Below are 288,358 nucleotides of genomic sequence, written 5' to 3'. Positions count from 1 at the left end.
GAGCCAGATTAAAAAGCTAGAGGTTGGCCAGGCATGGTAGCTCATGCCTGTAATCCTAGCACTCTGCGGAGGCCGAGGCAGGAGGATCAGTCAAGGTCAGGAGTTCGAAACCAGCCTGAACAAGAGGGAGACCCCGTCTCTACTAAAAGTAGAAAGAAATTAATTGGCCAACTAAAAATATATAGAAAAAAAAATTAGCCAGGCATGGTGGTGCATGCCTGTAATCCCAGCTACTTGAGAGGCTGAGGCAGGATTGCTTGAGCCCAGGAGTTTGAGGTTGCTGTGAGCTGGGCTGATGGCACAGCACTCTAGCCCGGTCAACAGAGTGAGACTCTGTCTCAAAAAATAAATAAATAGATAAATTAAAAAAAAAAAAAAAGCTAGAAGTCAGGAAAGGGTGAGCACATGCCAGGCAGCAGCAAGAGAGGGGGAGAAGCCTGAAAGAGCACATGAATTTCTCTAACATAAATGGATGGATAAGGAGGGCATTCCTAGGAGTATAGTAATGCCAGAGGAAGAAAGGGCTAAAGATGGAGAGTTGGGAAGAAATCAGACTATGAAAACTTCTATGAAATCTTAAAGTATTGAATTTTAATGTCTCAAAGAGTGGTTCATGGTCCTTTTTAAACTGGGGATAGATCACTCTAAATGCTGTGGGGAGGATGAATTTCAAGGGCATATGAATAAATACATAGAGATGAATTAGAAGGCAATATTTCAAAATAAAGATGATGCATGCCTGAAATGAAGGAATGTTTCCAGAAATATTTAGGATAAAAAAATTAGTGCTCAGATTAGAATTCATTTTCACTGAAAAAATAAATGTATAAATCTGGGCCTTGTGTTTTAATTTCTAACGTAGTAAATATCAATAAATACAACCCACTTAACATTTTTCTTTGGAGTGCATAATAATTTGTATATTTTTACATATATTTATATATATCATTTCATCAGCATTTGTATAGGTCAACTAAAGGTAGTATCTTGATCAGATGAAATACTATCGGCCGGGCGTGGTGGCTCACGCCTGTAATCCTAGCTCTCTGGGAGGCCGAGGCGGGCGGATTGCTCGAGGTCAGGAGTTCGAAACCAGCCTGAGCAAGAGCAAGACCCCGTCTCTACTATAAATAGAAAGAAATTAATTGGCCAACTAATATATATATATATATATATATATATATATATATATAAAATTAGCCAGGCATGGTGGCGCATGCCTGTAGTCCCAGCTACTTGGGAGGCTGAGGCAGAAGGATTGCTTGAGCCAGGAGATTGAGGTTGCTGTGAGCTAGGCTGACGCCATGGCACTCACTCTAGCCTAGGCAACAAAGCGAGACTCTGTCTCAAAAAAAAAAAAAAAAAAAAAAAGAAATACTATGAAAAACTCAAAAAAACTGAATCAGGCAATATGCTATGAATCAATACTGTAATTCTACCAATGAGAAGGCCAAGGCGGGAGCACAGCTTCATGCCAGGAGTTTGAGACTAACCTGACAAATATAGTGAGACCTTGCCTTTACAAAAAAAAAGTACAAACTCACCTGAGCATTCAGAAATGTCACTGAGGCACCGGTAACTTGGGAGCCTGATGCAGGAGGATTGCAAGGCCTCAGGAGTTTGATGTTGTGCTGAGCAAGGACGCGGCCACTGCATTCCAGTCTGGGCAACAGAGCGAGACCCTGTTTCAAGGAAATAATTAATGAAACCAGAGCTTCTTGTGTCACTATGGGTAGATCTCAGTAATAAAATGCAGAACAAACAAACTGTAGAATATATATACAATGTACAACATTTACATAAATATTTAGAACATGACAATAAATACTACATAATATTAAGACCATACATATATGTAGTAAAAAGTTTTGAAAGTGCATGGGAAGGATAAACACCTAATTCTTGGTGATGGCTACTTCCATGCAATAAATTTTAATAGTATAAAAGGACCCAAAGGCCAAAAACTTTCAGAATTACTCTTTTAAAAGATTGTGTCTACCAAATTGTCATGAAGCAATTATTAATTACTTTCTGCATTTATAATAAGTACACAGCACATACACACACAGCTCCTAATCAGAACATCTAATTGACTAAAAATTATCATCATAACAACAACATAATGAACAAATAAAGTTAAAACACAATTCCCATTTAAGAGAGTAAAGCCTTCACCTAGGTAAAGATCAGATTCTGACAAGCATTTGATACACTGGAAAAATTGCAGAGTCTCATACTTCACTCTCTGACTCCCTAACAAAAACAGAGATTCCAAACTGGAAATTTTAGAGGCTCATAGTATAAAAGTAGAAAACATGTGAGTAAAAACTTAGCTTTTTCAAATTTGTTTTCCTATGCTTATAAACATCTTATTTCAACTATGGAAACAAACAATAACATTTGCATTATATATGCTATATGCTTTCATAAAATTTCAGAAAGAAAAATTAGGAATGAGAAGATTGAGAGTATTTCAAGTATTTTATCTTCATTTTTGTGGATTAAAAGTTGCACTACAAAATTCACCCCATCTGCACCCAGAACCATGGATTATGCCTACAAAATCAACACTCAGAGAGGCCACACGGGAAACACGCCTCGAGTCAAAGACTCTGTCCCCAACTAGTAGGACAGGGCAAAGGCAGTTGTCTACAGAAAAAAAGTAACAGTAAGTTCAGTTTGGTGGCAGGAGCCACCAAACTGGTGGTATGGACCTTAGCTACTCCGCAGGCTGAGGCAGGGGATCCCTTGAGCACAGGACTTCCATGTTGCAGTGAGCTATGGTTGCACAACTGCACTTCAGCCTGGATAACACAGTGAGATTCTACTTCTCAACATAGGTATTTACCTGGTCTGGATGTTTGTATGTTCTTGGTTCCTAGTGCTCTCTCTGGAACAGATTCTTTAATTTCAATGGTTGGCTGAATAGGGTTGCAAACAAAGTGTTTCATAAATAATCTATATTTCATATAATATGTAGTGAATAATTTAAGATAAATATACATGTTATTACCTTCAAGGAAAGTTGTTTCTCAGAAGCCCCTAAAAAGCAAAAGGGGCATACAATTAACACTAATGATTATATAAATGTAAACATGGCAAAGCCTACCGCACATTCATAAAAAACTTAGTCTCTGTCTGAGTCCTCATACAGGGCTTTGCAAATGGTAAGGTTTTTTCATTTTGTTTTCTTTTGTTGTTGTTGTTTGTTTTTTTAGTGTTGGGATAGCTATATGATGGAAATATGTTGATGACATATGGAGAAGTAGGTTTTCTCCAGCATGAAGTTAAAATCTGAAAAGTTAGATTACTTTTCAAATAATTTTAATTAAAATGGAAATGTACACCTATACCAATTTAAACATGCTAGTCAATGAATAAATCAATGATCTTTATTCCAAGAAGCAAATGATGACCCTAAGAGGATAAAGGTCAAAGCCAATGGCAGAAGGCTGCAGTGTATCTTTAATGCAACTCATCAGAATCATTTATACCTTCTCACTACAGCTATTTCTCATGGTCTTCAGTTTGTTTTCTAATTTTAGAAGTACACAGGTATGGACACCCTTCAGGTGAATGTATAATCAACTTCACATTAGAGAAATTGTTGTCAATTGATTGGCCCGGACATACACTTGCACAATAATAGTTCATACAAATATTCTTTTTTTCCACACACATGTGGGCTAGCAGTATTCCCACATTTCTTGTTTCTCAACATTAGCCATCTTAAAGTTTTTTCAGCCACGCATGAAAACCATACATAAAACACATCTGGCCGGGCGCGGTGGCTCACGCCTGTAATCCTAGCTCTCTGGGAGGCCGAGGCAGGCGGATTGCTAGAGGTCAGGAGTTCAAAACCAGCCTGAGCAAGAGCAAGACCCCGTCTCTACTATAAATAGAAAGAAATTAATTGGCCAACTGATATATATATAAAAAATTAGCCGGGCATGGTGGCGCATGCCTGTAGTCCCAGCTACTCGGGAGGCTGAGGCAGAAGGATCGCTTGAGCCCAGGAATTTGAGGTTGCTGTGAGCTAGGCTGACATCACGGCACTCACTCTAGCCTGGACAACAAAGCGAGACTCTGTCTCAAAAAAAAAAAAAAAAAAATCTAAGAAATAATGTATGCTAAGCACTCAATATTGAATTATTCTTCAAAAAATTAAATAGTCAATGAATTATTAGCTAATCATGACTTTTTATACTCCAAACTCAATGTAAAATTTATTGATATGAATAATGGACTTGAAAGAATGAACTCTAAGTTTTGTTTCTAAAATGAGTTCCTTATGGTATATCTTAAGTATATTAAGAATTTTATGGAATAGCTCTTTAACAGAAAATAAGGATGGGTGTGCTGGCTCACACCTGTAATCCTAGATCCTTTGAAGACAAAGGCAAAAGTGTAATTTGCAGCCAGGAAGTCGAGACAATCCTGGGAAACATAGTGGAACACCACCTCTACAAAAAGTATAGTCATTAGTGGGGTTTGGTGGCGTGTTACTCTAGTCCCAGGTACTTGGGAGTCTGAGACAAGAGGATTGACCAAGTCCAGTAGTTAAAATTTGAAGAAGTCTATCACGAAGACACAGCACTTCAGACTAGGAAACATAGAGAGACCCTGTCTGTAATTAATTAATTCCCTGAATCACAGTTTCTTGTGTCAATATGGATAGACCTCATTAATATAATGCCGCCCAAACAAAAATAATTTATCATGATATATACAGTGTCTAATCATTTATATAAAAATTTAGAACATGAAAACCAAAACTACATAACATTTCTGACCATACACATATGTATTCACAAGGTTTGAATATAGGTAGGAATGCAAACACCTAATTATGAGTGTTGGTTAATTCTATCAAGTTAGTTTCAGTACTATCGCAGGGCCAAAAGGGCAAGATATTTAAGAACTGCTGTTGAAAACACTATCTTTACCAAATTGTAATTAAAAAATGATTAGTTACTTTCGTCCTTTGTAATAATCTCACATAACACACACACCCACACCCACACCCACACCCACACATACCTAGCTTCCTAGTCAGAATATCTGATTGGGTTAAAATCATCAGTATAACAGTAATATGGTGAAATAATTAAAAGTTAGAGCACAAGCGGCAGGTGGGTAGGAATGGTTTCTCTTGGTAATGATCAGATATGTCCAAAAATTATAAGATGTGGAGGAAATGGACAAATTGTTGGAAACACACAATCTTCCTAAGCTCAATCAGGGGGGAAAGACAACTCCTGAATAGACCAATATCAAGCACAGAAATTAAAGCAGCAATAAAACATCTTCCCCCCCAAAATTCCCAGAGCAGATGGGTTCACACCTGAATTTTGCCAAACATAGAAATAAGAACTCATAGCTATGGTGCAGAAATTATTCCAAAACACTGAGAAGGATGGTATCCTCCCCAACTGAACCTACCAAGCCTGTATCACCTTGCTACCGAAGTGAAGAAAGGATGTAGCAAAAAAAGAAAATGACAGACCAAAGCCCTTCAAGAATGTAGATGCAAAATCCTCAACAAAATTTTAGCAAACCAAATCCAATAGTACATCAAAAAAATAATTCACTACGACCAGGTGGGCTTTATCCTAGGGATGTAGGGCTGGTTCAACATGCCCAAATCTATAAATGTAATTCACCACGTAAATAAAACCAAGAGCAAACACCACAGGATTCTCTCAATAGACACAGAAAAAGCAATCGATACAATGCACCGCACTTTTATGATAAAAACCCTTAAAAATAAGCATAGATGGGACATTCCCTAAAATTATTAAGGCTATATATGATAAACCTACAGCCAATATCATACTGAATGGGGAAAAATTGAAAGCATTCCCGCTTAGAAATAGAAATAAACAGCCCTATAATGTCCTGATTTAAAAAGAGAAAAAGGACTAAAAAGAAAAAAGAATATTCTCTATTAAAAAAAAAAAAGAATTTCAACAAGCATTGGAAACACAGGAATAATTGCAGTGTCGTATTTCACTCTGGGACTCCCTAGCAAGTACTGAGATTCTAAATTTGGACCTTTAGCGGATCAGAACATAAATGTATAGAACATATGAGCAAAAACATAGGTTTTTAAAATTTGTTTTTCTATGCTTATAAACATCTTATTTCAAATACAGAAACAGATAATAATATTTGCATTATTTCTCCAAATGCCTCCATCAAATTTGAGAAAAACAACTATGAATGAGTAGACTCCAAGCATTGCTACATTTTACTGTAATTCTTCCAGACCAAAATTTGCATTACAAAATTTACTTGATATGAGCTCAGCATCGAGGATCCCATCGAGAAAACCAGCACTGGGGTAGGCCACAGGGGAAGGATGCCTTGGCTCCAGGCCTTTCTCACCAGCTTGTAAGCCATGCCGAGACCAGGTTTCTACAGGAAAAAAAGAATGTCAATTACTTCAGTTTGCTGGCAGGAGCCCATACCTCAGCTACTCCACAGGCTGAGGCAGGGGATCCCTTGAGCTCAGGACTTCCATGTTGCAGTGAGCTATGACTGCACAACTGCACTTCAGCCTGGATAATACAGTGAGATTCTATTTCTCAAAAAAAGGTATTTACCTAGTCTGAAAGTTTGTATGCTCTTTCTTCCTAGTGCTCTCTCTGGAACAGATTCTTTAATTTCAGTGGTTGGCTGAATGGGATTGCAAACAAAGTGTTTCATAAATAATCTATATTTCATACAACATGCAGTGAATAAATCAAGATAAATATACATGTTATTACCTTCAAGGGAGGTTGTTTCTCAGAAGCCCCTAAAAAGCAAAAGGGACATACAATTAACACTAATGATTATATAAATGTAAACATAGCAAAGCCTACCGCACATTCATAAAAAACTTAGTCTCAATCTGATTATTCACACATGGCTTTGAAAACGGTAAGAGTTTTTTTTGTTATTTCAGCATATTATGAGAGTACAAATGTTAAGGCTATGTATATTACCCTGGCCCCCCTCTCTCCTCTCATCAGAGCTTCATGCCTGTCCATCTCCCAGATGGTGGCCTTAGCTTTTGTTTCTTTTTTTACTGCTAGGACAGCAACATGAGGGCAATATGCTGATGAAACATAGAGGGGAAGGTTTTCTTTTTTTTTTTTTTTTTTTTTTTTTTTTGAGACAGAGTCTTGCTTTCTTGCCTAGGCTAGAGTGAGTGCCATGGCATCAGCCTAGCTCACAGCAACCTCAAACTCCTGGGCTCAAGCAATCCTACTGCCTCAGCCTCCCGAGTTGCTGGGACTACAGGCACGAGCCACCATGCCCGGCTAATTTTTTTATATATATATATTAGTTGGCCAATTGATTTCTTTCTATTTTTATAGTAGAGACGGGGTCTCGCTCAGGCTGGGTTTGAACTCCTGACCTTGAGCAATCCGCCCACCTCGGCCTCCCAGAGTGCTAGGATTACAAGCGTGAGCCACCGCGCCCGGCCAGAGGGGAAGGTTTTCTATAGCATGAAGTCAAGATCTCAAAAGTGAGATTAATTTTCAAGTAACTTTAATTGAAATAGAAATGTGCACTTATACCAATATGAACATGCTACTCGATGAAGAAAACAGTGATCTTCATTCCAAGAAACAAATGATGACCCTGAGAGTATAACGGTCAAATCTAACGGCAGAAGGCTGCAGGGTATCTTTAATGTAACTCATCAGGATCATATATATCATCTCACTACAACTATTGATCATGTTCCTCAGCTTCTTTTATACTTTTAGAAGTACACAGATGTGAACACACTTCAGGTGAATGTATAATCAATTTCACATTAGAGACACTGTTGTCCACTTTTCAGCCCAGACATACACTGCACAATAATAGTTCATACAAATATTTCTTTTTCCCACACACATATGGGCTACCGGAATTCCCACATTTCTTATTTCTTCAACGTTAGAATCTTAAAGTTTCTTCAGCCACAGATGCAAAACCATATACAAAGTACATCTAAGAAATAATGTATGCTAACCACTCAGTATTGAATTATTGTTCAAAAAATTAAATAGCCAATGAATTATTAGCTAATCATGATTTTTATATTCCAAACTCAATGCAAACTTTACTGATAGGAATAATGGAATTGAAAGAATGAACTCTGTAAGTTTTGTTTCTAAACCCAGTTTGTTTTGGTTTATCTTACAAGTATCTTCAGAATTTTTATGAAATAGCTCATTAGGAGAATATGAGGAGGGGTGTGGGGCTCACACCTATAATCCTAGCTCATCTGCAGCCAGGCGGTTGAGACAAGCCGGGGCAACATAGAGGAACATCACCTCTACAAAAAGTATAGTCATTAGTGGGGCATGGTGGCGTGTTAATGTAGTTACAAGTACTTGGGAGTCTGAGGCAAGAGGATTGACCAAGTGCAGTAGATAAAATTTGAAGAAGTCTATCACGAAGACACAGCACTTCAGACTGGGAAACAGAGAGAGATCCTGTCTGTAATTAATTAATTCCCTGAACCGCAGTTTCTTGTGTCAATATGGATAGACCTCATTAATATAATGCCGCCCAAACAAAAATAATTTATCACGATATATACAGTGTCTAACCATTTATATAAAAATTTAGAACATGAAAACCAAAACTACATAACATTTCTGACCATACACATATGTATTCACAAGGTTTGAATATTCGTAGGAATGACAAACACCTAATTGTGGGTGTTCATTAGTTTCTCTAGTTAGTGTCACTACTATCACAGGTCCCAAAGGGCAAGATATTTAAGAACTGCTGTTGAAAACACTATCTTTACCAAATTGTCATTAAGAAATGATTACTTACTTTCCTCCTTTATAATAATCACACATACCATACACACACACACACACACACACACACACACACACACACACACACACCAAGCCTCCTACTCAGAGTATCTGATTGGGTTAAAATCATCAGTATAACAATAATATGATGAAATAATTAAAAGTTAAAATACAGGTGACCTGTGAGAAGGAACTGTTTCATCTTTGTAAAGTTCAGATATGTCCAAAAACTACAAAATCTGAAGGAAATGGAAAAATTCTTGGAAGCACAAAATGTCACTAACCTCAATCAGGAGGAAATAGATTTGCTAAACAGACCAATATCAAGCCCAGAAATTGGAGCAGCAATAAAAAATCTTCCAACAAAAAAGGCCAAACCAGATAGGTTCACACTTGAATTTTACCAAACATACAAAGGAAAACTCCTACCTATACTGCAGAAATTATTCCAAAGCATTGAGAAGGATGGTATCCTCCCCAATCATTCTACAAAGTCATTATCACCCAGATACCAAGGCCAGGAAAGGATGCAGCAAAAAAAGAAAATGAAAGACCTATGCCCTTCATGAATGTAGATGCCAAAATCCTCAACAAAATTTTAGCAAACTAAATCAAACAGCACATCACAAAAATAGTTCACCACAACCAGGTGGGCTTTTATCCCAGGGATGCAGGGCTGGTTCAACATATCCAAATCTATAAATGTAATTTACCACGTAAATAAAACCGAGAACAAACACCATTGGATTCTCTCAATAGACACAGAAAAAGCCTTTTGATACAATGCACCACAATTGTATGATACAAACCCTTAAAAAAATAAGCATAGATGGGACATTCTTTAAAATTATTAAGGCCATATATGAGAAACCCAATGAAAATATCATACTGCATGGGGAAAGATTGAAAGTATTCCCACTTAGAAATGGATAGAGACAAGGTTGCAAGGTTGTAAACTATCTCTACTTCTAGTCAACATACTGCTTGAAAATATTGCCAGACAAATCGAAGAAGAGAAGGGAATTAAGGATGTGTGAATGGGGGCAGAGGAGGTCAAACTCTAACTCTTGACTGATGATATGGTATTATACACAGAAATTGCCAAGGATTCAACCAAGAGAATCTTGGAATTTATAAATGAATTCAGTAAAGTCGTAGGATACAATAATTAATGAAAACAAATCAGTGGCATCCATATACACCAATAACAGACAGCCAGAAATCAAATCAAAGATACAACACCTTTAACAATAGCATCAAAAAACTTAAATATCTAGGTATATTTAAAGAACAAGCTGAGAGATATGTATAGGGAAAATTATGGGCACTGAGAAAAGAAATTGTAGATGATGCAGAGATGGAAATCCCTACCATGCTCATGAATTGATACAATCAATATTGTTTAAATGTCCATTCTACCTTCAGTGATCTGCAGAATTAATGCAATCCCTATCAAATTTCTACCATAATTTTTTACAGATTTAGAAAAACTGACTCTATGCTTTGTCTGCAACCAGAGAAGACTTCGTATAGCTAAAGCAATCTTAAACAAAAAGAACAAATGAGGAGGCATCAGTCTGATGCCTTCAATCTTTACTACAAAGCTATAGTAACCAAAACAGCATTTAATGGCACAAGAACAGATTTATAGATTTTTGGAATAGGATGGAGAGCCCAGATATTCAACCATCCTCATATTGTCATCTAATATTCAACAAGCAGACAAAAGTATACATCGGGGAAAAGAATCTCTATTCAATAAGTGATATTTGGAAAACTGGATATTCATGTGTACAAGATTGAAATGTGATCCCCTCCTCCCACCTCTCACAAAAATCAACTCACGTTGTGTAACAGACCTAAATCTGAGGCGTGAAATGTTAAGAAGTCTGGAAGAAAATGTGCGGAAGACTCTTTTAGACATCAACTTAGGTAAGAAATTTTTGAAGCAGACTCCCAAAGCAATCGCAGCAGCAAGAAAAATAAACAAATGGGATCTTATCAACTTAAAAAGCTTCTGTACAGCCAAGGGAAGTGCCATTAGAGTGAACAGACAACCTACAAACCAGGAGAATATATTTGCTTTCTATACACCCAATAAAAGGCTGATAACAAGAATCTATATAAAACTTATGAAAATCAACAAGAAAAAATCACACAACCCCATCAATAAATGGGGAAAGAACATGAACAGAAACTTTTCAAAAGAAGACACACTGAAGGCCAGCAAACATAAAAAAGTGTTCAACATCTCTAATAATTACGGAAGTGCAAATCAAAACTATGATGAGATAGATACCAACTAACTCCAGTGAGAATGGTCTCTATCAAAAAGTCCCATATAACAAATGCTGGTGTGGATGTGGAGAGATAGGAATACTTTTACACTGCTAGTGGGACTGTAAATTAGTACAACCCCTGTCCAAAGTAGTTTGAAGATACCTCAAAGAGCTAAACATAGAAATACCATTTTATCCAACAATCCCACTACTAGGCATCTATTCAAAGGAAAAAAAGACATTCTATAATAAAGGCATGTGCACTTGAGTGCTTACAGTAGCACAATTTACACTTGCAAAGATGTGGAAACAACCTAAATACCCATCAATACATGCGCGGATTAATAAAATGTGGTAAATGTATATACCATTAAATACTACTCAACTACAAAAATCAATGCTGATCTGCAACTCTTATTTTATCCTGGATAAAGATTTATCCCTTCCTTCGAGGTGTGGTATCCCAAGAATAAAGAAACATGCACCACATGTACTTACCATCAAACTTGTACTAACTCATCAACACTAAGGTGCTCACACAGTATTCATACTCACTGGGTGCCAGTCAGGTAGGGGGGTCCTGGTTGGCGGAAGAGGGGGTAGGTGGGTAAACCCACAGCTTATGGAAATGGGGCATACTGGATGGGGAAAGAATACGCTTGTAGCCCTGCCTTGAGACAAATGAATTTTTTTGTAACCAAACTCTTTGTAAACCCCCTGCCCACTGTCCTGATTTAAAAAAAAAAATATTCTCCCCTAAAAACCCCAGAATTTTAACAAGCATTTGAATCACAGGAAAAATTAAAGAGTGTCATACTTCACTCTCTGACTCCCTAACAACTATAGAGATTCTAAATTTGGACTTTCAGAGGGTCAGAACATAAAAGTAGAAAACAAATTAGTAAAACTTAGGTTTTTTAAAAATTTCCTTTCCTATGCTTGTATACATCTTATTTCATACATAATGACATTTGCATTGTTTGTGGCAAACCCACACATCAATTTGGGAAAAACAACTTTGAATGAGTAGACTGTAAGCATTGCTAAATTTTAATGCAATTCTTCCAGACCAAAATTTGCATTATAAAATTTACCTGATCTGGGCCCAGCACCCTGGATCCCTCCTACAAAACCAGCACTCAGGGAGGCCCCGGGGGAAGGATGCCTTGAGTCCAGGACTTTGTCACCAGCTTGTGAAACAAGGAGAGAGCGGGTCTCTACAGGAAAAAAGTCACAATTAGTTCAGCTTCAGGGCAGGAGCCCATACCTCTGCTCCTCAGCAGGCTGAGGCAGGGGATCCCTTGAGCACAGGACTTCCATGTTGCAGTGAGCTATGATTGCACAACTGCACTTCATCCTGGATAATACAGTGAGATTCTATACGTATTTACCTGGTCTGGATGATTGTATGTTCTTTGTTTCTAGTGCTCTCTCTGGAACAGATTCTTGCATTTCAGAGATTGGCTGAATGGGGTTAGAAACAAGGTGTTTCAGAAATAATCTATATTTCATATAATATACAGTGAATAATTCAAGATAAGATATACATGTTATTACCTTCAATGGAGGTTGTTTGTCAGAAGACTCTAAAAAGCAAAAGGAATATACAATTAATGCTAATTATTATATAAATGTAAACATGGCAAAGCCAACCTTACATTCATAAAAAACTTAGTCTCAATCTGAATCCTCACACATGGCTTTGTAAATGGTAAGCCTTTTTCTTTTTTTTTTTTGCTTTTTTTAGTGTTAGGATAGCAACATGTAGCAAATATGCTGATGAAACATAGAAGGGTAGGTGTTCTCCAGCATGAAATTAAAATCTCAAAAGTGAGATTACTTTTCAAGTAATTTTCATTAAAATGGAAATGTACACCTATGTCAATTTGAACATGCTAGTAGATGAAGAAAAAGTGATCTTCATTCCAAGAAGCAAATGATGATGCTGAGAGGATAAAGGTCAAAGCCAATGGCAGAAGGCTGCAGGGTACCTTTAACACAACACATCAGGATCATATATATCATCTCACTACAACTATTTATCATTTTCTTCAGTTTCTTTTGTAATTTTAGAAGTACACAGGTGTGAACACACTTCAAGTGAATTCATAATCAATTTCACATTACAGAAATTGTTGTCATTTATCGGTCTGGATGTACACTTGCACATTACTAGTTCACACAAATATTCCTTTTTTCTATACACATGTAGGCTACTGGCATACTGTCCTGATTAAAAAAAAAAAGAGAATAAAAAAAGAACAAAAAAGAAAAAATATATTCTCTATAAATAAAAAAAAAGAATTTTAAGAAGCATTTGAAACACAGGAAATATTGCAGTGTCATACTGCTCTCTTGGACTCCCTAACAAGTATAGAAATTCCAAACTTGGAACTTTAGAGTGTTAGAACATAAAAGTAGAAACATAGGAGTAAAAACTTAGGATTTTTACATTTGTTTTCCTATGCTTGTAAATATCTTATTTCAAATACGGAAATGAAGACTATCCTTCCATCAAATTTAGAAAAACAATTATGAATGAGTAGACTGTAAGCATTTCTAAATTTTAAATGTAATTCCTTCCTGGCCAAAACTAGCATTACAAAATTTACCTGATCTGGGCCCAGCACCTTGGATCCCGACTACAAAACCAGTACTCGGCGAGTCCACAGGACTTTGAGGCCTTGAGTCGAGGACTTTGCCACCAGCTTGTGGGACTGGGGAGAGCAGGAAAAAGGTAACAATTAGTTCAGTTTGGTGGCAGGAGACCATACCTCAGCTACTCGGCTGGCTGAGGCAGGGGATCCCTTGAACAGAGGACTTCCATGTTGCAGTGAGCTATGACTGCACAACTGCACTTCAGCCTGGATAACACAGTGAGATTCTATTTCTCAAAAAACATATTTACCTGATCTCGATATTTGCATGTTCTTTGTTTCTAGTGCTCTCTCTGGAACAGATTCTTTAATTTCAGTGGTTGGCTGAATGGGGTTTCAAACAAAGTGTTTCATAAATAATCTATATTTCATATAATATGTAGTGAATAATTCAAGATAAAATATACATGTTATTACCTTTAAGGGAGGTTGTTTCTCAGAAGCCCCTAAAAAGCACAAGGGGCCTACAATTAACGCTAATAATTATATAAATGTAAACATAGCAAAGCCAAAGACACATTCATAAAAACTTAGTTTCACTCTAAATCCTCTCACAAGACTTTGGAAATGGTAAGGTTTTCTCTTTTTTTTTGCTTTTCTGGTATTAGGACATGAGGGAAGTATGAAACATAGAGGGGTCGGTGTTCTCCAGCATGAAGTTAAAATCTCAAAAGTGAGATTACTTTTCCAGTAACTGTAATTAAAATGGCAATGTACACCTACACCAATTTGAACATGCTTGTTGATGAAGAAAACAGTGATCTGCATTCCAAGAAGCAAACGATGACCCTGAGAGCATAAATGTCAAAGCCAACTGGCGAAGGCTGCAGGGTATCTTTAACACAACTTGTCAGGATCACATATATTACCTCACTACAACTATTTTTCATGTACTTCAATTTCTTTTGTAATTTTAGAAGTACACAGGTGTGAACACACTTCAGGTGAATGTATAATGAATTTCACATTAGAGAAATTGTTGTCAATGGATTGGCTGAGACATACTTTACACAATAATAGTTGATACAAATATTCCTTTTTTCCACACATATGTGGGCTACTGGTATACTGTCCTGATTTAAAAAAAGAAAAAAATATATTCTCTATAAATAAAAAAAAAGAATTTTACCAAGCATTTGAAACACAGGAAATATTGCAGTGTCATATTGCTCTCTTGTCTCCCTAACACTTATAGAGATTCCAAACTTGGAAATTTAAAGAGTCAGAACATAAAAATAGAAAACATATGAGTAAAAACTTAGGATTTTTACATTTGTTTTGCTATGCTTGTAAACATCTTATTTCAAATATGGAAACAAAGAATAATATTTGTATTATTTATGGCAAATCCTTCCATCAAATTAAAAAAACAATTATGACTATATACATTTCTAAATTTTAATGTAATTCCTTCCAGGCCAAAATTCGCATTACACAATTTACCTGATCTAGGCCCAGCATCATGGATACTGCCTACAAAACCAGCACTCGGCAAGACCACGGGAGAAGAATGCCTTGATTCCAAGACTTTGTCACCAGCTTGTGGGACAAGGCGAGAGCAGGTATCTACAGATCAAAAGTAACTATTAGTTCAGTTTGCTGGCAGGAGCCTCCGCAGGGTAAGGCAGGGGGATCCCTTGAGCACAGGACTTTGATGTTCCAGTGAGCTATGGTCGCACAACTGCACTTCAGCCTGGATAACACAATGAGATTCTATTTCTTGAAAAACATATTTACCTGGTCTGGATATTTGCACATTCTTTGTTCCTATTGCTCTCTCTGGAACAGATTCTTTAATTTCAGTGGTTGGCTGAATGGGGTTTCAAACAAAGTATTTCATAAATAATCTATATTTCATATAACATGTAGTGAATAATTCAAAATAAAATATACATGTTATTACCTTCAGGGGAAGTTGTTTCTCAGGAAACCCTAAAAAGCAAAAGGGACATATAATTATGTTAATGATTATATAAATGTAAACATGGCAAAACCAACTGCACATTCATAAAAAACTTAATCTCAATCTGACTCCTCACACAGGGCTTTGGAAATGATAAGGTGTTTTGTTTTCTGTTTTAAGTGTTAGGACAGCAAAACGAAGGAAATACACTGATGAGAAATAGAGGGGTAGTGTTCTCCAGCATGAAGGTAAGATCTCAAAAGTGAGATTGCTTTTCAAGTAATTTTAACTAAAATACAAATGTACGCCAATACCAATTTGAACATGTTAGTCAATGAAGAAAACAATAATTTTCTTCCAAGAAGCTTATCATAACCCTGAGAGGATAAAGGTCAAAGCCAATGGCAGAAGGCTGCAGTATATCTTTAATGCAACACATCAGGATCATTTACATCATCTCGCTACAGCTATTTCTCATGGCCTTCAGTTTGTTTTGTAATTTTAGAAGTACACAGGTATGAACACACTTAAGGTGAATGTATAATCTATTTCACATTAGAGAAATTGTGATCAATTGATCAGCCCAGACATACACTTGCACAATAATAGTTCATACAAATATTCCTTTTTTCCACACACATGTGGGCTACCAGTGTTCCCACATTTCTTGTTTCTTCAATGTTAGCCATCTTAAAGTTTCTTCAGCCACACATGCTAAATCATATATAAAGCACATCTGAGAAATAATGTATGCTAAGCACTCAATATTTAATTATTGGGGCAGTCAATAATTTCATTTTCAGCCACTTGAAAATGGCTGATTATGGGTGACCTCCTATCTCTCTGCTCTCAGAGTACGAAGCAAATAACATGGACAACTACATGCGAGTCAATCGCACTCCTACAGGATCAGCTTCATCAATCTGCAGAGAAGCAGCGAGGGAGAAGCTGCGAGCAACAAGCAGCACTGGGGGAAAAAAGGTGAACCGGAGAATCGACCGCATAGTTGGAGAGCGTGAGATATACTATAGGGAGTAGAGCATGAGACGGCGGTGCCCATCGGCCAGCCGACCAGGACAGTGCAATCTGACCCACAGGAGGACGACTCTTCCTCCACCGACCTCCACACCCACGCAGGCAGGTAAGCGCTGAAGTCAGTGCCAAGTGGTAGCACGGGCAGTCAGGCTGTGTGGACTAGAGAGAGGATCGGGAAATATTTTGAAATCTCCTGCGTGCTGCGCTGGGTCTGTTTTGGTTGGCAAAGGGTCTGGACCCAGCATACACTTTCCGGTTCTGCAGGAGAGAGCTTGGTGACAGGCTCCTCACTTCAGGAGGCCGCCAGGACCAGAACAAGGGCAGTGAACACCATAAAGGAGGCTCTGCCCTCAGAACTAGCTGAAGATCTGGCTGGCGCAGGGTGGGGCAGAGTACACATCCCTGCTTCTGATCAGTCCTGAGTCAGTGTGTAAGGGAAGCAGTGGGCTCAGCAGGTGGATCTTAGAAACAGTGCTCCAAAGCCAGCCCAGCTACCCTCTGTGCCATTGCCTCACCTCCTGCTGGCTCTCAGTGTGTGGGCAGCCACCATTTGGGGAATCCATAGCCTAAAAATGCTGTGGCATGTTGCCTAGGCAACAGTCTCAGGCACTGCTGCTACCCCAGCCCAGCAAAGCAGGTCCGTCCGGCCATTGGAGGACGGGAGTAATGAGAAGCTGATTTCTCTCCCAACTCTGCCACTGGTCTTTTTGTGCTGGTGGCTCAAGCTCCCCCTTTGAAGGGGTGGAAAAGGGAGAGAGGTCGCTTTCTTGGCTGAGTCACCAGGTGGACTGGGCGTCCCCTGTCCTCTACAGTAGCCCTGAGGTTTATACCTCACACCAACTAGATAAACCCTGCCCTTGTAGGGGTGGAGTAAAGAGAGTAGCCGCTTCCTGGGCTGAGATGCCTGGTAGCCCTAGGAATTGCTCTTCCCTAGGCTGGTGGGTTATCTTCCCCTCTGGCAGGGTAGACTCCGCCCTTGGAGGAGGGGAAAAATGAGAAAAGACGTTTTCCAGGCTGGGACCTGCAGCAGTCTCAGCCAATGCCTCTCCCCTAGCCCACCAGGACAGACTCAGTCCTGGAAGGAAGGGAGAAAGGAGAAAAGTCGCTTTCCCTAAGACTAGCTTCAATCTGTGGGACCTTGGAACTGAGCAAAGGGGGACAGATTGATGATTTGGTACAGTGGGTTGGTTTTGGTCATTTGATAAGATCAGAACACAAGGGCTTGCCCTTGGCGCCCAGACAGTTGCCAACTTAGGGGCTTGTGGTCTGGGAAGGAAAATCTCGACCAGAGTCCTTAGCAATTGCACAAATTGGCACCCGCCCCATCAACAGCTGCTCTGCAAGAGTGGCGAAAGACCCCAGAATAACATTTTAGCAGCTCCACCCTAGCTACAGATCAAGCAACCTCTGAAATATTCTCTCTTAGGATTGCCAATACCTGTTGCACTTCTCATCCCACCTAAAGTGGTAACAGGGCCCAAGGAACCCTTGGGGGTGGCATGACATTCCCCAAGACTGAGATAGCTGTATATCCCATTTGGGGGTTTAGAGCTCAATACAAAGGTATTGGAATACCTTGATAACTGACTCCTCCATGCAACCTACAAGCAACAAAAGAGAGAGTAACTTCACAGCCCAACACAGTGCTTCTCACCTCAAACTAGTGGTTGATAGTGGAGTCAAAAACACAAGAATGATCCAACTTCTAGGAGTCTAAGCAAGGGATCCAAAATCACTAATCTCTGTAAGCAGAAGGTGAAGACAATGGTTCAAAGATAACCCATCAGGCTAAAACTCTTCTAAGACAATACAGGACCAGAGCACATCTCCCCAGGTCTGCCAAGGAACATCCCTTTGCAATCCCAGAATTTAGTCCATAAACCAGTCCCAGCACCTCCAGTCCTTGACAAAGTAGCCTGATGAGAAAGAATTAGCAAAAGAACACAGGAAACATGAAAGATCAGAGAGAAAAGTCACCACCAAAAGAAAATACTCCATCTCCATCAACTGACATCAACTTACACTATAGGATTAAACTGACAGAGGAAGAATTTTGAATATGGATTGTAAGACAAAAATATACATTGGGGAAAAGAATCTCTTTTCAATAAATGGTGCTGGGAAAACTGGATAGCTATATGCAGAAGAATGAAACTGGATCCCTACCTCTCACCTCTCACAAAAATCCATTCAAGATGGATAACAGGCTTAAACCTAAGGCATGAAACCTTAAGAATTCTAGAAGATGTTGAGAAGACCCTTTCGGACATCGACCTATGAAAAGAATTTTTGAAGAAGACTCCCAAAGCAAGCACTGCAGCAACAAAAATAAATGGGATCTGATCAAATTAAAAAGCTTTTGCAAAGCCAAGAAAACTATTAGAGCAAAAAGACAGCCTACAGAATGGGAGAAAATATTTGCCCTCTACACATCCAATAAAGGACTGATAAGAACCTATCTAGAACTTAAAAGAATCAACAAGAAAAAATCAAACAACCCCATCAATAAATGGGCAATGAAAATGAACAGAAACTTTTCAAAAGAATATAGAGTAATGGCCAGCAAACTTATAAAAAAATTGCTGAATACCTCTAATCATTAGAGAAATGCAAATCAAAACCACAATGAGATATCACCTAACCCCAGTAAGATTGGCCTCTTTTACCAGAAAATCCCAAAACAACTAATGCTGGTGAGGATGTGGAGAGACAGGAACACTCTTACACTGTTGGTGGAACTACAAATTAGTGCAACCTCTCTGGAAAAGAATTTGAAGATACCTCAAAGAGCTAAAAATAGAGATACCATTTGATCCAGCAATAGCACTATTAGGCATTTACCCAAAAGAGCAAAAGACATTCTATAATAAAGACATCTGCACCCAAATGTTTAGGGCAGCACAATTCACTATTGCAAGGATGTGGAAACAATCTAAGTGCCCATCAATTCATGAGTGGATTATTAAAATTTGGTAAATGTACACAATGGAATACTAAATTATAAGAAATGACAGTGATCTAGCACCTCTTACATTTTCCAGGATTGAACTTGAGTCTATTATCTGAAGTGAGGTGACACAAGATGAGAAGTATAGGCTACACTTGTACTCGCCATCAAATTGGCACTGACTAATTAACACTAGGGTGCTCACATGGTAGTAATATTCTCCAGGTATTAGGAGAATAATACCTGGTGGGGGGGTAAACTCATAACTAAAGGACACGGTGAGCATTGTAGAGGGGAAGGGCATGCCTCTAACCCTCAATAGGGAAAGGCAAAGATATAAAATGTAACCAAAATGTTTGTACCCTCATAATATGCAAAAATAAAAAATATATATTGAATTATTGTTTAAAAAATAAAATATACAATGACTTATTAGCTAATCGTGACATTTAATATTCCAAACTCAATATAAAATTTATTGATAGGAATAAAGGCCTTGAAGGAATGAACTCTGTAATTTTTGTTTCTAAACTCAGTATGTTTTAGTATACCTTACAAGTACCTTCAGAATTTTTATGAAGTACCTCTTTAGGAGAAAATCAGGAGGGGTGTGCTGGCTCACACCTATAATCCTAGCTCCTTTGAAGGCAAAGATAAAACTATCATTTGCAGCCAGACCGTTGAGACGAGCCTGAGCAACATAGCGGGACACCACCTCTACAAAAAGTAAAGTTGTTAGTGGGGCATAGTGGCATGTTAATGTAGTCACAAGTACTTGGGAGTCTGAGGTAAAAAGATAGACTGAGTCCTGTAGTCAAAATTTGCAGGATCTACATCAAAGATACGGCTCTCAGGCCTGGGAAACATAGAGAGACCCTGTCTGTAATTAATTAATTACCTGAACCACAGTTTCTTGTGTCAATATGGATAGATTTCATTAATATAATGCCGCCCAAACAAAAATAATTTATCACGGTATATACAGTGTCTAACCATTTATATAAAAATTTAGAACATGAAAACCAAAACTACATGACATTTCTGACCATACACATATGTATTCACAAGGTTTGAATATTTGTAGGAATGACAAACAACTAATTGTGGGTATTCATTAGTGTCACTACTATTGCAGGGCCCAAAGGGCAAGACATTTAAGAACTGCTGTTGAAAATACTGTCTTTACCAAATTGTCATTAAGAAATGATTAATTACTTTCCTCCTTTGTAATAATCACACATACCCCCTACACACACACACACCCCCCAAGCCTCCTAGTCAGAATGTTTAATTGGGTTAAAATCATCAGTATAACAATAATATGATGAAATAAATAAAGGTTAAAATACAGGTGGCATGTGGGTAGGAATGGTTTCATCTTTGTAAAGTTCAGATATGTCCAAAAACTACAAAATCTGAAGGAAATGGAAAAATTCTTGGAAGCACAAAATGTCACTAACCTCAATCAGGAGGAAATAGATTTGCTAAACAGACCAATATCAAGCCCAGAAATTGGAGCAGCAATAAAAAATCTTCCAACAAAAAAGGCCCGACCAGATGGACTTACACTTGAATTTTACCAAACATACAAAGGAAAACTCCTACCTATACTGCAGAAATTATTCCAAAGCATTGAGAAGGATGGTATCCTCCCCAATCATTCTACAAAGCCAATATCACCCAGATACCAAGGCCAGGAAAGGATGCAGCAAAAAAAGAAAATGAAAGACCTATGCCCTTCATGAATGTAGATGCCAAAATCCTCAACAAAATTTTAGCAAACTAAATCCAACAGCACATCACAAAAATAATTCACCACGACCAGGTGGGCTTTATCCAGTGATACAGGGCTGGTTCAATATACCCAAATCTATAAATGTAATTTACCACGTAAATAAAACCGAGAACAAAGACCATAGGATTCTCTCAACAGACACAGAAAAAGCAATTGATACAATGCACCACACTTTTATGATAAAAACCCATAAAAAAAGAAGCATAGCTGAGACATTCCTTAAAATCATTAAGGCTACATATGATAAACCCACAGCCAATATGATACCGAATGGGGAAAAATTGAAAGCATTCCCCCTTAGAACTGGAAACATACAAGGTTACCCACTATCTCTCTACTTCTATTCAACATACTGCTGGAAGACCTGGCCAGCCAGAGCAATCAGACAAGAGAAGGAAATTAAGGGTGCGTGAATGGGAGCATAAGAGGTCAAACTCTCACTCTTGGCTGATGATATGGTATTATACCTGGAAAATCCCGAGGATTCAACAAAGGGACCCCTGGAAAATATAAATGAATTCAGTAAAGTCTTAGAATAAAATAATTAATGCACAAAAATTAGTGGAATACATATAAGCCAATAACAGACAACCAAAAATCAAATCAAACATGCAACACCTTTCACAATAGAATCAAACAAATTTAAATATTTAGGTATATTTAAAGAACGAGCTGAGAGATAATTATATGGAAAACTATGAACACTGAGAAAAGAAATTGTAGACGATGTGCACAGATGGAAATCCCTACCATGCTCATGAATTGGTACAATCAATATTGTTAAAATGTCCATTCTGGGGCATGGGCAATATACGTAACTTTAACACTCATACCCCCATAATATGCTAAAATTAAAAAAAAAATTTAAAAAAAAGAAGTTACAAAAAAAATGTCCATTCTATCTTAAGTGATCCGCAGAATTAAATCCCTATCAAAAATCCACGATCATTGTTTACAGATTTAGAAAAATTAATTCTATACTATGACTACAACCAGAGAAGACCTCATATAGCCAAAGCAATCTTTGGCAAAAAGAACAAATGTAGAGGCATCAGTCTCTCAGACTTAAGTATACATTGGGGAAAAGAATCTCTATTCAATAAGTGGTACTGGGAAAACTGGATATCCACATGGAGAAGATTGAAATATGATGCCCACCTCTCATCTCTCACAAAAATCAACTTACCTGTGCAATAGACTTAAACCTGAGGCATGAAACCTTAAGAAGTGTGAAAGAAAATGTGCAGAAAACTCTTTTAGACATTAGTCTATGTAAAAAATTTTTTGAAGTACACCCCCAAAGCAATCGCAGCAGCAACAAAAATAAACAAATGAGATCTTTAATTAACAAATGAGATCAAATTAAAAAGCTTCTGCACAGTCAAGGAAACTGTCATTAGAGCAAATAGACAAACTACAGAATGGGAGAACATATTTGCTTTCTACACACCAGATAAAGGGCTGATAACAAGAATCTATATAGAACTTATGAAAATCAATAAGAAAAAAATCAGACAACCCCATCAATAGAGAAAGAACATGAACAAAAATTTTTCAAAATAAGACACACTAATAGCCAGCAAACATATAAAAAAGTGTTCAACACCTGTAATCATTATAGAAGTGCAAATCAAAACTACGATGAGATATCAACTGACTTCAGGGAGAATGACCTCTATCAAAAAGAATGGCCTCTAACAAATGCTGGTGTGGATGTGGAGAGATAGGAACACTCTTACACTGCTGGTGGGACTGCAAATTAGTACAACCCCTGTCCAAAGAAGTTTGGAGATACCTCAAAGAGCTAAACACAGAAATACCATTTGACCCAACAATCCCACTACAAGGCAACTATCCAAAGGAAAAAAAGACATTCTATAATAAAGGCATCTACACTTGAGTATTTACAGCAGCACAATTTACACATGCAAGGTGTGGAAACATCCTAAATGCCCATCAAAACATATGTGGATTAATAAAATGTGGTATATGTATAGCATGGAATACTACTCAACTACAAAAATCAATGCTGATCTAGCACCTCTTATTTTATCCGGGATAGAGATTGATCCCTTTCTTCAAAGTGAGGTATCCCAAGAATGGAAAAACATGCACCACATGTACTTGCGATCACACTGGTACTAATTCATCAACACCAAGGTGCTCACATGGTAGTCATACTCACTGGGTGCCATCAAGTAGGGGGGGGTCTGGGTTGGTGGAAGAGGGGGTAGGTGGGTAAACCCACAGCTAATGGAAACGGGGCATGCCGTATGGGAGAAGGACACGCTTGTAGCCCTGGCTTGAGTGAGGCAAATGCATTTCACATAACGAAAACGTTTGTAACCCCCACCCCCTACTGCTGTGATTTAAAAATGAAAAAAAGAGAAAAAATAATCTATCTTAAGAAAAAGGAATTTTAACAAGCATTTGAAACACAGGAAAAAGTACACAGTGTCATCCTTTACTCTGACTCCCTAACAACTATAGATATTCCATACTTGGAACTTTAGAGGTTCAGATCATAAAAGTAGAAAACATATTAGTAACTACTTAGGATATTTTGAATTTGGTTTCCTATACTTGTAAACATCTTATTTCAAATATGGAAATCAATAATAATATTTGCATTATTTATGGCAAATCCTTCCATCAGATTTAGAAAAACAAGTATGAATGAGTAGACTGTAAGCATTGCTAAATTTTAGTGTAATTAATTCCAGGCCAAAATTTACATTACACAATTTACCTGATCTGGGCCCAGCACCTTGGATCCCGCCTACAATATCAGCACTCAGGGAGGCCACAGGGGAAGAATGCCTTGAGTCCAGGACTTTGTCACCAGCTTGTGGGACAAGGCGAAAGCAAGTCTCTACAGGAAAAAGTGACATTATTTCAGCTTCAGGGCAGGAGCCCATATCTCATTTCCTCAGCAGGCTGAGGCAGGGGATCCCTTGAGCACAGGACTTCCATGTTGCAGTGAGCTATGACTGCACAACTGCACTTCAGCCTGGATAACACAGTGAGATTCTACTTCTCAACAGAGGTATTTACCTGGTCTGGATGTTTGTAAGTCCTTCGTTCCTAGTGCTTTCTCTGGAACAGATTCTTTCATTTCAGTGGTTGGCTGAATGGGGTTGCAAACAGAGTATTTCATAAATAATCTATATTTCATACAATATGTAGTGAATAATTCAAGATAAAATATACATGTTATTACCTTCAAAGAAGGTTGTTTCTCAGAAGACCCTAAAAAGGAAAAGGACATACAGTTTATACTAATGAATATATAAATGTAAACACACCAAAGCCAACCACACATTCATAAAAAACTTATTCTCAATCTGAATCTTCACATAGAGCTTTGGAAATGGTAAGCCCTTTTCATTTTGCTTTGTCGTTTTTTTAGTATTAGGACAGTAATATTAGGGAAATATGATGATGAAACATAGAGGGTTCATGTTCTCCAGCATGAAGTTAAACCTCAAAAGTGAGATTACTTTCCAAGTACTTTTAATTAAAATGGAGATGTACACCTATACCAATTTGAACACGCTAGTCGATGAAGAAAACAGTGATCGTCATTCCAAGAAGCAAATGATGACCATGAGAGGATAAAGGTCAAATCCAACTGCAGAAGGCTGCAGGCTACCTTTAATATAACTTATCAGGATCATATATATCATCTCACTACAACTATCATTTTCTTCACTGTCTTTTGTAACTTTAGAAGTACACAGGTGTGACCACACTTCAGTTGAATGTATAATCAATTTCACATTACAGAAACTGTTGTCAATTGATCGGCCTGGACATACACTTGAACATTAATAGTTCATACAAATATTCCTTTTTTTCACAGATATGTGGCCTACGGGAATGCTGTCTTCATTTTTAAAAAAAAAAAAAGAGGGCAAGAAAATAAAAAAATATTCTCTATAAATTAAAAAAAGAATTTTAACAAGCATTTGAAACAGAGGAAATGTTGCAGTGTCATACTGCTCTCTTGGACGCTCTAACAAGTATAGAGATTTCAAACTTGGAATTTTAGAGGGTCAGAACATAAAAGTAGAAAACATATGAGTAAAAACTTAGGTTTTTTTAACTTGTTTCCCTATGCTTATAAACATCTTATTTCAAATATGGAAACACAGAATAATATTTGCATTATATATGGGAAATCCTTCAATCACATTTTGAAAAATAATTATGAATGAGCAGAGTGTAAGCATTTCTACATTTTAATGCAATTCCTTCCAGGCCAAAATTTGCATTAGAAAATTCACCTGATCTGGGCCCAGCACCATGGATCCCACCTACAAAACCAGCACTCGGGGAGGCCACGGGGAAAGGATGCCTTGAGTCCATGACTTTTGCCCCAGTTGATGGCACATAGCAAGACCAGGTTTCTAAAGGACATAAAATGACAGTTCAGTTTAGTGGCTGGAGCCCCTCTCTCAGCTACTCTGCAGGCTGAGGGAGGGGGATCCCTTGAGCACAGGACTTCCATGTTGCAGTGAGCTATGATTGCACAACTGCACTTCAGCCTGGATAACACAGTGAGATTCTATAGGTATTTACCTGGTCTGGATGATTGTATGTTCTTTGTTTCTAGTGCTCTCTCTGGAACAGATTCTTGCATTTCAGAGATTGGCTGAATGGGGTTAGAAACAAGGTGTTTCATAAATAATCTATATTTCATATAATATACAGTGAATAATTCAAGATAAGATATACATGTTATTACCTTCAAGGGAGGTTGTTTCTCAGAAGACCCTAAAAAGCAAAGGGGACATACAATTAACACTAATGATTATAGAAATGTAAACATGGCAAAGCCTACCGCACATTCATAAAAACTTAGTCTCAATCTGAATCCTCACACAGGGCTTTCAAAATGTTAAGGTTCTTTAATTTAGGGGTTTTTTTGTTTTGTTTTTTTTGCTTTTCTAGTGTTAGGACAGCACATGTGGGACGTATGATGAGGAAACATAGAGGGATTGGTGTTCCCCAGCATGAAGTTAAAATCTCAAACATAAGATTACTTTTCCAGTAATTGTAATTAAAATGGAGATGCACACCTATACTAATTTGAATATGCTTTTCAATGAAGAAAACAGTGATCTTCATTCCAAGAAGCAAATGATAACCCTGAGAGAATGAAGGTCAAGGCCAATGGCATAAGGCTGCAGGGTATCTTTAACACAACACATCAGGATCATATATATCATCTAACAACAACTATTTATCATTCTATTCAGTTTCTTTTCTAATTTTATTTATTTTTTTTTTTCTTTTTCGCCTCCTTCACCTACCCCTCTTTTCTAATTTTAGAAGTACACAGGTGGGAACACACTTCAGGTGAATGCATAATCAATTTCACATTGGAGAAACTGTTGTCAATTGATCAGCCGGACTTATCTTTCCACAATAATAGTTCATACAAATATTCCTTTTTCCCCACACATGTGGGCTACTGGTATACTATCCTGATTTTAAAAAGAAAAAAAAAAAAAGGCCGGGCGCGGTGGCTCACGCCTGTAATCCTAGCTCTCTGGGAGGCCGAGACGGGCGGATTGCTCAAGGTCAGGAGTTCGAAACCAGCCTGAGCAAGAGCGAGACCTCGTCTCTACTATAAATAGAAAGAAATTAATTGGCCAACTAATATATACAGAAAAAATTAGCCGGGCATGGTGGCGCATGCCTGTAGTCCCAGCTACTCGGGAGGCTGAGGCAGGAGGATCGCTTGAGCCCAGGAGATTGAGGTTGCTGTGAGCTAGGCTGACGCCATGGCACTCACTCTAGCCTGGGCAACAAGTGAGACTCTGTCTCAAAAAAAAAAAAAAAAAGAGAAAGGAAAGAAAAGAAAATAATCTCTATAAATAAAAAAATATATATATTTAAGAAGCATTTGCTACACAGGAAATACTCCAGTATCATAGTGTTCTCTTTGATTCTCTAAAATGTATAGAGATTCCAACTTTGGAACTTCAGAAGGTCAGAACTAAAAGCAGAAAACATATGAGTAAAAACTTAGGTTTTCCAAATTTGTTTTCCTATACTTGTAAACATCTTATTTCAAATATGGAAACAAATAATAATATTTGCATTATTTATGGCAAATCCTTCCATCAAATTTAGAAAAACAAGTATGAATGAGTAGACTGTAAGCACTGCTAAATTTTAATGTATTTCCTTCCAGGCCAAAATTTGCATCACAAAATTTACCTGATCTGGGCCCAGCACCTTGGATCCCGCCTACAATATCAGCACTCAGGGAGGCCACAGGGGAAGAATGCCTTGAGTGGAGGACTTTGCCACCAGCTCGTGGGAGGAGGGGAGAGAAGATATCTACAGGAAAAAAAGTCACAATTAGTTCAGCTTCGAAGCAGGAGCCCATATCTCATTTCCTCAGCAGGCTGAGGCAGGGGATCCCTTGAGCACAGGACTCCCATGCTGCAGTGAGCTATGATTGCGCAACCGCACTTCTGCCTGGATAACACAGTGAGATTCTACTTCTCAACAGAGGTATTTACCTGGTCTGGATGTTTGTATGTCCTTTGTTCCTAGTGCTCTCTCTGGAACAGATTCTTTCATTTCAGTGGTTGGCTGAATGGGGTTGCAAACAGAGTATTTCATAAATAATCTATATTTCATACAATATGTAGTGAATAATTCAAAATAAAATATACATGTTATTACCTTCAAGGGAGGTTGTTTCTCAGAATACCCTAAAAAGGAAAAGGGACATACAATTTATACTAATGAATACATAATTGTAAACATGGCAAAGCCAACCGCACATTCATAAAAAACTTAGTCTCAGTGTGAATCCTCACACAGGGCTCTGAAAATGATAAGCCTTTTTCATTTTGCTTCATCATTTTTTTAGTGTTAGGACAGCAATATTAGGGAAATATGACGATGAAACATAGAGGGATACATGTTCTCCAGCATGAAGTTAAAATCTGAAATATGTGATTACTTTCCAAGTACTTTTAATTAAAATGGAGATGTACACCTATACCAATTTGAACATGCTTGTCAATGAAGAAAACAGTGATCCTCATTCCAAGAAGCAAATGATGACCATGAGAGGATAAAGGTCAAATCCAATTGCAGAAGGCTGCAGGGTACTTTTAATATGACTTATCAGGATCATATATATCATCTCACTACAACTATCATTTTCTTCACTTTCCTTTGTAATTTTAGAAGTACACAGGTGTGAACACACCTCAGTTGAATATATAATCAATGTGACATTGGAGAAATTCTTGTCAACTGAGCAGCCTGGACATACACTTGGACATTAATAGTTCATACAAATATTCCTTTATTTCACAGATATGTGGGCTACGGGAATGCTGTCTTCCTTTTTAAAAAAAGAGGGCAAGAAAAGAAAAAAAATATTCACTATAAATTAAAAAAAGAATTTTAACAAGCATTTGAAACAGAGGAAATGTTGCAGTGTCATACTGCTCTCTTGGACGCTCTAACAAGTATAGAGATTTCAAACTTGGAATTTTAGAGGGTCAGAACATAAAAGTAGAAAACATATGAGTAAAAACTTAGGTTTTTTTTAACTTGTTTCCCTATGCTTATAAACATCTTATTTCAAATATGGAAACACAGAATAATATTTGCATTATATATGGGAAATCCTTCAATCACATTTTGAAAAATAATTATGAATGAGCAGAATGTAAGCATTTCTACATTTTAATGCAATTCCTTCCAGGCCAAAATTTGCATTAGAAAATTCACCTGATCTGGGCCCAGCACCATGGATCCCACCTACAAAACCAGCACTCGGGGAGGCCACGGGGAAAGGATGCCTTGAGTCCATGACTTTTGCCCCAGTTGATGGCACATAGCAAGACCAGGTTTCTAAAGGACATAAAATGACAGTTCAGTTTAGTGGCTGGAGCCCCTCTCTCAGCTACTCTGCAGGCTGAGGCAGGGAGATCCCTTGAGCACAGGACTTCCATGTTGCAGTGAGCTATGATTGCACAACTGCGCTTCATCCTGGATAATACAGTGAGATTCTATAGGTATTTACCTGGTCTGGATGATTGTATGTTCTTTGTTTCTAGTGCTCTCTCTGGAACAGATTCTTTCATTTCAAAGATTGACTGAATGGGGTTAAAAACAAGGTGTTTCATAAATAATCTATATTTCATATAATATACAGTGAATAATTCAAGATAAGATATACATGTTATTACCTTCAAGGGAGGTTGTTTCTCAGAAGACCCTAAAAAGCAAAGGGGACATACAATTAACACTAATGATTATAGAAATGTAAACATGGCAAAGCCTACTGCACATTCATAAAAAACTTAGTCTCAATCTGAATCCTCACACAGGGCTTGAAAATGGTAAGGTTATTTCATTTTGTTTTCGTTTTGCTATTCTAGTGTTAGCACAGCAACATGAGGGAAGTATGCTGATATAAAATACAGGGGTAGGTGTTCTCCAGCATGAAGTTAAAATCTCAAAAGTGAGATTACTTTTCAAGTAATTTTAATTAAACTGGAAATGTACACCTATACTAATTTGAACATGCTTGTCAATAAGAAAACAGTGATCTGCATTCCAAGAAGCAAATGATGACGCTGAGAGGATAAAGGTCAAAGCCAATGGCAGAAGGCTGCAGGGTATCTTTAACACAACACATCAGGATCATATATATCATCTCACTACAACTATTTTACATGTACTTCAGTTTCTTTTGTAATTTTAGAGGTACACAGGTGTCAACACACTTCAGGTGAATGCATAATCAATTTCACATTGGAGAAACTGTTGTCAATTGATCAGCCGGACTTATCCTTCCATGATAATAGTTCATACAAATATTCCTTATTCCCCACACATGTGGGCTACCGGTATACTGTCCTGATTTTAAAAAGAAAAAAAAAAGAGAAAGGAAAGAAAAGAAAATAATATCTATGAATAAAAATATATATATATTTAAGAAGCATATGCTACATAGGAAATACTCCAGTATCATAGTGCTCTCTTTGATTCCCTAAAAGGTATAGAGATTCCAAATTAGGAACTTCAGAGGGTCAGAACTAAAAGCAGAAAACATATGAGTAAAAACTTAGGTTTTCCCAATTTGTTTTCCTATGCTTGTAAACATCTTATTTCAAATATGGAAATAAATAATAATATTTGCGTTATTTATGGCAAATCCTTCCATCAAATTTAGAAAAACAAGTATGAATGAGTAGACTGTAAGCACTGCTAAATTTTAATGTACTTCCTTCCAGGCCAAAATTTGCATCACAAAATTTACCTGATCTGGGCCCAGCACCTTGGATCCCGCCTACAATATCAGCACTCAGGGAGGCCACAGGGGAAGAATGCCTTGAGTGGAGGACTTTGCCACCAGCTCGTGGGAGGAGGGGAGAGAAGATATCTACAGGAAAAAGTCACAATTAGTTCAGCTTCAGGGCAGGAGCCCATATCTCATTTCCTCAGCAGGCTGAGGCAGGGGATCCCTTGAGCACAGGACTTCCATGTTGCAGTGAGCTATGATTGCGCAACCGCACTTCAGCCTGGATAACACAGTGAGATTCTACTTCTCAACAGAGGTATTTACCTGGTCTAGATGTTTGTATGTCCTTTGTTCCTAGTGCTCTCTCTGGAACAGATTCTTTCATTTCAGTGGTTAGCTGAATGGGGTTGCAAATAAAGTGTTTCATAAATAATCTATATTTCATAAAATATGTAGTGAATAATTCAAAATAAAATATACATGTTATTACCTTAAAGGGAGGTTGTTTCTCAGAAGACCCTAAAAAGCAAAAGGGACATACAATTAACACTAATGATTACAGAAATGTAAACAAGGCAAAGCCTTCTGCACATTCATAAAAAACTTACTCTCAATGTGAATCCTCACACAGGATTTGAAATGGTAAGCTTCTTTCATTTTGTTTTTTGTTTGTTTTTTTTTTTTTTTTTTTGCTTTTCTAGTGTTAGGGCAGCAACATGACGGAAATATGCTGATATAAAATGGAGGGGCAGGTGTTCTCCAACATGAAGTTAAAATCTCAAAAGTAAGATTACTTTTTAAATAATTTTGATTAAAACGGAAATGTACACCTATACCAATTTGAACATGCTTGTCAATGAAGAAAATAGTGATCTTCATTCCAAGAAGCAAATGATGACGCTGTGAGGATAAATGTCAAAGCCAATGGCAGAAGGCTGCAGGGTATCTTTAACACAACATATCAGGATCATATATATCATCTCACTACAACTATTTTACATGTACTTCAGTTTCTTTTGTAATTTTAGGAGTACACAGGTGTGAACTCACTTCAGGTGAATGTATAATCAATTTCACATTAGAGAAACTGTTGTGAACTGATCGGCCCCAACTTATCCTTCCACAATAATAGTTCATATAAATAGTCCTTATTCCCCACACATGTACGCTACCGGTATACTGTCCTGATTTTAAAAAGAAAAAAAAAAGACAGAGAAAGGAAAGAAAAAAAAATCTCTATGAATGAAAAAATACAATTTAAGAAGCATTTGAAACACAGGAAATACTCCAGTATCAAACTGCTCTCTTTGACTCCCTAAAAAGTATAGAGATTCCAACCTTGGAACTTCAGAGGGTCAGACATTAACCGCAGAAAACATATGAGCAAAAACTTAGGTTTTCCCAATTTGTTTTCCTATGCTTGTAAACATCTTATTTCAAATATGGAAATAAATGATAATATTTGCATTATTTATGGCAAACCCTTCCATCAAATTTAGAAAAACAAGTATGAATGAGTAGACTGTAAGCACTGCTAAATTTTAATGTACTTCCTTCCAGGCCAAAATTTGCATCACAAAATTTACCTGATCTGGGCCCAGCACCTTGGATCCCACCTACAATATCAGCACTCAGGGAGGCCACAGGGGAAGGATGCCTTGAGTGGAGGACTTTGCCACCAGCTCGTAGGGGAAGGGGAGAGAAGATATCTACAGGAAAAAAGTCACAATTAGTTCAGCTTCGAAGCAGGAGCCCATATCTCATTTCCTCAGCAGGTTGAGGCAGGGGATCCCTTGAGCACAGGACTTCATGTTGCAGTGAGCTATGATTGCACAACTGCACTTCAGCCTGGATAACACAGTGAGATTCTACTTCTCAACAGAGGTATTTACCTGGTCTGGATGTTTGTATGTCCTTTGTTCCTAGTGCTTTCTCTAGAACAGATTCTTTCATTTCAGTGGTTGGCTGAATGGGGTTGCAAACAGAGTATTTCATAAATAATCTATATTTCATACAATATGTAGTGAATAATTCAAAATAAAATATACATGTTATTACCTTCAAGGGAGGTTGTTTGTCAGAATACCCTAAAAAGGAAAATGGACATACAATTTATAGTAATGAATACATAATTGTAAACATGGCAAAGCCAACCACACATTCATAAAATCTGAATGCTCACACCGGACTTTGAAAATGGTAAGGTTCTTTCATTTTTTTTTCTTTTTTTTTGCTTTCCTAGTGTTAGGACAGCAACATGACGGAAGTATGCTGATATAAAATAGAGGGGCAGGGGTTCTCTAGCATGAAGTTAAAATCTCAAAAGTGAGATTATTTTCATGTTATTTTAATTAAAACGGAAATGTACACCTATACCAATTTGAACATGCTAGTCAATGATGAAAACAGTGATCTGCGTTCCAAGAAGCAAATGATGACCCTGAGAGTATAAATGTCAAAGCCAATGGCAGAAGGCTGCAGGGTATCTTTAACACAACACATCAGGATCATCTATATCATCTCACTACAACTATTTTTCATGTACTTCAATTTATTTTGTAATTTTAGAGGTACACAGGTGTGAACTCACTTCAGGTGAATGTATAATCAATTTCACGTTAGAGAAACTGTTGTCAAATGATCAGCACCAACATATACTTTCACAATAATAGCTCATACAAACATTCCTTTTTCCCCATACATGTGAGCTACCGGTATACTGTCCTCATTTAAGAAAGAAAAATAAAGAGAAAGAAAAAAAAGAAAATATTCTCTATAAATAAAAAAAAGAATTCACAATTGCAAAGCTACGGAAACAACCCAAGTGCCCATCAATTCATGAGTGGATTAATAAAACGTGGTAGCCGGGCGTGGTGGCTCACGCCTGTAATCCTAGCACTCTGGGAGGCTGAGGCGGGCGGATTGCTCGAGGTCAGGAGTTCGAAACCAGCCTGAGCGAGACCCTGTCTCTACTAAAAATAGAAAGAAATTAATTGACCAACTAAAAAAATATATATATTACAAAAAATTAGCCGGGCATGGTGGTGCATGCCTGTAGTCCCAGCTACTTGGGAGGCTGAGGCAGGAGGATCGCTTGAGCCCAGGAGTTTGAAGTTGCTGTGAGCTAGGCTGACGCCACGGCACTCACTCTAGCCAGGGTAACAAAGGAGACTCTGTCTCAAAAAAAATAATAAAATAAAATAAAATAAAATAAAATAAAATAAAATAAAATAAAACGTGGTATATGTATACCATGGAATACTACTCAGCTTTAAGAAAAAATGGTGATATAGCACCTCTTGTATATTCCTGGATACAGCTGGAACCCATTGTACTAAGTGAACTATCTCAAGAATGGAAAAATCAGTACCACATGTACTCACCAGCAAATTGGTATTAAAGGATCAACACCTAAGTGGACATATAGGAGTAACATTTATCAGGTGTCAGGAGGGTCGGAGGGGGGAGGTGGGGATGGGTATATACAACCATAACGAGTAAGATGTGCAATATTTGGGGGATGGACATGCCTGAAGCTCTTACTCGAGGGAGGAGGGGGGGCATAAGCAATATAAGTAACCTTAACACTGTAGCCCCATAATACGATAAAAGAAAAAAAAAAGAAAAGAAAAAGAATTCAAGAAGCATTTGACACACAGGAATAAAGCAGTGTCATGCTACTTTGACTCCCTAAAAAGTATAGAGATTCCAACCTTGGAACTTCAGAGGGTCAGAACATAACCGCAGAAAACATATGAGCAAAAACTTAGGTTTTCCCAATTTGTTTTCCTATGCTTGTAAACATCTTATTTCAGATATGGAAACAAATAATAATATTTGCATTATTTATGGTAAATCCTTCCATCAAATTTGGAAAAACAAGTATGAATGAGTAGACTGTAAGCACTGCTAAATTTTAATGTAATTCCTTCCAGGTTAAAATTTGCATTACAATATTTACCTGATCTGGGCCCAGCACCTTGGATCCCACCTACAATATCAGCACTCAGGGAGGCCACAGGGGAAGGATGCCTTGAGTGGAGGACTTTGCCACCAGCTCGTAGGGGAAGGGGAGAGAAGATCTCTACAGGAAAAAAGTCACAATTAGTTCAGCTTCGAAGCAGGAGCCCATACCTCAGACACTTGGCAGGGTGAGGCCGGGGAATCCCTTGAGCACAGGACTTCCATGTTGCAGTGAGCTATGATTGCACAACTGCACTTCAGCCTGGATAACACAGTGAGATTCTACTTCTCAACAGAGGTATTTACCTGGTCTGGATGTTTGTATGTCCTTTGTTCCTAGTGCTTTCTCTGGAACAGATTCTTTCATTTCAGTGGTTAGCTGAATGGGGTTGCAAATAAAGTGTTTCATAAATAATCTATATTTCATAAAATATGTAGTGAATAATTCAAGATAAAATATACATATTACCTTAAAGGGAGGTTGTTTCTCAGAAGACCCTAAAAAGCAAAAGGGACATACAATTAACACTAATGATTATATAAATGTAAACATGGCAAAGGCTACCGCACGTTCTAAAAAAACTTAGTCTCGGCTGGGCGCTGTGGCTCAGGCCGGTAATCCTAGCTCTCTGGAAGGCCGAGGTGGGCGGATTGCTCGAGGACAGGAATTTCGAAACCAGCCTGAGCAAGAGCGAGACCCCGTCTCTACTATAAATAGAAAGAAATTAATTGGCCAACTAATAACTAATATATATATAGGAAAAATTAGCCGGGCATGGTGGCGCATTCCTGTAGTCCCAGCTACTCAGGAGGCTGAGGCAGCAGGATTGCTTGAGCCCAGGAGTTTGAGGTTGCTGTGAGCTAGGCTGACGCCATGGCACTCACTCTAGCGTGGGCAACAAAGTGAGACTCTGTATCAAAAGAAAAATTAGTCTCAATCTGAATCCTCACACAGGGCTTTGAAAATGGTAAGGTTATTTCATTTTGTTTTGGGGTTTTTTTTTTTTTTTTTGCTTTTCTAGTGTTAGGACAGCAACATGACGGAAGTATGCTGATATAAAATAGAGGGGCAGGGGTTCTCCAACATGAAGTTAAAATCTCAAAAGTGAGATTACTTTTCAAATAATTTTAATTAAAACGGAAATGTACACCTATACCAATTTGAACATCCTTGTCAATGAAGAAAACAGTGATCTGCATTCCAAGAGGCAAATGATGACCAAGAGAGTATAAATGTCAAAGCCAATGGCAGAAGGCTGCAGGGTATCTTTGACACAACACATCAGGATCATATATATCATCTCACTACAACTATTTTTCATGTACTTCAGTTTCTTTTGTAATTTTAGAGGTACACAGGTGTGAACTCACTTCAGGTGAATGTATAATCAATTTCACATTAGAGAAACTGTTGTCAAATGATCAGCACCAACATACACTTTCACAATAATAGTTCATACAAATATTCCTTTTCCCCCACACATGTGGGCTACTGGTATACCGTCCACATTTTAAAAAGAAAGAAAAAGAGAAAGGAAAAAAAAGAAAATATTCTCTATAAATAAAAAAAGAGGTCGGGCGAGGTGGCTCACTCCTGTAATCCTAGCACTCTGGGAGGCCGAGGCAGGGGGATCACTCGAGGTCAGGAGTTTGAACCAGCCTGAGCAAAACTTCATCTCTACCAAAAATAGAAAGACATTAATTGACCAACAAAATATATATATGCAAGAAATATTAGCCAGGCATGGTGGCACATGCCTGTAGTCCCAGCTACTTGGGAGGTTGAGGCAGTAGGATCGCTTGAGCCCAGGAGATTGAGGTTGCTGTGAGCTAGGCTGATGACATGGCACTCACTCTAGCCTGGGCAACAAAGTGAGACTCTGTCTCAAAAAAAAAAAAAAAAAAAAAAAGAATTCAAGAAGCATTTGACACACAGGAATAAAGTGTCATGCTACTTTGACTCCCTAAAAAGTATAGAGATTCCAACCTTGGAACTTCAGAGGGTCAGAACATAACCGCAGAAAACATATGAGCAAAAACTTAGGTTTTCCCAATTTGTTTTCCTATGCTTGTAAACATCTTATTTCAGATATGGAAATAAATAATAATATTTGCGTTATTTATGGCAAATCCTTCCATCAAATTTGGAAAAACAAGTATGAATGAGTAGACTGTAAGCACTGCTAAATTTTAATGTAATTCCTTCCAGGCCAAACATTGCATTACAATATTTACCTGATCTGGGCCCAGCACCTTGGATCCCACCTACAATATCAGCACTCAGGGAGGCCACAGGGGAAGGATGCCTTGAGTGGAGGACTTTGCCACCAGCTCGTAGGGGAAGGGGAGAGAAGATATCTACAGGAAAAAAGTCACAATTAGTTCAGCTTCAAAGCAGGAGCCCATATCTCATTTCCTCAGCAGGCTGAGGCAGGGGATCCCTTGAGCACAGGACTTCATGTTGCAGTGAGCTATGATTGCACAACTGCACTTCAGCCTGGATAACACAGTGAGATTCTACTTCTCAACAGAGGTATTTACCTGGTCTGGATGTTTGTATGTCCTTTGTTCCTAGTGCTCTCTCTGGAACAGATTCTTTCATTTCAGTGGTTAGCTGAATGGGGTTGCAAATAAAGTGTTTCATAAATAATCTATATTTCATAAAATATGTAGTGAATAATTCAAGATAAAATATACATGTTATTACCTTAAAGGGAGGTTGTTTCTCAGAATACCCTAAAAAGCAAAAGGGACATACAATTAACACTAATGATTACATAAATGTAAACAAGGCAAAGCCTACCGCACTTTCATAAAAAATTTAGTCAATCTGAATGCTCACACCAGGCTTTGAAAATGGTAAGATTCTTTCATTTTTTTGTTTGTTTGTTTGTTTTGCTTTTCTAGTGTAGGACACCAACATGACGGAAGTATGCTGATATAAAATAGAGGGGCATGTGTTCTCCAGCATGAAGTTAAAATCTCAAAAGTGAGATTACTTTTCAAGTAATTTTAATTAAAATGGAAATGTACACCTATACCAATTTCAACATCCTTGTCAATGAAGAAAACAGTGATCTGCATTCCAAGAAGCAAATGATGACCCTGAGAAGATAAATGTCAAAGCCAATGGCAGAAGGCTGTAGGGTATCTTTAACACAACACATAGGATCATATATATCATTAACTACAACTATTTATCATGTACTTCAGTTTCTTTTGTAATTTTAGAGGTACACAGGTGTGAACTCACTTCAGGTGAATGTATAATCAATTTCACATTAGAGAAACTGTTGTCAAATGATCAGCACCAACATATACTTTCACAATAATAGTTCATACAAATATTCCTTTTTCCCCACACATGTAGGCTGCCGGTATAGTGTCCTCATTTAAAAAAGAAAAAAAAAAAAAAAAAAGCCGGGCGTGGTGGCTCACGCCTGTAATCCTAGCTCTCTGGGAGGCTTAGGTGGGTGGATCACTCAAGGTCAGGAGTTCGAAACTAGCCTGAGCAAGAGCGAGACCCTGTCTCTACTTTAAATAGAAAGAAATTAATTGGCCAACTAATATATAAAGAAAAAATTAGCCGGGCATGGTGACGCATGCCTGTAGTCCCAGCTACTCGGGAGGCTGAGGCAGGAGGATCACTTGAGCCCAGGAGTTTGAGGTTGCTGTGAGCTAGGCTGACGCCACGGCACTCACTCTAGCCTGGGAAACAAAGTGAGACTCTGTCTCAAAAAAAAAAAAAAAAAAAAAAAGAGAAAGGAAAAAAAAGAAAATATTCTCTAGAAATAAAAAAAAAGAATTCAAGAAGCATCTGAAAAACAGGAATACTGCAGGATCATACAGCTCTCTTTGACTCCCTAAAAAGTATAGAGATTCCAACTTTGCAACTTTAGAGGTCAGAACTAAAAGCAGAAAACACATGAGCAAAAACTTAAGTTTTCCAAATTTGTTTTCCTATACTTGTAAACATATTATTTCAAATATGGAAACAAATAATAATATTTGCATTATTTATGGCAAATCCTCCCATCAAATTTGGGAAAAACAATTATGAGCAGACTATAAGCATTTCCAATTCTTTCCAGACCAAAATTTGCATTACAAAATTTACCTGATCTGGGCCCAGCACCTTGGATCCCACCTACAATATCAGCACTCAGGGAGGCCACAGGGGAAGGACGCCTTGAGTCGAGGACTTTGCCACCAGCTCGTAGGGGAAGGGGAGAGAAGATCTCTACAGGAAAAAAGTCACAATTAGTTCAGCTGCATGGCAGGAGCCCATACCTCAGCTCCTCCACAGGCTGAGGCAGGACAAGTCCTATCCTTGAGCACAGGACTCCCATGTTGCAGTGAGCTATGATTGCACAACCACACTTCAGCCTGGATAACACAGTGAGATTCTACTTCTCAACAGAGGTATTTACCTGGTCTGGATGTTTGTATGTTCTTTGTTCCTAGTGCTTTCTCTGGAACAGATTCTTTCATTTCAGTGGTTGGCTGAATGGGGTTGCAAATAAAGTGTTTCATAAATAACCTATATTTCATATAATATGTAGTTAATAAATCAAAATAAAATATACATGTTATTACCTTCAAGGGAGTTTGTTTCTCACAGGACCCTAAAAAACAAAACAGACATACAATTAATCTAATGATTATGTAAATGTAAACATGCCAAAGCCAACTGAACCCTCATAAAAAAGTTAGCCTCAATGTGAATCCTCACACAGAGTTTTGGAAATGGTAAGGTTATTTCAATTTGTTGGGGGTTTTTTGGTTTTTTTTCTTTTTTTCTTTTTTAGTGTTAGGACAGCAACAGGAGAGAAATATGCTGATTAAAATTAGAGGGGTAGGTATTTTACAGCATGAAGTTAAAATCCCATAAGTGAAATTGCTTTTCAAGTAATCTTAGTTAAAATGAAAATGTACACTTATACCAATTTGAACATGCTACTCCATGAAGAAAACAGTGATTTTATTCCAAGAATTGTATCATGACACTTAGAGGATAAAGGTCAAAGCCAATGGCTGAAGGCTCCAGTGTTATCTTTAATGCAACATATCAGGATCATTTACATCATCTGAGTATAGCTATTTCTCAAGTTCTTCAGTTTCATAATTTTAGAAGTACACAGGTGTGAACTCACTTCAGGTCAATGTATAATCAATTTCACATTAGAGACACTGTTGTCAATTTATCAGCCTGGACATACACTTGCACAATAGCAGTTAATACAATATTCCTTTTTTCCACAAACATGTAGGATACCAGTACTCCTACATGTCTTGCTTCTTAAACATTAATCATCTTAAACTTTCTTCAGCCACTCATGTAAAACCCATATATAAAGCAAATCTAAAAAATAATGTATGCTAACTTCTCAATATTGAATTATTGACCAAAAAATTAAATAGCCAATGAATTATTAGCTAATCATGACTTTTTATATTCCAAATTCAATGTAAAATGTATTGATAGAAATAATGGCCTTGAAGGAATGAACTCTGTAATTTTTCTTTCTATATTCAGTTTGTTTTGGTATATCTTATCAGTATGGTCAGATTTTTTGTGAAATAGCTCTTTAGGAGAAAATTAGCAGGAGTATGCTGGCTCACACTTGTAATACTAGCTCCTTTGAAAGCAAAGGCAAAAGTATCATTGCAGCCAGGTGGTTGAGACAAGCCAGGGCAACACAGTGGGACACCACCTCTACAAAAAGTAAAGTTGTTAGTGGGGCATGGTAGCATGCTAATGTAGTCCCATGTACTTGGAAATCTGAGGCAGGAAGATTGACTGAGTGCTATAGTCAAAATTTGCAGGAATCTATGACAAAGACATGGCATTCCAGCCTGGGGAACTAGAGAGACCCTGTCTGTAATTAATTAATTACCTGAACCACAGTTTCTTGTGTCAATATAGCTAGACCACATTAATATAATGCCACCCAAACAGGACTCAAAGGGCAAGATATTTAAGAACTGCTGTTGAAAACACTGTCTTTACTAAATTGTCATTAAGAAATGATTAGTTACTTTCTTCTTTTGTAATAATCACACACAGCACACATCACACACACACACACACACACACACATACCAAGCATCCTAGTCAGAATATCTGATTGGGTTAAAATCATCAGTATAAAAATAATATGATGAAATAATTAAATGTTAAAATACAGATGACACGAGGGTAGGAATGGTTTCATCTTTGTTAAGTTCAGATATGTCCAAAAACTACAAAATCTGGAGGAAATAGACAAATTCTTGGGAACATTTAGTGTCAACAACCTCAATCAGGAGGAAATAGAACTGCTGAATAGACCGATATCAAGCCCAGAAATTGGAGCAGCAATAAAAAAATCTTCCAACAAAAAAGGCCCGACCAGATGGACTTACACTTGAATTTTACCAAACTTACAAAGAAGAACTCCTACCTACTGCAGAAATTATTGCAAAGCATTGGGAATGATGCTATCCTCCCCAACACATTCCACAAAGCCAATATCATCCAGATATCAAGGCCAGGAAAGGATGTAGCAAAAAAAAGAAAATGACAGACCAATGCCCTTCATAAGTGTAGATGCCAAAATCATCCACAAAATATTATCAAACCAAATCCAACAGCACATCACAAAAATAATTCACCATGACCAGGTGGGCTTTATCCAGTGATGCAGGGCTGGTTCAACATACCCAAATCTATAAATGTAATTCACCACATAAATAAAACTGAGAACAGACACAGAAAAAGCAACTGATATAATGCAGCACATTTTTATGATAAAAACCCTTAGAAAAAGAAGCATAATTGGGACATTCCTTAAAATTATTAAGGCTATATATGATAAACCCACAGCCAATATCATACTGAATTGGGAAAAAGTGAAAGCATTCCCACTTAGAACTGGAAACAGACTAGGCTGCCCACTATCTCCACTTCTATTCAACATACTGCTGGAGGACCTTGCTAGAGCAATCAGACAAGAGAAGGTAATTAAGGGTGTGTGAATGGGGGCAGTGGAGGTCAAACTCTCACTCTTGGCTGATGATATGGTATTATACCTAGACAATCCCAAGCATTAAACCAAGAGACACCTGGATTTATAAATGAATTCAGTAAAGACATTGGATAAAATAATTAATGGACACAAATCAGTGGCATACATATAAGCCAATAACAGACAGCCAAAAATCAAATCAAAGATGCAACACCTGTCACAATAACATCAAAGAAAATTAAATATTTAGGTATATTAAACGAATGGGATGAGAAATATTTATACAGAAAACTATGAACACTGAGAAAGGAAATTGTAGACGCTGTGCACAGATGGAAATCCCTACCATACTCCTGATTTGGTACAATCAATATTGTTAAAATGTCCATTCTACCTTAAGTGATCTGCAGAATTAATGCAATCTCTATCAAAATTCCACCATCATTCTTTACAGATTTAGAAAAACTGACTCTACGCTTCGTCTGCAACCAGAGAAGACCTTGTATAGCCAAAGCAGTCTTAAGCAAAAGAACAAATGGGGAGTCATAACTCTGCCAGACTTCAAACTTTGCTACAAGGCTATAGTAACCTAAACACCATGGTAATGGCAAAAGAACAGAGATATAGACATTTGGAATAGGACAAACAGCCCAGATATACAATCATCCTCATATTGTCATCTAATATTTGACAAAGCAGACAAAAGTATACATCGGGGAAAAGAATCTCTTTTCAATAAGTGGTACTGAGGAAACTGGATATCCACATGTAGAAGATTGAAATGGGATCCCTACCTCTCTCCTCTCACAAAAATCATCTCACATTGTGTAACAAACTTAAACCTGAAACGTTAAGTCTGGAAGAAAATGTGTGGAAGACTCTTTTATACATGGGCTTAGGGAAAGAATTTTTGAAGCAGACCCCCCAAAGCAATTGCAGCAGCAACAAAAATAAACAAATGGGACCTTATCAAATTAAAAAGCTTCTACACAGCCAAGAAAACTGTCATTAGTACGAATAGACAACCTATAGAATGGAAGAACATATTTGCTTTCTACACACCCGATAAAGGGCAGATAAGAAGAATCTATATAGAACTTGTGAAAATCAACAAGAAAAAAATCACACAACCCCATCAATAAATAGGCAAAGAACCTGGACAGAAACTTTTCAAAAGGAGACAGATGAATGGTCAGCAAACATATAAAAAAGTGTTCAACATCTCCAATCATTAGGGAAATGAAAATCAAAACTACGATGAGAAATCAACTAACTCCAGGGAGAATGGTCTCTATCAAAAAGTCCCATATAACAAATGCTGGTGTGAATGTGGAGAGATAAGAACATGTTTACACTGCTGGTGGGACTGCAAATTAGTACAACCCCTGTTGAAAGTAGTTTGTAGATACCTCAAACAGCTAAACATAGAAATACCATTTTATCTAACAATCCCACTCCTAGGCATTTATCCAACGGGAAAAAAGGACATTCTATAATAAAGACATCTGCACTTGAGTGTTTAGAGCAGCACAATTTACACTTGCAAAGATGTGGAAACAACCTAAAGCCCATCAATGCATGTGTGGATCAATAAAAGTTATATATATGTATATATATATATATATATATATATATATATATATATATACCATGAAATACTACTCAACTACAAAAATCAATGCTGATCTAGCACTTCTTATTTTATCCTGGATAGAGATTGATCCCTTCCTGCAAAGTGAGGTATTCCATGGATGGAAATCATACACCACATGTACTCGCCATCAAACTGAAATACTAAGGTGCTCTCATGGTAGTAATACTCACTGGGTGCTGCTCAGTTGGGGGGGGTCAGAGTTGGAGGAAGACTGGGTAGGTGGGTAAATCTACAGCTTATGGAAATGGGGCATACTGTATATATACGGGAAGGACACGCTTGTAGCCCTGGATTGAGTGAGGCAAATGCATTTCATGTAACCAAAATGTTTATAACACCCTCCTTACTGTCCTGATTTAAAAAAGAAAAAATATATTCTCTCATAAAAAAAAAAAAGAATTTTAACAAGCATTTGAAACACAGGAAAAAACTGTGTCATTGTTCACTCTATGACTCCCTAACAACTATAGAGATTCGAAATATGGACCTTTAGAGGGTCAGAACTTAAAAGTAGATAACATATTAGCAAAAAATTAGGTTTTTTAAATTTGTTTTCCTATGCTTGTAAACATCTTATTTCAAATATGGAAACAAATAATAACATTTGCATTATTTATGGAAAATCTTTCCATCAGATTTAGAAAAACAAGTATGAATGAGTAGACTATAAGCACTGCTAAATTTTAATGTACTTCCTTCCAGGCCAAAATTTGCATCACAAAATTTACCTGATCTGGGCCCAGCACCTTGGATCCCGCCTACAATATCAGCACTCAGGGAGGCCACAGGGGAAGGACGCCTTGAGTCCAGGACTTTGCCACCAGCTCGTAGGGGAAGGGGAGAGAAGATATCTACAGGAAAAAAGTCACAATTAGTTCAGCTTCGAAGCAGGAGCCCATATCTCATTTCCTCAGCAGGCTGAGGCAGGGGGATCCCTTGAGCACAGGACTTCCATGTTGCAGTGAGCTATGATTGCACAACCACACTTCAGCCTGGATAACACAGTGAGATTCTACCTCTCAACAGAGGTATTTACCTGGTCTGGATGTTTGTATGTTCTTTGTTCCTAGTGCTCTCTCTGGAATGGATTCTTTTATTTCAGTGGTTGGCTGAATGGGGTTGCAAACAAAGTGTTTCATAAATGATCTATATTTCATATAATATGTACTCAATATTTCAAGATAAAATATACATGTTATTACCTTCAAGGGAGGTTGTTTCTCCGAAGACCCTGAAAAGGAAAACGGAAATACAATTTATGCTAATGAGTATATAAATGTAAACATGGCAAAGCCAACCTTACATTCTAAAAAACTTAGTCTCAATCTGAAACCTCATACAGGGCTTTGAAAATGGTAAAGTTTTTTTGGTTTGTTTTTTTTTATTATTATTGATGGATTTTTTTTATTTCAAAGTATTACGGGGGTATAAATATTTTTGTTAACATGGATCACTTTTGTAATCATTTTTTTTATTTCAGCATAATAAAGGGGTACAAATGTTAAGGTTACATACATTGCTATTGCCTTCCCTCCCCCCTTGAGTCAGAGCTTCAAGCATGTCCATACCCCCGACAATGCACAATGCACTTATAATGTATATATATAAATCCATCCCCTCTCCCCCCACCTGCCCAACACCCAATAAATGTTTCTTTTTTTATAACATTTTGGTTAGACTTTATAATTTTGCCTTTACTTAGCAAAGGTTAAAGGTATGCCCTTTCACTCAACACTGTTTGCCGCATCTCTCAGATGTTAGGACAGCAACATGAGAGAAATATGCTGATGAAATATGGAGGTGGAGGTGTTCTCCGGCATGAAATTAAAATCTCATGAGTGAGATTACTTTTCAAATAATTTTAACCAAAACAGAAATGTACACCTATACCAATTAGAACATGCTTGTCAATGAAGAAAACAGTGATCTTCGTTCCAAGAAGCAAATGATGACCCTGAGAGGATAAAGGTCAAATCCAAAGGCCTAAGGCTGCAGCATGTCTTTAACGCAACACATCAGGATCATTTATATCATCTCACTACAACTATTTATCATGCTCTTCAGTTTCTTTTGTAATTTTAGAAGTACACAGGTATGAACACACTTCAAGTGAATGTATAATCAATTTCACATTAGAGAAACTGTTGTCAATTCATTGGCCTGGACATACATTTGCACAAATATTCCTTTTTTCCACACACATGCGGGCTACTGCTATTCCTGTATGTCTTGCTGCTTTAACCTTAGCCATCATAAAGTTTCTTCAGCCACTCATGCAAAACCCTATATAAAACATATCTAATGGCTGGGCGTGGTGGCTCACGCCTGTAATCCTAGCACTCTGGGAGGCCGAGGCAGGCAGATAGCTCAAAGTCAGGAGCTGGAAACCAGCCTGAGCAAGAGCGAGACCCTGTCTCTACTATAAATAGAAAGAAAGTAATTGGCCAACTAATATATATAGAAAAAATTAGCCCGGCATGGTGGCACATGCCTGTAGTCCCAGCTACTCGGGAGGCTGAGGCAGGAGGATCGCTTGAGCCCAGGAGCTTGAGGTTGCTATGAGCTTGGCTGATGGTAAGGCACTCACTCTAGCCTGGGCAACAAAGTGAGACTCTATCTCAAAAAAAAAAAAGAAAAAGTAGGAAACTTCGTTTTTTTTTTAAATTTGTTCTGTTATGCTTATAAACATCTTATTTTAACTATGGAAACAAATAATAACATTTGCATTATTTATGGCAAATCCTTCCATCAAATTTGGGAAAAACAATTATGAGCAGACTATAAGCATTTCCAATTCTTTCCAGACCAAAATTTGCATTACAAAATTTACCTGATCTGGGCCCAGCACCTTGGATCCCACCTACAATATCAGCACTCAGGGAGGCCACAGGGGAAGGACGCCTTGAGTCGAGGACTTTGCCACCAGCTCGTAGGGGAAGGGGAGAGAAGATCTCTACAGGAAAAAAGTCACAATTAGTTCAGCTGCATGGCAGGAGCCCATACCTCAGCTCCTCCACAGGCTGAGGCAGGACAAGTCCTATCCTTGAGCACAGGACTCCCATGTTGCAGTGAGCTATGATTGCACAACCACACTTCAGCCTGGATAACACAGTGAGATTCTACTTCTCAACAAAGGTATTTACCTGGTCTGGATATTTGTATGTTCTTTGTTCCTAGTGCTCTCTCTGGAACAGATTCTTTCATTTCAGTGGCTGGCTGAATGGGGTTGCAAACAGAGTGTTTCATAAATAATCTATATTTCATACAATATGTAGTGAATAAATCAAAATAAAATATACATGTTATTACCTTCGAGGGAGGTTGTTTCTCAGAAGACCCTAAAAAGCAAAAGGGACATACAATTAATGCTAATGATTATATAAATGTAAACATGGCAAAGCCCACGATGCATTCATGGAGAGTTAGTCTCAAACTGAATCTTCACACATAGCTTTGAAAATCGTTAGGGTTTGGGATATTTTTTATTAGGACAGCAACATGAGGAAAATTTTTCAAAGAAAAATAGGAATATAAGTGTTCTCCAACATGTAGTCAAAATTTCATTAGTGAGATTATGTTTCTAATTACTACAACTAAATAGAAATATGAACCTATACCAATGTGAACATCCTGATTGATGAAGTCAACAGTGATCTTTATTCCAAGCAGCAAATTATGATCCCATGAGGATAAATGTCAAAGCCGATAGCAGAAGGCTATAGCCTATCTTTAATGCAACAATCAGAGTTATTTATATTATAATACAAGTATTTATCATGTTCTTCACTTGTCCTGTGATTTCAGAAGTACATAGTTATGAACACACTGTAGGTCAATGTATCATTAATTCTTCATTAGAGAAAGAGTTTTTAATGGATCATCTTGTACATATACTTGTAGAATAACAGTTAATACACATATTCATTTTTTTCCATACCCATGTGGGCAACCAGTTTCCATATATTTCTCATATCCTTTAGCTTAGTCACTTATTACAGTTTCTTCACTCACTCATGCAAGAATATATATGAAACATATGTAAGAAATAATGTATGCTAAGCTCTCAACCTTGAGTTATTTTTCAAAAAGGAAAAAATTGAATTGGCACAGAATTATTAGCAATTAATAACTTTTTATATTTCAAAACCAGTGCAATATTCATTGATAATAACAATGGAGTTCAAGGAATGAGCTCTATAATTTTTGTTTCTAAAATTACTTTGGTTTGGTATATCTTACTAGTGTCTTAGGGATTTTTATGAAATAGCTCTCTAGCAGTAAATTAGGATGGGCACAGTGGTTTACACCTATAATCCTAGCACACTTGGAGAATGAGACAGAAGTATCATGTACAGCCATGAGGTTTAGACAAGCATGGGCAACATAGAAATACTCCACCTCTACAAATGTAAAGAAATTAGTGGAGCATGGTGATATGTTACTGTAGTCCCAGGTACTTGGGAGGCTGGGGCAGGATGATCACTTGAGCCCAGTAGTTCAAGGTTGCAGGGATCTATGATGAAGACACTGCACTCTAGCCTGGGAAAAATAGCCAGACCCTGTCTCTAATTAATTAACTAACTAGTTAATTAAACAGAGTTTATTGTGTCAACATGGAGAGATCTCAGTTACATAATGCTTAGCAAATAAAACAAATGTTACAATAATATATATAGTGTACAACCATTTATATAAAATTTTAGGATATGAAAACAAAAACTATATAATAATTCTGACCATACACATATGTAGTCCAAAGGTTTGAAAGTGTACAGGATGATAAATACCTCAATGTGGGTACTGGTTACTTCTACACAGTAAGTTTCAGTAGTATAAAAGGACCGAAAGGCTAAAATATTTAAGAACTGCTATTTTAAAAGACTGTGTCTACCAAACTGTCATTAAGAAATGATTAATTACTTTCCTCATTTATAATAATCAAAGATAGCACACACAAACACACACACACAGCCTTGTAATGAGAATATCTGATTTGCATAAAACCATCAGTACAATACTATGATGAAATAATTAATGACAAAGCAGAATTCACATGTTAATAAGCAAAGCTTTCCTCCAGGTAAAGATCAGAATTCTAACAAGCGTTTGAAACACTGAAAAAATTGTAGTCTCATAAAATCACATTATGATGCCCTAAAAGGTACAGAGATTCCTCGATCTTGCAGAGGTAGCTGGCAGGGTCACTGCTCAGCAAACCTTTTTCAGCCCTTACCCTGCTCTGTTTACTGATTGACAGCTGAGCTTCCACCTCAGGGGCCCCTGGCTCTATCACATGCGGGAGAATTCCCATAGAAACCCAGAAGGAGGAGTGGCTCAGGGAAGCCTCGTTGATTCATGCTCCATGAAGACAGGTGTGAGACTGTTCCACCTGGAATTGCATAGAAAACTCTCTTTTTGAGCTCTTGGGGAAAAAAGGGCTTTCCTACATAGTTGTAGCCCTGGCCTACATTTCGTTCACCCTCTAGTTTAACCATCTTAAAGTTTTTTCACCTACTCATACAAGAATATATATGAAACCTATCTAAGAAATAATGCATACTGAGGGCTCAATATTGAATTATTTAACAAAAAAAAACCCTGAATTGCCACAGAGTTATTAGCTATTAGTAACTTTTTATATTTCAAACTCAGTGTAAAATGTATTGATAATAAAAATAGAGTTCAAGGAATGAGCTCTATTATTTCTGTTTTGAACATTAGTTTGCTACGCTATATCTTACTAGTCTCTTAAGGATTTTTATGAAATAACTCTCTGGCAGACAATTAAGATGGGTGTGGTGGCTCATACCTGTAATGCTAGCACATTTGGAGGACTAGACAGAAATACCATTTGCGATCAGAAAGTTGAAACAAGCCTGGGCTACCTAGAGATATCCCACCTCTACGATAAGTAAAGAAATTAGTAGGGCATGGTGGTATGTTACTGTAGTCCCACGTACTCAGCAGGCAGAGGCAGAGGATCACTTGAGCCCACTAGTTCAAAGTTGCAGAGATCTACAATGAAGACATTGCACTCTGGCCTGGAAACGTAGCCAGACCCTGTGTGTAATTAATTAACTAACAAGTTAATTAAACCAGAGCTGCTTATGTCAATATGGATAGATCTCAATAATATAATGCTGAGCACACGAAATAAATTTTTTAGAATAATATATGCAGTGTACAGCCATTTATATAAGCACTTAGGACATGAAAACAAAAACTACATAATATTTCTGAACACACATATAGGTAGTCCAAAAGTTTGAAAGTGAATAGGAACGATATACACCTAATTCTGCACGCTGGTTACTTCTATGCAGTAACTTTCAGTAGTATAAAAGGACCCAAAGGCTAAAATATTTAAAAATTGCTGTTTTAAAAGACTGTGTCTACCAAATTGCCATTCAGAAATGATTAATTACTTTTCTCATTTGTAATAATCCCAATACCACCCCTACACGCACACACGAAAACAGACGCACAGCTTTTTTTTCAAATATGGATAGCAACAATTACATTTGCATTATTTATGTCAATTTTTTCCATCGCATTTGGGAAAAAAGAATTAGGAATGAGAAGACTGTGATCACTTCTAAATTTTAATGTAATTCTTTCCAGCAATTTCTATTGCAAAATTTACCTGATCTGGGCCCAGCACCATGGATCACGCCTGCAATACCAACACTTGTGGAGGCTGGAGGGGAAGGATCCCTTGAGTCCAGGACTTTGTTACCACACTGTGCAACATAGTGAGAACTGGTTTCTACAGAAAAAGAAAAAAATGACAAACGTAGCTCAGCTACTCAGCTGGCTGAGGCAGGAGGATCACTTAAGCACAGGGCTTAGAAGTTGCAGTGAGCTATGACTGCCAAATTGTACTTCATCCTCTATAAAAGAGTAGGTCCTCTTTCTTAAAAAAAAAATTTTACCTAATCTGGATGTTTGTATATTCGTCATTCCTATTCCTTTCTCTGGAACAGATTCTTTCATTTCAATGGATGTCTGAATGGGGTTTGAAACAAAGTATTTTATAAATAAGGTATATTTCACAGGATAGGTAGTAAATAATTTGAGATAAAAATATACGTGTTATTACCTTCAAGGGAGGATGTTCCTCTGTAGACCCTATAAAACAAAGGGACAATCAATGTTAACGATTATGTAAATGTAAACATGGCAAAGCCAATCTTACATTCATGGAGAGTTAGTGGCAAGCTGAATCCTCATGCTTGACTTTGAAAATGATCATAATTCGGGTTTTCTTTTAGTTCATTGGGAAAGCACATGATGGAAATATGCTGCAGAAAAATTGTAATAATATTTAAAAGAAATGCATATTATGTTTGTGTCTAAGCATGTTAATTTTTTATGATATCATTTTAGCATTAAAGTTTTTTCAAAGACATTTCCTAACTTACCACCTCTATTATTTTTGAACAGAAAAATAAAATTGTCATTACTTGTTTGCTTTTGTGAGGCACTTTCATCAATAATAATACCAGTTTCTTGGCTTCCAATTGTTTGCTTTCTTGCTCCCATCTATTAAAAAAAAAGTTCAGAAAATGTGTTTATACACTTACACACCCACTCAGTCAGTAAATTAACAGACATTTACTGTCTTTATCAAATCACGGGCACTATCCTGGGAGAATCTGTATATAGAAATAGAAAACAGACTGTGTTCTGTATTTCAGTGGGGGTATAGATATATGAAAACAAATAAGAAAAGTATAGGCCGGGCGCAGTGACTCACGCCTATAATCCTAGCACTCTGGGAGGCCAAGGCGGGCGGATTGCTCCAGGTCAGGAGTTGGAAACCATCCTGAGCAAGAGCGAGACCCTGTCTCTACTATAAATAGAAAGAAATTAATTGGCCAACTTATATATATAGAAAAATTTAGCTGGGCATGGTGGCGCATGCCTGTAGTCCCAGCTACTCGGGAGGCTGAGGCAGCAGGATTGCTTGAGCCCAGGAGTTTGAGGTTGCTGTGAGCTAGGCTGATGCCACAGCACTCACTCTAGCCTGGGCAACAAAGTGAGACTCTGTCTCAAAAAGAAAAAAAAAAGAAAGAAAGAAAAAAGGAAAAAGAAAGAAAGAAAGAAAAGTATAATTCACTAGTTCTATAATTAAAATAAATAAAGCCCAGTAAAGGCACAAAGGAGAGAACATCAGTTCTCCTGGGGAAGCTCAAGAAATGCTGCAAAGACAGGGTCATATTTTGAAAGACACAAAGTGCAGAGTGAGAGTGTGAAGGGTTTTCTAGACAGGGGAGTGTGAGCAGAAAGATGAAGCATGAAAAACAGGGCAAATGAGGGGTACCAAAGTCATGTGGTAAAACTAGAATATAGTTGTAAGAAATGGGATAGAGAGAGAAATTGGAAGAATCAGGTCAAATTGCAAAAGACATGTGTCATGCCAGAATGTGACCTTTCCCCTTCATGCAGTAGGGTCCACACAATAAGCAGATGAGTTAGATCATCACAGGTATAATTGAGAAATGTCAGCCTGGCAGCAAAGTCAATACAGACGAACATAGAGGGAGGCAAAACTAGGAAAGAGTATTTCTAGATCATAGGTCAATGAGTGAATTACAGTAGGAAGACATGAAAATTGGTAATCAGGTAGAAAATACAGAACGTGGTGAGTGACTGGACTGGTGATTTGAGTGAGGGCTGGAGCGTAGGAGTTTTTCCTGCTTCAATCTTTCAGTTCTCTTTATTAGGTGTCATTCACTAGGATGAGGAAACCAGATGACAGAGTAGGTTACAAAGGGTCAACAAAGAGTCAGGAAAGGGTCAAGAACAGTGTCTTCAGTTTGAGACATATCAAACTTGAAGCACCCAGAGGACTAAAAAACACAAATCTGAATAAATACATTTGGAATAGAAGTAGATGACCAAACACTGGAAAAGCATACAGTGTTAAAGAAAATAAGTATTTGCAAGATACACTAAGCTGGCAGAATTAAATAATGCAAACCTATACAGAACTCTGAATTTGGAAAATGAAAACGAGAGGAAGGAGAAAAAAGCATGGGATTCAGTTTTTCAAGTACATTTTTCAACATTTTTTAAGCATATAATATATATTTTATTAATATAGGCAAATACTTATTTCTAGAATATTATAGCATTATGCATATTTAAATTGAACAAAAAGATTTAATTCTAAAACATTAATTCAAGATGCTGCAAGAATACTGCTTTGTAAACATTCATTTTAAAAATTTTAACCTGGAGAACAGAAATGTTTGTGATTAGATAATTATGAGGCATATTTAAATATTACTATGATGTAAGAAAAACCTACTTTGAAATTCACATAGTTTTCTTATAAACCTGTCGACAACATGCTAATAGCTCTACCTGCCTATTTATACCACATGGTAGTTAACTGGAGAAAGAATCTATAAAAAATACTAAGATTATCCCGGTCAAAGATTTAGAAGTCTTCGAATACATCTATGACTGTCAAGCAGCACCCAACATTCACAGGAGGAGAGAAGAAAACAGACTGAAAAATGAACTTAACAGTATTTATCTTTTTTTAAATTGCAGATGGAGTCTTGCTATAGTGCTCAGGGTGGCATCAACCTCCTGGAATTAAGCAATCCTCTCACCTCAGCCTCCTGAGTAGCCGCAATTACAGGTATGTGCTAAGATGCTCAGCTAAACTTCCACAATTTCCAGTATTACTTAGTCTAATTAGAAAACCATGAATAGAAAAAGATAACAAAAAAAGCTCTCTCCTAAAACCTATATGACACCAAACAATAAGTGTCCAAGAAAAAAAAGGAACCTACATGCCATGTGCTGTACAATTGGGGAACTGAAAGGTACCACGGAGATTCCATGATTACTATAATAAGTATTTAGATCCAATAAAGATTTATTTAGGCAAAATTATTATAAAAGTCATGTTAATATGATACAAAAGTCATAGTAAGAATACTTATGCAAGTAAACCTTGACTAAATTTCGTATTTCCTCAATTGTGGGAAAGATTTCCCTAACATAATTTTCCTCTCATTATGCATTTTTCAGCACATTCTTTTTTAACCCTAACACCCTCAATGTATTTATCAATCCTTTGTTATTTACCAATGTAAAACAAAATTTTAAAACATTTAACTAGTCAGATTTCTATAAAATAGTTCTCTCTGACCGACTTTTCATTAGAATCATAAAATGATCATAGGTAGACCACTGCTAAATTTTAACAATAAATACTACACAAAACTAGATTTAGAGTAAGAAAATTAACTTCACAAGAAACAACTATACCTTGGTATCAAAATCAGTGTCTTCATTCTCTCTTGTACCCCATTTATCATCATCAACATCCAGAGTGCCAGGAAGCCTTTAGAGCAAAACATAACAAAAATTGAGTGAGCTCGTTTCTTTAAAGAACATAATCTGCCAGTTCTTATCTTGGAAAAGGTCAGCTATCTGTATACTGAATAATGTCTCTTGATACAATTAAATTTGACTTTTGTTTTATCAAATGATTTTAGTTATGTATTACTGCCTCCATCTCTCCGTCTCTCCCACCCTATGAAATATGTAATGAGGACACACTTCGTTCCACAACCAATAGTGACAGCCAATATAATAGCAGCCCCTGAGAATAATCTGTATTAACAAATTGTCTGTACTAAAGGCTAAACTGAAAATCCAATTAATGGCTGACATAACTTTTGTTACCTGAACTGGAACAAAACTGACAAGCTAAAACAAGGTAGAAAGATACAATGGCCCTTTCTCCATTATCTCTCTCTGGTTTTAAGACTAATCTGTGTCACTTGAAAATGGCAGTCTTGGTTCTTCAGCATGGAAGCCACTTAAGAAAGCCCCACTGTTCCCTTTACCCTAAAAATGTAGAGGGTCCTGGGAAACATTTGAAATGTTTGGCAGTTAAATGTACAAAAATCAAAGAAGAAATGTATATGTGTTATTCAGAATATTCCTCACAGAAAGATTAAAAATTTAAAAATATGATTATTTTTCTTATACAAGTCCTGCCTTATTCAGGTCCACATAAATTAGCAAACCCCTAAAAACCTTCACAGACACTCAGTTACCAAAGGAGAGAGACTGCTGGAAAAACAGAATCCCAGTAGTTGTAGCTCTATTTCGCTACATACTATCAAATCTTCTTCCTTCCTATGGGCTCCCACTCCCAGGTACTTCTACAGGGCTCCAGAGCAGTCTTCAACCTTTACATCTTCAGCCTAAGAAAGCACAGATTCCTGAAGGTTGTACTCAAGTGACTTACAATATGAGCTCTCTATTTCCCTGCTTCTGGAAAACAAGCTAAATGGAGTCTCAGTCATGCTCCCCTAGGATAGGAATGTTACCAGCTGCCCAGCTGAAGCTCTGGGACTGATTCATCAGCCAGTCCTACCCCTGCCCTACCCACCATGTGCATGACATCAGTCAATTAGGAAAAGAGACAAGGGTGAGGGGACACTCACCCTGGGCCACAGATATATGTAGTTCAGCAACCTCCAGCCCCCTGTACTCAAGAGGCTCTAGGCCACCTCTCTGTAAGTTGAGGTGTAAGTAGATTCCAATCTGCTGTAGAGACCCTTCCCAGTGGCTCAAATTCTTTTAACATCTTTCAATAGGAACCAAGTTTATCAGTCCTTCCAGCTAACAAGCAAATAAGCAGCAACCAGTTCAAGACTCCCTTCAACTTCTCATTTTAATATGCCTTTCTAGACAACTCCCAACATACTGTGTCTTCATTCCTATGATTAATCTTCATCAAACTTGTCATAAAACTCAACATGTTCTCTTTTCTAAAACTCTGACTCCTAAACAATTGAGTGTTGTTTCTTTTCCAGCTTGGCCTTCCCCTGCTAATTCCATGGGTATCTACTTCCACTGGGTTCATCAGCCAATTCCATTCTTACCCTATTCCATTGGGCTCACTAGGCCCACTCCCACTTTCTAGTATTAAAATACTCACAGACAGGATGATACAAGAAGAGTATTGGGTTTTGAATTAAGTAACCTGAGTTCCAGTTTTATTTCTGCCACTTTCTGTATCCAACTAAGTCACTTTAATCTCTTTGAGTTTCAGGTTCTCCATCTGAACAACCACTCGGCCAGGATGTTAAACACAGGTTGAAGTACTAGAGGCTATTTTGATTAGTCTCTAAGATTCCTTAAAATACTGAAATTCTATATGCTTTTGATTATGTCTGTAGACAGATGAGGCATATTTAGCTGGCAGAAACTGAAAAACTAATACAACAAAAGAAACACCAAGAGAAACAGACAAGAGGCCTGGTGCGGTGGCTCACACCTGTAATCCTAGCACTCTGGGAGGCCGAGGCGGGCGGATTGTTCAAGGTCAGGAGTTCGAAACCAGCCTGAGCAAGAGCAAGACCCCGTCTCTACTAAAATTAGAAAGAAATTAATTGGCCAACTAATATATAGAAAAAAAAAATAGCCGGGCATGGTGGCGCATGCCTGTAGTCCCAGCTACTTGGGAGGCTGAGGCAGGAGGATCGCTTGAGCCCAGGAGTTTGAGGTTGCTGTGAGCTAGGCTGATGCCATAGCACTCACTCTAGCCTGGGCAACAAAGTGAGACTGTCTCAAAAAAACCAAAAAAGAAACAGACAAGAAAGTAAAAAAAAAAAAAAGTCATAGAAAAATTATAGAAAAGTCATGGAGGAAGAAAAAATCCTAGAAAAAGGAAAAAGCTTCATGGAACTAGGAGAAGGAAAAAGCTTTAATTAGCAATCCCCTAAAATTCTAGGATGAGAAAACAACCTACAAGTTGGTAAGTAGAGAAACCAATTAGAAATAGCCTCTCGATGGATTCTAAATGTAATTAACATGACATGTTTTACACGTAGATGTCCTGCATTTACAGTAAAAGTAGTTCCTGTCTAGGATTTGCCTACTCTTGCTTATGTAAAACTATGGTCCTGAGACCACAGCCAAGTGAGGTCTGCCCTAAAACCTTTGATGGTAAAAGCAAAGTACTGGTTGCCACTGCAACTGTCAAACATATTAGGACAAACTCTTGGACTAAGCAGGCTTCTGAGGAAAACTCTAAATGAGAGTTAACATATAACCAAATCTGCCTTTCTGAATTGATCTGATTTAGACCTTGTACCTTGTTTCCAAGTGCTGCACAGGTTTCTAGCAACCTATGCTGAGGGGCAAGAGAAGGGATTTGGGAGCCAAGCAGTTTTACGGTCAAATCATGAATCAGCTACTTGTTAATTAGGGGATCATGGGCCAATTCATCAACCTCTAAGAACTACGGTTGCCTAATTAGTAAAAAGTAGGTTATGATAGTGCAGAAACATTGCAAAGCTCTTAGGATGACTATAAGATGATAAATGGTAAGCATATAATATGCTGTCTACCCTAGAGTAGAACACTCAACAAATATTGTTAATAGTTTTTCTCTGTATTCCTGTAGTTAACATATAATTGTTAAAAGCCTGTGATATCCTACCTGATTACAGTGTCTTCGGTAACTTCATCCACTATTAAAGAAAAAAAGTACATTTTAAATCAACAATAGACTAATTTGGATATTAAAAACATAAGAGAATAGTTATGCATACATACATACGTGCCTTTATTCCAGCTACTCAGGAGAGTGAAGAGGGAGGATCATTTGAGGAGCTGGGAGTTTTAGACCAATCAGACAACATAGATTCCACCTTCATTTAAACAAATCATGCACACTTTTGTGCATGCTTTAGACCTTGTCCAAAAAAATAAGATTCTGAGGCTTTGTTGCAAAATATTGCTGTGGGACTACACTTGCAGACTATACTAGAACTAATATTCATTACACTATTGGTAGAAAATTAATGCATTAAGAACTCTTACTTTCCCTCCTTTGTATTTATGAAATGCAAGAAAAATAGGATTTATCAGAATTTAATACCTACAAGCGAACTTGTGTGTACAATAATCATAATCCCAATCAAACCCTAGCAGACTGAGAGAACATACTATCATGAGCAGATTCAGTATCACATGAGGACAGTATCAAATGTAAAGAGCATGGTTCCAGTACTAATGGAGCAGTTAGAACAGCGTATACAGGAGTCCTCTCTTATCTGCTGTGTGTGGAAAAGAACACACTCCCTGTGTTTTTCTCCTACTCTCACACCACAACAATCAACAACACAAAAGACTTATGTGGCCAAATCTGTGGGGATTTTTTTTTCCACCAACAAAAAAGTAATCAATTCTGCAGTAGACATCAGCTGGGTTTCTTCTAATTCAATTCCAGCACTGCCTCCCTGGAGATAATATCGGAGCCCACAGGTAGAGGCTCAGTCCACAAGACTGTCCTTTCCCCATTCCAGGACTTCAGACCAACCAGCCCACCACTTGGGCTCACTTAATGTAGTAGAGCATCTCACAGAGGTCAGGGAAACACTTCTGTTAACTGGTGTATCACTAAATATATTACGAATGATACAGATGGAGAGATGCATAGGGCAAGGTATAGGGGAAGGAGCGCAGAGTTTCCATGCCCTCCCAGGGCTGCCACACTCTAGGAAGCTCCACACATTCAGCTATCTGGAAGCTCTCTGAACCCCGTCCACTTGGGTTTTTATGAAAGCTTCATTACTAGACATGACTGATTACATCATTGCCAATTGGTGGTTGGCTTAACCTTCATTCCCTCTCTTCTCCCTGGAGATTTAAGGAAAAAGATGAAAGTACCAACCCTCTTGTTCTTTCTGGTGACCAGCCCCAATCCCAAAGCTACCCAGGGGTTGCCAGCCATCAGTCAATCATTACCACATAAAAATACGTCACTTTGGAGAATCTAAGGATTTGGCGAGTTATATGCCAGGAAGTGGGGTCAAAGACCAAATATCACATCCTTGCTTTTGCTTTCTGGGGTTTCAGTTACCTAGGGTCAATCAAGGACCAAAAATATGAAATGGAAAACTCCAGAAATAAATAATTCATAAGTTTTAAGTGGCATGCTGTTCTGAGTGGTGTGCTGAAATCTCCAGCCATACTGCTTGGGCAGGCAGTATATATATATATAAGGGAATTCTCTATACTTTCTTCTCAATTTTGCTGTGAACCTAAAATTGTTCTAAAAACTAAAGGTATTAATTTAAAAATATATTCACTGAACCTGTTATTACTCTATTTATTACCCTATATTATAGCAGAATATAATCACCTTGAAAATTGGAGATAATTAAAGATGAAGTATAGATTATGGGTATTTTCTCCCAAATTGGAATATATAAAAATGCATAATGCAAATTTTAATTGCATACTTAGGCAAGGAAGTAAATGATAAAAAAGACTGAGCATTTTATCTTATTTCATAATTATAAACAGGGTTTTAACACAATAGGAATCAAAACTGGGCCATTCTTTTCTTATCCCCAAATATTAAGGGAGTACAAAAGTTTTTGTTACTTGGATAGTTTTCTAAAGCTTAAGTAAGGGTTATTAGTGTGCCCCTCACCCACATCATGGCCATTGTAGCCAATATGTAGGTATTTGCCCCTCCATTCCTCCCCAACCACCCTTCAGGCTTTCTAATAACTTTTGCTTTCCTCCATGCCCATGTGTGCACATCGGACAGTTCCAACTTATTGCAAAGCACATGTGGTGTTTGTTGTTCCATTCTTGAGGTAATTCATTTAGGATAGTGGTCTCCAATTCCATTCAAATTGCTACAAAAGATGTTAATTCATTTCTTTTTATGACTAAGTAGTACTCCATGGACTACATATATCACACTTTGTTAATCCACTCATGCATTGATGGGCACTTAGGTTGATTCCACTTCTTTGCAATTATGAATTGTGTTGCAATGAACATTCAAGTATAGGTGTCTTTTTGAAGGAATGACTTCTCTTTTCCTTTGGGTAGATACCCAGGAGTGGGATTCCTAGATCCAATGGTAGGTCTACCTTAAGTTCTTTCATGAATCTCCATACTGTTTTAACCAGAGGTTGTACTAGTTTGCAGTCTCACCAATACTGTATGAGCATTCCTTTCTCTCTGCATTCATGCCAGCATCTATTGTTTTTGGACATTTTTTTAAAATGGCAATTCTAACAAGAGTAAGGTGATATCTTGTGGTTTTAATTGGCATTTCCCTGATGTAGTGACATTGAGCATTTTTTCGTATGTTTGTTAGCCATTTGTCTATCTTCTTTTGAAAAGTTTCTGTTCATGTCTCTTGCCCACTTTTTGCTAGGGTTGATTCTTTTTTCTTGCTGATTTCTGTGACTTCTTTGTAGATTCTGAATACTAGTCTTTTAATGGATGTGAATATTTTCTCCCTTTCTAGGTTGTTTATTTGCTGTGTTGACAATTTCCTTTGCTGTGCAATTTTTAATTTAGTCAAGCTCCATTTATTCATATTTTTGTTGCTGTAATTGCCACTGGGGTGTTAGTCATAAACTCTTTGCCTAGGCTGATATCTAGAAGTGTTTATTCTACATTTACTACTAGAATTTTTTATGATTTCATGAATACATTTAAATATTATCTATCTTGAATTAATTTTTGTGAGTGGTGAGAGATAGGGTTCATGTTTGAACCTTTTGCACGTGGCTATCCAATTTCCCCAGCACCAGTTATTGAATAAGATTTCTTTTCCTCAGTGTATAGTGCCGTCTGCTTTGTTGAAAATCACTTGGTTGTAGGTAGATAGTTTTATATTTGGGTTTGCTGTTCTGTTACATTGGTCTATGTCTCTATTTTTGTGAAAACACCATGCTATTTTGGTTACTATAGCCTAGTAGTATAGTTTGAGGTCTGGTAATATGATGCCTCCAGACACATTATTTTTGCTTAAGATTGCTTTGGTTATCGAGGCTCTTTTTTTTTTTTTTTTTTTTGGTTTCAAACAAAACAGAATTATTTTTTATAGATCTGTGAAATATGTTGCTATTTTCATGGGGATGGTGTGAAATCTGCAAATCACTTTGGGCAGCATGGGCATTTTAACAATGTTGATTCTACTGATTCATAAGCATACCTTTTTCCATTTGTCTGTGTGATCTGTGATTTCTTTTCTCAGTGTTTCATAGCTCTCCTTGTAGAGATTTTTCACCTTCTTGGTTAAGGATCCTCCTAACTATTTTATTTTCTTTGTAGCTATTGTGAATGATGTTTAGTCATTGATTTGACACTCAGCTTGACTGTTATTGGTATATAAAAATGCTACTGATGTGTATACATTGATTTTGTAACATGAGACTGTGCTAAACTTATTTTTCCATTCCAGGACTCTCCTGGTGGAGTCTTTGGGATTTTCTAGATAAAAGATCATATAATCTGCAAAAAGCAATTGTTTGACCTCCTCTTTCCTGATCTTGATAGCTTTTATTTCTTTCTTTGATCTGATTGCTCTGATTAGGACTTCCAATACTAACTATATTGAACAGAAGCAGTTACACTGGTAACCCTTGCCTTAATCCAGCTCTTAGGGGTAATGTTTTCATCTTTTTCTTGCTCAGTACAATGTTGGCTATGGGCTTGTCATATATGACTTTTATAATTTTGAGAGATATTCCTTTGAAGGGGTGGGGAACCTGTGGCCTCAAGGCCACATGTGGCTCTCCAGATGCCCAGTGTGGCCCCTCAACTGAATCCAAACTTCACAGAACAAATCCCTTTTTTAAAAGGATTTCTTTCTGTAAAATTTGCATTCAGTCAAAGGCCACACTCAAGGATCCAGAAGGCTACATGTGCCCCTGAGGCCACAGGTTTTCTGTTCCTTGAATGTATAATCTTTGGTTTTGCCTCTCTCCATGTGCTAAATCACATTTATTCATTTGCATATGTTGAACCATCCTTGCATCACTGGGATGAAGTCCACTTGGTCATGGTGGATTATTATCATTATTTTTTTTTTTTGGTTGTGCTGCTGAATTCAGTTTGCTAGCATTTTGTTGGGAATTTTTACATCTATATTCAGAAGAGATATTGATGTGTAGTTTTTCTTTATCTTTTTTTCTTTTCTTTTTTTTTTTGCTGTGTCCTTTCCTGGCTTTGTTATCAAGCTGATATTCACTTATTAGAACTGCTTGGAGAAGATTCCCTCCTTTTTGATGTTATGAAATAATTTCTGTAGTATGGTGCCACTTCTCTGTAGGTCTTATAGTATTCTACAATAAATCCATCTGGTCTGGAGCGTTTTTGTTGGGAGATTTTTACTGCTGCTTCAATCTCACTGCTCATTGTTGTTCTGTTCTGACTTCTACATCTTCCTGATTGTGTCTTGGGAGGTTGTGTGTTTTCAGAAATTTGTCCATTTTCTCTACATTTTGTAGTTTATGTGCATAGAGATTTTCATAGTATTCATTTTTTTGTATTTCTGTGGTATCAGTTGAATTATCACCTTTCTCAATTCTGACTGAGTTTATTTTGGTCCTCTCTCTTCTATCCCTGGTCAATTTAGCAAGACATCTGTCTATTTAGTTTATCTTCTCAAAGAACCACTTTTTCTTTTGCTGATTGTTTGTATTTTTTCATTTATTTGTTTTTCATTTCTTTTAGTCCTGCTCTGAGCTTTGTTATTTCTTTTCTTCTGCTGGCTATGGGTTTGGTTTCCTTGATATGTGACATTAGGCTATTTATTTGTCATCTTTCTGTCTTTTTGATGTGGGAATTTAAGGCTATTTATTTCCTGCATAGGACTTCTTTTGCTGAATCCAGTGAATTTTGATAGCTTGCATTCCCTTTGTTATTCAGTTTGAGGAATCTTTTGATTTTTATCTTAATTTCATTCCAGATCCAATAATCATTCAGCAACAGTGCTTTAATTTCCATGGTTTCATGGAGATCTCAGGGTTTCTTTTATAATTTTTTATTTCAGAGTATTATGGGGGTGCAAATGCTTTGGTTACATAAATGGAATTTGTGCCACCTGACAAGCATGGTCATCCCCCACATAGTGCACACCACATCTGTTATGTGTCAATTTACCCATCCCCTCCTCCTCCCTCCTTCCTGCCTGATGCCCTCTGGATGTGACTTCACATATGTCCACATTAGTGTTGATCAATTAGTACCAATTTAATGGTGAGTACATGTAGCGTTTGTTTTTCCATTCTTGTGATACTTCACTTAAAATGAAGAATGGACTGCAGCTCCATCCAGGATAATACAATAGCTAGTTCAATATTATTTTTATGGCTGAATAGAACTTCCTGGTATACATATACCACATTTGGTTAATCCACTCATGTAGTGATGGGCACTTGGGTTGTTTCCACATCTTTGCAATTGTGAATTGTGCTGCTATAAACACTCGAATGCAGACATCTTTTTTTATAGAATGCCTTTTTTCCTTTGGGTAGACAGCCAGTAGTGGGATTGCTGGATCAAATCGTAGTTCAGATTTTAGTTCCCTGAGGTATCTCTATACTACTTTCCATGGAGGTTGTAGTAGTTTGCAGTCCCACCAGCAGAGTATGAGTGTTCCTATCTCTCTGCATCCATGCAGACATTTGTTGTTTTGTTTATAAAAGCCATTCTCACTGGAGTTAAATAATGATATCTCATTGTGATTTTGATTTACATTTCCCTGATTAGAGATGGTGATTAGAGATGTTGAGCATTTTTTCATGTTTCTTGGCCATTAGTCTATCATCTCTTGGAAAGTTTCTGTTCATGTCCTTTGTCCACTTTTTAATAGGGTTGATTTTTTTCTTGCTGATTTTCCTGAGTTCTACATAAACTCTAGTTATCAGCTTTTATCAGATGTATGGAATGCAAACATTTTCTCCCATTCTGTATGTTTTATATTTGCTCTACTGATAGTTTCTTTGGCTGTGCAGGAGCTTTTAATTTGATCAGGTCCCAGTTATTTATTTTTGTTGCTGCTGACAGCTTTTGGGGTGTTCTTCAAAAATTATTTGCCCAAGGCCGGGCGCTGTGGCTCACGCCTGTAATCCTAGCTCTTGGGAGGCCGAGGCGGGCGGATTGCTCAAGGTCAGGAGTTCAAAACCAGCCTGAGCAAGAGCGAGACCCCGTCTCTACTATAAATAGAAAGAAATTAATTGGCCAACTAATATATATATATATAAAAAATTAGCCGGGCATGGTGGCGCATGCCTGTAGTCCCAGCTACCCGGGAGGCTGAGGCAAGAGGATTGCTTGAGCCTAGGAGTTTGAGGATGCTGTGAGCTAGGCTGACACCACGGCACTCACTCTAGCCTGGGCAACAAAGCGAGACTCTGTCTCAAAAAAAAAAAAAAAAAAAAAATTATTTGCCCAGGCTGATTTCTATAAGAGTTTCTCCAAAATTTTCTTCTAGAATTCTTATGGTTTCATGCCTTAGGTTTAAGTCTCTTATCTATCATGACTTGATTTTTGTGAGAGGTGCAGATCCTATCTCAGTCTTCTTTAAAATTTATTCCTAGTTTTATTCCACTGTGGTCTGAGAAGATACATGGTGTGATTTTGATTTTTAAAAAATTTTTAAGACTTTTTAGTGGGTAAGATATGTTTACTCTTGGAGAATGTCCCATGTGCTGATGAGAAGAATGTCTATTCAACAGTTTTGGAGAACAATGTTTTGTAAACGTCTGTAAGTTCTAGTTGTTCAAGCATGTCATTTAAGTCCAGTATTTATGTATTTTTTGTTTTGATGACCTGTCCAACTCTGACAGTGGAGTGTTGATGTTCCTGGCAATTGTAATGCTACTGTTTATCTCTCTGCTTAGATCTACTATAATTTTCTTTATGTATCTGAGACCTCCTGGGCTAGGTCCATATATTATTTAGGATTGTTATGTCTTCTTGTTGAATAGCTCCTTTTATCATTATATAATGACCATTTTTACGTTTCTTTACCACTGTTGATTTAAAGTCAGTTTTATCTGCTGTGTGAGTGGCTACACCTGCTCTCTCTTGGTTTTCAATTGCATGGAATAGTTTTATTGGTATGTTCCCCTTCTATTTTCTGTGAGGCCTGTGTGTTACATGTATTTCCTGGAGACCTCAGATTCTTGGGTTGTATTTTTTTTATCTATACAGCCAGCCTATGTCTTGTGCAGCATTCAGTCCATTAATGTCAAGTGATAGAATTGATAATGTGGGATGCTGTTCTGCTCACCATGTTGTGTATGCCTTATTGCTTTGTTTTCTCTCTTATGCCATTGTTTTATATGAGTTGGGAATTTAAGATTTTGGGTGATTTTACGTTGGTGGGTATCTATTGTGCTGATTTATATATAATGCATTTCTCAGTGTTTCCTGCAGGGCAGATCTGGTCATGACAAATTGTGTCAGTGTTTTCTTGTCTGAAAAAGACATAATGTCTCCATCAGTTGTGAAACCTAGCTTTGCAGGATACAAAATTCTAAATATTGAAGATGGGGCCCCACTCCCTTCTGGCTTGTAAGGTTTCTGCTGAGAAGTCCACAGGTTAGCCTGAAGTGTTATCCTTTGCAGGTTAATTGTTGCTTTTGTCATGCTGCTTGTAGAATTCTGTCCTTCATTTTGACTTTGGCCGGGTTGATTGCTATATGTCTTGGAGATGTCCTATTTGCTTTGAATCTTCCTGGTGCTTGATGACTATCTCTTATCTGGGTGTCTCAATGTCTGGCAATACCAGGGAAGTTTTCCTCAATACTTGAGGAATACTCCTCAATACTTGAATAGATACTACTTGTTTTTGCTCTTTCTTCTCATTCAGGGATACCTATAATTTGTATGTAAGTTCACTTCATGTAATCCCATATTTTTCTAAGTGATTGCTCAGTTTTGTATTCTCTTCTCTGCCTACTTAAATGATTGGGTTAGCTGAAGAGACTTGTCTTCATGCTCTGAGATTCTTTTTTCTCCTTAGTCTAATCTGTTGCTGAAGCTTTCTGCTATGCTTTGAAATTCCATAATTTTTTTCATTTCTTTAATGTCAATTTTATCCTTTCTTATGTTGTCTAGCTCTTATTAAATTTATCATTGATTACTTACATTATTTTTTAGTTTCTTGTTAGTTTTCAACTTTCTCTTCAATCTCATTCATCTTTTTTACCATCCATGTCCTGAATTTTATTTGTATCATTTCAACAATTTCCTTGTGGTTGGATTCCACTATGTAGCTCCACTGCGCTGCGCTGGGGTGGCAAGCTGGGTTTTTTTTATTTTGTTTTTTTTTTTTTTCATGTTGCAGGGATTCTTTTACTGGTTTCCTCTCATCTGATTACTCTTCTCCTGGCTCTGGACCAGTAATTTGCAGGGCAACCATTCTCCATACTGACATTCTCCTGCTTAGTTGGAAGATGTGGAAGACCCTAGATGGAGCTTTTTTGTCCAGCTCTAGTATGTTGAACAGGCAGGGATGCTACAGGTCCACTGAGAGCCTGTACTGCAGCTGTTTTTGCTTGACCCATTCCCCTGCGATTGCCTCAGTTCAAGCTGGTGCAGGATAATCTCTGTGCAGGGTGGCGGGATATTCCTCAGCTCACTGTTGGAAGTTTGACTTGTGGGCAGGTCGAAACACTCTTCATGGAGGCTGGTGTTGTGGGGAATTGCTCTGCCCAGGGTCATTCAGCAGAGGCGACAGTGGCAGCTGGGAGAGGCTATCTAGGCAGTGGTCAAGCATGACCAGGTTGTGGGCATTTGCTCAAACCAGGTCCAGGTGTAAAGGCTGTTCAAGTCTGAGAAATTCCTGATGGAGTGATGGGCCTTGGAGTGGTAGGCCCAGTGGCAGTGGTGGAGACTCATGGGTGGGGTCTTGGAGCCCAGACACAAGTCTGGAACCTTGGGGGCCATGTTATCAGCCAGCAGGAGCTCTGGAGCCATATGGGTGAAGCATAAAGCCCAGATGTAGTGAGAGCCTCAGAGCTGGATCTGGAGATCACAGAGGCATAGCCACACAAATGAGGGGCTGTTCCATTGGCATGGAGTCTGCTGATGCCCAGTTGTACAGCAAGGGTTGTTCAGAGACCCAGGGACCATGGAGGAAGGCCCGGGGTGCTGGCCATCTGAGGTTCTCCCGCCACCTAAGTATCACAGAGGCAGTTGCCCAAGGCTTCCCAGGTGGTGCCTGTGGCATCTAGGGCTCCTCCTCTACTCAGATCCCATGCTGAGGGTAGGGACCCTTGGCTGCCAGTCACAGGGCACAGCCCAGGGGAGAATCCATCCTGCCTGCTCCCTCCCCAAAGGGTGGTGATGCAAAGGCTACAGCTGTAAAGCTGAGTCCTGAGCAGACCTGGCCCCATGCACCTGAGAGTTCACAATAGCATCAACTGCAGAAACCTGGGATTGCCAGCCACCAGATCTCTGCTGGGCCTGCTCTCTGGTGCAATGTCTCTGTACAGACTCTGAGAATCTCCTTAATCAGTCCAGAGGTATGCAGTGGGGGAGGGAGTCCCCTCACAGCTTGAGCTGCCTGCCACTACTAATCCTCACCTTAAAAGTGGCACACACATGTGCTGCTTCCAGTCTGATCTCTTCCCTTCTTCCCAGCAATGTGAATTATATTGGAAAACTCAGATGAATCTGAGACAGTGGTGGTGCTTGTGGGGAAGAATCAGCCAAGCCCTGTCTGATTGAGTCAGTAAATTCTGTAATAGGCTATACAAGTTGTTCTCCCTGTCAGTAAATGTGGTGCTTGCAGAAAACAGCCAGCTGAAGTGTTGTTCGTTGGGGCCTGTGACCAGCTTAAGGCCCTCAGGAGAAGCTCTCCAATGCCACAGGCAGTGGGAGGGGGCCTGGGGCTCCCAAGGGATTTCTTGTTCTCCACTACAGCAGAGCTGGGTTGAGAAGCAAGACTGGGTGGGGCTGGGTCAGGTGAGCCTGCCTCCAGCTTCTGCAGAGTTCGGCACCAGAACTGTCTCAGCAGGGATTAAGTGTCAGCTCACAGGGGAAAGCCACTGGGAAAGGGCTGCAGTATCCTCAGCAAACCAGAAATTCTGCTTGTGGGGGACGGGCCATCTGGGATTCACAGACTGGCTGACAGTGAGAGAGGCTAGCTCTTCTCCCTCCTCCCCTGCCCCATGAGTCTCTTTCCAGTGTCTGGTTGCAAATAGGAGTCTGAATTCACTGAGTTTACCAACAATGATGATATGGGTTGGGAACTTCCCTGCCCAAGATCCCACTCTGGTCTGAAAGCATGGTTTTCTTGTGAGGGGAGATGTGCTCCCCTCACTGTGCTGTGGCTTGGACCCACACTGCACTCTCCTATGGGTTCTGCCTACATGGACCCCATTGCCTCCTGAAATTAGTTCACAAATCTCTCCTCTGTGCCCCTAAGCAACATGATTGAGTCCTGGGGGTATGGGATTCAGTCTGCAGGGCTTTTGCCTGGATCCCCAAGTTCAATCCCTGAAAATTCCAGGGAAAAGCATGCTGGTTCCAAGTTCCCATGGAGTGCTCAAGCAAATTTACTGCCCCTCTACTTTGGGGTAAGTCCTTCACTGGGGAATGCCAGCAGGGAGCAGCAGGGAGTGCAGGCAGTCAGGGAGCTCACAGTGCAAGTACCCCTAAGTCCAATGCACATTCTCACCGAGAAAGGTGTGGGCCCCACTCTCTCTGGAAGCCTCAGTGTCATGAGGATACCAACAGAGGGGAGACATCTGCTTCTGAGATTCTTGGCTCAATTGTCCAAATTGGCAGCAGAGGGTCAGGGAGCAGTGAGGAGAAAAAGATTCTGAATAGAAGAGAGCTACCACTCTAGCCCTCCTTGTCCCTCTCTCTGGAAGGTAGCCCACACAGCATGTCTATGTTCTGGGACACACAGATTCCCCAGGGCCCACCACAGTCTGGGCAGGAGTTGGGAACTATCTGTGTGGGAGCAGGTGAGGTAAAAACTGAAGGGCCAGCGCTCCCTGGGGTGGACAAAGGAACGCTATGGGTGGGGAAGCAGTATGGCACCCACCATCTTGGCTGCACATCATGCTGATGGGGAGTGACCCCAGAGGGGCTGGAAACCTGACACTTTATTTTCAAGAAGCTTCCAGTTCAGTGGTGGCAGGATTTGGGGGCTCATGATGGTAGAAAAGCTCTCCAGCATCTCTGGGGCCCACTGACCACCAAAGGAGTGAGAGAAGGAGAAATGAAACCCCCACCTACCTCTTCTGCTGGGCTCCAAGTTTTTCTGGGGTACATCTCTACTGATATCTTCTTTCTCCGAGTTCAGCTCCTCAACTTCTTCGTCTGAACTCTCTGTGGACAATTCTTATAATTAAAATCAAAGACAATTTTTTTAAATTTTAAATCAGAAATCATTATGTTGATTTCACCTAACAATTTTAATGAAAGATTAATCAGATAAGAAGGACAGATAATAATTACCTACAATTGCCATAGTAACTTATGTAAAAACACAGGATATTCACCAAAAGTCATAAAACTAAATATCATTGCAAATTAATATGAATGGTGCAACTGAAACCAGTACCATGGCATGTTATATTATTATTTTACTATTAAAATAAAATTTTAAGAAGACACCAAAAATTAAACAGGGGCTATGACTACTGTGGAGAAAACATTTCATCTATTAGTAACAGGCATGAAACTGCCATCCTTAGAAAGGCCTGCTTACAAGGCTGGCACTTAACTGCCATTTGGGAACTTGGATTTGGGAGGGTCCTACCATTCCCTAACTGACAAGAGTAGTTCACTGTGCCCAAACTGTTAGAACAAACAATGAGGTTTACTCTAAACAGCTGCTTTCCTTCTGGGAGCCTGGGATTTTGGTACACACAAGGGAGAGGATGGCTATGTGACCAGCTTCTACAAGAAACTTGGGTACTGAGTCTCTAATGAGACCCTGGAACTGGTAGACAACACTGCACATGTGCTGTCAAAATTCAGTGCTGGGGGAATTGAGCACATCCTGGTAGCTCCACAGGAGAGGACTCCGGGATGCTCGTGCGTGGTTTCTTCCAGACTTTACCACATGCACTTTTCCTTTTGCTAATTTTGCTTTGTATCCTTGCACTGTAATAAATCAAGGCCATGAGAATGACTATCTTCTTCATCCTGTGAGTCTTTCTAGTCAATCACCAAACCTGGTGGTAGTCTTGGGATTCCCTGACACAACCGCATTACATGAAATTTAACTTGATGTACTATAGGTGCCTACAATCTGAAGGTTATTTCACAGAACGACTTTCTTTATTTTGGTTTTCTTGACATTTTCCTTGCAGACTCCTATATTTCTATATTCATTTGAATAAAGGCACAAAAAAGATAGGTGAAACAATGATGTCAGAAAATCACATGAAACAAGCAACAGTACTACTTTAACCAGAATAAAAAGTAGAGAATCTAATGATGATGCTCAATAGGGTCTATTGTATGAAAGTTTCTAGAAAGAAAATGAAAAAATCACAGTAAATATTCTCTAACTTAGCCAAGTGCAATTCCTTTTTATAGTAACTCCATCAGGTCAGGTATAGTGGCATGTGAGGAGGAGGCTGAGGTAGGAGGATCACTTGAGGCCAGGAGTTCAAGGCTACAGTGTGCTATAATCACAATTATGAATAGCCACTGTGCTCCAGCCTGAGCAACATAGCAAGTCTCCATCTTTTTAAAAAAAAAGCACAATTAATAAATAAATCAAATAATTGTGCATCATTCAGGTAACCAGAAAAATTGTAGAGACATATATAGCCATTCTACTGACATAGTATAGTACTGTGCTACTGCTCATAAAGTTCCTTTTATTGGTTTCTAATCTTTTCTTTAATTTCTTATAAAACTAAAAATATAGTTCACCTATTAAATGCCGTTCTTAAAATAACAAGTTAAAATGTCAAAAAATTCATCCAAAGTGTAGGATTAGTTGGCTACTATTCCCCCAAAATAATGGATTTGATTAATAAAGATCAATAGAATTTTTAGCTTATTTGTGGGAAAACAGGGAGCAATTTTGTATAGAGATGATTAAAAGTATGGTAACCTGATTGACCACATGTTCTGGTTAAATGACAGATTACCAACTTTCGAAGAAATATAATGCCAGAAAAGTGCTTCACATTAAAACTATGGCAGATAGGCCAGGCACGGTGTCTCACGCTGTAATCCAAGCACTCCGGAAGGCTGAGGTGGGCAGATTGCTCAAGGTCAGGAGTTCGAAACCAGCCTGAGCAAGAGCGAGACACCCATCTCTACTATAAATAGAAAGAAATTAATTGGCTAAATAATATATATAGAAAAAATTAGCCGGGCATGGTGGCACATGCCTGTAGTCCCAGCTACTAGGGAGGCTGAGGCAGTAGGATTGTTTGAGCCCAGGAATTTGAGGTTGCTGTGAGCTAGGCTGATGCCACGGCACTCACTGTAGCCTGGGCAACAAAGCAAGACTCTGTCTCAAAAATAAATTAATTAATTAAATAAATAAATAAATAAAAACTATGGCCGATAAAACAATTTGTATCTGATAATCCCAAAGGCCTGAAATTGTCAGACCATTATCAGTGACACTGTCATTGTGGCCCAGATATAAAGAATTTGAGCATTAGGAACTAAGAGAATACCAGATATACTTTAGCACAGGTAACCAATTATCTTAAAAAATAAAGCACACTTGTCAGACATACACGTGTTAGAATGTGTTCTAATATTATTTTCTTTGGGATGAAATTAAAAAAGAAGCAGTAAAAGCACAGATATCAGGAGAAGGCAGATGGAAAGAGAATGGCACTAATGAAGAGGATCAGATTGACTGTTGTACAGATGGCACCAGAATTCCCTAAATACTGAGAACCAGTATATTCAGAATATCACCTTATATTTTTCTCTGTGATATTATTTGAGTTTTTTGAAATAAAATATCTAAAAGATGTCAGTTTCTCCAAATTGCTGGCATGTAAACTATTTCTGAATCAAAATGCAAAACTGTCAAAACATGAATGTGTTATGACTCCATGTCAAAAAGAGGGTATGGGCATGTGACAGTGGCTTCCAGATGTTATTGCCAGATTTGTGTTTCCAGATGCATCCAGAAGAACTTATTTAGGACTGGAGCACAAATCAAGTATTTCCACAAGGAGCAGATAAGAAAAATAACACTTTCCTCACATGTGGCCCTTAGGTTTTGATAATTCTGAAAAAATGTTGGCATGGGTACTCAACAGTCTAGACAATTTTCCCTGACCCTGTGGAGGCAGCTCCTGCAATTACAAAAGAGTAAGGTAGAATCTTGGAAGATGTATCCTTCTATGTTTTCTATACCAGAAGAACCAATGACCTAAATAATGGACCTTACAACTCTAAAATGATTCTTTTTTCTTTTAAAAGCACCAAAGAGCTTTTAAAAGCTAAACCCAACTCACTTTTCAGTAAGCTTGTTAGAATCCACACTACCTCTTTGAAATTTTCACTTTTTTTTTTTTTAATTTTTGCAACACCACTTCCTCTGAATCTTCACTTTTTTTCTTTCTGCTGGGAAATACTAAGATTCACAGGCTTTTCTCATTGGGCTTCTTCTTGGTCTATATCTTCCCCATCAGGGACAAAATCATTCAGATCTATGACTTTGCTTAATAATTATAGTAAGATTATCCCAAGATTGCATCTCCAGCTTCACAGTTCTGTCTCCAGCTAGAAATGCCTATAATGCAATTATGTACTGAAAATATCCTACACCTAACACTCATTAAACTCAACATGTATATGAAAAAGACAGTCTTCCTGTTGACTTACTGCTCTTCTCTGTTCACCTGACAATTTCTTATTCCTTTCTTATGTCCAGTTTAAATGCTAGTGCACAACCTAGAAACCTATGAATCACCTGAGATTTCTCTTTGCTCCCTAACTTTTTATATTCAACAATCACTAGAGCATATTAACTGTATCTCTTTTGTGCCTCTGCTTTCTATTTCCATGGCCACTGGAAATATAAACATAAAATAGATATATTTTACTCATATTTATTTGTTTAAATTTCCTTGTTAAATATGAGCTCTTTACTGATGGCTTTCACAGGTGACAAAAATCTACCAACTATTATTGTTACTTTGTGAGTGAAAAACATTTCTCAGCAAAACATATGAAAAAAGAATAATGCCAAAAAAAAGACCAACATTTTAAAATGAATGATCCGAGCTTCCTTGCTTTGTTTCATCATGAAAGGGTGAAGACCTCATGATAGATTGTGGTCAGTGCGAGGATTGGTGACAAGGAAACTATAGCTCTGACAAATGAAAAAGCTTCCTTTGTCTCCCAGTGTGTTTACATGATTACCTTCCAGCCATCCCCTCCATGAGAGCTCAGCAAACTAAAGGCCACAGGCAAAATCCAGCCTGCCGTGTGGTTCTATAAGTAAAGTTTTATTGCAGTGCAGTCATGCCTATTTGCTTACATATTATCTGTCGGGGTAATTTAGAAATGTTAGGGTGACCTAGGGATTTTGCTGGCGTAAAAACCTCTGCAGATGTGACAGTCTGCATAGGTGTGGCTGTTTTCCAAATGGTAAGAACATTCCAAGGGCAGGAGAACTGAAAACAGTTTCTCTCTTGGGGCAGGAAATTGTTCCAGGACTGCTATCTGGAACACCCAACCTGCTGGAAAGCTAGCCTGGTGGCAATCCCAAATTGATGTTCTTGTTTACATTTAGGCTAGAAATGGCTTTGATATGTAACCTTTATGGAAATCTACAGAACATTGTTTGCCTGTGGGATTTACGATGATCCTTTGTTCTTGGGATGAATAAATACATACGAGTGAGGAAGTGAGGAATTACTCTCAGGACTCTTGGTCTGGAAAGCCTTGAGTCCCCTGACTCCACTCTTTCTCTTCTACTGTTTCTTTTCTTATTCCTGCTGATGCCCTGTTTTTGACCCTGTGGGCTAGGGAATTCCCAGCAATTATCTAGGACTGTTTTCACATTACAAGGGCAGAATTGAGTAGATATGACAGAGACTACATGGCCTAAAATATTTACTATGTGGCCCTTTATAGAAAGAAGCTTGCCAATCCCTGCTTTAGACCATAACCAGAAAGACCTAGTATCAAATCTAACCTCATGACTCCTCTGCTCAAAATTCTGCCATGAATCCCAGCAGCAAAAATTGCTGACTTAAACTGGTATTAACTGAGCAGCACCTAAGTGAACAGATAGGTACTACGGTAATAGGGTATTGGGCAGGGGGGAGGGGGGCAGGTATATACATACATAATGAGTGAGATGTGCACCATCTGGGGGATGGTCATGCTGGAAACTCAGACTTGTGGGGGGAGGAGGGGAAAGGGCATTTATTGAAACCTTAAAATCTGTACCCCCATAATATGCCGAAATAAAAATAAATAAATAAATAAATAATTGCTGACTCCCTTCCCAATAGCCATTCCTCATTCTTTCTTGCTGGACAAACACAATTCTATTTGGATATTTATCATCCCAGTACCCCTTAGCTCCAAAAGGAGACATGATTAATCTAAGCTAATTGTAGAAATGACAGTTGATTCCCAGCAACTGGTTTAGGAATGAGGATGAGGTATCATCCAGCCAATACAATGGGACAGGTAGTCCACTGAAAGCTTCTGAGTTTTCTCCCTGTTTAAGAGAAACATGTGAAGAAAAGCAGCCCTTCCAGCCTTTAAGTATCGTCTTATGAGACCATGAGATTTGCAGCTGTTGCTAATTAGGCAACCATGAAAGGAGACGTGAACCCAACACCGCCAACAGCACAGCTCAAAGAGGGACAACAGGTGGCACCCTGCTGATATCATGAAACACCAAAACCCTGGTTCCTTTGGTTTTGGCTGCTGCTCGTTAGGTCATTTATTATTTGCAGCCAAAAACTTTCTAAGTCAGAAATTTCCCATGGCCTTCAGTACACATTCTGTTCATCTTTATACTACTAAAAAGTCTTTCATAAGCTCGCCTTACCTAAATATTCACCTCTCTCTCAACCACTCCCATATACCACATTTTTTGCACTAGCAAAATTAAACTACTCATGAACCCTGCAAGTTTACTCATGCATCTCAGATTTTGCACTTGCTCTTCCTTCCACTGAACATGCAATCTTGTCAGATGTTCCTTCTGCCAAGCCTCATCTTTCTGCCTTTTTACCTGGCAAACTCTAACTCACTCTACCCAGTGTTTTAAAGGTTTAATTCCTCACCACAGACTTAAAATCTAAGGTAAAACATAATAAATGATAATTGTATGCTCCCAGAGGGCATCTGGCATACTGTAAGCACTGAATAAAGTACTAATAATAAAAATGATAATTGTAGTAAAAACCCATGACTCTATATTTAAAATATTTATATTCTGTAACATTAGAAAAATGCTTAGTACCTAAAAGACATTAGTTATTTGCTAAATGGGCAAGTGAATAATGAATAAAAACGTTCCCCTTGACAATTCTGTTGAAAAAACACAGAAATTAAATAGGTATAGCTCTATCTATTATGAACACCTGAAGGACCAAAACTAGGTCAATTCTGTCTTTGTCTCCTGACAAAGTCCAAACTCCTGAAACTTGCAAAACGTAACTTAGAGAAGTTCTTTGAGTAAATATACACTAAATTAAAGGTGTCCTCAAACAGCTCATATTGCAAAATGCATTAGGTGTCCCATCTAGGTAGCACAGGAGTGTTTTTCTTATTGGGAAACATTTTTGTGCTTTTATTATAATTTGTTGAGCCCAGAGTTGGGCTATTGGGATATTTATTATGATAGTCTTTTGTCTAATGGTAATAGAGCATCTTCTTCTAACAAAAATTAGTTATCAAGACAATTATCCAGCAGATAAAACACATCTTGTTCTTACAAGGTAGACTGGTATCTCATTCAGTTTCAGCTTATAGGGAATAGAGTTGATGATAGTGAGGCCTTGTTGGTTTAAGAATATGGAATATAAGCTGTGTTTCCTAACAAGTTATTGCCTTTCTGACTTCTGTACTCAATAGGTATCTTTCAGAAATAATCTCCTCTTGGTATTGATGTACACTAGCTAAGTATTACAGTTCTTATTACCATTTGTTTTTGGTATCACAAAGGTATTATTGAATTCCCATGCTTAAAGGTAGTTACTTTGTAAATGGCATACACAAATCACTATGTCATACAATTGACCCTTGAACAACAAGGGTTTGAACTGTAGGGGTCTGCTTATATGCATATTTTCCTCCTCCTCTGCCGACCTCAGACAGCAAGATCAACTATTCCTCTTCCTCTTCAGCCTACTCAATATATGATGAAGATGATAAATATGAAGACATTTATGATGACCCACTCTCTCTTACTGAATAGGAATACATTTTTCTTACTTATAATTTTCTTAATAAGTTTCTTTGCCCTACACCTTACTGTACGGTAAGAATGCAGTACATAATATATATAATATAAAATATGTCTTAATAGTTTATGCTCTCAGTAAGGCTTCTGGTCAACAGTAGGCTATTAGCAATAAAGTTTTGGGGAAGTCAAAAGTTATATGCAGATTTTAGTACATGGGGCATCAGTGGCCCTAAATACTGTGCTCTTCAAGGGTCAACCATAATATTCATTTACTAAATACAAACCATTTATTATACAAATTAAATTGAAGATCCATTTTTATAACAAGTCAAAGTCATTACGATGTTATATAGAGGAAACATACAGCATACTAACTTAAAACCTTTTTGTTATTTATATAAAATATCAGATACGCTTTCAGGGATCATAAATAAATAAGATTTTTTTCAGACACTAATATTTTAGATTACAAATTACCTACAATTAACTTTTTAAATAATTCTCAACTGTAGACTACTAAGAAAGAAATTAAGAAAACACACATATGCACAATTTACACGTTGATTTTTTTAACTGCTCTTTCATGATCAAAACTTCCTGACTTTTACATTTTTATCTATGGTAAGGACCACCAAGAATAATTCACTATCAACAATCTTACCTGCACTGCTATTTTGAGAACTATTTTTAGGTAGCTGTTGTTCATATTCAGAAATTAGTTGGTGAATGCTATGTACAAAAAATATAATAAATAAAATTACTGTTTTCATACTGACATGAGAAACATTTAAGAAATATCTGAAATTTTTAGAGTATTCCAAACAATATCAGAGATAAGATCAGAACTTTAATTCCAACGTATACTTCAAAATTATAAGCTCTATGAATTTACTAAACTTCTCACTTAAAAAGAAAGTAAGAAAGTAAGCTAAATAGAGGTAAGTAGAGCTCAGTAAATTAACTAGCATTAGCTTGTCATAATGGAAAGTTCCCTGAACTCAAAAGAAGTCCTAGCTTTGTAACCAACAGCTATTTGTTTTCCACATGTATATAGATGAATCATGGATGAGGCTTAGCTCTGTTAAATCCAACTAACCTACTTTATATTCAGGGAATTCTGTGGAATGGCTTCCTGGTGAGGTAGAATTTGAAAATATTTTTAAAACTTGAGGTGGAGACACAGTAGTTTGGGAGGTTTTCATTTTTTAAGAACACAGCTCACTTGAGAGGTCAAGAACAAGGCGCTGCCCACGACTCCAGGGAAGAACAATATGGGAGCTTCTGCTACCTAAGAAAAGGTGCTACACAGGTTATAAAAGAGCCTTGGGGTACAAGTCTGGTAGCAAAGAAGAAAGGGAACTCTCATCTCTTCCTGCAATGTCATTTGAACCTCTCTGACAGTTTAGAATGATTCCAACTAATATTTGCTAGAGAAAAGACTAACAAGGCCCTCAAAAGATAACTTATCATGAGGCTCAAGGCAAAGTCAGAGCTCATATGTAGGTTCCACATAAGGTGTTCAAAATTGTAACTTTGAAGTCTAAGTATGGATCACCATGAAGACTGAGGGATCTGGATCAGTCAGGCCATCCTGGTAACAAAGGTCATCGCTACCACATGCAGGACCACTTTCAATAACAACAGTGCAGCAACAGAATCAGTGGAAGCCATGGAATGGGTACAATGTCCTCTTTTGTAAGTCAGAAGAGGGGGAAGGACATTGTACCCATTCCATGGCTTCCACTTCAAAGTTACAAATTTTTTTTTGTTCACATACATTTGCTTATATGCTCAGCCATTTCTCCCAAAGCACTCACACCCTGCTTTGGCAGCTGGGCCTCCTAGGTTTAGTCACATGCACAGTGAGGAAACTGACCCTTCCCCCTACACTGAACACCTTATGTGGAACCTACATATGAGCTCTGACTTTGCCTTGAGCCTCATGATAAGTTATCTTATCAGTACAGTGTTAAGTAACCCTTTAATATAAACACTTACTCATTAAAACCACCATAAATGGCATAATCTTCTGCAGTGCATCGAAACATATCTTGAGAAGCGGTATCAACACGGTGCTGAAGAAGAAGACGAACTATATTTGGGGATTTAGAACATACTGCAACTGAAAGGGCATTTCTAAAATAAGAGAGAAAACCTCACCATTATTAACTTTTAAAAAGTTATTTAAAGAATTAATTTGATATACATTACCAACTTAACATCTTGCCTGTCTGTGTAGAATTAAGCATTTACATGTACTAATAGGCATAAGCATCTCGGGTGCTCAAGTGTTCATTTTTGTATATTACCACCCACCCTAAAGGAGGGTGGAATTTTAAGGAATAAAAAGGAAGCCTCCCATCCCAATGAGGTGCTACAAAGTATCAGTTGCTAATTTAAAGTCCTGTGATTGGCAAGAAACTATGCTGAGGTCACTTATCTAAAGTAAGCAAAGATTTAAGTAAAGAATTCTCCATTTCTTCCCTAGTCTGATATATTAATAATATGTTGTAATTTCAGGGTCAGCTAGGGGTCATATATGCAGGCTTAAAACTATACTACTAGTAATAATGGTAATAATAGTAGTCATAGTAGTTCAGTTAATGGTACTGCTAGGAACATAATTAAATGTGACATAATCTTACTTATATACAATAATCTTTGAAGGACATATTGTTATCCTCCTTTTCATATCAGAAAACATATTTGGTGATAATGTTCCCAAGGTCACACACATAGCAAGCATGAAAGCTCTGAATTCAACACAGACTTGTGGGCTTCTAAAGTCTATCCCTTTTCTCTTTATTACCCACCTATGGTTTGTCTTAAATAAAGGAGATGTTAATCCAAAGAAAGCTACCTTTCTTCCCTCTACCCATACCAAATAAAATTAAACTATCAAAATACAGTAGAAATTAAAAAGAAAAAACACCTGAACCCACAGTATCTGGTAATAGCAATTAAAAGTCACTCAGGGATAACCTAACATCAATATTCTTCAAAGAAAGGAACTTTAAGCAAAGAATCATCCAAAAGACCATATGACTCAAAGCCTATTTATGTTTAATATGGCATTTTTAAAGAAAAACTGTATAAGAAGCAGAGGTTACACAAATACTACAACAGGGTTAAGAAGTTCAATATTGAGTCAAAAAGTAACTAAAAGTTCAAGTCAACAATTGAACTTTACATTACAAAACTAACAAAATGAACATAAAACTCTCTTAGCTATAAATACAAGATCATATGACAAAAAACATCAGAATACAAAAGACAAACATAGGTCACTATTCTAAGTAAAGATGGATCCTACTATATAGTGTTCTTTATGTCGCCCAGTCAAATAATGACTTTTGTATCTAACTGATGGTTTGTGTTGATATTTTAACTATATCTCAATAAGTATAAGTTAATCCTCTTAATAATTTAATAGTTGTGACTTCAGTGACTGTTACCATCTCTAGAACACTACCCAGGTTTAAACAACAATAACAACAAAAATAACTACTGTACCTGGAAAACCCATCAACTGCATTTACATTTGCGTTTTTGCTTAATAAAAATTTCACCATTGGAATTTTGTTTTCATGTACAGCAAGTAAAAGTGGCGTGAGTTTTTCCTGTAAAACAGTGAAAACAATTTATAATTCACAAAATTACATGGTCCTCAACTCAAGTGAAAACCTTATATAAGATCCTATAAAATTTCACATGTAATGTAGGAAGTAAATAAAAAGCAGTCCCTTCCTTCTCACCCGCTGTGCTTCGCCATGCCCTGCTCTTTCCCTTTGACTCACCGCTCCTCGCCCTCCACATTAACTCCCACCATCTCTGAAGCCCACTGCACACATTTACCACTACCAAGGCTCTTTGCTTCAGCCACAGCGTTTTTCACGGTGTAGTGTAATTATTAACATTTCATTGTTTCTCATCTAAGCCAGGAGCTTCTTGAGGGCAGAGGCTGTATCTTTGATCCCTATATTCCCAAACCCTAAGATATATATTAGTAAAGGCTTTAAGTATTTGTATTGAATTAATGATATAATTTATTATATCTAGAGCAGTGTTTCTTAAAATACCTTCCAAAGAATAGTTACTTTACCAGAAGTTAAGGACTATACCCCCTCAGCAAGATTTCGGGATCATCTATGTTGAGAAAGATTATAAAACTGTGCACTATATAGCCAGTATCAAAGAAATCTCATGAACTTTGCCTAATCCCTATTTGACAACATCTTTTTGCAGCAAACAGTCGCATTGGAGGAACTGGAGTTTCAGAGACACAGTTCTGAGAGGTTTCTTCCAAATTATACCAACTAGTTTGATTCTCTTCTATCAGTGGTGTCAGGGTACTAGATCCCAATGCCAAGCAGTCATAAGTCACTAAGGAAATGGAGTCTGAATTAAAAGACATAGGCTTGAAATGAACTTCAATGGCCTATTATTAAATAGTCTATGGGTTTTCTCTTATTACAAATGATAGATTTTTATCTTAGCTGTTAGAAAGCTCAGTATGAAATTTTATTTGAAATTATCATGATAATCCTGGGACCCTAATATGTATTGCCTTTTTAAAGCCATTTTCATTCTGGTTTCCATTTTAATTGCTACATAAAACTGTTTTTTATTTTAGGCAAAACATAAATCAGAAATAAAAATAAAATGTCTTATCAATAAAAATTCTAATACAGAACCATAGGGATTATTTACAGCATAATGAAAACCACTACATATCACTTGCATTTCCAAGAGATGATGCTGAGGATAAAGACATAACATTGTCTACAATATGCATAACCTATGCAACTAAAACCACGAGGAACTTAAAGGGCTTATAGGCATTCTAACAGGAAGATGATTTTTTTTTTTTTGAGACAGAGTCTCACTTTGTTGCCCAGGCTACAGTCAGTGCCGTGACGTCAGCCTAGCTCATAGCAACCTCAAACTCCTGGGCTCAAGCAATCCTCCTGCCTCAGCCTCCCGAGTAGCTGGGACTACAGGCATGTGCCACCATGCCCGGCTAATTTTTTCTATATATATATTAGTTGGCCAATTAATTTCTTTCTATTTCTAGTAGAGACGGGGTCTTGCTCTTGCTCAGGCTGGTTTCAAACTCCTGACCTCGAGCAATCTGCCCACCTCGGCCTCCCAGAGTGCTAGGATTACAGGCGTGAGCCACCGATCCCAGCCGGGAAGATGATTATTTATGGTGTATATTCATATAAACAAAAAGAGACTTGGAGTCCTGGTGCATCCCTATAATAGTAGCACTCTAAGTCAAGGCAGGAGGATGCCTTGTGTATAAGAGTTTGAGACCAGCCTGAGCAAGAGCAACACCCTGTGTGTACTGGAAAAAATTAGCTGGGTGTGGTAGCACATGCTTGTAGTCCCAGCTATTCAGGAGGCTGAGGCAAGAGGATCACTTGAACCCATGAGTTTGAGGTTGCAGTGAGCTATGATGATGCCACTGCACTCTAGCTGGAGTGGCAAAGTGAGGGAGGGAGGGAGGGAGGGAGGGAGGGAGGGAGGGAGGGAGGGAGGGAAGGAGGGAAGGAAGGAAGGAGGGAAGGAAGGAAGGAGGGAAGGAAGGAAGGAAGGAAGGAAGGAAGGAAGGAAGGAAGGAAGGAAGGAAGGAAGGAAGGAAGGAAGGAAGGAAGGAAGGAGAGAAAGAGAGAGAGAGAGAAAGAGTTCTTAAAAAGTCAACTTTTAAATTTCACAACTCAACCCTATTACTAAGGGATTTATATAAAATAGAGACTATCCATTGTAAAGACTTATAAACTGTCTTGAAAACCTTCAAATCATTATCAAAATATACCACAAAACAGGGGACGTAAGCTGAAATACTTACACAGGCAAAGTAGGTGATCTGAGCAAGTAAAGTACCTAGGTGGGCATAGCAGCAAACTGGAGAACTTATGCCTCATATAAAAGGGCAACCTCTGCACAGCATGCCGAACAGTACTATGGGCTCAGGGGAGACCAGATGTGATTCTTTAAGAGAAGCCTGAAATCCAGGTTTCTGCATGAGTCTCCTAAATAGTACATTATCCACTTTATGGAGGCAAACTAAACCTATCTATGGACTACACTTAGACTATAGCCCTTGTGTTTTCATAATTGCTGTGGATGTATTTTCAAATGGTTACTATATACAAAGCAAGTATTTGCATGTAAAATCTTTCCTTTCTTCAGTATCATATGTTTTACAAAAAAGCCATGAAATTTAATAAAACTTGCTATTAAGACTCATAATAACCAAGAATTATTCTAACACTTATTCATTTACAATCTATTTGTATTTAATTTTCCCTGATTGTTAACCAAATAGATGATTAATTCATAGGACCACTGAAACTAAATTGTTTTTAAAATTCCTATCCATATTCTTACTAAATTCATGGCTTTCAGGGCTTAAAACTGCCATCCTGAGTAGGGCAAAGCTCTGTGAACTTAACAGACATACTAAGATAGTCCATAATACAGCTTTAGCTAAAAAACTTATTCAAGATTTGCTACTATTTTAATTGACAAAACCCTGCTTGGAGTAAACATTTTTTAATCGAGTCACCTGAGTAACAAAGAGACAGGAAATCCTAAAAGAGCCAACCTCTACTTACTGAGAGACTACTCATAAGTTAATATCTAAAGACCAAATGAATGGCAGTGAATGATTGATGGTTGGAAGGAAAAGGGTATTCTTCTGTAAGCTGATAGATATTACCAATAATATTCCCTTTAATTTCCCAACAGAGGTAGAGGAAAGACAGATAAAAGACAGGCTGATATTATTGGACAGGAGAGATCTGAAAGAAGTGCCACCTATTAAACTCCAACTCTTCTAGAGTTTTCTTAAGTTTTTGAGATATGGTAATTCATATGGTACATTTATCTATTCAGTGATTATTAACCACGGATGTAGTAGACTCTCAAGGAAAATTTTTGTTATTGTTGTTAGAGGCAAGGTCTTGCTATGTTGCCCAAGCTAGGTTCAAATCCCTAGGCTCAAACAATCCTTCCACCTCAGCCTACTGGGAGCTGGGAATACGGGCACATACCAATACACCTGGTTTCAAGAAAATATTTTTTTAAATGTACTTGGCCAGATCTTATTAAATTTAATAAATCAAAATATTCTGACAAAGACCTAAACTTGTATTTTTTTTTCAATTTCCCCAGGTCACTATGATGCACAATTCTAGCTGACAACTAGTGCAGCAATCACTTCAGTCTCATCTCTTATCCACATGGAAATGCCCTATATTACTTGTTAATTAGGGGAGGGGGGGGAAGAAAGAGTAAGATATGGAGTCATCTACTCAAATTTCCATTTAGTTTTCCTGGGAGGAGAACAGGGACTAGAAAACTCAAAATGCAACTTGATTTTCCTTTTTCTAAGATCCTTATCTCTCATCTTCCCCCCAAGACATTATAGATTTGAGAGCAGTTCAGACTTTTATCTAAGTAGCTCTTTCTGCCAGAATGATAAGAAATTAGTTAATTATTTCTTCTTCCCTCTTGCTTCTCACTTTATCACCACCTACTCCCTCCTCAAATTCATGTCTACACAACTTACTACTCACTCTCTTTCCCAAACTGAGAATGATTACCCCCAAATTGAAGAACACCTGTTCTAAACATAAACTGGAAGAAAAGGAAAAAGAAAACCACACATATACAATAAATGTCATGTTGGTATTTTCCCTCAATCACCTAATTTCCAAATTGGCCTGCATATTTCTGATTGCTTTGCTTTTCCTTTCCATCTTTCTCTCTTAAGCACTGCCACCAAGAGATAAATCCCTTTCTCATAGAGATGTATGTATTAGGAACTTGTCAACAACAGCAAGATTTTCATTTACTATAAAATGCATTTGCTTTAGTAGAGTTTTAAGATCAAACCCTATTTCCAAGAAAATTTTTGCTTTCTTATGTTGTTTTACACTAATTAAAAAAAAATGAGTGGGAAAAATATTCAAAAAGAAAAAAGTTTTACCTTTAACAAATTCAATGTTTTCACAAATATTTACCATCAGTCCATAAAAGAAAGGTGTGCCCTCTAGTGCTACTTTAAAATTATCAATATTTAAAGTTAAATCAAAGACAAGTAAGTTATGTCAAAATAGGGAACACTTAAACTTCCAAATATGGAGTATTGACCCTTCCATATGTGAATATTAAAACAAATACCTTTCACATATTTTGAAAATAAAGTTGCTTGATCTATACCTTGTTTATTCCTTCGATATCTGCACCACGTGAAAGCAGTTTTGCTGCTAATTCTACATGCTCGTTATACACAGCATAGTGGAGGGCAGTGTTGCCGTAGTCATCCATAGCATTTGGATCTGCACCATTTTCTAACAGAACAGATGCACATTCTGTTTGCCGGCATTGTACAGCCTGTCAGTATTAGACCAAGAAATAGATGGTAATTTCTAGGAATTCAAAATAAACATTCCTCAGGTTTCATCAAGTAGTTATATTTAGAGGAGACGAATTCAGTTTTACTCTATTTGTATTTAAATCAAATCCAGCTCAAGCTGAAATAGTCGGCTAATGTATACCTTCATCAGAGCTGTCCTATTTTCGCTATCGCCGATGTTAACCTGGCATTTGTTCTTCACCAGGAGCTTGACTACATCTGCGTGGCCCTGGATACAGGCCAAATGTAGGGCAGTCCTAAAAAAGGAAGAGGATCTTTGAGAAAATTTTGGTGCACTCTCTCAAAACATGCAATTATTTGTCAACATTTAATAGCATGTTATTCCTCTGCTCTTGAACAATTATTTCATTTTCTTATAAAGAAAGTACAATATTTATTAGCTCTTATTACTCACTACATTAATGAAAGAACAGCCCATTTAAGTAGACAAACCATGGCCTTCAGATTCAGTTCAACTTGGGGTTGGATCCTACTTTCAGCTCTGTCACTTTTCAGCTATTGCCTAGCCTTTCTGTGCCTCCGTTTCCTCAACAACAAAAGGGGGATAAAAGTAGTAGCTGTCTCAGAGGTCACAACTGTGATACTGAAATGAGAATCTATGCAAAGTATTCCCAGCACAAACAACAACTCAATAATTGTTAGGTATTTTAATTATTAGTTACTACTACTTAACAAAGACACTATTTTAATTAAGTAAAATGACAAAATTATACCTAATTGTGGTATGTTTTAATGCTAAGAGACATTGTATATCAATGATTCTCAGATGCTGATTTTCTCATATTTTCACATTGCGGATATTGGAATGTCACTTGTAATTCATGACTTACTACAACTATACTTGGCAGCATTTTAGGAATTCTCTTATTGATATATAAGATAATGGAGCATTACACGATCCATTGTGCCTTACATTAAGTGGAATATGATGTGTAAAGCTCTACAAAAGTTGTAGTCCTAAGATTGCCATTTAACTAAAATTTAGGTTTTAAAAGTACTATGGGGACAGCAATCCCACTACTGGGCATCTACCCAAAAGAACAAATGACACTCTACAAAAAAGACACCTGCACTCGAATGTTTATAGCAGCACAATTCACAATTGCAAAGTTGTGGAAACAACCCAAGTGTCCATCAATACATGAGTGGATTAATAAAATGTGATATATGTATATCATAGAGTACTATTCAGCTTTAAGAAACAATGGTAGGCTGGGCGCGGTGTTTCACGCCTGTAATCCTAGCACTGGGGGAGGCCGAGGCGGGTGGATTGCTCAAGGTCAGGAGTTCGAAACCAGCCTGAGGGAGACCCCGTCTCTACTAAAAATAGAAAGAAACTAATTGACCAACTAAAAAATATATATACAAAACATTAGCCGGGCATGGTGGCGCATGTCTGTAGTCCCAGCTACTCGGGAGGCTGAGGCAGTAGGATCGCTCGAGCCCAGGAGATTGAGGCTGCTGTGAGCTAGGCTGACACCATGGCACTCACTCTAGCCTGGGCAACAAAGTGAGACTCTGTCTCAAAAAAAAAAAAAAAAAAAGAAAGAAAGAAACACAATGGTGATGTAGCAACTCTTATATTTTCATGGATAGAGCTGGAACCCATTCTACTAAGTGAAGTATTTCAAGAATGGAAAAACAAGCACCACATGTACTCCCCAGAAAATTGCTATTAACTGATCAACACCTAAGTGGACATATAAGAATAACATTTATCGGGTGTCAGGCAGGTGGGAGGGGGGAGGAGGGGATGGGTATATACATACATAATGAGTGAGATGTGCACCATCTGGGGGATGGTCATGCTTGAAACTCTGACTCAAAGGGGGAGGAGGGCATGGGCAATATATGTAACCTTAACATTTGTACCCCCATAATATGCTGAAATTTAAAAAAGAGACTAGAAAAAAAAGAGTACTATGGGAAAAGAGAGATTAAATAACAACAATAAAAATTTTAAAAACTCAATAATTCTTACTTTGGTTTTCAAAAAACTTTAAGCCAAAAAAACTCAGGATTCAAATGAATAAGTATGGCTCATTTATTTAATATTTAGATTTATCAAATGTATGAAAACCAGATCTTTTCAATGATTAATATTAGTATCTGACTGTTATACATTTTCAAAATGGCAAAGATTATCTTTTATAATCTTATAGCTTCAGAAATGCTTTTGTTTGAAAGGAGGGAGGAAAAGCTTCAATTGAGATTAACTCCTAATACTTTGATTTTTAAAACTCTCAATTTGCTCAGGCTGAACAGGGAGACAAAGTTTTAAGGATGGAAGAGTCCTAAAAGGTAGTAGAGTATGTCTACTACATAGTAGGCATTCAGGTTATGTTTGATGGATAAATATATTTAAAGAATAGATAAATACAGTTAGTGAGTTTAATATTTTGAAAGAAAATTCTAATAAATTAAAGCAATATTTTTACAATAGTAATAATCACTTGTAGTTGTTATTTTTGTTTTAATAAGAACACAGTGAATGAAAATAAATTAATCTATAATTGTTTATATACATAATAAATCTTTGTAAAATAAAAACATATATATAACAAAATGTATATATAATAAAATATACAAGCACAGATAAAAAGATTTCCTTTTCTTCTGAAGAGGCTAAAAGTTGGCAGAAGATACCAATCCACAAAAAATAAAAATATTAATAGAAATCAAAAAATTACTTTCATTTCTACAGGATTCATATACCTGCTCTTCCCAAGGATTATTTCATTAATAATAAACTTTTGCTAGAGCTTTTATGTATACTCACTGGAGAAATCACAGATAAGAAAAAAGAAAAAATTCACTTATAATATAAATGCCCAAGAACAGGTGGATTCACAGCAGAATTTTACCAGACCTATAAAGAAGAGCTGGTATCCATAATATAGAAATTATTCCATAATATCAACATGGAGGGATTCCTCCCCAAATCATTCTATGAAGCCAGTGTCACCTTGATATCGAAGCCTGAAAAGGACACAACAACAACAAAAACATCTACAGACCAATATCCCTTATGAATATAGATGCAAAAATCCTCAATAAATTACTAGCAAACAGAATTCAACAGCACATCAAAAAAAAAAAAAAAAAGTCTACCATGACCAAATGGGCTTCCTCCCAGAGATGCAAGGATAGTTCAATATATGTAAATCAAATAAATGTGATTCACCACATAAACAAAAGCAAAACCAAAGATCATATGATCATCTCAACAGATGCAGAAAAAGTATTTGACAAAATCCAGCACTCTGGAAATGGAAACAAATAGAAAAATGTATTATGCACATGGATCAGTAGAACTAACATTGTTAAAATATCCATACTAACCCAAGCAATTTACAGATTCAAGACAACTGCCATCAAAAAAACCAATGTCAGCCGGGCACAGTGGCTCACACCTGTAATCCTAGCACTCTGAGAGGCCAAGGCGGGCGGATCCTTTAAGCTCAGGAGTTCGAAACCAACCTGAGCAACAGCAAGACTCTGTCTCTACAATAAATAGAAAGAAATTAATTGGCCAACTAATATATATAGAAAAAATTAGCCAGGCATGGTGGCACACGCCTGTAGTCCCAGCTACTCAGGAGGCTGAGGCAGAAGGATGGCTTGAGCCCAGGAGTTTGAGGTTGCTGTTAGCAAGGCTACACCACCGCACTCACTCTAGCCTGGGCAACAAAGTGAGACTCTATCTCAAAAAAAAAAAAAAAAAAAACAATGTCATACTTCACATACCTAGGAAAAATAATTCTACAATTTGTTTGGAACCAAAACAGAGCCCAAATGGCCAAGGCAACCTGAAGCAAAAAGAAAAAATCTGGAGGCATCACATTACCAAACTTCAAACTATACTACAAGGTTATAGTAACCAAAACAGCATTTCAGTGGTACAAGAATAGAGACATAGACCAATGGAACAGAACAGAGAAGCCACATATAAAACTATCTTCCTACAACCAACTGATCTTTGACAAAGCAGCCAAAACATATCCTGGAGAAAAGAAGCCCTATGCAATAAATGGTGCTGGGAAAATCGGATAACCACATGCAGAAGAATGAAATAGCACCCCTATCTCTCACCATTTACAAAAATTAATTCAAGATAGATAAAAGAGTTAAATGTAAGGCATAAAACCATAAAAATTCTATCAGAAAATGTAGGAAAAACTCATATAAAAATTGGCGTAGGCAAAGAATTTATGACTAAGACTCCAAAGATAATTACAGCAACAATAAAAATAAATAAACAAGGCTTGATTAAATTAATAAGCTTTTGTACAGTGAAGGAAACAGAGCAAATAGACAACCTACAGAATGGGAGAAGATATTCACAATCTATATATACATCTGATAAAGGACTAATATCCAGAATCTACAAAGAACTCAAACAAATCAGCAAGAAAAACAATGTTATTAAAAAGTGGGCAAAATCATGAACAGAAGCTTTTCAAAAGAAGGTAGACAAATGGCCAAAAATCATGATAAAATGCTCAACATCATCAGTAATCATCAGAGAAGTGCAAATTAAAACCAGAGTGAGATATCACCTTACCCCTATCAGAATGGCCATTATTAAAAAGTCCAAAAACAATGGACCCAGATGTTTATCACAGCACAATTCATAATGGCAAATATATGAAATTAAGCTAAGTGCCCATCAACTGAGGAGTGGATAAAGAAAATGTGGTGTATATAGACACCACAGAGTACTACTCAGCCATAAAAACGGAGGGAACAATGTCTTTTGCAGCAACGTGGATGGAACTGGAGACCGTTATCTTAAGTGAAGTATCTCAGGAATGGAAAAATGAATACGAACTGTTCTCACTTACAATTGGGAGCTAAACAAGGGGCATATATGGTCATAAAGCGGTGTAACGGACTTTGGAAACTAAGAAGTGGGTGGGAGGGTGGGAGGGCGATGATAGATAAAAATCTACCTGTCAGGTATAGGGTACAATATTGTGGTGACAGGTACACTGAAAGCCCTGACCTCAGCATTATATAATTCATCCATTAACAGAAAACACTTCTACCCCCTAAATCTATTGAAATAAAAATATAATGAAACGCTGTATACACTCAATTTTGCTAGTTAAATCACTTAAAAATGTCAATAATGTGCTCTATGAGAGGAACTGTAAGTGGATGGGAAACCAGCTACCGTTTTCCTTTGCTGCGTATAGGTGACCCGGGGGCTCCTGCCCAACGTTCCCACGCCCCGGAGGCTGAGGAGCCGCGGAGGGAAGGAGGCCGGGTACCCTGGGCGACAGGAGGGCCCGGGCTCCCCTGGCTGAGCCCAGGAAGGGGCGCGAATCCCACACCCCCACAGCCCGCCCCAGCCCGGGGCTCCAAGTCCGCGGCACCTGTTCTTCTTATCCCGCTCGTCCACGTCACTTTTCTTCAGCAAGAGGATGTGGACTTTCTCCGCGTCACCCTGGTGGGCGGCTTTGTGGATCTTGCTGAGATCGCGCTCTCGGACGCGGTAGGAAGACTCCGAGAAGATGCTGTCTCTGTCGACCTCAGAGTCGCTGCCCCCGCGGATCTTCCGCAGGGTGCTGAGGAGGCCCCGGGGGGCGTCGCCCAGCTGACTCCCCAGGCCAAAGATCTTCTTCATGGCGGGGCTGCGCTTGACCTACCACACACCTCCACTCCCCACCCGCCCCCCCGACGGCCCTTCGCCCCGCCCCCGACGGCCCTTCGCCCCGCCCCCGACGGCCCTTCCCCCAGCTCCCTAAGACCCTTCGCCCAGTCCCCGAAGACCCTTCGCCCCGCTCCCGACGGCCTTTCGCCGCTCCCAGAGCCCGATGCAGTGAAATCGATTCGCTGTGTCCGCAAGCTCCACCACAGAAACTCCGCAGTTTCCAGTGTCCCAGACGGAACTGAGCGAGCAAAGCCGTTAGGGACACGTGCGCGCGCCTCGCACGGCAGCGTCCCTGCGCGCGCCTGCAACGGTCGGGAGCGCCCGGCGTCGCCGTCACTCTCAGCACGCGCCGGTGCAGGTGGGGGTTGGGCTCGGGCACCCGCGCACCGTCGGGCGCTCCCACCCGGGCTGCCTGCGGGTCTGGAGCCCGCGCGTGGCCTGAGGGCGCCTGTCTGCGCCCGCCCCTCCTGGGCCGGCTCCTCTTTGGCGCTCAGTGCCACCGGGGATCCGAGCTGAGCAGCCGGTTCCCGCCCCTGTGCCGAAGCTGCCGCCTGTCCCGCTCCCAGCTCGGCCACCGCTGCTTCTGCGTGCGGTCGGTCGCAGGCTCCGCGCTGCTGGGGCGCGGGCGGGGCGCGGCTTGCACGGCAGCCCCTGTCTGTGTGACCCGGTAACCAGCCCGGGGATCGCCGCCGCGGAGCTGTGGCTCGGGGCTGACGGTAAGGAGGGGAGCGGGCGGCCAGGGCAGAGCTGCGTGTCCCCGCGCCCTGTCCTGACGCCCCCCGTCTCGAGGGCTCTCACTTGGACTCCTGGCCTTGGCGCGCCCGCCCGCCCTTGCGGGCGCCGCTGCGGGCCTCCTGCAGGCAACGGGATGAAGCCGGGCTAGGGGCTCAGGGAGCCGCGTCCCCCCACCCCGCCGTGCTTCCTGCGCTCCCCGCGGCCTGTGTGGGCGCACTGATTCGGGGGCTTCTTGGGGAGTGTGGCGTGATTCCTCCTTGGCCCGCTCCTCCTTGGAGCTGGGGGCCGCCAGCGCTGGGCGTCGAAGCCACCGGGGCCCCGGGCTGAGCAGCCGGTTACCGCCCCGGGGTCGAGGCTGCAGACTGTCCCGCTTCCCCGCGTGCGTGGCTGCCGTGGCTGCGTCCCGGCCGCAGGGTCTGCGCTGCTGGGGCCCAGGCGGGGTCGGGGCTGCCTGCCTGTCCCTGCCTGCACGCCTGAGTAGACGTCCCCTGCCGGCAGCCGGTGGTCTTAGCGGAAAGTCACCTGCTAGAACTGTGCCGCCTGGCATTGATGGCAAGAAGGATGCCCTGGACCTGTCCTTTATGTATGCTCTGTGGCCAAGAAATAGAAACCTCTCAAAAGGAGAAGGCAAGGGTGGAGAAAAGTATACAGATACGGGATTGATGAAACATGAAGCTGGGACCAAATGTGTTAATTCCTGTAAAACAGTTCTCTGCGTTCAACTTTGTGGGGATATTTTGGGTCCACTTGGCAATTCTCTGAAGAGTTGACAAGAAGAAACCATAAAAAATGACCATCCTTTTAAAAGGTCCCATGAGAGTGAAAGCAAAGGAAGAAGAGTTGAGGAAAAATAGAGAAGCCAAATACTTCCACCCCAGTGACAATCACCATGTTCTCATTGACATGTCTGCCACGTCTGCAGAAGCTTATGCCGGATGGGACACGCTTTGGAAGAAATCAAAAAGTTCTTCATCCCTGGCTATAATGATATCAGGGAAGCACATCCCGAGGAAATAACATATTTGAATGGGGATTCGGAAAATGCAGATGTTCAGATGGTTTGAGGGAAACACACCTTGCATACAAGAGGTGCGCCAACCCCAGCGTTGCCCAGGGGAAAGCCAGGCGTCACATCCTCACCAGATGGAGCTGGTGTAATAGGAGGGACTTCAACTCTCAAGGGAGTCCTTTCCACCCTAGGGCCAGTGACTGGGGAAAAGGACATCTCACTTCCATGGCAAGAGGAGTCCTCCAATTTGGGAAAGACCTCCACTGTGGCCTCCAACTCCAAACCTATGGAGAGTATGACTATGGTGATGGATATAGAACTGCTTATAATGAACAGAGAAATGATTTCTATGGTAATAGCTATCCTACCCCAGCATAAAGTAGTGCTGATTACTATGATTATGGACAGATACTCAGTGAGGAGACATGATTTCTACGTGCACAAGGAGTGGACTAACTGAAGACACAGGGCACCTTCAAGACAGTGAAGAGGTGTCTACAGAGCTCAGCCATATGGCAGAGAGTGATTGTACACTCTGATGTTATGAAATACCCTATCTCCACCAGTCCTGCATACTGTTCAAAGTCATTTTTTTCTATGAACAACCCATTTTTAAGTAAATCAAAGTGCTTAAAATCGGAATGGAGGACAGTTAAAACTACTTTGTTGAAACAGCAGCCTGAGGGAAGGGGGGAAAAAAGATATATAACATTTTGTTATTTCCAGTCTGTATATTAAAAAGAAAAGTCACCAAAAAGAAAAAAAAAATTTGTGATTTACTAGTCTTAAACAAAAACATAGGTTGGCTAAATATTTTAATCTTTTAACAGGTGCCTCGTCTTTTATTTAAAAGGTTTCTGTAGAGTTTGTTTTATTTTTTAGCTATATGTTAGCTATTTTTCTCTTGCCACCATGCATAAAAAGGCTTCCCCACATCTGTATTTATTTCTACTTCTATGTATCTAGGTTTGTGTGTGGGGATGTGTGTGTGAGTGTGTGCATGTGGGGATGTGTATTTTAAACTATGAGTTCACACTGATACGTCTGGTTTCAACACAACACCATAAGAGTTCATTTGGGTCTTCCCCTTTCTCTTACAGTGAGAAACTTTGCTCTCACTATTTATATCATTAAGGATTTTTACAAAGACTACATGAATGAGAGAATGGCCCTCTTATTACTATATTTATGTTTTTATAATGCATGTATATGGGACTATTCCAAGATTATTTCCATGGGGTTTTATAAGTTGTAGCGTAAATCTTTATAGATTACTTCAGAAATAGGAAAATTCATAACCTTAGCTGAGATGACTCTGATCTCTGAATGGAACCAAGAGTTATCAAACACCATGACCTAAACTCTGTTATAAGCTCTGTGTCCATGACTCTCTCCCTGGAAATTATAACTCAGTTGGAAAAAGTAGGAGAGGAAGCTATTTTGGGGAAGTTACCATTTGTCCTTCAAATGGGAATAATGGTTAGGGAGATCAATTGTTCTGGACTTTTGGGTGTCCACAAAGGCAGGTGTCAGTGTCTTCCAGTTATTTTTTGATATTTTCCCAAACTCTGTATTTATCTGTGATAAGGATACCTGGGCTAATGAAAATGTCAGATTTCAAAATTGATTTTGATTGGCATATCTTTTTTTTTTTTTTTTTTTTAAAGAGACAAGGTGTCTGGCTGGGTGTAGTGGCTCACACCTGTAATCCTAGCACTCTGGGAGGCCGAGGTGGGTGGATCATTTGAGTTCAGGAGTTCAAGACCAGCCTGAGCAAGAGCAAGACCCCATCTCTACTAAAAATAGAAAGAAATTAACTGGACAACTAAAAATATATAGAAAAATGTAGCTGGGCATGGTGGTGCATGCCTGTCCCAGCTACTCGGGAGGCTGAGGCAGAAGGATCACTTGAGCCCAGGAGTTTGAGGTTGCTGTGAGCCAGGCTAACACCACAGCACTCTAGCCCAGGCAACAGAGTGAGACTCTGTCTCAAAAAAAAAAAAAGAGAGAGAGACAAGGTGTCGCTATGTCGCCAAGGCTGGAGCACAGTGGCTGTTCATAGGCACGATCATGGCACACTATAGCCTCCGACTCCTGGGCTCAAGCAATTCTCTCTCCTCAGCCTCCGGAGCACTTGGGACTGCATGCTCAAGACACTGCACCTGGCTGCTTGATTGGCATGTCTTGATGCATTTAATAACTACCAGATCTGTATTTGGTCTCCAACCTCTGGAGCCTGAGCTCCAGACCATACTGCCTACCAGGCGTACAATTCTAATAATAGCTAAAGTTACTGAGCTCTTACTGTGGGCCAGGCATGACGTTACATGCCGTACAAGGATTGTCTTGTTCATCCTCATAGCAATTCTATGAGGTAGGTGCTTTTATTTTTCCCATTTTACGGATGAGGAAACTGGCCCAGCTCACACAGAGTGAGTGACTGAGCCCAGCCTGAACCATGGTGGGCTGGCTCCGGCATCCACGCTTTTAGCCACGGCATTATTGCACCTCCCATCTGTACTTGGATGTCCCTCAGCACCCCAACTCAGTATGTTCAAAACTAAGGCTACAGTTTTCCCTCCCGATACACTGAAATTCCTCAAGTCAGTCCTCCAGTATATTCTGTCTAGTTACCCAGACACTCAAAATGAATTTTTTTTATTTTGGTAAAACAAACATAATATTTACCATCTCAACCAAGTGCGCAATTCAGTAGTGTTAAGGACATTCACATTGTTGTGAAACATATCTCCAGAACATTCTCATCTTCTAAATCTGAAAATTTATACCCACAGTAAAGAACAACTTCCTATTTTCCTCTTGTCTCAGCCCTTGGTAACCAACATTCAACTTTCTGTGTCTATAATTGTGACTACTCTCAGTACCTCATATAAGTGAAAGCATACAGTATTTTGTCTTTTGGTGAGTGGCTTATTTCACTTAGCATAATGTCCTCAACATTCACCCATGTTGCTAAATATGACAGAATGTCCTTCTTTTATAAGATTGAATAATATTCCATCGTATTTATAATATGCATGCCGTTTTTTGTTTATCCATTCATCTGCTGATGGAGACTTGGGTTGCTTCCACCTCTTGGCTACTATGAACAGTGCTGCAGTGAGCATGTGTGTGCAAATACCTTTTCGAGATCTTGCTTTCAATTCCTCTGAATATAACCCAGAAGTGGGAACATGGTAGTTCTAGTTGTGATTTCTTGGGGAACTGCCACCCTGTGTTTCTAGATGGAATCTGATTCTTCTTGTTCCCTTATTCTCCAAGTCCCATCAGCAATGAAATATCCTTCCTTATCTGTGCCTTTATGCCAGGGTGACACACTGTGTCTGTCACACATGCTAACAGATAAAGTTGAGTGAGACCAAAGCCAGGCCTCAGGTAAGATGAGTGAGGCATTGATCCTGGGTGCAAAATGTTTTAGACAGTGCCAAAAACTCAGTCATCAAAATAAGGCACATTTTAATGAAATATTTTTTTAAATATGGAAATTAATAATAAAAAAATCCACCATGAACAAGTGCCAAAATTTTAAAGAAGTACCTTGCTGAGTCATACTGGATCCTGAGGCAAAAGGAAAACTGTAGGCAAAAGGCAAAAGGAAAAAGTAATACTGATCTTGTCTTTACTTAAAATTTTGTATTAAAGGCCGGGCGCGGTGGCTCACACCTGTAATCCTAGCACTTTGGGAGGCCGAGGCAGGCGGATTGCTCAAGGTCAGGAGTTCGAAACCAGCCTAAGCGAGACCCCGTCTCTACCAAAAATAGAAATAAATTAATTGACCAACTAAAAATATATATACAAAAAATTAGCCGGGCATGGTGGCGCATGCCTGTAGTCCCAGCTACTCGGGAGGCTGAGGCAGTAGGATCCCTGAGCCCCGGAGATTGAGGTTGCTGTGAGCCAGGCTGACGCCACGGCACTCACTCTAGCCTGGGCAACAAAGTGAGACTCTGTCTCAAAAAAAAAAAAAAAAAAAAAAATTTTGTATTAAAATATTATTTATCTTGATGTCTGAGCATTTTGGCACTCTCCTTGAATTTTGCACCTGAGGTGAGTATCTCACTTGCCTCGCTCTTGTCCTGGCCCTGCCTGGGGTACTGGAGGGTTGTTTAGGACAATCATCCCAGACTCTCTTTTATGTTTACAGAATGCTGAGGACAGTAGCATGTGAAGGAAGTAAAAGTATTTCCCCAAAATATATGTGTCTGGCATATTTTGAGATGGCTGTTGAGAGGGCCTGTGGGCAGAAGTCGCCCTGCAGAGCTGCCTTTTGTGGGGGAAATTTGCATCTGTAGAGAATCTGCACTGATACAGCTAGGTTGTCTCTAGGCCTTCCCTTGTCCAGATCTAAGAAAGATTAAGTGAAAGTCTGACACCTTTAAAAGTCTGAAAGAATCATTTACCATCTATTCTCTCTGAGGGCTGCTACCTGTGAGGTTTCAGCCACATAACAAGGTAACCTTTGCTAGCCAGGCCTCCTCTTTTCCCCATCCCATAACCTGTTTTGCCAAGATCCAAGCCCCCATTCTCCCTGTAACCCCAGGATGGCATATAAGATTCTGCACCCCATTAGGGGGAGGGTAACACTCTGTGGTTCTCCCTGTGTGCACGTTCAAAAAATGTTCAATTAATCTGCCTTTTGTCAGTTTATCTTTCAGCAAACCTTCAGACGTCAAAGGGAATGTTTTCCTTGCCCCTGCACATGTAAGCTCCCTTTAGTCTATGACACCATTCTTGCTACTTTCCACTCACACTTTAACTGAATGCTTCAGTCATACTAAACCATCAAAAGTCCCTAAGTATTCTCTGCTTTTCTGTATAGCTATCTTATGCATATACAAGTCTGCTTCTTGGAATGCCCTCCCCCACTTGATAGATTCCTTATCCTTCATCTGACCCAGGGTGACCACCTCCTCCTCTATGAGCCTCCTTCATGCCCTCAAATGGAATTTACTATCTACTTCCTCCTTTCAAGGCCTTGTGCAGTTCCTAAAGGCCCTGAAGTTCCTTGATGGCCATGTGGTTCCTAGAGGGCCTCTGCAGTTCCAGCAGGACCCTACAGTTCCTAGATGCACCTGGAGTCTCTAGAGGCCCCCACAGTTTCTAGAGGCCCTCTAGAATTCCTCTAGGTGTCTCTGCAGCTCCTAGAGACCCTGTACAGTTCCGAGAGGTCCCCTGCATGTCTCAGTGTCCCTCTGAAGCTCTTGGAGGTTCTGCAGATCCCAGAGGCCCTCTCAATTCCTATGGGCCCTCTGCCAGTCCTAAAGGTCCTGGCATTTCTTAGAGGCCCTCTGTAGTTCTTAGAGGCTCCTGCAGTTGCTAGAGGTCTTTTGCAGTTCCTAGATAGAATGTCCTCCATTTCTTCAAGGCCCTGTGTAGTTCCTAGAGGCCCCTGTAGTTCCTCGATGCCTGTGGAGTTTCGAGAGGCCCCTTCAGATTCTGGAAGCTCTGGAAAGTTCCTGGGAGCCCCTGTAGCTCCTGGAGGCCCTCTACACTTTTAGAGGCCTGTGCATTTCCTAGATGTCCTCTGGAATTCCTACAGGCCCCTGCAGTTCCGGGAGGACCTGTTTAATTCCTAACAGCCTCTACAGTTCCTCGATGCCTGTGTATTTCCTAGAGGCCCTGTGCAGCACCTATAGGTCCCTGCAGTTCCGGGAGGACCTGTGAAGTTCCCAAAGACCCTGACATTTCGTAGAGGCACTATGCACATCCTAAAGCAGGGGTCCTCAAACTTTTTAAACGGGGCCAATTCACTGTCCCTCAGACTGTTGGAGAATGTGCACTGTGGGCCCGGGTTGAGTCAGCTGCTAAGCAGGACAAGTAGCTGCGGCAAAAACACCCGGCAGACCAGATAAATGTCCTAGGCGGGTGGCATGTGGCCCTCGGGCCGTAGTTTGAAAACACCTGTCCTAAAGGCTCCTGTAGTTCTTAGAGGCCCTCTGCTTCCATCACCCTTCTATCATGTGAGGAACTAGTGGGAAGGCGATGACATCTATGAACCAGTAGGCAGGGCCTTACCAGACATCTACTCTGCCATGACTTTATCTGAGATGGAGCAATTAGCGCAGCCTTTGCCAATCACCATCCCAAGTTAATCGCCTCTCCTGCCCTCAGCACTGCATGGACTTCAGCATCCCCATTTTATAGACATGGAAACTGAGACTGGGCGAGCTACTGCTATCAAGAACTTTCTGGGGACCCCAGTGCACACTACACTTGTGATTAATACCTCAGCTCCCTCTGCCTCACACACTTCTGTCCATCCCCAAGACCCTGTGCCAGGGTCCTCTGCTGTAAAGGCTGGCTGAATGTCCACCCCACCAAGCCAGCTCTGCCTTCCTTGTCCGACTTTGTTATCTTACAAAACCCCCTGTAGCCATAATTCGCAGTGTCTTGCCAGGAGTGGGAGGAGTGGGTTTACAGGGCAAAGCTCCTCAGCACAGCCCTAAAAGATACTATTACAGCTCCCATCCTACAGATGAGGAAACTGGGGCACACGAGGTCCACCATATGAGTTTCTGAGGGCTGCCATAACACATAACCACAGAGTAGCTCCAAGTGGCAGAAATCTATCCTCTCATGGTTCTGGAAGCCAGATGTCCAAAGTCAAGGAGTTGGCGGGGCCGTGCTCCCTCAGAAGGCTCTAGGGAAGGAACCCTCCTGCCTCTTCCAGCTCCTGGTGGCTCCACGCATTTCTGGGCTTGTGGCCATGTCACTCCAGTCTCTGCCTCTGTCTCCATGTGGCCCTCTCCTCTGTGTCTCTGTCTCCTCCTATTCTATTACTTATAAGGACAATTGTCATTGGATTTAGGGCCCATCCTAATCCAGGATCATCTCAGGAGACTCTCCACCTAATTATATCTACAAAGACCCTATTTCCAAACGAGTTTCCAATCTGAGGTTCCAAGTGAATGTGAATTTTGGGTGACACAACATCGAGAACACATACAAGACAGCTTGGCTGGGAGGAGACAGCAGTGAGACAGGCCCGGTGATATGACCCTGTGCATGCTTTGATCCCCTCCACCGGCCTGGGGTGGAGGTGTGGGCTGCAGGTTCCAAAGAGAATGACACAGCCAAGGACACCCACTATGATGAGGTGGTTAGAATTCCAAGAATGCCCCAAACACTAAATCTAAGTGCTGCCCTAAAGGAATGCTGCAGGTGGAATTAAGGCCTGGAATCACCTGACTGGGTGGGTCTGATCTAATCAGATGAGGCCTTAAACGGGAGAGTTTACAAAATTTTGCTCTTTACAAAATTCAAAGTCTGAGTGCGATTCAACACAAGGGAGATTCTTCGTTGCCTTGGTGGAGACAGCCACAGGGCAAAAGATGGGGGTGGCCCCTCAGATCTTATAGCAGCCCCCCACAGCTGACAGCTGGCAAGGAAGCAGGACCTCAGACCCACCATGGACCCATAGCAGCAAGGAACTGAATCTGCTGACAACTTGGGTGAGCTTGGAAGAGGAACCAAGAGAACATTGCCAACAGGCATCTTGATTTCAGCCGTGGAGACCCTGAGCAGGGAACGCAGCCAGCCACCTCATGCCTGCCCAGACTTGACTTACAGAACTGCGAGCTACTCAATGAGTTGTTTTAAGCCACTGAGTTGCTGGTGACTTCTTAAAAATAACAAGGCCAGGTGCGGTGGCTCACGCCTAGAATCCTAGCACTCTGGGACACCAAGGCGGGCGGATCGCCCAAGGTCAGGAGTTCGAAACCAACCTGAGCAAGAGCGAGACCCCGTCTCTGCTATAAATAGAAATTAATTTGCCAATTAAAAATATATAGAAAAAATTAGCCAGGCATGGTGGCGCATGCCTGTAGTCTCAGCTACTTGGGAGGCTGAGGCAGCAGGATCGCTTAAGCCCAGGAGTTTGAGGTTGCTGTGAGCTGATGCCACGGCACTCACTCTAGCCTGGGCAACAAAGCAAGACTCTGTCTCAAAAAAATAAAAAAAAATAACAAAAACAAATGAGAAAAAACCAATACACACCCTTTTCACATTTTTCCCACCTTGATGGCTGGAGCTGTAGAAGCCATCTTGTGAACATGAAGCAATAGGCATTAGAAAGAAAAAGGTAACATGCTCAGGGTGGCAGAAAGCTAGACAGAGCCTTTCTCCTTTTTACAGATTGTTCAGAAGGTCCCTGATGAGTCCCTCCCTGCATCCAAAAAAAAATCCCTCTAGAACAGGATAGGCCACTCCCTCATCAACAGTGGTGTCCATTTCTCTACATCCTTGGAACAAGGTTTCTCTTTGGCTTAGCTTTGAGCAGAACATAGAGAAAGATACATTCTGAGACTCCTGCAAACAGAGCTTAACAAGCCTTGTAGTTTTACTACTCCCTACGGGAGACATCCAGCCACCACGGAAATAGGTCTGAGAAGAGAGCAACCACAGATGAAAGAACAAGGTCGCAGACACAAAAGTGAGGAGAGCCAGTGTCACAGGAAGAGAAAAGACCATCATCACCCCTGCCAGTCCCTGTCCATGGGAGTGACTCCAACTGGGATGTCAGGTGCACCAATGGGCCCCGGTTGGATCCCCAACCCCAGTCAACGCCATGTGGAGAACTGAGCCCTGCCTAAATTCCCAACCTGCAGAATTGTGACAAGTAAATTGATCGTTCTCTTGGGTCTCTTACATTTTAGAGTGATTTCTTACACAGCAACAGAAAACTAGCTGACATAGGAACCCATGAGGTAGCCAAACACTGTCCCAGGCCACACTGAAATGCTTTCCCCAGGGCTGTTCCCATGAGATGGCCCAATGTCTGCAAGATAAACTGACCTGCAGCATCCAGGCAGAAGGAGACCCTCTGGCCCATGGCTTCACAGCTGTCCGTCTTGCCTGCCTGCTGCACCACCAGCCGCCATGTGCGGCCCGAGGCCTCCATGTGCACCTCCGCACTCAGCTGCTTCTCGTCCTCGCACCTCATCACCTCAGTCTGTGGCTGGGACACCTCGCAGCTCAGCGTGGCATTGGCCCCCGCCTCAGCCTGCACCTCCCTGCGAGCTGGCTGATGTTTGGCAAACCCTACCGTGGGCACTGGGGAGAGACAGGGAGGGGTGCACAGGCAGGGACCCTGCCACATTAGGTGTGCAAATCCTACTTCTTTGCTAACAGTCTCTGGATCCTAGACAACCAAGGCTCTGCCACAGGGATCCTCCATGGACCAGGTGTCCAGGTGTGGTCAAGCACGGGGGCACGATGCCCGGCCTCTCCCAGGCAAAAACCAGGAGGGTGGCACAACATGCCTCTGAGAAATTGCCAAGATGAACTGGTAGCCTGGCACACTTTCTCTCTCTTTCCCCAACCTCCCTCCGGTCCACAAGGTATGCCTTCCACAGCCATGGTCTGTCGTTAAAGTCAAGATGAAAAGAATGTTCAGGTTTTCAAATGTTTCCTCACTTTACAGGAACCAACTAGAGCAGACAGCACGGTATTTTCTGCTTTGTGTATGAATCAGCCATTTGACTGCGGGATGCTGCTCTCAGTGATGTTAGCCATGAACTTGAGCTGCCCCCCATGAAGGCTGACCAGCACCTCCCAGGTGGTGAGCAAGTGCTGGGTGTGGTCCCAGCAGATCACATCCACAGTGCTGGCCACAGGGCCTGCCCATCCAGGAACCACTTACCTGCTGAGGCCACCATGAGGTACACGGAGAAGGTGATATTGCCATCCTTCACCACCTCCACCTCCTTCAGGGGCATCCTCATGGCCAGCTGGTGGGCTGCAGAGGAGGTGGCGTCAAGCAGGAGCCATGGCCAGGGAGCAGGGTATGTGCAAAGGGTCTCTACCTTTCCCTCCTCTTACTCCAGAGCCTGGACACAAATGCCCCGTTCTCCAGGAACCCTGGCCAGCATGCACAAAGACACCCAAGCTCAAGTCAGGCATATCCAGGACAAAGGACAAGCAACAGCCACCCAGAGATCCCCTCTGGGATCTCAGAATCCCACCAGGGTGGGGCATCTCTGAAGCCCGGACCCTGGCTGCTAGAGACAGGCAGCCTCACAGGGAACTGGTGTCAGTGTCCCCTCTACCTGTCTTGGGGACCCCTCTCCTTCCAACTGAGAAGGTTCCACCATAAGCAGGACCCTGGCAACCCCCAACTCCAATAAAGAGATGTTCCACAAGGTCACTCTGGCCTCAGGCAACACTGAGCCACACTTCTGGGTCTGAGTGATTCAGGGCCAGTGGGCAGCCCAAAGTGCTGTCACCAGGAGGTCCCACTTACCCAGGTGGACAGTGCCCAGGAACTTGAAGTAGGGACTCTGCCCCAAGCTACTGATAGCTGATATTGGAACTGGAAGTCCCCCTCCTTAGCCATGCCAGCTACAGTCTGCTCAGGCAGGCTACCACTCTGCCTACCACAACACATGAGTGACTTGTGCTATGGCAGCTGGAACATCACTAGGCCATAGGAATTTTCCAGCTCCATTGTAACCTTAGGTAACCACTGTCTTTTATGTGGTCTCATAAGGTTATATGTCATTGACTAAAATGTCATTATGTGGTGCATAACTGTATACAAGATTAAGGAATGAGAAAGACATAACAAACAATAAAGAGTTTTAAAAGACAAATTTGTGTAACTTTATGGTAGGAGATGAGATGAATGACATCCTAGAAAAATGTGTTACCAAAATTGACCCAAGAAGTAGAAAGAAATAAGCTGGACTATTATAAAAGAAATGAGGTGAGAATTGTGGTAGAAACAACAATTCTCAAGTCAAATATTAGAAACAAATGTATTACAGATAATTTAATCTTTAAGCAACAGATAATTACAATGTTATCTAAACTGTTATGGACCATTGAAAATGACAGTTATTAATTCCATTTTATATTTTTAAAGCCGACATAACCACAATTAAATATATACAACCATAGATCACTTTTCATTATGAGTATAAAAGCAAGATTATATCTAAAATATTGGCAAATGGAATCTAGCAATATTTGAAGGGAATAATGCATTACTATTAAGTAGAGTTTATTTTGATATTAAGAAATAAAGCAGGCCAGGCGTGGTGGCTCACACCTGTAATCCCAGCACTTTAAGAGGCCAAGGCAGGAAGATCACTTGAGCCTGGGAGGTGGGGGATGCAGTGAGCCAAGATGGTGCCACTGCACTCTAGCCTGGACAATAGAATCCCTGTCTCAATTCAAAGAAAAAAAAAGTAGTCAATGAAACTTATTATATCACTATATTGACCACTTCAATACGAGCATCGACTATAGTTGATAGCCACAGATGAACACGCACAGCCCAGCGTCAGCTTTAGCCGACAGCCAAAAGCTTTTACTTTTACAGCTTTTATCTCTGCAGTTGCAGCGTGTATTTCAGCTAATAAGTTACTACGAATCTGTGACCTTTTAACAAGTCCTTAGTAGGAATTATTATAGTACGCTTTTGATTCGTGTAAGTAATAATATAATTTACCTATTTTACAAGATTTTTCTGTTTTTATTTTTTATGTTACATCTTAGTTTTTATGATTCTGAGACCCATAATGGATTCTGACACGTCAAATGAAGGCAGCATCGTTTTGAAACGTAAAAACGTTACTTCAAAAAGGAGGAGGGAAATAATTTTATCGTCGGATTCAGAAGCAGAAGAATTAAAGAGGAAAAAAGAAAATTCTGTAATGAATACGTGGTCGTGTGAAAACTTGTATCCACACATATACACATTTGTTGATGAAGACAGTGGAATTAAAGCAGAAAATATTAATGATTCATTCAATGTTTTGGATTATTTCAAAATATTCTTTTCCAAGAATTTAATGACAGATATTGTAAATGTGACAGTTACTATCCATATACAGTTGCACATGGCGACATATCTCCTTCATTACAAAATTGGTCCAACACAACAATAAATGAACTGTATACTTTCCTTCCACTAACCCTCATAATGTCTCGTATGAAAAAACTGTCCATTAAAGAATATTGGCGTACTAATGAAGTACTTAGAACGGATATATTCAATAAACATATATCACAAGATAGATATATAATTTTGCTAAAGATGCTTTGTTTCAGCAATAAAGAATCTGAAAGTTCAGAAGACTGACAAAAATTCGTGAACCTTTTTTTTTATAAGCTGCGTGAAACATTCAAAAAATCATTTTATCCATTCAGGATTTTATGCATTGATGAGAGTCTCTTACTTTTTAAAGAAAGATTATTTTTCAAACAATATATACCATCCAAGGGAAGTAGGTGGATAAAATCATTTGTGCTGTGCAATTGTTTAACAGGATACATTTTGGATATAATTGTTTATACTGGCTTAACTACCGAAGTACAAACATTTTCCAAAAAATTAGGTAAAAGTGGCAATATTGTGGTAACATTGATGCAACCTTATTTAGGAAAGGATCATCAATTATTCATTGATAATTGGCATTCAAATCCTGCATTATTCTGATATTTGGACAGCTTTGCAACAAAAGCATGTGGGACAGGAAAAAAGTGACGGGAAGGTATGCCAAAAATGCCAGAAAAATTAGCAAAAGGAGAACTTAGTTTTAGATCATCAGGAAATTTGCTCACTCTGAAATGGCAGGACAAACGTGAAGTTTGGGTGTTGTCCACAAGTCATTTGGCTGAATATAAGGACTGTGAAAAGAAAAATTATCAAACGGGTGAAAATATTCAAAAGCCTTCATGTATTATAGACTATAGCAAATCAATATGTATAGTTGATAAAAGTGACAGAATTATAAATACGGTTTCATCCACAAGAAAAATGCTGATATGGTACAGAGATTCTTTTTTCACTTACTAGACATTTCTATATGGAATGCATATTGGCTATATAAATTTAACACAAAAACACACCAGTCTCTCACCAGGAGGCTGTGGATAATGACCATACAGCTCCCCCAGGACATACCTAAACCCAGACTTCACAGAGAATCACAGTCTCTCCATAGCCCTGAAGCCATTACAGACCTCCTCGTGGTAACCATGGACCACATAGCCACAACAATCCCTGGGAAACATTGGAACATTCTTCTTGGAACCCAACCAGCAAAGGGCATCCTGGATTGGCCAGTTATATGGATTTGCTTGAAGGAGGAATTGCAAGTAAAATACACTCATCTCAATTACTGTATCATGGTCATTCTTCTTTCCCTCTTTCTTATTGTTCTTATATGAATGTAATATGAAATGTTAGGGAAGTATGTCAATCTTAAATGTATGGCATTACACATTTTTAAAACTTCATATCCCCCACAGCATCTAACAACTCTGCCAAACTATGGATCATTCTCCTTAACAAAGAAATTAGCCCCTGTGTTAACTTGTAACAGCCACCCACTTCACCATAGGCCATGTCTGTTTTCATTTCTATTAACATATATCAGTTTCTCCAGTTTTCAATTTCATAAAAATGAACTCTTTCACACAATGTGTATTTTGATGTCTTCCTTTTTGGTCCAAATAAGGTTTTACATATTCAGACATATCTTTTCACAAATAAGCAGATCATTCTGTTTGAATGGATAAGTAATTTGACACTGTATGATATACTCACAAATTATTTACTAGTTTTTTTATTAATGAGTATTTGGTTTGTTTCAGTAATAAATATTCATGCATGTATCCTTTTCATAAACTTAAATTGTTAGCTCTCCTGAGTGCATACCTACTATTACTAGGGAAGTGTATGATAGTTCATTATTTAAAATAGTTTTAGGCCAGATGCGGTGGCTCACACCTGTAATCCTAGCACTCTGGGAGGCCGAGGCGGGCGGATTGCTTGAGGTCAGGAGTTCGAAACCAGCCTGAGCAAGAGCAAGACCCCATCTCTACTATAAATAGAAAGAAATTAATTGGCCAACTGATATATATATAGAAAAAATTAGCCGGGCATGGTGGCACATTCCTGTAGTCCCAGCTACTTGGGAGGCTGAGGCAGGAGGATCCCTTGAGCCTAGGAGTTTGAGGTTGCTGTGAGCTAGGCTGATGCCACAGCACTCTAGCCTGGGCAACACAGTGTGACTCTGTCTCAAAAGAATAAATAAATAAAATAGTTTTAATAAAGTTTAATTCCTATGTCCTTAATTTATTCATTTAATATATAATTCATTAATTGTTTTAAAATGTTCAGAGCTGTGCAACCATCATCACCACTACCCAAAACATTTGGAACATTGCCATTCTCCCCAAAAGACCCCTCTAACATTGCTCTATTGGCTCCATTTGACAGTCTTTCCCTCTCCCTTCATCAAATGCTTCTATCATTTCTATTCCAGCTCACCACATTCTCCTGTAATTTATTTTGTTTTTGACCTATGCTTTCCTTTTCTATCTCTTGCTGGTATGTGACTTTCTCCCAAACTTTTCAGCTTTAGTCTTGACCAAAGACATAGTTCTTGGCCCACTGTTTTTCTTCAGCTACTCATAATCTTACTGATTTTGTCTAGTACCTTGTCTTTATTTTATTTTATTTTATTGAGACAGAGTCTCACTTTGTTGCTCAGGCTAGAATCAGTGCCGTGGCGCCAGCCTAGCTCACAGCAACCTCAAACTCCTGGGTTCAAGCGATCCTCCTGCCTCAGCCTCCTGAGTAGCTGGGACTACAGGCATGCGCCACCATGCCTGGCTACTTTTTTCTCTATATATTAGTTGACCAATTAATTTCTTTCTATTTATAGTAGAGACAGGGTCTCGCTCTTGCTCAGGCTGGTTTCGAACTCCTGACCTCGAGCAATCGGCTGCCTCAGACTCCCAGAGTGCTAGGATTTTGGGTGTGAGCCACCGCGCCCGGACTACCTTGTCTTTAAATAGTCTACATTGTCATGATTTATACATGTATTGATCTATTCAAAACCTTCCCAGTCAAGATTCACACAAACACAGCCGTCTTGATGTCTCCATGCTAATGTGTGATCCAAAATATGTCAAATCTCTAGTCAGCTTCCTCATACAGCCCAAGTATCCCCCAGGTCCCAGGTTTATCTGTGTCGAGGAACTCAACCCTGGAGGCCTCACAAACCCAGCAATGAACCTGGTGTTTGGGCACCATCTAGTGTCAAAAGGAGGCATTAATCTCCAACTAAGGAAACAATAGTCAATCTACACAGGATCTGAAAAACAGACATACTATAGAAAGATGGGCACAAACAAAACCAAACAGCGAAGACTGTAGTAAAGACATAATACTTCAATGCACAAACAACAACGCACATCCAAGGGCAATCGCAGAGGAGAGGGTCGAAGATGGCTGACTAGAAACATGGGCTACCAGATCATCCCAGAGGGAAGGAAGGTTTTGGATAAGGGAGATGGGTGAAGGAGCAGCTCAGCTGCAGTCCAGGGGGAAAGTATCAGAACCTGCTGGTAATTTCATGGGAACAAGTTTCAAGAAACAAAAGGAAGAAAAAAGATGCTAGCAGAGATCAACCCTGGAGAGCCTTGGAGTCTGGCAAAGAGGGTATATGGGGATTTCGTTTCCCCTTCCCTCACACCTCCAGCAGTCAGTGTATCACTGAGCTTCTGGGGAGTTTTTCCACCCTCATGAGCCCAAGGGCCGCTGACGTGGCCCGATTACAGGACGGGGGATGGACACAGAACATAAAATAATGACACAGATGCACACGGACATGAAATGACTCAAGTGTCCAATGCACCGGTTGCTTTATTTTTATACCCCACAGACCCAAGGTTAGTTCCTTGTATGTGAGCATCTGAGCATAGCAGCGATAACCATTAAGTCCGGAGTTGTATCACAAGGGAACAATGGTCCCATGCTCTCAGACCTCAAAATGGTTACTTAAGGCGCCAGACATAGCTCAAAAGCCAATGCCGAGATAAGCAACATAAAGCAATGCAGCAATTTGAAGTACTTCTTGTTCTCTTTCCCAGCTGACAGCTCCTCCCTGGCCCCCACAGTTGTGTCTGTCTTAGGTCGCCCCTCCCTTGAGGAGTCTTACCTGTCATTGACTACCAACCATCAAATGGGGGCCAGTCCTTGGGAAAGTTCTTCTTATCCTTATGGCCTCCAGACTCCCACCACGGGGGCCGTGTGGGAGCTAGGCAACATTTGCTTACGTGCAGAAACTCAGGCCTCTTATCATGTCACAAGGCAGCAATCATGTCTGAAGAAAATGCGACTACCGCTGCGTCAGGAAGCACACGTACATTACAGGCTATAGTGAATGATTAGTATAAGGCATAACACCAGAATAAGTTCCCAACAGGCCACTGCCACCACTAAACTGGGAATTTCTTGAAAATAAAGCATCAGGCTTCCAGCCAGTTCAGGGTCGCTCCTCATGGCCATGCTGAGATAGCAGATGACATACTGCTTCTCTACCCAAAACATCGCTTTGCCCACCCCAGGGAGCTCTAGCCCTTCTGTGTTCCCACACAGATGGTTCTCAAATCCTGCCCAGATTGTAGTGGGCCCCAGAGAATTTGTGTGATTCCAGAGCTTGGACATTTTGTGTGGGATTCCTGCCAGGGAGACAGACCAGAGGGCTGGAGTGCCAGCTTTCTTCCATTCAGACTCCTTTCCTCCCCAACCCCTCCCCTACTCCAGACTTTGGGTCTCAGACAGCCCTATCCCCACGTGCAGACTTTTTGGTTGAGTGGGGCCATTTTAGCCCCACCCTGGCAGCTTTGCCCAGAAACAGGGAACAGACATTTGACCCCTGCTAACAGCATCTGTGAAGCTTGAGGGAATGCTTACCCAACCCAGCCCTACCCAGCCCTACTCAGCCTCACTCCCCAACCTGCCCCCTCTGAGGTGGAGGATAAGGACACACCTGGAAGTCCCAGGGCCCCACCCACCACCTTAGGCACTGGAGTGCCTCTCCAGAGGAATGAAAGCTAGTTACAGGTCCCAGAAACAACATAGAGGCTTGCTCCTCCCAGCAAGTACCACCTACTGACAGGGAGGTCAATTTGTATGCCCTTTACTGCATTTACTGACTCATCACACAAGGTGCAGTTGAATCTCACTCACAGCACCACCTACTGGCTCAGAGACTAAACTAAGCATGTCATTATCCAAATGAAAATCCAAAGGTAAGAACAACTACTCCAGATAGGACAGAATCAGCAAAAGAACTCTGGAAGTATAAAGAATCAAACTGAAAGGACACCCCAAAAAGGGAACACAGGCTCTCTAGCAATGGATATCAACCAAATTCAGAACACTAAAATAACAGAAGAATTTCAAACATAGCCTCCCTAGGCTCAATCAGGAAGAAATAGAACTCCTGAACTGACCAATATCAAGTACCAAACTTGAAGCAGCAATTTAAAAAGTTCCTAAAAAGAAAAGTTCCAGACCAGATGGTTTCACACCTGAATTTTATCACACCTAGAAAGAAGAACTGGTGTCTAACCTGCAGAAATTATTCTACAACATCAAGAAGGAAGGAATCCTCCCCAACACATTTTATGAAGCCTACATCACCCTGATACCAAAACCAGGGAAGGACACAACAAAAAAAGAAAACTACAGACCAATATCCCTTATGCATATTGATGCAAAAATTCTCAACAAAATCAAATTCAGCAAACTGAATTTAGGTGCTTATTTAAAAAATAATCCATACGACCATGTGGGCTTCATCCCAGAGATGCAAGGAAGGTTCAACATATGCAAATCTGTAGATGTAATTCATAAATAGAAGTAAAAACAAAGACCATATGATCCTCTCAATATACACAGAAGGAAAAAAATGACAAAATTCAGTACCCTTTTATGATAAGAATACTTAACAAAATAGGCATAGATGGGACTTACCTAGAAATGATAAAGGCCATATGAGATAAACCGACAGCCAGCATCATACTGAACAGGGGAAAATTGAAAGCATTCCACTTGGAACTGGATCTAGACAAGGTCGCCCTCTATCACCACTGCTATTCAACATAGTGCTAGAAGACCAGGCCAGACCAATCAGACAAGAGAAGGAAATCAAAGTCATCCAAATGGGGGCCAAAGAGGTCAAAATATCACTTTTTGCTGATGATATGATCTTATATCTAGAAAACCCCAAGGATTCTGCCATGAATGAGACTACCAGATTGATAAACGAATTCAGCAAAGTCTCAGGTTACAAAAGCAATGTAAAGAAATCATTAGCAACAACAGTCAAAACTGAGAACCAAATCAAAGACTCAATACCCTTTACAATAGCAACAAAGAAAATAAAATAATTAGGAATATATTTAACTAAAGAGATGAAAGACCTTTACAAGGAGAACTATGAAACACTGAGGAAGGAAATTGCAGAGGACATAACAAACAGGTGGAAAACCATGCCATGTTCATGGGTCAGCAGAATCAACATCGTTAAAATGTCTATACTACCCAAAGTGATTTACAGATTCAATGCAATCCCTATTAAAATATCAACATCATATTTTGCAGATCTAGAAAAAATAATTCTACCCTTCATATGGAACCAGAGAAGACCCCATATAGCCAAAGCAATGTTAAGCAAAAATAACAAATTTGGAGGCATCAATTTACCAGGCCTCAAGCTATACTACAAAGCTATAGTAACCAAAACAGCATATTACTGGTACAAGAACAGAGACATAGACCAATGGAACAGAATTGAGAACCCAGATATAAAACCATCCTCATATAGCAATCTAATCTTTGACAAAGCAGATAAAAACATACAGTGGGGGAAAGAATGCTTATTCAACAAATGGTGCTGGGAAAACTGGATCACCACATGTAGAAGACTAAAACAGGATCCACACCTCTCACCTCACAAAAGTCAACTCACGGTGGATAACAGATTTAAACCTAAGGAATGAAACTATAAGAATTCTAGAAGAAAATGTTGGTAAAACTCTTACAGACATTGGCCTAGGCAAAGAATTTATGAAGAAGACCCTAAAGGAAGTCACAACAACAAAATAAATAAATAAATAAATGGAACCTGGTCAAATTAAAAAGCTTCTGCACGGTCAAAGAAACAGAGAGCAAACAGACAACCTACAGAATGGGAGAAAGTAATCACATGCTACACATCTGATGAAGGGCTGATAACTAGAATCCACATAGAACTCAGGAAAATCAGCAAGAAAAAATCAAATAGCCCCATTAAAAAGTAGGAAAAGGACATGAATAGAAACTTTTCAAAAGAAGACATACTAATGGCCAACAAACATATGAAAAAATGCTGAACATCTCTAATCATCTGGGAAATGCAAATCAAAACCACAATGAGCTATCACTTAACTACAGAGAGAATAGCTTTTATCCAAAAGGCCCTGGCTGGGCACAGTGGCTCATGCCTGTAATCCAAGCTGCTAGGGAGGCTGAGGCAGGAGAATCACTTGAGGCCAGGACTTGGAGGTTGCTGTGAGCTAGGCTGATGCCATGGCACCCTAGCCCAGGTGACAGACCAAGACTCCATCTTGGGGGGAAAAAAGTACCAAAATAATAAATGTTTGTGTGGATGTGGAGAGATAGGAGCACTCATATACTGCTGGTGGGACTGTAAACTAGCACAACCTCTGTGGAAGATAATATGGAGTTATCTCAAAGAGCTAAAAGTAGAACTAACATTTGATCCAGCAATCCCATTACTGGGTATCTACCTAAAGGGACAAAAGACATTCTATTAAAAAAAAAATCCGCATTCAAATGTTTATGGCAGCATAATTCACAATTTCAAAGATGTGGAAACAACCCAAATGCCCATTGATACATGAGTGGATTAATAAAATGTGGTATATGTATACCATGGAGTTCTACTCAGCCACAGAAAACAAAGGTGATCTAGCACCTCTTGTATTATCTGGATACAGCTGGCATCCATTTTACTAAGTGAAGTATCATAAGAATTGAAAAACAATCACCACATGTACTCACCATCAAATTGGTATTAATTGATCAACACTTACGTGCTCATATAGAAATAACATTCTTCGGGTATTAGGCAGTTGGCGGGGAAGGGGGAGATGGGGATATTCACACCTAATGAATGTGGAGTGCACCATCTGGGGGATGGACACATTTGTAGCTCTGACTCAGGCGGAGCAAAGGCAATATATGTAACCTAAACATTTGTACCCCTATAACATTCTGAAATTTAAACAATAAAAATAAAGAAATGTTAAAAAAGAAGAAAAAGCTAACAACTCCATCAAAAACCTCTTAGAACAAATAAACAAATTCAGTAAAGTTGAAGGATACAAAATTAACGTACAAAAATCAGTATTGTTTCTATACACCAATAAAGAACTAATTGAGGCCGGGCGCTGTGGCTCACGCCTGTAATCCTAGCTCTTGGGAGGCCGAGGCGGGCGGATTGCTCAAGATCAGGAGTTCAAAACCAGCCTGAGCAAGAGCGAGACCCCGTCTCTACTATAAATAGAAAGAAATTAATTGGCCAACTGATATATATATAAAAAAAAATTAGCCGGGCATGGTGGCACATGCCTGTAGTCCCAGCTACCCGGGAGGCTGAGGCAGAAGGATCACTCGAGCCCAGGAGTTTGAGGTTGCTGTGAGCTAGGCTGACGCCACGGCACTCACTCTAGCCTGGGCAACAAAGCGAGACTCTGTCTCAAAAAAAAAAAAAAAAAAAAAAAAAAACCAGAACAGCAGATGCTGCCATGGAGGCAGAGAGAAAGGAATGTTCATACATTATCGGTGGGACTGCAAATTAGTACAACTTCTATGGATAGCTGTATAGATATTTCTCAAAAAACCGTCAACGGGGAAAAAAAAAAGCCAAACTATGTAAAATAATTTTAAAGAGATTTACTGTGAGCCAAATTTAAGGACCATTACCTGGAGCCACCACGCTCAAGGAACCTTGAGTAAGTAGACATGCTGTGGCTGGGTTACAGTTTGGTTGTATACATTTCAGGGAGACAGAGGTCACAGGTAAAGTCATAAATCAATATGTGGGAGGCATACATTGGTTTGGCCTGAAAAGGTGGTTCATCTTGAGTGGAGGGGGGGCTTACAGGTTATAGGTGGGTTTAAAAATTCTTTGACTCTAATTGGTTAAAGACATGAAGCTTTGTCTAGAGGCTTCCAATGTTTACAATATAACCCTTATCTGTTTATCAGATAAGCCACCAGACATAGATTTGTTGTATAAATTGAGGATCTGCAGGTTTGTCTTGCATTCCCTTAGGCCTGTTAATGGGTTACAAAGGACGTCTCCAAGAAGGGAGGGGGGCATGATGAGGCATGTCTGACCTCCCTCCTCCTGGCAGACAATTTAGTTTTAGGATATTCCTTTGACCACAAGGGAGTCCATTCAGTCAGCTGGTGTGGGTTGAGCCTTAAAATTTTATTTTAGTTCACAGAACTAAAAGTAGATGAGTCTACAAAGTTCTGAAGCTCGGTTGTGCCATTATCAAATGTTACCAGCCTGCTCCGGTATGTACCAGCCCTTGCATTTCCCTCACCCTGTCATTCGCATCAGCTGAAGGACCCTCTCCTCTGGGAAGCAGTCTGAACCATAGAGAGAATGAAATAAATGAGATAGACTAAAAACCTGCCCTTTGGGTAATGAAGGGGAGAGATATTTTCTTTCAACAGTTCTTGAGGCCCCATAATGCCCTTGAAAAGATCCATTCCCCTGAGTCATCCAAGTGGAGGGAGAACAGTATGAGCTTTGAGTGGAACAGAAGACCGTCCATGGTCTGACTGGTGGGAAGTGGCTCTCTGAGCACCTCATATGTTCAACCTTCAATTAATTCAATTTGTTACAGCAAGTGTTACAGTGGGTGGTCCCGAGGACAAACCAAGTGGCACGGAGAGTCCAAGAATCAAAGTTTATTTTGCCAGTGGGCTAAGAGGGGCCTCACCACCAAATTCTGAGACCTGTCTACCCGATTTTTCCCATTTTATTAAGTTGGGGTGGTCTGAGGGGTGTGGTACCAGGTGTAGTTTAGTTGATGTGTCACGAAATAGGTTAATGTTAAGTTGATACGCCAGGTAATAGATTTAGTGTTATGCTAATGCAAGGCAATAGACTAGTTGAAGGGCCGGGTAACAGGTTAGTATTATGCTGACTTGGGTCTTCCAGGAGTGGCGGGTCTCCTGCATGCACCAAGTATCAGATGGGGGTTTCCCTTATCAAACTCACACTACACCCCCACTGACAATGAAGACAAATAGCGCTGAGTCTTTGGAAACATCCTCAATGTTTACTTCTGATAACAACCAAGGATAAACTGCTCAGACTCTGGGAACTTTAAAAATCATTTTGGAGAAGAAATGTTTGACTCTACCTTTTCCTTCTCTGCCACAGAGGAGAAGGACTACAGTAATGGTTAAGGAAAGTTAAACGAGAGAGGGTGCACAGAATCTGGATTCCCTCTTCATCTGACTTCAGACACCCTATTTTGTAGAGTTAATTGTAACTAATACTTATCTAGTTGTGAGCCCTAAAATAAAATTTTAAGGCTCAACCCCTCACTGGCTGACTGAATGGACCTCCTCGTGGCCAAAAGACTATCTTAAAACTAAATTGTCTGCCAGGAGGAGGGAGGTCAGAAATGCCTCATCAAGCCCCCATCCCTTCTTGGAGACGTCCTTTGTAACCCATAAACAGGCCTAAGAGTATGCAAGACAAACCTGCAGGTCCTCAATTTACGCAACAAATCTACGTCTGGTGGCTTATCTGATAAACAGCTCCTTATGTTGAAACACTGGAAGCCTCTAGACAAAGCTTCATGTCTTTAACCAATTATAAGCCAAATAATTTTTTTTTTGAGACAGAGTCTCACTCTGTTCCCTGGGCTCAAGTGCTGTGGCATCAGCCTAGCTCACAGCAACCTCATACTCCTGGGCTCAAGCTATCCTTCTGCCTCAGCCTCTCAAGTAGCTGAGACTACAGGTATGCACCACCATGCCTGGCTAATTTTTTCTATATCTTTTTAGCTGGCCAATTAATTTGTTTCTATTTTTAGTAGAGACAGGTCTCGCTCTTGCTCAGGCTGGTTTCGAACTCCTGACCTTGAGCGATCCGCCCACCTTGGACTCCCAGAGTGCTAGGATTACAGGCGTGAGCCACCGCGCTCGGCCTAAGCCAAAGAATTTTTAAACCCAACTATAAACTATAAACCCCCCCCTTTGAGATGGCCCACCATTTCAGGCCAAATCAATGTGTGCCTCCCACATATTGATTTGTGACTTTACCTGTAACCCCTGCCTCCCCGAAATATATAAAACGAAACTGTAACCAGCCACAGTGAGTCCACCTGCTCAAGGCTTCTAGGGAGTGGCTCCGAGTCATGGTCCTCAAATATGGCTCAGAGTAAATCTCTTTAAAATTACTATACAGAGTTTGGCTTTTTTTCCCTTGACAAAGTGTATCAGATGCCTCCTCCTCCCCACCCATACCCCCGTACACCTTATCATTTCAGTACGCTGCCCAAGGCCAGCATCTGCCCCTCTTTGTCCTTGGGCCTTCTCTGGTCTTAAATTTCTCAGTGCTTCTACTCCCCCCATACAAACATGAAGCCAAAATGGCCAGGAAATAAATGCCTCTTCATGAGAACAGCTTTTGACCAATGATTGACCTCAGTGCCTTTGTCCCTCAGGTGTGATAACTCTGAGGTGTTGTCCTACTCTGGGATCCTGGGCTCCCCAGTGACATTAAGCTCCAGTTGCCCGCAGTAATAATAACAGCCTCTGTTGGCTGGATTCTCTTCCTTATTTCACTTCCCCACTCTTCTACTGTGTCTCCTGAGATCACAATCTCCATAACCTACTTGCACTTGAATCTATGCCTGTGGGTCTGCTTCTAAAACACAAAGCTTTGGCTGGGTATGGTGGCTTACGCCTGTAATCCTAGCACTTTGGGAGGCAGAGATGGGAGGATTGCTCGAGGTCAGGAGTTCGAAACCAGCCTGAGTAAGAGCAAGACCCTGTGTCTACTAAAAATAGAAAGAAATTAATTGACCAACTAAAATATATATATATACAAATAAATTAACCAGGCATGGTGGCGCATGCCTATAGTCCCAGCTACTCGGTAGGCTGAGGCAGAAGGATTGCTTGAGCCCAGGAAATTGAGGTTGCTGTGAGCCAGGCTGACGCCATGGCACTTACCCTAGCCTGGGCAACAAAGTGAGACTCTGTCTCAAAAATAATAATAAATAAATAAATAAAACACAAAACTTTGGGATGTGGACTTAAAAAAAAAAGAGAGAGAGAACTAGCTGCTTTGCTATTGAGGTTCATATACATATAATCCATCCTTTCTTCTGCACCTAGTCCAGTGGCTGCTGTTGGCCCATTTGTGATAGCTTTTCCTCTTGTGGTTACATTTTGCTTGATTTCATTTGGATAAAAATGGTGGAGCTGGCTTCTGCAACATGCCCAAAGACCTGCTTCATTTCCCTCTGTTCCATGTTGATGTACTTTCTGATGTCCACCCCCACCCTACCCATAAGTTTAGCCTCACCTCAGCTTCTGAGTCTCCTAAAGGTACACACACACACACACACACACACACACACACACATCTAGGAGTTCTTTTTTTTTTTTTTTTTTTTTAGACAGAGTCTCACTTTGTTTCCCAGGCTAGGGTAAGTGCCATGGCATCAGCCTAGCTCACAGCAACCTCAATCTCCTGGGCTCAAGCAATCCTGCTGCCTCAGCCTCCCGAGTAGCTGGGACTACAAGCATGTGCCACCATGCCCGGGTAATTTTTTTCCATATATATTAGTTGACCAATTAATTTCTTTCTACCTATAGTAGAGATGGAGTCTCGCTCTTGCTCAGGCTGGTTTCGAACTCCTGACCTCGAGCAATCCGCCCGCCTCGGCCTCCCAGAGTGCTAGGATTACAGATGTGAGCCACTGTGCCCAGCCATAGGAGTTCTTAACATTTGTTATGCTATTGTAGATGGAAAAATCCAAACTCTGAAATATTTGAAAGAAGTCTATTCTGAGCCAAATTTGAGGACCATGACCCAGAGCCACTCCCAAGAGGCCTTGAGCAAGTGGACTCGTTGTGTCTCGGTTACAGTTTGATTTAATACATTTCAGGGAGACAAGAGTTACAGGTAAAGTCATAAATCAATATGTGGGAGGCATACATTGGTTTGGCCCAAAATGGTGGACATTTCAAAGTGGGGGTTACAGGTTATAGGTGGGTTTAAAGATTCTTTGGTTTGTAATTGGTTAAAAACATGAAGCTTTGTCTAAAGCCTTGGAATGTTTCAACATAAGGAGCTGTTATTAGAGATAAGCCTCAGACATAGATTTGTTGTGTCAACTGAGGACCTGCAGCTTTGTCTTGCATACCCTTAGGCCTGTTACTGGGTTACAAAGGATGTCTCCAAGAAGGGAGGGGGCATGATATGTGAAGCCTCAGGCTAAGTGCTTTCTTTTAGCTTCTGTATATTGCTTGTTTTTAGGAAGTTGGGTTGAGCAGGCTGATTGCAGTAAATTTTGGGATGAAACAAAAGGTCAAACGGGTGGGCACAAGGGGCCAACCAATCAATGTAAAGGTCAAGCGTGTGGACAGGTTATGCACCTAGGGTATAAGGGGCTCCGTCCCACAGTGCACGGGGTCTTTGTCCCAATAGTGGCCACCGTATTGGTGCTCTGGGACTTGGACCCTAGCTCGAGCTAGTCAATCAAACTCCTTTTGATGATTTCAGCCTTAGTGACCCTGTCTCTTTGTTCTGTGGTCCTACGGTTTCCCGCTCTAACATTTGGGGGCTCATCCGGGATTTCGCAGACCTCTGAACAAAATTCAGGACTGAGGGAGGAGTGAATAGAGACTAGGTTTTCTGGAGTACCCCGAGTAGTCAGGGCCGACAAAGGACCTAGGCGGACAGGGCCACTGTCCGGACTAGGTTGGTAATTGTTCATGTCTTTCATGTTTGTCTGTGTCATTTGGAATCCTTGGTTCGTGTCGTCCTCTGTCATTAATAACTTTTTTTTTTTCCCTTGAATGGCTCTTAAGAACCAATCACAAGGGAAGCTAAAACAGGATCTGACCGAGGCCAAGTGTTGCTGCCCATTTTTGCGAGAAGCAGCAGCAGTGGGTAGTAACGGAAAAAGAGACTGCCAGTGACACCCTCGACAGCAATGCCTAATCAGACAAATTTTACTTGTTTTCTTAGATCTTCCAGGTGTACTTTGTGTCCCTCGCCTCCACAGGCATGGGACAGACCTGGTCAACACCCTTGTCCATCTTGGTAGGCCATTTTAAGGATGTGAGGGCAAGGGCACATAGTCTTTCCCTGGAGGTAAAGAAAGGAAAGTTCATCACCCTTTGCGAGGCAGAGTGGCCGACCTTTGGGGTGGATGGCCACGGGAAGGGTCATTCGACACCTCGCTCATGGAAAAGGTAAAGGAGGTAGTCTTCGGCCGAATCGGCCATCCGGACCAGATCCCCTATATCATAGTTTGGCAGGATCTGGTCCAGGATCTGCCGTCATAGCTAAAGACAATTCTGCCCACCCCTAAGGAAAAGGCCAAAATTATGGTAACAAAAGGAGCAAGGAAAAAGGAGGGGCAAAAGCCACAACCCACCGGATTACCCCCGAGGGGTCACCCCCTGTTCTGCCAGATTCCAATCATTCCAATCTATATGCGGAATTCGCCCCCCGCCCTACAATCCTGAGGCAGCTCCACCGGCCCAGGGTGCTGCGGAGCTTCCGGTAGAGGGCACGGGCCTCCAGTAAAGGGCCCGGCCTATGGCACCCGACAGCAAACTGGTCAGACTCCAGATCCAGAGCCGATAAAGGCGCTCCCTTTACGGGGCGGTGGGACCCCCTGGGGCGGATGGAGAACAGGCGTATCAATACTGGCCCTTCTTCACTAGTGATCTCTACAATTGGAAATCCCAATATGCAAATTTTTCTGAAAATCCAAGGGATTTAATTAACCTTTTAGATTCTGTCCTTTTCACTCACCAGCCCACATGAGATGACTGCCAACAGTTGCTTAAGGTTCTTTTTACAACTGAGGAAAGAGAGAGAATTCAAGGAGAAGCACGGAAGCTGGTCCCAGGGGAAGACGGCAGACCCACTATTGAAAGGCCCAAACTAGCCTAAAGGCCCAAACTAGCCTAACCAGCTTTTCACTTCTGTAACTATGCTTGCGCTTAGGTAATTAAGACCCCTACCCCTCCCTTTTTCTTTCTTTTTTCTTTTTTCCCCCCCGTAAGTGTCGGTTGCAAGTTCTCGGAATTGGGTAGTGGTCGTGCAACTGGTTGTGCAAGATGGAGCTACTGGAATTTCCCCACCCTAAACTACCGGGCCACCTGCGTGTGGTCTCGCCCCATAAAAGCCCTAAGCTTGAGAGCTTCAGGGCGCGGCAGCTTCCCCATCTCGGTGATGCTGCTAGCCCCTGCGCTGCGCTGGAAATAAATCCTCTTGCTCTCTTACATCAAGCCTCTGGACTCTGAGTCTTTTTGGGCGGTCGTCTCTCTCCCAAACGGGCTGTACATTTCTACGGCCCAACACTATCGACCCACCTACCAAACCTTCCCACTCAAACAATCACCCTGGGACTATAATGAGGCTGAAGGTAGGGAGCGTCTCCGGTTCTACTGCCAGACTCTGATGGCCGGTCTCCAGGCAGCAGCACGAAAGCTGACAAATTTGGCTAAGGTAGGAGATGTCCATCAGGGGCCTGAGCAAAGTCCGGCAGCTTACCTAGAGAGACTATGGAAGCCTTTTGGCAGTAGAATCCGATAGATCCCACCATAGAAGAGAGTAAAGCGGCCGTCATGATGGCTTTTGTAAATCAGGCAGCCCCAGACATTAGGCGAAAGGCACAAAAGATAGATAGGCTGTGCGAGAAAACTCTACAGGACTTGCTGGAGGTGTCAGAAAGAGTATATAATAACAGGGAAATGCCCAAAGAGAAGTTAGACAGACTAAGATTGGAAGATAGAAAGTTTTAGGCAGGCAAAAGAAATGGCCAAGATCCTGCTAGCTGCTACGGGGGGTGGGGGGAGTCAGCTAGGGGCAAGAGGCAGAGAGCGATCCCGAAGAGGAAGGCTAGAGAAGGATCAATGTACTAACTGCAGAGAGCATGGACATTGGGCTAAAAACTGCCCCAAGAAGAAGGGGGGATGGAACAGGCACAGATCCCCCGAAAAGGTCATGCTGATGAGACAGGTGGAGGATGAGTAGGGAGAATGGAGCTTGGTCCCCCTCCCCGAGCCCAAGGTAACTTTACAAGTGAAAGGGAGCCCAGTCAGTTTCCTGGTAGACACAGGGGCAGAATATTCGAGGGGGCAACTGGATCTAAGCCCTACCGATGAACTACCTGGTGAAAGTTAGACTTGAGTTCAGGGCAAGTGAGTCATGCTTTCATGGTCATTCCAGAATGCCCTACCCCATTATTAGAAAGAGACAGACTCACACAGGCGCTAGGACCTTGGAGGTGACCAGTGGTGTACCTGTCCAAAAAGCTAGATCTGGTAGCGGCGGGGTGGCCTGCGGCGTGCTTGCAAATCATCGCAGCTACTGCCTTATTGGTCAAAGACGCTGATAAGCTCACCTTGGGTCAGCATTTGCAGATTACCACCCCTCACGCCATAGAGGGGATCCTGAAGCAGCCGCCAGGACGATGGATTACAAATGTGAGGCTGACTCACTACCAGGGGCTTCTGTTGGATACTCCTCGCATTGAGTTCCAGACTCCTGCCATCCTGAATCCGGCCACACTTCTGCCAGATCCTGAGCCCGAAACACCCGAGCATAGCTGCCTCAAAATCCTGGCCGAGACCCAGATGGCTCAGAAAGACCTAAAAGACCGCCCTCTTCCAAACAGCGACCTGACCTGGTTTACCGATGGGAGCAGCTTCATCAGAGATGGACACAGGTAGGCGGGGACGGCCATAGTAGATGAGCAAGGCAAGCTTATCAACACGCCTTCCACCGGGGACATCAGCCCAGAAGGCGGAACTGGTAGCATTGACAGAAGCCCTCCGCAGGGCCCAAGGAAAGAGGCTGACAGTACACACCGACAGTCGCTATGCCTTTGGGACAGTACACATACATGGGGCTCTCTATAAAGATAGAGGTGTTTCATCATGGCAGAGGGCAGAAAAGTCAAACATAAGCCTGAAATACTTCAGCTGCTAGAAGCCATTTTGTTGCCAAAAGCAGTGGCAGTAGTCCACATTCCGGGACACCAGAAGGGGGACTCTCTTGAAGCCCGGGGCAACTGGGCTGCAGACGCTGAGGCAAAAAGGGCTGCGGGAGAACCAGCACTAACGGATGTTCTATGTTTGAGCTTGCCACCTCCTGGGATGGGAAATATGCCTCCCCCCAGCCGGATTATTCCAGCACGGACATAAACTGGGCCAAAGAAAAACTGCAGGCGACACAGAGTAAGGACAGCTGGTTCCAAGATAGAGAGCACCGCATAGTAGTTCCTGAAGCTCTGGGAAACCGCCTACTGGGACACTTGCACCAGACAACGCATCTCTGGAAAAAAAAAAAAGATGCTACAGTTACTGGACACTGCACAACTCAGATTCAAGTCACAAGGAAAGATAGCAGAACACATTGTCTGGAACTGCCATGTCTGCCAGGTCATGCAGCTGGGGAGGAGCAGAGGGACCCATGCAGGTACCAGGGAGCGAGGGAGGCAACCAGGATTATTTTGGGAAATAGACTTCACAGAAGTAAGACCAGGAATATATGGGTACAGATATGTGTTGGTCATGGTAGACACCTTCTCAGGGTGGGTGGAAGCTTTTCCTACTAAAGGAGAGACTGCCCTAACAGTAGCAAAGCAAATATTGGAAGAAATAATTCCCAGGTACGGGCTGCCGGAAAGCATAGGGTCTGACAATGGGCCAGCCTTCACAAGTCAAGTCAGTCAAGGGCTAGCCTGGGCACTGGGGGCGGATTGGAAGTTACATTGTGCATATAATCCCCAGAGCTCAGGGCAGGTAGAAAGAATGAACAGAACCCTGAAGGAGACTTTGACTAAATTGGTCTTAGAGACTGGCGGGGACTGGGTGACCCTCCTTCCCTTCGCCCTGTTCCGAGCCCAGAACACCCCATACTATTTAGGCTTAACCTCCTTTGAGATTGTGCATGGTACCCCTCCACCTGTCATCCCCAAGATGAGCCCTGAGGCTCTCCCAGAGCACCCTAGAGAGGTACTGCAGGCTGTGCAGGCTCTGCAACATGTCCACAGCCAAGTATGGCCAGCCCTCCAGGCCATCTACCAGACAACTGGGCCAAGAAGTGAGAGTAATAAACACCTGCATCACCATCATCAGCCAGGGGATTGGGTATGGGTGAAACGGCATAACAGTAAAACCCTAGAGCCTAAATGGAAAGGACCCTTTCAAATAATTCTTGTTACCCCCACTGCACTTAAGGTTGACGGAGTGGCGACTTGGATACACCACTCTCATGTGAGACCTGCCAGTGAGGATGACCAGGAGCGGCAGCAGGACCAATGGAAGGCAACAGCGGACCCGAAAAACCCATTAAAGACGAGACTGACCCGCATGACAGCTGCAGGCCAGAGCTCTGCCGGGGGTAGGGGGGGCGTGGGGGAGAGGCTTAGATGGGACTGCTGACTCAAATCTTTGTCAGACTGCTGGTCATCCTTCTGGGACTTGGACTTGGGGTTGTGGCTCCTAAGGACTGGACTAAACTGCAAAGATGTGCCCTGGTAACCTTTTTTGTTTGCTACATAGGCTGTTTGTGGGTGTATTGTTCCTGGAAAAGGTCTCTACAGCTGTAGCCATTGACTCAAATCCCCACTTGCCCTATAACCTCACGTGGAAAATTACTAACTTAAGAACCCATAAAGTTTATAATAAGATTTCAGGAACGGCCCCACTGAACACCTGGTGGCCAGACCTATATTTCAATCTAGAAAGAATTAGCCCTCTAGAAGAGATAGAAGGGGAAAAGTGGGGGCAGTACCAGAGGCGAGTATCCATGAGCCAGAATGGGTTTTATGCATGTCCGGGGTTTAGAACAGGAGAGATGAGCCACGCATGTGGGGGATGAGTCTCTCTACTGTGCAGACTGGAGGTGTGTGACCACCAATGACGGAGAAGGGAGATGGCAGGCACAACCTCTTTTTATCGAAATGTCTTATGTCCGGCCATGCTCACGAACCAGGTATGCCCCTAACTGTAACCTGATACGTGTGAGGTTCACAGATAAAGAGAGCCTTTTACAGCAATAACCTTGGCCACTCTTTTTGGCCTGGGGGCAATAGGAGCAGGGACAGGTATCTCATCCTTGGCAATGCAACATAAGGGGTTCAATAGCTTAAGGGCCGCGATAGATGAAGATGTAGCCAGAATAGAGGAGTCCATCTCCCATTTAGAAAAATCTCTAACTTCACTGTCTGAGGTGGTGCTGCAGAACCAGAGGGGGCTGGACTTAGTATTCCTCCAGCGGGGGGTGGGGGCCTATGTGCGGCCCTAGGAGAAGAGTGCTGCTTCTATGCAGACCACACTGGGGTAGTTAGAGAGTCTATGGCTAAGGTCAGAGAGGGACTTGCACGACGGAAACGAGAGCATGAACAACAACAAGGATGGTTTGAATCATGGTTTAATAGCTCCCCTTGGTTAACTACATTGTTGTCCACACTATTGGGTCCACTCATTGTGCTCCTCCTAATTCTCACGTTGGGACCATGTGTATTAAATAGGTTAATAGCTTTCATTAAAGAGCGGATAAGTACTGTTCAATTAATGGTATTGCGACAGCAATATCAAAGCCTTGGGCGTGACTGTATAAAGATGCAAGAGGTCAGAGACCCTGAGGACGAGCAAGAATGCTCGTAAGGACCAAAAGAAGGGGGGAATGTGAAGCTTTCTTGTAGCTTCTGTATATTGCTTGTTTTTAGGAAGTTGGGTTGAGCGGGCTGATCGAAGTAAATTTTGGGATGAAACAAAAGGGCAAGCACATGGGCACAAGGGGCCAACCAATCAATGTAAAGGTCAAGCGTGTGGACAGGTTATGCACCTAGGGTATAAAGGAATCCGTCCCACAGTGCTCGGGGTCTTTGTCCCAATAGAGGCCACCGTATGGGTGCTCTGGAACTTGGACCCTAGCTCGAGCTAGTCAATAAAACTCCTTTTAATGATTTCAGCCTTAGTGACCCTGTCTCTTTGTTCTGTGGTCCTACGGTTTCCCACTCTAACAGATGAGGCCTGTCTGACCTCCCTCCTCCTGGCAGACAATTTAGTTTTAGGATATTCCTTTGGCCACGAGGGGGTCTATTCAGTCAGCCGGTGGGGATCGGGTGAGCCTTAAAATTTTATTTTAGTTCACACTATGTACTCCTTTGGCAGTTTATGGACACATCCAGAATGTTTTTAAATTCATAAAATAAAATATACAGGATGGGGGGGGCTCACGCCTGTAATCCTAGCACTCTGGGAGGCTGAGGTGGGCAGATGGCTCAAGGTCAGGAGTTCAAAACCAGACTGAGCAAGAGCGAGACCCCACCTCTACTAAAAATAGAAACAAATTAATTGGCCAACTAAAAATATATAGAAAAAATTAGCCGGGCATGGTGGCGCATGCCTGTAATCTCAGCTACTTGGGAGGCTGAGGTAGAAGGATCGCTTGAGCCCAGGAGTATGAGGTTGCTGTGAGCTAGGCTGACATCACAGCACTCTAGCCCGGATAACAGAGTGAGACTCTGTCTCAGAAAAATAAATAAATAAATAAATAAATAAAACAGGATTGCAAAGTGAAAAAAGAAAAAGGGGGAAAGTATGATGCTGAAGATGCAACTCTTCATAGCAAACCATACACATCAATTTGCAAGGAAAAAATTCATCTTGTTGATGCCTAATTGAAGAGGACCAGCAATTAAAAGCAGAAACAATAGCCAATACCATAGACATCTCAATTGGTTGCGCTTACACAATTTTGACTGAAAATTAAAGTTGAGCAAACTTTCCACTTGATGAGTGCTGAAACTGTTCCACCCAGAACAGTTGCAGACAAGATCAAAGCTTTTCAATGAAAACAGTGTGCAATTTTAAACATGTTGGATCAAGAGCCTGAAGGGTTTTATTTATTTATTTTATTTTTTTAGAGATGGAGTCATGCTCCATTTCCTGGGCTAGAGTAAGTAGTGCTGATAAGGGAAACCCCCATCTATCACTTGGCGCATCAGGCACCGAGACCCCCACCACCCATGGAAGACCCAAGTCAGCATAATACTAACCTGTTACCTAGCCCATTAACTAGTCTATTTCCTGGCATCAGCCTAGCACTAAATCTATTGCCTGGTGCATCAACATAATACTAACCTATTACCTGACACATCAACTAACCTACACCTGATACCCTACCCCTTGGACCACCCAACTTAATAAAAGTGGGAAAAATTGGGTAGACGGGGCTCAGAATTTGGTGGCAAAGCCCCTCTGAGCCCATTGGCAAATAAACTTTTGTGCTGCTCGGTTTGTCCTTGGGACCACCCGCTGTAACACTTGTTGTAACAGTGCAATCGTAGCTCCCTGTAGCCTTGAACTCCTAGGCTCAAGTGATCCTCTAAGCCTCCGGAACTACAAGTATATGCCACTACACTTGGCTAATTTTCTTATTTTTTGTAGAGACAGGCTCTCACTATGTTGTCCAGGCTCGTCGCAAACTCTGAGCCTCAAATGATCTACCTACCTGGGCCTCCCGAAGTGCTGGGATTACAGGCATGAGCCACCATGCCTAGCCTATTTTTTAAAGACTAGTAACAGGGGATGAAGCCTGGCTTCACCAGTCCAGTCCTGAAGGGAAAACATAACCAAAGCAATGGCTACCAAGAGGTGGAAGTGGTCAAAGCAAAAGCGAACCACACAAGAGCAAAAGGCATGGCAAGAGATTTTTGGGGTGCTCAAGACAATTTGCTTATTGACTTTCTGGAGAGCAAATGAATGGTAACATCTACTTATTACGAGAGTGTTTTGAGAAAGTTCACCAAAGCTTTAGCTCTCTGGGAGAGTTCACCGGGAGTCTTTCTCCACTGTGACAATGCTCCTATTCATTTACCTCTCATCAAACAAGGGCAACTTTGTGAGAGTTTCGATGGGAAATCATTAGGACCTTACTGTCCTGATTTAGTTCCTTCTAACTTCTTTTTGTTCCCTAGTCTTAAAAAATCTTTAAAGGGCACTCATTTTTCTTCAGTTAATAATACAGGTCAGGCATGGTAGCTCATCCCTGTAATCTCAGCTATTTGGGAGGCCAAGGCAGGAGGATTGCTTGAGGCCAGGAACTCAAGATCAGTCTGGGCAATATATTGAAATTCCCATCTCTACAAAAATAAACAGAACTAGACAGGCATGGTGGCATGCACCTGTAGTCCCAGCTACTCAGGAGGCTATGGCAGGAGGATTGCATGAGCCCAGGAATTTGAGATTACAGTGAGCAATGATCACACCACTGCAACTCAGCCTGGGCAACAGAGTGAGACCCTACCTCTGAAGAAAAAATGTAAAAAAGACAGCATTAACATGATTAAATTCCCAGGACCCTCAGTTCTTTAGGAATGGACTAAATGTCTGGTATCATCACTTATAAAAGTGTCTTGAACTTGAAGGAGCTTATATTTAGAAATAAAATTTCTAGTTTTTAAATTTTTATCTTTTAATTTGATTTTTCAATGAACTTTTGAAGTTCCCTTATATAGCCAAAAGAAATAAAATCAGCATATCAACTAGATATCTGCACTCCCATGTTCACTGCAGCATTACTCATAACAGCCAAAAATATAGAATACTAAGTGCCCATGGACAGATGAATGGTTAAAGAAAATATGATATATCTACACAATGGAATCTTATTCAGCCTTAAAAAAAGAAGGAAATCCTGTCATTTGCAACAACATGGATAAACATGGGGGACATTACATGAAGCAAAATAAGCCAGGCACAGAAAGACACTGCTTGATCTCACCGGAATCTAAAAGAGCCTTTTTTCTTTTCTATGAGCTCATAGAAGCAGAGATTAGAATAGTGGTTACCAGGGAGAAGGAAGGGGCATGGGGAGATGTTGGTCAAAGGATACAAAATTTCTGTTAGGTAGGAGGAATCACTTCAAGAGATCTACTGTACAACAAGGTGACTATACTTAATAGCAGTGTATTACATTGTTGAAAATTGCTAACAGTAGATTTTAAGTGTTCTTACCACAAAAAATTATAAATATGCATATGGTAATTAGCTTTATTTAGCCATTCCATAATATGTACAAATTTCAAAACATTGTATATATAATTTTGTCAATTAAAAATTAATTTTAAAAAGAAATAAGCAAAGTAAAAAATTGCATATAATATCACCAAGAAACTTTTTGTCACTTGTTGCCCAAATAATGTGGCTCTCACTTTTTAAAAGATCATTTATTCATGTTAGAGAACTTAGTCATCAGGTATACATATTTTATAAAAGGAATAAAATGAACCTAAAGAATTAATCTAGTTTTTTATTTCTCCAAGATGGCAGACTAGCATCTTTTGTAGCATGCCTCACCCACTTTGGAAATAGCAAAATAGTGTTTAGAGATTCGTACTGTGTATTTTTATCCAAGAAGGAACAGGGGAGCTTAACTTAAAAGCAAAAGAAATTCTGGATACTTTGAAAAATTTGGCAGGCAGCAGGCAGTAGCCTACACTAAAGATCCAGCAGAAAATTGTGAGTCCTCAGTGCATGAGAGGAAGAGACAGTGTCTCCAAGATACACATGCCTCCTGGACAGCCAGGCATGTAGGGAGAGGGGTCCTTGACCCTATCAAGCGCTGGGTCTGGTGTGGAGAGCAGGGGGGGTACTGTGAGAGGACTGGCATCGGGGAGTGCTTTGCACATGCTCCCAGGCCCTGCTGTGGAAAGAAAGCAGCCATTCCAGATCCCAACTCATAGGGGCCTGTGCTGAATGAAATCTGCCAGCCAGCACAGATGACAGTCACAGGTCTGGCCAGTCTCCGGACAGAGATTTGCAATCTAATTTTGAGTTGTGGAGGAGCTTCACAGCCAGAACTGAGAAGCAAGGGAGACGTGGGCTCAAACTGGTAGGTGCAGCAGGTGGGTACCCCCGCTTCACAGGACCAGACCAAGAGGGGTGTGGCCTGGGAGCCAAGGTTTTTTTCCTAGGTAGGATATCTTCAGCCTAGGGCAATTTTTCAGCTTTTGACTTGGCTGACTGTTTCAGCTTGCTGCCACTTGATGGGTGCAGGAAGGAGGGAAATTGATACCATAAAATGCCTACATCAAAAAAAATAGAAAGGGAGAGATAGTATAGCCACCAGCCCGAGGCACCTCCAGGGAGCGGGACCTCCCCTTTTGGGGCCTGTTAGAGACTAAGACCCTCAACACCCTAACGACTTGTCCTACACACGGGCCTCGCCCTGGAAAATTCCCAGGATGAAAATAAGCACCCAACCCTCCAGCTATAGCTCGGAGAAGAATGCATTCTATGACGTGCTTGCTCCAGGGTGTGCTACCTGCAATTGTTTGCTCCAGGGTGTGCTACCTGCTATTGTTCCCGACCCTGCCAGGTTGAGGTTGAGTAATCAGTCACAAACAGCTTTGATGCTGATAAGATGCTAATTGGGGCTGATTGACCCAAACCCAAGCCTCATCATCCCCCCACTCTATTTTTCTGTTCATACTTCCTTGTTTCTGTATGATTATAAAACCAGCAAAAAATCTAAGTAAAGTAGACCTTGACAACCATTTGCTTGGTCTCGTTCCTTTCTCTCGCTCATCTCTTTCAGGCAAGGTCCCCCTTGACCCCCGCGAGTAACAGAAGGTCCCGCGGGCCGGGACAGGGGCCCTACAGCTGACTAAGGGGAACTCAGACTGTGAGCTCCCTACCCGCCAGCCCTCCCAGGTGCTGCTGGCACGGTGTTCCCAGGAGAACGGGGCAGACCCTGAGGCTGAGAGACATAGACCCAGCTTGGGCTCCCTGTGGGCAAATTGGGACTGGCACTCCTCTCTGGTGGGAATATAGTTTGAACTCTGGGACCCAGAGGTCAGACCTGCAGACCAGATCCCGTGCACCGAGGTCTCGCATTGCCAGGGGCACAGAAGGGATATTTGTGAACAGCCTACTGAGGTGTGTGTGCCTTCGGGGGCAGATCAGCATCCTAGAGGGCAACCCTCCTCCCAAAGGGAGGCCGTGCGCCCAGCCCAGGTGGCGTTCCTGAGCAGGGAACCTCCCCGCCAGCATCACAGTCTGGGGAGGCCTGGTGGCGTGTGGTCTGGCCTGCTGGCAGAGGCCCAGGATTAGCTGTGGACTTGGGGAGGATGGAAAGAAGCCAGGCCCCCTCCAGACTGCGGGTCTCAGATGGCCCCACCCCCACACGCAGACTCTCTGACTGAGCGGGGCCATTCCAGCCCCTCCCTGACAGCTTTTCCTGGAAGCAGAGAACAGAACTTTGACCCCTGCTAACGGCATTGATGGTGCCTGAGGGCAGACTTACCCAACCCAGCTCCGCCCAGACTCTCTCCCAGACCAGCCCTCACTGAGGGAGAGAAAAGGACACACCTGGAAGTCCCAGGGCCCCACCGACCACCAGAGGCACTAGAGTGCCTCTCTACAGGAACAAGAGCAGGTCATAGGTCACAGGTCACAAAAACAAGTTCCTCCAAGCAAGCGCCACCTACTGACAGGGACAGCATCCTGCACACCCTTTTCACGGCACCCACTGACTCATTATACAGGGAGTGGTCGAATCTCACCCACAGACACCACCTACCAGCTCAGAAACTAAACAAGGTGTGTGAATACCCAAACGAAAACCTAAAGGAAAGAAACAATAACTGATTGACATGGGAAGAAATCAGCGAAGGAACTCCAGAAATATGAAGAACCAAACGGAAACCACACCCCCAAAGAGAAGCACCAGCTCCTTAGAAACGGACACCAACCAAAATCAGGCAACCAAAATGACAGAAGAGGAATTCCGAATGTGGATCATTAGAAAATTCAACGACCTGCAAGAACAACTCAATAACCAACACAAAGAAACCACAAAAAGCCTCCAGGACCTGGAACAAAAGTTCACTAAAGAAATCAATACAATGAAGAAAAGTTTAACCGAACTCCTAGAAATGAAGAATCAATTCAGGGAACTATAAAATTCAGTGGAAAACCTCAAGAACAGGGTAGATCAAACAGAAGAAAGAATCTCAGAGATTGAAGATAACATCTTACAATTAAATAAATCAGTCACAGAGATAGAGCAGAGAAACAAGAGAAAAGAGCAAAGCCTACAAGAGATGTGGGATTACGTGAAGAAACCTAATGTGAGGGTCAGAGGGTTGCCAGAAGGGGAAGAAGACAACACTCAAAGGTTGGACAAGCTATTTGAAGATATAATAGAGGAAAATTTCCCAGGCCTTGCTAAAAATCTTGATATACAAGTTCAAGAAGCTCAGAGGACCCCTGGGAGATTCAATGCAAATAGGAAGACTTCACGACATGCAGTCATTAGACTGACCAAAATATCAGCTATAAGACAAAAAAAACAAGTAACATACAAGGGAAAGCCAATTTAAATAACACCAGACTTCTCTACTGTGACTTTACAAGCAAGGAGAGACTGGGGCCCCATTCTCACTCTTCTGAAACATAACAATGCCCAGCCCAGAATCTTATTCCCAGCAAAACTAAGTTTTGTATATGAAGGAGAAATCAAGATATTCTCAGATAAGCAAAGACTGAGGGAATTCACCAAGACAAGACCAGCCCTTCAAGAAGTACTCACAACAGTGTTACCCATGGATCAGCACAATAAATACTCAAAAATATAAATCTACTCAAAGCTAAAGATTAAAGCCCAGACACGGCCAGGCACGGTGGCTCACACCTATAATCCTAGCACTCTGGGAGGCCGAGCCGGGCAATTGCTCGAGGTCAGGAGTTCGAAACCAGCCTGAGCAAGAGCAAGATCCCGTCTCTACTAGAAATAGAAAGAAATTAATTGGCCAACTAATATATATAGAAAAAATTAGCCGGGCATGGTGGCACATGCCTGTAGTCCCAGCTACTCCGGAGGCTGAGGCAGCAGGATTGCTTGAGCCCAGGAGTTTGAGGTTGCTGTGAGCTAGGCTGACGCCACGGCACTCACTCTTACCTGGGCAACAAAGTGAGACTGTCTCAAAAAAAAAAAAAAAAAAAGCCCAGACACTACAATGGCGCAAGAGAGAAAACAAAGCAACAAAGTTCAACCCAACATAATGAACAGAAATCTGCCCCACCTATCAGTTATCTCAATACAAGTGAATGGCTTGAACTCCCCACTCAAGAGACATAGGCTGGCTGAATGCATAAAAAAACACAAGCCAAGTATCTGCTGCCTTCAGGAAACACATCTAACCTGCAAGGATGCAATTAGACTAAAGGTAAAGGGGTGGAGAATGATATTTCAAGCAAACAGAAGCCAAAAGAAAGCTGGCGTGGCGGTGCCTAATACAGATAACTTAGTTTTTAAATCAACAAAAGTAATAAAAGATGAAGAAGGTCACTATATAATGGTGAAGGGTACAGTTTAACTAGAAGACATAACAATTCTAAATATATATGAACCCAACCTTGGTGCACCCAGATTCATAAATCAAACTCTTATTGATCTAAACAAATGGGTAAACAACACCATAATAGTTGGAGACTTTAACGCCCCACTGACAGCACAGGACAGATCCTCCAAACAGAAAATCAACAAAGAAATAATGGACGTAAACAGAAGACAGAGGAACACTCCTACAAGGCTGGTGGGACTGCAAACTAGTTCAACCTCTGTGGAAAGCAATATGGAGATACCTCAAAGCGATACAAGTGAATCTACCATTTGATCCAGCAATTCCACTACCGGGCATCTATCCAAAAGATCAAAAGTCACTTTATGAAAAAGACACCTGCCCTCAAATGTTTATAGCAGCACAATTCACAATTGCAAAGCTATGTAAACTACCCAAGTGCCCATCAATTCATGAGTGGATTAATAAAATGTGGTATATGTATACTATGGAGTACTACTAAGCTTTAAGAAACAACGGTGATATAGCTCCTCTTGTGTACTCCTGGATAAAGCTGGAACCCAATCTACTTAGTAAAGTATCTCAAGAATGGAAAAACCAGCACCACACGTATTCACCAGCAAATTGGTATTAACGGATCAACACCTAAGTGGACACATAGGAGTAACATTTATCGGGTGTTGGGAGGGTGGGGGGGGAGGAGGGGATGGGTGTATACAACCACAACGAGTAAGATGTGCAACATTTGGGGAATGGACATGCTTGAAGCTCTTACTCAAGGAGAGAGAGGGACATGGGCAATATAATAACCTTAACACTTGTACCTCTATAATACGTTAAAATTTAAAAAATAAATTAGAAAAAAATAGAAAGATCACAATTAACTACCTTACATTGGACATCGGGAACTAGAAATACAAGAACAACCCAAACCTAAATCTAGCAGGAAAAAAAAAATATCAGAGCAGAACTAAGTGAAATTTAGACAAAAAAAATTTACAAAGGCTCAAGCAAATGAAAAGTTGGTTCTTTGAAAGGATAAGCAAAATTGATAAATGCTAGCTAAACTAACCAAGAAAAGAAGAGATACAATTCAAATAAACACAATCAGAAATGAAAAAGGAGACATTATAACTCACAGAAATAAAAATGATCACAGTGACTACTATAAACAACTCAACACTGAAAAACGAGAAAATCTAAAGGAAATAGATAAATTCCTGGAAACAAAACCTCCCAGGATTGAATCAGGAATAAATAGAAATCCTGAATAGACCAATAATGAATAGTGAGATTGACTCAATAATAAACAATCTCCTAACTAAAAGAAGCCCAAAACTAGAAAGATTCACAGCTGAACTCAACCAGACATATGAAGAAGAACTGGCACCAACACCACTGAAACAGTTCCAAAAAACTGAGGAGGAGGGAATCCTCCCTGAGTAATTCTACAAAGCCAGTATCACCCTACTACCAAGGCCAGGAAAGGATACAACAACAACAAAAAAACTATAGACCATTATCACCAATGAACACAGATACAAAAATCCTCAAGAAAATAGACAAACCAAATCCAACAGCACATCAAAAAAAAAAAAAATTCACCACAATCAACTGAGTTTTATTCCACAGATGCAAGGATGACTCAGTATAAACAAATCAATAAGTGCAATTCACTACATAAACAAAATTAAAAACAAAAACCATATGATCATCTCAATAGATGCAGAAAAAGCATTTGATAAAATTCAGCACCGTTTATGATAAAAACCCTCAATAAAATAGTCATAGAAAGAACATACCTCAAAAATGATAAAAATAAAAGCCATATATGGCAAACCCATGGCCAACATCACACTGAATGGGGAAAGGTTGAAAGCATTCCCCTAAGACCTGGAACAAGACAAGGATGTCCACTTTCACCACTCCTATTCAACACAGTACTAGAAGTCTTAGCCAGGCAAAAGAAAGAAATAAAGGAAGAGAGGAAGTCAAAGTAACTCTGTTTGCTGATGATGTAATCTTATATGCAGAAAAGACTACCCTAAAAGACTCCAGGATCTGATAAATGAATTCGGTAAAGTTTCAGGATACAAAATCATTGTACAAAAATCAGTAGTATTTCTATATACCAATAATGATCAAGCTGAGAACCAAATCAAGAAATCAAAGAACCAAATCAAGAAATCAATCTCACTTACAATAGCTACATATAAAATACTTAGGAATATATTTAACTGAGGAGGAGAAAGGTCTCTACAAGGAAAACTACAAAACTCTAATGAAAGAAAGTGTAGATAACAAAAACAAGTGGAAAAACAGCCCATGTTCATGGATTGGAACAACCAATATTGTTAAAATGTCTACATCATCCAAAACAATCTACAGACTCAGTGCAATTCCTATTAAGCTGCCAATGTCATTTTTCACAGAATTAGAAAAAAATCCTAAAATTAATATATTTCAAAAAAAGAGCCTGAATAGCCAAAGCAATCCTAAGCAAAAAGAATGAAGCTGGAGACATCACATTACTGGACTTCAAATTATACTGCAAGGCCATAACAATCAAAATAGCATTGTACTGGTATAAAAATAGGCACATAGAATATTAGAAAAGAATAGATAACCCAGAAATAAATCCACACACTTACAGCCAACTGACTGATCGTTGACAAAGTCAACAAAAACATACACTGGAAAAAGGCAAATTGGATTATCATATGTAAAAGAATGAAACTGATCTCTATCTCTCACCATATACAAAAATTAACTCAAGGGGGGAGAGAGGAAAAGGGCATTTATTGAAATCTTAAAATCTGTACCCCCATAATATGCCAGAAAAAAAAATTAACTCAAGATAGATTAAAGATTTAAATGTAAGACCTGAAACTATAAAAATACTAGAAGAAAACTTAGGAAAAACTCTTCTGTGCATTGGCATAGGTAAAGAATTCATGACTAAGACCTCAAAAACCCAAGCAGCAAAACCAAAAATAGACAAATGAACTCAAACAATAAAGCTTCTGCACAGCAAAAGAAATAAGCAACAGAGTGAACAGACAACCTGAATAGGATAAATTATTTGCAAATTATGCATCTGACAAAGCACTAAAATCCGGAATCTAGAAGGAACTCAAACAACAACAAAAAATAACCCCATTAAAACGTAGGCGTAGGCAAAGGACATAAAAAGACATTTTTCAAAAGAAGACATACAAATGGCCAACAAGCATATGAAAAATGCTCAACACCAGTAATCATTAGAGAAATTCGAATGAAAACCACAATGAGATACCATCTTACACCAGTCAGAATAGCTATTATTAAAAACTCAAAAAATAACAGATGCACAGAGAAAAGGGAGCACTCACACTCTGTTGGTGGGAATGTAAATTAGTACAACCTCTATGGAAAACAGTATGGAGATTTCTCAAAGAACTAAAAATACATCTACCGTTTGATCCAGCAATACCACTACTGAGTGTCTACCCATCCCCCCAAAAAGCAATCATTATACCTAAAACATACCTGCACTTGTATATTTATCACAGCACTACTCACAATAATAAAGCTATTGAATCAGTCTAAGTCTCCATCAACAGATAATTACATAAAGAAAATGTGATATATATAAACCACAGAATATTACCCAGCCAACAAAAAGAATGAAATCGTGTCTTTTGCAGCAACATGGATGGAACTGTAAGCCATTGTTTTAAGTGAAATAACTGAGATAGTCAAATACTGCACATTCTCACTTATAAATAGGAGCTAAATAATGTGTATACATGGACATAGAATGTGGAAAAATAGACATTAGACTCTCAGAAGGGGCAAGAAGGATGAGAAATTATTTAATGTGTACAATGTACACTGTTCAGGTGATGGTTACATTAAAAGCCCATTTTTCACCTATACACAATATATCCATGTTATAAAAACTGCAGTTGTACCCCCTAAATTTATACAAACTTAAAAAAAGAAAAAAGAATAAGACTCAATTTAAGGCCGGGCGCTGTGGCTCACGCCTGTAATCCTAGCTCTTGGGAGGCCGAGGCGGGCGGATTGCTCAAGGTCAGGAGTTCAAAACCAGCCTGAGCAAGAGCGAGACCCCGTCTCTACTATAAATAGAAACAAATTAATTGGCCAACTGATATATATATAAAAAATTAGCCGGGCATGGTGGCGCATGCCTGTAGTCCCAGCTACTCGGGAGGCTGAGGCAGAAGGATCACTCGAGCCCAGGAGTTTGAGGTTGCTGTGAGCTAGGCTGACGCCACGGCACTCACTCTAGCCTGGACAACAAAGTGAGACTCTGTCTCAAAAAAAAAAAAAAAAAAAAAAAAGACTCAATTTAAGAATAAAATGAATAGCAGCTTCAGTAGTACAAACACAGGCTTTTAAGATAATGATAGTATATTTACTATGAGAAAGACATATACTTTCTTATACTTCTGTCATTGTCCCCTGGATGATTTAGTAAGATATCTGAAGCTTGGGGAATGAAGGGTTGTACAATTCTGAATATATATAAACCCTGGTTAAGTGTATATATAACGCCCAGGTAATGGTTGTCAGTATGCTGATAATACGTTGGTAATACTGTTGGCAGATTGGTATTAACCTAAGTGTGTCCTGGCCTATTTATCAGCCAGTCAGTGTCTTCTTATTTTCACTTCTGATTTCAACAACAGATCTGTGGTGTGGGGGGGAAAAATAGATTCTGCTCTCAAAAATATGCCAGAAAAATATACTGAGTGCATATTGTCGAGATCCCAAGCACTTTATGGGATTATTTGAGAAACACAGTATGTTTGGTGTTGTATCTAATAAGTAACTTGTATAGTACTTAGGGAGAATAGGCTCTGGAGCCAGCCTGCCTGGGTTCAGATACTGGCTCTGCCCCTTTTGAGTTCTGTGACCTTGGCAATTTATTTAACTTCTTTATTGTTTTTCATCTGTAAAATGTTTCTCATCTGTAAAATGGGTATAATAATAGTACCTATTTCTTAGAGTTGCTGTGAAGATTAGATGAGTTAATACATGTAAAGTGGTTAGCACAGTGCCTCGAATATAATGTGTTCAATAATAGTAATTAATTCAAAATATTAGGTATTAGGCCGGGCGCGGTGGCTCACGCCTGTAATCCTAGCTCTCTGGGAGGCCGAGGCAGGTGGATTGCTCGAGGTCGGGAGTTCGAAACCAGCCTGAGCAAGAGCGAGACCCCGTCTCTACTATAAATAGAAAGAAACTAATTGGCCAACTAATATATATAGAAAAAATTAGCCGGGCATGGTGGCTCATGCCTGTAGTCCCAGCTACTTGGGAGGCTGAGACAGAAGGATCGCTTGAGCCCAGGAGTTTGAGGTTGCTGTGAGCTAGGCTGACGCCACGGCACTCACTCTAGCCTGGGCAACAAAGCGAGACTCTGTCTCAAAAAAAAAATAAAAAATAAAAAATAAAATAAAATAAAATAAAATAAAAAAATATTAGGTATTATTGAGTTTTATTTTTTTGCTTTTGTTCCTTCACTTTTTATTATGGAAAATTGCAAACATATCCAAAAACAGAGACTTCCTGTACAATAAACCCCAATGTACTCATCAAAAATAACTAAAGTATGCTTGGGATCCTGGAATGGGCAAAGAATACGTTTTGGAGGAGAGAGTAGAGTATTGAAGCTGTGCCATAAGAAAGGCTGTGACGGCCGGGCGCAGTGGCTTACACCTGTAATCCTAACACTCTGGGAGGCAGAGGCAGGCAGATCTCTTAAGGTCAGGAGTTTGAAACCAACCTGAGCAAGAGTGAGACCCCCGTCTCTACTAAAAATAGAAACAAATTAATTGGCCAACTAAAAATACATAGAAAAAATTAGCCAGGTATGGTGGCACATGCCTGTAGTCCCAGGTACCCAGGAGGCTAAGGCAGAAGGATTGCTTCAGTTCAGGAGTTTGAGGTTGCTGTGAGCGAGGCTGACGCCACGGCACTCTACCCCTGGCAACAGAGTGAGACTCTGCCTCAAAAAAAGAAAAAAAAGAATGGGTGTAACTAGACCAGAGATTAAGGAAACAAGGGTTTCCATATTTTATTCCCCCACACCCACTCCTGGATGATAAGGAGAAGGAAAATGAGGGAGAAAAGACATTCTTTTTCACGCTATTTCTGGGGAAACTACCCAAAGAAACCTTTGGATAGCAGTTTCTATAAATCATGAATCCTGCAATCCCCAATACACAGAAGAAACCTCATTGCTTACATTTTTAAGTCTGCACAGTATTTCACCCTACAGATATATCGAGTTTTATTCTATGGTTCTTAGAGTTCCCCAAGGGTTGTTTCCACACTTTTGCATTTATAGTGCTGCATGGAACATTCTAGTATTTGTATCTTGTGAAAGTTTTGAAAGTATTTACAAGGGTAAATTCCTTGCAGTGGCGATGAGCAGCCACTGCCAAGTTATTCTCAAAGGAAGTTGTATTTACATTCCCTCAATCAGTATATAAGGGCCTGTTTTCCTACATGGTCACCAGCTCTGGCTGTCAGACATTAACTGTTTCTTATCCCGTAGGTGAAAATGGCATCCTACTATAGTTTGGATTTGCATTTCTTCAAATATGAGTGTGATTGACCACCGTTCCAATATTCATTGGCTGCATTTATTTTTCTATCTTCTGGCCAACCGAACTCTTAAGAATTCAAGGAAGATATAATTTTGAGTCATCAACATATACATATAGATAGTATTTAAAGCCATGAAAGTGAATGAATGAGATCCCCAAGGGAGTAAGTGTAGTTAGCCAACCCTGGTCTGCTCCAACATCAGAAAGTCAGGAAGATGAGGAGGAACCAGCAAAGAGACTATGAAAAGTAGTCACTGAGCAGGGAAGAAAATGAAGAAATGATAGCTTCCTGAAAGCCAAGTAAAGAAAGTTTATCAAGGAGAAAACAATAATTAGCTGATTCAAAGGCTGCTGATAGGACAAGTAACAGGATACCAGGGAATGGCAACTGGAGAGCAAGGTGAACAGGCTCAAAGCTGGGCATCAGCATTTGCACAATAGTTTCATTCTATGGAGGGCAGAATGCAGGAGAAGCAAGCACTACAGTTTAGTTTCCATTTTATTTGTTCCCAGATCAAGTCTGATGATTATAAATCTTTTACTTAGATCTTGCTTCCTGCAAATTTGAAGTCCTCCTCTAACTACTAGTGTTATTCTGTCAAGATGACTAGTTTAAGTACTGTACTTACAGGAGTCTGTATATCTATCTCATTACCTTAAAATGCTTCAAGAAAACTCATTAGAGGGCCGGGTGCGGTGGCTCACACCTGTAATCCTAGCACTCTGAGAGGCCAAGGCGGGCTGATTGGTCGAGGTCAGGAGTTCGAAACCAGACTGAGCAAGAGTAAGACCCCATCTCTACTAGAAATAGAAAGAAATTAATTGGCCAACTAATATATAGAGAAAAAATTAGCCGGGCATGGTGGTGCATGCCTGTAGTCCCAGCTACTCGGGAGGCTGAGGCAGCAGGATTGCTTGAGCCCAGGAGTTTGAGGTTGCTGTGAGCTAGGCTGACGCCACGGCACTCACTCTAGCCTGAGCAACAAAGCGAGACTTTGTCTCAAAAAAAAAAAAAAAAACTCATTAGAACACAGATTTTAACTGCAACACTCTGAAGCCTCCAGACATTTAATTTAGAAGGAATTAAAGCTGTCAAGATGTACTGCATCTGGCCATTACTTCCCTCCAAGTAGCAAAGTTGGACAGGTCATGCAATGCCATTAGAGGACTTACCACAAAGGGAAACCTGTCAACTCATCCCATTAAGAGGATTGAGTATTCAGACTGCTGTACCTTAAGCTTAGATTTGTGCCTAAATCAATAAAGTCCATATGTACTTCAGAAAGGTGAAAAAAAAAATGCTCCAATCCTATAAGCTTCCTATGCCCATGACCAGTTTTATGCTAAATTGATTCTGACACTTCAGACAACTAAAAAGAGGTAACTCCAAATAATGCACTCATAGTTTTGACTGATTGCTAATCTAAACTACCACAATTCATAGACTATCCCTATACATCACCAAGGTAACCACAGAGCAGAGTCATGGTTTTACAGACTGGATAGAAGTTTATTCTTCCCAGTACTGAGATGTCAACTGTGATTCTGCTCCACAAATATAAAAACTGTAGGTAGTCTGACACTGCAGAATAGAAACCTGTTAACATAAACCAATTGATCTAACCTACCGAACATCAGCAGATCGATTGTTAATCATGTGCCTCAGAGGTGGCAAATTTTTTTCTGTACAGAGCTAGATAATAAATATTTTAGGCTTTCCAGCCACATGGTCCCACTTGTAATTATTCAACTCTGCCAGTGTAGGTCAAAAGTAGCAATAAACAATACAGAAATGAATGAGTGGGATGTGTTCCAATAAAACTATGGCCATTAAAATTTGAATTTCATGATTTTCGTGTGTAATGAAATACTATCTTTTGATTTTTTTTTTTTTTTTTTGAGACAGAGTCTCGCTTTGTTGCCCAGGCTAGAGTGAGTGCCATGGCGTCAGCCTAGCTCACAGCAACCTCAAACTCCTGGGCTCAAGCAATCCTGCTGCCTCAGCCTCCCAAGTAGCTGGGACTACAGGCATTCGCCACCATGCCCGGCTAATTTTTTGTATATATATTTTTAGTTGGCCAATTAATTTCTTTCTATTTATAGTAGAGACGGGGTCTCGCTCTTGCTCAGGCTGGTTTCGAACTCCTGACCTCGAGCAATCCGCCCGCCTCGGCCTCCCAGAGAGCTAGGATTACAGGCGTGAGCCACCGTGCCCGGCCTATCTTTTGATTTTTTTCACCCATTTAAATATGTAAAAATCACTCGCAGCTGGCAGTCTAAACAAAATCAAGTGACAGGCCAAACTGGTACTGATCCATCTTCTAGACAGACAATTTGTGGTCACTGATCATGACCACATATCCAAATTTCAGTAAAGTTATCCAATAGACACAAAGAAGATTAGACGTTATTTTCATGATCCTTGTTCTGCTAGCAGTAGACGACAAATAGTTGTTATCGCCTTCTGGCGGTTTAATAGATTATCCAGGTCCCTCAGTCCCTTGCTATACCTGAAAACCAACCGATTAAATGGTATCCTGAGGTAAGAGAATGCAAGGTTTCAGGAAAGGCAAGCAAGGTGGACAAAACACCTGGCAGACACTACAGAGCGCCTCCGCCTTAAGGCACCGCTGTCAAATAAGGGCTGGTAAGAGATCCAGGTTACACCTTTCAAAAATGTACTGATGTGGGCTCCAGCTCGAACAAGGCTACCATTCTAACGTAAAGACGTTAAGATGCAAGATGGTAAGTTTCCGAGCTTGGAAAACACAGCCCGTGTAATTAGCTGTTAAATAAGATTTGAAAACCCAGGCTCTCACAACTTTGCAGCCCCCTAGCGCTCCTGCTACTAACAGTGACCCGGCCAGTACGGACAGCCTTAGGACACTAGACCTGGTCAGACACACACACACATATACCCCAGTACAGACGGCCTTAGGACACTAGACCTGGTCAGACACACACACACATACCCCAGTACAGACAGCCTTAGGACACTAGACCTGGACAGACAGACACAAGACAAAAGACACACACACATACACCCCAGTACAGACAGCCTTAGGACACTAGACCTGGACTGACACAAAAAACACACACACACATCCCAGTACAGACGGCCTTAGGACACTAGACCTGGACAGACAGACACAAGACAAAAGACACACACACACACACATCCCAGTACAGACAGCCTTAGGACACTAGACCTGGACAGACACAGACAGACACAAACCCCACTTGGGGCTAGCAAAGGACCAGCCACATTTAGGAGCTGCCAGCTGCTCCGCGGGCGCTAACACCCTGCCTAACCAGAAGAGCCAGCTTTTAGGGCCCCTCTCAGGAGCCCGACCGCGCGGAAAACCTCCCATGGCCAGCAGGGAGAGCAGAGTGAGAAAGGATAAGCAGAGGCCACAAGGGAAGAAAACCGCGCTCTTCACCCAATGCCCCCCGCGGGCTGCTCAGACAACTGAGCACCCCGTGACGCAGACGAGCGCCTCCCACGCACTTTACAGAACAGGCCCCCAGAGTCTCGCGGGATCTCGCTGTTCTCAGAAGCTCAGGGAATTACACAACACGCGGCAGTTCCCGCGAGGATACAAAGGGAGGCCGCGGCAGCTGGCAGGCGCCGCGAGAGCGTCAGGTGACCTCACGGCTCCGCCCACGCCTTCCCCGCGCCCGCCTCTCGCATGCGCAGGCGGCGTCTGCGAGGTGGCGGGGAGCGCGGGCGGCTGGCGCGATGGGGCTGAGCCGCGTGCGGGCGGTTTTCTTTGACCTGGACAACACGCTCATCGACACGGCCGGGGCGAGCAGGAGAGGCATGTTGGAGGTAACGTCCCCTCTCCCGCGGCCCTCCTCCGGGCTCCGTCAGCACGGCCCGCCCGTGCCGCGCGCTTCGCGTCCCCCACTCGCGCGCCTCGGACCCCGGAGGCACTGGCCGCTCGAGTGCCCCGAGGCCTCGGGAGCGTCCAGGTGCGGGAAGGGGCGGGAAACGGGCGAGTGGACTAGGGAGCGCGGGCGGGGGAGGCTGCGGCCCCGGTCCCGGAGCCTCAGCTCACCTGCGGAGCTAGCGGGCTCTGGGAGGTGGCTTCTGCAGATCCTCCTGCGCTTGGAACCCGGAAGGTCCTTAAAGCTGCCACGGTGGAAGAGCTGCACACACGCACAGGTAGACCGTCACACCGTGGCACGAGAACCGGCGCTGGGCCGGGACAGCTTTGGACCGGCCGGTACGAGTGCTCTGGGTGTCGGACTCGTGGGAGGGTCGTCTCCCCACCGCGTGGTCCCGGTGGCTCTTTGAGGAGACTTGGAAGGGTTAGCCCCAGTTTTGACCCAAGCTGTGACACAACCATCAGTGGCGAGCTTGGACTTAAACGCTGCTTTAGAGAATTTTCTCAGTAGAACTCCCTCTGGCCTCCCTGGTGTGGCTGGGACCCTCAGTGTCTTTCCGAGGTAACACGGCAGAAGTCCGTGCTACACAGGGTATGCCTTCCGTGAGGCGTTGCTCAGCAGCCTCTTCTCCTTTCTCTACCTGTGGATGCTGTTTGAGACCTTTCCCATGCTTCTCAAGCCCCTAATCCATCCCGCTTCCCTTCCTCTGCCTTCTGGAGAAAATGAAAGACTTACCAGATGTGAAAAACTCCACTTTCTTTTTAAGTTTATTTATTTTTTAATTTCAGTAGATTTGGGAGGTACAAGTGGTTTTTTTGAGACGTGAATGAATTCTGTAGTGCTGGATTCAGGGCTTTTAGTGTAGCCATCACCCATATAGTGTACATTGTACCTGAGAGGTAATTTTTGATCCCTCACCCCTCTACCAGAAAAGCTCAGCTTTCAAAAGCTAATCTTTCTACCCCTGAGTGTCCATCCTTCTTATGCTTCATCAATTAATTTTTGTCTCCTTGGATCTTCCACCTCTTTTTCTTTCATACTATTTTTTTGGGGGTGCATTCCTTTTCTGCTTCATATTCATATTTGTCCCATATTTTTTAAAAATTAAAAAGACTGGCCGGGCGCTGTGGCTCACGCCTGTAATCCTAGCTCTTGGGAGGCCGAGGCGGGCGGATTGCTCAAGGTCAGGAGTTCGAAACCAGCCTGAGCAAGAGCGAGACCCCGTCTCTACTATAAATAGAAAGAAATTAATTGGCCAACTGATATATATATAAAAAATTAGCCGGGCATGGTGGCGCATGCCTGTAGTCCCAGCTACCCGGGAGGCTGAGGCAGAAGGATCACTCGAGCCCAAGAGTTTGAGGTTGCTGTGAGCTAGGCTGACGCCAGGGCACTCACTCTAGCCTGGGCAACAAAGCGAGACTCTGTCTCAAAAAAAAAAAAAAAAAAAAAAAAAAATTAAAAAGACTGTCTCCCCTGGACTCTTCTTACTGCACAAGATGTTGCCTGTCTTTCCTGAGAGCCATGTCTTTCAGGAGAAACCTATACCCATTATTTCCTTGTTCTCTATCTCCTATTTATTTCTAAATCCATCGCAGTTTGACTCTGTCTTCACCACTAGAATGAAATAAACTTGGGTGGTCTGTAGGCACCTCCCAAATTGCCAAAATCAGTGGACATTTTAAGTTTGTGTTTATGACCTTACAGAGGTGTTCCACACTTTCGACTGTCCTTTCCATCTTCATGCCCTTGACCTCGACTCACGGCCACCACCCTGTGCTATGTTGCCTGCAGTAGCACTAGCACCCAACAGTACATGTTTGCCTGGGTGCTTTTAGTAAGCTAAGCACAGTGTGTTAGTATTAAATTCTTGCTTTGGACCAAGAGTTCAGGCTTTAAAATTAGACATTTGGAGTTTGAATCACTGCTCTCCCGAAAACCTAGCTGGAAGTACCTAGCTGAAAGCCCCTTAATAAGTTCCTTAGCCACGCTAAGCCTTAAGTCCTCATAAAATTTGAATAATGGTATTAGTCCTCAGTAATGTTATCAGGTAGGTTTAATATAGTTTCTTTTTTGTTTGGTTTATTGGTTGAGGTTTCTTGCCTTGTTGTTGTTGTTGCTGTTTGTTTTGAGACAGGGTCTCACTCTGTCACCTAGACTGGAGTATAGTGGCACTATCATAGCTCACTGTAACCTTGAACTCCTGGGCTTAAGCAATCCCCGGGCATCAGCCTCCCAAAGAGCTGGGATTACAGGCTCATGCCACCCACACCCAGCCTAGGTTTAATATGTTGCTAGGAAAGTACATTCGTCCAGTGTTCACTCAGTGACTCATACCACCTTCTATCCTATCACCTAGTCCAGGCGTCCTCAAACTGCGGCCTGCTGAGGACATTTATCCGGCCCACCGGGTGTTTTTGCTGCCGCTGCCTGTCCTGCTTAGCAGCCAACTCGTCGGGGCCCACGATGGCCCTCCAACGGTCTGAGGGACAGTGAACTGGCCCCCTGTTTATTTTTATTTTATTTTTTTTGAGACAGAGTCTCGCTTTGTTGTCCAGGCTAGAGTGAGTGCTGTGGCGTCAGCCTAGCTCTCAGCAACCTCAAACTCCTAGGCTCAAGCAATCCTGCCTCAGCCTCCAGAGTAGCTGTGACTACAGGCATGCGCCACCATGCCTGGCTAATTTTTTCTATATATATTTTTAGTTGTCCAATTAATTTCTTTCTATTTTTAGTAGAGATGGGATCTTGCTCAGGCTGGTTTCGAACTCCTGACCTTGAGCAATCCGCCCGCCTCGGCCTCCCAGAGTGCTAGGATTACAGGCGTGAGCCACCACACCCAGCCTGGCCCCCTGTTTAAAAAGTTTGAGGATCCCTGCCCTAGTCTGTCCTGCATTGCACATCCCGGCACTCATGTCTCAGTTTCAGCTGCACTCATCTCACTTAGACTGCTGCTGTGGTCTTATCTCCAGGTATACCACATCAGGATCATCCTCCACACTCCTGCCACAGTGAGACAGTGATATTTCTAAAACAAAAATTAGATTGTGTTTCTTCCTGTTCTTTACACTCTCTCTTACACCAGTGCTGTATTTTGTTCAGATATTTCTTAATGCACCTATTAAAGGATATTACAATTAGTTTTTATAACCAAATAGCTTCTTGGGAGAGAACAAGCTATGTTAACTATCTTTGTTTGACACATAGTAAATGTTGAATGACTGCTGGATGGATGGATAAAAATTCTTATTTTCAGACTAGGTTCTTTTACTGCCTCCTTTGTAAATAGCCTATAAATGAGCAGAATGGAACTGTGTGCTTTTGACTATACAAGGCGCACTTTATCACATAAGGATACATCATCAGTCATAAATGTTGACCTGTTCAAAGGTAATGTGCCAGCTTTCATATGTCTTTTTTTTTTTTTATTCTGAGACAGAGTCTCACTTTGTTGCCCAGGCTAGAGTGAGTGCCGTGGCGTCAGCCCAGTTCACAGCAACCTCAAACTCCTGGGCTCAAGCAATCCTCCTGCCTCAGCCTCCCGAGTAGCTGGGACTACAGGCATGCGCCACCATGCCTGGCTAATTTTCTTTTTTTTTTGTATATATATATTTTTAGTTGGTCAATTCATTTCTTTCTATTTTTAGTAGAGATGGGGTCTCACTCAGGCTGGTTTTGAACTACTGACCTCGAGCAATCCACCTGCCTCGGCCTCCCAGAGTGCTAGGATTACAGGCATGAGCCACCAGGCCTGGCCTCATAAGTCATTTTGAATGGTTTATGAATGGAGAAATGGGATAAAGTTCAGCCATTGCCTTAGGCTTGGGGAGAAGAAGATCATATACTGAGTGTATATGTCAACTTTAATTTTTTTTTTTTAATCACCTGGGAACATTATTTCTTTCCTCCCTCTTCAGGCCTGTCTTTCATTGTCACTACTCAAGAGGAAGTCTTCTGCAGAAACTTGAGTTTCTCAGTGAACAAAGCAGAAAAGATTTCTGAGCTAAGCATGGTGGTGCGTGCCTATAATCCCAGCTACTCAGTAGGCTGAGGTGGGAAGATGGCTTAAGCCTAAGAGTTCAAGACCAGCCTGAGCAACACAGTGAGACTCAAAAAAAAAAAAAAAATGATTTCTACATTTGTGAGTTTACTTCTTAGTGGGGATGACAGTAATAAATCAAATATGCTTATATTTATAGGTGTGTTAGAAGAAGTAGGGGGAATAAAGTACAATTTTAAATAGATTGGTCAAATTTGGCCTTATTGAGTAGGTGATGTTTGAGCACAGATTTCTGTCTTTCTTTCTCTCTTGTTTTTTTTTTTTTTGGAGACAGAGTCTCACTCTGTTCCCTTGGCTCGAGTGCTGTGGCATCAGCCTAGCTCACAGCAACCTCATACTCCTGGGCTCAAGCTATCCTTCTGCCTTAGCCTCTCAAGTAGCTGAGACTACAGGTATGTGCCACCATGCCCTGCTAATTTTTTCTATATATTTTTAGCTGGCCAATTAATTTGTTTCTATTTTTAGTAGAGACGAGGTCTCGCTCTTGCTCGGGTTGGTTTCGAACTCCTGACCTTGGGCAATCTGCCCGCCTCGGCCTCCCAGAGTGCTAGGATTACAGGCATGAGCCACCGCACCCTGCCACTCTTTTTTTAAGAGATGGTGTCTCACTCTGTCTCCCAGCCTGGAATGCAGTGGTGTGATCACTGCACCTTGAATTCCTGTGCTCAAGTGATCCTCCCACCTCAGCCTCTAGATGGGACTACAGGCATGTGCCAGCATACCTGGCTTTTGTGTTCTTTTTCTGTGTATCTATAGGGTTGCTGAAACTTTATAGAGTGCCTGTCAGTCATAGATAGCTTAAGAGTCATTCAGTTGATGTTGTTAGAAAAAAATGATGACATAACCATGAAGCTCTCAAAAACTTGATTTAATTGAAATTTAACTTTATGAAGCAAAAAATTTCAGTGCTTTGCTTCCACCTAAAATTCTTAAGATTTTTCTTAACTATTACATTTTCTGATTAGCACAAATAGTCCAAAAAATATTTCCCTTTGCTTTGTTGTAAGTGATTCTTATACTCTGAGGGAAGAAGAATGTGTGCATTTATCTCTTTCTCCTTCTTAGTAGGTGAGTTTCTGGCATGAGTAGCATACCGCTGATACCCCATATAGTTTGTGGCAACACATTTTTGCTTGTCTGACTGCTTTGCTTCAACAGTACACATTTTTTAGTCCTGGCCATATGCATTGTGCTCATCTCCAAAGATCCAGCTTTGCCTGGCATGGTTGGCTTTCCTTGGGTGCACACTAGGACAGGGACTTCAAGTGCAGGGTTCATTTGGGAGGTGTTCCTAAGAACCACTGCAGGGGGTGGGAAGCTGAGACTGGGAGGGGAAGGAACCTAACACAGGGTGTGTCCACAAGCAAGTTACTGGTGGGAGCAGTTGAGGGTCCCTGGGAGACAGTACACAGAACAGGGTTCAGGTGTCCCCTGTAAGGGGCAAGAAAGCTCTGATATTTATCCATCAGTTTCCACCCTTAATTGGTTGAGGGCTGCTCCAAGGCAACACTTTCAGCCCCAGTCTGTGCTCTAGTGCCCTTGTGGCCAAATAACACCCACCAGCAGAGAGGCCCACACTTGCAGTATGAAGCCACTGGTGTGTGTGGGAATAGTGTGTGTGCCAAGGGAGTTGGGATCTGCTACAGCGTGAGGTTCCAGGCCTTTTACAAACTGGTTCCAGACAGGCTCTGCAGCCTTATCCTAGCCTCCTGCCTCACGGGCCTCCATTTGACTCAACTCAGCTGCTTTTTCCAGTTCACAAAATGTCAAGCTCTTTGTCTTTGTTCATGTTGTTCTTTCTGTCTGGAATGATTTTATTCTACTCTCATCCCCACCTTTTCTGCTTGTTAATTTCTTAGTTCAAATGTAACTTCCTCTGCCAACCCTTATCCAACTACCCTATGGGATGACTTCCACTTTATTCCCACAGCTTGTGCACACAGCTATTGTGGCACTACCCCAGCATTTGTGGATTTGTGGTTGGGGAGCTGCATGTTTTCCCCACCAGATAATGCCCCAGTACAAGGGCCAGTCTCCAATGCCTTAGAATACTTCATTCTCTTGAGGGATTCACAATCAGCATGACAAGAAGGGTGACTCAGAACTACTTGAACTCTTATCCAAAGAACTAGTTTTTAAAAGTACAGAATTGGGTTCCGTTTTATGTGATGGTCGATATGGGTCTTCAAAATATGAACTGGATTTAGCAAATGAGAAAAGGTTAGATGAACTAGTGTTATTTTTTCTGGGGAGAGTAAATGATGGTTGTCAGAAATTTAAAATGTTTTACCAAACAGAAGTTTTGTTTTCATGTTTCATAACAGGAATAAAAAATGTTGTACTTTAAACTACCAAGAAGGATTGTTATTAGCTATGTAGGAAAAATCTTCTTAGATTGGACATTGATTTTAGGGCACACTGGCTCATGCCTGTAATCCTAGCACTCTGGGAAGCCATGGCAGGGGGATCGCTTGAGGCCAGGAGTTCGAGACCTGCCTGAGCAAAATCGAGAGCCTGTCTCTACCAAAATACAAAAAATTAGCCGGGCTTGGTGGTGCACGCCTATAGTCCCAGTTACTCGGGAGGGTGAGGCAGGATTTCTTGAACCCAGGAGTTTGACGTTGCAGTGAGCTATGATGACTCCACTGCACTCTAGCCCAGGCAACAGAAGGAGACTCTGTCTCAAAAGAAAAAAGAAATGAAACTGATTTTTAAAATGTGAATGAATTATCTAGAGAGGTTGGGAGAACTTCACTCTGTCTCTGAACTCCAGAAATGGTGTGGTGAATAGAGCTGCTTCAGGGCAGGGGAGTGGAGTTTGAATCTCTCAGCCACCTATAGGATCACAGCTTCCTAGGACATGACTAAAGACATGAAGTATGTTAATGGATTTATTTCCCTTTATTTAGGTGATAAAGCTCTTACAGTCAAAATACCATTATAAAGAAGAGGCTGAAGTCATCTGTGATAAAGTTCAAGTTAAACTCAGCAAGGAATGTTTTCATCCTTATAATACATGCATTACTGACCTAAGGACTGCACACTGGGAAGAAGCAATCCAGGAAACAAAAGGTGGTGCAGCCAATAGGGAATTGGCTGAAGAATGTTATTTCCTGTGGAAATCTACACGTTTACAGCATATGACACTAGCAGAAGACATCAAAGCCATGCTCACTGAACTTCGAAAGGAGGTCCGCCTACTTTTATTAACGAATGGGGACAGACAGACCCAGAGGGAGAAGATCGAAGCTTGTGCCTGTCAGTCCTATTTTGATGCCGTTGTCATAGGTGGAGAGCAGAGAGAGGAGAAGCCAGCACCGTCCATATTTTATTACTGCTGCAATCTCCTCGGGGTACAGCCTGGGGACTGTGTGATGGTCGGTGACACATTAGAAACCGACATACAAGGAGGCCTCAATGCAGGGCTGAAAGCAACAGTCTGGATCAATAAAAATGGAATTGTGCCGCTGAAGTCCTCCCCTGTTCCACATTATATAGTTTCTTCTGTGCTAGAGTTACCTGCTCTCTTAGAAAATATAGACCGCAAAGTCAGTATATCTACTTAAAGCGCATAAAAGGGCCTGATTATGAATGTTAGCATCAACTTGCAGAGTTTGAACTAAGCAAAGTTAGGGCATTTCACTTACTATGGTCCAGTTCTAAGAATAATTTTATTTATGATTTAGTAGCCAGTATTCTGAAGGTCCTCCCAACCTATGGCTTTTAAGTTTTGACAACCAACCATTGACTGGTATTTAAATCTGAAAATTCAGATTGCATTAATACAAATCAATAATGTAGCCCAGAAAACTTGAAGAAATGTATTATTTGTTAGTCTGTGACTAGAGATTTTTAAAAACTATTTCATTGATCTTTTAGTATCTTAGCTTCATGATACCAAGCAGGATAGTTTACATGTGGATGCACAAATGTAAGTTTTACGTTCTGGCTGGAAAACATATTTTTTTAAAATAGATATTCTAAAGCATAATAGAGATTTATTAGAACAATTGGATCTCGTTAGTATGAAATAGGTACTAAGTCACATGCAAATCAAGGCATTTCGTAGTGAAAATATTTTGCATGTTTTGATTTTTCAAACCATATTTTTATCTACTTTGGATGTATACTTTTCTATTAGGAATCTGATTTTTCTGCATAGCCTTTTTGGGGGGGGATCTGGGGCAATTTTTCTGTGGTGTATATATGACAAATGGTCCTCCAGTTAAAAAAAACTGTTAAAATCAACATGTGGTGCTCCTTTACCATGGCATTTTCACCCTTTCCATGGTGAGCTTGTAGCTTCCTTGTAGTCTTTACCTCTTGTGGAAATATTTTGACTGTCTTCTCCCAGACACAAAATGGGGTTGAGGGAACTACCCTGTCTTGCTGGGGATAACTACAAGCCACATGGCACCAAAAGTCGTTTTCCTCCTGTGGGACCCATAAGAGGACAGTTGCCTCCATGTGGCCAACCCGTGCAGCCCCCTATCTGTTTTCTGCTGATTCAGTAGTTTCACCTGTGTGATGAGCCTAATAGAAAATTAGGTTTTGCTATGAGCCATTACCAGGGTGCCATTTTGGTACTTGAGTGACTTTTCTTGGAGTCACTATCTGCCTTACGTCTCCTGTTTTTCACATTTTTTGCCAATTTGTATATCAAATTCAGGGTTCACTTGGAGCTTAATAATGGCTCCATAGCAAGGTATCATCTTGCAACCAGAAAATTTTCCCTAGACCATTAGGCTACATAGTCTCATGATTATACTAACCAACCTTGAAGTAAAGTCATTAAGGGATAAAAGTGGTTATTAAAGTGGCAAATAAAGGAAGTGTGATTTGGGTTTTTTGGTAGGTTTTTTTAAAAAAAAAACTTGTATAAGAAACTACTAATGTAAAATGTCAGACTATGTTGAGTATGTATAGCTATGTCTTCAAGATTTATACTTGGAATCAAATTCTAGATTGTACCTTCTATGAACCTATTTCTTTAGCCAGTTGTTTGCTGTCTACTACTAAGAAACAGGAGTCTGTGCCTTGTGCAAATGCCCTTTTGTGTTTACTGCTTAGTTTTGGTTTTTAAAAATGTGATTGTGCCCTTGACTGTCCCAGGGTGCTCTTGTTATAAAACTGAATATTTGTGGACAGGGTATGTTCGTAGTTCCAGGTACGTCCCCATATGTATACCTTGATTATATTTTAGCTATTTAAAAATTAAGTTGGAGGATTTTGCCAAAAGTAATTGTGTGTGATTTCTCTAGTAGGTTGATTGGCGTGTGATGCTAAGGGTTTGTTCTTTTAGCTATCCCACAGGATGGGTGTAGGCAGCGTCACATTCATTATGCTAACTGGTAAAGGTTTGCTGCTCCTACATCATGGTGGCAAATCTCAACAAGACAGTTCCCAGGATGTGAAGTGAGCAGTTCTTCAGCAAAAATGATCTAGGAGGAAAAAATGGAATCATTGAATTTTCTTGTCTTCACAGTTTGTATTCTATATAGTACAGTAATGCAATATTACATTCCATTTGCACCCTTCCTTAGGGAAGAACTTTGTGGTTTTCTACCTTCTGAGTGGAATGTTACAGAAGATATTTTAAAATATTGGAATAAACCTATGATATTAGTAATAATATTTTTGTCTTAGAATAATATTCTTTAAAATTAAAACATGTTGTAACAGTGATATTTCGTCATCTTTATTTTTTTCAAAGTTTCCCCATAGTGGCATGCTATACGAAGCTGGAGCCTCCCTAACACTGTAGTTACAGAGGAGGGGGCACTGTACCTGGAACGCTGACACCAGAGGGGTGTGTTCTCACTCTGTGTACACACATCCACCCACTAGTTCACACACATCTTAGATCTGGGAGTGCCCAAGACGCAGTGGAGGCTCAGTGAGTATTGCAGGAAAGCAGGGTTTCACAAGTACAGAATTACTTGGTTTACCACTTTCAAACTTCATTGCAACCTACAGTAAGAAATAGTTTCCATCATAACCCTTTAAACATTTATAGTGAACATTAATATATGTGTATTAAATAGTTTTATATATTTACTTTTTCATGAAACTATCCCTCACTGTGTATGACGCTCAGATCTTTTTAATTCCATTCTTTTAATTCATTTTTGAACACTTAATACGATGAGTGGTGAAAAGTCAGTCTCCTTATCTTTCTCCTAAGGAACCACAACCCACCTGCCCTAAAGACTGCTGCTGCTAGCAGCTTCCTGTATGTCTACATATATATAGAAGTATGTGAGACTATATAGAATTCAGGGAGATTTTTTATTTCTGCATTTCAGTTTTAGAAAACAATTCTCTTGCTAAGATAATACTTGAAAGAGAGTCATGAAGCTTTTGTTTAAACCACTTGTGTGGGAGCATAACATCCTTATGGTCTCAGCCCTATACACGAGACCCCTGTGACTCCCGTCAGTAAATGTGATGATTCCATTGACTTTCCCTACACCTGTTGGTTCACTGTGAGGGCAAGGTCGGTGCAGCTGTGGAGCCCCAGCCCCTGTCCGGCCTGGGCTAGTTGCCCTCACTAGCTGGTGCATATCACCATCCTGGTGATTCCTTTTGCTCCTTATGCCAGATTTCCTGTGTTCTGTGTCCTGTGTGTTCCCATCTTCAATTGGTGCCCTCTTTTTGTTGGCATACACCCTTGAGTACATTCCCTATACACGTGTGTGAGTGGTAGAAGTTTTGAGATCATAAGTGTCTGAAAATGTCTTTATTGTCTTCTCCCATTAATAGTTTAATAGCATGTATTGAGTGTCATTCAGAATTTTAAAGGCATTGGCCTATGGTCTTCTAGCAGCCCTTTCTTTATATTATATGTGGCCAGTGTCTTTTCTTCTCTTGTAACTCTTAGAACCTTATTATTCCTCCAGTGGTTCATGAGGTTGTGCCTTGGTGAGGGTATGTTTCCACCCTGTGTGCTTGGAACTCTGAAAACCCTTTCAATCAAAATCTTTTAGTCCTGGGGGATGTAATGATTTCACTGATATAATAATTGCCTCCCTCTGTTTTTTGTTTTCCTGATTTCTCTTTCTGGAACCCCTACTGTTGAGTTAGAGGTCCTACTGACCTTCCCTTTTGTTTTATTCTGTCCTATTTTTCCATCTCTGTTACTTTGTCTTCCATTCTTTCTTTGATTTTTCCCCCCTACTATCATATTTTTTAATTTACAAGAGGTTTTTAAAATTTTTTCTAAAGGTTGCTTTTTATTTTTTTATTTTTTTTGAGACAGAGTCACACTTTGTTGCCCAGGCTAGAGTGAGTGCCGTGGCGTCAGCCTGGCTCACAGCAACCTCAATCTCCGGGGCTCAGCGATCCTACTGCCTCAGCCTCCCAAGTAGCGGGGACTACAGGCATGCGCCACCATGCCCGGCTAATTTTTTGTATATATATTTTTTAGTTGGTCAATTAATTTATTTCTATTTTTGGTAGAGACAGGGTCTCGCTCAGGCTGGTTTCGAACTCCTGACCTTGAGCAATCTGCCCGCCTCAGCCTCAAAGGTTGCTTTTTAAATAACATGTTTTTCTTTTATGAATGGAATATCATCTCAAAAAAATTTTTAAGTTTTTGAAGAATCCACAGAATCCAGAGTTCTTCCAAGTTTCTCTAATCTGTTTATTTTGGTCTATATATTCATATTAGAGGCTTTCCTTAAATGCCCATTAACCAGTTATTCATGATTAAGACAGGAGAGATGAAAATGCTGATTGGAATCTCTGCATAAGTACATGGACTCAGAGGTTCTTTTACTATGGAGTATCTGAGTGGGCTGTTAGTTGAGGGACCCCTGAGGTCAATGTCTTAAGGTCTTTTTCTTGTTTTGTCTGGTTTCCTAGAGAAAAATCTCCCAGACTGCAGAATAGAGGGGTCTAGTGTTAGCACGAAGGAGCTGACTGGGGAGGGAGTGGGAACTGTGGTATGCAGATGGTCACCTAATCTCTGTGTTTCTGGTTATACCTGAGCCCAACTATGCCAGCCTCTTTCTTACCCTCTCGAGCAGCATCCCAATGTCTGTTGAATGAGGACATGAGGTTGCAGTGGGGACAGGGATCCATTTGCATCTCGAACACCTTTTACCCCATCCTGCTTAGTTCAGAGGCCTCTTCCTTTGGGACAACGGCAGCATCTGGTGGTGTCAGTACCTGCATCTTTGGAGGAGTCTGCTGCGTAACTCATCACTTCTCAGTCTTCCCCACTGCTGGCCTAGACTTAGCTTTCGTTAGGTCTTCAATCCTTTGCCACTTGTCCATATGCTTTCCAGCTTCCAAAATTTTGTGTGACTGATGCCTATTTTCCTGGTTGTTGTGAGTTTGTGTGTGTGTATTTGTATATTTAAATTCCTTTACTGCAGGTTTAGCTGAGTTTGGAGTAGAAGCTATCAGATGTGTACTTCCATCTACCACCTTGATGTGGAAGCTCTCCTGTTTTGTGTTCCATGTTGGTCAAGACTGACAAACTGATCCTTGCCCAAATAGTCACCTCCCAGAGCTTCAGAGATGGTCATTTGAGGTGGAAATGTACAACATGCCTGCACTTATTTTTCTTTTAATTTTGTTTTGAATTATGCAACTTTCTTTTTCTCATTAAGCTCTTTGGCTTAACTCTCATGATGGTGGGTCTCCTTATCATCCTGTGTTTTTGAATTTTCAACATTGCTTGGGCATAGATGTTTATTTTGATTGACGTGCTTGCACAATCTGACTCAATAGAACAGGGTCTTTAACCAACATCAATAACTGTGTTCCTATAATCACTTTTTTTTTTTTTTTTTTTGAGACAGAGTCTCACTTTGTTGCCCAGGCTACAGTGAGTGCCGTGGCATCTGCCTAGCTCACAGCAACCTCAAACTCCTGGGCTCCAGCAATCCTGCTGCCTCAGCCTCCGGAGTAGCTGGGACTACAGGCATGCACCACCATGCCCGGCTAATTTTTTTTTCTATATATTAGTTGGCCAATTAATTTCTTTCTAATTTTAGTAGAGACGGGGTCTTGCTCTTGCTCAGGCTGGTTTCGAACTCCTGACCTTGAACAATCCTCCCGCCTCGGCCTCCCAGAGTGCTAGGATTACAGGCGTGAGCCACTGCGCCCAGCCCTCCTATAATCACTTTTAAGACAGTTATACTTTCTTAGATTTCTTTATAATTATAATCTTTCTGACTGGGATACATTAGATTTCTACTTTTGTTTCTTTTTTATTTTTTGGATTTATACTTTTAAAAAATTAACTTACTGCTGGCAATAGAACTAAACCTTAGCCAGAATACAACTGTATTTTTTAAAACCAGTCTTCATGTATGGCATATACAATAATCCAATTATTTCCACTGGATTTCTTGGAAGGTGTCATTGTGATTTATTCCTGGGAAGTCAGCCTGATAAGATCAACTCTGAAAAGTCACAGAAGATAAAATAGCGTCAGCTACCAGACAAGTAAGGAAATGCTAAATCAATACTCTAAATAGTTCCTATTTAAAATCATAGTTTTTTTTTTTTTTTTTGAGACAGAGTCTCGCTTTGTTCCCCAGGCTAGAGTGAGTGCCATGGCGTCAGCCTAGCTCACAGCAACCTCAATCTCCTAGGCTCAAGCGATTCTGCTGCCTCAGCCTCCCAGCTGGGTCTACAGGCATGCGCCACCATGCCTAGCTAATTTTTTCTATAAATATTAGTTGGCCAATTAATTTCTTTCTGTTTATTAGAGATGGGGTCTCACTCTAGCTCAGGCTGGTTTCAAACTCCTGACCTGGTTTCAAACTCCTCGAGCAATCTGCCTGCCTTGGCCTCCCAGAGTGCTAGGATTGCAGGCATGAGCCACCGTGCCAGGCCTAAAATCATAGTTTTTAATTCTTTTCTTTTTGTTTTTGAGACAGATTTCACTCTCTTGCCCAGGCTGGAGGGCAGTGGTATAATCACAGCCCACTGCAACCTCAAAGTCCTAGGCTCAAGTGATCTTCCTACCTCAGCCTCCCAAGTAGCTGGGACTATAGGCATGTATCATCACACCTGGCTATTTAAAAAAATTTTTTGTAGAGATGGGGTCTTGCTTTGTTGCATAGGCTGATCTTGAACTCCCAGCCTCAAGAGAACCTCTCACCTCAGCCTCCCAAAGTGCTGGGATTACAGGCGTGAGCCACTGCACCCCAGCCAATAGTTTTGAATTCTTTTTTTTTTTTTTTTTTTGAGACAGAGTCTCTCTCTGTTGCCTGGGCTGGAATGCCATGGCATCAGCCTAGCTCACAGCAACCTCAAACTCCTGGGCTCAAGCAATCCTGCTGCCTCAGCCTCCCGAGTAGCTGGGACTATAGGCATGCACCACCATGCCCGGCTCATTTTTTTTGTTCTATAGTTATTAGTTGGCCAATTAATTTCTTTCTATTTATAGTAGAGATGGGGTCTCGCTCTTGCTCAGGCTGGTTTTGAACTCCTGACCTTGAGCAATCCGCCCACCTCGGCCTCCCAGAGTGCTAGGATTACAGGCGTGAGCCACCATGCCCGGCCTTGAATTCTTAAAGGAATTATATTGATCATTTTATTGAAGCTTAGAGCAAATCAGCCAGTTTAGACTCCAAGGTATGTGTCCTCAGCCTATTTGCATCTCTGCTCAGATGTCTAATAGGCATCACCATCCTAACTGGCCCAAATGAAACTCCTGGATTTCTCTACTAAGTCTGTTCTGCAGTCTTCCACATCATCTCCTTCTTGACAGCAGGAACTTTGTTTTGTTCTCCTCTGTCTCCTGCACTTGGAATGATCCTGGCCCATGGTAGGTACTCAGTGAATATTTGTTGGGTGAAGGAGTGATTGACTATTTCTATAGAAGTTATTTAAAATTAAACAAATTCTTACTTCACCTCAACAAAGGGTCACTCATCAACTAGTTGGTTTTTCTTAAAATTTTACTTTTTCGTTTTTTTGCTGATCTGCAGATGATAGTTCATTGTCAAATAAATGGAGCAATAGAAAATCATTGTTTCCATAATCTATTGCTAAAAAAAATACACACTCTAAAACACAGTGGATTGAAACAACAACCATTTATTTACAGTATCAGCTGGGGTGCTAGGTTGTCTGGAAGAACCACAGTGGTCTCACTCATGGCTGGCAGTTCATGCTGGCTGTCAGCATAGGGCCATTGGACAGGATGGCTGCAACAACCTGACCTCTCTCCACATCGTCCTGGAGCCTCTGCATGGAGCTAGCTTGGGCTTCCTCTCAACATGGTAGCAGGGTTCCAGTAAGGAGCGTTCCAAGGAGGCCACCTCAATGTATAAATACTTTGAAGCCTAGTTTGCATGATGCTTTCTAATATGTCACTGGCAAGAGCTAGTCAAATAAAATCAGTTATTACACCTGTGAATGGGGCTGGTACTGCTTTGGCCACATAACTGGGCAGGGAACGGTTCCAAGAGGAAGGAGGAAAGAGAAGAAGGGAAATGTTTCCTCAAAGTGAAGAAGCACTTTGTGTGTAGCAGAGACATATGTGTGTATGGGGGCTTGTGGTTATGGAGGGTCTGTTTATAGGTAGTGGGAGTTTGTATAGGATTGTGTGTGTGAGTAGTTTGTGTGCTCAGTAGTTCAGTATGTGTGTGAAGTTGTGTGTACAGTGGGGGTGCTTACTAGTAGTGTATCCATGTATAATTAGTGGGTATGAGTGGTAGGGTGTGTGGAGTGGAGTGTGTGTGTAGAGGTTTGTAGTATGTTTTGAGCAAGACGGCTTGTATTTGTTAAGAAGTAAGGAGCAGGCCGGGCGCGGTGGCTCACGCCTGTAATCCTAGCACTTTGGGAGGCCAAGGCGGGCGGATTGCTCAAGGTCAGGAGTTCGAAACCAGCCTGAGCGAGACCCCGTCTCTACCAAAAATAGAAATAAATTAATTGACCAACTAAAATATATATACAAAAAATTAGCCGGGCATGGTGGCGCATGCCTGTAGTCCCAGCTACTTGGGAGGCTGAGGCAGTAGGATCGCTGAGCCCCGGAGATTGAGGTTGCCGTGAGCCAGGCTGACGCCACAGCACTCACTCTAGCCTGGGCAACAAAGTGAGACTCTGTCTCAAAAAAAAAAAAAAAAAAAAAAGATGTAAGGAGCATGCAAGTAGTGGGGTAGTGGGTAGCATGTGCTGAATGGGGTGTCTGAATAATGGGATTGTGTGTAATGGGGTGTGCGTCAGTGTGGGGTGTGTCTGGGGGTTGTGCTGTGTGTTTGGTAGGTGTATGTAAGGAGAGGGGTTGTCAATGTGAGTTGTGGAGTTGCGTGTGTGTACACAGTGTGTAAGTGGTGTGTGTGTAATGGTGGCTGAATAAGAACAGATGTTTTCTTTATTGTATTAAAATATGCCTGGGTGACAAAGAGAAAGAGATAGAGGCAGAGAGAGATGGAGCGAGACAGAGAGAGGCAAAGAGACAGAGAAAGAGGCAGAGAGATTGAAAGAGAGAGAGATTGACAGAGACAGAAAGGCAGAGAGAGACAGAGATTAGCAGAGAGACAGAGAGGCCTGCAATCCCTGATTGGTGCTGACCTGGGATGCCAATTGTTTCTCTGCCAGTCATTTCCCCTGAACCCCCAAACTCCTTCCTAGAGGGCCTATCCTTGGCCTTTTCTCAGACAGAACTTCTCCAGCTGGTGGCTTGGAGCCACCAAGTGAGTCCAACTGTGTAGGTCAGATTCTTCCAGTAATTTGGGATTCAGAGGCTCTAGTTTGAAGGTTCCACTCATGGGCATCCACAGGGGCCAGACCCGCCTGTACCTGGACCACATGGGCCAGTGGGGAGGGCACAGAAGTGGTGTGAACTGTGACAGATCCAGGAGGGGTGGCCCAGAGGAAGCCCCTGACCATCAAGCTGCACCCTCTGGGCCTGCAGGCCGACCCACGGGCTCCCTGTGTGTGAACTCAGCACATTCCACTTCTGTTGAGTGAACTCTTAAAAGGGCAAATGAGGTAAAGCCATAGACACAGAGAAAGTGGGTCTGTGGAGAGAGAAGTAAGTGGGTATGCAAGGAGAGGGAGGTGAGGGACCCACAGGTGAGGAAAGGTGCTGTGGGCTGAACTGTGTCCTCCAAATTTCATGTGCTAAAGCCCTAACCCCTAATGTGACTGTATCTGGAGATGGGATCTTTAAAGAGGTCATTAAGGTTAAATGAGGTCATAAGAGTAGAGCCCTAATCCAGTAGGACTAGTATCCTATAGGAAGAGGAAGAGACACCAGGGATGGGTGTGCACAGAGAAAGGACCAAGTGAGGGAAGAGCAAGAAGGCGGCCGTCCACAAGCCAAGGGGAGAGGCCTCAGATAAACTAGACATGCTAACACCTTGATCTTCCAGCCTCCAGAGCTGTGAGAAATAGATCTCTGTTACTTAAGCCACTTAGTCTGTGTATTTTGTTGCGGCCACCTGAGCAGACTAATACAAGAGTTTGCAGCTGTAATGCCTTTGCAGGACTGGTTCAGATTCATCACTTGGTAGAATATGTGGGGTGCACACACATGTATCTTGTGTGTGTGTGTACGAGGGTGCCCTAGGCCCTGAGTGTGCAGCAGGGAAACAAAGGGGCCCAGAACTGCTCTCTTGGAGCTCACAGAGCTACCTCGTGGGGCCTTTGGGTAGATTCCCTGTGCAATTAAAGCCCCTGAGTGTGCGTAGGATTCAGGCTTCCAGGGATCCCTGGCCCAGGAAACAGCCCAAAGGCCCAGGACCGCCTCTGGATGTTCTGTCCAGTGTACCCTTGCGGCTTGGTCCTCCACCCCACTGAGGTGCAATATAAACCCTCTTCAGAGGCCAGAACCAAATGAGTGTTCTGGGCCCTGAAGAGCCTTGACCACAGGCAATCATAACTGCTTTTAGAGGGGAATTTTATTCTAAGTCATAGAATTCCAGAATAGAAATAAAAAATCCTATAGCAAGAACATCATATTTTCCTTTATTTCCCAATTATCCTTTCTACCATTTTCTCTAGAAATTAAAGACCCTTGGATTGGAGCAATTTCCAAAATAAACTTCCTCTGTCAACACTGTTTTGATTCAAGATGGTAAGGGTGATCTATACTTTGCCTCACAGTAAAAACCCTCATCTGACTTCTGTTAGATGCCAAAATGCTAATAATACCTAATATTTTCCCCCAAAACAAAACTTCTCTCAAAAAGAAAATAGACCTTATTATAAGATAAACAAAGTGATACCAATAAATGCTGACAAGGATGCAGAGGACAGAAACCATTAGTTGCTGGTGGGAAATACAAAATGGTACATCCTCTTTGGAAAACCCTTTGGCATTATCTTCTATAGTTAAACTGAGACTTACCCTACAACCCAGTGACCCTGCTCATGCTATTTACCAAGGTGAATAGAAAACTCATGTTCAAACTATCAAACAAACAGACAAACCGTGTATGGAAATGTTTCCAGTTTATTGATAATTGCCAAAAAGAGTGACTGATACACACAACATGGATGCATCTTAGCCTCACTTTGCTAAGTGAAAAAAGCCAAACCCCAAAGTTGACATTTTGTATAATTCCATTCATATGACATTTTGGAAAAGGCAAAACTATAGGTACAATAAACAGATCACTGGTTGCCAGGGACAGAAGAGGGGGAAGCAACTGACTGCAAAGGGACACACCGGGCAACTTTACAGTGATGGAACTTTCCATGTGGTGCTGGGGTGGTGGATATACTGTGGTCTATGCATGTGTCTTTACATACAGCATGAGCTTTAGTGCACGCAAATTAAAAAATAATTGACCAGCATATTAAGGACCTACTATGGAAAACAGACTGTGATAATGGATCTAACTGTACTATAAATGTATGATATCACATCACTAAAAGGGGTGAGGGAAAAGAACCTGACCTAAGTCATTCTGAAAGCTTGTGTTTTAACCGGAAACTGTAAGGCTAAAAGCACTGTTCATATGCATTGTACCCTAGCTGGTAAATTTGTTTCTCACAGGGTATGGGTTAACAATTCTGAAAGTACTTTACATCCATACTAGGGTTGAATAAATAAGTAAATGAATGGTAGACATGGGAGCCAGATTTTTCACTGTCAAAGAAAAGCATTAGAAAGAAGTAGGGGGGTGAGGGAATGCTGGCATGAAGCCGGTGGTGGTGGATTTATGTTGGGGACATCAGTATGAACTCATGTTTAGTTTAATAGGTAGATAGGTCAGTCGATAGATGATTGACAGATAGAAATTTATAGATATGTGTGTATACATGAGTCAGTATATATGTATATTTCCTGAGTCTGTCTCCTGAGAGGCCTAGAAGCAGTGGCACCCACAATAGCAATAAACACACCCTCACTCAGATCTTGGTTTCTAAATACAATTCTCCAACAAAAGGAATCAGGGCTCCTGGGGACCTGGCTTGGTACTAGGGCAGGGGCAGAGAAAATATGCTATGAGCCTGGAACATCATATGGTGCCAACAACTAAAGTGCTCCAAGAGCCAAAGGGTGAGGGACACAGGAAGAAGAGGACACAGGAGCCGATTTGAAAGAGCTCCCATGGCCAAAGTTAGAACAATTCAAGCAATGATATAAATAACATAGTATTAGATTATAACCGAGCATATAAAATAAATATATAGGAATCCATACTGATATAAATATTAATACATGATCAAATAAATAAATAAATAGGGAATAAGAGATAGATCTTCCTTATAAAGAATTCTAAATAATATATGTAGATGCTTCCCCCTCCAGCAGGTGGAATTTAATCCTCCCCTTCTTGAGCATGGGCTGGACTTAGTAACTTGCTCCCAAAGAATGGAGTATGCAGAGGGAAAATTGAAACTTTGCAGTGGAGAAACTTGGCAGACAACACCTGAACCGAGTGATCAAGATTAACATCACCAATAATGTCATGTGGATGTCAGGTACCCTTGACACGATGGGATGACAAGGGCATTTCACCTCTATGTGTTCTTCCCAAAGCCCATAACATGAGTCTATGCATGAGAAAACATCACACAAACCCAAATTGAGGGCCCTTCTATGACATGCCTGACCAGTGCTCCTCCCAACTGTCGAGACCACGAAAAACAAGGAACATCTGAGAAACTGTCACAGACCAGAGGAGACTAAGGAGACATGTAGAGTAAATGCCATGTGGGATCCGGAAACACTGGTGAAATCCAACTGAAGTCTGGAGTTGCTAATACTTGTGTCATTAGCAGTTAATTTCCTGGCTCCGATCATTGTACCACGGTCATGTAAGGTCTTAACGTTAGGGGAAAGTGGGAAAGGGTATATGGGAACTCTCTGTACTATCTTTGCAGCTATCTTACTATCTAAAAGTACCCCAAATAAAACTTATTAAAAGGAAAAGAAAATGGAATTTACAGAAAGGTTCAGATATACCAAGACCAAGATAAACTTGGTATATGTGCATTATTCAGGCTTTTCAAGGGGTAGTGAAGCAACAATACCCACAATGAATATATTTTGCGAATGTTCTGAGGTCAGCACTTAGCAGTGACTCCCAAGGAATGTTCTAAGAACCTGAATGTGGCAAACTTTTCTTTTAAAGGATAAAGTTCTCCATTAAGCCATCTGATTGTTGCTGTTATTTTAATTGAACTATGGAAGACAAATGTGAATTTTTTTTTTTTTTTTTTTTTTTTTGAGACAGAGTCTCACTTTGTTGTCCAGGCTAGAGTGAGTGCCGTGGCGTCAGCCTAGCTCACAGCAACCTCAATCTCCTGGGCTTGAGTGATCCTTCTGCCTCAGCCTCCCGAGTAGCTGGGACTACAGGCATGCGCCACCATGCCCGGCTAATTTTTTTTTATATATATATCAGTTGGCCAATTAATTTCTTTCTATTTATAGTAGAGACGGGGTCTCACTCTTGCTCAGGCTGGTTTTGAACTCCTGACCTTGAGCAATCCGCCCGCCTCGGCCTCCCAAGAGCTAGGATTACAGGCGTGAGCCACAGCGCCCGGCCTGACAAATGTGAATTAACAATACTATAAGACAAATGTAGGCCAGGTGAGGTGGCTCACACCTGTAATCCTAGCACTCTGGGCGGCCAAGCGGGAGGATCGCTTGAGCTCAGGAGTTGGAGACTAGATCTACTGAAAAATAGAAAAAAATTAGCCAGGCACAGTGGTACTTGCCTATAGTCCCAGTTACTCAGGAGGCTGAGCCAGGAGGCTCATTTGAGTCCAGGAGTTTGAGTTTGCAGTAAGCTATGATGGTGCCACTGCACTCTAGCCTGGACGACAGAGTGAGATTCTGTCTCAAAAAGAAACAAAAATAGGCTGGGCACGGTGGCTCACGCCTATAATCCTAACACTCTGGGAGGCCGAGACGCGGATAGCTTAAGGTCAGGAAGTTGGAAACCAGCCTGAGCAAGAGCGAGACCCCATCTCTACTAAAAATAGAAAGAAATTAATTGGCCAACTAAAAATATATAGAAAAAATTAGCCGGGCATGGTGGCGCATGCCTGTAGTCCCAGCTACTCGGGAGGCTGAGGCAGAAGGATTGCTTGAGCCCAGGAATTTAAGGTTGCTGTGAGCTAGGCTGATGCCATGGCACTCTAGCCAGGGTAACAGAGTGAGACTCTGTCTCAAAATAGAAAAAAGAAAAAGAAAAAAAGAAACAAGAACAAATGCAGATCTTTCTGTAGTTCATAAACATGATGATTGGGTTTTCATGCTCCTGGGTGAAATGTACCTCTCTCAAACTTCGTTAAGATGTCAGCATATTACCGGTCTGATGTGAAAAACAAAAACAAACAAATGCAGTATCTTGTGGGCATTTGTCAAAGCAAAGCCATCTGAGGGCTGCTGGCATGTCTCTGCTCCCTAAATCACATGGGAATTCATAGATGGCAATTTCATGATGGGTTATTTAAGAAAAACTAGAATGTCTATATAATAGAGAGAAACTACACTTTCCCACCCCACATTAATTGAAGTTATTGCCAGAAACAAAATCAACACTAGAATTCAATAAAATAAGGAAACTTCACAGCTTACCAGGCTTTCTACGAGGTGTTGAGGGATATAAAAACATAAAACTCAGCATCCGTGACTGTGGGAGTTTACATTCTAGTTGGGGCTCAAACAAGCAGGACCTACTAGTGGAATTTTAGATAGTGACACAGGACTTAACAGATCAGGACACCAGGATGAAAGCCCCAAAGCAGAACAGGACTACTTGCTCAGCGGACGGGGCAGACTGCAGGTGCGGTGGGGGTCTTCCCAGAAGAGGACGCACTTGAGCACAACCTTAATGAATGGATAGATCCGAGTGGATGGAAAGAAGGCTCGAAGGCAGGAGTGCCAGGGCGCTCTCAGGAGTCAGCAAGCACGAGCTGGGTTTTTTTTTTTTACTAGAGCTGGGGGTTCACGGGGCCAGCCACAGGAGAAGCTGGAAAGGTGGGCTGGGATGTCCACGAAGGATGCTGGACAAGGGTTGGGAATCTGGATTCCTTCATCCAGGAAATGTGGAGTTGTCAAAGGCCTTGGGGAAAGAAGTAGTGATCAGAGCCGGTTCTCGGGAAGCAGCAGCTCATTTTGTCAGAGCAGATAGAGAGATGGGAGGCGATGTGGAGATATAGGTGTCTGGGAGGCAGCCATGGCTCTAACTTGGTAAGGCACATCACGTTGTGCGTGGTCTTCAGAACACTGGAGCATGGCCTCTCTGTCCCTCTCAAGGGTCCATCGACCCCCGGTGCCCTGCATATGTAGTGTTTCTCCTTTCTAACTGCATCATTAGTCTGTCCTGACCCCAGGCGTGCTCTAGAGACAGAAGGACCAGATGTTACTAGAGATTGATAAGAGTTTCCCAGGGGATAAGACTCACAGACCTCTTCCTAGGATTTCTCCAGCTTTGATTCCTGGCCTACTGCTGTCAGTTTTTCTTCTAAATGCAGGCTGAGGGTTATGCTTCTAAATGAGGGCTCTGGCGTCTACCTCTGAGCCCTGTCTCTGGCTAATAATATAACTCGATATTCCATTAGCAGTTCATGGTGAGGACAGGGTGCTTAACTTCTCTCTCACACACCAGACAACACTACAACTTCACCTTCCACCTAGGTAAGACATCTGGGAGGCATTTCTGATTTTTTTTCCCTTTGTCTCTTACTTCACCATTTAGTTGTAGCTAAATCCTCCCAATCCCTTTTACATGCCAGCCACACAGTGGCTCCTTTCCCCACTAAAATTCAGCTCTGGTCCCCTTGTGCCCGTCTTTCCAATGGAGGTTCCAGAGGGCATCTTCAGCAAGCCACTGCCTTCTCTGTCTTCATTATTTGCCTGACCTGGCCCTAGACACCCGGCATGGGGTTCTCCCACTTCTCTCTGGCCTCTCAGAGCTTCTGAAGTGTTTAGAAGAATTCCTCATGTCTGGAAAATGGGTAGTGATGCTTCTCGCACTCGGCTCTGCAGGCATCGGAGCTGCGCAGTTGCCCCGGGACACAGCAGGCGAGAGAGGGAGGTGGGCACCCCCATCAGCCTGCTTTGAACAACCCAAGGAACTTACCTTAATGACTGTGAGGCCTAAAGTAAAATAAGAGACCTGGCTACTCTTTAATAATCGTGTGGAAGACTGCTCATTAGCTGAGCCCAGTATGCACCTGCTTGTTCCTGTGCTGCTGGTTACTCGGAATGAGGGCTGTCTACGGCGCTGCAGTGCATGGACATTCCGAATCCCGCTCCTCTGCTTCGGTGAACACACCCAGGGTTTTCACTACCATGCTGCAAAATGGACAGAATCAACCCAAGCAGTGTCTTCGTATTTTCCCTTTATCTTCTGACTGGGAGATTGGGAGTGGATGCTAAGGAGAAAAGTGTGAAACGTGCAGAGCGAAAATGCTGAATTGGGGTCTGCTCTGAAGCCTGAGTGTACCCCCCATGGCGACAGAATCACTCACTCTGGGTGGAGGGAAACAGTAGAGAGAATCAATGCAGGATAGTCCTCAAATCCTCCAAGTGAAAACAGAGCCCAGATATTCTAACAAGACTTTACCCACCTCAGCTGATCACTTACCTGGTCCCATCCCCAGCCCTGCCATGCTCTCTAGCTACTTGACTACCCAAAAAGAAATCACAAAATAGCTAGCTCTCACATAGCTCATCAGCGAAGTTCACCTGTCACATACTATGGGCAGGAAATCAAGAAGTCACTCAAACCATGTCAGGGCAAAGAGGATTCCAAGGGGCCCCTGGAAATAGACTATGGTCCCTTTTCTCTTCTTTCCCAAAAAGGAATAAAAGAGAATCAAAAATACAAAATACAAAGAATCAAACCTATAAGGAAATATGGCCCAAGGAACAAAAAGAAACTTCCCATGAGTGCATCACACTCTACAATACCTTAAGTATATAACTCTGGGAGGCCGAGGAGGGTGGATTGCTTGAGATCAGGAGTTCGAAACCAGCCTGAGCAAGAGCAAGACCCTGTCTCTACTATAAATAGAAAGAAATGAATTGGCCAACTAATATATATAGAAAAAATTAGCCAGGCATGGTGGCACATGCCTGTAGTCCCAGCTACTCGGGAGGCTGAGGCAGCAGGATTGCTTGAGCCCAGGAGTTTGAGGTTGCTGTGAGCTAGGCTGACGCCACGGCACTCACTCTAGCCTGGGCAACAAAGCGAGACTCTGTCTCAGAAAAGAAAAAAAGAATATAATGTTAGTTAGTGAACAGGAGCTCAAGGACAGATTGGCAAACAACAGTATGAGATAGAAGGAAATCTGTGGACCTGAGGAAAGGGATTGAAGATCAAAACTAGACCATTACAAAAGTAATCAATAATTAAAAAGCAACAAAGCTTAAATAGAAAGTAGAGAGGCACGAGTAGAAGCAAGAAGGACAGCGATGAGGATATCCCACAGGCTAGAGATGATGGCAGCGTGGGTTACAATGGCCACGATGGGATATGGATAGAATCCTGAAACTGGGGGGAAAAGGTGGCATTAGTGGAAAAACTGGCAAAATTTGAATAATGTCTTTACTAAATAGTTATGTGCTAATGTCACATTCCTGGTTTCAATAACTGTACCGTGGTGGTTATGTGAGATGCTCATATTAGGGGAACCTGTGAAGGATACAGAAACTGTACTACTTTTGCAAGTTTTCTGTACGAACGACGTTAATTCAAAATAAAACGTTTTTAAAAAGAAGAGCCATCAGGATGTGATGATGTATCGAATGTAGGGTATCTCTCTTAGAGATAGTCAAAATTGCCTCAAAGGTTCTTTCCTGCACAAATGAAACAAGAATCTCTGAGGGTAGGATCTGGGCCCTGTATTTTAAATTTTTAAACAGTTGAGGTGGAGGACTAGTCTCCATACTTCTCTCTGATGAGGAGCCAATGCATTAGCTCATTTAAATTCAGCGTACACCTCTGCAATGGATATTTTTTACATTTCCATTTTACAGATGAGAAAATTGAGGATCTCCCATCCAAGTACTAACCAGGCCCCACCCTGCTGAGCTTGCGAGATCAGACGAGATCGGGTACATTCAGGGTGGTGTGGCCAAAGATGAAAATTGAGGATCTCAGAGGCTAAATGATTTGGTGTTCCACAGTCAAACAGCCAGTAAATGTCACTATAAGTCACACCTTCTGACGCCAAATTCATTCTCCAACTGCTGAGTGAAAGCGCAAGTGGACCATAAGGAGCATTGGAGAAAAGACATTCTTCCCAACTCACACTGCCCACTGGTTCTGTGCACCCCTGGGGATTTAGGATTACAGACGGGAGTCAATCAGGGCCTTGCCTATGTGTCCCCTGTAGGACCACCTCTGCACGTGTGTCCGGCCACTGTGCCCCTTGCTGGCTGGAATGGGTCCTGGGCACAGCAGAAGGAACCCAGCTCACTCACAGCAAGTCAGGGAAACCTCTCAGCCCAGAGCAGGAGGTGAGCACCTCTTATCTGACCCCAGGTTGCCTTTTACTCCGTGTGGACTTTGCCAGTTGGGGGCACTTGCCCTTGGTCCTCCAGAGCCTACCCTTCCTCCTGCTTCCTCCTCCCCCTAGGCTCTGTGCCTCATCCTCCCAACCTGTGAAGGAGTCCTTTCCTCAGGCTAGACTGCTCTCAGCTCATTTTGTAATTCTGACTTATCATTAAGCTAACGAGACTCCTTCTCCAAATCTGGAGTGAAAGGAAGGTGCCGAGGGGGGCACCACTGAGGGAGAAGGCTCCGAGCAGCCTGCCCTTTGGATTCTGGAAACACAAACAGAACGCCTGTTGGAGTGGAGGCACCCTTGCCGGCAAGCAGCTTAGAAACTAGTAGAAGAGCAAATTAGTAAAGTGGTGATCAAAGGCAAGAGGGATGCAAGTCTTGCTAAAAGTGGACATGGCTGTCCTGGGTGACAGAGGAAGGGAGCAGACACACACAGTGGGGGAGTTTCTGAGCCGAGTGCAGAAAGCTGAGGGAGGGCTGACCGGGCACTGGCACAGCCTTGGAGGAGAAGAGCCCAAGCCCAGGATTTGCCTCACTTTTAGGACTCTGAGAAGGCCGGTATGGCCTGTGGGCCGGGTGAGAAGCCCGGTGGTGGGGGATGAAGCTGGAAAGGGGGCAGGGCTGGTCTGGAAGGAAGGAGCCCTCAAGGTCTTTGAGGGGAGACAGCCAACACAGGTGTAGGTTTTAGAAGGTGCACCTGGCTGCTGCCTGGGGCGAGCACAAGGTTTAGCAATGCCCCTTCTGTGGTCTCAGGAGGGATCCTGAGGGCCCAACACAGGAGGTGGGTGTGTGTGGCCGGGATCTGAGAGAGAGGACATGGAACTTGGCAGCTAACTAAATATTCGGAGGAGACAGAAGGAAATATGCGGAGGAGATGGAAGGGCGATGGGCTTCACCAAGATGGCGACTTCACTTGGAGAAGAAGCGTGCTTCAGGGAAAAGAGCAGTGTTTCAGTGTGAGACCTGTTGGCCAGGGCAGTTTGACCTGTTGTGGGCCACGGAAGTGGACTGTCCAGTGGGCAGCTGGATGTTTGAGGCTTTGGGAGCAGAAGAGGGTGAGAACCAGAGTGAGAGCAGGGCTAGAAACATAGAGGAAGGCGCAGTCCGCACTCAGCTGGTGACTTCAGACAGGGGAGCAGGATGGAAAATCACCCTGGAGACTAGGCAAGGAGGGCAGACAGCCAACTCCAGAGCCCTGTGACAAAAAAAATTTAGGGCAAGGAAATGAAGCCCACAAAGGAGTATTGAGAAGGAGCAGGCAGAGAGTGGAGAGGACAGCTCTGGGAGCCCAGTGGGCCACACATGCCCCAGAGCCTCAAAGATAAGGAATGAAGATAAACGACTTGATTTGGTCACTGGGAGGTCAGGGGTCATTGGCTCCTTGGGAGAACAGTTTCGTTGCAGTGTGGAGAGGCAGAGGAGGGGGCCGCCAAGGTGGGGAGTGTGCTCATTTCGGTTCTGGAGAGTAGTCAGCCGTGGGGAGTGTGGATACCGTAGCTCGGAGAGTCAGGAGCAGCCCGTGAGGACCAGAGTGGCCAACAGTATGGAGTGGCACACAATGGTGACCAGGTGGCAGGGGTTTAAGAGGGAGGAGCAGATGACTTGAAAGACCTTGGTGACACCAAATGTGGACAGCAGAAGAAGGAGGACGCCCCGGGTCTCAGCTCAGCAGCCAGCCAGCGCCAGTGCAGGTTCTGGGTCAGACTGTGGCGCCTGGGAGCCATGTGAATTACAGAAAGTTGTTTAACTTCTTAAGCTTCATTTTCTTCTTTTGTAAAATGAAAAAGGTGCGACTATGGCCTGAGATTGTTGTGAACATTAAAATGAGAACCCTTCACAAAATTATAATTGTGGCCGCTCGGGCCAAAATCTTGTAGTCACCCTTGACTTTTCTCTCTCCCACAAACCACAATCTGGAGGCACATGCTGCCTGCTGGACCCTCCAAATACCACATCCCCTGATTCTGAACACTTCTCACCATCCCCACCCTGGTCCCTGTCACTCTACCTCTCAGCCGGCTCACTGCTGTGGCTTCCTAAGGGTCCCCTGACTTCTCCCTTTGCCTCCCACAAGTCTCCAAGCTAATCGTGCTCAGGGTAGAAGGCAAGTCCTGGCAGGGCAGCAGGGCCTTGCAGCCTCCCACCCACCTTTGTCTTCCCTCTGAGCTTACGCCCCCCACTCCTCACCCACACTTCCAGGCCACCCCCAGACTGACTTCAGCCCCTGGCCAGCCTCCTGCACACCCAACCCCCTCTCCTGTGTGTTTTAGTTAAATTTTAAAATTGTCTTCCAAGTGTAAACTTTATAAAGGGCAGGCAATTTTTGCCTCCCTTTTGTCACTGCTGTGTTCCCAGCCCCTAGGACAATGGCTAGCTCTGGTGGGCGCTGCATAAACATACACAGCCTGAATATCCCTCATCGGAATGCTTGGGGACCAGAAGTGTTTTTGACTTGGGATTTTTTGGATTTTGGAATATTTGCATATGGTTGAGCATCCCTAGTCTGAAAATCCAAAATCAGAAATGCTCCAATGACCATTTCTTCTTTTTATTTTTAAAAATGTTTTTACATATTTTTTACTTCCCTAAAATCCAACTACAAAAAGAAGATGAGCATTTCTTTTGAGCATCATGTCTGTGCTCAAAAAGTTTTGGATTTTGGAGCATTTGGGATTTCAGATTTTTGGATTAGGGTTGCTCAACGTTTATTGTTTGAATGTCTGCTGGGAAGATGAGGACCTAAGTTTTATGCCTCCCAGTTTCCTCAATTGCGGATTTGGGGTGTTAACCCGGACTGGCTTCTCGGGTTGTTCCGCGAAGATGCTAGACCAAGAGCTGCGCACAGCCAAGCCCCGCAGAGCTCTCGTCCCCGGGGAGGGGTGGTGGTGGGGTGTGTGGGGGGATCGGCGAGGGAAGCCGCGCCGCGCCGGGCGTCCCCAGGGCTGCGGAGGCGCCCCCGCGCCGCCCCTCCCCCGCGCCCCGCCCCGCCCCCGGGCGCCGGGAGGACGAGGGGCGGCGCCTGGAGGCCGGGAGAGCGCGGCGCGGCGGCCACCGACACAAAGGGCGGCCGGCGGGACGGGGCGGCCCCGCGCGCGGCGGAGGGGGACGCGCACTGCCCAGGTGAGCGCGCGCGGGCCGGGCGGCCGGGAGGGCGGCGCGCCTCTCGCGGGCCGTGCCCCGGGGCCGGCGGGGGCGCCGAGGTCCCGGCCCCGCGACTGCGCGTAGTTGAGGTGGGGCCGCTGCTCCCGGCGCCCGCGCCCGCCACGCCGGCCACGCCGGCCTCCCAGACCCGCCTCCGGGGGCGCGGCCCGGGGGGCTTCTCGGGTTGGGGCGGAGGCTCGGTAAGTCTAACGCAGCGTCCTGCTTTCCGTCACCCGCGGCGGCGGGTGGGGTGGTCGCCCCTCTCACGCGGCGTACTCGTCGGAGCCTGACCTACCTTCAGGAACCAGGTCTTAACCGACGGCGACGGCTTCCGCGGCGCCGCGCGCTTCGGACGGCCCCTTCGCTGACTGGACCGTAAACTCCGGGCGTGCGGCCCCTGTCGGCCCGAGGGCTGCGGTTCCTGCTGTAACCAGGGGTTACCCGGGGTCGGGGGCGCGACCGGACCGCCCGGGGTGTCCGCGGCGTGACTGTCCCCCGCTCCGGGTCCCCCGCTGCCAAGTCCCGCCTTCACCTGCCGCCGTGGTCTGCAGGACCGCGCGCACCTTTCCCGGCGCTGCCGCTGGCGTCGAGTGTTCTCGCAGGATTCCCTCCTGCAAATGCGGTTGCGTCCCGCTGCGGAGCACTCGCCGGCTTCCTGTTGTTGTATTTTGTTGAGCCGAGTTTGCACTTGGGAAGATCCTTTGAAACGGGGACAGCACTCTCGGGGCGGAGAAGTCTGTTGCGAGTCTTATCTGTGGAACTAGTTTTGCAGAATCCCGCCTTTCCTCCCGCTAGTGCGCGCAGTGCACATCCCACGTGGGAGGCTGTCTTATCTTCCGGGTGTACCAGGCGCACAAGTCGTGCCCTTGTATCAATGCCCCATTGCTAGAAGCTCCGTGTAGGGCTGTGTGTTTCTGCACGGCGGGCGTGAAGAAGGGTCGCTTGGTTTCTTTCTGCTCCGCAAGACTGACGCCAAGCTTTGGAACCGGGGAGGAGGTCCAGGGAAGACCGGTCAACTGGAGGGGCCTTGGGGTAGGTCAAGCGGTGCTGGAGGTCAGTATCGGGAGGGATTGGAGTGACGGTGAGTGTCTTCTTAAGCCTTTGCTGTGACTTCCAGGTTTTTCACTTTGGATTTATAATACTTTTAAAAGCAGAACAATTTTTAGAAGTTGATGGTTAATACAGGTCTGTTAAACAGAACACTAAGTCAGCAGCAGCCTAGAAGTTTTATGAACTGTGTGCAAGAATGTGTGATATTAAAAGGACAATTCTCAGGCTGTTAGGGAAGCAGTCTACTTACCCCTCCTGTCCCTTTTCCGTTTGATGTACGCATCATTTATTAATGGGTTAAACTATTACAGACTGATCTGGTCTCTATTGGCAAATAAAAGCGGGATGTGTGTGTTTATATAAAGTTCAGGTTTAATAAAAAATTAGAGGATGATAGCTGTTTTTGCAGAATGAGAAAGTGACAAGCCTTCTCCAAGGCACTTGAACTTTACATAACATTTAACCCCATCAGATTACAGAACACTTTATGGAGGAAAAGTTAGGATTTAAAAAAATTAATTAAGGAGTTTATATGAACTTTGATGGAAACCTGTTTTTGTCTAACTCTTATTTACCACCATACAATGTGATTTGTAGAGCTGCTCAGAGGTGGATGGACTAACATGGTCATTTGCTAACAGCATCTTGAAATCCATTGGTGTGTCCTTTGTTCTGCATCCTAACCACTTTGGTACCAGCATCGACTATCGTGGATAGCCACAGATGAACGCACACAGCAACTTTAACCAACAGCTGTGATGTGAAGGCACACAGCCTAGCGTCGACTTTAGCCGACAGCCGTGATATGACTTTTCTATTTTTCATTTATCAAAATAAAATTGTGAACATTTAAAAATAATGTAAGGAAAACATATGTGTGTATGTTACCTATTCTGATTTACATTATAAGTAAAGCTGCCTGTAAAGTAAAACAAGCTTTCAGTGCTTTAAAGCTTTCCTCATCACACAAGAGCAACACATCGTCAATGCACAACACAAACTCTCATGTGGACTGTGAGTGCCGGCTGTGGGCCAGGTGTCACGGCCGGTAAACGCCGTCCCCGAAGTGTTTAAGTATGTTTGATGGTGGAAAATAGAATAACAAGAGTGGCAGTGTTCTAACTGTAAGTGTCCAGACCTTCTCCTTTTATGGTGAGTGGCTTTAGATGCTGGTTGGTGGATGATTCTTTTAAAATTTTTTAAAGATGGCACATGTGACATTTGAGACTTAGGGCATGTGAGGATTCCCTCTGAGCACATTCTTTCTACCTTGGCTTTTGCTATGAGCAAGTGGCTGCTAGATATGTCTCTTCTTCCCTGACTCAAGAAAGATTTGGAAGCAGGAGGCAAAAACAGAAGGAGTATCCTGGCCTCACACCTGAACTGAAATTTTCAGAGGGGGAGTCAGGAAAGTGGAGAGACTCCCTGGTTGGAGAGATAGTGTCATCCAGCCTGGAAGGGCATTTCCAGCTGTGTGGCCACTTTGCTGTTCAATTCCTTGGTCATTCCATACAGAGTTGGGCAGCAGTGGCCATAACTGAACTCCAGGTTTGACTTTAGCTTAGTCCTTGGATTCAAGTACAAATTAGAAATTCAGGCTCAAGGGCAGAGATTTGGTTAACCACAAGCAGGAAGCCAAAACTTTGGGTCAGACTCTGCCTGGAGCAATTTGGAAGTAGGCTTTCCTTCCCAATCCTTGAGCCTCCTGTATTCTGACTGTTGTTTGTAAATCCACAGGGGTCTTTTATGGGACAGAGGAGTCCTTAGGAGCATGGCTTGTATTTTGATCCTCTTATGCATCTGGTGCTGCCTGGTTGTACTTTCCTCCCTCTCAATCTGTGTTGTCCTTCTTCAGACTTCAGAATGATAGTGGTGACCCCCAAGTGAAGCTTCTTCTTTCCTTAAGACTGGTGTATAGTCTGCCTTGAGTTAAAATCATTTGGTCCTTTCTCAAATAAACCAAAGCCCTCCAGGTACTTCTGATGCCCTTATGTTTGAGAAGCTCTGGTTTGTATCAGTTTTTGCTCATTGATTGCTATTTCGTATCTCATAATAGGAAACTGGCAGGTTATTTGGTAATGTGGCACATCTTATAATCCGGTTACCTTATTTTGGGATCTACTTCGTTGAGTGAGTAATGATTTTGGTTAGTTAGAGTTTCCCAGCGTGGTCATCATTTATTGCTGTTAAAGATCTGAGGGGAAATCATTCTTCAAAATCACTAGATTTGTAAGTTTCCGCTAGAGAATTTTACATTTGTAGGTGTGTATCAGTTAGGATGTTTTAGCTGCCAATGATGGAAAACCCGAGTCTGGGTTTAAACAAGCAGGGAGGTCCCAGAAGAAAAGTCCAGGCCTTCAGTACGGGCTGCTCCAGGCTTGAACTAGCCTTTGGAGACCCAGGTGGCTTCTTGTCTGTACGCAGCGTCTCACATCTCCTGGGACAGAGGGGTTGGTTTCCGTGGCTCTCTCAAGAAGGAGGAGTAACACCGGTGCCTCCATCCAGGTTGGGTGGAGTCTCCGGCAGAGTCACGGGCCATTTCAATCAGTCCCACAGATGTGGGGCAGGCACTTGCCTGGTGGCGTTTGTTGGGGGGAGGGCAGGCTTTAGGTGCCCGTCTGTGTGTGCTGGTCGTGGCTGTCAGAAATTGAGCCCAGGTCTCTTGGTGTTTTGTTTTAAAATTCTGAATGAGCATTCAGTATGTGCCAGGCACTGTTCTCAGTGCTTTCAGTAAATTCTTTCATGAAGTGCTCACAGCAGTCTGCTGGGTGGGGGCGTGCTGCTGCCCCCATCTCACAGACAGGGAGCTGGAGGGTCAGAGGGGTTAATAACACGCCCAAGGTCACATGGAGGTCAGGGGTGCCCTGGTCCAGACAGACTCTCTGCAGATTCCACACCCCCCACTACGATGTGGATCTCTCAGCACGGTGGGGTTTCCACCAGGCAGGGGACTCACTGCCTCAGAGCCACTAGATGATTTCTTTACCTTAGAAAGAAAATCGTGTGTTTTCAGTGTGGTAATCAACTATGATTAATGAGATCCCATTTGCACATGCAAGGCAAGGAGCAATAAGGTAATTGTTAATTCAAACTCCAATTTTATTTTGTTTGTTTTATTTTATTTTTTATGGGATGCTATTTGTTTGTTTTTGCTTACGCTTCACTGCTCATTCAAATTTTATTTTTAAGCAAGAGTATTGATGACTTAATGAATTGTCCTTAGCTTGTCGTGGGCTTTGTGTGTGCATACCTGCCCACAGAAATACCATTTTGGAGATGAGTCTGCTGCTGGGATCAGGATGGTGACAAGTCCTGAGCCTCTGCCAGCCCATCTTCCTTGGGGTCCCAGATAGCATCAAACCATAGACAAGAGAACCAACCTCAAACAGTATAATGAAACATTTACTGATGATAGTTTTAGTTATAAGGGCAAGGGAATATAATAAATGATTATACATTATTTAAAAATCAACAGGGAATCTGCTCAGTCTAGACTCAATGAGGTGGTGTCACAACCTCGGGAGAGCTCCTTGTATCCAGAATGCCTCTACGTGCCGTGTACTCAGGTGACCCAAGGAGGGACTGCGCATGTGGCCTTGGGGCTTCCAGCTGTGTTCCTAGAGGAGTGCAAAACGAGGCAGACAAAAATGGGCAGCACACCAGTCCCCCAACGTGGGAGAGATGACAGGACCTTGAACAGCTGCTGGGATGCGTGTGAAGCTGAGGACGCCCTGTCTGTGATAACCAGGAGGGTGGTGCCTTCCGCCCCAGGATTCCTGAGGGAGGCTGCCGCTTGGCCACTTAGCTCCCTGGATTCAGGTGACCTTTTTCTGCTCTCCATGGATTTAAATGAAGAGAAGTAACAGGTTGAGTTTCTCTCTCTGACTCTAGTCAGGGTCAGAAATATGGGTGCCTGATTTCTGAACCCCACAGTCTATGATGCTGGCATAGGTACTGGTCATTTCATTTCTGGAAGTGCTGCTCAGGAAACTGCCTCCAGCGGGGTGTTTGCAGGTGTCGTGACTGAAGCGGACACGGTCCACAGCCTACATAATTCAAGACCAGCCAGGCCTGTCGCTCTGGCAAAGTCTAAAAACACAGTTGATGGTTGTATGTTGCCATGTGGCTTTAAAATGAAGCAATTCATGATATATTTTAAATTCTTATTGAATTTTCATTATTTCCAACTGTACAGGTAAATTGAGACTCTGATATTTGTAGATTTTACCACTTAAAATGCACATCAAAGGTGACTGTCCTGCTGTGGAGAGACAGCACCTTAACCAGGTGACCACCATGAGGCAGCAGGGCCTCTTGATGAGATGCACTGCGGAGGACACAGCTCACCCCAGGGTGTTCCTGCCAGCCCTGCTGTCACCCTCCTGGATCTAATTGTGTAGAGACACCAGACAGACTCTATGGGACATTCTATTAATACAAAATACCTGGCCTGTATACTCTTATAAAATTCCAAGGTTAGAAACATGAAGAAAGACCGAGGAACTGTTCCCATGTAAAGGAGACCACAGGGACAGGACAGCTGCATACAGTGCTCGACCCTGGATTGGCACCTGAACTGGGTTGAAGAGGTGGCTGTCCTGGACACTGTTGGAACGGTGGATGACATTCGAATGTGAGGGGTGGGTTAGATGATAGTATTGTATCAAATTTCCCAGGTTTGATCATTGTACTATGACTGTCTCCTTGAGTTTGGTAAATACATATTGAAGTATTTAGGAATACAAGGATATAGTCTGCCATTAATCTCAAAGATGGAATGGGGGAGAGAGAGAAAATGATAAAATGGGCAAAGTGAAAACAGTTGATGAAGCCAGCCGGGTAAGGAGGTATTAAGAATTCTTTGTATTTTTACAGTTTTCAGTGCTTTCTTTGGTTTGTTTTAGAGATAGGGTCTTGCTCTGTCACCCAGGCTAGAGTGCAGTGGCATGATCCTAGCTCGCTGCAGCCTCGAACTCCTGGGCTCAAGCAATACCTTAGCCCCCCCAAGTTGCTAGGATTGCAGGCATGAGTCACTGTACCCAGCTGACAGAAGTTTTTGTTTTTTGTCATTTGTCTTAGAAGCGGTGGCATCTTGGATTTGACGGTACTTTTCTCCGGCTCCATTGTCCGAAGAGGTGGGAAAAAAGAAGACTGTCTTTTTAGTAACTTAGTATATGAGTTTTTTACTCCTCATGCTCATGTCTGCACTCCAGACCAGATACTGCCTGGCTCAGTTCCTTGCGCCTGGTAGATATTTCAGACTCAGCATTTTCCAGACTGAATTCCTGTCTTCACCTCCACCACCCCAACCTACTCTTACGCTGTGTTTCATGCTCTGGGGCAGACTGGTTTTTAGGCAGCGATGGTGCAGAATGTCCAGTGGGAGGCCCGTAGGGACCTGTCCAGGAGGGAAGACCAGGACGCTGCCCTTAAAGTGGAGCATGCACAAGGGAGATGGGGTGGGTGCGCCTTGGTGCAGGTACTAGTTTCAGCTCTGCTTATTTCCTGATATGACTTTGGGATCCAGATGTCTGTGCTTCATTTTCCTCATTTGTCAAGTGAGAATGGTTATCCCAAGTCAGTTAACGAACAAGGCAACTTAGGGTGCTGTAAAGTTCTGAAATTCTGTGAGTTCAAGTAGGAGAATCTTTGAAAAAAATCGTTTATACTGGAGTCAAACAATGGATGTACACTAAGCAACTAGCTCTGAGCCCAGGTGTCAGAGAAGGACAGGCGTGGTTAGCTTCTCTACTTCCTGACTCCCAGCACTTCCTCCCAATTTCTTCCCCGTACTGGTGCCAGCTTCTGAGTGGTTTTTACTCTGAATGCTTGCAAGGAATTTATTCCTTACCAGCACTAACAGGTACATTGTATAGAAAGTCCAGTGGCCTGATCGCTCTGGGGCTCCATCTGCTGCAAGGTCCCAAGTCACTGCAGAGTTGGAAACTTGTCAGGTCTCTTGAGACCTTGAGTCCTATGTAGTTCTGTTTGACTCAGGGGAAACTTTGCATCAGCCCAAGATTGTAACATTTTATTTTATTTTATTTTATTTTGTTTGGCATGGACTTCAAGTAGTTGCAATAGCAAAATACAGTGGTTTCCCCGTGGCCTGGTTTCTTGGGTCTGCGTTTAGGATGACTAACTCTTGGCAATTCAGAATTCACTTTGAGTTGTTGGTGTTGACACTGACCTTCACAGCAGGCTCAGTCTTTAGAAGTGGAGACCCAAAATATTTAGTCCTCCAATCAGATTCTCTGGACTTTTAAATATGTGTAAAGAGCAAAGGAGAGCAGCAGTGTTTGTTGTGCCTTTAGGCTCATTGTGTGGCTGGAATTTCAGATATGAAGGTTGGAATAATCTAGAGTAGAGGGGTAAATTGTTAGGGTTTTCCAAGATAGGTTTTATAGGCTGTGTTAGTTTTTTAAACTCTTACTGTCTTTATATCCAGTCTGAAACAAGAAAGGTTATACCCGATCTGCTGAAGAGAAAGCGTCCCACTGTTGTATAATAGCTGAATAGAAGAATGGATGGGGACATGGAATGTTTGGTTGAAGTATTGCTTTTTAATTTGGGGGTGTATTCAAGTTAATGTTCTTTCCTTAAAATCAGGTTTACTGATGCAGATTTTTCCACGACATTGGGGCTTTCTGGTTTGGTTTAGAGCTGGAAGAGATATTTTCCCATATATTCTGAATATTAAATTCCTGCACTTAACTTCATAGAAAATCTTTTTTAAAAATGTTCAAAACAACTTTATATGTTTATTTATTTATTTATTTTTGAGACAGAGTCTCACTCTGTTGCCCAGGCTAGAGTGCCATGGCGTCAGCCTAGCTCACAGCAACCTCAAACTCCTGGGCTCAGGCGATCCTGCCTCAGCCTCCTGAGTAGCTGGGACTACAGGCATGCGCCACCATGCCCAGCTAATTTTTTTTCTATATATTTTTAGTTGGCCAATTAATTTCTATTTTTTTTTTTTAGTAGAAATGGAGTCTTGCTCTTAGGCTGGTTTCAAACTCCTGACCTTGAGTGATCCACCCGCCTGGGCCTCCCAGAGTGCTAGGATTATAGGCGTGAGCCACCATGCCCAGCCTAAAACAACTTTATATGTTTGTATGCTATTAATAGGCATGAGGCAGTATGTAAGGGTTGGCGTTCCAACTCTAGAGTTAGACTTCATTAAGTTGGAGTTAGACCAAGGTTGTGACTTTGGGCTTAGCCTTTCTTTTACTTAGCCTTTTTGTACCTCAATTTTCTCACCTGTAAAATAGGGGTAATAATAGTGCCTTGTTCACAAGGCTAAATTCCTAAGTGCTTAGGAATGTGCCCATTACATGACGAGTGCTTAGCAATATTAGTTTTATATTATTCGAAGGATTATTAGTTGGCTGGGCGCGTTGGCTCATGCCTATAATCCTAGCACTCTGGGAGGCCGAGGCGGGCGGATTGCTTGAGGTCAGGAGTTCGAAACCAGCCAGAACAAGAGCAAGACCCTGTCTCTACTATAAATAGAAAGAAATTAATTGGCCAACTAATAATATATATAGAAAAAATTAGCCGGGCATGGTGGCACATGCCTGTAGTCCCAGCTACTTGGGAAGCTGAGGCAGTAGGATTGCTTGAGCCCAGGAGTTTGAGGTTGCTGTGAGCTAGGCTGACGCCAGGGCACTCACTCTAGCCTGGGCAACAGAGTGAGACTGTCTGAAAAAAAAAAAAAAGTTATAAACTTGGGTAACTTAAAGGAATACGCTATATTGACCAAGACCTTGTCATGACCCTCCATGTGTCCTCATGTCCTCTGGTGTGTACACTGGTATCTTGCAGAGTTGAAAACTGTGTGCTGGAACTTCTGCTTTGTTCTACTAATATTTGTACTTTTAATAGACAAGTGTTTGTGTGTTGATGCAATTCATGTGCTTGCTGGCTCTGACCGCTGTTGGAAATGCATATGCCATGATGTGCTGTTTCCCTTTTGTTAGGCTTTTGCTTTTTTTCGGAACAAAAGGAACTTTTAAAGTATCATCCTATGAAGAGTTTCCAAGTTTTCCTCCTTTTTGAATATGAAATATCTGTATCCTCCTTTCCTGGAGTCCCATCACTGTGTATTCAGGTTGCTGGTGGGCTGGGAGTGCAGTGGGGTCTCTGATCAGGACTTCCCTGCTGGCTCATCTGCCATTTGTTCCTTCGAGATGCACTGGAGGGTCTGGGCTGGCCTGGCTCACACAGGCCCACCCAGTGGCCCCAGTGCCAGATATGGAATCATCTAACCATGCCCACCATGAAACAGGGGGAAGCCCTTTCTCAAGTTGTTGTAATTTGTGTTTCCTTAATGTTGGCAATACTGGGTCTATGAAACATGTGCTTATTTGTTATAATGAAAAGCTGGATTATGCCCTTGGGCATTCAGCCTCTCTTTTTCTGGATGTCTGGATGTGGTTCTTCAGGAGTGAAGAGCAGTAATGTTTTTTCACGGTAGTAGCATCCGCTTGCCCTGCATCTCAGACATTTTGGAAAAGAAATAAAAAGTTAGTGTCTGTATGAATTCTCCTCTGGACTCCCCAGCTTCGCTAGAGAATCAGATGCTCCAGCTGGCTAACTGGGGAAGCTCTGGGTGGTTCTGTGACCAGTCATGACATTTCCATGACAATAAGGGTAGTGGGGCTCATGTTGTCACCCAGCTGCATTCAGGAGGACGGTCTTTATGCCCCTGCTTCCCCTGCCTTCCTGCTTGCTCCAGCACAAGTCTGTGCCTGCTGATTCAAAGGCGGAATCTAGGTTACCAGCCCTTGTCCTCTCAGGTGTCTGTCTCACAACATATCTGCACCCACATCTCTCTAAGGAGGAGGTGACCTGCTCACCTCCACTTAATGAGCGGTCCTGTCTTCCCGGGCTCTGAGGCCAACCCTGGCGTCATGCTGCCATTGGACAGTTATCACTTCCCGCGCCAGCATTCCACCCTGTTGCTGCCCCCCCTGAGTGCCTCGCAGCCCTTTTGGGAAACTGACTGTTACAGACCCTCTGGGGTAAATGTAAATCATTTTGTTTAATAAAACTATGTATAAACTCCTTAGCATGTATAAACCTGCAGCAGGATAATTTATTGAAACTTAATATGTGTTTTATTCTCTTTTTTCCCATTCCGAGACAGCAGCCTAGATCCTTGTGTTCCCTTGCTTCCAGGGGCTCATGTTACAAGGTTGAAAGCAGAAGTTTCTAGAAGATGATCTCCCTCCCTTTAAAAAAATTGCCCACACTAAAACTGACTTACATGTGCATGTGTGTGTACAATTCTAAGAGTTGTAGCATGGGTATAGATTTGCATAACTGTCACCACGGTGAGAATTTAGAGTGGTTCCCCTACCCCAAACACTTTTGCTGCCCTTTGCAGTGCTAACCCTGCCCTTCTCTGACCTGTGCTCCATCCCTGTAGCTTTGCCTTTTTCAGAATGTCACATAAATGGAATCTTACAGCATGTAACCTTTCCAAACAGGTGGCTGTCACTCGGTATTTATGATGTTTATTACTGCATGTTTTAGTAATTTTTTCCTTTTTATCTGTTCACCTGTTGGAGGACATTAGGACTGCTTCCAATTTCCGATGGTTGTGAATACACCAGCTGTAAACATTTGCGTATGGGCTTTGTGTTAACATGTTTTCATCTCTCTAGGGTAAATATTTAGGTGTGGGATTGCTGGGTCACATGGGAAGTCTGTTTAATTTTTTAAGAAACTGCATTCTTTTCCACACTGGCAGTTGCATTCCTATTGCTGTTCTCATGTATGAGAGCTTCATTTGCTCTCCTTGCCAGCTCTTGGCAATATCTGGCAATTGCCAGATATTGGCAATTCTAAAAAAAATTTAATTTTAGCTATTTTAATAGACTTGTAGTGCTTCTCATTGCAATTTTAATTTACATTTCTCCAATGGTGAATAACGTAGAACATTTTTTCATGTGCTTATTTGCCATCCATGTATCTTCTTTGGTGAAGTTTGTCTACCTGCAAGTTTTTGTTTTGTTTTGTTTTTGGTAAATTAGGTTATTTTCTTTTTAGTTTTTATATTCTTTATATATTCTGAATCTGTTGGGTATGTGGTTTGCAAATGTGTTCTCTTAGTCTGTGGCTTGTTTTTTCAGTGCCTGAGCATGATTTCCATACAGCAAAAGTTTTTTTTTTTTTTTTTGAGACAGAGTCTCGCTTTGTTGTCCAGGCTAGAGTGAGTGCCGTGGCGTCAGCCTAGCTCACAGCAACCTCAAACTCCTGGGCTCGAGTGATCCTTCTGCCTCAGCCTCCCGAGTAGCTGGGACTACAGGCATGTGCCACTATGCCCGGCTAATTTTTATATATATATATATATATATATATATATCAGTTGGCCAATTAATTTCTTTCTGTTTATAGTAGAGACGGGGTCTCGCTCTTGCTCAGGCTGGTTATGAAAGCAAAAGTTTTTAATTTTGCTGGAATCTAGTTTATCAGTGCAAAAGTTTTTAATTTTGCTGGAATCTAGTTTATCAGTATGTCTTTTACGGAATGTACTTTCTGTGTCTTATCTAAGCACTCATTGCCTAACCCCAGGCCATAAAGACTTCTCTGCATATTTTCTTCTAAAAGTGTTGTCATTTTATATTTTAGAGTTAGATCAATGATAAATGTTGAGTTAATTTTTGTACAAGATGTGAGCTTTTAGGTTGAGGTTTATTTATTATTCTTTGTGCATATGGATATGTTCTTCCAGCACTTCTTGTTGCAAAGACTATTCTAACTTTATTGAACTGCTTTTGCAACTTTGACTAAGATCAAATGATCAAATTTGTGAGTCTATGACTGGATTCTCTGGATTCTGTTCCATTGATGTATGTGTGACCACACTGTTTTACTACTGAAGCTTTGAAATAAATTTTAAATAATTTTAATACAAATATTCCAACTTTATTCCTTTTGTAAAAAATAGTTTTGGCTATTTTATAATAGTTCCTTTGCCAGATGCATTTTAGAACCAGCTTTTCTATATCTATAAAAAAATTCTGCTGGGATTTTTATTGGAGTTATGTTAATGGTGTAGCTCAGTTTAGGAAGAATTAACATCTTAACTACATTCACTCTTCCAATGCATGAGAATGTATGTTTCTTAGTTCATTTAGATTTTCTTTTGATTTCTTTCATTTGTGTGTTGTAGTTTTCAGCATATAGATCTGCACATTTCATTAGAATTATTACCCGGCCCTGCCTTTCATATTTTGACACTTTGTTGCTAGGTACATAAACATCAAAGATTGTTATGTCCTCTTGGAGAATTCTCTTTGGTATTATATAATGCTCCTCTTTGTCCCTGATAACTGTTCTTGTTCTGAAGGCTGTTTCATCTGAAATCAGTATAGCTACCCCAGCTTTCTTTTGATTAGTGTTAGCATGGTGTATCTTTCTCCATCCCTTTACTTTTAACTTAACTGGTGTGTCTTTAAAGTGGGTTTCTTGTAAAAACATGCAGTTGCATCTTATTTTTTTTTTTTTAGTTTGGTTTTTTTTTTTTTTTTTTTTTGAGACAGAGTCTCACTTTGTTGCCCAGGCTAGAGTGAGTGCCCTGGCGTCAGCCTAGCTCACAGCAACCTCAAACTCCTGGGCTCAAGCAATCCTCCTGCCTCAGCCTCCCAAGTAGCTGGGACTACAGGCATGCGCCACCATGCCCGGGTAATTTTTTCTCTATATATTAGTGGGCCAATTAATTTCTTTCTATTTATAGTAGAGACGGGGTCTCGCTCTTGCTCAGGCTGGTTTCGAACTCCTTACCTTGAGCAATCCCCCCACCTCGGCCTCCCAGCAGGCATGAGCCACCACACCCGGCCTTATTTTTTTTTTTTTAATCCACTCTGACAGTCTTCTTTTCATTGGTATATTTAGAACATTCACATTGAAACTAATTATTGATGTAGTTGGACTAATGTATAGTGTGTTTGTAACTGTTTTCTATTCATTGCACTTGTTCTTTTTCTTTCTTTTTTATATTCTCTTTTTCTTCCTTTGCTGGTTTTGAAGATTATGTGTGATTTCATTTCCCCTCCTCCCTTAACATATCAATTCTTATTTAAAAGAAAAAATATTTAATGGTTTCCCTACAGTTTGTGATATACATTTACAGCTAAGTTAAGTCTACTTTTAAAAATACACTATCCCACTTCACAGATATAGTACAGGTACTTCATAAGAGAGTCTTCCCAGTTCCTCGCTTCCATTCCTTATAACATTGCTGTCATTCATTTCACTTATCCATAAGCCACAATCACCCAATTCATTATTCCTATTACTATTTTGAACAGTTATCTATTAGATCAATTAAGGGTAAGAAGAATAAAAAATTTTATTTTACCTTCATTTATTTCTCTAATGCTTTCCCTTTATGTTGATCTGAGTTTCTGACCTATATATTATTTTCCTTTTTTTCGCAAAGAAAATTTTTTCCTTTAACGTTTTTTGCAAGGCAAGTCTACTAACAACACATCCCTTCATTTTTTTTTTTTTTTTAAACAGTCTCTCACTCTGTTGCCGGGGCTAGAGTGCCGTGGCATCAGCCTAGGTCACAGCAGCCTCAAACTCTTGGGTTCAAGTGATCTTTCTGCCTCAGCCTCCCAAGTAGCTGTGACTACAGGCATGTGCCATGATGCCTGGCTAATTTATATATATATATATATATATATATATATATATATATATATATATATATATATATCTCCAGCTAATTTCTTTCTATTTTGTTTTTAGTAGAGACGGGGTCTTGCTCTTGCTTAGGCTGGTCTTGAACTCCTGAACTCAAACCATCCACCCACCTCGGCCTCCCATAGTGTTATGATTACAGGCGTGAGCCACCACACCCGGCCATCCCTTCAGTTTTTTTCTGGAAAGACTTTATTTCTCCTTTACTTTTGAAGGATAATACCTCTGGATACAGAATTATAGGTTGGTGTTTTTTTTCTTTCAACCTTTCAAATATTTCTCTCCACTCTTCTTGGTTTCATGGTTTCTGAGAAGTCTGATGTAATTCTGATTCTTAACTTTGCTCTTCTTTAGGTAAGATTTTTTTTTTCCTTATGGCACAGGCCTAGTGTAGTTTTTTTGGTATTATCCTGCTTAGTGTTCTCTGAGCTTCCAGGATCTGTGGTTTGGGATCTGTCATCAACTTAGGGGAATTAATTACTTTATTACTCCAAGTATTTCTTCTGCTTCCCTTTCTCTTTCCTTCTAGTGTTCCCTTTATGCACACGCAACCCCTTTTGTCATTGTCTCACAGTTGCTGTACAGCCCCCCTTCTTTTTCCTCTATCAATATATTTTCAAGCTTGCTGATTCTTTCCTCCTACTGATGAGGCCCTCGGTGGCAATCTTCATTTCTGTTTTAGTGTTGTTGATTTCTCGCATTTCCCTTTGATGCTTTCTTAGAGTTTGCGTATCTCTGCTTACATTACCCATCTGTTTTTGTATGTTGTTCATTTTTTCCCATTAGAGCCCCTAGCATATTAATCATGCTTATCATTAAAGTTTCAGTCTGATAATTGCAAAATCCTTGCCATACCTGGGTTCTTATACTTGGTTTGTCTCCTCGGACAAACCACAAAAAAACCTGTGTTTTTTCCTTGCCTATAATACACCTTGTAATTTTTTATAGAAAGCTGGACATGCTGTATTTATGTTATAAGGCCTGAAGTAAATGGACCTTTAGTGTGAGGTTTTGTGTTTCTCTGCCTAGGAGTCAGGCTGTGTTTAATATTTGCTGTAGATGTCAGAGGCTTCAGGCTCCTCTAGTTTCCATTTTTGTTTCCCAGCTTTCTTTAGGGTTTTCTAGAAAATCCTTCCTAAGTGGTATATTAGTCATTGTTCTCCAGAGAGACAACCGATAGGATACATATCTCTCACTCTCTCTAGATACAAGAGAGGGGATTTATTAGGGGAATTGGCTCACATGCTTATGGAGGCTAAGAAGTCCCATGATAGGCCGTCTGCAAGCTGGAGGCCTTGGGATGCTGGGAGCATGGCTCAGGCCAAGTCTGAAGGAGGGAAGCCAGGGGTGTAACTTTCAGTCTGAGGTCAAAAGCCTGAGAACTGGGGGGTGGGGGGTGCAGGGGGGTGGCACTGGTGTAAGTCCCGGAGTCCAAAGGCTGGAGGGCCTGGAGTTGTCCAAGGACAAGAGAGGAAGAAAGTATCCCAGCTCTAGCAGATAGATTGACACAATTGCCTTTTCTCTGTTTTTGTTCTCCCCCTGCCTGTGGGAGGTTAGATGGTGTCCACCCACGTGGAGGGCAATCTCTACCCACCCTGCTTATATGTGATAGGAAAGCTGGAGGAGGCTCCAGTGGTCACATTTTCCTTTCCCAGAGTCGGATAAGGCTCTGATAAAGTAGTTTCCCTTGTGGGAAGGCCTTTGCTATGGAGAACAAAATGTTCTGGGCTTTTTTCAAAATGGTTACTATTTCCCTGGGTGCATTTCAAAATGGTTATTTTTTTTCTCTTTCCGTGTCCAAAGCATGAGGGATTTATTTATTTTTTTTCTATAGTCTTGACCATGAACACCTGGTAAGGCTCTTGGAGATAAAATTTTATGAAGGTGTGTCTTTTTTTTCTTTTTTTTTTGAGACAGGATCTCACTCTGTTGCCCTGGGCTAGAGTGCAGTATGGCTTACAGCAACCTCAAACTCCTGGGCTCTTGTGATCCTCCTGCCTCAACCCTCTGAGTAGCTGGGACTACAGGTGCTTATCAACCACACCCCGCCTAATTCTTTTATTTTCAGTAGACAGTGGGGATCTTGCTCTTGCTCAGAGGGTCTCCTGGCCTCAAGCAGTCCTCCTGCCTTAGCCTCCCAGAGTGCTAGGATTACAGGCATGGACTACCTGCCAGAAGTGTGTCTTTCCTTGCCCCTCCCTGAAACTGAGTCTCAGGAATTTTAAACTCTGATGCTTGTCCCCAGTCAGCTTCTAGCAATGGCCAGTTACCAGGTAAGTGTTTTTACCAGTTTCTGGCTCAGGAGGCTTCTGCTCCAGGAAAGCTGTGATTCTCTGTATTTACCTATCTCTCCAGTTTTTAGGGTAACAGTTTGCCTTGTGGCCTCATTCTCTTATGAATCTGAGAGAAGTTGTTGACTTTTTTTTTTTGTTCAGCTTCTTTTGTTACTGTTACTGTGGTAACAAATGATACCTTTCAAGCTTTTTACATGTTAGAACTGAAATGGGAAGTCCGTTCTGTCAGTTTTTGCTTCATGTGTTTTGTTGGTCTGTTGTGAGATGAATATACATTTAGGATTGTTATGTGTTGGTGAATAAACTTTTAAAAAGTTTATTTAATGTCCTTCTTTCTCTTTTCTTAACTCCATAGTCTGTTTCTTCTCATTAATATGGCCACCCCACATTCAAAAATTTTTTTGTATGGTATATTCTTCTCATCTTTCTATGTATATTTGAAGTAGATTTCTTGTAGGTAGCATATATTTGGGTCTTTTAAAAAAAATCAATCTGATAGTCCATCTCTTTTAATTGGAGTGTTTAGACCATTTACCTTTAATATAACTATTAATATGTTTGGTATAGCTCTATCGATTTTGTTACTTGTTTTCTCTTTGTTCCCTATGTTTTTATTTCTCTTTCTGAGATTATTTGAATGTTTCTTAGTATTCCATTTTAATCAATTTATTGAGGTTCTGACTATATATCTTTGTATTTTAGTGGTTACTATAGGGATTACAGTATTCATATTTAACTTTTCTCTGTCTGCTTAGAAATAATTTTGTGCCACTTCAAGTGGAACATAGAAACATACCACCATACAGATTCCTTTACCCATCCCCCTGCCATTATGCTGTGTTTATTATGTGTGTTATGTCTATGTATATTGAAAATTGTTTCAGATAGTGTTATAGATTTTGCTTTCAGCTATTACACATGTTTTAAAGAACTTAAGAGGAGAAAAATAGTTATGTAGCTATTTGCCATTTCTATTGCTCTTCCTTTATTCCTGAAATTCCAGTTTTCCCTTTGGTATTATTTTTCTTCCATTTGAAGAACTTTCTTTAGCATTTCTTTCCCTTTCTTTTTCTTCTTCTTTTTTTTTTAGATAGGGTCTTGCTCTGTCACCCAGGTGGGAGTGGTCTGATCATAGGTAACTGTAACTTCAAACTCTTGGGCTCAAGTGATCCTCTTGCTTCAGTCTCCTGAGTAGCTGGGACTACAGATGCATGCCACCACACCCAGCTAATTTTTTTTAACAGGTTTTTTTAAGAAACAGGGTCTTGCTATGCTGCCTAGGCTGGCCTAGAACTTTTGGCCTCAAGCAAACCACCTGCCGGGCCTTTCAAAAGTACTGGGATTTCAGGCATGAGTCACTGCATCTGGCCTAGCATTTCTTTTAGAGCAGGTTTGTTGGTGACAACTGTTCTTACATTTTCTTCACCTAAGAATGTCTTCATTCATGACAGATGTTTTTGCTGCTTTTATTTACTTCTCTGAGCCCTCAGATCCTGCTCCCCTTAGGGGTCATGTTAGTGGAGAGGAGACAGTAAATACCTTGGAAGGGGACATTAAATTTCCTGAGAGAGGTCCCCAAAACTCGGAAAGGTACAAGGGGCTGTAGATTCCTGGAGAAGAAGAGATCTTGAGCCCATTCCCTTGAAGATCCTGGGGAAGTGATGGCAGTTTGGAGTGAGAACTTAACCACTGAGGGAGCACTCGGGGTGCTGGGCTCCAGGCCTTGGCTCAGTAACACTTTGCCTGCCCACCTTGGCACAGATATATTAGGGCCACCTGACTTGCAGATTCATGAGCAGCCTACTTTACCTAAGCCAATTTGATCATTTACAAATTTTAGGTTCCTTTTGCTAGAGGATATTAGCCACATAGGGAGTCAGAAATGAGTGAGGGTTAGTTACTCCCCCTCTTCATAACCTTGCTCTCTGGTTATAGTGAAGTGGAGCCTCAGATCAACTTCTTTCAATTACATGGGCATTGATTAATCAATATTTAATAGCAATGGGGGGGGGAGTGTATATGAAGCTTGTTCTGTGACCTCCGTGGAGTCCAAGCTGTCATCTTTTCACCTTGATCTCACCAGCACTTTGCACAAAAGTTTCACTCAAGGAAGAGGCTGTAACATTCCTGAGGCTGGGTTATTTTATAGTTGTCACAAAGCAACCAGGGATTCTCTAACCAGTGGCTGCCTGGATGCAGGACATTTAGAGACCAACGGACTGGCCTCTTGATTCTTACCCTCTAAGGCTGAGGAGTGGCTCTAAAATAAATCCATATGTCTTAGAACTTTTAATTTTGCCAGGGAGGGCCCCTTTTTAACATTCTTCAGCCAACTGACTACCTGCTCTCCTGATTAGAAACCAAGCTGGCCAGCCCGGAGTGTCTTTTCCTGGCCACAATATTGCTTACATCTGGTTTGTAGCTTAATGTAACTATCCCACACATCTGTCTATGCTAAAATATTTAAAGGTAAACCATAGGCATCAAAATGCTATGCCGGATAGACCAAGAACGATGGTGACAATCAAGTGACTGAAGATGAGAAAGGCCTCCCCAAATATTCCAGCCTTTGCATAACCTTGGAGGGAGGGTCTCGGAATTACAGTAACAGAGATCAGTTTTCCTGCCATTCCATTGGGGAGGGGGACCAGAATCAGGTTTAATTTTTTTTTTTTTGAGTTTTGATTTGTTAATTTTTTATTTCAGCATATTATGGGGATCCCGATGTTTAGGTTACATATATTGCTTTTGCCCCACAGGTTTAATTTAATTTTAAAAACCTGCTGTCTTTCATATACTCAAGTTTGTAGAATAGACCTCAAATCTAATATACAACCATGCAGTCAACATATAGTTACAATTTAAATACCAATAAAACCCTATAAAACCATTACAATTCAAATTAGCAGCATTAATTCAATGTAATAAGTAGTGTTTTTTGCCAGAAGGAAATACCCCCAGTGCCCATGAACACGTCCTGTGTGCTGGGGTGTTGGTGCTCTGGATTTGGCCTGTGTCTGCCACTGTCAGCCCCTGCCACTGCATGCCATGATTGCTCATTTCTTCCACTTCTGTTCTTCCTGAACTATGGCAAAACCTTTGCACGGTGGGCCCTGATGGTGTCTCAAATATGTGACTTTGCCTTTGGTCTTTCCTTGTTGGCCATGAAACTAAAACAGAACTATGTGGTGCTAACTCATTCATAAACTCAAATGCCAGTCAAATCAGCACTGAATTTTTGACGTAGAACTCAGTTGACGGGTGATGAAAGATGGAAAAAGAAATCTATCTTCGTATAGAAAACCGTGACCCCTGAGAACATGGGAGACGCTGGTTTGAGAAAGCCCGTTCCATAGCTCCCCCTCCTGCCTTAGCAGGGATAATCTGGGACAGCACAGACTCAGCGTGACACAGCCACAGCTAGTGAATCTCCAGGGAGTGTTCAGTCACTGTGAAACTATTCTGTGTAAACTTTATGAAGTTAGTGTACTAGATTGCCTGTGTTTCAGCCACAGGACGTACACTCCATACGTTAAACAGCTTTTTCATGCCCTGCACAAAGATAGCTGGGTCTGGACGGGTGCAGTCTGAGAAGTTCTCCTGTCATCTGTCTGCCTTAGTCCCTCTGGGGTACTTTGGACTCATTGTCCCCATATCTTCCTGGAATTCGTGAGCAAAGCCTAGTCATCAGCCACATGCTTCATGACCTCTGGTGACAGGCCAGCGCCGTGTGCTAGCTGCTGTGAAACTATCAGATATTTCTTTTGGATAGTACGGAATTAGGTAATCCCCCCCCCCCCATTAAGGGAATTTTAGGTTTTAGAAAGCAGGCAGGGAAATGTTCAGGTTTGGGGACCTCCTGAAATCATTCTAGGCCACTTGGCTGGTTCTGAAAGCGCCTTGTTTAGCTCTTCAGGATGAGAAAGATGCATCTTTCCAGGGCTTTCCTTTGTATCTGCAAGCTTGGCGCACCAGTGGAGGTCACCTTTATGCTTATAAAAATGTCACCTTGGAGAGGCCTTCCCAGTCCCCCCTATTTAAAATTACAATTGTCTTCCCACCCCTTCCTGCTTCATTTTTCTCCACACCACTTATCACCATCCAAAATATAATTTGCATGTTTATTGTACTTATTATTTATTCCGCCCACTAGAATGTAAGCTCCATGAGGGGAGGAGAGATTTTTGTCTAATCGGTTTGTCACAATATTCCAAGGGCCTGGAATGGTGTGAGGCACATGGTGGGTGTTCAGGATATATTTGTTGAATGAACAAATAATGGTTTTGCAACTTGCTATTCTCTTTCTTCCTTTTAAAAAATAAGCTGTCCCTGGCATCCTCCCATGGCACATGTAGATGTACCTTGTAGCTCCTCCTTTTTACTGAACTCCCTGTAGCGGAGGACAGCACTTCACATTACCTGGTGTCTTGCTGGGCTGAGCTCCTGATTTGGCTTCATTCATAGGATGGAGGCTCTCCGGGTGTGCAGAGGCTCTGTGCAAGTCACCACTGGATAATCAGTTGTGTTGAGCAAGGTCGTACAAGCCTCTGGAGACAGGCGGAGCTTGCAGTTAATTGCTGAAAAGTAAAAATGTTACAAAACATGTAAAACCCTGGAGAATATCCCAGGGCCTTGAAAGCAAAACAGCCTCTCTGGGAACAGCAGAAGGTGCCAGGCTGTGTCTTGTTTCCGCTGTTTGATGTTGGGAAATAAACAGTTGGCCTTCCAGGGGTCCATTGTTGTGTGTATGAAATGGGGACAAGGCTGGATCCACTTTTAACTGCTTTGTGTTTGCAGCTCACAAAAAACACCTGTGCTCAGATATGTATTATAATACTGCTGCCTGTCTGCTGTGGTTGCCTGTAAACACATTTCTGAAGGGCCCCAGGCTCCCCATCACCCGGGCTCCCCATCACCCGGGCTCCCCATCACCCAGGCTCCCCATCACCTGGGCTGCGCTGGTGCTGGGGCTGCCCAGCGGGGTCTGAGGGGCCTTCCAGCTGTGCTGCTGAGCCGCTGTGCTCTGCTCCACTACTCCTGCTCACTTAATTATCTGCTTCCACTCCTGCATGATGAGTTTCTGCCAGTCTTTGTTTGGATGTAAAACAAAAATTCCCCCTGCCTTTTTCCCAGCATGGGGCAAGAGAGGGAGGGAGGAAATGCGACTATGCAGATGGTGATCAAGGATCCTCTAAGAGCCAGGCCCATGCTGGGCAAAGGTCCCAGAGAGTGTCTGTGGCAAAGCTGGGTTCTGGGATTCTGAGCGCTGCCGGGTGTGGGAGATGTGGCTGCAAGACGGGGGTCAGCCCACAGTCCTGCAGCCTCAGGCGATCACCACCTCCAGAGTGCTGGAACCCCCAGCGTGCTGGAACCCCCAGAATGCCGGACCCACCAGAATGCCACAATGCTGTGTCGAAGCCTAGGCTGCTGGGTGTCCTGGTGACCTCCCCCTTGTGACTCCCTCGGACCTCAGTGGGGAGGGGAGCCCAGGAGATGTATGAGAATGAGAATCTCAGAGCATGAAGGTGCTTGGCGCCAGGTTTGGCTTCCTCGTTTGATATCTCAGAAAGCCCAGGCCCAGCGAGCATAAGCCTCTTGGTGGAGGCCACGCAGCCGCTAAGGGACCAGACCTACCAGCCAGGCCATCCCGGGCATTGCAGCAGAGCTCTTTTATTTATTTATTTATTTACTTACTAAATATGGTTTTATTTATTTATTTATTAGTTTGTTTATTTATTTATTTATGTTTTGAGTCTCACTTTGTTGTCCAGGCTAGAGTGAGTGCCGTGGCGTCAGCCTAGCTCACAGCAACCTCAAACTCCTGAGCTCAAGCGATCCTACTGCCTCAGCCTCCCGAGTAGCTGGGACTACAGGCATGCGCCACCATGCCTAGCTAATTTTTTCTCTATATATTAGTTGGCCAATTAATTTCTTTCTGTTTATAGTAGAGACGGGGTCTCTCTCTTGCTCAGGTTGGTTTGAACTCCTGACCTTGAGCAGTCCACCTGCCTCGGCCTCCCAGAGAGCTAGGATTACAGCAGCAGAGCTCTTGAGATCAAGCCACACTGGACTGGTTGAGTGGCAGTGGCCATCCTTAAATGTGCTCTCATAGCTGGGGTCCTGGGGGAGACCAGCACTCAAGTGGGTGGGTCCCAGGATGGGCACGGTGCAGGGGTGTCCATGTGAGCTGCTCCCCTCAGAACCAGGAAGCAAGAGGTCAAAGGGTGCTTGTCCACCCTCTGGGCTTCTGAAATAGACGGGGTTTCCCTGTCTCCCTCTCATTTAGAGGGAGGTGAGATTGGGAGGTTGGAGGAGAGGAGACAGTTTGGGTCAGTCATGGGATCCAAGATTTTTGGAAACTTTTCAGTTAAAAGAAGGAAAGGTATTTTTTAATTTTTAGGGAGAAAATTAAAATCTGGGGACAAGTAGAAATATCCATAACAATTTAAAGCACCCTTTTCCACCTTATGTCAGGATGGACGTGGTGGCTCACACCTGTAATCCCAGCACTTTGGGAGGCCAAGGCAGGAGGATTGCTTGAGGCCAGGAGTTCAAGACCAGCCTAGGCAATAGCAAGACCCCATCTATACAAAGAAATTAACCAGGTGTGGTGGCTCATAGCTGTAGTCCCAGCTACTCAGGAGGCTGAGGCAGGAGGATTGCTTGAGCCCAGGAGTTTGAGGGTCCTGGGAGCTATGATGGTATCACTGCACTCTAGGCCTGGTAACAGAATGAGCCTCTGTCTCCAAAATATATATTCTTGGTAGGTTGGAAGAACTCTTTACATGTTAAAGATATTAGCCAGTTTTCTTTTGGTTCCATATGTTTTTCAAGTTATTTGCCTTTTATTTTTATTTTCTAACAGCTTTATTGATATAGAATTTATATACCATAGAGTCCACCCTTTTAAAATGTTTAATGCAATTGTTTTCAGTATATTTACAGGGTAGTGCAAATATTGCCACAGTAACATTTGAGAACATTTTTATCGCCTTCAAAGGAAACCTGTCCTCATAGAAGTCCTTCCCAGTTCTCATCCCCATGTCTTTCCTCCTCTAGGCCTAAGGCAACCACTAATCGACTTTCTGTCTCTATAGATTGCTTTTTTCTGGATACTTTAATGAAGAAATCATACAGTATGTGGTCTTTTTTATCTGGCTTATTTTGCTTAGCAAAATGATTTTTTTATTTTGAAACAAGTCTCACTTTGTTGCTCAGGCTAGAGTGAGTGCCGTGGCGTCACCCTAGCTCACAGCAACCTCAAACTCCTGGGCTCAAGCAATCCTCCTGCCTCAGCCTCCCAAGTAGCTGGGACTACAGGCATGCGCCACCATGCCCGGCTAATTTTTTGTATATATGTATTAGTTGGTCAATTAATTTTTTTCTATTTTTAGTAGAGACGGGGTCTCGCTCTTGCTCAGGCTGGTTTCGAACTCCTGACCTCCAGTGATCCACCCACCTTGGCCTCCCAGAGTGCTAGGATTACAGATGTGGAAAATGATTTTTGAGGCTTGGATAGTTTGGATATTTGATCCTCCAAACCTGATGTTCAAGGACAATTTGAAATTTGGTCTCCAGGGTTGGAGGTGGGGCCTGATGGGAGGTGCTTGGGTCATGGAGGTGGATCCCACATGGATGGATTGGTGCTGTCCTCCTGGTTGTGAGTTCTTGCTCTATTAGTTCCTATGAGAGCAGGTTTTATTAAAAGAGCCTGGTAGGCTGGGCACGGTGGCTCACGCCTGTAAACCTAGCACTCTGGGAGGCTGAGGCGGGCGGATGGCTCGAGGTCAGGAGTTCGAAACCAGCCTGAGCAAGAGCGAGACCCCGTCTCTACTATAAATAGAAAGAAATTAATTGGCCAACTAATATATAGAGAAAAAATTAGCTGGGCATGGTGGCATATGCCTGTAGTCCCAGCTACTCGGGAGGCTGAGGCAGGAGGATCACTTGAGCCCAGGAGTTTGAGGTTGCTGTGAGCTAGGCTGATACCAGGGCACTCACTCTAGCCTGGGCAACAAAGCGAGACTCTGTCTCAAAAAAAAAAAAAAAAAAGAGCCTGGTACCTCCCTCCTCTCTCCCTTGCCTCATTTCTTTCCATGTGCTCTCTGTATATACCTGCTCCCCTAAGCCGTCTTTCATGAGTGGATGCTCCCAGAAGCTCTCACCAGAAGCAGATGCTAGCGTTGTGCTTCCTGTGGAGCCCACAGAACCATGAGCCAAATAAACCTCTTTTGTTTATAAATTACCCAGTCTCAGGTGTTTCCATTATAGTTACATAAACAGACTGAGACAAGGTTCATCCATGTTGTAGGAAGTATCAGTACTGCATTGGTTTTTCTTGCTGAGCAGTGTTCCACTGTGTGGATAGCCTTCGTTTTATTTATGCATCATCAGTTGATGATTCAACATTTGGGTTTTTTCTACTATTTGGCTATTATGCATAGTGCTACTGTGAATGAATATTCATGTACAAGTTTGTGTGTAGACGTATTTTCATTTCTCCTGGGTGTATACCTAGTAGTGGGATTGCTGGGTCACTCAGGTTGAGCATCTCAAGTCCGAAAATCTCAAATCTGAAATGCTCCAAAACCTAAAACTTTTGAGTATCAAAATGCTCATTGGAACATTTTGGAACATTTGCATTTTCATATTTGGGATGCTTAACTGGTAAGTATGATGCAGATATTCCAAAATCTGAAAACACCCCAAATCTAAAACACTTCTGCTCCCAAGCATTTTGGAAAAGGGATACTCAGCCTGTATAGTAACTCTGTGTTTAACATTTTGTGGAAGTGCCACGTGGTATCCCATAGTGGCTGTGCCATTTTACTTACCTGCCACTGATGCCCGAGGCTTCCGATTTCTCTGTGTCATCTCCAATACTAGCTATTGTCTGTCCTTTTGAGTACAGCGAGAATAAAATATTATTTTGTTGGCCAGGTGCTGCAGCTCACGACTGTAACCCTAGCACTCTGGGGGGCTGAGGTGGGAGGATTGCTTGAGGTCAGGAGTTCAAGACCAGCCTGAACAAGAGTGAGACCCCCATCTCTACTAAAAAATAGAAAAATTATCCAGACGTGGTGGTGCACACCTATAGTCCCAGCTACTTGGGAGGCTTAGGCAAGAGGATCACTTGAGCCCTGCCTCTGCACTCTAGCCTGGGTGACAGAGGGAGACACTGTTTCAAAAAAAAAAAAAAAAACTGGGTGTGGTGGCTCATGCCTGTAATCCTGGCACTCAGGGGGCCCGAGGTGGGAGGATGGCTCAAGATCAGGAGTTTGAGACCAGTCTGAGCAAGAGCAAGACCCTGTCTCTACTAAAAATAGAAAAAAATTAGCCAGGCATGGTGGTGCATGCTTGTAGTCCCAGCTACTTGGGAGGCTGAGGCAGGAGGATTGCTTGAGCCCAGGAATTTGAGGTTGCTGTGAGCTAGGCTGACTCCATGGCACTCTAGCCCTGGCAACAGAGTGGGACTCTGTCTCCAAAAAAAAAAAAACTTTAGTTTTTTAAAGGTACCATTTTGATTCCCCTTCGTTTTTCTGTATATTTTTAAAGTATTTTTCTTAGCAATCACCTTGGGAATTACAATTAACATCTTAAATATATATTAATATGGTTTGAATATTGCCAATTTAGTTCAAATATTGTACAAATACTCAACTCCTAAACATCTCTTTTCTCCCTGTTATATTATTGTCACTAATTATAGTTTTATACCCTGTGTGGTCATTAACATGGATTGATAATTATTGCTTTTTAAATATTTTTTTTCTTTGTTTTGAATTTTTAAACATTTTTTCTTATTTTTTTTTCTAATTATTTTAAAATTTACTTCTTTCCAGGACAGGTCAGCAGGGAATGCTTTTTAAATCTTATGGGGAAAAAAAGAAAAGTTATAAACCAAAGTTACAACAATGCTGGTTTTTATATTTGCATATCTAGTTAGTGTGGTTAAATCTTTGCATACGTTGACATACAATAATAATTTATAAGATTAGCTGTATATAATTCTTTATCTTGGAAGCTGTAAACATCTACTTAGCTTGCAGATGGTTAGAGGCGTGTGTACAGCCTCAGACGTCTCTACCCATATAGCAGGGGATGTGCTGGCATTTGTTCAATACTTACTGTGTGCTAGGCACTGGTTTCAATACCCAAACATGTTAACGTGCTTATAATTCTCAAAATGTCCTGATGAGGTTGTTGAGACCAGGAAACAGGCTCAGAGAGGTGAAGTAACTTGTTCAAGGTCACAGAGCTAGAAAGTGGCAGAGCCCACATTAGAACCGGTGACTCTGATACCTGAGTCTGCCATTGTTGTACAACAAGGTGTTTTCTTTAGGAGAGCCCAGAAAAATAGATTTTCTAGGACAGTTTTAAAAATCAATATCTTTAGTTTTTGGTCTAAAAATCTACTTTGTATGGAAAGCAGATATTGTAATAATTAACACTTAAATGAGGTATCAGCTTATTTTTATATTGTTGGGATTGGAACAATAAAAAATACAGCTTCTTAAACCTTATTTGATGAAAAAAGAGAGCTTTCCAAACTTTATTGCCGAGATATTTATGGCCTATGCATGCAAAATAAATAAATATCATAAATTTTGAAAAATAAGTAAAAGCCATGAAAACAGTTAATGTCAAAGTTAATTCGAATAGCTTAGAGCTGCTGAAGTATGAAGGTCGATTACTGACTGGTAGGTCATTTGAAGTGGTGCTGAGGTCTGTTCAGCTGGAACCTACCAATAGACTTCAATATTTTATTGGGGTTTTAACAGCTTTCCAGATAAAGAATGAACCGATCTAGAATGGCTACCCTCGGTGCTGCTCATTCTGGGTGAGCAGGTTTTACAGGGGGCCTTATTTGGAATCGTTTCCCATTGTGGGGTACTCTGGATCCCCAAACAATTGGGACAACTAGGCTGCTTCTTAGAGATCATGATTCTCTTCCCTGTCCTCAATACCCGGTAGATTCTAGGGGATGCAGATTAAATTCCCTCATCACTGTGCATAAATTAAATGCAAATCAACACCTTGCTCCTTCGGCCTCCAGAGGGCTGCATTGTTCTGCAGAGAGATGCCCAGCAGTGTCTGTCTCTGGGGCAGTATCCGGTTTGTTTGGGGATAGGTTTTTCTCCTCTGGATGAAAACAGGAGTTTCCTTCACCCGGTAGCAAAGTTTGTATTCGTATTTTAAATCAAGCTTTATAGTATTAAAATTATTGAGATTCTCATTCCAATTTCAAAAATGAAACTATGAGAAACCAAGTGTTCCTCTTTATCTGGAATGTCACCCCGAACTTTGTAGTTGGCTGCTAAATGCCAGCCGGGTTTTCAGGTGGTTTTGATGGGCAAACATTTTATGCATATGCGGAACTCCGAGGAGTATTAAATAATTCACTTTGGATGAAGAATAAGCTGAGGAGGCCTTTGAACTACCCAGGTAAGTAGTGTTTATTATTTATAAGGAACCACTTTGTTGTGAGGCCTGCGTGTAGGTACCTGAGTGGGCCCGGAGGCCACCCCGGAACAAGCAGGGTTGGGGGCGGTGTGGGGAGCGGTGCTGGGTGAATGTCTCCCTTGAGAGTCCAGGGAAGGCTCTCCCTGTGTTTATCTCCTCCTCCCCACGGTCTGCGGAGCAGGTCTTGGGGAGCGACACAGAAGACTCGGGGTACGTGTGCTGTGGGCTCCCTAGGGCGCAGAGTGAAGGCCGACTTTCTCACCTTAGTGCTCTGTGATTTAAGTCGATTGCTTTACTAAGGAGGGAGGGATGGAGGGGGAGGCCGTTTTGCAGTGAGGCCTTCTGGAAACAAGATTTGAGCAGCGTGAAGGCTCTGGTTCTGGGTGCCTGTATAACTCTGGCATTACTGGTGGTGGTGGTACACTGAGTCATGGGGGTAAGTGGCAGTTTCTGGCTCAATCACCTGGCGTTTTCTGCAGCCGTCCCCTCGGCAGCTTGCCAGGAGGTGTTCTCATCCACCCTGTTGACCTGTGGGGAGGCCGAGACAGGAGCTGTGACTTGCCCAGAAGGAGTGGCCCGCCCTGGCCAGGCGAAGGTCCTGTGGCTTTGCAGTGAGGTGGGGCAAGGTCACTGGGTCCCTGTAGTTGTAGAGTCAGTACTACCAACTTGTCAGGTTATTCAAGGCTGTCTTCATATGGCTCAGGAAGATTCCAGCACTGTAAAACGCTGGCACGGGATCCTCAGCCTCTGTCTGTTGACCTTGGTGGCAGGTGTGGCTGTTCCCTGGATTCCCTGCCCCTTGCCGTCCCAGCTGATGGCATTAACGTGCACACGGCTGTGTTCAAGGGAAATCGGACACTTGGATTCTGCGGCTTCAGCACTCCCTTAAGGACTTGAACCCTGGCCCAATTCATTTAATGTATGGTTTGGTATTAATAACATTTATTAAGTACCTGATGGACGCTGAAGGGCATCACTCACATCATTTGATCAAGCACTGCATGTCAGTGGGCAGGGACTGGCAGGCAGCAATAGGCTGACGGTGCTGAGAGGCCCTGGCTGGAGAGTGTCTTCTGCACCACCCTTGGTCGGGGCCTGAAGCCCACCACGGTGCTCCCCATCCCTGCCCGGCACCTCTGGCTCCATGGCCACTGAGGCTGGGCCATATCCAGGCCTGGCAGCAAAGGCCGTGCTGGCAGGTGCACCCTGCAGGCAGCCACACATGAACAGCCAGGACTATGACCGTCCTGGGGACACCCCAGGGCCGATCACCATCTACACCAGGTCCGGGGCGTTGGAGGATTCTTTACCCAGAGGAAGCTGGGGCGCACCGAGAGAACTCTGGGAAGCACATTTTGGTGAAGTTCATTTTGTGGGGAGAAGAATAATATACCATGTAGTAATTTTACACGAGGTAGAACAGACTTCCTCCCTTTTTGGGGTTGTCCAACTGTGCTGGAGTGAGGCTTCTTCACAGTGTCACAGGCAAGAGGAGAAGTGGGAGGAGCCCCACAACTTTTGGCTGCTGCTTTCTTTCAGAGGAAGAAAACTAAACGGACACAGAGTTCCCTAAGCCTATTGATCACAGGAATCATCCACGGAGGACAGTGACCGAGGTGTGACACCCGCCCCTCCCTGCTCCTGCACATGCTTATCTTTCAGTTGACATCGCAGGGTTGGGGCAGGCCAGAGCTGGCCCGAGTGCAGGCCAGTCATCGCCTCTCTAGTCAGGACATCCCTCGTTCAGATGAACTGAGCTCTCCACCGCAGGGGAAGCCCCCAGCAAGCGCAGCTGGCTGACTTTGGGAACCGCTGCCGCTGAAGCAGAGGGCGGGCTCTGCGAGAGGGCAGAGGCAGAGCAGCGGAAACGCAAGTGGAGAGGCACGTTTTAACTCGGGTGTGGAGCCCTGTTACGAGGCCTGCGGAATGCCGCTGTGGGCCCTGCAGGGGGCAGAGGGTCCTGGCACCCGTGCCTCTCCTGAATGGCGAAGGCCTGAGGCTTGGTGCCCCTGTTTCCAGGGCCCTCCCATCCCCCGCCGATGGTACCTCCACACGACGCATCGCCCCCAGAGGGTGGCACTGCCGATGGCCACACGACACGCGTGTGGGGTGTCCAGCCCGTGAAATCCAACATTTACTCTATTGTTCTATACTGTTTTCTACTTTTTGTGTATGGGGAAGGCTGACTCAGTAATAGACTTCCATGTCTTCCAAGAGCATTTCCTGTGTGGTGTGTGTGCAGACAGAACCAGGAGGTGCTTGGCTCATTGACCTGTTGGAATTGATGCAGTTTTTATTTTGTCAAGTAACATACTCACATGGTTTAAAAATCAGAAAGTTTTAAAAGGTGTATACTGACAGCAGCAAACCTCCACTCCCTTCATCGCCCCATCCCTCTGCCTGGAGGCAACCGCATTCACTCTCACATGTTCATCTTGGTGTTTTGTCCACATTCCTAAGCAGTAATGCTTGATACGGTTATTTCTTACAATCTCTGGGCTTTTTTGTTTCCGGACAAGAGTTCAGCCTTCTTACAGCCTTTCCTTTATTCTCTCATGAAATCAAAATTTTAATTCAGTATTTGGTGTGCCTTTTTCCTGTTAACAACTTGTCCGTGGCAGAACCAAGAAGTTTGCCACAGTTACATCTCCATTCTTTGCCAGGCGTGGCTTTATAGAGGGTGATGTCTGGGTTCATTGCTGACTGACTTTTACTATACCTACCCTTTTCCCCCCAAATGCTCCATCAGCTCCGTCAAAAGCCTACTCCTCCTCCTTTCCAAATGCTCAGCCAGCTGTTCGCAGCGTCTGTTTGGGGTGGGTCACCCTCTAGCCCCGGCCCCCCCACAACAAGGCCTCCACGGCTTGGATGGGGCCCGGTCCGGAGCCCGTGTCTTCACCGCACGTTCAGCAGCCGCGCGGTTAGGCTGACGGTCATCTTCCCTCATGGAAGGCCTCAGGTCAGTCAGCTCGCAGCCTTGCTGCTGGGGCGCCGTGCCGTGCCGTTCCGACCCTGCTCCTGTGGTGTGGGATAGCTCTTTCTCTCTGCATGTTCGTAGGACTTGTTCATTGTTTGTTCTGGTGTTTGCGGATTTCATGAGGGTATGTTGGTGTGGGTGTTTTTCATTTGTTGTCACATGTGGTAGGACTTTGCCATCTGTCTGCTTGGAGACATGTTGTATTATTCCAGTAATTTCCCTCTTCCCTTCTCTTTTCTGGGCTTTTAGATAATGTGGAGCTTTGGGATTGATTTTAAATTGAGGGGAGGGGAGAGAAAAATCCAGATAAAAGTACCAAGGAGAACAGAGCTAGGCAGTTTCAGAAAGCAGGCCATCATATTTGGAACACTTCCCTCCCTCCCTCCCTCCCTCCCTCCCTTCTTATATTTACTTAAAAATTTTTGATGGTGGTAAAATGCACATAATAGGAGATTTACCCTCTTAACCATTTTTAATGTACACTTAAGTAGTGTTAACTGTATTTGCATGGTTGTGTAAGAGATCTCTAGAACTTTCTCATCCACCCCAGCTTTATTAAGGTATAACTGACAAAAACTGTATATATTTATGGTATATAAAATGTTTATATATAGGTATACATTGTGAAATGATTAAATCAAGCTAACGAGCACATCTCCCCTCCTCATACACTTAACATTTTTTGTGGTGAGAACGTTTAAGATCTGCTCTCAGCAGTCTTCAAGTACACAATACCTTGGTAGTAACTGTAGTCACCATGCTTACAGATATCTCCAGAACTTATTCATCATGTCTTGAGTAAAACTTGTACCCTTTCGCCAACATCTCTGCATCCTGCCGCGGCCACCGCCCAGCGCTGGGCAACTGCCGTCTTAGTCTCTGCCTCTACAAGTTCAGCGTTTTTAGATTCTCCGTGTAAGTGAGGTCATGCGGTAGTCATCTTTCTGTGCCTGGCTTGTTTCACTTAGTGTAATGTCCTCCAGGTTCATCCACGTTGTTGGAAATGCCAGGGCTTTCTGGCAGGTTGAATAATATTCCATCGTACGTACAGTTGGCCTTTCGTGCCTTTGGATTTAACCAACTGCAGTTTGAAAATGTGGTGAGGCCTATGATGGTGGCGTCTGTATTGAACACGTACGCACTTTTTTTCTTGTCAGTATTCCCTAAACAATACAGCATAACAACTGTTTATGTATCGTTTAAGTTGCATTCAGTATTACAAGTAATCCAGAAATGATTTAAAGTGTACGGGAGGATGTGCATAGGTTCTAGGCAGATACTACGCCATTTTATATAAGGAATTTGAGCATTGCAGATTTTGGTATCCCCGGGGGTCCTGGCGCCAATCCCCTACAGATACTGTATGATATACAGTCACGCGCTGCATAACAGCATTTCAGTCAATGAGGAGCCGCATATAGGACGGTGGTCCTGTAAGATCATAATACTGTATTTTTACTGTACCTTTTCTATGTTTAGATACACAAACACTTAACCTTCGTGTTACTGTTGCCTGCAGTATTCGGAACGGTTAACATGCCGTACAGGCTTGCAGGCCAGGAGCAACAGGCTATACCATACAGGCTAGGAGTGTAGTAAGCTGTCCCATCTAGCGTTATGTAAGTACACCCTGTGATGTTCCCACGACTATGAAATTGCCTAAGGACACATTTCTCAGCATATATCACTGTCCTTAAGTGACACATGACTGTATCTCTTCAAGACCCTACTTGGAATTTTTCTGGGTGTATACCCAGAAGTGGCATTGCTGGATTATTATATGGTAATTCTATTTTAGTTTTTGAGGCACCTCTGTACTATTTTTCAAAGGGTTGCACGGTTCTTTTTTTCATTCTAAGTATTAAGGGGGCACAAATGTTTTTAGGTTACATGGATCATTTTTGTAATGCTTGAGTCCTGGCTATAGGTGTGCCTGTGACCCAAACAGTGTTCATAATACTCATTAGGTGAGTTTTTGTCCCTCCCTTCTCCCCGCAGTTGCTTTCCACTGAGTTTTACTTCCCTCTGTGTACATGTGTGCTCATCAATCAGTTCCAGTTTAATAGTGAGTACATGTGGTATTTGTTTTTCCATACTCGAAATACTTCACCTAGGAGAGTGGTCTCCAGTTGCACCCAGATTGTTGCAAAGGGCCCTACCGTTCCTTATTTCCACCACCAGCACACAAGGGTTCCAGTTTCTCTATAACCTCCCCAACATTTGTTTTTTTCTGGATTTTTTTGATAGTGACTGTCCTAATGGGTGTGAGGTGATGTGTTTTTTTATTTGTATTTTTGTAATTGATCAGAGATGTTGAGCATCCTTTGATATGCTTGTGGTCATTTGTATATCTTCTTTGGAGAAATGTCTATTCAGGTCCTTTGCCCATTTTTGAATTGGGTTACTTGTTATTTTGTTGATTTGTAGGAGTTTCAAAAATATGTTCAGGGTATTAACCCCTTATTAGATACAATTTGCAAATATCTTCTCCCATTACATGCCTTAATATGCAGAAGTTGTTAAGTTTAATAAGTTTCATTTGTCTGTGCTCTTGTTATCATATCCAAGAAATCATCGCCAAATCCACCATCATGAAGCCTTCAGTCCCACACTCCCCACCCCGTTTTCTTTTAGGTCTACATTTAGGTGGTTTTTATTTTTATTTGTTTCTTTAAAGAGATGAGGTCTCACTCTGTTGCCCAGGCTGGAATGCAGTGGCACAATCATAGCTCACTGTAACCTCCAACTCCTGGGCTCAAGCAATCCTCCTGCCTCAGCCTCCCAAGTAGCTGGGACTACAGGCACGTACCACCATGCTTGGCTCATTTTTCTATTTTTCCTAGAGATAGGGTCTCACTTGTGTTCAGGCTGCTCTTGAAGGAGTCTGAGCTCACCTCAAGTGATCCTTTTCTACCTTGGCCTCCCGGAGTGCTAGGGTTATAGGTGTGAGCCACCACGCCGGCCTTTGTAGGAACATTTTATGGAAGATTTCCTTGTCTTTATCGTCTAATCCTGCCATTGACTTTTTTATTGCTACTATAACGTGTCAATGTCCAAGAAACCTCCCTTTGTCTTTGATCATTCTTTTTGTCCAGCAATTTGTCTTGTGACTATCGCGACTTTCCTTTGTCTCTCTGTGGATAGTATAGTTTTTCTCTGTGTGCACGTGTGTGCGGCTTCGGTTAGCCTGTCCTTACTCCCCTTTCCTCTCCTGTGTGCCCCCCATCACTGGCTCCTGTCTCCAGTGAATGGAACGTGTGTGAGCACTGGACTTCTGAGCCTCACATGTAGGCTGCTCTAGCACTTCGATACCTTCCACAATTCCATTGTGTTTACAGTTTGTATAGTGTCTCGTCACCTGAGCCCAGGGCAGATGCTTAAAGTGGTGTGGCCCCCGCAACAGTGTTCCCCTGTGGACTGGGCTCGGCCCGTGTTTTCCAGGTGAAGGCAGTCTTCCTTTGGAGACTGGGAGTTTTTCTGAGCCCTCCTGGCCAGGGTTTGCAACTGTCCCAACTGCTAAGGTTGGTCATGTGGTATTGGAGAGGCTACAGAAGGATACCCCCCACACACACCCCGCCATCCTGGGGTGAGGGGAGGGCATGAATAGAGATAGTGCCTCCTTTTTCCCATTATTTTGAAAACCTTTTGAAAACCAAGACAAGGGTGGACCTTGTCTTGGATGGAAGCTAGGAAATGTCCTAGCAATTCGACTGGCTTGCATAATTGCTGTGTCCGATGCATCTGCTTGCCTGTACCTGGCTAGCCAGTAGGTGAAGCGTCTGCTCTCTTGGCCAGTGTCTCAGACTCATAGGAATGAGGGAAAAGAGAGGAAAGGAGCAGCTTTGAGTGGCCAGTAACTCAGCCGTGTTGAATTGAGCAGGGCTTGGTGTACTGGAGGTGATGGGGGCTGCAGAGTGCCTGCCCCATGCCAGCTGCTGGCTTGAGGACAGTGAAGCAGATTGGCAGCTTGCCTTGAGGGGGCTGGTTGGTCAGGTGGGTGGGCTTGTCTCACCGGTTATGGCTTCCTGCTCATGGAGTGCCCCTTCAATGCCCTTTGACCTCCAGTGTCCAAACCTGCATCTCACCTAATCCTGGAATCTGGCCAGGTGTGTCACACCCATGGCCAGTCCCATGTGATGTGGTGAGAGCTTGCAAGGGTTCGCTGAAGCTCAATTTTCCAGATCTCTCCTCCGGGCCGAGCTCAGTCCACAGAGGAACACTGCTGCGGGGGCCACACCACTTTAAGCATCTGCCCTGGGCTCAGGTGACGAGACGCTATACAAACTGTAAATACAGTGGAATTGTGGAAGGTATCGGAAGTGCTGGAGCAGCCTGCATGTGAAGCTCAGATACTAGGAAGGTTCTAGAGCTTATTCCCGCCCCTCCCCCCCAATGCTGCTGCTTCCTTGCTGAAAGTACCCTAGCGTGCCCCTCCCAATTCGTCCCCAGCTTGTCCCTGCCCCAGCCTAGACCTGTATCCACAGTTGTTCTTGGAGCAGCAGCCCAGACTTTAAATGGACGCATCATGCTGGTGACCTTGCCTTTGAAATAGCTAAATTGCATTGTGTGTTTCTGCTGCTTAAATGGGTTCATTATAGACTGTGAGGCATAAAAATGTAAATCCAAGACATTTTTGGCATTTGGAGAATTTGAAGGGTGCACATCAAGCCTTCTGCACTGAGGTGGGCCCTGAGAATGTTGGGGTGCCGCTAGGGCCCGCCCTTGGTACCCGTCCACCTGGTGGGCAAGAGGGCCAGGTGGGCTGTGGGCTTGTGAGGACTGTAGTTGTCACTCCCACCTGGTCTTGGGAACTCCTCCTCCCAGGGCTTGCATCCTTAGATGGTGTCTTAGTCCATTTGTGCTGCTATAACAAAATACCTGCGACTGGACAATAAAGAACAGGAATTTATTACATTTCTCACAGTTCTGAAGGATGGGAAGTCCAAGATCAAGGAGCCAGCAGGCCTGGCATCTGCTGAGGGCCTGGTCTGTGCTCCTGAGGTGGTGCATATTGCTGTGTCCTCATGTGGTGGGAGGTAGAAGGGGCAAAGGCCTGAGCTAGTTTGCGCCAGCCCTTTTATAAGGCGGTAATCCACACATGAGGTAGAGCCCTTGTCAGTTAATCTCTCCCCCAAAAGCACCGCCTCTCAATGCCACTACAATAGGGACAGAGTTTCAACATGAATTTTGGGGGATATATTCAGACTAGAGCAGATGGTCTCCTCCTACCCCCTCAGGGCCCTGTGGGACCCACTGACAGGGTCCTCTGTATGTGATGTGCCCCTCCTCCTCCCAGGAAGATGTTTGCCCTCTTGAAAGAGGTTCCTTAGAGACTGTGCCATAACCTGGTGTGTTGGTGGAGAGTATGGAAAAGTCTGTGCCTACCTGGCCAGACACAGAGGTGGCCCTTGTGCTCTGCCCACCCGCACCTGTGCCCTTGGCCCCAGCCTCCTGAAGAGGGGGATGGAGGGAATCCCTGTTTTCAGAACCTGTTTGTGTTTTATTAGCAAGGTCGGTTTTCTGTGTAGTCTTGCCCCATGGACTCATTTTGGGTGCACTGAGCACTGTTCTGTGAGCCCACGTGGACAGGGCCCAAGGATGCTGCTGCTCTTTCCAGAACGCTGGCCCTGCTGGCAGATGCTTCTGTAGTTCATCTTACTCCAGTTGTAGGGGAACCAAAGCTCCTCCTGTCTTCTGCAAATCCCAGTCTAGCCTCAAAAATGTGAATCTGTGGTCCCGGGTAGTATGGCTGGGACCTCCTGACTACCCCAAATGTAGAGGGGCCTGCATATGTTCCTCTTCCAACTGTGACCTCCCTGCTGCCTGTGGGCAATGGCGGGTAAACACCACCTGCCGTACTAAAATGATATCTGTATCAGATTGGCATTTGTTGTGCTGGGCCTTACATTGTCTCATATTTATGAATTATTTGATTATTAATGAGCTTAATTGACTTTCCATGTTTTTATTTCCTTATATTTTTTTCTTTTCTAGAATTGTTCTTTAGTTCTTGTGCCTGAACCATATAATAGGCCAAACTGTATAAAATTGCCATGTTTGTAGGTCAGAATGATCCAGTATTGGTGGTTTGGTATGATTAATCCTAAAATCTTTAGGACCTAATGCTTTTCATGTTTTAGTAACATTTTTCTGGTTATGAAAGTGTTCTACTTGTTACAAAATTCTTTAGATATATAAAAATATATAAAATAGGAAATATAAATGTATAATGCCATGAAAATATCTTTTACTATTTTAGTGGGTTTTTTTCCCCATTTTATTCCCTTTTTTGAATGTATTTTCCTTCAGAAAGTTGCAGAAGCTCCTTGATAGAATTTTTATAAGGCATAAATGAAGCTTTATATGTAAAGTGACCAATAAGTATATTAGCTATTATTATAAACAGTTTTTTTCTTATTTTTATCCTACTACCCTTCCCATGCTATTAAATATTCTCCAGAAATATGATTTTCAATACTTTCTGTCATATAAATACACTATAACTTGTCAAACTTTCATCTTTTATTAGATATTTTAGGTTATTTTTTTCCCTGTCCTATAAATTCTGATGAGCTCATATCTTTGTCTCTGGCTCTGTTTTCTTAATTACAAGACATTTCTATAAGGAATTTCATGTGAGTGTAATAACTAGGTGAGATAGTAAGAATGTTTTAAGGGTGTCAATGTATAAACAGAGTCCCTTCCAAAAACGTTTGCCAATTGTCCCTTCCTCTAGCAATGTGTGAGATTTCCCTTCTTACCGTAGCCTCAGCGTCGAAGCATTTCAGTCTAGATAATTTGACAGTCACAAATAGTATCTGTTTGTTTTAATTTGAGCATTTTTAGATGGTTATTAACCATGTATATATTTTTTCTTTTGTGATGTGTTTATTAACACTCTCTGTGTATTTCATTTACTTATTTATTTCAGAGACAGGGTTTTGCTCTGTCACCCAGCTGTAGTGCAGTGGCACGGTGATAGCTCACTACAGCCTCAAACTCCTGGGCTCAAGTAGTCCTCTTGCCTCAAACTATCCCCCCACAGCCCAGTAGCTGGGACCGCAGGCACGCACCATCATGCCCAACTAATTTTTAAAAATTTTTTATAGAGACAGGGTCTTGCCATGTTGCCCAGGCTTATCTCAAATTCCTGGGCTCAAGTGATCCTCCTGCCTCAGCCTCCCAAAGTGCTGGGATTACAGGTGTGAGCCACCATCATCATGCCTAGCAGTGGTGGAATTTTGAATGGTCTTACTTCTCTTTATGCTTATCTCTATTTTCAAATTATTCTACAATAAATGCTTTTTACACAACAGAGAAATTCCGGTTCTTGTGACCAGTGACTGAAGGGCCAGTCTTTCTACCCTTGCTCCCTGTTCACCTGCTTTGGCCTCTCCTGCAAGGGTAGAGCTGATTCCTCCCACCCACGACCGGGCAGGCTCCTGGGGCCTTCTCCGCTCACCGGCTCCTGCCCGTGTCCAGGCCTGTACCCATTTCACAGTGTGGGAATGAGGGAGAGGTGGTGAAGAAAGGGTGCTGATGTTTTTCTTTTTCCCCTGGTGAGGGCAGCCTGCGATGGGATGGACGAAGAAGAAGAGAGCCACTACGTCTCGCAGCTCAGGGAAGTCTACAGCAGCTGTGACACCACAGGGACTGGCTTTCTGGACCGTGAGGAACTGACCCAGCTCTGCCTCAAGCTTCACCTGGAGAAGCAGCTGCCCGCCCTCCTACAGACTCTTCTTGGAAATGACCACTTCGCCAGGGTGGGTATTGGGCTGCATTCTTAGAAAGAAAAGCACAGAGTTCTGTAGTTGGCTATTATGGGTGTTTGATAAATACCAGCTGAGTAAAAGATATTTGTCAAAGGAAAGTTATTAGGAAGTGGAATAGTGTTTCCCCTCTGTGGAAATCCTACCCTGTAGAAAGAGTTTCCTTAACATTGCTTTTTTTAGCATAGTAACTTCCAGAGGTTTTTGTTTTGTTTTGTTTTTCCAGAAGGATGTTTGAGCAGTTTGTCCTGCGGGGTAGGATGGGGAGGAGGTTTGATATGGATGGGTGGTGTGTGGTGTACCACGGCCATACAGTTTGGGTCTGTGAGCAGCTCATGCTGGTAACTGTTCAGAGATAGCCTCAAAGTACCTCAAAGGCAGATTGACTTATAAAATGTCACAGCTTGAACTTTATCTAGCAGTTGGACCAAACAGTGGCAAAGTACTGTCACAAGAACAAAGGATATTCACACTTAGAGATGTCCCATAATTTCATCTAGGCCAGATAGGAAATGTGAATTTGGGCTGGGTGTGGACACTCACACCTGTAATCTTAGCACTCTGGGAGGCTGAGGCAGGAGGATCCCTTGAGGCTAGAAGTTCAATACCAGCCTGAGCAAGAGCAAGACCTCATCTCTACCAAAAATAGAAGTGATTAGCCAGGTGTGGTGGTGCGTGCCTGTGGTCCCAGCTACTCAGAAAGCTGAAGCAGGAAGACTGCTTGAGCCCAGGAGTTTTGAGGCTGCATTGAGCTATAATGATGCCACTATATTCTAGCCTGGGTGACAGAGCAAGACCCGGTCTCACAAAAAAAAATAAATAAAAATAAATAAATAAATAAAAGAAGAAGAAGAAAAGAAAGACAATGTGAACTTGGAGAATTCTTTTCTCTCAGAAGGTTAAAGTTATCCAGAATGGTGATCCAGGTCCTAGCCTGCAACTTGCTTTGATGATCAAAGCACTAAAAAGTACCTCCCCTCATTCCTACTTCCTAAATATACCCAGATGTTAAATATTTTAGTGCTAAAAACAGTGCCTGTTATCTTGTTGGTCATCTTAACTTTGAAGGAAGAACATTTTTTCCACAGGACTCAATAAAACTATTTTTATTTCGAATGGCAAAAAAAGAATCCCAGCCAGTAAATTTTCCTAAACTGGCCCTTGGACTAAAACAAAAAGAGAAAAACAAAAAACACCCACTGCTGGCCTAGGATAGAGTCCAGGTGAATCCTACCTCTTGTTATTAGTACTTCCCCGAAGAAACCTGCTCTGCCCTGTGAGCAAGGTGCTGTCACTCCCTCATGAAGAACTTTGCCTCAGTTAAACAGACTATGTCCTTTCTCTGACTTTTTATTCTATTCTTGCCTTTTTTTCTTTTAAAAGGATTTAAGAAGCAAACGGGTTTTGGACAATGTTCTAGCCTCCCTTGATAACACCTGGAATCGTATTTGGGACCTAGATGAACAAAAGGCACGTTTGTGAAAAATCAGCACTTTAGTTATTTCAGCAGTATAAATAGATGATCCAGTTTTCTTATTATTTTTTTTTTTTTTGCTAACTACAGTGAAAATGAATATTTTCTTGATATTTTTTGACAGTTTAGAAAATTCAAAAACAAAAGAATAACTTCTGGTCCCAGATTCAGATTGCAGGCTCTGCTGATCAGATAAACCGTATCATTCCAACTTTCTTCACATTATGCTTTGTATGTGCAGGAATGGTGTAAGATTTAGAAACATCCAGTGATGAGGAAAAAATGGTCAGTGTTTGAACATCAGCAAGGAGAAGAATCAGCTTGGGTTGCTTGAAATTTCTGACTTTAGTCGTGTCACACACATCTTGTAAAGCGGTTCCTCTGAGGTGGAATTCCTTCTAGGAAGCTGGAAGTTTCTCCTACCACATTCGTGGGGAGGGAAGTTAGAAGGAAAGATACAACAGGAGCTCGGCCTTTTCTGATTCACACTTCTTGGCAGAGCTGCATGTGTGTCCATCTGTCGTCCTTCCGTTTGTCCCAACTCTGTTCCCTCTTGTAGCCATGATTTTCTGTACCCTAAAAGTAGATCAGATGTTGGATAAATTAAGAAGCAGCTTTGTTTGTATTAGTGCTCTTGAATCTGACCTGACATTACCCTTTCTTCTTTCTCTGTGACATTTTGAGAGCAGTACCCTCACCAGCTGGCATCATGGGGTACCCAGCACTTGTCTCTCCCACCCCTCAGTTTGTCCTGTCTCCTCTGTGATGGTGAGCCACAGTGGGTGACTTCTCTGTTCAGACTGTTACTGCTCTTCTGCTTCCTCCTACAGACAGGGTAGACCTCACACAGCCCTTGTGTAGGTGGAACATGTTGCAGAATTCTTAGGGGAAGCCAGTAATATCCATACAGTTGTCCCCATTTTCCACCACAAAAAGCAAATAATGGAGATTTCAGGGAGTCTCAAAGAAAACCTAGGTAAATCTTTTATCCAGAATGAATTGACCTTTCAATTCAGATACCATGTATCTAGTTTCCTTGTAGTAACTAACATATAGGATGCTGCATAGATGTTAGTCATTGATACAGAATCTAATTTAAAAATAAAGCAATATTATAGTGTTTGAATTAACAAGGTAATTTTTTTGATGCTTACTTTTTATTCCTATTTTCTGTTGAAGATACTTTGTCAAGGTTTGCTTTCAAAGCCAGAAAGTTAATATGGCCTAAAATTCCTGTGACTTTGGTGAGAAATTTCCATGCCTATTTTATGTCATCTTGGGTTTTTTTTTGTTTGTTTGTTTGGTGTTTTAAACCAGTGGGAGGATCTTAAACCTCGAGTATTTTAAATTTGGGCAGGGAAAGAATTCTGTCAAAAAAAAAAAAAGATTCTTAACATAGTGTTATTGAGAATACAGGCTGGGCATGGTAGCTCACACCTGTAATACTAGCACTTTGGAAGGCTGAGGTGGGAGGATCACTTGAGGCCAGGAATTTGAGACCAGCCCGAGCAAAAACAAGACCCTGTCTCTACAAAAAATTTAAAAATTAGCCAGATGTGGTGGTGCACCTATAGTCCCAGCCAGTTCGGAAGCTGATGGAGGGGGATTGCTTGAGCCCAGGAGTTTGAGGTTGCAGTGAGCTATTATGACGCCACTGCACTCTACTTCAGACAACAGAGCGCAAGACTATCTCAAAAAAAAAAAAAAAAAAAAAAAATCCTGAAGGTTAATACCTGTAGGGCAAAGGTGAACTGCAAGTAGGTTAGCCATTATACTACCCTGTGGTCTGGTCTTATGCCCTCTCAGTATTCTAGATAACATCAAACTTTGCACTAGGTTAAGGTGATCCTGCTTTGATAGTACCTTCTGGCACCTGGCAAAAACAAACAAAATTCCAGTCTTGATGAAAGTGCCTCATCATCCCAGATATGAAATTATTCCTAAATAATAGCCAAAGACAATGGCCAGCATACATTCAGGGATAACTAGGCACACAACAAGGTAGGATGAGTAAGAACCAGTAGAAACAGCAGGCCATGGAAGCAGACCTACAAAGATGTGAGATATTCGAATTATTGGGCACAAAATGTAAAACAACTATGGCTACTATGTTAGAAGAGATTTTTTTTTTAAAACTCAGAAATAGCACTCTGGGAGGCTGAGGCGGGCGGATTGCTCAAGGTCAGGAGTTCAAAACCAGCCTGAGCGAGACCCCGTCTCTACCATAAAAATAGAAAGAAATTAATTGGCCAACTAATATATATAATATAAAAATCAGCCGGGCATGGTGGCTCATGCTTGTAGTCCCAGCTACGCGGGAGGCTGAGGCAGCAGGATCGCTTGAGCCCAGGAGTTTGAGGTTGCTGTGAGCTAGGCTGACGCCACAGCACTCTAGCCTAGGCAAGAAAGCGAGACTCTGTCTCAAAAAAAAAAAAAAAACTCAGAAATATCTACAGGAAACAGGGAACTCTAAAAAGTGATACATGAAATCTGAACAACAAAGCAAATAAAACTTCTAGAATGGAAAAGTTTGATGAGCAAAGTTAAAAACTAAATGAAAGCATTCACCAGCAGATTAGACACAGGTGAAGAGAGAGCATTCATTAACTGGAATCATCCAGAATGCAGCATGAAGATATAAAAGGAAGCAGTAGGAATGATGGAGCCAGAAGGCCCAGTGTCCCTTTCACTGGAGTCCTAGGAGGAAAGGAGTGAGTGAAGAGGGGCATTATGTGAAGAGATAATAGCTAAAAAGTTTTTTAGAACAGATGAATCATACTTCCTGGGATTCTAAAAGCCCATGGAATTCCAAGCAGGATAAATAAAAAGAAGTGCACACCTGGCCATATTATTGTGAAAATGAAGGAAAACAAAGACAGAACATCTTAAAAGCAGCAATAGATGGGTACAGAGGATCTCTTTGCATTTTTTCTTACAGCTGCATATGAATCTGTAATTATCTCAAAATGTAAAGTTTAATAATTTAAAGCCAGAGAAAAGAGGTATCGACATATCCTAAGAGTGAGCCATAGATTGGCAACTGTCTTCTCCAGTGCAGCAGTGGAAGCTAGGAGACAGTGGAAAGATATCTCCAGTGTGCTAGGAAGAAATAACTGCCAACCTGAATTTCATACCCAGCAAAAATAATCCTTCAAGAATCAAAGTGGAAGAATGCATCTGTGAGAAGGAAAGTTCTGCTCAGCAATGAAAGGATATATACAAGCAACCACATCCAATAAATATCTGTTGCGTACGTGCTGTTTGCCCGCAGTGAGCTCACATTTTATTTGCAGATATAGTCTAATGTCAGGTAGTGGTACACATGTGCCCCAGGGAGAGGTGTCTGCAAACAAACAGCAACATTTTGTACTCAATGGCAGCAACAGAGATGTGCTCATACAACCTCTTGGCCAGATTTGGGAAGCATGCTTGGACTTAACAGCCCCAAACTTGCTTCTCTAACACTTACTGGTGATATATTTACTTACATGATAGCCCTTCTGTTGACTTCTTTCTGTGTGAATTTGAGTCATACCAAGAGAAAAGAGCACATACCAGAGTGTACAGCTCAGTGAATATTCCAAACTGAGCACACCTGTGTAACCATTACCCTAAATCCTGCCTCGTGTTCTTTTTGGTTCCTCTACCACCAAAAGGTTAACTACTATCCTAATATTAACACCACAGGTTTGTTTGCCTATTTCTGAACGGTATATATATATGGAAATATACAGTATATACTAAGTACAGACTCTCTGCTTTCTTTTACTCATTATTTTGTTTCTTGAGATTCATTCATGATGTTCAGTGGTTTGTTCTTTTTCCATTTTCATTCATGTCATTGTATGACTATACCTATATCACAATTTGTCCATTCTGTGTAAATGAACATCAGTCATTTCTACTATTCTAAAAGAATAAAGTATAAGGTATAGATTATTTTTATGCCAAAAAATGCATAAAGGTGAAATACAAACATCTGAGAAAACTAGAAGAATTTGGCAACATCATAATCAAGAAAAATGAAATTCTAAAGGATATAGTTGACTCTTGATGAACATGCTTTGAACTGTGCAGTTCCACTTATACATGGCTTCTTTTCAACCAAATACAGTATTCTAAGGGTGAGAAACCTGCATATATGGAGGGCTGACTTTACGTATGGGTGGGTTCTGCAGGGCTGACTGTGGGAGTTGAGTATTCCTGGAGTTAATGATTAGAAACAATCCCCCAAGCATACTGAGGTATAGCTGTACTTTAAATAGATGGAAAATTATTCCAGATGGAAGGTCAGAAATGCAAGAAGAAATGAAAAGTGGTAAAGATGTAGATAATTCTAAATGAACATTAACGATATAAAATAAAAAATAATATTTTGTGAGAGTTTAAAATACTTGATAAAAAGGCATAAAATTCAGCAGTATGGTAAGTGGACTTAAAATATTACACAAGCTTAAGTATTGTCATAGTAGATGGTAAAAGCAGTGATTAATAGTGGATTTTGATAAACTAAGGATGCATGTTTTTAAAAATTATTTATTTATTTTTAATTTCAGCATGTTACGGGAGTACAAATGTTTTGGTTACATATATTGCCTTGGCCCTGCCTGAGTCAGAGCTGTAAGCATGTCTATCCCCCAGACAATGTGTACTGCACCAATTAAGTGTGAATATACCCACCCCCCTTCTCCCTCCCACCTGCCTGACATTGGATAAATGTTACTACTATGTGTGCACATAAATGTTTTTTTTTTTTTTTTTTTTTGAGACAGAGTCTCACTTTGTTGCCCAGGCTAGAGTGAGTGCCGTGGCGTCAGCCTAGCTCACAGCAACCTCAGACTCCTGGGCTCGAGTGATCCTCCTGCCTCAGCCTCCCGGGTAGCTGGGACTACAGGCATGCGCCACCATGCTCGGCTAATTTTTTTTTTTATATATATATATCAGTTGGCCAATTAATTTCTTTCTATTTATAGTAGAGACGGGGTCTCGCTCTTGCTCAGGCTGGTTTCGAACTCCTGACCTTGAGCAATCCGCCCGCCTCGGCCTCCCAAGAGCTAGGATTACAGGCGTGAGCCACAGCGCCCGGCCTGCACATAAATGTTGATCAGTTAATACCAGTGTGCTGGTGAGCACATGTGGTGTTTGTTTTTCTATTCCCATAATACTTCACTTAGTAGAATGGGCTCTAGTTCTAGCCAGGATAATGCAAGAGGTGTTAGTTCACCATTGTTTTTTGTGGCTGAGTAGTACTCCATGGTATACATATACCACATTTTATTAATCCACTCATGTATTAACGGGCTCTTAAGTTGTTTCCATATCTTTGCAGTTGTGAATTGTGCTGCCATAAACACTGGAGTACAGATGTCTTTTTTATAGAATGTCTTTTGTTCCTTTGGGTAGATGCCTAATAACTGGACTGCTGGATCATATGGGAGTTCTACTTTTACCTCTTTGAGGCATCTCCATACTACTTTCGATAGAGATTGTACTAGTTTGCAGTCCCACCAGCAGTGTATAAGTGTTCCTATCTCTACGCATCCACACCAACATTTGTTGTTTTGGGATGTTTTGATAAAAGGCATTCTCACTGAGGTTAAGTGGTATCTCATTGTAGGCTTTTTTTTTTTATTAAGACAGAGTCTCACTCTCTTGCCTGGGCTAGAGTGCCGTGGCGTCAGCCTAGCTCACAGCAACCTCCAACTCATGGGCTCAAGCGATCTTCCTGCCTCAGCCTCCTGGATATATCTTGGACTACAGGCACACGCCACCAAGCCCAGCTAATTTTTTCTATTTTTAGTTGTTTGGCTAATTTTTTTCTATTTTTAGTAGAGATTGGGGCTCTTGCTCAGGCTGGTTTTGACCTCCTGACCTTGAGCAATCCTCCCGCCTTAGCCTCCCAGAATGCTAGGATTATAGGCATGAGTCACTGCGCCTGGCCTCTCATTGTAGTTCTGATTGGCATTTCCCTGATGATTAGAGATGTTGAGCATTTTTTCATGTTCGTTGGCCATTAGTTTGTCTTCTTTTGAAAAGTTTCTGTTCATGTCCTTTGCCCACTTTTTTTTTTGAGACAGAGTCTCGCTTTGTCACCCAGGCTAGAGTGAGTGCCATGGCGTCAGCCTAGCTCACAGCAACCTCAAACTCCTGGGCTCAAGCGATCCTGCTTTGGTTATACTGGGTCTTCTCTGGTTCCATATGAAATGTAGAATTATTTTACCTAGATCTGTGAAAAATGATGTTGGCATTTTAGTAGGGATTGCATTGAATCTTTATATCACTTTGGGTAGTATAGACATTTTAACAATGTTGATTCTTCCAAGCATGAGCATGGTATGGTTTTCCACTTGTTTATTTCCTCTGCTATTTCTTTCCTCAGTGTTTCATAGTTCTCCCTGTGGAAGTCTTTCACCTCCTTTGTTAAATATATTCCTAAGTATTTTATTTTCTTTGTTGCTATTGTGAAGGGTATTGAGTCTTTGATTTGGTTCTCAGTTTTGACTGTTGGTGTATAGAAATGCTACTGATTTCTGTACTTGCTTTTGTAACCTGAGACTTTGCTGAATTTGTTTATCAATTCTAGTATTCTCATGGCAGAATGTTTGGGTTTTCTAGATATAAGATCATGTTGTCAGCGACGAGCCATAGTTTCACCTTTTCTGCCCTCATTTGGATGCCCTTGATTTCCTTCTCTTGTCTGATTGCTCTGGCTAGGACTTCCAGCACTATGTTGAATAGAAGTAGTGGTATTGGGAAACCTTGTCTGATTCCAGTTCTAAGCAGGAATGCTTTCAGTTTTTCCCCATTCAGTATGATGTTGGCTGTGGGTTTGTCATATATAGCTTGTATCATTTTTAGGTAAGTCCCATCTGTGCCTATTCTGTTAAATGTTCTTATCATAAAAGGGTGCTGAATTTTGTTGAATGCTTTTTCTGCATCTATTGAGAGAATTATATGGTCTTTGTTTTTACTTCTATTTATGTGGTGAATTACATTTATAGTTTGCGTTTGTTGAACCATCCCTGCATCTGTGAGTTGAAGCCCACTTCGACATGATGGATTATTTTTTTATAAGCACCTGAATTCAGCTTGCTAGGATTTTATTGAGGATTTTTATATCTATATTTATAAGGGATATTGGTTTCTAGTTTTCCTTTTTTGTTGAATCATTTCCTGGTTTTAGTATCAGGGTGATGTTGGATTCTTAAAATGTGTTGGAGCCGGCCGGGCGCTGTGGCTCACGCCTGTAATCCTAGCTCTTGGGAGGCCGAGGCGGGCGGATTGCTCAAGGTCAGGAGTTCAAAACCAGCCTGAGCAAGAGCGAGACCCCGTCTCTACTATAAATAGAAAGAAATTAATTGGCCAACTGATATATATATAAAAAATTAGCCGGGCATGGTGGCGCATGCCTGTAGTCCCAGCTACCTGGGAGGCTGAGGCAGTAGGATCACTCGAGCCCAGGAGTTTGAGGTTGCTGTGAGCTAGGCTGACGCCACGGCACTCACTCTAGCCTGGACAACAAAGCGAGACTCTGTCTCAAAAAAAAAAAAAAAAAAAAAAAAAAAAATGTGTTGGAGCCAATTCCTTCCTTCTCGATATTATGGAATAATTTCTGCAGGATTGGCACCAGTTCTTTGTAGTTCTGGTAAAATTTGGGCATGAAATCATCTGATCTGGGACTCTTTTTTTAGGAAGGTTTTTTATTGCTGCTTCAATTTCAGTACTTGATATTGGTCTGTTTAGAAATTCTGTTTCTTCCTGATTAAGCCTAAGGAGGCTGTGTGTTTTTAAGAATTTGTCCATTTCCTCCATGTTTTCAAGTTTATGTGCATAGAGATTTTTATAGTATTCATAGATGATATTTTGTATTTCCATAGTGTCAGTTGGAATTTCTCCTTTTTCATTCCTGATTAAGCCTAGTAGTGTCCTTTCTTGTCTGCTTTGCAAGAGTTAACTAAGGAAAGGACATTCCATGTGAAAAGAATAACAATTGGAAAGCCTTAGGTCAGGAGGGAGTTTTTCCTGCACAAATAAATGAGGCTGGAGAGATGAAGGGTCTCCCAAGCCTTACAGGCTTTGTTAAGGAGTTTTTTTCTTGTCCTAATAAAAGCGATGGGATATCTTCAAACAGGTTCTCAATTGGAAACAAGAGGGGACCAGATTTAAATTTTGCAATCATTACTGTTGATCAGAGGGGCTGCTACAGTTGTTCATTGACCGTGTGGAAAGAATGTATTATTTGTATTATATTAATATTTATTGATCCACTCTTTGAACAAATTTCCAGCAGTTTTTCAGTTTTGAAAGGAATAGTTTCAGACTGTCATTGAGACATTCGTTTACCCTAAATTAGTACAGTTCATGTAACACATATTAATGCCTCTGTACATTTAAGTCTACTACATGATAGCTGAAATTTCCAGCTTTGATAAATTGGTAGTCCTTTGAGTAAACAACAACAACAATAAAAACAAAGAAGCAGCCAGGTAAGAATACATGCCACAGTGTGTAGAATACCTTAGATTCGTAAGAAGACACAAGACAAATTGGTTTTGGATACCTAGAAAAATTGTGGTTCCTTTCTTTTCCTACCACTGAGAATACCTGTACATAAACATCCTCCGGAAAGGGAACATTAATTGACTTATTTGTTAAGTGAGTATTCTTAAACTTCTCTGAGTGAACAACAGAAAAAATAATTTTTTAAGTTGAGAAATGACATCAACCATAAAGCTCTAAGAATTGAAACAAAGATTAGCTCTGATTTCTGTGCAAGAGTACACCTGTTAGTGATCCAGACACAAAAAAGAATTCTGAAAGTGGGTCTCATTGATTTTTAAGTTAAGTCAAATGTATTTTAGAGGCTGTTTGTTAAAAAAGATACAAATATGATTTTTGCCCATAGCCTAGTTGAGAAGAGATGCTAGTGATTTAAATAGAGAAGTATATGAAATTTAAAAAAATTCTTCCTTTAATGGTGTTCAGTAATCTTTTACCTAAGCCATTATATCCCTACTTTACATATTTTCTTTCTTTAATTCCCAAGAATAAGATAAGCTATATCAGAGATCAAACAATATAGGTAATAGATTCATTAGTATTTTGATTATTTCAAAATATAAGCTTTTCCCCCCCCTTGTAATGTATTTAATATTAATCGCTAGTCAAGGTAGATACAGAAATTTTCCATCTGGAATATTTCTTTTTGAATTCGTGTTGCTAAAATGATTTCCTTTGTTCGAGTGCTGATTTTTTATGATTGTTTCACATAGTTAATCATCTAGAACAGACTACACAAAAATATACTTTTCAATTCTTTAGAGTAACCTGAGCTATACACCAGTTTCATGCTTTAATTTCCATTTGCAATCTGCCTTCAATAGTTAAGCTAGTGGGGAAAAGAAAGAAAGAAAGAAAGAAAGAAAGAAAGAAAGAAAGAAAGAAAGAAAGAAAGAAAGAAAGAAAGAAAGAAAGAAAGAAAGAAAGAAAGAAAGAAAGAAAAAGAAAGAAGGAAGGAAGGAAGGAAGGAAGGAAGGAAGGAAGGAAGGAAGGAAGGAAGGAAGGAAGGAAGAAAGAAAGAAAGAAAGAAAGAAAGAAAGAAAGAAGAAAAGAAAAGAAAAGAAAAGAAAAGAAAAGAAAAGAAAAGAAAAGAAAAGAAAAGAAAAACAAGGAAGTTATTACCATAAAAGTCAGAGCAGGAGCCGGGAGATTTATGGGGAAGGGATTCCTGGTGGAGGGGACTTCTGGGGTGCTGGCAGTGTTCTGTTCCTTTGGGGTGGGGGTAGCATAGATGTTGGGTTTTTGTTTAATATTTTATGGTCCTTAGATCCCTCTTTTCTGTGCTGTTTGTTTTCTAATTATGTTCTTTAATTTATAAAATTGTTAATAGTGTTTATTTGGTGGTGGGTTATGATCTACTTTCACTTTCCTTACTCTTCTGTTTTAAAAAAAATTTGAGTAAATAATTTGAAAAGATGAAATGAACATTCCCATTCTAAAAGGCAACAGTAAGATGTTTCCAACTGAGAAAAACTAAAAGAATAAATGTATTAAATGTAACGTGTTGAGAGTAACTTTGTCCTATCTTTGCTTAAATTTACCCAGGTTAACTTTGAAGAATTTAAGGAAGGTTTTGTGGCTGTGTTGTCATCAAATGCTGCTGTTGGCCCCTCGGAGGAAGAAAGTAGTACTTTGGAAACAGGTAAGATGATTTCCTCCTGTCTACTTTAGTTTCTTTTCATTATTTGTTACCTTTTGCAGAGTATAATATTCTAATGGAAGAATCTAGCAGTTTTGAAAACTAAATTCTAACTCCACTTTCTTTCACTACTAAGCTATGTGGACTTGGACAAAACACTTGGGTATTTTCTTCTTTTGTTTCTGTATTTGTAAAATAGCGTTAGTTATAACAACTCGCGCTGTGCCTGCCGCGCGGATTGTCGCGAGATCCAGTGAGCGCGTGGCTGTGGAGGAGCGGGAGATTCCGAGCTTCGCGGTGCGGTGCGGGTGTTCGGGTGCCCTCCCAGCCTGGGCATCAAAGCAGGCTGGCCAGCGGCCAGGACAAGCTAGTTTGTCGCAGAGGATGCTGTGGTGCTGCTCCATTGTTCTCATCGGAATCCTGTCACAGAAGGGGGCATGGCGGACAAGAGATAGCATTAATAAGCGGAAGCGGCGTCCTGAGGAGAGCCGGCTGGCCGGAGTTCGGTCACGTGGGGCAGGGGGCACGAGGCGGCCTGCGCGGGGGTGCAGCCGGGATGGTGGCGGCAGCGCGCCTTGTTGGGCGCGCGTGGCCTGCGGGGCCCCGCGTCCGACGCGACGTGCAGTGCCCGGCGCCGCCCTGTCTGTGCTGTCTCTTAGCGCGCTGAAGAGGCCGCTGCCCCGGGGACCCTGGTCAGGAGGGGCTGCCTGGGGTGGGGTGACAGGGTCCAGAGGCTGGGGCCAAGGAGGGGAAGGTGGGAAGGGACACGGGCTCACACGGAGCTCCTCTGTGTGCCGGGCATTGAGCTTCACGTGTGTCGTGTGGAGATTCCATTTAGCCCTCATGGAAATCCTGTGGCATTAATTATCATACCCGTTATTCAGATGAGGAAACAGGCCCAAGGCGAGAAGACATTTCTCTGTGATCCCACAGTTAGTATGTGGTGGCCAGGATTTGAGTCCCGGCTTTGCAGCTTGAAGCCCTGGGCCCACCCTGCTGGGTTCTGGTGCTCGGCAGCCCCGCTCCCCCCTGGAGACACAGGGCACAGCAGTAGAGCCCTGGAGTGGGAGGAGACCGCCTGGGGTCAGAGCCAGGCAGCCGCCAACAGCCATTTGCATGACCTTGGGTGAGTTGCCAATTGCTGTCTCTCACTCTCCTTGTTTAAGATGTGGAGGGGGCCACTTGCACAGGAGCTTGGAATGTGATAGAGTTTAAGCAAAGTGCCTTAAGAAGGTGACAGCCTGGCCCCACTGATGTCATGTGTTTCCCTGTCCATGTTAGCGAAAACAGAAAATCCTTCCCCTAAGCGTAAGGTGCTTCTAAGCTTAAAACTGTCAGTCTGTTCTTAGTTTTTCCAAAGAAACAGGAAGCTAGTTTAGGACCCCTGCTTTTTCTCACTGTTCCAGTTTGTTTTTTTTCTCTTTTGTTTCAGATTAGCTTTGTTTCAAAGCTTTCCTCAACTCAGTGGTGTGTATGCCACCTGAGACAAGTTCCCTCCTGGAGGCTGGGGGTCCCTTGTCTACCCTGAAGGGCTGTGTGGATGTTGGTGGAAGTGTCGGAGAAGCTGTGCCAGTGCCCCCCATGGCTGTGTTAGTTTCATTTCCGTGGCCCCTGGCCCCCATGTAGTGGTTCTGGCCCTGTCTGGCCCCTGGCCTGTGCCCAGTCCCAGTGCCTTCCTCTCTCGCTTCTTGGGCCCCTTCTGTCTGCAGTGCTCCAGGGCTCACCCCTCAGGGCCACTGCCTGGTCTGTTCCAGTCCAGACCACACTTTCTTCCTGAGTTTTGACCTGTTTGCTGGCTCTTCCTCCACTTTGTATCTCAACTAGGAAAGTGCGCTTTTTGCAAGTTGTTGCATGAGAGTTCCATGGTGTGACCATGTGTTCTGGATTTTGAACAACAACCTTGCTCCCCTATCATTCTCTTCGTTTTGTTAGAGGCCGTTTTTGAACACATAACTGAATGCATTTTAATGTGGAGCTTTGTTACAGTTTTCCTATAATTAGTATATCAAGAAGGCGCACCAGCTGTGCTGGGTTCTGGTTGGAAGGAGTGTTGTTCAGTAGGCCCTTGTGGGGTGTTGGGCACTGTTCACTGTGCACCTTGTGTGCCCTTAGGGATTTGGCTTGGGGGCCTGGCTGCACTCCTGCTGAGCAGGTGCTTGGCCCAGGTCACTCACGGTATCCCCCACTGAAGGCGAAGAGACCTCACAATTCTGTGGGACTGGGAAGCTGCCCTGTTTATTCTGCCCTCGCCCATTTCTGCACCATTCTTGTTTCTGTCCTGACCTGCCACGTGAACACTCTCTTCTAGGGTAGCATTTCTCTTGGATGGAGGGAGGTGGGACACTGCTGGGCTGCCTTTTGTGAGCACTGGAGAATATTATGAAAAAGTATGTGTTTTTCTGGGTGGCTCAGTATTCTAAGGGAAGCACTGAATGGTCACTTGAACAAGCACCCTTTTGGCAACTCAGTCTTGAGAGTCTTTGTCTGTGTTGGTAGCTGCTCTTCTGAGCACTGGCACATTTTCTGTCAAGTTCTCCTATTTTCTGTCTGCTAACATGGGAGCATTTTCCTGCTCATCAGCCCCACGAACTCTGTCTCTTCTGGTGAGCATTTGGTGGGTCAGGCCCTGTTGATGTCTGTTGTCCGGGGTGATTGTTAATGGGGTCCACAATGACTCCAAGGGTGTCCCAGTGGGGTGAGAAATTAAGAGGCCACCCTGAATATTGTCAGCTGCCTTAAATATCTCCCACTGTCACCTCATATTCAGCATGTCCTGAGTGGGACTCCCTGTCTTCCTCCCTGAACCTCGTCCCTTGTCCTCAGTTTCCATCTCCTTCCCTGTTGTAGTCAGCTGGGCTCGACCCAGCCTCTTCCTCTGCTTGTCCCAAGGCTGTGGACCGTCTGCGTGGGTGCAGAGGAAAGAAATAAGGCAGTGCTTGGTCCTGGGGAGCCTGACTTCTGCTGGGCTGAGGTCCAGCACATCTGCAAGGAAATACACCTCAGTTTCCCTGGCTGGGCCTTACTTCACTGGGGCCTTATCCCTTTCTCCCCAACTGGCTGCATGCTGGTGCCTCCTCCCTCTGCGCCCCATGCTGTCGTGGCTGCTGCATATGCTGCCCTCTCCAGTCTCTCTCCTGCCCTGCCCACATGGCACACTATTAGGATGTGGCACAAGTCAGTGTTGGTTTCTTCTGTGCCTGAGAGGTCCCAGCTGTTCTGTGCAGCTGTGGAGAAGTAAGGTGGGAAGAAGAAAGTGCAAGGAATTGTAAGTTGGGATTCTCATTGATTCTAAAACTAAAATCCACACTGGCCTCTGCCCCAGACTGTTAGACCTGCCGTGGGGTTTCCTGGCTATGTCTGTGGCCATGCCTGCCCCTGCTGCTCCAGCCCTGTCAGGGTGGGGTTTTAAGATGAGTGCTGTGGGACATGATCGTCACATTTCTAGAGCTGTATGTTCTTGGGTTATTGGAGGACATTTTTTCATTTGGATAAAAAGCTAGATTTTGTATTAGTCTTTAGTTACATAAACAAAAGCACATGTGCTTGAAAAAGTATAAATAGCACATGGCATTTATACAAGTTCATGTCTCTCTGCCCTGGCTTTTCAGTCTCCCAACCCAGGTAATAAGTTAGCCCATGTTAAATCTTTCTTGTGTTCTTCCAGACGTTTCTGTGAGTATAAAACAGTATGCATCGGGAGTTGCTGTGTGCTGAGTCTGCACCTTCTCAGAGGGCATCCATGAGGCATGTATGAGCGCAGAACTGTTGTAAAAGAATCCCCCATCAAATCTCTTATTTTCTTTTCAGCTGCCTCTCGTGCTGTCCCGCCAAAATACGTGCGGGGCTCTAAGTGGTACGGCCGCCGGAGCCAGCCCGAGCTGTGTGATGCTGCCACCAAAGCCAGATGTGTACCGGAACAGCAAACCAAGGCCAACCTGAAAAGCCAACTCCGACGTTCAGCGTCCCTGGAAAGTGTAGAGGTGGGCCGTGCCATGCCTGCCCACTGCAGGCTGCTCGGTGTTGGGGAAATGGCATCTTCCTTCATCTCTGTTCGTAACATGTGATCACGAGGATCTGGGGAGGAGGGTGGCACTCCGAGGCATCTTCAGTTGCCAGAAGCATGGGTCACATTGAGGAATTTCATTTAAATTGCCTTGGGTCTGATTGTCTTCACATGGCCACAGGGCTCTCTCCTTTGTTCTCACTCTCACTACTCACCACCACCCTTGCCCATTGCTGCAAGAAGGCGATGTTTATGGCTGCCTAGGAGTGCATTGTTAATGTCGTGAGGATAGCAGAGGAAGAATGCCATTTTGATGCAACCTCTCTGTCAGGAATGTGGGTGCATCAAGCCACAGTTCTCCCTGCCTCCCACACTCAGAGATACCAGAGTCCACACACAACCTGCCAGACATGTCCCTGGGGCCTTGGGAGTTGCAGACCCTTGCCACCGCCCTGGGGCGTGCATTGCAGGTGGGTGGGATCGAGGGATCCACCTGGGAGACAGGCTGCTAGAGCCTTTCAGTGCTTCATTTTGAGTAAACCGTCTATGGTGCAGGTCCACAGCTTGCAAGTTTATTGTGGACTCAGTAGACCTGTTTTCAAGGATGCCAGAAGGTTCCTGGTTCCTGCTCTCTGTGATGTCAGCTTCTGACAGATGGGATGGTGCTTATCTTTAATAAGACAATTCTGGGGCCCAAATTAGATTCGTTTATATTTTCAATATTTGTTGAGGCAAAGAGGAAAAACAAACATAATACTTAAATCTTAAGAGTCTCTTCTCTCAGGGGCGTGTTACACCTGGGCAACGTCAATAAATTTGGGACATTCTTTTTTTGTTCTCATTTTAAAACTTGGACCTTAGGGACAGAGGATTGAGTGAAACTACTCCTCATAGTGTTTCATCTTCTTTGTGCCATTCTGTTTCTTAAATCATCTTTGATTCCGAAAACCTGAACACAGGGAAAGCTGCCTTTGAGACTGTCATTTGAGTCGAATGCATTAGAAAAACGGAGTTGAACATTTATCACCAACTCACAGATTCTGACTGAGGAGTAGAGTCTCGATCACCCGGCATTCACTGCACAGCATCTGGTCAGATGCACAGCATCTGGTCAGATGTAGACTATGACTTAATGGTCAGCTGACTCCACTGCAACAAAAAGTTATTACTTAAGTCACATGTTTCTCGATGGCCCTGTGTCTCCTCCCTTGGTGCAAGCTTGCAAAGCTGATGAGGTAACACACTGCTGTCCTGGAACCCCTGGAGGGACACAGAGACCTGCTCTTGCCTTGTGCCTGTTTGCTGAACTGATGTGGATGATGCGGGAAGGCTGCAGAGAGACAGTGATCAGCCGTAGGGAGCAGGTTTCTCTCCTATTAGGACACACAGTGCTTTGGTTGTGTTTTCGGTGTGGACTATGATGACTTTGGTTTGTGTGGAAGAGCCCGAGTGCAGAACAATTGTGTCCCTGTCTCCGCGTCCTACCCTCTTCCTCTGAGAGGGTATCGGTTCATGTGGCGTGTTGCAGGCTCTCAGCTACGTCTCCGCCATGCGGGGCCTCAGCCTGGGGCTGCTGGGTGGTGAGTACTGTGGCCTCAAGGCAGGGAGTGAGCTTTTCCTTTGAGGGGGTTGACTTTGCAACCCCAGTTATCCCCTCCCTCTTCCCAAAACATCCTGTTCTGTTTGTTCCTGGTGCTCTAGTACCTGTAATGGCCCCTAGGGCAGCAGTCCCCAACCTTTTTGGCAGCAGGGACTGGTTTCATGGAACATAAGTTTTCCATGGACGGGGCAGAGGGATGGTTTTAAGGTGATTCAAGCGCATTACATTTATTGTGCACTCAAACCTCTCTGCTAATGATAGTCTGTGTTTGCAGGCACTCCCCAGCGCTAGCATCACCGCCTCAGCTCCCCCTCAGGTCCTCCTAAGGAGCACGCAACCTAGACCCCTCGCGTGCAGTTTATAGTAGGGTTAACACACCTATCAGAATCTAATGCTGCTGCTGATCTGACAGGAGGCGGGGCTTATGCAGTGATGTGAGCAATGGGGAGTGGCTGTAAATACAGAGGAAGCTTCGCTCACTTGCCTCCGGCTGTGCGGCTGGGTTCCTAATAGGCTATGACCAGGACCGGTACAAGTCCTTGGCCCTGGTGGTTGGGGACTGCAGCCCTAAGGGATTCACATTCTTCTCTATATGTTTTTCTGCAGAGTCTCAAGTCAGATGAAGAAACTGAAAGTGCTAAAGAACCTCAGAATGAATTATTCGAAGCACAAGGTAAAGCCAGGCCTCGCATTTTGTGTTCTCTGCTTTTGATGAGAGCTTTGAAAGCTCAAGGAGCTGTCACTGGGCACTGCACAGTCATAAGTATAATTTCCTGGGAAATGCACTATGTGTACAGTGTCCAGGCTGCACCCCTTCTCCTGGAGTGGTCAGAATGTCATCACAACTGTGAGACAGTCACTCAGTTCTCAGCTTACCCTGAACTGAGATCCCAGGGCAGAGGCCACTGGCTGAGGGAGCATTGTGCTTCTGTCTCATTTCATGGTCTGCAAGTGACCCCACATGGCAATTGTGGCCCTGAGGTTTCAGGCTGGAGTGCCCTGCTCAGCCTGGTCACTCCCAGGGTGACCCTGCACCTCCTTCCTGGCAGGCAGGATGGATGCAGTCTCTTCCCTGCTGTGATGGAGCAGCTTCAGCACCCACCAGGGTCCCAGTCTGTGCCCCAGTACAGAAGCTGCATGCACAGGTCTGAGCGGGACGTGAACTCCACCTTTCTATGGTGACATGTGCATTACATGCTTCTGTGGGTACAGAAATGTTTTAGGAGGCTAGGCAAAAAAAACTCTTCACAGATTCCTGTGGGAAGGAGAACAGAGGTTTTGAAGGGAGGGGGACTTCGTTTTCATTTTAATTATATTTGCCTGTGATGCAACTTTGATATTAAAAAGCAACAACTATTACTTAAGAATCCTGGAGTGTAACTGGGAAGACAGGACCAACACCTCTGGCAAACAATGCCAAAATAGAAGATGGTGTATCAAATAGAATTAACTGCTGACTTATGTGATGCCTACAAAAGTGAAAATAGGAGTTCCACAGCGAAGTACAGTGAGATGTGTCGCAGCGGGTCACTGAGCACCGAGTAACTACTCTAGTGATTCGCAGGGGGACCTCTGGCTAACCCTTGCAATAGGCTTGACAACGTGGTCGAACATCTCTTCCCTCAGAGCAGCCCCAGGTTTAGGGGGAGGGTCTTGCTGAGCTTGAGAACAGAGGCAGGGTTCCTGCTAGGCCTTCGTGACCGCAGCCCGAGCTTTCATGACACTGCTGCAGAGCTGCTATGAGGAGTGGGCTGGTGCTCCAGGAAGGCTGGGAGAAGGTGATGGACTTGGGATGAGAAATCGTGTGAAGTGTCACTCGTGCCTCTAGGCTAAGGGGGCTCAGACCAGGACTGCCTCGGAGTGGCCTCGGAGTGGCCACAGGTGGCCTCGGTGTGGCTGGGCTTCCTTGAAGCTTGGCGGCTCAGAGTAGTCAGCCGTCTCACCTGGCCGCTCTGGGCCCCAAGCACGTGTGGTTCTGAAAACAAGGCTGGGGTCACCTCATTGAGTTCAGGCCAGCCTCAGAGTCATACAGTGTCCCTCCCACCATGTTCTGTTGATTGAAACTGTCACATGGCTGCCAGGTTCAAGGAGAGGGGACTCCGACCTTATAGCAGGGGTCCTCAAACTTTTTAAACAGGGGGCAAGTTCACTGTCCCTCAGCCCGTTGGAGGGCTGGACTATAGTTTTTAAAAAACTATGAACAAATTCCTATGCACACTGCACATATCTTATTGTGAAGTAAAAAAACAAACGGGCAAAAACACCCACATGTGGCCCGCGGCCCGTAGGTTGAGGATGCCTGCCTTATAGGAAGAGTATCAAAGAATTTCGAGACCGTGTTCTTAAACTGCCCACAGGGACAGCCTGAAAGAAGAGGGAAGGCATTTTGGAAGGGGGGAAGAGTTGGAACAGGTGGGTGTCATGTGCTTCTAGAAACAGAAAAACTGGAGGCGTCGTCAATGGACTTGTGGGGAGCAAACTGTGGGGTCCTTAATAGCCAGATGTAGAAGGTGTGGGGGCCACAGAGGGCTGTCCTGGTCTTTGAGGAAGGCAGTGATGAGAGGGACAAATGCTTTGGGGTGTGGGCTGCCGGTGACTGGGCAGGAGACTCTGGAGCTGACTGCACAAGGACAGAGGCCTCTTCAGGCTGCTGGCAGCCTCCAGCTGCCTGGTTGGTAAGGGCTGGGGAAGCGCTCTTGGGTACGTCCTGTTGGAGGAGGTGTGAGGTCCCGCCAGGAAGACAGCAGGCTGCCGGCTCCGCTGTATCCCACTGCTGAGATGTGGTTAGATCTGTGGCTCCTAGTCAGCATGCTGCACCCTGGGCAGCCCCACCTGGGTGAGCGCCCTGCGATTTCCTTTGTCCTGGGCTGGGCTGTAGGCTGGGTGGGCCGCTGACCATGCAGGGCAGGGAGTAGTGCTGGTCTGTATTCCTCGGTCCTGTGAGCAGTTTCACTGCCTTTCTGGGCTTTTCCCTGTGAGCTGGTGGATGCCCTAAAGAGGACTCCCACATGGTGGGTCACATGGGGCTGACGGTGCAGAAACCCGGAGCGAGAGAAACCAGCATTGCCCTGGAATTTCTGCCAAAGTAAACAGTACCCCGTGGATTGTGTCCTTGAGTGCCAGGGACATTTTTTATTAAACTTTTGTTACGGAAAACAACAGGGGAACGGCTTTGAGCTTCCATTGTGCTGCCTTGGACTTGAAGTCTAAATCTAGGGTAGCAAAAGAAAGCACTCTCAGGAGAAGATTATTTACAGAGCAATTTCGGTGTTTTCTGTCTGGAGAACGGGTTTGGGTTCTTTCCAGTCATGGACAGAAGCCTTCCCACCAGGTCAGAACTGACAGAAGTACACGTACACTCTTGTCAGGCGTCAGAGGATTCGCCTGCCCTCTTCTGCCAGCCCTGAGAAAGGAACTCCAGCATCAGGGTTACCTTCACGTTTCTACTCAGACATCGTGGGCTGGGTGGGGTCTTTGAGGTGGTCTTTTCCTGCCTGGCCCTTTCCTAGCGTTTTTCTCAGCCCAGCCCACACATCATGCCTGAGCACACAGGCCTGGCCTTCCTTGGGGGGTGATGGTTTTACTGTTACTAGGGGAGTTACCAAAGTATTTGATGCCCATGGGACTCATCTACCTGAAAGATCCAGGCCACCAACGCAGAATTGCTTGCTCCAAGGCTGCATTAGGTGAATGCGGCCTCCTCCCTGCGTTGGGCTGGGTGGTATGGACTGGGTGTGGATGGGCGTGGTTGGCTGTACGCAGAGCTCCCCATAGGCACTGCCTCATGGACACCCAACGTATGTCCTCGTCCACAGGTTGTTTCTTCCAGCTAAGCTTGAAACATGTCAGGAAGCCAACCAGCTGAAGAAGAAATTTTATAAAAACTGGCCATCTGTCACCCAAACCATTTGATGAGTCTCAGAGACACCTGTGTGCCATGTGTCTGGCATGTGGAGTACACTGTACCACCTGCAAAGGGTTTTTGCCAGAAAAAAATTTTAAAAGCCAACAAAAAGTTAAACCTGAATCCTAATTAGTCTTTGAAGCTTACTTCAGGTTTTCAGGAAATGTTAGGGTAGAGGAGCAAGTTAAATGACACCATGGGGAAGCAAGCAGGTAAATCTCATATGGGGGACATTCTGTAGAACAGCTGATCCCATTTCTTAAACAATGGTGGACTGTGGGGAGGTGAGAGAAAGGTTTGTGACCAAAAGACTTGAGAGGGATAATAGCCAAGTGTACCCTGAGGAGTTTGGACAGTGATTCAGAAAAGTTGCTATAAGAAGACATCTTTGAAACAGTTGGAAAACTACTGTTTTTGTTAGGTGTGATAGTGCCATTGTGGTGATATAAGAAAATGTCCATATTGTCTGGAAGTATACTAAATATGTGGGAGCGAGATAACATGAGGTCTGGGATTTCAAATGTAGACAGTCCCCAGCTCATGATGGTCCGACTTAATGATTTTTCCACTTTATGATGGTTGCAAAAGTGACACGCCTTTAGTAGAAACCATGCTTTGAATACCTATATAACTGTTGTGTTTTTCACTTTCAGTATGCAACAAATGACATGAGATAGTGAACACTTTATTATAGGCTTTGTGTGAGATGATTTTGCCCAACTCTAGGCTAATGAATGTGTTCTGAGAACATTTAAGGTGTAGGCTAAGCTAAGCTAGGATGTTAGTAGGTTAGATGTATTAAATGCATTTTTGGCATATGATATTTTCAACATAGAGCAGGTTTATGGGGATGTAACCCTGTTAGTCACGGAGTACTTGCACTTTCACATACTTCAGCTGTTAGGAAAAGGGGGAGAGATGAAGTCAGTGGCAGAGTCCTGTCATCACTTAGCCTGAGCAGCAGGTGCCCTGGGCTTCAACTATGTTCTTCTCTTTGCTCTGGATAGGTATGAAAAGTTTCTAAAAATTAGGTTTTTAAAAAACTGGTGTTTTAATTGTAAATACAAATACTAGAGCCCTCTTATGTGCTTTCAGTGGTCTAGCTTTAGAAGCTTACCTTTAGAAAGAGCTTTCCTCAGGTGGATCAGAGATTTTCTTTTAACATTATGAACATTTGCAAGCACAGAGTGAAGTGGAAAGAATTGTACTGTGAACACCCATGTAGCCACCATCTAATTCCACTTGTGATGTTTTTTGACTCCCATGTGTCTGTCCATCCCTATCTAGCCATCTGCTGTCACTCGGGTTTCAGGGTAGGTAGCCAGCATTGGCATGCCTCCCCCAGGTGCTTCAGCCTGGAGCACAGGCTTTAACTCTTATTGGGACCCCCCCAGCTTATCAAGGTGTGGTTGACAAATAAAAATTGTATACAGCATAATGATTTGGTATATAAGTACACACACACATTGTGAAATGGTTACCACAATCTAGCTGATTAACATATACATCATCTCACAGAATTACTTGTGTATGCTGAGAACTTTTTTTTTTTTTTTTTGAGACAGAGTCTCGCTTTGTTGCCTAGGCTAGAATGAGTGCTGTGGTGTCAGCCTAGCTCACAGCAACCTCAAACTCCTGGGCTCAAGCAATCCTTCTGCCTCAGCCTCCCAAGTGGCTGGGACTACAGGCATGGGCCACCATGCCCGGCTAATTTTTTCTATATATATTATTTGGCCAATTAATTTCTTTCTATTTATAGTAGAGACGGGGTCTCGCTCTTGCACAGGCTGGTTTCGAACTCCTGACCTCGAGCAATCCGCCCGCCTCAGCCTCCCAGAGAGGTAGGATTACAGGCGTGAGCCACCGCGCCCGGCTGCTGAGAACTTTTGAGATACACTTTCTTAGCAAATTTCAAGTAACCAATAGAATCTTGTTGACAGTAGTTACCACACTATATGTTAGGTCTCCAATACTTACTCATTTTGTAATTGAAGGTTTGTATCCTTTGACCAGCATCTCCTCCCACCCATGCCCCAGCTCCCCTGGTAAGTAACCACCTTAACCATCTGATCTTGGTTACTGTGAGTTCCACATTTTTTTGGATTCTACATATAAATGAGATCATATGCTATTTGCCTTTATATGTCATTTCACTTGTCTCACTCAGCACAATGTCCTCTAGGTTCTTTCATGTTGTTGGAAATGGCAGGATCTCCTTCTTTTTAAGGCTGAGTCACATCCCACTGATTGTCACTCCCCTTTGCTTCAGGCCAGCTGCAGACCTGGGGTTCTGAGGTCTTCAGGAGCCCCCAGAAGTCCTGCAGCCCCTCCTGTGACACCCCTGAGAGCCAGGTCCAGGGCATCTGGGAAGAGCTAGGTGTTGGCAGCAGTGGGCACCTGAACGAGCAGGAGCTGGCTGTGGTCTGCCAGAGCGTCGGGCTCCGAGGACTGCAGAAAGAGGTGAGAGGGCCGAGACGGACCACCCCAGCAGCTTGTCCCTTGCAGTGGTCATGGGTTAGTGTTGAGTCTGGAAAATCCTTCCACCCTTCAGTCAGTATTCCGGAATATCACTTTCTGGTCTAAAATCCTTTGGTGGATCCTGGTATTTCTGCCGAAGGTCACCCTCCAGATGCCTTGGAAAGTCCTTCTCTGGCCACTTGAGTCAATCTCACTAACTCTGCCACTCTCACATGAGCCGGGAACGTCTAATACCTTCACTCATGATCCTTCCTCTGCCTGGAACACCTTTCCTCTTCTCTGGGCGGCCCAGTTCTACTATCCAGCCTAGATGTCGAGTCTGAGCCTACCTGTGTTCCCTGGGCATGTGTTAGCCCTGGAGGGGTGGGCTGAGGGCCCCCTGGTGAGGACTGTCCTCAGCCCTGCACCCTTGCTGGACCGTGGATTGTGGGGCCTGGATGTGCTCCGTGTGCACATCTCCTCTGCGTCCAACAAGTTCCTGCCCTGGTAGACAGTGAGTATTTGTGGACTTGGGAAGCTTAGGTGATGCTCACTCGCGGTGGGGTGGAGACTGGCAGGGCCTGTGTGCTTCACAGGGCAGGGGATGCGGCCTTGGGAAAGCACAGCCAGGCGTGGCGTGCAGTTTTGAGCTTGGCTAAGGACAAGCAAACTGCCTGTGCTGGGAGCGGGGAGGCCCTGCTGAGGATGGCCAGTGCATAGCTCCTGTGGGCGGACCTCTGAGTCTGAGGTGTGGCGGCTTTTGTTTAGGAGCTGAAGGACCTGTTTAACAAATTGGACCGAGACGGAGATGGCAGAGTGAGTCTTGAGGAATTCCAGCTTGGCCTGTTGAGTCATGAGCCCACCTCACTTCCAGAATCTTCCACTCAGGTCAACCTGAGCAGGCCCTGGTCTCATTACCAGGTAAAATGAGACAATTAAATCTTGGGCCCCAGCAGTAGCCATCACTCTCTGGTCACCGAAGCTACTGACGCCCTGCCTGTGCCCCATACAGCAAGCTGAGCTGTCAAGGACTTGGACGGGGGCCTGTGCACACATGTGTATGTGAGAGGCCTGTGACTTAGATTCTAGAGCCACATAGATCTGCGGCTGATAAGTGTTACTTCTCCCTAGCTGTGCATCACTGGGGCCATTACCTTTTTTGAGTCCCAGGCTCATCTGTAAAATGGGAACAGTCTGGATGCCCAACTCACAGGGCTACAGAAGATAATGCACAGTGCGTGGGACATGGCAGCTCCTCCGTGTGTCCATGTGCTGGCATGGACCTTCTGGGGCTCTGCCTCTGTGTGGCCAGATGCTCCCCACTGCTAATCCCAGGGAGGAACATTAAAGCCCCTTCATTGTCCCCCTTCAAGTGAAGACGTGCTGACCGGGGCTGTCTGGTTGGGCCACGCAGGCACAAGACCTCAGGGTTCTGGAGACAGCGCCGTGCTGGGTGTCAGAAGCCCCAGGTCTGTGTCCCAGCTCTGTTACTGCAGAGCCACGTGATATTGGACAGATTACATGCCTCTGCTCCCTTGTCTAGGAAAAGGAGCTGACAATAATCTTGTGAGTTCTTATTAGGCCCTGATGAGACAGCAGAGTGCCAAGCACAGGCTGGTGAGGGTTGAAAACATGTTCACAAGGCACAGATGATCTGAGGCTTACCAGTGCCTGGGGCTCAGGGTGTCTTCCGTTTCCCCCACACAGGTCCAAGAGGAGAGCTGCTGCCACACCACCACGACCTCATCCCTCGTGTCCCTGTGCTTGGGCCTGCGCCTCTTCTCCAGCATCGATGATGGCACTGGCTTTGCCTTTCCTGAGCAGGTCATGGCGGTGTGGGCCCAGGAGGGGATTCAGAACGGCAGGGAGATCTTGCAGGTTTGGAATTGGCTTGTGCCCCATTGGGTGATGTCCAGGTAGTGGTGGGGCCGGGCAGGGGACCTGGAGAGGAGGATGGATAGAGCACCCCATGCCAGGGGCACACGCTCTGTGTGAAGTCCATATAGGGAAGTCCAGGTAGAAATATTTTCCCTTTAATTTTTGTTATTAAAATATAGGAAATTTTAATTTAAAAATAGAATAAATAAAATAGGGAGAAAACAATAGTCTGAAAAACAGCCGTGTGGAGAGGTAGGTTTTAGTATCTTAGATATTTCTCCCCAGTACTAGGGAAGGAGGTAAGATGAGTAGAAAGAAATCCCTTCCTTGTGATGAAGGTGTCTGTTGTGCACCACTGTCACCGTGGTTACTGATGAGCTCATAGTGAGCCAGCATTCCTCCCGGAGCAGCTGCCCGGCTGGCTGAGCTGTTTTCCCCACGGCACCCACTCAGTCTAGAGCCTTCCTCCCATGGGCCATGTGTTGGGGGGCTGTCCTCACACAGGGCCACAGCTCTTCATAAGGGTAGATTCCTGAAATAGCATACTTTAATTCTTGACGGGCTCTATCATATTGCCAACTAAAATGCCTGTTAGCACAAACCAACAGTAAGTGACAGAGCCCAAAGACAGCCTTGAAAGCAGTGTGCTGGACTCTGGGTGGAGACCCTCCTGGGCCTAAACTTGGCCAACCAGTTTCCCCGGGATGAAAAAGGTCAGACCTGGGCAACTGGCCCTCATGACTGTTCTGAAAGCCAAAGGCTGAACCAGAGTCACCAAAATTGCACACAGGGAGGACAAAGCAAAGATGCCCATAGTTCCGAGTTGCCCTCTGACACCTAGCTCCTTGACACTGGGGTGCCCTGGGTGCCACCGTGGTCTGGGCAGTGATGAGACTCCATCTTGCCTCTACCATTTTAGAACTTTCTGCTTTTACTGCTTTCCTCCTGTTCTCAGCAGTAGAGCTGCTCATTCTGGCACTGCTTTATCAGGAGACCCTGGGTTGGTTCTCTCTCACTGCTTAACAGATTATCACCAAATTGTGCCCTGCACACAATCAACATTTCATATCCCATGTAGTTTCTGTGGGTCAGGAATTTGAGAGCAGCTTGGTGGGGTGATCCTAGCTCAGGGTCCTTGTGAGGTTGCAGTCAGACATCAGCCAGTACTGCAGTCTCCCAAAGGCCTGGCTGAGGCCAGGGATCTGCTTCCAGGATGGCATACTCACCCCAGCCAGGGGATGCTCACTGTGTGCAGAGGCCTCCGTTCCTTACACGTGGGCCTCTTTTTGCAGCTGCGTGGGCATCCTCACAGCATGGCTGCTGGCTTTCCCAGAGCGAGGGATCTGAGAAAGCAAGGAGGAGGCTGCCTGTCTGCTGACCTACCCTGCAAGGCACACACCATCACTTCCTCAATATTCTGTGGTTAATATTGTAATACAGGAGAAGCCAAAATATTTTCCTTATTCTTTCAACTCGACAGTCAACACAGAATATTTCCCCCAGGTTCCCCGTACACCAAGCAAGCAGTTCTACAGTGGACACCAGCTGGGTGTCCTCTAACTCAGTTAAATTCCGATACTATCTACCTGGAGATAGGATCAGATCCCACAGGTTGAGGGCTCAGTTCCACAAGACTGCCCCCCACTTCAGATCCCAGTTGCAAGTAGTAGGTTGTCATCTATACTGCTGACTGACTGGGTATAAACTGGGGTTCCCATGACCTCCTCTTTGGGTTTCATTCATTTGCTGTAGTGGCTCACAGAACTCAGGGCAACACTGTACTTACATTTACCCATTTATTATAAGGAATATTACAAAGGATACATCAAGATGGAAGAGATGCTTAGGGTGAGGTATGGGGGAAGGGGTGTGGAACTTCCATGCCCTCTCGGGGCACCACCCTCCAGGAACCTCCATGTGTTCAGCTATCCAGAAGCTCCCAGAACCCAGTCCTTTGGGTTTTAATGGAGGCATCATTACATAGGCAAGATTGATGAAACCATTGGTCATTGGTGATCAACTCAACCTTTTGCCTCTCCTCTCCTCAGAGGTTGGGACTTGGCTGAAATTCCCAGCCCTCTAATCTTGCTTGGTCTTCAGGACACCAGCCTCCACCCTGAAGCTGTCCTGGGCCCCAGCCACCAGCTACCTCATTAGCATACAAATGATGCTCTTATCACTTTGGAGATTGCCAGGATTTTAGAAGCTGCATGTCAGGAAGTGGGCAAGGCCATGTACACATTTCACAATGTGACAGTTACAGGGGTGAACCCCAGCAGGTGTGGGCTCCGGCTCACCCAGGAGGTGTGGGCAGTTGTGGAGGCTCCCACCACGCTGGGATGGTTTCTGATGGCTCCCTTCTTGGGCGGGAAGCTGCTGCTGTGTGTCCCGTGGGGTTGTTGCTGGGAAGTTGGCCCTTGCGTAATAACAGCCTCAGGTTCCCATGTTGCTCCACAAGCTTCACCCGAGACACCATTTGCGTGCAGCGGGCAGCCGTGGGAAGCCAAGTCCCCATTCTACAGGGGAGTATCCAGGCTGGGCATGTCCTGGCACCTGCTCTGGTGGGTTCTGACTTGGTGCCTGCTGCTGGACTCATGTGAAGCTGTTTTCAATTTTTAAGAGTCATAGTTGGAAGCAGGAGTCAAGAATTCTCAAGATCAGAGAAGCAAGTGCAGCTAAATATTAGTGATCGGTCACTTGAGCTGAGGGGCTTATGGGTTTTCGTTGTTCTGTTTTTTTTTTATTGTGGTAAAATACTCATGACATAAACTGTTCTGTCCTTTTCATTTTATTTTTAAGTTTATTTTTCAAAATCCTGAGGGGGAAAGAGTGCTCCTGTCTGGAATGCTTTTGACGGTGGCTCCCTCCTCTGATCATTTTTCTACCAACAGAATTATCCATCATACATGTATTTCATAGAGATGTATTAATCAGGGTTCTTTTAGTTTGAAATAGCAAAAACCCAATTCAAAAAGAGAACGTTGGGGGGCGGCCTGGGTGGGCAGTAAGGGAGGACTTTAGGAATCGAGGGTTCTGAGCTCCCAGGGTGGCATTAGCTTCTTTCCATCTCTCCACCGTGGTCTTCCTGGCCACGGGGCTTCCTGAGGCTCACACTGTCCTCACAACCATTGATTTCAGAGGGAGAGAGGGCCTCACTCCCCGGATTCCATGTTAGTCCCCATGAGGTGCTTGCTTGGGACATATCCCTGTCTTTGTCTGCCACTTTGTCTGGAGAAGGGGGCTCTGTCCAGCCTGGTGCACCCACCTCTGAAGTGGGGACGAGGGTCTGGGGGACCATGGTTGTGGACAGTCCACCAGAGTAACCTGGGGTGAGGAGGGGCGCCTCTCAAGAGGGAGACATAAAAGGGGCAGGTGCCACTTACAAGAGTGGGGGTGAATCTGGTTCCCTGGACTGTCCTTGTGTTGGAGAAGTCCCTCATCCTCTCCTGCCCACCGGGCTTGCTACTTCCAGAGCCTGGACTTCAGTGTGGACGAGAAGGTGAACCTTATGGAGCTGACCTGGGCCCTTGACAACGAGCTCATGACAGTGGACGGTGCCGCCCAGCAGGCAGCCCTGGCCTGCTACCGCCAGGAGCTGAGCTACCACCAGTAAGAGCCTGTGAGGGACTGCGGGACGTGGGAGTGAGGCTGGCCAGGTGGGCCTTGAGGGGAGTCTGGGACACACAGGACACTGGGCCACCTTTGTCCACCCCAGATGGCCAGTCCTGGGGCAGGGGTCTGTGCACTACCGGCCCTGTGCTCTACAGCCCCTTTAGCTGATGCTTATGGAGGGACAAGGACAGAGCTGAGCTATGAAGAGTGGGGAGGTGAGTGATACCCACTTGTCTGCATTTCTGGGCTAGGCAAGGTGTAAGGACCCTGGGGACTGCCTGCTCAGGCTTTTGAGTCCACAGAATTTCAGGGTCTCTGACTTTCCTCATGCTTGGTGAGAGGCTGAGCCCCCTTTACCGAGGTTCCAAAGGGAAGGGTTTGAGCTGACCCTTAACCTCCCGATTCTGGAGCTTGCAGGTGTGGAGGCAGGACCCTCCAGTTGGCTGGGGATGTGCTTCCAAGAGCAGCCAGAGGAGAAAGAAGTGCTTTTCAAACATGGTCACAAAGTGCCCAGTGACAGTGGGCCAAGAACACATTCCATTTTTAGCGGGTTCCCTTTGGCTTGGCTGATCACCCAGGCCGTCCTGCTAAGCAGATTCACCTAAAAGTTATTTTCATGTTTTCATTGGTGTTCTGAGCAACAGAAAAGATTGGCAGAAATCACAGTCTCAATCCTAAAGACCTTGTATCTCATTAGGTACCTACATTTCCTTGGGTACCAACAGAGGAGCCTTCTGGCCTCAGTCAGCTCTGCAGATAGAGAAGGACTTGTCCAAATCCCTCCCTTGACCTTGGGAGGAGAAGGGGGGAACTTCTCCTTCTGAGGGGAAGCAGTCACTGGAGTAGCAGCTACCACAGTAGTTTACAGAGAGCCTCAGCTGGGCCTGGGTGGCTGGACAGAACCAAGGCCACACACGTGAATCACCTCTTACGTGGTGACTCCCCTTGCACTCATTTGGATGCCAGGCTGCTGGGTGGCAGGGCTGTGGCCATTAGGGATGGTGAGTGGCCTTCCCTCTCCGTTTTGTGTTTCCATTCCTGCAGTAGGGATCCAGGGTGCCCGCAGCCCGGCTGCAGACAAGAGGGCACTCAGATCCGTTCTCAGGCGTCCTGGGGTTGTCTAAGAGATATGGCACACTGCAAGGCTACAGGCTCAGACTTCTTTGGCAGGTCATTTGGCCTCTCTCTCTCAGGATACACATTTGTAAAATGGACATAGCAATTTAGAAACCGCCTTAAGAAGGGGTTGGTGGTGGCAGTAAGGTTGGCACAGCGCCGGTCCACCTGTGATACCTTGATGCTATATAGCTATATTTATCATTCACGCAGACGTGGGGCTTGCTGGGCCTGTAGCAGGCCCTGGTGTGGCGGCCCTGCCGTGGTAGGCACCAACAGTGGCATCGCCACCTGACCCAGTCCCCTTCCTGTGGCAGAGGGCAGGTGGAGCAGCTGGCGAGAGAGCGGGACAAGGCAAGGCAGGACCTGGAGAGGGTCGAGAAGAGGAACCTGGAATTTGTGAAGGAGATGGATGATTGCCACTCTGCCCTGGAGCAGCTCACAGAGAAGAAAATCAAGTAGGTTCGGGGCCTGGGTGGTGGCTCCTTACCTTGGCCTCCCGCAGCCCCGGCGAGGGTAGGCAGTGGAAGCAGGGCCACCAAAGCTGTGGCCATAGGCATCGTGGAGCAGAGACCATCTTACTTCACCTGAGCCCACAGGAATCTAGAAGACATACCTTATTCCAAGAGGAGGAGCATTTAAAAGCAGAGTGCTGCCCTTTATGATGGTGGTGTGTGTCCGAGGGCTGCAAGGGAAGTCCCTGTCTCCTGCCCTCGCTTTGCCCTGGTTTGTCTCACAAGGGCTACATCCTTCTGTCACCTGTCTGTCTGCCTGTGAATCAGTGGGCATTTTGAGAGGGCCAGCAATGGCTTCCTGTCGGCCCAGCAGGCAGAAAGAGCTCGGTGAGTGAAGCCTGACTCCACGCAGCATGGCTCTAGTGTATTGAGCAGACCCCTGCCATGGGGACAGTGGCTGGACAGGCCAGAGAAAAGGATTTCTGATAGATTTTTTTTTTAAGGACACAAAACCACTGCTGGTTTATTATAGAACACCTGGGGAAATCCTGCCTGGGAGGATTTCCCGGGCTGCAGCAGGGAAGGGGCTTCTCCATTCCCACGGGGAGCCGTCTGTGCTGAGAGCTCAGCTGCTTGCTCGTCGTCTTGGGGCTTTGCTCACCCAAAGGTGTTCTCCTCGAGGGGCAGCAAGGGACGTGCTTACAGAAAAACTGTGCGCTCACAGCTCTTGGGCAGGAGCAGCAAGGTGCTACTGGCCTTCCCTACTTGTTCTCCCTGCAGTGGGTACGTGGGTGGGTTGGTGGGCGGATTGAGGGGGGAGGCCTGCCTGAGGCTGCAGTTGGCCTTGTTGTCCTTAAGCCCTTCAGTTCCTCACGGGTCCGCCCTCTGTAGTGTGCTGCACAGACCTGGCACCCATGCTTGTGGCCCATGATGGTGGTGGCTCAGCTGCACCCTACACATCAGGGGAAAAAGGGAAAGGGGGCCTTCAGGTGGCGTGGGGATGGGGGCAGGGTTTCGCTCACTGTTCCTCTCAGCGTCTGGTTGTAGCATTTGAAGGTACAGTGGCTCTGCTGGCCTGTGACCCTGTAGTAGTGCACCTGCTCCATGGGTGGCCCTCGAGGCACACGTGAAGCCCCTGACACAGTCATGCATGGGCAGTTTTAGGGGTTTCTTGGGAATTCTTCCCCTCTCTTGTTTGCCTGGCATGCAGAGTTTGAGCACAGTCTGCAGAAAGGTGAGCTCTGCTGATGTGGGGCTCTCAGCACCGTGAGCCTCACAGGGAAGGAGGTGTGTGGGTGGAGCCGGGCAGCTTGCCCGGGATGGTGGGGTCTTCAGGCTAGCCCCAAAGACAGAGCCTGGCAGCTGGCCACCTGCTGTGTGGCATAGTGTGCCCATTCCTTTTCCACCAAAGATGCCTTGGGAGGAGCTTTGCCATTCAGCCAAAGGTCAAGAGGTTGAGGAGCCAACAGTGGGTCTTGGATCCTTGGGAAGGCACCTGGAGCCTGCAAGCCACTGTAGTCTCTACAGCTTCTATATGGGCCAGGTGTCGCCTCACCTAACAGCCACTGGGACCCAACCAGGCCATTTGTTACCATTTTTCAGCCAAAGAAACAGGCTTAGAGCAGCTCAGCAACTTGCCCACAATCACACAACAGCAAGCATGGGTGTGTGAAATCTAGGCCAGGTCTGCTCCCTCCTGGTCTTAAGCTATCTCTAAGGCAGCTTGAGGCAGCTTGTCTGCTTTATTTTGAAAGTATAAGAACATGAAGCCTTGGATGGGGAGGATTGCTTGAAGTGAGGAATTCGAGATCAGGCTGAACAAGAAGGCGACCCCTCTCTACTAAAAATAGAAAAAATTAGCCAGACATGGTGTGCACCTGTAGTCTCAGCTACTGGGGAGCCTGAGGCAGGAAGATCACTTGAGGCCAGGAGTTGGAGGCTGCAGTGAGCTATGATAATGCCATTGCACTTGAGCCAGGGAGACAGAGTGAGATTCATTCTCTCTCTCTCTCTCTCTCTCTCTCTCTCTCTCTCTCTCTCTCTCTCTCTCTCTCTCTCTCTCTCTCTCTCTCTCTCTCTCAAAAAAGGAGCTGAATATGGAGAAGACCATTAGCACAGTTGCTAGAACTTTGCTTACTCTTCTGGACACTTCTTCCTTTCTCCTAACAGCTGTTTCATAACACACATTGGTCTCAGCCTCTCTCTTGTTCTGAGTGTTGGCATCTGGCAGAGCAGGCTCAGGATCGGTTCTAGCTGCTCCTTGTGGGCACCACTGGGGCCTCGATGCAGCCTCTCAGGACCCCATGGGGGAACGGGGGAATCTCCAGACTCCTCAGCAGGGCCTGACTTCCACACGACCTTCCTCTCACCCCAGCACTACTGCCCAGCCCTCAGTTAATGATGCTTATGGAGGAAAACTCTCCTTTTCAGATGATTGTGTTCAAAAGCTAAAAGTCACTTGATTTGAGATGATCAATTTGAGTCACCAAGAATTGATTTGCCTGGTCAGGAAGGGCAGGGCTTGGTTCTCTCCCGGCCATCTGGGAAGAATTTTGTGATGTGTCTCTCCTGGAGTCAGAGGGTCATAAAGTCTGAGGTGGCACCTCTGTCCTTGAATCTTGTTGAGGGACACGCAGCCTCGGAACCTGTGCGGGCCGTGTGGAGGTTTGAGTTCTGTCCTGTGCTCAATGGGAAACTACCAGTAGATTTCTGTGCGTAACTTCTATGGTTGCATTAGGTTCTCGTTGTTACAGAAGTAACAAGCAATACACGTTTATTATAGAAAATTTACAACATGCAAGTAAAAGGAAAAATAAAACCAGAAATCTTACTTCCCAGAGGGTATTACCTTAACATTTTTTATGTCCTTCACTTTTTTCTATGTACTTGAGGGTTTACAAAATGACAGCATATTATATATACTTTTCTGATGGCCACAGAGCATCCCACTGCGTGGGTCTCCATGTGGGTCTGCCATGTTTTACTTGACCATTTCCCTTTTGTTGTCTGTTTCAATGGTTTTTAAAGAGTGGGCTGATAGGATCAAATAAGTGTTTTTTAAAGCTACCGCAAAGGTCTCCAGACTGTTAAATTAGTCAGATCTATTGTATTGCTCTTCCTCCATCTTCCCCTTTGGATACTGTTTGTTTAAAGTTCTGAGCCGAGATGAAAAGTCTAGGCTGTGTGGGCGGGGGGTGAGCCCAGGTCTTGTGCCCAGTTACTGACGTTGCCAGGTTTCTGCTGAAGTTGGAGCCTTGCTTTTCTCCGGTCTAGGTAGACTTGTTGGAGAAGTTGTGAGAACTGGCTGTTTTAGTGACAAGACTTAAGTAAGAGTTGATACTGTTTCCTGATGATGGAAATGATTATTACAAAAGATAAATGGGGCATCTGAGAAAAAAATGCCTCCCACCTCTTCCTTAGGTTGCTCTGGGAATTCACTGTCCAGGGGTTCTATGCTGCCTCTTTCCTGGGAAGGGAGTCAACTTTTACTCATGTGAGGCTTCAAAGGGCTGCTGCCCACAGTGCACAGAATGTGGAGAGCAGAGGGTGGCCGTGGGACCCTCCCCAGACAGCTCTGCTTGCTCATTCACCTGAGGCCTCCAGGGGTGCAGCTGCTGGCATTCACTAGGTGACCCACTAGTTACCCTTTTTTGGGGTCACCTCCACCAGCCTATGAAGGACACGCACCCACCCCCAGGCCTCAGTTCAGCAGAGGAAAGGGGAAAGGAGTCCTGGCGTGTACTGGGGCTGGGGGCCCATGCGGTCCTGGGCAGCTTGGGGGAGCCCTGAAGTGATGTGTGTATGGCGTGTTACAGGCACCTGGAGCAGGGGTACCGGGGAAGGCTGAACCTCCTGCGGTCTGAGGTGGAGGCGGAGCGGGAGCTGTTCTGGGAGCAGGCCCGCAGGCAGAGGGCTGCGCTGGAGCACGACGTGGGGCGCCTGCAGGCCGAGGAGGCCAGCCTCCGAGAGAAGCTGACCCTGGCCCTGAAGGTAGGGGGTGCCTGAGTGAGTGTCCATCTAGTCACGCCCGTCTTCCCGGTCAAGGCTCCACACCTGCTGGCGGCTTTAAGCTTACGTCAGGGCAGGGAAACGCCTGGGACTTTAAACTAAGGAACGCTTTCACAGCGGGGAGGGAGGGGTCCCCTTCTCAGCAGAGCGGAGGGTCCTGGCTGTGCTGGCAGTGGTGTTGCCCCTCCCTCCCCCTCACTCCTGCTCTCTGCTCTGGGTCACATGGGCCTGCGGTCAGGGAGAGCCAGTGACCGAAGCCGGCACTGCCGCACCCCCAGAGACCCAGGTACGCCCTGGGGTCAGCAAAAATACCAGGACTAGAGCCCAGCCTGCCAGAGGCCTGGGTCTGCGGCCTGGAGCAGAGAGGTTTTGTGGGCTTTGGCGAGTGTCCCATGACCTGCGCCCACCACCCCTTGGCCTCCAATGAGGTGCCTGCCCTCTGCTGCCACAGCCCACGGCGCAGCATGCAGGCAGCCAGCACCCAGGTGCCTCGCCTTTCGGGGGTTTCTCCACCAGTGCTGATCGCCAGCGCTGTTGGCAAACAAGCCTCTGACTTGTAGAGAAGTGGCGCCAGTCCTGCCCACGTCCTCCTCCTGCGCGTCCCGAGCCTGATGGACTGCGGGCTGTGTCCCACAGGAGAACAGTCGCTTACAGAAGGAGGTCGTGGAAGTGGTGGAGAAGCTCTCGGATTCAGAGAAGCTGGTCCTGAAACTGCAGAACGACCTGGAGTTGGTGTTGAAGGACAAGGCAAGTCCTTTTGCAGATCGTGAGTCTTCAGAGAGGAGAGCCTGTGGGCGCTGGGTAAAAAGTAGGTGGCGTCTTAAGAGAGACAACCTAGGTGACAGAATTTAGTATTTTTCTACTAAAATTTAGAATGGAGAGAAAATTAGCATGAGCACTTCCCTCTGCTCTGCCCCCCTTCATGGCAGCACTGGGGCTGCTGTTGCCTGGCCAGGGCCAGTGCCATGTGCACAGGCCTCAATGGTGGTTACACAGGGAGGGCAGAGCTCTGTGCCACCTCAGGGCCCCTGCCTGGCCCTCAGAGCGCCTTGGGGGTAGGAGGAGGTGGAGAGGGCTTCCCAGGGCAGTGTCCTGGCTCCAGGTGTGAGCATGGCCATCTTCAATAAATGAATGAATCCAGAAAAATCCTCTGCCCTGATACCTTTTAAATAGGGAAAGGAAGGAGGAGGAGGAAGGACAGAGCAGGTGTACCTGGAGATGCAGAGCCTGGTACAGGAGAAGCGAGTCAGATTCTCAGAGCCCAGGGGCGGGAGGAGCAGTTCTGCTGGCCTGAGGCCTGCCCGTCACCTTCTGTGTGTCTGACTTTCAGCTGGAGCCGCAGAGCACGGAGCTCCTGGCCCAGGAGGAGCGGTTCACGGCGGTCCTGGAGGAATATGAGGTCAAGTGCCGGGTACGTGCCCTGCCTGGCCCTCCTTGTAGTCCTGTGTCCAGACTCTCAGTCTCCACGTGCAGTGTGGTCCACAGGGGACGGCAGGGTGTCTCCTCCAGGAGGAGCCTCTGACGGTGGCTGTGCTTGGCCACGGCCTGGCCAGGTGCCCTAGGCTGGGGGTTCCCTGGCTTTGCTTGGCTCCTGTTCTGAATGCCTCCTCCATGTTTCCAGGTACCATGTAGGGCTTCGTCTTGTTTTCTCATGCTAACGTTTAGATTTCCTGGGCCAAATCTGACAATGCATATCCATCCCATCCAGTTGGAGACATCTGAGTGGAGAGTGGGCAGAAGTGGTGAGCAAAATTTAGACCACATGAGCCCTGTACACTCTTAAAATTATCAGGGATTCCAAAGAGCTTTTGTTGATATATGTTATGTGGCTTATATTTAGTATTTACTACAGTAAAAATTAGAGTAGAAATTGAAAAATGGATGAATTCCTTTAAGAATAATAGCGTAGTAACAGGCTAACGTAAATAGCTATTTTCCAAAAGAAAGAAAAATTAGTTGAGAAGTGTACCATTGTATTGCTAATCTCTTTGGAAGGCAGCTGTGCTCACCACTATACCACCAACGCAAGCTGTTAATCTCTTTAATGGCTGGCCTGATGGTGGAGAGCTGGAGTCATTCATTCATTCATTCATTCATTTAGAGACAGTCTCACTTTGTTGCCCAGGCTAGAGTGAGTGGCGTGGTGTCAGCCTAGCTCACAGCAATCTCAAGCTCCTGGGCTCCAGCGATCCTCCCGAGTAGCTGGGACTACAGGCATGCGCCACCATGCCTGACTAATTTTTTGTATATATATTTTTAGTAGGCAAATTAATTTCTATTTTTGGTAGAGACGGGGTCTCGCTCAGGCTGGTTTCGAACTCCTGACTTTGAGCAGTCCACCCGCCTGGGCCTCCCATAGTGCTAAGATTACAGGCGTGAACCACCGTGCCCGGCCTTGGATTCTCGTATCTGCCTCTGTGTCAGCGTCTTGCGATATCACAAGCCCCACCCTTGCCAAAAGAGACTGGGCACGAAGAACCCAACTCAAACCTCCTCGTGTCCTGAATCCCTCCCTGGGGGCCACAGTGAGGCTGGTGGGAGGCCTGGACACCCACCCTGGTGGCCTTGCAGTCATGCAGACCCTCCTGTCCCTCAGTTGGCTTCTGGTTCTGTAGGACACAGATGCTGACTGACAGGTAGAGGCTGGGGTTGGACCTGCCTCCTTGGCACATTTTAAATGCACACTGCTGCATTCCAGGCCGTTCTGGCATCTCCTTTCCTTCCCTTCCCTGATCCCTTGAGTACGCTAAGACTGGAATGTTAGGTCAGGCGTTTCCTAGACTGTGAATAAAGCCCAGTTTTAACGCCTTGAAGGGCTGCCTTATAGGTCAGCTAATGGCTGCGTGTCCAGCTCCCTTTCCCTGTCTCACCTGCCCTGCTCTGGCCTACAGTATCGATCCTCTTGAAGAAATTTTAGTATAGAAAAAAACAAGCCAGAGTTGAGTTGTGTTGATTATTGACAATACAGAGCCATTCTTTGATTTTTAAAGTAATTCACCACATGGTTCCTTAGTAGTCACCTCCTGGTTAGGATTTAATTTACTAAAAATTAATTTATGGAAAACTCATACAGTAACTTTTTTTTAATAAAGAGAGGTGTACGTGTGGCTAATATCAGGCACCATCAAAAACCTCAGCCTCTGACCCGCCTGCCCCTCTCACGTCCTTGGCATAAAGAAAAGTTATGTCCAAACAAGTCTAAACAGTGGAAACTGGAAACAACCAAGTATTGGGGATGGCAAGGTGTGTTATGACTCTTGTTCTAAAAGAATCCCATGTAGCCTTGGCGATAACAGGAAAGTGGGTGATTCTAGATGTGGGATTCTATCTAGGCAATATTGCCAAGTGAACGACGATAAGTCATGTGCATCCTCAGATTACAGCCAGTTAAAACCCTATATAATCCCCACCAGCAAAAAGAAGAAAAATCTAAGGATATCAATAGTTTACTGTTTTTGTTTTTTTTTTTGAGACAGTCTCACTTTGTTGCCCGGCCTAGAGTGCCATGGCGTCAGCTTAGCTCACAGCAACCTCAAACTCCTGGACTCGAGCAATCCTGCTGCCTCAGCCTCCTGAGTAGCTGGGACTACAGGCATGTACCACCATGCCCGGCTAATTTTTCCTCCATATATTAGTTGGCCAATTAATTTCTTTCTATTTATAGTAGAGATGGGGTCTCGCTCTTGCTCATGCTGGTTTCTACCTCCTGACCTTGAGCAATCTGCCCGCCTCGGCCTCCCAGAGTGCTAGTATTACAGGCGTGAGCCACCGAGCCTGGCCAGTAGTTTACTGTTTGCTCATTTATTTATCCTTTGTATTTGCTTTAATAATAGATAATTACAATACAAATTTTCAAGTTGGACAGCCATAATTTATAGCTATCTGCAGATGTGATTGTTTGAAACTGACTTAATTTTACTAGGTCAGTAAACTTTAGTTACCTTGTGTGGTGATACAGCAGCGCCTCTGGTTCTAGTTATATCTGATTCTTTTCACGTACCAGTTGTCTTTGCTCCAATCACCTCACGCTAAAAATCTGTCATTATTTCCAAAGATACCATTATGGTCAGTATTTTTTTTTTTTTTTTTTTTTGAGACAGAATCTCGCTCTGTTGCCCTGGGTAGAGTGTAGTGGTGTCATCGTAGCTCACTGCAACCTCAAACTCCTGGACTCAAGTGATCCTCCTGCCTCAGCCTGGTAGCTGGGACTACAGGTGTGAGCCATGATGCCTGGCTAATTTTTCTATTTTATTTTTTTTAGTAGAGACTAAATTTTCTATTTTTAGAAGAGACAAGGTCTCATTCTTGCTCAGGCTGGTCTCAAGCTCCTGACCTCAAGGTATTCTCCCATCTTGGCCTCCCAGAGTGCTAGGATTACAGGTGTGAGCCACCCTTGCTTGGCCTATGGTCATTGTTAAAGCACCAATAGTTATAAAGTAATTTTATATAATTTGAAAGTGGAGCAGATATTTGGGGGAAAACATCTGTCCTCAAAGCTAGTGACTAATTCCTGAGCTGTCCTACAGCCAGAGAAGCAGATAAAACAGTGTCTGATTTTAAGAATCTGTCATCAATTCACTTCTTGATGACTTCCCCCCAATTTAACGTAAATTGACTTTGTTCCTGCTGCACGCTGCTCTGGCCACCCTAGAGGATCAAGGTGAGCCGCGGCTCCTGCGCTGAGTGGGTCATGCATCCTGTCTGTGGTTTGCCCTCTGAGTCCAGCCCAAATCCTGGATGCCCTGTTGTCTTTTCCTGCACTGTGTGATTCTCCTTTTGCGAATCTTGTGTGTGGTGAGCTGTGTGTCATACTCCTGACTTGCCTGGTGTGTGTGGAGGGGCAGGGGCCTGTCATGCAGGTGGAGGGTCCTGATGGCATTCCGTGGGAGCTACAGCTCTGTGCTGAGCTTCTCCTTCCCCTGAAGCGTGGTGAGCAGACATGGAACCCAGAGATGTCCCTCCATGAAGATGTTCCTTTAGGGCACTGGAGTTTCCAAATAAATGTAAACCCCTTCTTTCTTTAATAGGACTCTGTTGCTTAAAGGTCTGTTACTCTTTTCGCTTTGGGTTTGTACTCTTTTCGCTTTGGGTTCTTGAAATTTCATATTTAAAACATCAGCAGAGATATTTTACGTTTTAGCTAATCTATTTAGAGATTTTCTTTCTCCATTTTTGGATATTTTTGTCTGTTTCAAACTAATTTTTAGGGTATTCAAAAAACTTTTTATTTGAACATAATTTTAAAATTATATGAAGTTACAAACATAAAAATAGTGCAGGAAACACCTGTACACCCATCACCCCAATTGCTTTATCATTTGCATACTTGCACACTCTCTGTGTATGTACACAATTATTTCTGAATCATCTAAGTTAACCATCTCAGGTTAACTTACATACATCACTACCTGTTACCCATCTATGCCTGAGTGTGCATTTCCTAAGAATAGGCTTAATCCAGTTTACCTGGCATGTTTCTCCTCCTGTAGGCGATTAGTAAATGTTCAGTAATTTTTGAGTTACTTGTTAAACCTTTGATAGCTTTTTAAATTGACTCTAGTGGGAGTAATTTATACCACAGAAATTTGTGAAAACCACAAACTAGGGCTTTTTTTTTTTTTTCTTCCTGGAGAGCAAGTTTCCCAACACCTTGCTGGGTAAGAATATTCTCTAACTGTGTCTCATTTAACTAGCTTTGTGAGTTGACATCAGTACAGCACTTTAACCTACGGTCCCTGTTTCATCTTCTTGGAGCATTTTCCTCTCCAGGATAGGCTGTGGTCTAGGACTAGCTATTTATTGCCTTTAGTTGTCTTGTTTCTTTAATGTCCTTGATTCCAAAACATTTTCTTAGCCTTTCTTTGTCTTTTATGACACTGATATTTTTGAAAAATACTGTTTTCCCTCCCCCCTTTTCATAGAAACATTCTCATTGTTTGTTTTTCTGATGTTTCCTTTGATTAGATTGAGGCTATGCGTTCTCAGCTGGCACACCATGTAGGCACTGTTGTGTCCATCTGTCTGTCCTTGGTGGTATTGAGCACTTGGTCAAGGTGTTGCCTGATTTCCCCACTGTAAAATTACTGGGTTTTTTTTCCCTCCCTTCCAACTAATAAGCAGTCAGTGGAGAGACACTTTAAGACCATGCAAATATCCTGCTCTTCATCAAGATCTTCCCTGAATTTAACATTGATTCTTACCTAACTCAGTCTTTACTATGATTTTTACAAAATGATGGTTTTCCCGCTTCAGCACCCCCTCCCATCCATCCTTGCCGATGGCATTCTTCTGTTAGCTGGAGAAGTCCCGTCCACCTACCCACCTACCATTGGTATGGACTCTGAATTCCCGTTTTCCCCAGTGGGTTATAATTCATTACTGTGCTTAATTAACTTTGGTGCTTGAATTGTGCAAGATTTGACCCATGGGAGTCTTCAGCTGTCTGTTGTGTCCCTGTGGCACAGCACTGTCATTTTTGCTGTTGCTTGGTTCTGTTGACTGTTCATGCTGCCTGGCACAGCAGGGTGCTCTCTGTACTTGCCCTGGGATCTGCCCTTTCCCCAAGGAGTCTTGGTTCCTTTCATGGGGAAATGGTTGTAGAGACCTAGATCTGTGTGCTCGGTGTGCCCCTTGCTCCTGGGAGGGTCACTGCATTTTGACTGAGTGTACCTTTGTCGTCCGTCCCCAGATGCCAGAGAGCTAGTCCTCAGCCTTCCCCGCTATGTACTACCTGATCTTTCCAGACTCACTGCTTAAGGTTTCCTTGTCCTTTGTAACCAAAATATTTGTTAGCAACAAGCCATGCTTTTCCGTGTTGGAGAATCTGCTTCTGATATAACTGCCATTTTTGCTTTTTCTCTTTCATCCACTGTCACTCTCAGTTTTCTTGGCAAGGCTGCTCTGCTGAAGGGGACCCCGAAATGTTAACCAGATTCTCCTTAGATTGTCTCTGTGGTTCTGTGTTTTTACTGTTGCTTTGTGTGGACACCACAGTGGAGCAGCACGGATGCCCTTGGTCAGAAACCCCAAGTGTGATTTTCCCTTTTAGCGTTTCCATACCAGTGCCTAACAGATGCCCACGTCTCCAATTTTCTGGGCAGTTCTTCGTCCCCCTAAGTGTCTGTTTGGTCAGCCTGGCCTACCTGCCAGCCAGCCTGCAGACACTGCCTTTATCTCGACACCTCCCAGAGACGCCTTCCCCTGCTGCTGTGCAAATCCCCATCCCACCCTGCTTCCCTGTGACCTCGCTTCTCCATGCTAACAAGAAGGCAAGAAAAACCACAATGTGGCCAGAGCCCCCAACTCTTCAGGGCTGCAGTATGTGGTTGCTGGGCTTGTCACAAGTCTCTTTTGCTGACTAGTGCAGTAGTGCCCCTTAACCACCTTGCACATGAAAATGGACAGGTGCCCTGGCCCACACCCCTGCCAGCTGCCCCTTGGAGGCTGCTGGTGCCCAGGACGGCACACACCACCTCACCAGCCATAACTAACTGTGCGTCCTGACGTGTCCTGAGAACAGAGAAGCCCGTACCCCTCCTGTCAGCTGGGAGAACCCTGTTCCCAGCCCTGCTGAATTTGCAGGATGTATCTGTGCTCTCAAAATACCCATTTGGAGTGGCAGAAAGAACCACAAACGGGGCAGGGCATTGGATAGAAATGATTCTGTCTGTGTTACTCCTAGATTGGCATTGGCCAATACAAACACAATGGGAGTCACACATGTAACTTTTAAGTTTTCTAGTAGACATGTTAAAATATGGAAGAAGATTCATGTATTAGTAGGTTTAGTCTTAAAAAAAGGAAGAAATAAGTGACATTAATTTTAATAATATATTTTATTTAATCTAACACATCAAAAATGTGATCATTTCAATCATAATCAATATAAACAAATAATTCAGGTACTTTACATCCTGATTTTGGAGGAAGTCTTTGAAATGTTGCGTGTTATGCTTCGCGCACATCTCTGTTGAGACTAACCACGCTTCAGGAGCTCAGCAGCTCACGTGGCTGGCGGCTCCTGTGTGGACGGCATGAGGCTGGGTACACGATGGGGTTGCCGGACACTGTGGGCTGGGCGGGCCAGCAGCCAAGGGGTGCATGCTCCAGCGTTGCCTGGCAGCTCTGACTCCCTGGCCCTGCCCTTTTCCCAGGACAGGGCCGCTCCCTCCATGGAGGAAACATGTATTTGCACAGGAGTTTCTAAATGAGGTACAGTGACTCTCCATGAATCTATGCTTCTTCCAAGATCTTCAGAGCCTGTCCCTTCTCTCACGTGGCTCAGAACTGCCAAGGATAGGCTCCTTCTCCAAGGGGAAACTCGGTGATGCATTTGGCAGGCTCAGGGACTGGCCTCCAGGGACAGTTTCAGGAAGATTAGGTTTATTCAGTGAGAGGTGCCTGAAAAGGCTATAAAGAAACTTGAATAGGATTCAGAAACCAGAGAGGGAGATGGTGCCTCGTGGGTGTGCTGTGTGGACTGGGAGTCTCCTTGCCTCCATGTGGTCCTCCCCAGGTGGCCTCCTCAGGGCTAGTAGGGGCAGTAGCCACTCCCAGCATGGCAGTGGCTTCCCCTGGGACATCCATCCAAGGAGAAGCCAGGCAAAAGTTGTGTCCTTGGAAGTCACATGACCTGACTTCTGCTGTCCTGTAGGTCAGAGCAGTCACAAGGCTGCCTGGGTTCGGGTGGTGGCACCCATGCCCAGGGTCACGAGTGAACACGGCAACATGCACAGACTGTAGTCTGTGTTGCCATGTTTTTCAAAAGGCTGCAGGACTCAGGGAACTGGTAAAGTGGGCTAGCTGCACTACCCCTTCTTATTGCCTTACAAAGCACATGACTGGGCGTGCTTGTCATGTCAGAGAGGGAGGACTGTCGTAGCTCATTAAAAGTATAAACAAAATTATGTTAGCCACAAATGCAGACTCTTCCTCTTATGCTTCCACCCTGGAAGGTGTCTCCCTGCCCACCATCGCCAGTGCTCCTACGCCCTCAGGAGTCAGCTTCAGCAATCAGTGTCCCTCTGACGCCTCTGTCTGCTTTGTGCATCTGGTCTGGAGCAAATGGTGTCCTCTTTGGTGGTTCATCTCTGCAGAGCCCTTTGCAGTTCAGCACCTGCTGAGGCAAGAATCCCAGCACACCCCAGCATCTTGTTGCCTGACATGTGTGCCACAGCAGCTCTGTGGCTTAAACAAAGCACTTGTAATTTCAGATGTTGATGATTCTCTGTTTTCTATATTTCTCTTCAGTATCCACTCCACTTTTTTCTTTGAGCCCCTCTCATGTATATCCAGTGACAGAAATGATGTGGGGCATGAGAAAGTCAAGAGAGGACTCTTGTTTTTGCTCAGCCCCCCATGTAGTCGGGGACTCAAAACCCTGATTAAATATCTTGCGCTACAAGTCCGGGACTGATGCCCTCTCGCCTCGCAGCATGCCTGGCCTGCCGCGCACGCTCCGGGTTCCCTGGGCCGAGTGGCTGCAGCAGCTGGAAGAGGTATCTGGCTCTGTCCCCGCAGGACCTGCAGGACTGCAATGACGAGCTGCAGGCCCAGCTGGAAGGCCTGCGGGCGCAGCTGCCCGCCAGTCGACAGAGCTCCTCCAGGGGCCTGGGACAGCGGCTCTCTGGACAGGGCCCAGCAGGTAGGCGCCTGGCCTGGGTGGGGGCTGGCCCCAAGGCCTGGGGTTGACCCCACACACAGGGATGGGAGAGAGGAGGGGAAGGGCTTTACCATTTGGGTAGAAAGGTTAAAGGGAGATGGTGTCCTTGTTTGTCTTGACCTCTGGAGTGGAGCTCTGCCCTGCAGGGATGTTGCTAAGGAGGGTCCGCTGAGATGCACAGGGCGGCCTTGCAGCAGGGTGCTCACCCCAACGAGGAGGAAGGGCGAGGCCAAGGTGTGCATGGGTGGTCTCCAGCCCCAAGGTGCAGCCATGGCCTGGCCCAGGCTGCTCTTACATCTGAGAGTTGGTTTTGATGACAGCTCTTTGTGTAGGAGAGGAGCTAACTTACTCGAATACGTGGAGGCCTGGTACTCACAGGCTCGTGTGGACCGAGGTTGGCAGGGCTTGCCCTTTGCTGCTCCTGGGAGATGTGGGAGCCATTGCCTTTGGGGTCAGGGTGAGGTGGGGATGGGGCCAGGCACCGAGGGAAGGGCCCCTGCCTGGCCACATGTGCCCACACTCACAGCTGATGGGGTGAGGACACACTGAACAAGAAGAGCTCTTGAAGTTCTTGGCTCCTTCTGCAGACCATATAAGGATCCAGATGTTATAGCTGCCCTTGAGCTTTGCTGCGGTCCTGTTGGAGGACTGGGTGGGCTTGGCTGGCTGCTGCCCCTCCTGGCAGTTGTGCGGCCTCTGCTTGCCTGAGCAGCAGCACACGATGCACCTGGCTCAGAGCGCAGTGCTGCTGCAGCGGGGGCCCACAGGGCCACAGCCCACCTGCTCCCCGGGATCCCATGTCATGGCAACCTCAGCCCCTCAGAGAACATTTTGCTCCCATCCATAACCCTGAGAGCTGTTTACTTAATCAAATAGAAAAAGATGTGCACAGATCAGTCAATATGGGAACCTCCTGGGAAAGCCTGGTGGGGCTTTCTGTGCATGTGGTCCGACTTCCTAGGAGCCCTCAAGTAGCCGCTCACCAGCAGGCTCCTTCAGAGTCAGAGGCACCCTAGACCCATAGCCCCGACGGCCACCAGGCTCACAGGAAGCTTCAGGAAGGAACAAGATGTCCCGGCCACACCCAGGCCAGAGAGGCCAGCAGCTGTTGGGGTGCAGCCACACTGGGGGCGATTTTTGAATCCCCACAGATGTGACCTGAGGCCGGGAGCACAGCCGGGCCACAGTGGAGGGGGTAACTGTACCTCCCTTTGTCCCTCAAGGAGCCTGAGCTGCGTGTGTCCCTGTCAGGAACTGGCCACGCTGAGGTCCTGTGTCTGCAGTTGCCCTTGTCAAGTAGAACTCGGGCTGTGGAGGCAGCCCTGGGCTTTGTGGCATTGGTAATAAAACCAATGCCACCCCCGTCCGGGGCCTTTTCTCTTCCCACCTTTGGCAGCCTCAGTCTGACCACAAAGGTTTGATTGACTCCTTAAAAGAAGGAGGGGTCTGTCTGCCGCCAGGCGGCCCGGGTAGGAGGCGGCATTGTGGTGGAGGGGGTGCTGTGGGCGCCAGAGCTGTGACAAGCATCCACTAGAGCTGCTGCTGGGCCCAGGGGGTGGCAGCTGCAGGTGGCCAAGGCCATGAGATGCTTTCTGCCCTGAGGTGCTTATCCTCAGTTCTCTTGGCCCCCACATCCCTGAGTGTGTGACCTTTTTTTTCATGGAAAATAATTTGGGAAATGGAAGGAGAGGGTGAGAGTTGGAAACTGTGTCTTTTCCCCACCTTCCTGGCCCCTGGCCCAACCCAGATTAAAACCTAGCAGTGGGACCCCCAACACACGTCAGGAGCTGCCTGCACCCAGGTGGCACGTGTGGGTCCGTGGCCTCATCACAGGACCTACCTGTATGTCGCCTGCCTTCGTATGTCCCTTCCTGTCAGCGTCAGATTCTTTATTTCACTGGGGGTTGTTTTTGTTTTGTGCTTTTTAGTACATTGAGTTGCTGTTTTATGCCTCAGGGCTTAGTGTCCTGGCCTTATCAATTGGAGCCCTGCGTCATTTGTATGATGTAATAGTAAATAACATAGGGGCACCAAGAAAAGGGGGAAGCTAAAACGCACAGGGTGGGCGGATAAGCTCTGTTCGTGCACCTGTGACCATCTGCACATTGCTGTGAGTGCAGCAGGTCCCTCTGTCCTCCGTCCTCCCATTCCTCTGTGTATCTGGCATCGTCAGAGAACAGGGTGTGGCAAATGTGCCATGCTACCGCTGTCTCTTAGGGCATGGAGGGGCCCTGATGGATCTTGTAGGGAGCCTCCTGCCTGTATCTGAGTGCTCTGTGTTCTGACAAAGAACTGAAACGCTGATTCCTAAGGAGCACCAACTTTCAAAATGAGCACAACCCTACGGCCAGCGCCGTGTGCCTCTCCCTGATGGGGTCCAAGTGTCTCTGGAGTGTTTGAGGGGGGCCCTGTGGCATCCTTGGTGTGACATGAACGGAAACGTCCTCCTGTTTGCAGGCATCTTGCTCACAGGCAGTTCTGCTCCAGTGAGTATAGAGACGGAGATAATGATGGAGCAGCTGAAGGAGCACCACCGAGACCTCAGGATCCAGCTGGAGACCAAGGTGCGGGCGCAGCTCTGCATCTGCCCTAGAATCCCCTGCCTCACAGTGAGCCGGCGCCAGGGGACGTTTGTAGGGAAGACGTTCTGCCCCAAACCTTTCTCTTGGGATGGAGGCGGGACATGGGAATGACTAACAACGGGGAGAGAATGGTGTTACACGCTGGAGTGTCATGGGGACACTGGAGGGCAGCCGTGCTGTGCCAGCCCTCCCTGCTCCTCTGCAGCCGGGAATCACAGTTACTGGCTGTGCTCCAAGCCTCAGTGACCTGGCATTTACGGGGGACTTGGTGGCTTCATGGCCAGGTCCACCCTGGCTGAGGCTGTCCTCTTGGATGAACTTACTCCTGCTGTGTTTCTAGGTTGGAGAGGTGTTTAAGGGACAGTGTCCACATCTCGTCTTGTGTCCAGTTCTTCCACCTGTGTAGGGAGGCGGGCCACCTCTGTCTTGCGGCTGTGCCTTTGGGCTCCCTGCATGGATTAATTGGAAGCTCCCAATGTGCCCTTGCCCACCATGGCCAGAGTGTTCTTTCCATCAGGGGTCTGCAGGGTGTTCCCAGGCACCCCTGGCCTTGCCAAGGCTCCCCAGTTCTCTCAGTAGTTGTCACACGCTCTGCACCCTGTGCACTGCCTGGCCGTATGCCAAACTCGGCTTGGCCCCGAGCCGCCTGCTAGACCTGTCTCCCAGGGGATAATGTGCTGCGCAGCCACATGGGACCCTTGGTGACTGTTCCTGGTCCCTTCCACAGACCCTGATACCTCCTCAGGTCTGGGCCATCGGCTCTTTGGATGCTGTTCCTGACAGCCCCATGTTTCTGTGTTGGGTTTGTCAGCAAGGCCATTTTTAGGGCCTTGTTCATGTTTCTCTTTTTAGGTAAATTACTACGAGAGGGAAATCGAAGTAATGAAAAGGGACTTTGAGAAGGAGAGAAAGGAGATGGAGCAGGCTCACAAGCGCGAGGTCGGCGTGCTGGAGGAGCAGAAAGCAGACCTGGAGATGCTCCACGCCAAGTCTCAGGAGGTCATCCAGGGCCTGCGGGAGCAGCTGCAGGACTTGGCCCACGGGCCCCAGCCGGAGCAGCTGGGCCTGGCGCTGGCGCCGTGCTGCGCCCAGGCGCTCTCCAGCCTGGCCCTGCGGCTGGAGGAGGAGCTGCACCTGAGACACCGGGGCCAGCTGCAGCAGATCAGGTCTGCCTGGCTTCTGTCAGTATTTCATGCCTGGGGGTTCTTGGCCAGGACCAACATTTGAAATTAGATTTAGATAAAGTGCTGAGAATTGCAGTGCATGCTAACTGGGTGATTCTTCTCTGGGCAGGTGGGTGAGTGCTGAAAGAACAGGTCCTGGTATAAGTATTTTACTTTATAGATTCACTAGATCTTGGGCCATGAAGCCATTTGCTGTGTAGAAATTTAATGTCATTTCCCTTCTGCCTTAGATGTGCCTGGTAGCAAAGGGCAACATATTCTCCATCATTTAACATCACATTCTCATTTTCCACGGTGAGGGGCTATAGCACGTAGGCAAATGGAGAAAAAAAAGCCCCAAAGTCCTAAAACAATGAGAAAGATGATCAGTTTGGGTTAGTAAGATTCTTGTAAAAGCTAAAGTGCACAAATGAAGGAAAGACTTTTTTTTTTTTTGAAACAAGTTCTTTGTCCATCAACCAGGCTAGAGTGCAGTGGGATCATCATAGCTCACTGCAACCTCAAATGCCTGGGTTCAGGCGATCCTCCTGGAGAGGAAAGGTTTTTTTTTTTAGAAAACCAGAGTTGGTATTTTGTGCACTCTAGTGTCAGAATTACATGAGAAAGGATCACGTGCCTGTTCTTGTCTCTCCAGTCTGACCGAGGAGAGTAAGTTATTGTGGACTCACTGATGGTCAGCTGGGACCCGCTGTCCTGTGGAGAGCTTTGCATGCCTCTGCTCAAGGAGGGGCCCCATCCACCATACTGTCCACCGTATTGGCCAGGCCACCCCCAGCCCACGGTGGGACCAGGGCCTCCCCTGGCCGCAGTGAGCAGACAGCTGTGGCCAAATAGGTCTGCTGCGTACCCGTGCAGCTGCTGCAGAGGGATGTTGCTTTGGGGTTGGTTGGGTTCAGGTGTTGGTGGCCCCCATCACTGTGCTGATAGCAGGAGATCATGTCCCCAAACCTGGAGAAGGTGGGCACTTCCCTTTTTGGTGGGAGGGAGTGGCAGGATGTGGGAGGTGATGAGGAATCAGCACTCCCTCTTCCCTCCCCTCCAGGATGACCCTAGGCCATCCAGGGCTTGGGGAACCTGCTGCTGTCCTGGAGGGTAGATAAAACGTCATTTGTCACCCATGTGTTTCCCTGGGCTGTCAGCCTAAGAATGTGTGATAAGGGACTCCATGAGAGCTGGGGGGGCAGGACAGGTAGAGAGTGGCTCCTTCTTCTCAGCATCCAGGTGAGCATGTGCCTAGCTGCCCACCCTGAGCCATCGCAGGCCGTGGCGCACTCTGGCCCCTCGCTCCTGGGGAGCTGCTCTTGCTGCTCCGCCGGGCTCATGGTCGCTCCACATGGAGGTGGAGCCGCATGGACCCATGTCACTTGCTGTGCCCGCCCTGGCCTGGAGTGGGCAGCAGCCCTTCCAGACTCAGTGCTCTGCCCAGCCTAACCTCACTTCCACTGGACTCGAGCGCCTGGGCTCGGCAGCTTAAGGGATCGTCAGGGGCAGTCTTACCGTGCGTTTTGCCCGTCTCACCAAGTCTTGGCACCAACACTCTCCTGTAGAACTCACTGCCGTGAGAGCCGTGTCCCACGTCTCCTCTGTACAGTCGGCAGCCCCCAGCTGCACACAGCTACAGAGCACTCGAACTGTGGCTAGTGTGACTGAGGGCCTGGACTTTAATCCTATTTAATTGCACATGTAAACACGCCCGTATGACGGGTGGCTTCCATGTTGGCTTGCGTGTGTAGAACCTCACTCACCCCATTGGTGATCCTCTGCTGGACTCTCTAAGGAGGGTCTGGGTGTGGGTTGGAGCCCAGGGTACGTGAGAGGTGAGCAGGGGTAACAAAAGCCAGCTGAGGAGAGAGGACACAGGTGGTTAGAATGAAAGCTCGGTGGCCTTTTCTAACTCGAGAGGAGGGTCTGGGGCCGAGAGCCGGAGGTGCCTGCAGTGCGTGACGCAAGCTGTTTCTGCAGGAGAGAGGCTGAGGGCGAGCTGAGCCGGAAGCTGTCATGGATGGAAGTGCAGCACGCCGCCCGCTGCGAGGACCTGTCCCTGCAGCATCAGCGCGAGAAGGATGAGCTGCTGCAGAAGCACCTGCTGCAGGTGAGCGACCTGGCGGAGCAGCTCGACCAGGAGAAGCGACGGCAGGCAAAGAGGGAGGAGGAGATCCTCACGCGCTGTCGAAAGCAGCAGCTGAAGCTGCAGGAGTTGATGAGTGAAGAGCAGGCGCAGATTTGCAAGTCATTCGCCCTTGAGAAGGAGAGGTTAGAACTTGCCTACAGGAAGCAGGTGGAAGAGCTTGCCCAGGAAGTGGAGGCACTGCGGGCTCTTTGGAAAGGCGGTCTGCCAGTGGCAAGGAGCGAACAGGAGAGCGCACACGGCCTCACGCCCCCACGTCCAGGCAGTGGGGAGCAGCCTCCAGCCCGGCTGGAACCGGGCGATGGTGGAGAGATGGGGGAGCCGGCGGGAGGCGACCCTGGCTGTGTACAAGCCGGGTGCAGGGATGTGGCAGGCCAGCCCTGCTGTGTAGATGGCGTGCAGAGCCCAGCTGCAGCCCCTGCCCTGGTGGCCAGTAGGCCCTCGGAGAGCCTCGGCGTCAGAGAGAACTGTCAGGGTTTGCTTAACACTGAGGAGGGGGCTTCTATTCCCCCAGAGAGGTGGTCACGTGTGCAGCCACATGGGGTGGACAGAGGGGCCGTCCCAGGGGAATCAGTGCCTTCTGCCAGGGGTCCAGCGGACCTGAGCCAGCCTGAAGCCCAGGAGGGAGATGTCAGGCCAGCTCAGCCCCAGAGCTGGGGGCCACAGCTAAGCCCAGCCTCCTCGGGGAGGGGACAGGCTGAGAGGCCAGAAGCTGTTCTAGAGGAGCGAGCTGGGAGCCGGAGTAGGGTGCTGGACTCTGGGGGGGTCCAGAGACCGGCCTCGGAGGAGCAGGCTGGGGATGAGGGTGCCAGGAGAGGGTCCTTGCCCTCCCAGCCCCAGCTTGCCGTCCCGGGGGAGATGGAGGTCGATGCAGCACTGGAGAAAGAAAAGAATGACGTGAAAACCAAACTTCTGCAGCTGGAAGATGTCGTCCGGGCTCTCGAGAAAGAAGCAGATTCAAGAGAGAAAGACAGGTTTGGTTTCTACCCATTCTTAAAACGCAGAACTAACCCACTTGATCCTGTTGCTGCTGCATCCGTCCTTTCCCGCTGACAAGCTCACAGCCTCTGGCCGGGGTGGCTGGGGGTCACGATCCAAGCCCTGGCCAGCCACCAACTCAGTGGCTTAAAACAACACACTTGTTTTCTTATATCTTGGAGGTTAGGAGAGTGAAATGTGTATCACTGGGCTGAAATTAGAGTGTTGGCAGGGCTGCATTACCTTGGAGGAGAGTCCCTTTCCTTCGGTTTTCCAGCTTCCTTGGCTCATGGCTTCCTTCTGGCTTTGAAGCCAGCAGTTGGTGGCCGAGTCTTTCTCATTTCACATCACTCTGACAATGACTCTCTGCCTCCACTTTTTTTTTTTTTTTGAGACAGAGTCTCGCTTTGTTGCCCAGGCTAGAATGAGTGCCATGGCATCAGTCTAGCTCACAGCAACCTCAAACTTCTGGGCTCAAGCGATCCTTCTGCCTCAGCCTCCCAAGTGGCTGGGACTACAGGCATGCGCCACCATGCCCGGCTAATTTTTTCTATATATATTATTTGGCCAATTAATTTCTTTCTATTTATAGTAGAGACGGGGGTCTCACTCTTGCTCAGGCTGGTTTCGAACTCCTGACCTCGAGCAATCCGCCCGCCTCGGCCTCCCAGAGAGCTAGGATTACAGGCGTGAGCCACCGAGCCCGGCCTCTGCCTCCACTTTTAAGGACTCTGGTGATCATATTGGGCTCCCCTGGATTACCCAGGATAGTCTAAAATCAGATAATTGTCAGCCTTAATTCCCCTCTGCTGGGTAATGGTACATTCACGGGTTCTGAGGATTAGGATGTGGACAACTTATAGAGGTCATTATCGTGCCTGCTGACTTTTCTCCTCTGGCTAATTTTAAGATCTGGCCAGGTGCGGTGGCTCACGCCTGTAATCCTAGCACTCTGGGAGGCCAAGGCGGGTGGATCGCTCGAGGTCAGGGGTTCGAAACCAGCCTGAGCAAGAGCGAGACCCCCGTCTCTAGTAAAAATAGAAAGAAATTAATTGGCCAACTAAAAACATATAGAAAAAATTAGCTGGGCATGGTGGTGCATTCCTGTAGTCCCAGCTACTCGGGAGGCTGAAGCAGGAGGATTGTTTGAGCCCAGGAGTTTGAGGTTGCTGTGAGCTAGGCTGATGCCACGGCACTCACTCTAGCCTGGGCAACAAAGCAAGACTTTGTCTCAAAAAAAAAAAAGATCTTCAGATCTTTGGTGGTTTTTCTCTGGTATGTATTTCTTTCTTTAACTTTTTATTAAAGTGTTACATACATGAGAAAAATGTACACATACACACAATTAGAAACGTTTTCAACAAATTGAACTCATTTGTGTTACCAGCACCCAGAACAAGGCAGGGAACTCACCCAAGTCCCCTGCGGATAATAACCACTATCCTGACTTCCAACAGCATAGATTAATTCTGCTTGTTTTAGTACCTTGTATAAAGGAATCATACAGTGTACATTCTCTTTTGTTTGTTTTACAGCGTATATTCTTTTGTGGCTATACACTCACAAAACTTTCTTCTTTCTAGTCCAGCCTGTTTGTGAGAGTCGTCATATTGCTCGTGCTGTCATCCTTCACATGCACTGCTGTGTGTATTCTCTTGTGTGAATGTACCATCCTTTTCTATTTCTTCTGTTGGGTGTTTGGTAGTGTCCAGGTTTTGGCTCTCAGAAATAGTATTGCAGTGAAAGTTCTTGTACATGCCTTTTGGAACAATTATATTGGGGTGGGCCTAGAAAGGGAATTGCTGGGCATAGATGTATAGTTTAATTTTTGCTTGTCCTACTTAGAAAACATTGTCCCTGTTGCATGTATGGATTGTGTCTTACAAAAACCTCTCAGTTATTGCTGTTAAAATATTGGCTCTTCTCGGGGCCCAGGTGTGGTGGCTCACGCCTGTAATCCTAGCACTCTGGGAAGCTGAGGCGGGTGGATTGCTCGAGATCAGGAGTTCGAAACCAGCCTGAGCAAGAGCGAGACCCAGTCTCTACTAAAAATAGAAAGAAATTAATTGACCAACTAAAAATATATATACAAAAAATTAGCCGGGCATGGTGGCTCATGTCTGTAGTCCCAGCTACTCAGGAGGCTGAGGCAGTAGGATTGCTTGAGCCCAGGAGTTTGAGGTTGCTGTGAGCTAGGCTGATGCCATGGCACTCACTCTAGCCTGGGCAACAAAGCGAGACTTTGTCTCAAAAAAAAAAAAAAAAATTGGCTCTTCTCACTGTTCTTTCCAATTACATGGATGATGTTAGATCTTTTCATGTTTTCCACCGTTTCTCACCTTCTGTTTTCTATTTTCCATTTTCTGTTCTCTGTGTGTCATATTTGGGGAATTTTTTTAATATCTCTGTGTTCCAGTCAGTGTTTCTTTCTTCAGTTCTGCTGTTTAACAGTAATCTGCTGTTTAATCCATTCAGTGAGTTTTTATTTTTCAAAATTTTTTTATTATTATTTTCTTTAGAGATGGAGTCTCGCTCTAGGATGGAGTGTGGTGGATCCATCATAGCTCATTGCAGCCTGGAATCCCTCGGCTTAAGCAGTCCTCCTGCCTCAGCCTCCCAAGTAGCTAGAACTACAGGCATGTGCCCCCAAGCTCAGCTATTTTTTTTTCTTTCTTAGCCTTATCTGTCCAGACTAAAAGGTCTAATTTTTAAAAACTTTTTGCAAAGAAGAGGTCTCACTATGTTGCTGTGGCCTCAAGTGATTCTCTGCCTCCCCAAAAGTCCTGGGATTACAGGTGTGAGTCACTGCACCCAGCTTGAGCTTTTATTTTGACATTGACTTTATTTCTAAAAATTCTTTTAGTCCTATGTGATCATTGTTGATAGTTTCTTATTTGGTTTTTATTTCCATATTTTATTATGTCAACATTTCATAGCATGTATTTTTGGTTTGTGTCTGATAATTCCAATACTTGAAGTTCCTGGAGGATCTAATTCTGTTTGTTTTGCTTTTTTTTTTTTTTTTTTTTTGAGACAGTCTCACTCTGTTGCCTGGGCTAGAGTGCCATGACATCAGCCTAGCCTACAGCAACCTCAAAGTCCTGGGCTCAAGCAATCCTTCAGTCTCAGCCTCCCAAGTAGCTGGGACTACAGGCATGTACCACCATGCCCCAGCTAATTTTTTCTATATATTTTTAGTTGGCCAATTAATTTCTTTCTATTTTTAGTAGAGGTGGGGTCTCACTCTTGTTCAGGCTGGTTTCGAACTCTTGACCTTGAGCAATCCGCCTGCCTTGGCCTCCCAGACTGCTAGGATTACAGGCATGAGCCACCACACCTGGCCCAATTTTTTTGCTTTTGCTATCTCTTATGGGTGGCTTTTTTTCATGTATGTTATGCTGATCGTTGTTTATGAACTCAATGTTTGCCTGATGTTAATCTCTGGGAACCTTGGGTACCTTATAGAGGATGCTTTTGCAGAGAAGCGAGGGGCTGCTAATCTAGGACCACTTGAACCTCCTTCCAGGGCCCCGACTTTTGCAGGTGTCTGCAGTGCAGTTTCTCCACCCTGCTGTTAGTGGTGCTGATGTAGGCGTTGGTTGCAGCGTCACTCCAGCTTTGTATTGCATAATGCTCACAGCTTTGGTTTGAGCTTCCGGGTTTTTGTTCTGTTGGAGGCTCTTGGAGGTTTCCATTGCTTTCTATGAGGACAGTCACTATACAATCAGCTTCCCACAGGATCTAGTTGTTTGGCAATTGTGTAGGGGATGAGAGTGGGCACCCTTCAGCTTATCTGGGCTCCAAGCAACTGGAAGTAGAAATCCCTCCCCCCCTCCCCCTGTTCCCCGCCCTCTCCCCCTCTTCCCCCTTCTCCCCTCTCCCCCCACCCCCTCTCCCCCTCATGTGCCTTACATCAATTTGTTTTCCATGCTAGAGCCAGAGTGATCATTTCAAAACACAGATCTCATTTGTTTCACTCCCCTGCTTGAAACCCTCTGCTGCTTTTAAAATTCCAGTGACTTCTGTCTCTTTATTTTTCTCATTAGTTCCTCATGAGATAAAATGAAGTCATATGAAGGAGATACTTATACTTAATTATTATAAGCTTAATACATAAAGTGAACACGATGAGATTGTGTGGCTTTGAATGTTTTTAGATTTAAAAAAATTAGAAGGTAATGCCATATAAAGACCTACTGGGGGGAATAAATGTCAGCTAGACCAACCTGTATTAAGAATAAATTTTGTGGGTAGCAAGTATCGGTTTTAAGTTGTCTCATTAGTGATCTTTATTGGTAAATTTGTCATCTGTCATAAATTGATGATGTTAAACTAACCAGAGACTCTCTTAGAGTTGTCAGAAAACAAAGGTGACACCAGGCAGACTTAGCCCATGTAGTAGCTGTGTATTCCTGCTTTTTCCCACTTGGGGGTTCACCTAGCATCAGGTGTCTCTCCATAAATCAATGTGGGCACTTCCCTAAGTTTCTCCTAGGGCTGACCTCAGAGTGTAGGATGGGTGGGACTGTCACTAAAGAGGAGAATGTGTCCCATGTATTTTGGCCTTCTGATTCCTTGTGTCTCTTGGCTCCATGCTGGAGTTCACTGGCAGAGTCAAATACCCTTTGCAATACCCGAGGACTCAGGCCCAGCATTTAGCACTGGTACCCAGTATATGCATGTGTTCGGTTAGAGGTCATAAGATGCAGGAACTGGGCAGCCATAAACACAAAGTAAATGAAACCAAGGTTTTGAGAGCGTTAGTAAGTTGTCCATGGTCTACCAGTTTAGAAGTTAAGAAAGCTTTGTTTTCTGTGGCTTGACTCTTGGGAGATGCAAAATGTTAACACTGGTTAGAGGCAGAGGGGAAGGAAGAGTGCCCGGTGGCTCCTTCAGGGGAGGGGACGTGGGGACGGCACGGTTTCCAAGCCCGAGCCAGGCTCGTGTTACGGAACCAGGCTTACCCCGTGCATGTGGCAGCCAGCTCTCCTCAAGTGCTTACCAGTTTTTTCTCAATTTTTCATGCAGAATCGAATTTCATAGGCTCTCTGAAGAAAACACTGTGTTGAAAAATGATCTGGGAAGGATTCAGCAAGAGCTTGAAGCTGCAGAAAGCACCAATGATGCACAGAGGTGAGGAAACAAGATGCATCTCGGCAGCTCCTGTCCAGACCTTCCCGTCAGTGGGACATTTTGCTCTCTGTAGAGTTAGAAGGTACCCACAGAGAAAGTGGGAAGTATTTGCAGGTCAGCCCTGCACTCCAGAAAACCCTACGTAGGTGAGCCTTGTAGACCTCTTAACAGACTTGACAGGCACGGAGGGCTCCAGCCTCCCACACATGTGCGGAGCCTTACCTCCCAAGCCCCTTGGCGCAGAACGGCCCACACCAGAGGCTGCTTGCCTTGGGAATTGATACACAGGCACTTCTCAGACCATACCGAAATGCTCCACCTGGCGCTTAGGGGCTGGGAAAGGCTTTGCTTGTTCTTGCAGGGGTCAGAAGTGCCCTCCTGGCAAGTAGAACCTGTTTGGTCATGTCTTGATAATAGTTTCAGCTCTGCTTTTCTCTGAAGTTCAGAGCTGGGGGAGGACAGTGGGCATGGGGAGGGGCCGGGACTGAGCACTGAAACAGGAGAGGAGCTGGGGTGTGTGTTGGGGGAGGGGGATTTCTGCTGTGACGGCGGAAGCCATATCCAAAGACAGTTTCTTTGGCCTTCCCCACCCCACCCCATGTGACTTTCAAGATGAGCTTAGCACTAAAATACTGAGTATGTTTTTTTGAGATGAGAAAAGTACCGTGATGATTAAAGTATAGAATCCAGAGTAGGTGGTAACAAGTGATTACTATTGATTTTGAGATTTAATTGTTTTCCTTTAGCAATCACTTTTTTTCTTGAGTTTGTAAGCCAGAGCCCCTTGAACAACAGACCTCAGCAGGTGCAAGGCTGTTTCCATCTTTATTTATGCTGCTGGGTGTGAATAGTTACATGTTTTACAAAAGAAATATTAATGTGTGTCATTGAGGGATGTCACAGAGGGTGTTTATTCCTACAATACTGGCAGTGGGGCTGGGCACAATGCTGGGCTCATGCCTGGAATCCCAGTACTGTCTCTACAAAAAATAGAAATATTAGCTGGGCATGGTGGCATGTGCCTGTAGTCCCAGCCACTTGGGAGGTTGAGGCAGGAGGATGACTTGAGCCCAAGCATTTGAAGTTGCAGTGAGCTATATGATAGCACCACTGCATTCCAACCTGGGTGAAGGAGATAGACCCTGTCTCTCTCTTTTTTTTTTTTTGTGAGACAGAGTCTCGATTTGTTGCCAAGGCTAGAGTGAGTGCCGTGGCGGCAGCCTAGCTCACAGCAACCTCAAACTCCTGGGTGCAAGCAATCCTGCTGCCTCAGCCTCCCAAGTAGCTGGGACTACAGGCATGTGCCACCATGCCCGGCTAATTTTTTCTATATATATTAGTTGGCTAATTAATTTCTTTCTATTTTTAGTAGAGACGGGGTCTCGCTCTTGCTAAGGCTGATTTTGAACTCCTGATCTTGAGGGATCCGCCCGCCTTGGCCTCCCAGAGTGCTAGGATTACAGGCGTGAGCCACCATGCCCGGCCAGACCCTGTCTCTCTCAAAAAAAAAAATGCTGGCAATGTATGATTTCTCTGAGAATCTGAACAATTTCACATCTCTAGATTCTCTGTGATTTGGGATCAGGGTTGGGTCATCATTGTCATTAGCAGCGGCAGCAATAATGTAGCTGTAGGGACAGTGAGTGGCTGTGGAATGGCAGGAGCAGGTGTGAGCGTCTGTGATGTGGGTACAGATCTAGGCTGCTGATGGCACACTGGGTGGTGACCAGGGAATAAGAGCCTGGTTGGTCAGAAGTGACGTTGTTAATTTTGCTTCTTCAACAGGAGGGAAATTGAAGCTTTAAAGAGAGACAAGGAAAAGGCCTGCTTTGACATGGAGGAGCTCAGCAAACAGGTCAAGTATTGATACCTGGCATGGAATCAATGCCTTTCTGCCTTCTTTCATTATTTTGAGATAATTTCACACTTAGGGAAAGGAAATAGAGAACTTTTTCCTAAAAGATTTGAGAGTGAATTGTTGAGCAGCCCCCATCATGTCTGTGAAGACCCCACCCCAGTCAGGTTTGCTGGTGGTCCCAGTAATGTTCAGAGTCATGTGTGGCATTTTGTCCCCTGTGATCAGTCCTTGGCTTTTAGGGCCTTGACATTTTCAAGAGCACAGCTGGTTATTTTGTAGGAAGTCCCTCCATTTCCATTTGTCTGATGTTTCCTGGTAATTTGAATCACGTTATCTGTTTTTGGCAGGAATAACTCAGAAGTGATACTGTGTCGTCCTCATTTCACCCCATCCAGGGTTGCAATAATTTGTCCCATTGCTCATGTTACCTTTGGTCACTTGGTTGAAGGTGATGTTGGCCAGGCTTCTCCACAGTAAAGTTACTTTTCTCTTTGTAATTTTTTAAATTACAAAAATACTCTTTGTAGTATTTTATGGGGGGAGACTTTGATATTTGTAAATATCCTTTCGTCATCAAAATCTCACCTCTGAGTTTTACCAGCCTTTCATTTCTTGGTGGAGTCATTTATTACTATGATGGTGACCAACTGGTGACTAATCCCACTATTGTTTTACATTTAGTAGTTGTCATTCTACAAGGAAGAGCTTTTTGTCCCCATTTATTTATTGTATCATTATAATATCATAGATTCCTCTTTTATACAATGGGTTGTAATATATTACTGTCACATTTATTTTGATGCTCACATTGTCCCAGATTTAGCCAAGGGGAGCCCCTTCAGGGTGGCTTCTATGTCTTTGGACAGGTCCCAATCATTCTTTGAGCACTTCCTTTCTGCTACCCCAAGATGTTCCAGGTTCATCTGATACTTTGCCTGCCCCAGCCCTGGAAGCAGCCACTTCTCCAAGGAGCTTTTGGTTACTTTCAGTATAGAAGGGTAATATTTAGAGACCAGGATCTGGGCACTAGATGCATTCATTGCTTCTGCTGCTTTCAGGTGCTCTTAGTGGATTTAGCCAGGAAATGTGTGTGTGTGTTTATATGCGCACATGTACTATGTGCATGTGGTCTCAAGTATATTTATTTGTACATCTCTCTATATTGTAAACCACAAATTCAAGCTCATATCTGCATTTCCCACCCAACATGACAGGGATAATTCTAGTTTTCTCCATTTCCATATTTATAACTCATTTCTCCAACAATCGAGAGGCCTGGTTTCTATCTTCCTCAGCGTATTTACTTTTTATTTGATCAGCGTTCCTTTGCCCCTGTGTAGATGCCCTTCTTACCCTGACTGGGCACCACCTCCCCCACACTGGTTCTCCTTTCACCCTATGCACAAATGCCTTCTGTGCTCAGTCCCACTTACTGGCTTTTGGACTGAATTTTTAAGAAAGAGGCACACAAGCTGGCATTTGTCATCCTTGTTTATTGTTTTTTAACTGAAGTTTTTATTGATAATTTTAGACTCATATCTAATTGTGAGAAATAGAAATCCCTTTACACTTTACTCAGTTTCCAATACTGGTGACATTCTCTATACTATAGTGTCATATCTGCGTATTAGTCTTCTTGGATTGCCGTAAGAAGGCACCACAGACGGGGGCAGTTCTGGGGGTGAAGTCTAAGAACGAGGTGCCGGCAGGCTTGGTTTCTTCTGGGGCCTCCCTTTTGACTTGTAAGTGGTGACTTCTCCGTGTGTCTTCGCGTGGTCACCCTGCTGTGCATGTCTGTGTCCTAATCTCTTCTTACAAGGACACCAGTCAGATTGGACCAGGGCACACTGATGCGACCTCATTTTACCTCATTTATCATTTTAAGTCCCCCTCTCCAAATGCATCTACATCCTGAGGTACTGGAGTTTAGGACTTGAACATAAGAATTTCGTGGGGAACACAATTCAGCCCGTAATGAGTATCACAACCAATATATTAACATTGATGCAGTCTGTGGATTATTCTTAGATTTCCCCAGTTTTACTTGTTTTTTCATTTGTGTGTGTGCATATGTATATATGGGTGGGGTATGTGTGGGTGTGGTGTATGTACAGGTGGTGTGGGGGTGTGTGTGTATGTGGTGTGTGTACAGGTGGGGTGTGTGTGTGTATGGTGTGGGGGTGTGTATTTGTGTGTGGTGTGTGTATACAGGGTGTGTGTGTGTGTGAGTTAGAGTCTATACAGTTTTATCGTCAGTGTAGGGTCATGTGTCCACACAGTGGAGATACTACTTCCAGCATTACAAGGCTCCCTTGTGCTGCCATTTTCTTTTTCTATTTTTTATTTTTTGAGACGGAGTCTCACTCTGTTGCCTAGGCTAGAGTGAGTGCTGTGGCGTCAGCCTAGCTCACAGCAGTGTCAAACTCCTGGGCTCAGGCAATCCTCCTGCCTCAGCCTCCCTCCCTGTAGCTGGGACTACAGGCATGTGCCACCATGCCCGGCCAATTTTTTCTATATATATATTTGTTGGCCAATTAATTTCTTTGTATTTATAGTAGAGAAGGGGTCTCGCTCTTGCTCAGGCTGGTTTTGAACTCCTGACCTTGAGCAATCCTCCCGCCTCGACCTCCCAGAGAGCTAGGATTACAGGTGTGCTCCACCGCGCCCGGCCAGTGCTGCAGTTTTATAATCCCACCAACCACCTTCCTGCCCACCCAAACCCAGCCATATTCCCCTGACAACCACTGATCTGTCCTCCATTTCTAAAATTTTGTCATTTCAAAATATTACATAACTGGAATGGTACAGAATGTGACCTTTAGGATTGACTTTTTTCACACTTCATAATTCTCTAGAATGTCGTCCAAATGTCATGTGTATCAGTAGTTTCTTTTTATTGCTGAGTGCGCTGCGGTAGGGACATAGCACAGTTTGTTGTAGCAGAGTGGCTGTGACATTTTACGCCCCCCCAGCGGCATGTGTGCCATCAGTTTCTTGGGTCCTCACCAGCATTTGGCGTTTGCGCTCTTTTCCACTGTAGCCGTCCCCACAGGTGCAGGCAGGCTCCAGGGGGCAGCAGTTGGGTCTCTCCCTTCCCCCGTGTTGGTTACACTCTGGGGAAGTCATTCTCCTTGAGGGCAGGAGGACAGAGTGCTCTGGGTTTACTTCGGAGTGGTTAGTGTCTCAGTCTGTGTGGGCTGCCGTACAAAACACCACGGACTGAGTGGCATAAGCAGCAGAAATGTATTTCTCCAGGTTCTGGAGGCCGGTTTGGTTCCTGGCCTGCTGCCTCCTCACTGTCCCCTCGAGTGGCAGGGAGAGAGCCCTCTCCTTATGAGGGCAGCAATCCTGTTGGATTAGGACCCCACCTCTGTGACCTCATTTAACCCTAATCTCCTAAAATCCTCTGATGAACCTAAGAGTTGTTCATACTCATTTTGTTCAGCTTATTTCTTTTGGGAAGATGGCAGAGATGAATTCCAAGCACTTTATGTGTCACACCTGAAACCAGAAGTAGCAGTTTGTTTGTTTTTGAGTTTCTGCACGTTGTTAGTATACAGAAATACAATCGATTTTTGTACGCTGACCTTGCATCCTGCGACGTTGCTGAACTCAGCCATTAGTTCTAGCAGCTTTTTTAATCACTTGTGTGTCTCAACCCCTGTTCTCCCCTGAGATAAGTCCCTACGACTCTCCTCCCCTGCCACCTCTATTCCCGCATGGCTGAGAAGGGTGGTTTTGCTGCGGAAACTGCGGCAGACGCCAGCAGGCGGGTGGCTTGTCTGGCTCCAGCACTGTTGTGCGTTTCCATGGTGAGTGTGTGGGAGCCGTGCCCGCGCCTCCTCCGTTAGGAGGATGTGCCGTGGATTCACTGACGCCGAACACTTAAGACGCCGCATTTGCCGGCAGTCCAGCTTCGTGTGGAGGTGACCTCTCTGGGGCTTTCCTGGGCCCAGAGTGGCTGCCCCACCCTTCTCTTTCCAGTTTGTCTCTGTAGCAGCTTCAAAAGTGGATTATAAGTACCCATTGTTCTCTTCCCCCAAATTTTTACTATGAAAAACATCAGACACAGAAACGTTGAAATTAACATACAGTTATCACCCACATGTCACAGCACTGAGGCAACTATATTAGCATTGCCATATGTGCTTTAGTTCTGTTTACATCTGTCTTTATATTTCCTGTGTGTTTTCTGAACCATTTGAAAGTTAGAGAAATTTTTAAAAAACATTTTAAATTAAAAAATAGACTAAAAAGAACAAAAGGAAGTTACAGGTATCATGATACTTCACGCCTAAATATTTCAGCAGGCATGTCCTAAAAATAACTCCATCTTCTACCCAATCACTGTAGGGCTATCACACTTAAGAAATTTAACAATAATTAATATCGTCATTATTCAGACCATATTCACATTTCTCCAGTTAGTAAAATGTGTCTTATATAGTAAATTTTTGGCACTAGGATCCAGTTGAGGTTGACACATTATTTGTAACTATCAATTCTATTACATTGTATTGAACTATCAGGCCGGGCGCAGTGGCTGACGCCTGTAATCCTAGCACTCTGGGAGGCCGCTAGGTAGGAGAATTGCTTTGAGTCAGGAGTTTGAGACCAGCCTGAGCAAGAGCAAAACCCCATCTCTACCAAAAATAGAAAAAATTAGCATAAACCTACTGCTTGATTGCGCTCAGGGAGGCTGTGGTTTGCGCTTCCCAGGGGCACAGCTTGGACGGCCTGGGGAGCACTGTGCAGCTGGGGTGACCTGAGTGGCCAGGGCTGGAGTCCTTGGGGGGGTTCCTTCCACATGCGACTGTTGTTCCACGTGTCTGTGGGCCTCTCCTCTTGTGGGCTGGGCCTTAGGGGGTGTTATGAGGGGAGGCGTCGGGGAGTGAGTGTTCCTGAGGGCCAAGTGAAAGGGCTCTGACCCCTCCTTGGAAGTTGTTCCGTGTGGCACCCACCCTGTCCCTGGAGCCCCAGGGAGGCTCCTCTGATGGGCGAGTGTCCAGGTCACGGTGCGGAAGAGGATGTGGGAGGGAAGATGCTGTCGGAGATGTCTTTGGACACTACAAGTCTGCTGCAGTGTCCCTTAGTCTTTTGTCCAGAACTGTTGCCTCCCCACCCTGACCCCCAACACTGCCTTTAGGACAAGACCAGACAGTTGTCTCCTGGGCCATCCCACATTCTGGATTTGTCTAGCTGTTTCCTGAGAGTATGGGTCAGTCTGGTCCCATGTCACTTGTTTGTCTTGTAAACCAGAAATCATGCCTAAGGATTTGGTTAGATTTAGGAAAAACATTTGAGACAAATATCCATTTGTTTTAACACATGCCCAGAAGATGGCTGCTGATATCTCATATCAGCTTCTGTGACAAAGCCAGAGGAATGAAAGTTAGAAATCAAAGAGGTGATCAACATGAACATCACCAGAGGCGGGTGGCATGAGTGCCTCCTGATGCAAGGCCCTGAGAAGTCACAGTGTCACCCGTGCAGTGTCTGGCCAGGGACATGTCACTTGGCTTAGAAGGAAGCAATAGACAAGCCCAAATGAACTATTAAAATAGGGGAGAGGAGAACAGTAATTGTTGGAAACACCAAAGCTGGCTGAGCATGGTGGCTCACGCTGGTCTTCCCAGCTACTTGGGAGGCTGAGCAGGGGATTGCTGGAGCCCAGGAGTTGCACGTTACAGTGAGCCAAGATCGCATCACTGCATTCGAGTCCAGGCAACAGAGCTAGACTCTGTCTCTTAAAAGATAAATAATGTCAAAGTCGTAAAAGGCAAAGGTTGTGGAAACATTCCAGATTGTAGTAGGCTAAGCCAACATAACAGAGGCACCACCTGATCCTGTGCTGGGGAGGGGGCTCTAAAGACATTGTCGGGCAAGTTGACAAAGCTACAGTGTGGGGACGTTAGGACCACCGTCCTGCAGAGTAGCTGCACAGCAGCCGTGGGGAGAGCACTCCTGTGCACAGGAGGCGCGTGGCAGGGCTGCGCTGGCGAGAAGGGATTTTGTGTGTGCACATGTGTGTGTGCACAGAGCACAGGTGGCAGAGCAGACGGGGAAGGTGCTGTCGCTGTGAGTCTGGCTGGAGGGTGTGTGGGCTTCACTTGCAATGTTCTATTCTTGCTGTCTGTAAGTTTGAAATTTTTTCCAAACTAATAGTTTGAATTTTAAAGGTGCATAGAAGAAAATCAACTAGTGTGCTTATCTCAGGAGTTGAGGAAGATTCCATTCTGTTAATGAAATCAAAGTTGTTCTCAGAGGACAGGATGAATATGTATTGGTATTAAAAAACAATTTAGTTTTCACAATAAAGTATAATAAACATGTGAGTGAGCTCTATGCCAGGTGTGACTGTCACGAGCTTATGGCAGGTGGAAGCTTCTCTTGCCCGCGTTCCTGCAGTTCCAGGTAAGGATGAGGTGAGGGTTAATTACAGAGAGGAATATGAGAAAGCATCATGAGAAAGATGTGTATACCTGCTAACCTCACGGGAACCCAGATTGAAACCACTTCAGGGTTCCATCATGTGCTTGGTGAACCCGCAGAAGTCACATGTCGGCAGCCCCGTCCCCAGGGCAGGCGCTGTGTGTCACCAGCGGTGCCGAGTGGCTCAGCGGACGTTGCTCGGAAAACCCCCGAGAGCTGCTGGCACCCTCTGCCCTGAAAACTGCTGTGGGAAGGAGCAAATAGGCAAAAATGTGGTCCGTGTGAAGATAGTCACGATGAATAATTGAAAATAGCTAGAATTTCCATGGTGAGAGCGCGTAGGCCCAGCTCTCCCGCTGCTGCCTCGCCGGCTCACCGCCCAGCGCTTGCCGCCAGTCACAGCTGGGCCGCAGCTGTTGGGAGATGCAAGATATACAGTTTCATGAACACACGCACGCTGCCGAGAGCTACATCTGTATGTTCAGCAACAGAGATCAGAGGAGATTTTGAAGAGATTTATATACGTCAAGTTTAATTAGGTTGTTTTTTCCTTAAAATTGCTTAAAATATATTAGAAATAACCAACGAGGGAAATGAGAAATATGTGAAGGGTCTTCAGAACAATGGTTCCGATGGTCACAGCGCATAACCACGTCTGTTTCTCGTAGGGAACAGAGCAGAGATTCTGTCCTTGGCATTCCTGGCATTAGGGGTCAGATCATCCTCTGTGTTGTAAGATGCCGTTCGCTTCCCCTCCCCCAATTCTGACAATCAGGTCTGTGGAGGCATTGTCAGATGTCCCCTGGAGAGCAAGCCACCCCTCATTGAGAGCTATCAGAATGATCTGGGCCGGGCACCATGGCTCACGCCTGTAATCCTAGCACTCTGGGAGGCCAAGGTGGGCAGATTGCTTGAGGTCAGGAGTTTGAAACCAACCTGAGCAAGAGCGAGACCCCGTCTCTACTATAAATACAAAGAAATTAATTGGCCAACTAATATATGTAGAAAAAATTAGCTGGGCGTGGTGGCGCATGCCTGTAGTCCCAGCTACTCGGGAGGCTGAGGCAGGAGGATCGTTTGAGCCCAGGAGTTTGAGGTTGCTGTGAGCTAGGCTGACGCAATGGCACTCACTCTAGCCTGGGCAACAAAGCGAGACTCTGTCTCAGGAAAAAAAAAAAATGAATGATCTGAATTGAGCTAGTTTAAAAACTTTTTTTTTTAAAATCTGTGTTTTAACCTTTTTTTGCTTTAGAGTCAGAAATACAAGGATCAGTTGTCCCAGCTCAACCACAGTGTCCTTCAGCTGCGAGAGGAGGCTTCTACCCGCCAGGCCCAGAATGAGGAGAGTCGCACCACCATCCAGCTGCTCACACAGAGCCTGGAGGAGGCAGGGCGCCGGGGAGAGCAGCAGGCGAGTGGGGGCCGGGTTGGGGAGGCAGGCGCAGACAGGTTAGGACAAGCTCTGGGAGCCTAAAGGGAGGCGTCACCCAGCAGTAAGGTGAGTGACTTCCCAAGCAAGCCCTGGAGAAATAAGTGGACTGAGTGGCATTTGCAAATCCACAGTATCCAGAAAAAGGGGAAGAACGGCTTTAAATGCTGATGACAGAGTAAATTGGTACAACCTTCCTGGAGGGCAAGTACCTTAAGAATGTCCCCATGCGTTGACTTCATAATTCAGCTTATGGAAGTTTTATCTTAAGAGCACTGAGGAAAGATTTAGCTGGAGTATTTTTGTTGCTGTGCTATTTATAATAGCAAAATAAAATTGGAACCAGCTTGAGTCATCAAAAGTAGGTGAATGAGTTAGTAAATCATGGTGCAGCCACAAAAACCTATGTTTTCAAATCATATGTAATGTCATGGGAAATGCTCAAGCTATAATAAGGAAGAAAGCACAGCTAGGACACTGTATGTTTTCTGAGACCATCATCTCGATAGATGTGTGTACATATAGTAGACGGGTGAAAGAATTACAGCAGAATGTTGGGGTGAGCCTTGGCTGGTGGGGTCCTGGGGGATTTAAATTTTGTAATTTTTTCTTTTCTGTAATTTTCTGAAGTTTCTGCATCAATCACAAATCAGACTGCTAAGATATTTCTTGTACTTGTAAACTTGATTATTTAAAAAACAGAGTGACCAAATCCAAAAACTTGAAGTTGAACTTGAACGTGTGAATCAAGAATGTCAGAGCCTGAGACTGTCCCAGTCAGAACTGACAAAGACCCTTGAAGAGAGTCAAGACCAGGTGGGTGCAAGTGGTGGCTGGAGGTGCTGGTTCCCGTCCCAGCCTGGGAGCAGTGTCCCTGTGATGCCAACAGAGCACTGCTAGGCCTAGTGCAGCCCAGAGAGGTTGTTGATGTGGCCTGAGGTTACACAGTTAGGCACTTAACAGGCCCAGGACTGAAGTTGCCCTAGCCCATGGTTGGTTTGGTCTTGAGCAAGTCACGTGAAGAGTCATGGAGGAGCTGAAGTTATATGGGCGTGGCACCTGAGGGTTGGTGTCTGGCTCACAAGCTCTGTGCCCTGCCTCGCGTGCGCACATACTCACGTGCATGCCGTGACACCGTGGAATCTGCTGGCTATGGGGGGAAAAGCCGCAGGAGGTGCAAACACAGGCTGCGGCAGGGAGCTTGCAGTCGGGGGCAGACAGACAGACGTGTGCAGGGCGAGCCCCACGGGGACCTCGGGCTTGGGAGGGACAGTTCTTCCCAGGGGATGTTCGCAGGAGGAGGGGCTCCAAGGGGAGGAGAGGAACCAGGTGTGTGACAGCCAGAGATGCCCTGAGGGCCGAGGGCCCAGTGTAGACACGGGTATGGGGTACACTTGGAGTGCCGGGGCTGCAGGAGGAAAGAGGGGCCTCTGATGTGCTCCTGAGGTTCCTGTGGACTCAGCCCTGCCGCTGTAGCAGTTTCCCAGAGGTGCCTCTGCATGTTTGGGTGCCCTTCCTTTTAAGATGAAAAGGAACCTTAAAAGCTTCCATGGCCAGTCTGTGTCCTTCAAGGCTCAGGAGTAAGAGCCCGCTGAAAAAGCCAGCGCCTACTCAGCACCCGCTGGTGAGAGCCACTGCCGAGGCTGCCGGAGAGGGCTCCACACCCGCCGGGGTCCCGTCCGCCACCAGCCATGTCAGGGTCCAGAAGGTACCTCGCTTAGGTCTGTCCGTGTAAGCTGGTGTCCCCTTCTTCCTCATGGTTTAGAGGAAGACCCCCCAAAAGCACGTGGCTGCGAGTCAGCATAAGGGAAGCAGGGGCTCACAGGATAGTGTGGAACAGGCAGATAGGGCTCCCTGGGGTGGCGAAGAGAGGGTGGGTCAGATGCAGGAAGCCAGGGTGGTCACTGTCATGCCATTGGGTGGTTCAGATGAGGAAGGCCCCCGAAGGCCACAGACAGAGCAGGCGGGACAGGTACTAGCCAGGAAGCCAGCACAGTGCTGCCACGTCACAGCCTGTGGGGACCCCAGTCCTAGTTCTGTATGACATCATAACAAGCCACCCCTAAGCCTAGTGGCCCTTCTGTCATCATCCTTCAGGATCCGTGGGCTGGCTGGGCTCAGCTGGGCCCTTCCCACCTGGGGCCTGCCTTGGGCAGCTGCAGGCTCGGCTGGGCTGGCGTCCAAGGCAGCTCTTGCGCGCCCGGCTGTGGCGCTGGCTGGTGGCTTGGAGCCCAGTGGACAGGAGCCCCCACGTGGCCTCTGCGGATGGAGTGCTCGGAGCCCAGCAGCAAGGCCATGAGAGATGCAGACAGGAGCTGCAGGGTCCCTTAGGGCCTTACCTGGGAGTTCCACGACACTCACCCACCCACCACATTCGGCTGGGCCAGCCTGGAATGGAATGAAAGGCCTGGGATGGCGTTCTGTTCAGCAGGTGTTTATGGACCACTCACCATAGGAGAGCCCACTGGGGCCAGACCCTGGCCTCGCCGTGGAGGGGCTTCGTCAGCGGGTTCGTCCCAGGGTGGCCGTGGGGATGGCACGGTCAGAGAGAGCGAGCATCAGAGCAGGCAGGGTGGAGGGCAGGAGCCTTTCTGGGTGGCCAGGTGCTCTTGAGACCTGGGAGGGGTGAAGGCCAGAATGACTCTCTGAAATGGGAAAGTCGGGAGGAGGCCGTGTTTGGAGGCATGCGATTTAGAACTGGTTCTTCCCTGTCTTTCCATCTCAAATGATAAGCTGCCCTCCAGGGCTTGGAGACCTAGTGTGCAGGGGCGTCTCTCTGGGGCCACCCCCACCATAGACAAAGGCGAGCTTCACACTGACAGTGGTGATAATGCGGCCTCCTGAGTCATCCACACAGTGACCGCAGAGGGACAGCCAGGCAGGACGGAGGCTGGGGCCGAGGGTCATGTCCCGGCCCTCACAGGCTGCAGTGACTCGCGCTTTTCCTTGTGTGGCAATAGCTGGCGTCTTCCCTTCTCTTAACCATGTGGTCACATCACACCTGCCTCAAATGTGACTCTCAATGGAGCCGTGACTCCCGCTCTGGTCTGTGGGGTCTCACAGGTAAGAGGTGGCATGGCCACCTCTTTTAGGGTGCCAAGGAGATCCTGTGTGGTCTAGATGAATCCTCCAGAGTCAAATTGATTGGAACTGTATTTACATCTGACCTCCAGTTGCTTAATAAAAAGAGTTGACTAAGTTATACATAGTTCAGCAATAATAACCAATCATAACTTCAGCAGATGCTGTGTCATCCTATAGGCTTGGGAACCAGGTACTGCAGTTAATTCCACACCTGACCCCAACTTCCTTCAACATTCCATATGTGTTTAATTAGGATCTGTGACCTCGGGCTGCAGCTGTGTCTCAGTATAAACTCTCCACTTAAATGAAAATTACCATGTCTGGCTTACATGGGTTATTGTTTTAAAAGAACTAGGCTCTAGGCCAGGCACAGTGGCTCACACCTGTAATCCTAGCACTTTGGGAGGCCAAGACAAGAGGATTGCTTGAGCCCAAGAGTTTGAGACCAGCCTGAGCAAGAGTGAGACCCTATTTCTATAAAAAATTTAAAAATTAGCCCGGCATGGTGGTGCATGCCTGTAGTCCCAGTTACTTGGGAGGCTGAGGCAGGAGGATTGCTGGAGCCCAGGAGTTGGAGGCTGAGGCAGTGAGCTATGATGACACCACTGCATTCTAGCCCACCAACAGAGCAAGACCCTGTCTCAAAAAAGAATTAGTCTGTAGTGAAGGATGCCAAAAAGTAACGGTGGATGCAACAGTACCTGATACTCCCATGAATCCAATAGGATGGTGGACACAGTTTTCTTGACTCTAATTGTATAGAAGCTCTGGGTCTATGGGAGTTCGGCTGTCAGAATTCCAAATAAATGGATTCTCCATGACTTCCTGGGTGTTGCTGCGTGTTCAGGGACCACACAGAAGGGAGCATGCCTGCCTTGCCCCTCCAGATGTGTCCTTGAACATGAGAATAGCTCACCAGCACCTTTGCTGCTGTGTCTGCCACTGGCCCCGAGGCTCTCAGCAGTCACACCGGAACAGTCGTCGCTTCTCCCATGCAGTTGCAGGGAGCCCAGCGGAGGCTGAAGCTGGCCCAGTCCCAGCACTCTCAGGAGGTCCAGCAGCTACAGGAGCAGGTGGGCCGGCTGGTGCCTCAAGACCACGTGGCTAAGCTGCAGCACCTGCTCAGCCTCCAGCAAACACAGCAGGTGAGTGAGGGCCAGCAGGGGTGTGAGGAAGGCAAGGTTGGATCACCAGTCCCCAAGCAAAAGCTGCCCGAGTGTGAAGCCCAAGGCCATGGGGAGGGGAGCCCAGAAGCCACCTCCAGCCTAGTTGAGGTCTAGTGTGGAAGCTACAGGGTCCTGATCCTCACTGTGACAATAAGGGACTCTCCAACAGGGGTCTAGGTTGGATCAGGGAGAAAGGGAGGGTGGTGGGGAGCCAGGTGACCCTGAAGGTCCCTCTAGCCTGGGGCTGCAGGTCCTCCCAGACACGTCTGTCTCCAGGGCTGCACAGGTCAGCAGCTGGGCCTGTGTGTCTTTTGGCTGCTCTGAGGCCACACGCTAGACATTAGGGGCGACACACTCAAGCTGCTTGTAGCCTTTAAAGGTGGTGTTGGTGGTGAGGAAGTTGCTCTAGGGGCTGTGGGACCACCTGTCCCAGGGGCAGCTGCTCCCAGCCCCTGCCTAGTGGCATTGTGGGAGCGCAGGCCAGAGGGTGCCAGTGCTGATTTCAAAGAAAAGCCAGAAACTGGATTTTTATGTGAGTGTTTCCAGTTTTCAAATCATGCATCTAATTTTAAAGGATTCTGAAACCATGATGCAGAATGAAAATAATCTGCCCACAGGTACATACATATGGCCCACAAGCACCGTCCCTGCAGTGGGTTGTTGGGTGCACACTGATCTAGGTGTTAGAGAAATGAGCACACAGGGCAAAAACTGGAGCTGTCTTGAGCTTACATTATAGTGGTGGTGGGGAAACAACGAGATGGAAAATAAAACAGGAGTCGTGGTGAGCAGTGCTGTGGCCAGGGAGGCCACGCAGTCAGACAGGCGAACAGAGCCGGCCTCAGCGGGCGGCCCTTGGGTTTGGAGGAGGAGAGGGAGCAGGCCGCCCGGCGACCTGGGCAGTCTGCAGGAGCAGTGGTGCGGAGGCCTGCGGCAGGTGAGTGCTGGGCACAGTTAAGGACAGGAAGGAGCGGAGGGAGGGAGGAGAGGGCAGGGTGCCGGGGCTGTGAGGCGGCGTCTGGAGATGCAGAGTGCTGCCCAAATGGTCTCTGGCGTGTGTATCCCGTGTGTGAGTTTAATTCAGAAGGCTGAGAAAACAGCTCACTCCCGAAATTCACAACACCGTTCATAGTTCATGGGGGACATTAGGGGAGATTAGGAGCCGGGAGCAGGGGATACCTTCGTGGAAGGAGTCGGAGCGTGGCTTGAAAGGTGGGTACAATCAGATGTTTGCAAAGCATAAACCTTAATGAAGGATACCCTTACATTATGCAAAACTGTTAAGCTAAAGTTAAGCAATGATGCATTATTGACAAAACAAAGAAACTTAATCAGAACTCCTCTAGAATTACACACTGACACATCTAGAGAAATTCACGTTGTGGTCGTTTATAATTAAAATCCTAGGACCGGTTCTTTGAGGACACATCAGTCTGCTGGTTCTCCCTGAACTGTGATACAAAGTGAAGCGACAGCGCCGTGACACGTGCGGGACATTCTTAACTGTTGCTCTGTGCGGATGAAAGGTTACCTACAGTCACATTCAGATGTGTACATCTTAGCTGATTTCCATTTCAGAGTAAATAAGACTTGAGAGGATTCTTTTCACAATGTAAAACGCCATCTTTTACAAATGCCATTTACATTTATAAAATGTAACCTCCTTTTGTGGCAGGAGGAACATGAGAAACAGCTGAAAGCCACAGAGGAGCGGCTGGGCGAGGCGGAGATGATGCTGCAGCACGTGGAGATGCTCCTCCAAGAGAAAGTGGAGGAGCTGAAAGGACAGGTGAGTGGCGGGCGGCTGTGACGTCCGTGTTCGCGGCCTCTCCGGGCGTTTGCCTGTTACGGGTGCGCAGCTGCTGGTGCGGGAGGCTGTCTCGTCACAGAACTCCAGCGAACCCGTGTTCATTTGCAACCACTGAACCTGGGGCTCTGTCTAACCTTCATTTTGAGAATGTGCAAATATTTTTCAGAAGATTAACACTTAAAAGTAACCAGTAGAAGATTGATTTTACCAAATACATATCCTACACTGTAGTACTTTGCATGTATTTTCCTTTGGGAATGGCTTAAGATCTCTTTTGAGGGGTGTTCACATAGTTTCAGAAAGGGCATTCCTTCGTTCATTTGCTTGTTCAGTCATTGAGCAGACGGCCCCAAGCACCTGCCATGTGGCGAGGCCTTGCTCTAGATAGGCCCTGAGATGAGGTCGTGCTAAACTCTGACCGAGGGAGAACGGAAGGGAAGGGCACTGCACGGAAGGTGGTTGGGACCACCGTGAAGAGCTGGCATGGGGCAGACTCCAGATGACCAGCATGAGAAGCTCTAGCTGTGTCCCTAGCAGAGGCACAGTGGCATTTTGGAAGGCTCACCAGGTGGGAAATGCATACGCCTCCAGGTGTGCTGGGGGACCTGAGGAGGCACATTCCCGGCAGGCACAGGGACAGCGCGGGCCAGAGCCCTCAGAGACCGTTGAGGAGGTGACCGTGGCTGGTGTGAACTGACAGGGTGTGGTTGGCAGGGCCCATCGTCATGTCCTGTAGGCCAAGGTCAGGGGTTTGGGTTTTAACTTAAGTGGCAGTTAGAAACCCCTGGAAGATTTTAAGTAAGAGCATGATATGATCTACATTTTAAAAGAAATCACACTGGGGGGAAAATAATTTGGGTTGCTACTGGGAGCAGAAACACAAAGGTAGCCGTAGCTGTCCTGATCTGTAAGAGCTGGCGCAGAGCACCCACGGCGGGGACAGCGTGGGGGCAGTGTCAGTAGTAGGGGCCACAGGCCTGGCCACACACCAGCGGCTCCAGAAGACGTTCAGTGCTAGACGGAATTCAGAGATGTGAAAACCTGGGGTAATACTTTATCCCATAGTGACCCAGTATGGTTCGATTTATCTGAGGGATCCGGAGCTGAGCCCGAACTCGAGACCTTTGTGGAAGGAGGGGTGTGCCCCTCCTGCCCAGCCCCTCCACTGCCCTCTTGCTGCCCAGCTGTCAGGACCTCTGATGACCCACCTCACCGTCACTCCCGTGCACACGTACTGTTTGTCCCTCTGGCCTGGCAGCACCTCAATTCTGGTTAAATCCTGTGGCTCCAGCACACCTGCCCTGGGCACGGGGCTCAGGCCTGTCCTGCAGCCTCTGCAGAGGCCCCTTCCCCTGCCTCCTCCCTGGGGCCCGCAGCTCCTCTGAACTCTTCTTGCTGTGAATTTGCTGCTGGTTTCAGTGGAAAACCAGAGCGCCCAAAGAAAACTTGTAGCGCCCCCTCCGCATTAACTACCTCCCGCACCCTGGACACCTCACCTGCTGGCACTCCTGTTCTCCTGGCCACTGGCTCAGGTCAAAACCTTGGGGTCATGGCTGACTACCCCCCACCGTGTGTCTACATTTAATCTGTAGCCCCACCTTCAAAGTGGACAAACCCAGCCACTTCTCACCACCCTGTCTGCGTGCTACCTGGCCTCCTTGTTTCCTCCTTTATTCTCAGCACAGGGGCAATAGTGATCCTTTTAAAATGTGACTGAGGTCCTGTTCCTCCTCTGCCCAGAAACACCCAGTGTTCTCATGTCCCTTAGTAGGTGGCAGAGTTTTTACAGTGTCCTCTGAAGTTCTTTTGGATCTCTCCTTGGCTTCTGCCTCAAAGCCCTAACTCCTCTTTCTGCCTTCCCCTCAGCCATGGTTTCCAGCCACAGTGGCCTCCTGGCAGCTGCTCAGTTACCCTGAGCATGTACTAGCCACAGGGCCTTTGTGCATGCTCTTATCTCCGCCTGCAGCGTTCACGCCCAGACAGCCTTGTGGCTTTCTCCCTTTCTTAATTCACATCTCTGCTCACAGTGGCTGTCTCTGCTCACGGGTCAAAATGGGCACCCCTGGCCCCCAGCTCTATCCCCTGTTGGGTTTTCTTAGCACCCTTGTGCATGTTTTCCATCTACTCTTACTATTAGAATCTGCACTCCATGATAGCAGGGCTGTTGCCAGAGCAGGGGGCACACGTGGGGGCGCTCAGTAGCTGCCTGGCAAGTGAGTGAATGTGGCGTGGACTACAGTGGCCTCATGTTCCCATTGCTGACCCCTGTGTGGCCTGGCTGTTGTGTGCATGGCAACTGGCCCACGCCCCTGCTGTGAGGGTGGATACAGTATGTCCTGGGTGACATCATGGCCAGCAGAGCACACTGAGAGGAACCAGACACTTTCTTCATTCTTACGATTTCGTTATTTTACATTGCACTGAATAACAGGGCCTTTGAGGACTTGATTTTGGTCTTAAGTCTTCATTTCATAGCACAAAGCTGCCTTAAAATTTCTCTACCACAGTTCAGCAAATTCTCAATTTCATCCCTCATGCCAGGATAACAAAAATTGTCATTATGTCCAGTATTTGTGTGTCAGAACTGTAAGAATCCAAAACGAGGGTTTGAACTAACGTGGATGAGGGCGGGTTGGTCTGCAGCATTTCTGTACCAGATTCACAGTAAAGTGTGGCTTCCTCCCTCTCCAGTTTGAAAAGAACACGAAGTCCAACCTGTTGCTCAAGGAGCTCTATGTGGAAAATGCTCACCTGGTGAAGGCGCTTCAGGTCACCGAACAGAAGCAACGAGGTGCTGAGAAAAAAAGCCGCATCTTGGAAGAAAAAGTGCAAGCTCTCAACAAACTCATCAGTAAGATTGCTCCCGCAGCCCTGTCTGTGTAGACGGCTTTCCTTTCCTAGGGGCACCCTTGGCCGCGTGGGGATTGTGAATCTTTGCTCGCCCCACACACATTTAATGGATTTCTACTACGTGCCAGATGCTGGGGAAATATACATGTTGCGAAAGACTACATTTTTATTGGCAGTCCTGAGTAATTTCCCATTGGAAAATTCTCAATTTTTCTATTCAATGGTGAGATGAATTATGGGGGCTCTCAGCAAAGAACAGCTAAAAAAGGCAAAATCGGGCTCTGTAGAGTTTTGCCATTTCTCTGTTCTGGCCTTACATCATTAGAACTCTGGACGGTGGGTCTGTACACACGTCCTTCTGGAAGGGCCTCACTCGCTGTGAACTGTCAAACAGGAGATAAAGGAGGGGAAGCCCCTTCTTTAGGGACTGCTCCCCCATGGGGGGATGTCTGGGCAGGGCTTATCTTCTGTGGACTCAGGGATGATGGTGTTTATTTGTGAATGCAATCTTTTCCTCATTGAAACGTCATCGCACTGGAAATTGTACTATATGTAAAAAAAAAAGTATAGTTTTATACCTGAAATATACATAAATTATAGCCATTTGGTTTATCAGAATGTACTACTGTAATATGAAAAGAATCACTGTATTTGTAATAATTTTTTTCTATTAAAATTGACTTGTTTTTATTTTACGTTATTTTATTTTTTATTTGAGACAGGGTCTCACTCTGTTGCCCAGGCTAGAGTGCAGTGGCATCACTATAGCTCACTGCAACCTCAAACTCCTGGGCTCAAGTGATCCTCCAGCCTCAGCCTCCCAAGTTGCTGAAACTACAGGCTTGAGCCAACACGCCTAGCTAATTTTTCTATTTTTTTTTTTAGAGACAGTTTTTGATGTTTCCTGGGAATGATCTCAAATTCCTGGCCTCTAGTGATCCTCCTGTCTTGGCCTCCCAGGATCTAGGATTATAGGCATGAACCCCACTGTGTCTGGCCTGTTTTTAATTTTTTAAACTTTAAAATATTTCTAGTGTATAGAAAATTATTTCATAAGAAACATGTGGCCACCAATCAGATATATTAAAAGTGCCATCCTACCACAACATTGTGGACAGAGGTGAGGAGCCTATTTGGTTGCTCTCAAACTCTTCCCTCTTCCTAGAGGCAGCCACCATCCTGAAGCTGGCTCACCCCTCCCCACCTGCAGGAGAAAAACTTTTTATAGCACTATGGAAAGACACAAAAGACTAGAATAGATAGAAAGATCAACTCTTAGATAAGAAGACTCTGCAACATAAAAATTGACCAGTTCTTCTAAGTTTACTGATAAAGATAACTAGTCCTAATAAAATTACCCCAGAATTGGACAAGATAGTTCTAAAGTTTACATATACAACTAAGTAAGCAAACAAAACAATCAGGAAAACTCTGAAAAAGGAAGGACAATGCATGGGATCAGTTCTGCCAGTTATTAAAATACTAAGTCTCAATATAGTTTGTGTTAGCATTACTTAGGGAAAATTCATGGCATCAAACACACCTGTATTAGAATAGAGAAAAGGTCTTAAAATCAGTGAACTCAGCTTCTACCTTAAATACCTAGACAAGAAAGAACGAATTAAACCCAAAGGAAACAAGAAGGAAATGACAGTAGGCAGAAACCAAGGAACAGAACAGGAGCCCAGCAGTGACACGCTGCAGGTTATACCTGTTTCTGTACAGTTTGGTGCGACCACACTCATTTACATACGTCTACGCCTACTTGTGTGCTACCACAGCAGCCCTAGCAGCTATACCAGATTATGTTGCCTACAAAGTCTTAAGATACAGAAAAAGTTTCTTGACTCCTGAAATAAACAGAAAAAGAATTGAGAATATCAATGAAACCAAAGGCTGTTTTTTTCAGAAGATTAATAAAATTAATATACCTCTGGTCAGATCAGGATAAAAGAAACAATTTCCTAATACCAGAGATGAGAGGTGATATCACCATAAGGTCTACAGATAATGCATGCATAATAAGGCAGTATTATGAATAACTTTATGCCAATAAATGTGATAGCTTAGATAAAATGGAGAAGACACAAATTGCGAAAGCTCATTCAAGAAATGGATAACCTGAATAGCCCTGTATCAGAGAAATTGAAATTGTGGTCAACCTTCCCACAAAAACCCCAGACCCAGATGGCTTAAATATGAATTCTGTTAAACATTTAAGATAGAATATCAAGTATATATTTAATACAAACCTGTGATATGATACACATACGGGTTTTCATCCACAGTTCCTGGCGTAACACTCCCATAGCCCTTGTAATGTTGGGGTACCTTAGGCCCCCCAAAATAGAATTGCTGCCTCTGTCCCTGTTTCACCTGCTCCTTGTTCTCCGCAGGGCAGACAACTTCCCTTGCTTTTCTGTTGTGGAGCCGGCCATAAAGACATTCTGACTTGCACTGTCTCATCAGGGGTCCTGCCCCACATGCTGGAGGAAGAAAGTTGCACAGAGAGGCCAACGACCTCAACAGACAGGCCTTGCTGGGTTTCCCCGCTCAGCCTACTAGTATAGCTCACGCCCTTTTTGTCCAGTCCCATTTCTACATAGTTGTCCATCATGCCTGTCCAGTGAAGTCTCCCTAAAAGGGCCAAGAGGACAAGGTTTGCAGAGCTTTGGGATAGCTGAACATGCAGAGGTTCCTGGAGGGTGGTGCACACACCACTTCCCACATGTGTTGCCCTACGTATCTCTAAATTTATATCCTTTATAATAGACCAGTAAAGGTGTTTCTCTGAGTTCTCAGCTGCTCCAGCAAATTAACCAAATCCAAAGAGGTGGATTTAAAAAAACAAAAGATTTGGATAGATATTTTACCAAAAAAGATACACATATTTCAAGTAATCACATGTAAAGATACTGAACACAATTAGTCATTAGAGAATTGCAAATTAAAATCAAGAATGGAAAAACAAGCACCACATATACTCACCAGCAAATTGGTCTTAACTGATCAGCACCCAAGTGGACACATAGGAATTACACTAATTGGGTATTGGGCAGGTGGGAGAGGGGAGGAGAGGGCGGGTATATACATACATAATGAGTGAGATGTGCACCATCTGGGGGATGGTCACGCTTGAAGCTCAGACTTGGGGGGAGGGGCAAGGGCATCATTTGAAACCTTAAAATTTGTACCCCCATAATATGCTGAAATTTAAAAAAAAATCACAATGAAATAGCACTACCTACCTATTAGAATGGCCAAAATTAAAAAGACTAAGCACACCAAGTGCTGGCCAGGATGTGGAAGAAGTGGAACTCTCACATGCAGCTGGTGTGAATGCAAAATGCATGACTACTTGGAAGATAGTTTGGCAGTTTCTTAAAAGGCTAAACATAAACCAATGTGAACCAGGCTTTCCACTCCTAGTTATTTACCCAAAAGGAAATATATGTCTATAGAAGACTTATACACAGATGTTCTTGGCATCTTGTTTGTAATAGCCAGAAATTAGAAACAATACTGTATTAACAAGATTGGGGGTAGAAGCGGTAGTTTCTCTCATTTGGTAGTACAAATTATTATAATTCCTGTAAGTTTTGGCAGGAGCCATTAAAGTTATTCTGCAGATAAAGCCATAATGTATGAAATCACATATGTATAAGGTTACTCACATTAGCGTTGTTTGTAATAGCAAAAGGTTGGAAGCAACTCAAGTATCCATCAATAGGGAAATAGATTTTTTTTTTTATTTCATCATATGATGGATTTACATATTGTTAGGGTTACAAATATTGCCCCTGCCCCCCTGGGAAATAGATTTTTAAGTATTTAACACTCTATAGTATTCAATTCCCTGGAGGTATTTAACATTTTGTATTAGTCTGCTAGGGCTTTCATAAAATACTACAGACTGGTGGCTTAAACAACAGAAATTTGTTCTCTCACAGTTCTGGAGGCTGGAAGTCCAAGTTCAAGGTGTTGGCAGCTTTGTTGCTTCTGAGGCCTCTCTCCTTGGATTGAAGACGGCTGCTTCTTGCCGTGTGTTCACATGTTGTCTCTGTACATGCATATGTCTGTCTAAAGTTCCTCTTTTTATTAAGGACACAAGTCAGACACGAGCCTACCCATATGACCTTATTTTACCTTAATTACCTATTTGAAGGCCCTATTTCCAAGTACAGTCACATTCTGAGGTACAGATTAGGACTTTAACATTTAAATTGGGAGAAACAATTCGGCCTATAACAGTCACAAAGGATATCATGTATGTTTAGAAAAGAATGAGAAACTAAGTATGTAGTGTGGTATCTCTGTGGAAGGGAAAATCAAGAATTTATATTCATATTGTATTTATGTAAAAATACTCAAAATATAGCCATGAAACTAATACAAGTGGTTTGCTATGGGTATGGGACAGATAGATGGGGATAGAAGAGGAATTGAGATTTTTGTTGTCTACCTTACATATTTTGTACCATGTGAATATATTAAATGTTTTTTGTAAAGGTACAAAATAGAATTCACCCCATCCTAAATACTATCAATTGTGACAAGCGGGCTGGGCACCATGGCTCAT

At 43.7% G+C, this 288,358-nt stretch overlaps 3 protein-coding genes, 1 long non-coding RNA gene and 1 other non-coding gene across 5 annotated transcripts in view; 4 read left to right on the top strand and 1 right to left on the bottom strand.

Annotated features, from left to right (window-relative positions):
• The window catches only part of LOC105867025 (uncharacterized), a 101,869-nt gene extending 12,264 nt beyond the window's left edge, over positions 1–89,605 (bottom strand). Inside the window, exons 1-11 of the mRNA XM_075993423.1 lie at positions 89,355–89,605; positions 84,098–84,212; positions 83,760–83,933; positions 77,529–77,622; positions 68,399–68,503; positions 13,708–13,812; positions 12,190–12,312; positions 6,295–6,417; positions 3,014–3,042; positions 2,849–2,921; positions 1,545–1,682 (exon numbers count right to left, since the gene is read on the bottom strand). Of these exons, the coding sequence (XP_075849538.1) occupies positions 1,545–1,682; positions 2,849–2,921; positions 3,014–3,042; positions 6,295–6,417; positions 12,190–12,312; positions 13,708–13,812; positions 68,399–68,503; positions 77,529–77,622; positions 83,760–83,933; positions 84,098–84,212; positions 89,355–89,605 (1,330 nt within the window). The remainder of the gene's footprint in view (positions 1–1,544; positions 1,683–2,848; positions 2,922–3,013; positions 3,043–6,294; positions 6,418–12,189; positions 12,313–13,707; positions 13,813–68,398; positions 68,504–77,528; positions 77,623–83,759; positions 83,934–84,097; positions 84,213–89,354) is intronic.
• A 139-nt stretch (positions 89,606–89,744) lies between these two features.
• On the top strand, positions 89,745–103,144 carry LOC105867026 (uncharacterized). The gene is made up of 3 exons (XR_012912549.1): positions 89,745–90,348; positions 100,819–101,179; positions 102,894–103,144. It is a non-coding gene; the product is annotated as an uncharacterized LOC105867026 (long non-coding RNA).
• A 38,024-nt stretch (positions 103,145–141,168) lies between these two features.
• Positions 141,169–151,115, top strand: NANP (N-acetylneuraminic acid phosphatase). Its single transcript, XM_012756776.3, has 2 exons — positions 141,169–141,314; positions 148,340–151,115. The coding sequence occupies exons 1-2, from the start codon at positions 141,225–141,227 to the stop codon at positions 148,994–148,996; spliced, it is 747 nt and encodes a 248-aa protein (XP_012612230.3). The 5' UTR covers positions 141,169–141,224; the 3' UTR covers positions 148,997–151,115.
• Positions 151,116–163,073: 11,958 nt separating this feature from the next.
• Positions 163,074–163,177, top strand: LOC142861540 (small nucleolar RNA U13). Its single transcript, XR_012912766.1, has one exon. It is a non-coding gene; the product is annotated as a small nucleolar RNA U13 (small nucleolar RNA).
• Positions 163,178–170,489: 7,312 nt separating this feature from the next.
• On the top strand, positions 170,490–284,493 carry NINL (ninein like). The gene is made up of 24 exons (XM_020281782.2): positions 170,490–170,715; positions 208,580–208,773; positions 220,358–220,454; positions 224,259–224,431; positions 226,661–226,727; positions 232,228–232,418; positions 233,184–233,336; positions 234,123–234,293; positions 237,766–237,902; positions 239,339–239,479; positions 243,292–243,466; positions 244,121–244,231; positions 244,815–244,895; positions 253,004–253,127; positions 255,603–255,709; positions 256,580–256,893; positions 258,874–260,013; positions 265,046–265,150; positions 266,936–267,005; positions 274,693–274,851; positions 275,572–275,685; positions 278,952–279,098; positions 280,795–280,908; positions 283,621–284,493. The coding sequence occupies exons 2-24, from the start codon at positions 208,591–208,593 to the stop codon at positions 283,810–283,812; spliced, it is 4,266 nt and encodes a 1,421-aa protein (XP_020137371.2). The 5' UTR covers positions 170,490–170,715; positions 208,580–208,590; the 3' UTR covers positions 283,813–284,493.
• Positions 284,494–288,358: the final 3,865 nt, after the last annotated feature.

This window comes from Microcebus murinus, chromosome 16, assembly GCF_040939455.1.
Source record: "Microcebus murinus isolate Inina chromosome 16, M.murinus_Inina_mat1.0, whole genome shotgun sequence".
NCBI classification, from domain to species: Eukaryota; Metazoa; Chordata; class Mammalia; order Primates; family Cheirogaleidae; genus Microcebus; species Microcebus murinus.
Note: the sequence above shows the minus strand (reverse complement) of the source record. Positions and strands in the feature narration are given on the sequence as shown.

Coding starts and splice junctions, on each gene's coding strand:
- NANP (XM_012756776.3), top strand. CDS start 141,225: ATGGGGCTGAGCCGCGTGCGGGCGGTTTTCTTTGACCTGGACAACACG. Junction 141,315..148,339: donor GCAGGAGAGGCATGTTGGAG/GTAACGTCCCCT, acceptor CCCTTTATTTAG/GTGATAAAGCTCTTACAGTC.
- NINL (XM_020281782.2), top strand. CDS start 208,591: ATGGACGAAGAAGAAGAGAGCCACTACGTCTCGCAGCTCAGGGAAGTC. Junction 279,099..280,794: donor GCCTCCAGCAAACACAGCAG/GTGAGTGAGGGC, acceptor CTTTTGTGGCAG/GAGGAACATGAGAAACAGCT. Junction 280,909..283,620: donor TGGAGGAGCTGAAAGGACAG/GTGAGTGGCGGG, acceptor CTCCCTCTCCAG/TTTGAAAAGAACACGAAGTC.